At 42.5% G+C, this 226605-nt stretch overlaps 6 protein-coding genes across 12 annotated transcripts; 4 read left to right on the top strand and 2 right to left on the bottom strand.

Moving 5' to 3' along the window:
* Window positions 1–19230: 19230 nt before the first annotated feature.
* On the bottom strand, window positions 19231–27870 carry dpp7 (dipeptidyl-peptidase 7). The gene is made up of 13 exons (XM_085293272.1): window positions 27685–27870; window positions 25636–25756; window positions 25417–25556; window positions 25011–25174; window positions 24262–24397; window positions 22610–22691; window positions 22239–22405; window positions 21695–21755; window positions 20867–20985; window positions 20188–20344; window positions 19706–19770; window positions 19558–19628; window positions 19231–19473 (listed from the first exon to the last, which is right to left on the bottom strand). Exons 1-13 carry the CDS (start codon window positions 27853–27855, stop codon window positions 19362–19364), a joined length of 1566 nt encoding a protein of 521 aa, XP_085149398.1. The 5' UTR covers window positions 27856–27870; the 3' UTR covers window positions 19231–19361.
* A 937-nt stretch (window positions 27871–28807) lies between these two features.
* Window positions 28808–47873, top strand: LOC146561858 (neutrophil cytosol factor 2-like). 3 transcript variants are annotated; one of them, XM_085293271.1, is made up of 17 exons: window positions 28808–28835; window positions 29377–29502; window positions 30520–30694; window positions 31152–31234; window positions 32579–32687; window positions 33187–33321; window positions 33887–33994; window positions 34656–34715; window positions 34792–34829; window positions 34940–35078; window positions 36186–36254; window positions 36544–36631; window positions 42547–42635; window positions 43651–43811; window positions 43997–44105; window positions 46842–46965; window positions 47106–47873. In XM_085293271.1, exons 2-17 carry the CDS (start codon window positions 29405–29407, stop codon window positions 47213–47215), a joined length of 1695 nt encoding a protein of 564 aa, XP_085149397.1. In that variant the 5' UTR covers window positions 28808–28835; window positions 29377–29404; the 3' UTR covers window positions 47216–47873. The 3 variants fall into 3 exon arrangements, with proteins under 3 accessions (XP_085149397.1, XP_085149395.1, XP_085149396.1); XM_085293269.1 differs by lacking the exon at window positions 28808–28835 and adding an exon at window positions 28856–28986; XM_085293270.1 differs by lacking the exon at window positions 28808–28835 and adding an exon at window positions 28885–28980.
* A 5422-nt stretch (window positions 47874–53295) lies between these two features.
* Window positions 53296–115284, top strand: LOC146561857 (whirlin-like). 3 transcript variants are annotated; one of them, XM_085293267.1, is made up of 11 exons: window positions 53296–54375; window positions 78239–78415; window positions 83220–83345; window positions 91251–91525; window positions 93341–93377; window positions 102114–102299; window positions 102403–102594; window positions 105563–106271; window positions 108311–108486; window positions 109055–109183; window positions 111138–115284. In XM_085293267.1, exons 1-11 carry the CDS (start codon window positions 53674–53676, stop codon window positions 111312–111314), a joined length of 2886 nt encoding a protein of 961 aa, XP_085149393.1. In that variant the 5' UTR covers window positions 53296–53673; the 3' UTR covers window positions 111315–115284. The 3 variants fall into 3 exon arrangements, with proteins under 3 accessions (XP_085149393.1, XP_085149392.1, XP_085149394.1); XM_085293266.1 differs by having other exon boundaries at window positions 109052–109183; XM_085293268.1 differs by lacking the exon at window positions 53296–54375 and adding an exon at window positions 66718–67123 and having other exon boundaries at window positions 109052–109183.
* Window positions 115285–122029: 6745 nt separating this feature from the next.
* On the bottom strand, window positions 122030–168586 carry stxbp1b (syntaxin binding protein 1b). Of its 3 annotated transcripts, XM_085293263.1 has the most exons (20): window positions 168466–168586; window positions 157374–157423; window positions 157171–157252; window positions 154211–154287; window positions 153720–153798; window positions 151648–151751; window positions 150817–150965; window positions 148781–148865; window positions 148129–148259; window positions 147871–147978; window positions 147678–147738; window positions 136130–136195; window positions 135539–135619; window positions 129613–129751; window positions 129226–129335; window positions 126305–126406; window positions 126102–126187; window positions 125808–125962; window positions 125103–125226; window positions 122030–122677 (listed from the first exon to the last, which is right to left on the bottom strand). In XM_085293263.1, the coding sequence occupies exons 1-19, from the start codon at window positions 168500–168502 to the stop codon at window positions 125117–125119; spliced, it is 1812 nt and encodes a 603-aa protein (XP_085149389.1). In that variant the 5' UTR covers window positions 168503–168586; the 3' UTR covers window positions 122030–122677; window positions 125103–125116. The 3 variants fall into 3 exon arrangements, with proteins under 3 accessions (XP_085149389.1, XP_085149388.1, XP_085149391.1); XM_085293262.1 differs by having other exon boundaries at window positions 122030–125226; XM_085293265.1 differs by lacking the exon at window positions 168466–168586 and adding an exon at window positions 158783–158867 and having other exon boundaries at window positions 122030–125226.
* A 2992-nt stretch (window positions 168587–171578) lies between these two features.
* niban2b (niban apoptosis regulator 2b) lies at window positions 171579–201146 on the top strand. The gene is made up of 14 exons (XM_085293261.1): window positions 171579–171887; window positions 186219–186349; window positions 186585–186713; window positions 186802–186907; window positions 187620–187787; window positions 190421–190536; window positions 191186–191290; window positions 192970–193132; window positions 195299–195486; window positions 195611–195766; window positions 196939–197052; window positions 198232–198339; window positions 198481–198592; window positions 199209–201146. Exons 1-14 carry the CDS (start codon window positions 171833–171835, stop codon window positions 199844–199846), a joined length of 2289 nt encoding a protein of 762 aa, XP_085149387.1. The 5' UTR covers window positions 171579–171832; the 3' UTR covers window positions 199847–201146.
* A 3790-nt stretch (window positions 201147–204936) lies between these two features.
* On the top strand, window positions 204937–224807 carry npdc1b (neural proliferation, differentiation and control, 1b). The gene is made up of 9 exons (XM_085293260.1): window positions 204937–205279; window positions 211853–212017; window positions 214608–214697; window positions 214788–214982; window positions 216603–216669; window positions 217663–217744; window positions 220073–220152; window positions 220256–220355; window positions 221771–224807. The coding sequence occupies exons 1-9, from the start codon at window positions 205210–205212 to the stop codon at window positions 221840–221842; spliced, it is 921 nt and encodes a 306-aa protein (XP_085149386.1). The 5' UTR covers window positions 204937–205209; the 3' UTR covers window positions 221843–224807.
* Window positions 224808–226605: the final 1798 nt, after the last annotated feature.

The following is a 226605-nucleotide window of genomic DNA, read 5'->3' as shown; positions in this document are numbered from 1 at the left end:
TGGAGGGTGCTTTATGGAGCATGTTTTTGATGTTTTAGAAAGCGACTGCTGTTTGAACGGTCATGCCGCATTAAATCCGTCTTTTACGTCACTGACACAAGACAGACGCCAATTATCAGCGCCGGAGAAGACAAACGAGAAAGCATGGCGGAAACTGTAGACGGAGCGAGTTAATGGACAGAAACTGAGGTTTTGGACTTGATTAGCACAGTGGTTCCCAATTTTTTTTTTGCTAGGCCCCCCCTTGTTTTGCAAGAAAAATGTTCCCCCCTCCGGCGCGTGCACGTGCGCACAAACACATCCTCCAACCACACGCACACATATTTTGCTCCATTGCGGTTTATTTCACACCTCAAACATTTAGTAAACAATTAAGCAAATACAAGTAATCTGCAGGTAGTAATAAAATAATCTCCAAACTCTCTCTTAGTATTTTTGAAAACACAGCTGTTTCGTCCACGTAAACGGTGTTTCAAATCACCGAAAACTGAGATTTTTTTAAAACTCCTTTTTTGCGTTTACGTATGGACGAGGAATACAGAGTTCGTCACACAACGTCAAAGGTATGTGCCTTTATTCACGTCACGCTGTGGCCACGTTATTGTTTACATGAGATGAACTGCAGAATGGAGATAGAGACGAAATGCTGTTAATCTGACTGTCTGCAGGTTTTACACGCAGTTACTGTCCCTCCATTTACAAAGGCAGAGGCGTCACGGTGTGATTATTTTACGTGTTGTTTTTTTCCTGTGTAATAATGTTCAACAATGCTATCAATACATTTTTCAAAAAATGCCTCTCTGTGCAAAATGGGTTGAAAAACAAACAGCTGTGGGATCCTGTTTGTCCGGGATTTGAAGAGCCCAGCGAAAACCAATCCTGCAGGGAGACCTACCTCAGCACTTGTGCAGGTGAAACCAAAGAGAAGATTTGCTTCAGCATATTTTCTAGTCTTTGGCTTAGAATGAAGTTGGTTTGGAAACATATTCAGCGATGCTTCATCTCCTGCTTTGCGTTTCTGTGGCCCCCGTGCTAGCAGTGTCCAAGCGTTTGGTTTTTTTCCCCCCCTTTTCATACCGCGCCCTGCAATGGATCTGCGCCCCCCCCCCCCCCCCCCCCCTAGGGGGCGGGCCCCACACTTTGGGAAGGTCTGGATTAGCATATGGGGAGACAATTCTATTCAAGCTAAACTTGAAGCGTGGTATTGTAACCGGGCTGTGTTTGAGTGCATTGCCAAAGAAATGGTTGGACACAGGTGAACGTGGCTACAGTGTCAGAGGAAAGTGAAGAGCCTCAGAGCCAAGTTTAAAGAAGCTAAAGATATAAACAAACAAAGCGGACGTGGTCGAGTCACCTGCCGTTTCATGATGAGCTTGACTGTGTTTTGGGCGACAAACCCATTTGTCAGCCAATAGAGCTGATCGATAGCTCCATTGAAACAGCCGAAGAACAGCCTGAAAGTCCAGGGGCTATCGCTAGTCCAGCTTTCAGCCTCAACAGTGAAAAAGGTATGCTAACTTGTACTTTGTTGTAGTCATGTGTGGAGAATAAAATTGTGGGTGCAAGTAACGTTACATTAAACGTTCTGTATAACCCATGTCTAAACACGTAACATAACTGAATAAATTACTGAACAAAAATTGAGAACATTCTATATGTAAGCAATAGCGAAATTATAAATGAAGGCTGAACTACATCAGCTGTAACCATGTACATAGCATTTTAATAGGTTGTATGATTGTATATTTGTATTTTCAAAAGGTGCCTGTACACTGGGTGATGGTACTCCTGTGTTGCTGACATTTGATTCTGCCTCAAAGGAAAGTTCATCTGCAGTCAGTGCAGATAAAGAATGCATAAAAAAGAATGCATACATATATTAAATAGAAAATTGTTGTTGCAAACTTTTCATTATCCTATTAGAAAAAACATTTTTCAAGTAAAGTGTCATGTCGAGACCTCACAAGGCAAAATAATGTATCCCTAAGAGTTCAATTTTACTCTGGATTCCTAAGCATGGATAAAGCACACACGTATCTTCTAATTAATACAACTCATTTTGTCAATGAGAGAGAAGGGAGAGATTGTAATGTAAGACATACTGTAGATTGTGCAATGTTTTTCAAATAAAAACCGTGAGCTGACCCAAATGATCAAATACACTACACTCTTAATTTCTGACCTATACTATTTTGGTGATGTTCTTATTTCTCCAAGGTGTGTACAAGAACTGCATATGAAAATTCCCTCTATCCTTGAACATAAAAATTATCCTTTTGTTGAAATAACACAAACAACTATTCTCTTTACACATACATCTGCCAAGAGCAGGAAGAGAAAGTCAAAGATGGAGTCAACTTTGGAAATATTTGCGGACACGATTACAAACGCCTTGAAGAATGATGAGTCGGAGCTTCTGTTGAAGATGCAAGCAACTCAGCATGAGCACGATCTTAAAGTTCCCTCCATGTTGACCCAGCTTATCACATGCCAACAACCACCTTTCTACCAGCAGGCAGTACAAGCTCCACATCTTTACTGCCCAACACAATCTTCACTCATTCATTCCCCTCCATACCCCATGGCTTTATCTCAGTCTCCACCATTTGATATGTCCAATCAGTCTCTGTCTTTCCAACAAGATTTAGTTCAACCTCTTCCTTTTGGTAATGCCCTTCCACCATCTCACAATCCGAGTCAGCCCTTTAGACCAGAACAACCAAACCCTCGAGATCAGGCTCAGCGTGCATCCTTTAACCAGGCCTATAAAGTCACCCTACCCTCCCCCAGATGAACAGGCTTAAACTACTTTAACCTCCTAGGACCTGGCGTCCACATATGTGGACATCACATTTTGGGTTGTCTAGACCAAAATACTTAATTTTGCTCTACAGGAGCCTGATATCCACTTAAGAGGACGTTATACTGCCACTGTTCTATCAAAATTTTAAACGAATATCCTCATATGTGGATCTCAAAAAGTCAGGTAAAAAAAAAAAAATCTGGTAATTCTTTGTTTCTACATTCATCGGGTCCCAATATACCCAAAGATCAAGGAGAAATTTAAAATGCATGCCACGGAAGAGTTCGGGTCTTAATAAATAAAAAGTTTGTGTGTTTCATAACAAAATAACTTTTTATGAAAAAAGTTATTTTTTCATACAAAAATAACTTTGAATACTTTATTTGACATTTTGTGAACGCACCACTTAACGTTCAAGATCAGCTTTATTGACCATGAGGTGAAACCACGGCTTTTGTGCCTTGACGTTGACTATGAAAAAACTGGGTCAGCACCTCTCTGATTCCCATTGGCTGAACATCTGGTAAGATGCCTCCTTCGGTACCTCTAGATAGAATCATGCAGAACAGCTATATCAGTTTCATTGTAGGCTTCATCGTGTTTTTCACACAAACTGTGGAGTGTGCAGCATGCACTTATTATTGTGGGAACAGTGTGGCTGTCCACATCAAGATGTTTCCCAAGGCACCTCCACCGACCCTCAAGTCGGCCAAATGCACACTCCACTGTCATCCTGGCTCTGCTGTGTCGCTCGTTGAAGTATTGTTGTTCTTCAGTTAGGGTTCCTGTATCTGCGTATCCCTTCAGCAGCCAGCTTCGCAGGGGATCTGCAGGGTCACCGAGCAGCATGACTGGAACTTCAACACCCATGATTTCTTCTGTAACCTAAGATAATGTGACTACAAGGTGACACACATGAACAAGGAAGAATGGTAAAATAATTTTAATTACAATTCACTGTGTTCAAAGATACTGACTGGTGGAAATAGCTCCCCTCTCTCTGCCATTGTGTATATCTCACAATTCTTGAGAACCCTGGCATCGCGAACGCTTCCTGGCCAAACAGTGTAGATGTCAGTGAAACTGTTGGGAAGACAACGTTGGAGAAACGTCAACATTTTATTTGTACTGTGTAATCTGCAGATTCTGACAGAAATCTATAACTATCCTTTGAAGCACCACTCCTCTCTAAAACAGCAATAAGGATCATTGGGGCGATCGTGGCTCAATAGTTGGGAGTTCGCCTTGCAATCGGAAGGTTGCTGGTTCGAGCCCCGGCTCCGACAGTCTCAATCATTGTGTCCTTGGGCGAGACACTTGACCTGTTGCCTACTGGTGGTGGTCAGAGGGCCCGGTGGCGCCAGTGTCCGGCAGCCTTGCCTCTGTCAGGGTGGCTGTGGCCGCCATCACCAGTGTGTGAATGGGTGGATGATTGGATGTGTAAAGTGCTTCGGGGTCCTTAGGGACTAGTAAAGCGCTATATAAATACAGGCCATTTACCATCATTATTAGGCCAAATGTAAATAACACAATAACTTTACTTTATAACTTAAAGCAAAATTGGGCCATCAGTCAAACGATACTGTTTGGTCTGGGTATGGGTGCAAGAAAATGCAATATGTTCTAATAAAATATATGAAAGCTGATGGTGAGGTGGGTACATTTCATTATGGAAACTTTTTCAAAAAGTTTTTAAGAGTTTTACTGCAACATATTTTTGTTACTATTATAGTATTAGTGAAAAAGTAACTGTTCACCACTACATTAAGCAACACTTGATTACTTATGAAATATTTATAAAGGGTCACTCATTGATTTAATGGTAATCATTTAAAAAATATGTTCCATAAAAAAACAATACAAGTAAAGTGAGTTTAAATGCACAGGGAAACAGATTCCTGAAAGCAGAGAAACTGAAGGAAAACAACACAAAAAGATCATCACAGTACTGTTCAAACAGTTACTTGCAACTACTACTTTTTGCTTCTATGTAGAAATGGTATTGTGGCGCTACAATACTAGAGTTTTGGCTACTCTACACAGCTCTGTATAAACGTTTGAGGCATTAAAATGTATGTTTTTTTCCTTTCAGTTTTTCATAATGAGTAGATCATAGTATGCTTACCAGAACTGATGGTCGATGATGCCCTGAAGGATGACAGAGTGCCGACCTTTGCAGTTGAATTAATCACAGTGATTGTCCCCAGGAGCAGTGATGGGAAAGTGACTCAACCCCCATCGCTGTCTGAAGCCTTCAATAACTTGCATCAGGTCATCTCCTCGAGGCTAAAAAAGAAAGCTTATAAATATCTACAAAATGAGTTGTTGTAACATGAAAGCTATTGAAATGTAAATAAAAATGTTTATCTTTAGATTTTAGAACAAAATGAATCACCTAACCTTTACATCTGGAAAAAGTATTTGTTAAAATGAAGCCAGCTAAGTGAGTCATTTCCATAAAAATTTAAAATTAGGAAAGATGGGAAACCAACCTGAAATTTACAGCAAATAGTTTTGAAGCTAAGAAACATTAAATCACTCTTAAAAGCCTTGTACTTTCTGTGAATGCATATATTTCATAAAAAACAAAAACTGCTAACAGAACCCTTTCTTGTTGTCTTTATAATAAAACATAACTTACTTGCTCTTATAAGAGCCACAGTGGAGGTGCCAGAGAGCCACATTTGGCTTTACAGCAGGTTAAAGATCCCTGGCCTAGGTGCTGTGGGATATTCAATTTTCTACATGTAAGTGGGAACCCTATGGAATGCCAGGACTGCCATAATGAATTAATTAAATACACCATTAAATAATTAATTAAATGTGGCAATAATTAATTAAAATTGGAATTAATTAATTAAATAAATAGTTATGACACATGTAATTAATTAATTATTGACACATTTAATTAATTATTTAATGATATATTTATTTATTTCATTTTGGCAGTCCCGGCGCCTGGCTCTCATCTTGAAATAATTTTATCTGTCAGCCTCACCCATCAAACTCAGGGGGCGGGGTTAACGCTGATTGAGTCAAAACCATTGCTTTGGCCTGGTGGCCATTGTTTCTAGCACACAACAACCGGCATGTGGAAGCTAACAGAACTGAGCTTTGAAAAACCCTGTTTGTGTGTCACCAAATACCGTTTTAATATTTTTTAGCCGAGAATGTAGTGGTTTAATCTTCATGTGTCTGGTCGGTTTGTCAAGATACAGCCTCTTTGCAAAAGTGCTTCGATGATTTCGGAGATGTCTGCCCAGTCTCACGGCAAAGCGTGGGATAGACCCGCTCGCCTCGCAAGCAATCCCACCGACAAAGCGCAGGCCCCGGTACACAGCTGTAGTAACCCCCGCTGACTTCTTTTACTGAGGTTATATTTATCTGTGTTTTATTTCCTGATGTTCTTATGTGTCCTACGTGTTTCAGTCGCCAATTCTGAATTATAACTAACATTAAAAACATGTTTAAGGAGGAGAGAGAGCAAATAAATCTGTTTAACATCTGATCTTTGGGTTTTTGTTCAGTAATCAGCGTGACCTGTGTATAAACACATAAAAGAGATAACGTTGGTGTTTCTGTCATGTAGTAACTGCTGGCTTTAACTGTACAAAGGTTGTTCGACACTATGAAACACATACAGACTTCATGATGTTCGGCTAATATTTTTATTGTGAATATTAATCATGAGGGTAAACGGCCCTGTACACCACGCAGCGAGGTCAGCATATCCACGATATCCTCAGCTCCATGAGTTAACACAGTTTCCCAGCTGACTATCTAACTGCCAACTATTCCAGAGACGTGAAAATATACAGCATAAAGAAAAGTGTAAGAGACTCAGCAGCAGATTAGAATAACAGTTATACATTTAATAAATCACCAAATGAATCCAAGAAATGAGCAAACCTGTTCGGACAGTTTGAGTTTGTATTCCCTCAGCTGCAGACTCGCTGCTGTTTAAATGTTTGAGAGGAAGATTAGATATAAACAAACGTCAAACTCAGTCTGCCTTCACATTTGATATGAGGCCAGCACGTATAGTGGCTGTGTCCTGTTTTAAGATCATACATGTAAAATTGTTGTCTGACCTCCGTCGATCCAGCCGCTCAGAGTCCGTGGTTACCATGGTTACTGCATAAGCAGCTATAATGTTAACAGCTGGCACTGAGGAAACCTACCGGCAGCATGGGTGTTTGTTTTTCATTGCAAAAGAACCGTCTGAATGGTTAACTGAAGTTAACTTGGATAAATTATAGTTAAGGAGTTTCACAGATAACGCCTACGTGAGCTGTGAGACTGTTCACCACACTGAAATCAGCAGGCTATTACTGAAATACACGTGCTATATCATAAACTATGATATAAATAGGGAGGTCCTATTAACATGTTTAGTTTTAAAGGACACCTTCCTGCCTTTAGTCTCCTTCATGAGCAGTATTAGTTTTCTTCTAACATCCAGAAGTCTGCACGATGTGTTTCATAGTTTGTAACAAGCCTTTGACAGGTAAACATAATATGACCGAAACACCAAAAAAAAAAAAAAAGAGAGAGAAAAAAATCACATTCTAACAGACAGCTGGTACTTAGAATACAGTTGAATAACTATTAAAAAACGAATGCAACATGTGGAACACGGAGAGTGGAATATGTAAACAAACCGGTTAACGTAACCCCCTGGGTGCGCTCTGCATGCTAATTGTTAGCAGAGCTAGTGAAATCTCTGAAAACATCTGAGCACTTTTGCAAACATGTTCTATGTTGACAACCTGACCAGACATACGGCGCGACATTCGCGGCTAAAACACTGTTAAAAGTGTAGCTGGTGACAGAAAAACGGGGTATTTTAAAACTACACCACCACCATTGCTGCCTGTGATTTGATCTGCATTCTGGGATACCTGGCTGCCCCAAGTCTACACAAGCAATCGATTATCTAGGATCGACCTGTTTTGACTTACTTTGCACGGCAACCAATCAAATGTTAGAGAAGCTGCATGGGCAGCGTTAACCCCGCCCCCTGAGTTTGATGGGTGAGGCTGACAGATAAAATTAATTCAAGATGAGAGCCAGGCGCCAGGACTGCCAAAATGAAATAAATAAATATATCATTAAATAATTAATTAAATGTGTCAATAATTAATTAAAATGTGTCAATAATTAATTAATTACATGTGTCATAACTATTTATTTAATTAATTAATTCCAATTTTTATTAATTATTGCCACATTTAATTAATTATTTAATGGTGTATTTAATTAATTCATTATGGCAGTCCTGGCGTTCCATAGGTGCATACTCAAATAACACTTGAAATTAATGTGAAAGCAAACATATTTTTTTTCTGAGACAGCTACATTAATAATAATAATGAACATATATAATTAAAAACAAAATCATAGAGACAAACTGGATATGTAAAAAAATTTTTTACGTCAATCACTTCAACTCAGTTTTACACAGAAAAAAATGAAAACTACTGTGTGTACGTTTCTGCACTGGTAACAGAAATATCAGCCTTTCCGCTGACTAAATTGGTTTACTAAAATGTACAGAAACATACAAAACATTCATAAAACTAAATACGCAGCAAGCCTGAAAAAAGTGGACAATCTTCTATAAAAGTGCCACACCGCCACAGACATTGCTGTTATACAGTGTAGGCCGTAAAAATTTAAACTGTTATATCTCAGAAATTGTAGCAGCACAAACAATAATTTTACCTGCACAAATCTGCACAAACAAAGCAGTAAAAAAGTAGGCCATTTTGGAGCAGTCTGGGGGGATGGTGACCTTTGAATGATCTATAAAATAAAGTTTACTATTTCAAAAATCAAAGCAGCAGAAACGATCATTTTACCTGCACAAATCTGCACAAACGAAGCACTAACCGCTCCGCCTATTTGCCTTTACTTTTACTTCAAGTTACTTCAAGCTCTGCTTGTTCCTGTACATGCACCAGCACAGACACGTTCATGCGCACTGCCCTCCAGAACCGACTGCTTCGCTCATTCCCGTGCCCTCGCGCCTGTCTTCTCCCAGGATGTGTTTGTGGATGAGCAGAAAAAATGCAGACCTTATTTTAACAGCCCTCACCCATTCATTAGATGTTTCGTGGAGTGATAGGAGAGATTATTATTGAGAAGCAAGTAATCAGAGCTTCACATGTCTATGATTTGGTCAAAAGTGCAACAGCAACACTGAGGTGCAGAGGAGTATTGGTCAGTATAAAGACAGTCATGGCCCGAGTGCTGAAACAGGTTTTAACGTACACGGTAGGGCAGGGCAGTATGGCCAAAAATATTTATCACGATATACATTTGAAAATTTGTGATAACGATATAACTGACGATATAATTGAAATGAGAAAAAATACTTTACAACTCCACAACTTTATTAGTGCAAAAAAAAAAAAAAAATCCCATCAATGTATTTTCACTTAAACAAGCAGCTGTTTTTTATCTGCATTAAAGTTATATAAATATTTAACAGTGCAAAATGCAAATTCCTCGCTGACAGTTTAACCAAAAGGCATTTCCAGTGGAAACTGGCCGACACATCCTCAGCATAACCAAGTATAATATCCACAAAACTTAAAAAGAGCTTATACACACACAATACGGTAATATTATGTTGAAGCACAGTACGTATCACTCCGCCTACGATAGCCGTAATGCTCCGACAATCCATCAAGCGGTGCGGCTTCGTAGCTTTGCAAAGTCGTACTGAAACATTTGACAGATTTTCGAGCGCCGTGCACATAAAATCGTTTCAAGGTCAGTAAACACAACCAGGATTCATACAGAAGGCACACGGGATAATAAGGGGCTCTGTCGATTTTTCAGAAAATCAAAGGATTTTAAGTGTGCCTCATTTTCCAAAAAACACGGTAATAACGATGGCCTGCTAGCATGCGCTACCAAAAATAGTGCTTTGTTGTGTATCTGACGGACGAAAGCTAAACCAGTTCCACACCACTGAAGCTGCAGCATTTTTACAAACCAGTTCTGATTCATCGTTTCATTCAACGATCCGCTTTCGCCGCCATGCTTTTTCCGACGTGTGCGTATGAAAACAAAGGCACTGCGCATGCACGTTTTACTCATATTCTATCGCCATATTTCATTTTCTTATTGCTGCCTAATATTATAGCGGTATTACCGTGAACGATATATGGCCCAGCCCTAATACACGGGTGTTACAGGCATGGCCCTTTACCCTCTACTGCATGACTTTTTAATTTTTGTGGAAAAAATATTTCACCCTATTTTGGGGCAGATTTAGGGTCCCTAATAATATAACAATCACAAAATTGCCCCCCCCCCCCCCCAAACAGATATTGGTTTGTTGCTTCAAGGCAACACTGTGCGACAAGGGTAGTGAAACACCAAGTTATTCTATAATACATAATTATAATAGTACAACAAGGATGAACGAATAAACAAACAACAAATAAACATTGTAAACATTTCACAGAACAATAAAAATACATCCAACGTTGGATCAGGGATCTCTGAGGGATGTCTTGTTCATTCAGCGTGGACCCTCAGGAAGAAGTTGCGGTCGTGGGTGAAGCAGAGGTGCACATTGCATTTGCGGCACATTGCTTTTGGTGGACCATTGCACCCTAACACCCTGCATCGTCCCTTGTACCCAGTCATGATCAGCCAGTGGGCTGTTTGATCCAGGCGGACATCTTGGACTGGAATGGGAGCTGTGCGTCTTTTCTTCCTCTTCTCCTCATATGTGCTAGCAATGGACTGGCTGGGACGACCTCTCTTCTTCTCCAGGCTCTTCCCACACATGCAGAGGCCATCTGCAACGTATGATTTGAAGGTATAGAGCCTCATTTGGTCTTTCTGCTCCATGCCAGTGCCTTCACAGTCTCTTCTGTTGAGCAGCCAGGTGGTAACCATGATCATGTCCAGGAAGTGGACCAGCCGGGGGTACCATTTCTTGGTTCTTACAATGTGAGTGTGTAAACAGATTTGTGTCCCCACAACAATAAGTAATACACGTACACACACACACGTTGCCTTGAGGCAACAAATGAAAATGAACAGGTCTACAATGGCCTACAGCGTCCCGATCGGCTGTAGGCCATTGTCGACCTCCTCCGTGCCCTCCCTACTGTACAGTACAGAATCGCAACATCGATCACTAGCTGTGTGTTTGTAAGCTTTCTCCCCAACAAACACAACAATATTGACAAAACATTTTGCGCCGTCAAAGGCTCTTGCGGTAGCACCCAAAAGGCAGAGGAAGATGCTAACCATCACACAAAAAGTTGGGCTTCTGATTCATTGATTCATTAATGATTCATTAAAGTACTGATATTTCAGAGTTGCCCCAGTAAAAATTCTAGTGTTAGGTTTAGAAGGCAAATCTTCCAGTTAGGTGCCGCTTGTATTTTAAACTCCTTGGTTAGTTTTAGGGATTAAAATCTTAATTTTGAATCAAAATATACACATAAATTCTATCCTGTTCAATTTTTTCCAATATATAAAATAATATCTTATTTAAAGTTTAAAGACACATCATCAGTCATGGACCGTGGATTCATTGGGTGTTTCGGCGCCCTCATCCAAGGAAGCCATTTGTTTGAACCCCCAGTGTTTGTAATCAGAAGACTAAAAAAATTATGAAAAAAAAGGTTTTATTTTGTAGATATCACATGCCCACTGCAGAGGACGTTGGAAGGCCAAACATGTAAAACTGAACTTCAATGGCAAACAGTTGCTTCCCCCCAAAAAAGAGGTAAACCTAAGAACAAGTTTAACATCCACAGACCAGAATCACTTTTGATTAGTTCTTTTGTTTGGAGTGATACTTCAAAAAGCAATCCCCCTTCTTGGAAACCAGAGGAATACCTTGCACTTTGTGCACATCATGTTTTGCTTCTGGAGTTGGATCTGCAACATCTTGATAGATGTGTTTCATCCACCTTCTCTGGAAGGTGGATGGCACCATAGTATATCAGAGCTTCGTTTAGCTGTTGTTTCCACTTTTGATGTGGGGGAGTATACTCATCTTCACTGTCACTTGCACTTCCTGCTTGAGCCTGAGTAATCAACTCTTCACCAGGGAGCAGCTTGAAGTCAAGGAACTTCAATGGTTTCTTCCCCCAAAACTGCAAGTCACTGCTATACTGAAGCCACGTGTTGGTGATTGCCAGACCATAAAAGTGGAGAACTGCACATACTGTCCATTTCCGAGTGCGAGGGCCATCCTGTAGAAACTCAACATTAGGTCAACAAGGTCCACATCACCCATGTTGGTATTGTACTCAGCAGTTGCCAGTGGCCTTGGCACCTGGACAAACATGTGTCCTGAGGTTCAATGCCATAGCACAGGACGCCATGACAACTGGCTTGGTGTCCAACCACTTAATGACAACAAGTTCAGGAGGTATTGTTTTAAACTCATGGTGTACTTTGAATTCCTGCTCCACAGTGGACGCCAACTGGACTGTTCAGCTTGATCTGACTCCTCAGTATCTGCATGCCCTGCCTGAATTTCATCCTCAGAGCTCCCTGAATCATCTTCCTCTGCTTCCGGCTAAAACATGCACGCTGATCTTCTTCATCAGACAACTCAAGATCTGAGTTTCCCTCAACAATATGCAATAAAATTATTTTTGCTTCTGAAGAAAACTCCCTTTCTGGTCATTTGAAAAAACAGAACAAAATGGAGGAAAGGACTACAAATGTCCACTACAGAGGACATTTTCTAAACACTTCATTACTATACTAAAATAAAGTTCAAATTAGGCATAATATGTTTTAATGTGTTATTATAAGACTTATCTAAATCATTTTTGGATTGGTGCTGCGGCCGCAGTTGCTGCCAAAAAGCCACCAAAGGCAGATTACAGTGTAAACGCTGTCTCCAGGTGGAAAACAGGAGCAGTGACACACCTGCTGCTCTCAGTCCTGCAGGTATCAGGCCTGTGATGTTCTCCTTTATCTTACAGTGGACATAAATTATTTTTTGGAGTGTTACAAATAATTTGTGTGACTCTTATCTGATGCAGAACAGCTGATTGTTCTGTAAATAGTTTGAAATGGTTATAAAAAAAACGCACCTTGGCTGCATTTTTAGATAAATAACTACATATAACTTTGTTGTTTGCAAAACTTGTCCTCAGTTTCTAACTCAGTAACTTTTTTGAAGAAGTAACTAATAACTATAATTACTTTTACTAATTATAAATTATACTCGTTACTAAGTAACTTGCCCAGCATTGGTCATTATATACTGTATTCTGCAGACAGAGAGTTGCAGGACTCTCCCAGACCACAGCAGGACCTTCACACAGACTCATAATAAAGTCTGAGCTTTATTTTTAAAAAAAGTTTGTTTTCAAAATTGGAGTTCGAGTTATTTTTACTTCCAATAGTGTTAACAGACTATACAGGACTATACAGCTGGGGTAGTCACCCGCTGCGACCCTGAACTGGATACATTGTATTTCAGTTGGGGGATCATTTACAAACTGAAATGATCGAATCAAAATGTAAGTAATGACCAGTTAGAAAAATGAAAAAACAGACATAAGGAGTAATGAACTGTGTTAACCCAACATACAGTGATGTATGTACAACAACATGTAGTCTGAAAAACAGCAGTCCTGTCAAGTTTGCAGATATATCAGTAGAAGACAATCTTACATAGAAGAAACTGTTAAAGTCTCATTTTCAGTTAGTTGATGTATGATCATTTATTCACACATTTTCTTAACTGCTTGTCCAGTTCAGGGTCACAGTGGGGCTGGAGCTAAATAAATAAATAAACCTTTCCTAAAGTTAACAACAAATCTGCATCCATGTGCATTATTGTCCCCAGGATGAGAAGATCCAATGATCAAACTGTGGAAGTAGCTGAGTACATCTTATGTAAGTGATTAACAGTATCTTCATTTGTTCTGCTAGTTAAAATACATTATTAAATGTTCCTCACGTGTCCAGTTGAATGTTATTCTAGTGACTCTCATGGCCATTTGCAGTAATGAACATATTTTTCATGGTCATCCAGCTATTTAGTATATTCACCATCTGCTATTTATATTTTGATGATGTAAGACCAGATGCCTGTTATCATATTACATAAGCATTCATCACATAACAATCATATGCTGTACAGTACAGTCCTTCTCCTGACACAGGAGAGGGGTAACTATGGGTGTTCGGCCTCATTACACAACACGTTCAAGCAGCAGGTTGGAAATAAAATTACTAAATCATCTTTTTTTGTTGCTCATTGTCTTCCAACCAACCAACCAAACAGTCCAACCAACAGACAAAACTGATGGAATTCAGAAGAAGTCGGGGAAGAAATATTTAGGCCGTGTACTGAAGTATTTTTTCTTGTTCTTATAAGACATTTGTCGTAACAACTCAGTTTTTGGTTTTGCCTAATTAGAGGTTACAGTCTAAGAGGTCTGCTGTTGATATGCATCACAAACAGAAAAGTTCACTTGTTAGATTTTTTTTACAATTACAAATTGTAAAAATGATGACCCTAAACAGCTTTTATAGGTTTGATATTATTTCTAAGTACTTCCAAGTACACCCCTGCTGATCCAGCTGCACTGGCTCCACTTTCAGATTATGACCTTTGACATTTAGAGCTCTGCAAGCACCAACATACATCAGAGATCTTTTATCATCCCCAACAGGTCCCTGAGGTCACGTGATCAGGGCTTGCTGGTTGTGTATCATACAAGGCTGTGGTCGCTTTAAAAAAAACAAACAGCTAAAAACTCATCTTTTTAAACTGACTTTTTGTGTTAATGTTTTAGCTTCTGTGAAGCACTTTGTGATGTTTATCTTGAAAGGTGCTATACAAATAACGTTTTACTTAATTTGATTAGATATATAATGTAAAGTTCACAATTCTCTTAACAAATAAAACTGTAATAGCAAACATGAATAGCTGTGCTTCTGAGACATGAACGTTTGTAAGAATATTCAAATGTCTTAATATTTAGACAGTGAAACATTTTTAGGCTGAAACTGTAATATTCACCCTGAGGTGATGGGCAACAGAAAGTAAACCTATATTTTAGTACAATATTCAACTAATGTCTTTAACCTGTGCAACGTGTGGAGGATGTGTGCACAATCACCTCATTCACTGCAGTAAACATTCGCTGCTAGCTAACGTGACTCTGTCTCCATGGTTACGTCTACATTATTAACTATGTAAACAGCTTCCAAAAGATACCGCCATAGCTCTCTGCAGATGTAAGTTTTACTATTTGCAAATCATTTAATATTTTTGTTAGTTATGAAGACCGAATATGTTTTTAAGGTTATGATAGGTGGTTTTTGGGTGGACTTAACACGTCAGAAGTGTAGACAATTGGCACATCACTGACCCCCCTCAGAGACATTTATACTGGCAGACTTCAGCAGAAATCCTGTATCATCATCGAGGTTCCCTCAAACCCTGGACACTCACTTTTCCCCCCTTCCCGCTGGTAAACGCTACAGATCAATCAATTCAATTTTATTTATATAGCGCCAAATCACAACAACAGTCCCCTCAGGGCGCTTTATATTGTACAGTAGATCGTACAATAATAGATACAGAGAGAAACCCAACAATCATATGACCCCCTATGAGCAAGCACTTTGGCGACAGTGGGAAGGAAAAACTCCCTTTTAACAGGAAGAAACCTCCAGCAGAACCAGGCTCAGGGAGGGGCGGGGCCATCTGCTGTGATTGGTTGGGGTGAGAGAAGGAAGACAGGATAAAGACATGCTGTGGAAGAGAGACAGAGGTTAATAACAGATATGATTCAATGCAGAGAGGTCTGTTAATACATAGTGAGTGAGGAAGGTGACTGGAAAGGAAAAACTCATCATGGGAATCAGGTCAAGACAAACAGACTCAATAGAAGCTTCGACCCACAGCCTGTCAAACATGCCCCACCTCCACCCTGACTGAAGATTAACTGTGCTGTTAACACTCATGGACACTTGCACTGTATTTATTTATAAACAGTATTTGTTACAGTTTAATACAACCAACATTCCTACCTTTATTTATATGACTGTACAGTAGCAACCAGTGTTTGTTTGTGTACGTGTATATAACTTATAACAAATCTTTTTTGTGTAGATATGTTGCTATGTATGAATCTGAATGTAAATCTACATGCTGCCAACGGAGAGATGACAAACTGTTTCACTGTTCTTGTAACAGTGACAATAAAGGATCTATTCTATTCTATTTAGTTCAACTATGAGTGCTCAGACTAGAAAACTCAGTGAATTTCTTATGAATTTCTATTTCTCTTGCAGTCTGCTGGTCTTTGTCATATCAATTGTTTATTTCAATGAGTGTCTCAGATACAGTCACACTCAGCACTCTTGTTATTTTAGCCTGAATGTTTTTCAAACATTTATTTTTAACTGAACTTTACTCCCATGTAAACACTTTGAAAAGCTTCAAGTCTTCCAGCTTCCTCTTTGGACCTCAGACAAAATTATCTTTAACTTTCACAGTCAGCCTTCTTGTTTCTTGCCTTAGAGGTGCAGCTTCTGTCTTACCGTATCGTCACCAGTTCACTGCTTTTGCTTCTTCACCTGGAGGTAAATGTGTTCGCCGTTCAGAGAAATGGGGGCGGGGCAGTATGCAGATGTATGCAGATGTTGAGTGGTGCGACAGAAACAACCTGCTGCTTAACACCGAGAAGACCAAGGAGCTCATCGTGGACTACAGGAGGAATGCTGACCCACATCCACCCATCCACATTAAGGGGACGGCTGTGGAGCGTGTGAGCAGCTTCAAGTTCCTGGGAGTCCACATCTCCGAGGATCTCACCTGGACGACCAACTGCTCCAAGCTGGTCAAGAAGGCTCACCAGCGCCTCTTCTTCTTGAGGACTCTGAGGAAGAACCACCTGTCCTCAGACATCCTGGTGAACTTCTATCGTTGCACCATCGAGAGCATCCTGACCAACTGTATAACAGTCTGGTACGGGAACTGCTCTGCCTCGGACCGGAAGGCGTTGCAGAGGGTCGTGAAAACTGCCCAGCGCATCGCCGGAGCACCACTTCCTGCCATAAAAGACATCTACAGGAAGCGGTGTCTGAAAAGGGCTGGGAAAATCATCAAAGACCCCAGTCACCCATCACATGGACTCTTCACCCTCCTGCCCTCTGGGAGGCGCTACAGGAGCCTCCGGACTAAGACCACCAGGTACCGGAACAGCTTCTTCCCCACAGCTGTCAGACTCCTGAACTCTGCCTCCTGACATCTGACCCACGTTAACTCATGGACTGAACATACACACACACACAATGGACAACTGTACCCTCAAACACACAATAATAACATGGACTGAACCACCACTCACAACCACTAGCACTTTATATAGCCTCTGTATCAGAATCAGAATCAGAATGGGTTTATTGCCAGATGTTGAGGTTTACAACATTAGGAAATTGCTGCGGTGCTTCAGTGCAAACAATAAGAATTAAAGTGCTATGTAGAAAGAAAGATATGTGCATGAGATATACATGAGATATATACATGAGAATAAGAATTATGAGTGCTACGTAGAAAGATATATACATGAGTGCAGGTGGTGATCAGTGCCAGACATGGAATGATGCAGTGAACACAGCGTAGGGTCATGTGTTAGTGGCGGGGACAGTCATGTGGTTATTGTTCATGTGTCCAACAGCAGAGGGGAAGAAACTGTTCTTGTGGCGAGAGGTTCTGGTGCGAATGGACCGGAGCCTCCTGCCTGAGGGGAGCAGGTCAAACAGACTGTGTCCAGGGTGAGAAGGGTCAGCTGAGATCCGAGCTGCACGCCGCAGTGTCCTGGAGGTGTACAGGTCCTGCAAAGATGGGAGTCTGCAGCCAATCACCTTCTCAGCAGAGCGCACAACACGCTGCAGTCTCTGTTTGTCCCTGATAGTGGCTCCAGCGTACCACACGGTGATGGAGGAGGTGAGGATGGACTGGATGATTGCAGTGTAGAACTGCATCATCGTCCGTGTTGGCAGGTTGAATTTCTTCAGCTGCCTCAGGAAGTACATCCTCTGCTGGGCTTTCTTGATGACGGAGGTGATGGTGGGCTCCCACTTCAGGTCCTGGGTGATGGTGGTACCCAGGAAGCGGAATGAGTCCACAGAGGTGATGGGGGTGTCAGTCAGGATGATGGGGGGGAGTGGGGCTGTGTGCTTCCTGAAGTCCACAATAATCTCCACTGTCTTCTGGGCATTCAGCACCAGGTTGTTGTGGCTGCACCAAGACACCAGACGTTCAACCTCCCTCCTGTAGGCAGACTCGTCCCCGTCAGAGATGAGCCCAATGACGGTGGTGTCATCTGCGAACTTGATTAGCTTGACAGACTGGTGGGTGGAGGTGCAGCAGTTGGTGTACAGGGAGAAGAGCAGAGGAGAAAGAACACAGCCCTGAGGGGAGCCGGTGCTGATGGTCCGGGAGTCCGAGACATTCTTTCCCAGCCTCACGTGCTGCTTCCTGTCCGTCAGGAAGTCAGTGATCCACCGGCAGATGGGATCAGGCACATTCATCTGGGAAAGCTTGCCTCGGAGATGGTCTGGAAGGATGGTGTTGAAGGCAGAGCTGAAGTCCACAAACAGGATCCTGGCGTAGGTTCCTGGGGAGTCCAGATGCTGCAGGATGAAGTGTAGGGCCATGTTGATGGCGTCGTCTACAGACCTGTTGGCTCTGTATGCAAACTGCAGGGGGTCCAGGAGGGGGGCCGTGAGGGTCTTGAGATGGGAGAGAACTAGGCGCTCAAATGACTTCATGACCACAGATGTCAGAGCCACGGGTCTGTAGTCATTTAGTCCAAACTATCTACACCCTCACTTATCTTAACTGCACTACTGTATAGCTCTGTGTAAATAATCATTCTGTACATTCGATAATCTTTAATCCTACAACTGTTTACAACTTGCATAGTTCCCATTTCTGTATAGCTGTATATCTCAGATTCTGTAAAGTTATTTATTTCATATTCTGTATAGTTTTTCATATTTATATCCTGTTCATAGCCTGTACATAGCTTGTACTCACTACAGCCTGTACATACTTATAGTTATAGAATATTCACAACATACTTCATACCGTGTACATTATAACATACCATAATAGACCCATTTCTGTAATATACTCACATATCTATATTATTGCTAATATATGTTGTAATATATCTATATCACTAAAGCACTTCTGGATGGATGCAAACTGCATTTCGTTGCCCTGTACCTGTGCATGTGCAATGACAATAAAGTTGAATTCTATTCTATTCTATTCTATGTGTGCAGATGTGTGCAGATTCCAAAACACTGCTGGTTTGGAATGATCCTGATTTACTAACATATGCATTGAAAAAAGTACAAATTTAAAATGAAATTACAATGAATACATTTACAAACTGGTGTTTCATTTTTACATTTCACTTTATTTATTTCAATATTTTTAAAAATAAATTTATTTAACATTGAACAGTCTCAAAAAGCTGCAGTCTGATTCTTCTGTAACTGCAGTTCGAATATTCTTGTGTGAACGTGCTCAAACAAACTTTTGTAATCTGGTCCTCTCCATCTTCACCCAATGTGCAATCAGGTCTGCTTCTGTCTTCCTGGCACTAATCACTGACACTGGATCAGCCTCATTAGAACCCCTGCAGAAAACCATATGAAGCAATTGCACATTTTTGGGAGGTTTGAGGAGTTTCTATAAAAAGTGAAAAATGCTCTTGCTGTACCTCAGGTCCAGATGATGGGCTCCTCCAGATATGTTGAGTGCTATCAGTGAGTCACTCAGGGATGTGCGCACCTAAAGCACAAAGAGCTAAGTAACACACATGAAACAGAAGCTTTACTGAATTATAGCTAATTGGTTGACACACTTACCCCTCCGTTGGCCCATGGGTCCAGGTCTCCATTGGAGAAAATAATGTTGCTGGCTGTGGAGAGAGCTGCACACACGAGACTTCATTAGAAACACTAACCGAGAGACAAATGTATTCAAACTTTATGGCAACAAAAAGTTTTTCGTCGTACTTCTTGTTTCACTTTATACAACATGGCTCATTCACACGAGCACTTCTATCTAATGTTAACGTACATTCATACTTTGGCATGCAGCCTGGGATCAAACCACCAGTTCTCTAATTAGGGGACGACCTGCTTGACCTCCTGAACTACAAGCCAGCCCAGCAGAACTGGTGAAATGTCTGTGCTGCAGGCAGGCATGTAGAAAAGCGCGATATAAGACACAGTCCATTTACTATGTAGTTTGTGGCTCTAATCAACAAACCATTTCCTTTATTGAGCCACGTGCAATATAACTTCTAAATGTCAGTCTCATCAGTCTGTTGGTCTTCAGCTCTCACCGTCACCCCAAAACTGGATGTTGAGCCAACCCGGTCGTGGAACCACACCCCAGCGTTTGGAGCAGTACAGCCTGCGGTCTTCCTCAGTGAAAGGCATCGGAGGAAACATGTCCGTCACATTGTTGCTCTCGTAACATAGCTCGATCTCCGTGCATGCCTGCAACGACACAGACGCAGGTTCATCAACATCAGAAAGGATAATATCCAGTTACTCACAGTTAAAATGATCTAAATCTAACTTTCCAAAGCACTGTAGTACTGCCTCGGGGCTTCTTCTGCTCTGTTATCGGTATCAACAATTCCACAAATTGTGTCTTTTAAGATCCATGTTTACATGATTCAAACCCATGTCTACTAATCTACTGTTCCACCCCTGGATTCACATCTGGAGCCAGATCCAAACATCTCTGTGCAGAGTCACTAAAACTGGACTCACCAAAGCACAAAGATAAATCTGAATCATTTTATGAATGGGGAAAGGCAAAAAATGCACATGTTTAATCAGAGGAGACTGGTGACTGGGATAACTTTCACTTTAGTGCTCTGGAAGCAACAGGAGGAGACGAGGTCGGCGAAACATACTACGACTGTGGCATCCCTGAAAATACCCATTCTGCCACAGTGGATCAGTAATGTCACACATGTGGTATTACTAATTCACCAGTGGGTGTTGGAGTACCTGGTAGTCCCAGGCCAGGCTGTCGAAGCCCAGCCCACACCCAGTGGGATCAGCACACTCCAAATACAGGCTGTACAGGTCAAAACAGGGCAGAATCCCGGTGGCGTTGTATACGATCGCTGAAAGATGAAAGAGACATACAGACGTGTTATTAACCTTCGGAGCGAGAGAGAGAAAACGCAAAAGCCCAACATTGTTAAAAGTACCAAAGGTCCACACCGAAGGCCTCATTAAGTGACATAAAGGTTTATATACAACAGTGATCAAATAAAATATTAACACAAGGAATTTGAAGAACTAATCATACAGTGGTGCAAACGTCATTAGTGAAAACCAGCAGCAAGGTTTGGTACAGTTTATAGAGAACGGTCTGAATTATTTACTGAAAACAAAAAGTGTCACATGGAGTGGGTGTAACGGGTGGTCCATGATGGACAGCAGTTCACTCGTGAACTTCTCAGACACCTCCAGATCCTGGACCACGATGCTTCTAGCCTGCCCCCTAGACTCAGGCCTCTCCACCACATCATCAGCAAACCTGAAGCTTAGGTACAGTTAAGCGAGCCAGTCTAAAGCAGGCTGCAGTGAGAAGAGGTGTTTGAACAATGGTTACATAATAGTGCAAGTTATTTAAGGGTTGGTTGTGCGTGACGCGGTCATTACAATCACCAGCCAATCAGGATGGGCAGAAATACGCAGGGAGGGGAATCCCATAGAGACACATGGAAATGAATGTCGGGAGTGAGAAGTGCTACTTCCTTGTTGTCCCTATGCTCTGTCCTAGCTGTGCTGTTTAAACAAAGTTTTGATCATCACTGAAAGTCTCACCTGCAGTGTCTCTGAGGTTACCCAGCAGGTCCGATCCTCCCAGCATGGTTTCACAGGCTACCTGGAAGACAAAGCTGTGTCACCTTTGTCTGGGGGGCTTCATGCTGGTGTTAAGTTGTTCACAATGATCACCTTTACTCTATAATAAAACATTTCTAGGAGTGAGCTCTTCCATTATCATGCTCCCTGATATCAATGAAACGTGTTGGAGGGTATCCAAGGCTCGACCAGCCTCAAGCACGGCTTATCATTTAAATAACACAAAATCTAATGACATGAAGCAGACGGCCTCATTGCATCTTATTATAACACTATGGCTTCTGTTGGTGTGGCATCCTTTGTAGATGTGTTTATACTTTAATGAAATCTGTCATCGGCCCTCAGAGAGGTCTTCTCCAACCGGTAGCCCTGACCAGTAACCGTATCCTTGCTAGTGAAAGACTTATTATGGTCTCGGATTTCTCTGTAACACAGTGTTATTTATAGCATTCTGTCAAATTATAGTCTGGAAAAGACGCCACACGTCCTTCTTCAGCCTGTGTACCTTGACAGGATTGGCAGGCATGTTCCCCATGAAGTGAGTACTGTAAGGGTAGTCCAGCATGGCCATCAGGGTGAAGGCATTCCTTAGAAAACCATTCAGCTGGTGGATGTCCTGGGCAGATGATAGAGGCTTGCACAGGGCAAACGCTGATTGAATGTGACGATACTCTGGCGACAACAACAGAGAGTTTTTCATTATCAGTTACTTTACTTTTTATTACAGGACTTTCCAACTACAAGTAGCACCACATATTCTTTATCAGAAGTCCTCGACAAAGAGAAAATAAACCTTTTGTGCGATGTGCTGCTATAGCAACACTGCGTCACTGAATATTTAAATAGCAGTTCAAATTAAAGCCATCTTTTCATTACCCTGCGATTCAGCCAGTTCTTTCAGCTGATGAAAAGCTCCTCTCACAGCATCTGTGCAGTCAGAGGAAACACTCTCAAAGTCCTGGAGCCAAAGAAAGATCAGTTTGACGGTTACTGCAACGCTATGGTAGGAAAACACTTTCATTTCAGTAGCATGGCAACGCTGAGGAGCCAAAGAAAACTGACACAGGGTTGAAAGTTCCTGCAGGACATGGTTTCCATTATTAACATACATCCCCTAGCTGATGGTCATGAGAGCACATAATCATTATGTACAGTCCTGATCAAAGGGCCGCACCTCCACAAACCACGTAAACCCCAAACACAGAAATCAAACATGAACCCAGTAATGAGTGCACCGTTATTATTGATCACTTCAATGCTTGATGCGAGCGTTTCCATGAGGTGAGTGGGAAAATTTCTCCAAGTGGTGAAGACGGTTGCATGAAGGGCATCTACTGCCTGGAACTGTTTTTGTAAACTTTGCCATCCATCCACAAAGGATCTCAGTTGGATTTAGATCAGGGGAACACGCAGGATGGTCCAACAGAGGGATGTTATCCTCCTGGGAGAAGTCCTTTGTCCTACGGGCATTGTGTGCTGTAGCATCATCCTGTTGAAAAACCAAGTCGTTACCACACAGATGAGGGCCCTCGGTCATGAGGGATGCTCTCTGCAACATCTGGACTCAGCCAGCGTTTGACGCCCCTGCACCTCCTTGTTCCACTGAAGGAAAAGCACCCCAGACCATTATGGCGCCCCCTCCACTGTGGCGCATAGAAAACACCTCAGGTGGGATCTGCTTGTCATGCTGATAACATTGGAAACCATCAAGGTTACATTTGTCCTCCTCAGAGACTAAAACTTTCTTGTCAGTCTACAATCAAGACGTTTCCTTGTGAATAACTACCGAAGGTTAGGAGGTCCAAGAGTTTTAGCAGAACTACTGTGTGTATTGCAGTCTGCACACTTCAGACATGACAGATCCACAGTGATCTGCAAATGTACGTGGAGGCTTGCCTGTAAATCAGGGGTTCTTTAGCCCCGAGGTCACTCAGCAAGTACCACCAGGTGGCATATTACTCAGTCTTCACAATACAACACAAACTGTGCTTCTCCTTTCTTTGTCAGCTTTATTACTGAAACACAATGAACTCGATGCCAGCTCCAACATCCGAGGAAAATGCAATGGTTACTATAGAGCCTGGGATGAGTTTCAGTCAGTGCATTGTTCATATAAGTAAATAATGGAAGCAACACAGGTTCCTTTTGATTAAACCCAATAATCAAGTATCAGAGCAGAAGTGCAGTGATTCTGACTCTGCAATCTCTTCTTCTTTAATCCTGGCTCATTCTGTCCAACCCAGTAAGACCATAACGCATTAAAACAGCAACAACAACACGAAAACACTGCATGTCAGCAAACGTCCTCAGCTGAGGAAGTGCAGTGGGCAGGATAATCCTCGTGTGAAGCTTATACATGAAGTAAATACATGGGCTCACTTCCTTTTTCAACAACAACACTGGGCCTGTTTAAAAGCTCTGTTTGGTTGGTTTGTCCATACGTGGGTGGATACAGAAAAGTCTTTCCATGTTTGCCTCTCAATCATACAGCGTCACGAGCTGGGAGAGAAGGAAAGGAAGCAACTTACACTCGCAACATCTCGGAAAAACTGCCTGGAGTCTCCCAGGCCAGCAGTGGACAGGATGGGGGCGCTGGCGGCCAGAGCTCCAGCCACTATGTTTGGATATTTGAGTCTCATATAAACTGACAACATCCCACCATAACTGCAGGAGCAGATACAATAAACAACAGATCAGCATATATCATAAAGAAGACTCACACATGCCAGAATTGTAAATACCTGTGTGTTTAAACTTGTCAACTTATTATTCGTTTATCATTTTACACTTCAGGAACACACAGAGGTTACTGAAGCTTGCACTCTGCGGCTCCTGTTAGATCTGGTGTCTGATTCCCAAACACTATTTATCCTGGAAATGTCTTTTAGTAACCTTACACTGTCAGAACAGAGAAGCTTGTTTCATTGCAGGCTGCTGCTTTAGTTCAATGCGTGAGCAGCTGGGTTCAAGCCTGACCCTTGACCTTTGCTGCATGTCTTAACCACATTTCCTGTCCATCTCTACTTAATATCCAATTTAAAAAATTATTTCAAGAATGAGGAAAAATCTAATTAAAGCAAGTTATTAGAAATTGGAATCAAAAGTTGTTATGTCTAGGGGCAGGATATACACATTCATTTAAACCGGCTTTAACAGGCTTTGTTGATATGCCCAAATATTAAAGTAAAGAAATAAATACCTACAGTGTAAAGCACAGCTAAAGGCAAGTCACACAAGCAGAGAACAATGATGTCGGTGTGAGTTAGGGGCATCGTACCTGCCACCGAACACGATGGCTGGACAGTCTGTGGCTCCCAGCTGCTGTTTCAGCTCAGTGATCATGATGGCGTAGTCAGCCAGGGCTTGCTCCACCGTCAGCAGGCTGATCTGAGGTATGTTGAAGGAGTCTTTCTCAAATGGTAGCGATTTGCCGTAGTACCTCTGTTAGACAGAAACAAGCAAACAAGAAGTTCAAGCTTTAAGCAACAATCAGAAGACGGGCAGCCACGGTCCAGCTGCTGCAGCTCACAGGTCCAGCATGAGGACGTCCTCCTACATCCTCATGCTTTACTCTAGCTTCAGCTTTACTCTACTTGCCTTTTTGTTACACGAGGTGCAAATAGTCTTGAGCCACTAATAGACTGGTCACAAACACTGTCTGAGTTGTAAAAGAATCTTCTTACATGCTCAGCAAATATGACCAGCGCCCTCTGCTGTGCAGCCAGCTCTGTGATGAATCCAGAATTCAGGGCAAATTCCCAGATGTCTCCTTCATTGCCAGTGTAGAAGAAGATGGGTCCAAAGCCTTTTTCCCAGTACTGATCTAAGAGGACAGGAGAGACCGATATTACGGATCACTTGCTGCTGAATGTCTTATATTATTAACAGGGAACTACATTCACCTGTGATCAGGTAGCGCTGATTAAATGTCCCATTTCCCATACTGTTGAAGTTGAAGTGATCCAGAGTCTGAGTGAAAAACTTCTCTGTGAACCGTGGATCTGCGTCATGATGCTGTCGTGACTAGAAAAAGGAATGAAATGCATAAAGATCAAGACTTTAAACAGGAGTGTCATTTTACATTGTGAATTATTGTTACTGGTTTGTGCACAAACTGGTAACTTTTTTCCTCAATCAGGCATTTAATGGTCATTTCAAATCCATGTCTGATATCTGTAGTATGGAAACCATCTAGATAGAAAATGGGTATTCTCACCAGTGACAACTATAACAATAATAATAATAATAATAATAATAATAATAATAATAATAATAATAATAATGGATTGCATTAATATAGCACTTTTCGAGACCCTCAAAGCGCTTTACAACACCACTATTCATTCACTCTCACATTCACACACTGGTGGAGGCACAGCTGCCCTGGCGCACTGACAGAAGTGAGGCTGCCATATCGCACCATCGGCCCCTCTGGCCATCACCAGCAGGCGGGAGGTGAAGCGTCTTACCCAAGGACACAACGACCAAGACTGTCCGAGCCGGGGCTCGAACCGGCAACCTTCCAATCACAAGACGAACTGCCAACTCTTGAGCCACGATTGAATATCTGAATAATTTTCAGATATTTTAATTATTAAATGAAAACTTACAACAGTTATAATTGGGAACTGAGAAGCATATAAACCTGTAGGCTCCAGTCCACACACCACAAACAAATCCCTGTTGAAGCTCAAGCTCTGCTGGGCCGAAGTCAACAAAACACTCAGCTTTATCACTCTGGGCTCTTGGCGTTCCCAACGTTCCCATGTTGTCTGTAGAGTATAACCCAGCTGTCCTGGGATGGAGCCTCCACTTTACCATTGCGCCTCATCCTTTAAAAGTAATGTGCATGTGCACGATGTATACTGCGCTGCTATTCTCCTCCTCTGACACACAAACAGAAATCAACTGATTTCACAAAAACCAATAAGTGGGATCAATAAGAAATCCAAGGAACTGGTTCTTGGTTCCCATCCCTAGTTTTAATGGAGTTAAACTATTTAATGATAAAATATCAGTAGTTGTAATTGAATTACAGATATCTACAACAGACACTTACATTGGTGAGAATAACAAAAATTAAGAACCAACTACTGAGAAATTAAGAGTTTTTATTTAATCATGAATATCTTTCCTTGGAAATTTGCTGTGGGCACAAATCCAATTATTGGCATTAGTAAATCCATGTTTGCCCACTATTTCCTGTGGAAAAATAAACCAGGTCTGCTAAAAACCATCGTAGTGTGACTTTCGCCCTTCTTCAAATCTGTGAACACTCAGAGAATTTCATGTTTAACTGCAGAACCAAAACATAGCAGGGGAAGTAATTATTGCTGACTCTGCAACATTGCTCAGTTACAAAAAATAAAGTCTCTAATTTTTTATGGTAGTTTCATTATAAGAGAGACAGACAGAAAAACACATCACATAAGCAACACCAGCTGATTGTGTTCATCTGGACGTTTCGTCATCATCAGCTGACGTCTTCAGTCTCAGCTGACTGCAGGTTTCCAACCTTATAAACAGGACGTTTGCACAGTGACTGAAACGAGCAGCAGTGAATGAACACTGGGCTGGGAGGTCAGCTTATGATCATTCATAATTTGGGTGTTGGTCTTTCCGAGTTTTTATATGACGTTGTCAATCACAGAGTCAATCTAAAGCAAAAATATTGCCATGAATTATTGTAACGGTGCAGGTCGCTCAGCACGAAATAAACGATGGAGCATGAAATGACGTTTTAATATTTGACCGCACAGCTTTAGCAATTCATCTCCAACCATGAAAATCAGCGCCTGAGCAAACTTACAACATCAGGTGTTCACCTGATTTTCCGGCTGTAGTTTAAAAACGCGCTTTACATGAACACAGACCGAGCAGCCAGTTAGGCTAACTGGATCACGAGACTCTGGCCGGAAGTAAGGCATGATGAAAACATTGTGTCACGTTACCTGCAAATACGTGTGCGGCAGACTGTGCAGCACGTCAACACACAAGACGAGCGCCACGGAGGACAAAATGAATCTCATGTCCACGGATGTCACCAAAATCACGTCACAGTACAACTGGCCAGAAAGTCCTTTAGTTTTTAAATTCCCGACTACGCCTGCGTCGCACGTCATATGATCCAACGTCGCAGTGATGTGTTTAAGTGCCTTCTTGAATAAGTCGGAATTTCCAGGTTCACAGTCCCGTACCCGAGTACGCGGAAACAAATCTCCGAGAATACGTTTGTTCTTTGTAGAAGTAACATGACAAGATTTAACACATATAAAAACACTCTCTCAAAATACTCTAAATACCCTTCTACTCTAGTCAGTATCTGCATTAAAATTACCTGACAGCAAAATGAAAATAAACAAAAATGAAATGTCACCGTATACATGGTACCGTGAAAGAGTCTTGAGCCACTTCTCAGTTTTCTGGTTAAATATTTCTGCTTGAGAAATGGGAAAAATATTGAATTACTGACAGCTCTAAAGAGATCGAAAGTCAATATTTGGCGTGACCAACAGGGCCTGAATTCTCTTTAGTAAGTTTCTTTATAATTTCTTGAATTTATCCAACATTTCTCGAAGCTTTTTCGAGTAGATTCTTTGGGAATTTGGGTTTTTCTTCTGTTATCTGTTAGGATGATCTCATGCTGATTGAATAATGCTGAAATCCAGGTTGTGGGAGGTTAATCTATGACTCACAGCTACATTGTGTATTTTCTGTGCAGGTTTTTTTCTGCATTGGGAGGTTTCTAGATCATTTTCTTGCTGAAAAATTACACACCTGAAAAACCAAAAAACTGCAGATTGCTGTAGATCAGGGGTCTCAATCTTCACGTCTTACTGACGGGAAGAAATATGTGGTTTCTCCCTTAAAGTGACTTTTTTTGTTTCCTGTTTCCTGTTCCTGACTTTTACATACTGATGATGATTGTCTCAGATAATTTAGGATGTCCAATGCAGAGATATCCTAAACTTCCCTCACTTTTAGCAGCAGCAGCAACTGCAACAAAGTGCTTACATATTTCTTTAATGGGCAGGGCCATGATAAGACTCGTGGTGCACATAAACAGTAAAACACAACCAGTGCAGCCGGTTGACCCAGTAAGGTATGAATAAAAAAGTCATCCTTTTCCTTGTTTTGCAGCTTTATGGCAGTTTTTAATGCCTCTGTTAGCTTTCTATTGTGCAGAGCTGTGATTTCTGGAAAACAGATGACTTTGTCTCCTCGTTTCCTTCTGTGAAATATTTCAGGTAAAGGTAGGTCAAAGGTCAGTGTGAATAGATTCAGCTCAGAACTGCTTGGAGATATAATGTAAGCTACACCATAGTTATAGGCAATATGATATGACTGTAAACACTGGACAATGTGAGGTATTTCATTGTTAGTTTAATGATCAGACATTGAGCCTCAGTGGGACCAGCTGTATAAATTAAAACAAACATAAATCCACTGACTCAGACTTATAAATGATATATGACTAGAATCAGGACATAATGTCAAACAGGTATGCGTAAATCATGGGCAATTCAAGTATTTTGTAACGGCCGTTCTTACGGTACGTGCAGCGTTAACAGGTGAATTCCACAGTCATTGTGCCACTGTGGGTTTTATCTCAGGAATGTGAATAGAGAACCTCTTTGTTGCAGCTGGGTGGAGACTTCTGAGGAGACCAGTATGTCTTACTCACACTTCCCTGTGAGCACAGACAGGTCCAGAGGACGAGAGACCAACACTGACAGAACTCAAAGCAGCCGCTCATTCAGGAACAAAAGGTAAGCAGCAGTCTGAGTGTGGAGTGATATTTCAGAGAGAAGCATTTAAACTTGTGTGAAGTGAAGTAAGCAGCACGGGCAAACAGGCACTGCATATGGTACAAGGAAGTATTCCAGGAAAATTGTGCTGAATGTTACAGATCAGTGAACTTTCTCTCCAGCTGCATCTTTTCCTTCTTTTTGCTGCGTTCGATATATTCTGTATTTCTCTAATACCTGTCTAATTGTCTTCCTCTTTTACATCACCGTACTCTTCTCCATCAGACTACTTCTTTCTTTCCTGCCTTAAACATCCTTTCATTGATCCTTTTACATTTCACCCCAGCTGTCATAGGGCGAGAGGCAGGGCACCGGTCACCGGTCTGTTACTGAACTAACACAGAGACAACCATCTGTGCTCACATTCACACCAGTTTCTCTTCAGCCTGACAGAAGTTCCTATTCTTCTTAACACAAATAGTTATTATTGTCATCGATATTCCGAAAATGTGGGAATAATGACAAAATCTTCAGACTTGCTCTCACTGAAGTGTAACACATTTTAGAGCGACCAACATTTACTGTCAGTAAGATAAACCCTCACAAATATATATGAGAGCCTCAAACAACACCATGATAGGATGAAGGCACACACACACACACACACACACACACACACACACACACACACACACACACACACACACACACACTATATATATCTCATATGTCTACACCTATTTTTAATGTAATGCACCAATGTGAGACATAAATATTGTGTTTGCACAACGAGAGTCTAAAAGTGACATTTGTTATCAGATTTTAAGGGTTTCCTGTTTTGTTCGTATTGGGTCAAAAAAGAAAAATTAGAATATGTATAAATTATTTTTCTATGCATGAATAACTTTATAACCGCATTAAGTAACTGTGATAAAATCATCTGCTTTGAGAGTAAACACGGAAATGCAAAAAAATCAAATCAAATGTCACCTTGATATCAGAGTGTCTCTGTCTTGTATTTCCACTCCTGGCTTACAGGATGCTTTACACTGAGTTACTGCAACTGTGGCAAAATTCGGTCGAGGCTGTGGATGCGAAGGACTGGCCAACAGCTCTGGCCAAACTCAATGAGATCAGTGAGCCCACTTCTCGCACGCTGTTTAATACTGCCTCATGTTACCTGGCCCTGGGGCAGCTGGATTTGGCCTTGAAGGTGAGTCACTCCAAATGATTGAAATGGAAACGTCTATAATCTTTAACCAGTGGCTGTCAGGGATTACTGGTTATTTCACAAACGCTGTCAAATCAGGAAACGTCCTGGACTTTCCAGGCTGTAAATGAGCAAACTGAGCATCGTATGTGGATCATTGGTGTGTGTGTGTGTGTGTGTGTGTGTGTGTGTGTGTGTGTGTGTGTGTGTGTGTGTGTGTGTGTGCGTGCGTGCGTGCGTGCGTGTGTGTGTGTGTGTGTGTGTGCGTGTGCGTGTGTGTGTGTGTGTGTGTGACTGTTTGAGGGAGAGAGAGATAAAGAGGAGGAGTGAAGATGAAGAAAAACATACAAAGAAGGTCAATAAAAAGCTGTACATGCATTATTATTTACTGTATCACTCGTGAGTATACACACACGTACAGTAAAGCTTTGATGTCGTCTTTCCCCTCTCTGCTATCCAGGCTTTAGACTTAACCATTGCTAAGGATGAACGCCTTGCTGTCGCCTTCTTCCAGCGAGGAGCAGTGATGATGGAGATGGGCAGGTAAGAAGGACCATTTCAAACTAACTCGTAGTCTGTGTACATATTACTATTTCTCAAAAAGACGCTGTGTAAAGTGTCAACATAAACAAGATGTGATGATTTATATACGAGAGAGTCAGACTGACAGAAGGCTACGCTTCCAGGAGCACTCACCCAGTAATAAATCCTGATTATTCAGCTAAAGTCCGAACCGGTCAGTCCATCTGAGTGCTAACACAAAGAGACAAACAATATTTACTTTTTAATATGATGGATTATTAATACGATTTAAATGAGAGCTAAACATAAAATCTGGTAATAGTTGCTAACGCTCGACTTCATGACAACTTAAGATTTTGCCCGATAAATGTGAACAAAGAGGCAGAGAACAGGATGTGCCGAAATACACAATTTAAATACACAAAAATAACCAAAAATCATATAATTCATCCATCATATGCAGTACGCCATATGTTAATTCACTAAATACATTAAAGGGTGTATTATGAGGAGTATGGGAGACGGCCTGTGGACCATTGTGGTGGAAAGCTGGAACAGACAATAAAACTATTGTGAAATTTTCCTTTGTACTGATACACCAGAGACCCACAGGTGTGGGAGGTGGGCTGGGATTAGTTCCTGGCAACTCATTTCTCAGTGGACCAACTGAGGAAAAAACATCTAAAACTAAGAAACAGAGATTACGTTAAATTTGAAAACAGCTTATTGGAAAATCTGAAAAACTAAAAGAACATTTACTTCATTCTTCACTAATGAATACTAAATAATAAATAATAATATATAAAAATAAAATAATAATAATAAATAATAATAAATATAAATATAATATAAATATAAATATAAAAATATAAAAATATATATAATAATAATATATATTAATAATAATAATAATATATATATATATAAAAATATAAAAATAATAAAAATAATAATAAAATAATAATAATAATAATAAAAAAACCACTTAGATGTGTAGCACCTCGCATCACCACCAACGTTACATCATATGCTCCACACAGACAATGAAGAAGAAAAACTGTAAAAACAAACCAAATAAACAGACTGTAACAAACGGCGGCAGACCTGCTCTTCAGCCTCACACACTGACAACAACAACACCACAGCAGGACCCAGTTCACACAGCGGCACCGCAGACCACGCCCCCGCCACACTGATGTAATATGAAAACACGAAACTACGAAAGATGTTCATGTATTACTAAAACATGACAAATTATGACAGAAAAGTTTGGCGCTGGTGTGGTATCTATGTGATTATATTATTTATACATTGTGTGCTATTCAGGTTTTTAAATATACTGCCCGCATTTCTTTCTCTCTCCAGGTTGGAAGAGGCTCTGTCTGACTACATCTGGGCACAGAAACATATGCGAGAGAACGTAGTGATCGACTACAAACAGCTGGGACTGAGATTTAAACTGTACAGCTGGCAGGTCTGACATTCAGCCTCACCTACACACACCTCGACACAAGGACACACCATCATCAAGGATTCGGTTCAGTGCACATTAAAACGCCATAAAAAGGAAATTCAGCCCCGTGCGGTCTCATCACCACCTTTGTGTAGTTCAAATATCAGCCACACACCTGTGAGCTGTCAAAGCCTCGTTAATGGAAGAAGACACACGTGATGGTTTTGTTACTGGTTCCAAACAACAGTGCAACTGTGTGTGCCACTGTGAGTTTTAAACATTTCATCATCAGATACAGTCAGCATAACGTAAACTACATAACAGCTGTGGTGGTTGTCCAGACAATCGTCCACAAGAATCATACATATCCAGTTTACCAGCTCAGCTGCTGCTCAGCGAACATCTGAAATAAAGCAGTTTCATTTCATTTTAAATGCCAAATCTATTCTGGAGAAACAACCTGTCATTCACCAGAAATTGTTTGAATGCACTAAAACGGGTAACTGTGATATGTTCCAAGGTGTTATACAATGCAGCAGCTGTGTATTGTCAGATGGGCCAGTGGGAGCAGGCCAGGGACGTCCTGCTGTCAGCCTCCCAGGAGAAAGGACCAGGACGAGGGGGGAGCATGGAGGCAGCTTTGGAGAGCATCAGGGTGAGTTCATTTGTTTTTAGGTTTAAGGTTAAAGACTACTTGGTACGATCCTGGTTTAGCTGAAAAAAAGACCCTGTTGGAAAACCGAACATGTCACAAAGCCTTCCTCAGGTTTTATGGTTACCATGGTATTTATTATTGTCCAATCAAATGGACCAGCAGTGAGAATTTTACATGACAAATGACTGCAGAAAGTGCCGATGGAGTCACCTGTTGTTGGTTTAAATAAAACAAATATTTCACCAAACAAGACTTACAATGACGTCTAAAGCCTAGACTTAAAAAATGAAATATAGGCGCTTAAGTACAAGTGGTGATTTTATTATTCTAAAGTAATATTACAGTAAGACTCTGCTGTCGCTAAGTAAATCCCAAGAGTTGATTGTGTCCATCTGGACGTAGAGTTTTCAGGGGGAGAAACGTTTCGTCATCATCAGCTGACTGCAGGTTTCCAGCCTTATAAACGGGATATTTGCACAGTGACTGACACCAGCACCACTGCATGAACACGGTGCTGGGAGTCAGTTTATGATCATGAGACTCTTTACTATAACTTTAAAAACAGAATAAGCAGGCCCTGGATCCTCTCCTGGTACCTGAGGGTGTGGTGTTTCGTCCCAGGAAACAGGATGTGGAGCAGCTGCAGCAAAGAGACTTCTTGGGAAAAGCAACGGTACGTAGAGAGTGCCTGTGGTACACGTGTTTATCCATCCATTCGTTTTCTTCTGACCGTCTTATCCCTGCCGTCACACAGTGAGAAGGCAGGGCACACCCTGGCCACGGTGCCAGCCTGTTGCAGGGCTGACACGTTTAGAATCAGCAATTAACAGTTCAGTTCAATTTTAACGAGATAACGAGAGGATGGGCAACAGGTGGAGACGCAGCTCGAATCAATCAGACAGAGGACAGAGGAAGCATCAAAACCTAAGAAGCAGAAATTCACCAGAAACATAACAAGAACTAAACTGAAACAAAAGATGATATTAATCGAAACATCAACACTGAGTCACCAACTCCAGGACAGCATCGAGCGACATACAACACAACGACATAAATGACTGTAAGACAACAAGGTTCAAAAGTCCACAAACTCAAAATGCTGAACTATGACAATTTGATTATTGAAATGATTAAGATGTGCTCTTAAAATAAGCTTAAATGAATCCTGGCACATGTATCAGGTTATTTTAACCCAAACAAACCGATAAGTGTAGCTCATTAAAATAAATATAAACGTCGGCCCTGACTAAATGTATGACAGTTGAAATATGACTAAAACACATCATTTAAACTGCACTTTATATTCATTCATGTGTAATGCTCTCCCTTTGCAGGTGATTTCCTCCATGATACCCAATGATGATTTTGGAGGCTTTGAGCCTTTGAGGCAGCAGGTGAGCCTGACCACAGCGTATGTGTGACGTTACTGTGAGCTGCTGCAGATGCTAACTGTCATTGTCCTCTGCACAGAAACCTGGCTTCTACGAGCCGAATGTGGATGGAGCTCAGTGAGTTAGTTACGTGATGACACAGAACATGTGTGTGGCCGATGCTACTACAGGGCTACAGCAAAGCCGTGCTTGTAGATTTACAGCTTATTTTGTCCGTTACCTGTTAGGGATTCTCGATACATGCAAGTGCGTGTCCCTTACATGGCACGAGGACCAGGACAGCTGACGGTGCCTGGAGGCGCGACGGTGTTTTTATTTGGAGAGGAGAACAGAGATGGGATGGCCACTGTCATATATGATGGACAGGTGAGGAGTGACCTGCAATCTGAAACAATGAAAGAGGGTTTTGAATCTGACAATATGAATATTATAGTAAGTGGATTTAATCACTTTTATTTAAGCAGCAAAGATTCAAGAACATGGAAGAGACAATAAAAGTGAAACTTTAATTCAAAATAATTTGTATTCAGTTTCTCTCTGGATGAGTTTGAAGTCAAAACCTTTGTTAATATGTGCAAAAATTAATTATGTGCTGATTGCAATGGTACTGATAAAAGTAGTTGATGGTATTTCAGAGCTCTTAACATATTTTTGCAACTTATCTCTTTGAACTGGTTCATTTCCAAATGAAATGAAAAGTGTGAAGTTATACCACAGTTTAAGACTACAGGCCAGCATCACTCCTCTCCCAATGTTCTAACATTATTTTGATCATAAATATGATTATCACTTTAAACAGACTGACTCTGGCCTTCCAAAGCAGGGGTCCCCAATCCCAGTCCACGAGGGCCGGTGTCCTGCAGGTTTTAGATGTCTCCTTGATCCATCACAGCTGATTTAAATGGATAAATGACCTCCTCAACATGTCCTGAAGTTCTCCAGAGGCCTGGTAATGAACTAATCATGTGATTCAGGTGTGTTGACCCCAGGTGAGATCTAAAACCTGCAGGGAGACCGGCCCTCGTGGACTGGGATTGGGGACCCCTGTTCTAAAGGTTCCTAGAGCCAGAAAAAAGACAACTGGAGAGCTTTTTCTTTTTGTGCCCCGTCTCTGTGGAACAGCCTCCCTCAAGACCTTAGGCAGGCGTGCTCTGTGCAGGTCTTTAAAAGTCTTACATGTCTTAATTCTATGGCTTTGAGTTTTTACATTTTTACTGTGTTTAACTTGTATTGCTATGTATTGCTTTTATTTTATTTATCGCTTTAGTTTCAGATAGTTGTACAGCACTTTGTTTGAAAGCGCTTTATAAATAAAGTTATTATTATTATTTATATTTTATATAAATCTTAATATGTATTCATTCCTGCTCAGGTTCTTGAGCATGTATTCTTTTGCTGTCACAATACTGAGAATTTCTGTATACAAGCTTTATTTTCATTGCTACAAATCTAATTTTTAGTCGTTTTTTGCAGAGAGGACTTCTGCCAGCATCCCTTCTTCAACCAGCAGATGTCAAGACGTCCAAAGGCAAAAAGGACACTGTAATATACTTCTCTTTGACTAACACAACACACAGTATTCATGTTCATGCCGCCCATTTAAGAGCTTTAATGGAGGCACTTTACAGATTGATCAAAATGACATTCTTGCTAAGTTCTTCTCTGCTTCACCCACCGAGATGAGACAACACAACTGTTGTGTCTGGTGACATTAAATGGATTAAAGGCAATTTCAACAAAAAACACAAGCTTCTGCTCTGTGACAAATCTGTTTTCATTGTGGAAAGAAAACTCTTCATTATTTATTCTCCTGTTCTGCTTCCTTCCACAGAGAATTTCCAGTGGGATTCCCCTCCCACCAGGACTCAAGCCACCCACTCGCCCACAGTCTCAGCATAGTCCTGCAGCTCCTCCTCAGGGTAAAAATCACTCACACTCTGGTTTATCTTAAACCTTTTCACCTTTTTTCATTTCATTTGCTCCTTCAAAGCAACTCTCCGCTGTGAGAGATCATCCCAACGTTACAGTAATGTTTTCTCTGTTTGGTCTCGTGGCTTCATGTTTGCCAGATGGCCCTGTAATTTTAATCTTCTTAAGATTTTCTTAACATAAAATATAAAAATACAAAATCTTTATGATGAAACTTGTAACTATGGTTGTAATCACAGTACTCTTAAGATTTGCAGTTGTATTACATTGTTAACAAGACGGACATGAAACCAGGAAAAGGATTACGGTGTGATTTTTTTATTTAAAAGTAAATCTTCTGCCAAATTGTTGTATATGAACGATAACAGCCGCCAGTTTGTTTCATGCTCTGATGAACAAGGATAAAATATTAAAATGTCTGTTGACATGGCAACATAAATTGGTATAGCTGTTTTGTGCTAGTACTAACTTTTGGATACCTGGAGTTGCACCACAGATGAAGTATGAAGGTGCATCCTCCTCACAGACTGAATTAGTACTGAAAAGTAAAGCTTTGTAAAACACAGCAGCCATATTTGTGTCAGTTTTGCTGGTGAAAGAGGACCTAGAACGCAGGATCAGAGCAGGCAGGGATAAAACGAGAACGGCCCTTTATTGGAGGCATAATAGCAACTAAACAGGAAGCAGTAAAAATGCCAAACTCCATGAGAAACTTTGGAAATGCCAGGGAAACACTTGGAGGATCTGGGGAACAGAACTAGAGGAACTGTGGAACAGTAAGAAAGAGGAATGCTAACAGTATCATAAGTACACTACAGATTAAAGAACACAGTGTGATGAAAACGTAAACGGGACTGAGGGTGACAAAGGATGTAAACACATATAAAATAATTAGGGAGGGGGAGACACCATGGAGCACAGCTGGAACTAATCAGGGAAACAAAGCAGGGCGAACTATGCTAAATAGAAACTATGCTAAATAGAAACTATGCTAAATAGAAACTATGCTAAATAGAAACTATGCTAAATAGAAACTATGCTGAATAGAAACTATGCTAAATAGAAACTATGCTAAATAGAAACTATGCTGAATAGAAACACTGCTGAATAGAAACACTGCTGAATAGAAACACTGCTGAATAGAAACTATGCTGAATAGAAACTATGCTGAATAGAAACTATGCTAGTTGGCTTTTGCCATTGCCAGCTTGTTCTGAAAATAGATGTGATGGCGAGGGGTCATTTGACTGTTAAACTTCATGCTCACTAACCAGTGACTTGACAAACACAAGTCATTAGCCAGTGGTCATATCCTGAAAGAGAAAATCCTTTCTGACACTTTAAATGAACAAAATTTATAGAAAGAACTTCTTTTATTTCATGAAATCAGTCATGATCTGATGTGTAACCAGGTGATATGACAAACTGGGTCTGCTGTGAAGGCCTTATGAAGTTTCTTGTTGACCTGATTTCAGGCTCATTGGAAAACTCAATTGCCCGCCTCTGCCATAAACTAATCAGGAATGTCTTTTCCAAAACAAACTATTAGTATCACCCTGTGGTGATCATTAAAGCCAATGCTTGTTAAGGTACGTCTGTACTTATTCATATTCAGTAAGCCTGTGCATGTTGTGTTGATAAAACGTGATTGAAACATGTTTAAATGAAGTAAGTTGAGCTCTTGAAATATTTTAATCCTTCACAATTTTGTCATTTTACTCCAACACTATTCATTAACTTTTACCCCAGTACTACTTGGGCACTTAGATAATTACATTTGTCTTCATACATAACGTTCAACAAAGTGTAGAGTCTGGTTAACATAAAAGCTGAATGGATTTACAGCCACTACCATCCTCCTAGCTTTGTCCGGGTTGCAGGGGTATAACCCAGAAGTGACAGGTTAAGAGGCAGAGTGCGACCTGGATAGCTCACCAGTCTATCACATAGAGACAAACAACCACTTACATTCACACTTTAGGGTAATTTGGAATCACCAATTAACCTAGCTCTAATAACTGCATGACTTTTAACTGTGGGAGGAAGCCAGAGTCCTCAGACAGAACCCACTGCAAACTAGCCAGATTGTGGATTTGAACCCATGTTCTTGCTATGAGGCAACAGCGCTAACCACCACGCCACCAAGCTGTCAATCTAGGCTCAACAAATGTAGGAAAGGCTATGATTTCAAGGCTTGATGCAGAATTTTTCCATATGTTTTTGTCCTTGACAGGTCAAACCACAATAAATAGTGTCGAGCATACATGGTGTGTGTGTAGTTGCCTTTTAAAACTCCAGGGATTTTCCTGCAGTTTGAAATCTCGTGCGATCTTGTGAATTTCTTGAGTCCAGCACCTAACCACTCTCACTAGATTGCATCACGTCATCTCAACAAGAACAAATTAAGTTGTTGAATTTCATAAAGATCCTACATGATTTAATTACCTTCACCATAGAAACATGAAATTATTTTCAAATTACAAGTTAGACTTTTGATGCATCTCAATCATCCAGGAAAGTAAATCTCCAAAAGTTGATTCTGTTCACCTGGACGTAGTGTTTTGTGGGAGAACCGTTTCGTCATCATCAGGTGACGTCTTCAGTCTCAGCTGACTGCAGGTTTCAACCTTATAAACAGGACGTTTGCATAATGACTGAAACCAGCCCTGAAGGAACAATGGGCTGGGAGGGCAGTTCCTTAATCTTAATTATGCAAAGTCTCATGACCACTGATCAAAGACCACTGATCAATGGCCATGAGTCCCATGAGAAACATTTCATCATCATCCAAGTGACTTCTTCAGTCTCAGCTGACTGCAGGTTTACACAACCTTATAAACAGTACATTTGCACAATGTACCTCTGATCAATGGCCATGAGTCCCATTCACAGAGAGTTGGGGAATGGCTGCAATCACAGCATTGTAAGATGGTGACAGATGTACCTTTAGGCCCCTCCTCCATTCAGAGATGGTCTTTCCCTTTTCACGTAAATGGCCTCCTTGACTCGGCCCTCAAACCAGCGTTCCTCCCTGTCCAGGATGTTACATCCTCATCCTTGAAAGAGTGTCCACTGGCCTGTAGGTGTGCATAGACTGCAGAGTCCTGGCCTGACGAGGTGGCTCTTCTGTGTTGTGCCGTCCTCTTAGCCAGAGGTTGTTTGGTTTCCCCGATGTATAAATCCTGCCAATCCTCCTGCACTTAACAGCGTACACTATGTTACTCTGTTTGTGTTGGGGACCCGATCCTTGGGGTGGACCAGTTTTTGGCGCAGTATGTTTTGGGGTTTAAAGGTCACAGAGACCCGGTGTTTAGAAAAAATGCGTCTCAGCTGCTCTGATACTCCTGACACGTACGGGATCACTACAGGTTTTCGCTTAGGCAGCGGTTGTCCTTCTCTCCTGGATCGGCTGGAGCTTTCTTTAGGTGCCTTTCCAGCTTTGACAAAAGTCCAGCTGGGATAACCACATTTACTCAGGGCCTTCTTGATGTTCTTCTGCCTCCCTGGCTGCTGTGTCAGTGGGGATGGTGTTCGCTCTGTGTTGTAGCGTCCTGATGACGCCCAGTTTGTGCTCCAGTGGATGATGAGAGTCAAACCTTAGATACTGATCCGTATGTGTAGGTTTACGGTACACGTCAGCTTTAGATGTCCCCCATTACTGATGGAAATCTCACAGTCTAAGAAGGCTAACCTGCCCCTTTTCATATCCTCCCTGGTGAATTTGATGTGTCGGTCCACAGAGTTAATGTGGTAATGTGGTACGTCCTGAGATTTGATTTTCAGCCAGGTGTCATCCACATATCTGAACCAATGACTTGGTGGTGTTCCAGGGTAGGATAGCAAAGGCCTCTTTTCCATTTCCTCCATGTACAAATTGGCCATGATGGTTGAAACTGGGGAGCCCATGGCACACCCGTGTTTCTGCCTGTAGAACTGAGCCTTGTATGTGAAGTAGGTGGAATGAAGACACAGTTCAAACACACTTGGTGGATGCTGAGAGCGGTCCTGTTGCTGAGGTTGGGGTCATCCTGTAATCTCTTACGGACCGCCTCCAACGCTTCCGTGACTGGGATGCAAGTGGTCATGAGAATTTGCATAATTACAGTTGTTTACAGACGCTAGGACACATTTCTCAATACTTAGGTCACGTTTGCAAAACTCCTCACACAGTGAGCACAACAGAAGTCTATGTGGGCTAAACTGAGGACCAGTTATCATTGTTTTGGCACAAAATGCATTCAATGACTACATCTCTCAAATTTCATGAATTATCTTCTCACTCAGACACAACAACTGCCAAAAACCTTTGTACGTACAGGACATTTTGCATGTGCTTACATACTGTTTTCAAAACTGTTAAACTTATGGCCAAAACAATAACACAATGCAAAACTTGAAAAGACAGCAAAATCCAACAGCAATATTTTATTGAAACATATTTTAAATCTAAAAATGCAGTTTAACCAGCCACAGCTGATTCTCATTGTAGATGAACATCTGCACAGGTGTTACTCCTTCAATTGTTCAACTCCTTCAATTCTGGCAGCCAGAAGATTCTTTCCTAGGTGTATTGCCCTAGATGACATAAGATGTGATGTGGATGAGAACCTGTGGCCAAATGGAGAAGACCGAGTAGAATAGCATTACTATTGTATGTGTATCAGTGGATGGTGTGTATACAAATTCTTGTATTTTGGGATTACTTAGTGCAAAAACATAAAAATACATAAACAAATATTAACGAATTCTGCATGATGTCTGATTCATTCCAGTAACATATATTGAAATTATAAACAGAGATGTGTCCTTGTTTTACACAAGAAAACACTGTGTAATGCTACATGTTGTTAGTGTTTTTAGGTCATTGTTTTGTGGGTGACAAAGTGTGTTTGTCGGCTGTCAACCTTTGCTAGTGTTCTGGAAGAATGAGTTTATTTGAGACCTGAATGAAGTGTTTTGGTAGTTGTAGTGCATTTTGAATGTGAAATGAACTGCTTTGCCAAGCTGACGGTCAGTTAGGAGGATTGTGTGAAGAGTTTTGCAAAAGTGACCTAAGTATTGGGAAATGTGTCCTAGCGGCTGTAAAAAACTGTAAGACTGACCTCTCAGTCCATTGTTCCTTCAGTGGGTTGGTTTCAGTCATTATGCAAATGTGCTGTTTATAAGATACCTGCAGTCAGCTGAGACTGAAGACGTCACCTGATGAGTGACTGAAAACGTCCAGATGAACAGAATCAACTTTCGGAGAAAGTTAAACTTTTGTAAATGTAACATCCATCATTTTTTACAGTGTAGGCCCAGCTGCCTGTTAGAACAGAGAGCGCACAATTACACAATCAGTCCCCTCTGATAGCCTCCTGGCACCGCCCCCCGAACCCACTGCAACACAACTGAGCCACAATCCATCGACTGTTGGCTGAAGCCTTGTCATAAACAGTCAGATTTGAGTTCAAATTGTTTCAATGTTCAGTAAAGGTCAGGAGAGAGGTGCAACATGTGCATGTGCAGACATCTGTAAAACAAGGTGGAGGCTGTCTCGTGATTTGGGGCTGCATCTCAGCCAGTGGTGTTGAGGGTCTCGTCAAAATGGATAAAATTGTGAATGCAGAAAAATGCATGAATATTTTGATGCACTACACAGTATCATGGAAGACTGTCTGTGCCTTTGTGTAATGGATGATGCTACTGCACACACTGTGCAGCTCTTAGGATGGTTTTCCATGAAATCTACTTTACTGGTTATATGTGTTTGGTGAGTTGTTCTTTTTAGTTGTATTGTTGGAAGATAAAGCCTGCACTGAAGACTGGAGATAAAACAACGATTAAAAAAAATCATTGCTGGTTCTAGTGGCTTTCATCCTTTTTGTGTTTGCTGATATGCACCTTTACTGTGGTTTCCCTGCAGGACATCTTACCTCAGACACACCTCCTCCATCTTACATTACTGCCACCCACTCTGAGACTCCCAAATGCACAGCCAAAGCACGAGAGCAGGTAAATCCTCCTTCGAAAGATGAAAGCCGATGCACTGAAAGAAGGACTCACAGCTGATTGCCTCGGACACACAAATGCACACACTTTTTCCCTGATCTAAATATAATAAGTTTTGTGCATTTGAAGAAACCGTTTTGTAAAGTTGAACTTAACAGCGCAATGTTGATTTGTTCCAGTTAAGTCACTGTGACACTGGAGGACAGCAGACGTGTTTGATTTTGGAGTAAATATTCTTGTTCTGACACGTGAATATTGGTGCTGCTGGTTAAACAGCGTTGTGAAGGTTTCACTTTGGGCTCTGATATGAATTTTTTGCTAAATTATTCAGGTGAGTAGAGAGAAGTCTTTGAATCAAACAACAACAAGCACAAAACATTAAAACCTAGTAAGATTCCTGAAAATCAAAAGATCTTCAGTCGTTAGACGGTTTGTTGAGATTTCGCGACACAGCGCATGCATGCAGTGCTGCAGATGTTTGTGACACTGGTATGTTGTCACATCTGTTCTGAGCTAAAACAAAACTCAAATCTAAACTAATCACTTATTTGTTTGAGTTTCTTTTCAAACTTATTTAACATACCAGCCAGCAGCGAAGCAGTTTGCAGAAACATGAAATAAGTCACTTAGCTAACAATTTAATTGCCCGTACAGCATTTAGAAATGTCCAGTACGTCATCAGTTGGCTGACAGCGAACAGCAAATTACACAACCAGTTACAGCAGTGTATAGCTCCAGCCTTTCCATGGAGCTCATCGTGTGTCTGCAGTAGCCGAGGAAGGACAAACCCAACACTGGGTACATACTGGGCCTCATGTCTCTTATGTTTGAAATGACGACTGCAGGTGAATGATATAATGATATAATGAATGAATGAGGGCTATTCAGTTGGTTGGCTGCAACCACACCGCTACACAGGCAGCTTTAGTTCACAAACCTTAACAAAAAATAGACAAAAAATTATATCTAAAAAACCTGTTTTCCAATGATTTATCTTTAGACGCTCTTGTATTCGCAGCATGCCAGCTCAGCTCAGAGAGCAGAGGCAGACTCTGTGGTGGTGAAGGTTCACTACATTTACACTGTGGCTCTGTCTGTCCCTCTGGACACGACATACAGTGAACTTAAGGAACGAGTCGCAGAGAAATTGGACCAGCCGGCATCTCATCTGCGCCTCAGGTAACAGCAGAAGCTGACAAACAAATGCCCTCCATCAGAGTAAGAATGTTACAGTGTGCACAGACATCTGACATGAACAGGCAGAAGATTTTCATTTTCTGTATTTTCCTGCTCATCTGCCAGTTTTTCATCTATTTTCCTGCTGATCCACCACTTCCTCTCACTCCCTCGTCCTCTCTCATTAGACGTAAGCACCACGGCTCCTGCGTGCTGACACCTCTGGACGGGGAAATCGAGTCGGCTCACACTGTGCAACAGTTGGCTGAGGCCGGCAGAGCTACCCTGTGGTGCCAGGTTTGTATCTAAACTAAATATGGTGGTGGAGGTGTCACAGCAACACTGCCACCAGCTTCCCCACACGTTATAAATGTTGTGTTAGTTTATGTTCATAACAAGGCAGGAAGCCTGAAATGGTTTGGACGGGAAGAGGAGGGAGGATTATAGTTATTATAGTGGGCAAAGGATTGAAATATGGAGCTGCAAGGCAGGAACAAAAGAGGAAGATTTATGGATGTAGTGAAAGAGGACATGCACAAGGTTGGTGCGACAGAAGAGGATGCTCGGAAAGGGTGACGCTGACCCAGAAGATCTGCTGTGGAATAACTAAAAGCAACAGAACAGAATCAGACACGAAGGGCATAGTAGTTAGCTACAGTGTCCCTGTCTATAGAGCCAGTGCTTGCATATACTGCACACTTTCCAAATGGACAGCTGAAAGACCACAACTACTAGTACCTTCATTCATTTACACTACCAGTCAAAAGTTTTACAACTTTTAAATTCAGAATTATTCCAGTTATTTATTACAAGTCATTCAGTCCAATGAACAGCTTGAAATGGTACAAAGGTGAGGGTGAACTGCCAGAGGATAAACAAAGGTGCAGTTACTCAAAACTGAAAAATAATGTACATTTCAGAATCATACAAAAAGCCTTTTTCAGGGACAACAAGGGTTAACAGGTTAAATCTGTTCTGCAGCAATGCAGGTTGATCAAGCCTTGAAAGCTGCTGCTACTAATTCCTGCAGCTGTTCCAACTTTCTGGATTACTCCCCCCTCTGCCTGCATAGAAGCAGTGCTGAACACACCGTGGTGCCATACGCTCGTCAGCATCAGTTAAACAGTATTGTACTGCAGAAAGTAGAGTGTTGCTACACAAATGGGGGGAAAGGCAATTGACAATGGAAGAGAGACAGACCATCATAACACTTATAAAAGTAGGTCTGTCCTACAGAGAAACTGCAGCTGTCAGTGAGTCCAGTTTCCTTCACCATCCAAAGGCTCAGGAACAAAGTGTGACAGGAAGACGTCTGCAGACCCAAAGACACGACTCAGAGGACAAGTTTCTGAGAGTTAACAGCTGTGTGATGGCGGCTCACAGGACAACAGCTTCAAGCAGCTTAATAGTGGTCGTAGTGAGCAAGTCTCAGTTTCAGCTGTGAAGACTTTGAGGTGCAGGTTTGACAGGACGAGCTGCAGCAAGAAAGCCAGACGTCAGAATAAGACAAGAGGTTTGCCTGAGCCATAAAACAGCAGGACTACTGAAGACTGGAAGAAGGTTTTATGGACCGAAACTAAATCTGAAATATTCGGTTCATCACGCAGGATCTTTGTGCGCTGTCGAGTAGGTGAAAGGACGGATCCACAGTGTGAGGCATCAACTGTCAAACATGGAGCAGGAAGTGTGATGGGCTGTTTGCTGGATCCAGGGTCGGTGACTCGTACAGAGTGAGAGGCTCCCTGAACCAAAACAGCTACCACAGCACTCCATGCAGGACCCTCTGGTGTGCAGTTGGTCAGGGGTTCATCCTACAGCAGGATAACGACCCAAACGTAAGTCCAAGCTGTGCCAGAACTACCTCAGGAACAAAGAACAAGATGGTGAGCTTGGAAACATGGAGTGTGCAGCACAGTCTGCAGACTTAAAGCCCATCCAGCTGGTTTGAACTGGACAGAAGAGTGAAAGCAAAGCAGCGACAAGGTCCACATTCATGGGGAATATTTGATTTCTATTGTAGAATGACTGGCACAGGTTTGTTCAGCTGCTCTATCTGCCAAAGGTGCTACTTTGGTGAGTCAAAGGTTAGAATACATTTTAGTCTATAAACTGATTCAATCTGCCTGCCTGTCTGCCTGTCTGCCTGTCTGTCTGTCTGTCTGTCTGTCTGTCTGCCTGCCTGTCTGCCTGCCTGTCTGCCTGCCTGTCTGTCTGTCTGTCTGTCTGTCTGCCTGCCTGTCTGCCTGCCTGTCTGCCTGTCTGCCTGCCTGCCTGCCTGTCTGCCTGCCTGCCTGTCTGCCTGTCTGCCTGCCTGCCTGCCTGTCTGCCTGCCTGTCTGCCTGCCTGTCTGTCTGTCTGTCTGTCTTCCCCACAGTCTGTATCCTTCAAGCTCGGGTCCTCTACCAGAGGCCTGGAAGCTCGAGGGTCCTGCGTAGCTCTTCCCCTCCATGCATATATTTATATATGCATGTGTGTGTACTAACTCATTCAATAATTTTTCTTATTTTTATTTCTACAAAACTTTCATACGTTTTGTTCCATGTCTACATTTCAATGTGCACAAAAATGTGGAGGTAGTGTTTGTACAGAAATATGTGAAAAACTATCAAAGCTAAAGGCTTCAGATATTCACAGGTTCTTCTCACCAACAAAATAAATCAGGACGTAATTTAGAACAGATACATCTGAAATGTTGCAGTAACGACTTACTGAAATTTAAAAAAAATCAAGCAGTCCCGTTAGGTCCCATATTTGAGCACATACTAGTACAAAATACTTTACACTGCAAAAGACAGCAAGTAACTTTGTCTTAATTATTTCAGCTTTAAATATTATATTTATCAATGATGCAAAAATAAAACACGAACATGAAATTTTGCCACACTTTTAAAGAAAATGTTATTTACATTTAACTGTTTGTCTTTTTGTGTCGAATTGTAACACACACCAAAAAATGTGAAGATGCTTCTCTAATGATATCTCAGCTAGTTTACAGGTTCACTCTCTTACTCACACTGTGCTACTGAACTGCAGAAAGAAGATCCCCTGGCCAGCCGTACTATCCTCTACCAGATGGTGGCCCTTTATGATTATGATGCTCAGGGGCCCGAAGACCTGGAGTTCAGTGAAGGTGACACTATTGACATCCTCGGTGAAGGTGAGGCTCCACGGCTCAAAGTGAAACTTCTAATCATTGTTTTTGTCTGCAATTTGAATTGATGCTACATTCCTGGGTCATCTGTTTAGATGCAAAAAGTATTAATTTCCTCTTTGTTTCTCTGTTACGCTCGTTTGTAGTTAACCAGGAGTGGCTGGAGGGACACTGTGCAGGAAGTATTGGGATTTTCCCCGGCTGCTTCGCCTACAGGGAGAATAACAATATCACTACGAGCTCAGAGATTTTGTAATCAAAAGTTCATTGTTGCATAAATTTTTTAAAGCACCTATTATTCTATGAATTGTAACAGTTTACAGGCTTGGAACAAGCAAACAGGCACGAGGCTGTTAAGTGCACCAAGTGCTATCTTCACTATGCTTTGAAGATCTTTTTAACAGAAACTTTTGTTTAAGAACATTACATGAAAACAATCATATTGGTGTATCCGTCATTACCATATAATCTTTATTGCATGTTTGATAAATAATCCTTTGTATAATATTATTAACGTATATACTCTCAAGTGTGATATCAGACACTTCCTGGTTCATGAGCTTCTGTTCCCGAGTCAGTCACGTCTCAGTGTGAAGCCTGTGTCTCCGAGTCTGTCTTGCATATGTGTTGTGTTTCCTGTCCTATGTCCGTGTATCCTGCTTTGCTTCCTTTGTCTCGTTATGTTGGACTAGCCCCAGCTGTGCCTCCTTCCTGTTTCCCATTACCTTCGCCCTTCGTGTTTGTCTCTGTTAGTTGTCGTGTCGTACCCTCGCAATGCTGCGGTTCGTCCTCTGTGCTCCAAGTAACTCTAATTCTCAGGTCCTGGTTTATTTTCTAGTGTTGTAGTGAGTTTTCTGTTTCTAGTTTTGTTTTATACTGATAATAGTGACTTCAGCAATAAAGCTGCTGCTTTCAGTTAATTTTCCTGCGTTGGGGTCCTGCATCCTGCCCGCCATACAGCAAAGCATCACATGATTCTTCACATGTATACAGTATGCATGCATACACATGTTCACAGACATATATGTAGATTTATATAAACAAGCCTTAGTTGAAAACATGAGAGAGACAAGTACAAGTACAGTGATGACATCATATTACCCCCCCCCCCCCCCATTTTTTTTCTACCAAACTTGGCAAAACCCAAAAGCTCTGTTATCTGTCTCTATAACAAACCGTTTATTAAAAAGAACTTCCACTCCTGCATCTATCGCTGATTTTAGAGGAAGATACACATTTACGATATTTGCAAACATGATACAAAAGCTGTGGATCACCCGGAGGACCCCAAACTTAAGATTTTTAACCCAACTCTACATGGCACCGAGCATCAGTCCCTTTCAGATGGTGAATCTCAATGTTGACCTTTTCCAGCGGTATAGACCAGCCCACAACATGCTGACTGTCGGCTTACAGCAGAGGCAGGAACACAAGGTGTAGTCAGTGTCTGCAACAGCTGGGGTGGAGCTGAAACCAACACACACCTCAAAATGTTGCTGTGACAAACGTAACACAGGGTTTATTGTGGTTCGTGTGGTGTTCTTTGGATTTCTGTGAAAAATAGCACACGGCCTTGTCAAAGACACCTGCAAAACTACTGTGCTTGTACCCTGAGCTTTGCTATCGGTCTCAAGCAAAATCAGGGGCGATCAGAGCCTCGGCTGATCTGAGTCCTGACACTCAGAAATGCGCTCGAAAGATTAACATGATCTGACAAATCAGTCAGGGGAGTAATCACATTTCAAAAGTTCTTGTAGAACTCGACGTAATAACCATATATACCAAAAGCAGGCCTTGATCCAAATGTACACATACTGTATTTTGCCCTTATGCAGCTTTAGAAGATGCAGCATATATTTTCATTGCTATGTATATCAGTGAAGCCAGAGGAGATAAACCAGTTAAAGTGCAGGAAAGTCTTAAAAATGCAAAAGCCTGAATAATCTCTAATTTCCTGTTTCTAAATTCAGATAAAACTGTGGTTATTGTATTCACCCCTATAAATATTAGAAACACGCTGTCTAACCATGTCTTTGTGTTAAAAGAGTGTTTTTCCTTCCCACTGTCACCATGTGGTTGCTCATAGGAGGTCATCTGATTGTTCGGGTAGTCTCTATATTACTGTAGGATCTTACAGTATAAATCACCTCCAGGCCACTGATGCTGTGATTTGGTGCAAATAAAATGTCAATTTCATTGAACTGAAAATCTTCAGCTCTGCCAACTGCAGGTCGGTGTCTTTTTGTCAGTGCCATGTCTCAATCATGCATCATAGCACGTCTCTCTCTCACACACACACACACACACGCACACGCACGCATTTGGGAAAATATTCTGACGAGACTGATGAGGCAAAAGTTGAAGGTGTGTGCCCTATGACAGCGGTCCCCAACCCCCGGGCCTCAGACCCGTGAGTCGTTTGGTACCGGGCCGTTAATTGAGGCTCGGGTGTGAAATGTCTGGTTTTCAGGGTTTTTATCGGTTTTCAGCGTTATTTTGTTATCGTTTTTATTGTTAACTCGGTTTTCCTGGGTCTTTTCACGTGTGTTATGAATAAATCTTCTTTTTTTCGGTACCGGTACTAGTTTTATTTTGTTGTATTTATCCGCGACACCTTAAAGGCCGGTCCGTGAAAATATTGTCGGGCATAAACCGGTCCGTGGCACAAAAAAGGTTGGAGACCGCTGCTCTATGACATCTGGCGTAAAAGTACCACAACATTTCAGAAGAGCATCATTTGCTGCCTCAGGACCTGAAGTGTTGCCGTAGTAAAAGGAACCATGAATTATTCCGTCTACCAAAGCTTTGTGAAGGAGAATCTCAGGCTTAAGCTCACTTGGGTTCTGCAGCAGGACAATGATCCAAGCAGCAGGTCCACCTCTGAATGGCTTAAGAAGCACAAAATGAAGACTTGGTTTTAATAAACCAAATTGGTTTATTCCCTCAGAATTCCCAATCCATAATTTTCCTCCCTTTTCTAGCATTATGATAATTGGGATGATACCTATGCCCTGTTCACTGTTCTTCCTTTGTGTCTCTCCTTCTCACCCTCTGTCGTCTCTCGGGTTCTCCCCTGGGAGGAGGCGGGTCTGGCTGGAGGCTCAGCGGGGTGGATATTTTTGGGGTCAGATGAGGTCGCCGCCACTTTGTACTCAGCCATACTATGGCTCACAGACCTTGCTATCATCATGCTGTTGTCACTTCCCACCACCTTTTTCTACATGAGCTCCTTTCACCCTTTGGATTTGAGTCCATTCCCCGACCTCCCCCAGGGGGCGCCCCTGCAGTCATCCAGAGCTCTGACTACAGGAGGACGACTCTGGTTGGTGCTCTTGGACCCGTCACTGCAGGTTGATATTTTGGTGGTTTCCTAAAAAAGCCGACACATTAGAGTGAATGCCTTTAATTTGATTTAATGAATGGCTTTTGGTCCCGGTTCATTGCCTCTTTTGTGTATTATTGGACAAAATCCATATGGGAGGTTAGAGGCACAGCTTTCACCCTCCCAGGTCTCTTCCCCTCCCCCTGTCTTTGGTCCGGCGCAGGAAGGGAGGTTGAAGGGGGAAGGAGAGAAGTGAGAGGATGGGATGACGGTAAAGAAGGACTTATGTGTAGCAGTGGGATGGTCTCCCAGAGGAGTGGATTGTGAGTTCCGGCTGGGGGGAAGAAGAGAGGTGGAAGGAGCTCCGCCTACCCCCAAACCCAGTTCCCTCCCTTCACTCAGGTCCAAGCTCTGGCTTCAGTTTTCCTGGTAATTTGTATTTCAATGTTTCAATGTTGCACAGTTTGTTCTATTTGGTTTTATTAAAGATGGAAATTCCTCCCCCCCTTTCTAGATTTCTCCCCTGCCGTCCCTTCCCCAAGAGACTCTGCAGAAGACAGCGGCGAGGGATCAGAAATACGTGAGGATTCGACATTTTCTGTAATCTGGCTGCCTCCAGCGTAGATTGAGCTGATCTGGCTTTATAGCGCTTTGTCATCCAACTTTCTGCCACTCAAAAAGCTGCGTCATCCAACATCAGCTTTCAGTTACTGCCTCTGTAAGTTCCTCCATGGGGGATAATATGATGTAATGTATACTTTATTAATCCCCATAGGGAAACTAGTCCTCTGCATTTAACCCATTCACTCAGTGAAGCAGTGGGCAGCCACCAATCCAGCACCCGGGGAGCTGTGTGTTGGGACGGTGCCTTGCTCTGGGGTACCTCAGGGTAGCCATTCAGTGGATTCAAACACCCGACCTTCCGATCATGGGGCAACCACTCTACCTACTGAGCTATCCGAGTCCTCTGTGGGGGAAGAGGGTTTAATGAACGCCGTGAGTTTTATTATTTGTTTCACCATCCCCTGGCAGGATTCAGAGTCAAAACAGCTTTGTCTATAATGAAACAGACACCAAGGAATTTAAGTTTCAAGAGAGACATGGGACACTATGTCACTGAGAGAACACCTCACCTATTCACCTTGTTGACATAAAATGAAAAGAGTGTAATGCCCTAACATTTACTTAAAAAATATTTCTACTGACTTTGTCATTCTTCTCTCATACAAAAGTAAATGTAGTATGTAAATATGTTTTAACCAAGCACTGAGCCATTAACCTACGACCTCAGGAACAACTCAGTGTGTTTGCATGCATGTAGACAAGGTCAAAACAGCCTATTGATATTCAAACCAAGGGTAAGAATGGGAAAGAAAAGTCACTTCAAGGACTCCGAGTATTGCATGATTGTTCAGATATGCTGGCATTTCCCCCATAACCACCCTGAGGATGTGTGAAAATATTCTCTGTGGGAAAATATCTTGTCGGTGTGGATGCTTCTAGCAGGAGATGGTGATCACAAATCTTAAATGATCTCAAACTGGTTCTTTGAACATTTAGTATTCAGATGGCATCTCATGTCTTGTCTGGGGAATGTTTCCAGCTCCTTGTTGAATCTGACCTTCAAAGAATTAAGACAGCTCTGAAGAAAAAAGGGGTCCAGGCCTGTTTTCTTACTGGTCACAGAAGGATCCTGTGCCAAACTCTAATTTCATGTTGTTGTCAGTTGTCCTTTGAAAGGAGAAAGCTTCAGTGTGCTATCCTCGCTCACAAAGTTCAGTTGTTCAGTTTGATGTTTTTGTTTTTAATTAAAAAGGTTAATGAAACTCACCTTGTCTGTATTATTATATGCTCAGGTGAGTCCTGCAAAGTTGATTGTATGTATCAATGTATAAAATCAAATAAGAGGGCAGAAAAGTTCTCATCACAGTGTTATTTTGTATTTCATATAAAAAGACAGTTGATTAGTAGAATATTCATTATTCACCTGGATAACAAGATGAAGTTACTCCATAATATGGCCTGTGTCCTGAAAAGTGCAGCTTACACTGTAAGATTTGGAAATATTGTTTGGTTTTCCTTAAATTACCATGAAATTACTACTTAACATTATTTACACCATAGAATGACTTACACTGCAATTTGTGTCTCCTTCTCTGTAAAATGCCTGAATACAAGGCTAACTGAGCTCCCTCCTTTCCTATTAGTGGACGACCTTCTACTCCCTGAGCTACAGCCATCCTGCTGTTGTCCTTCTAGTCTCTCTGTTGTTCATTTCATTAACACAGAAGCAGCTGAAACCGATTTAACGACCCTTGCTGCTACTTAATGGACCAGATCAATATCCCAGAAGTTAAATTGACTTTTTCTTCTTTTTATCTGTCAGCCAATGGAAGTTTCTATTTATGTCTTAAACGTTTATTGCTGTCTATTTTAATAAACAACTGTTCAACAAATAAATAAATTTACCGTGATCAGCCACTATGTGGAAAACAGTAGGCGGTACACATTTATTCTGTAGGATCACACAGGGAACCCGGGGCTGATTTCATGCCAAAGGGGCTTTTATGATCTTTTGTTTACCTGGACGGAGTCATGCTGTGCTGTCAGTGTCCCCTCAGCAGCACAATAGTGCAACACAAATGTTTTGTGAGACAGTCTTGCTCTCATGAGGAGGCTCCTATAAACTGCTGCTTAGAAAAAGCTTTAGTTATGCCTCTGAGAGATATTTGCTTTATCAGCTTAAAGACTGATAAGTCGACACCTACTATTATATGCATGTGGATGATCCAGCCTACACTTTGTTTTTAAGTTGTCTGGATAAATCTCGATTGGACAGAACAGGGATCTGTTTTTGTTCATCAGGTCGGCTCATCTACACTGTGGCCTAAAATATTAGGTAATGAATTGCCCAACATAATAATTTAAATAAGGGTGAATAGTGTTGTCAGTTTCTTAGCAACACACACGCGCGCACCTGCGTCATTTCCTATATAAAGGGTCAGCGCGTTCAGTTCAGCGCTCCACTCTGCGCGCTGAGTTTGCTGGGGGAACTGATCGAGCTGCAGGGAAAATGAATCAAATGTTGGAATGAGGTGCAGTTAGATTGTGTATATTGATAAGGAGAGCTTTCCGTGGACGGCGGTGGAGCTGGCGCTGTGCATGGAATAAAACACGCGGGGACATATTGCTTTGTTCAGAGCCAGATGAATACGGGCATCGGCTGTGGAAATGTTTTGTTTCGAGGTGACACATCGTGTGCGTGGCACTTGCTGAAACTGTCTGATGCGCGTTTCAAGTTTTACTTTTAAGGGGGAGTGCCGACTTGAGGTGAATTTGATCATATTCACGGTCAAACCTCGTATCTGTATGACGCTCTGTTATGTTGTAGGATGAGCGCTGACCTCGAGAGCGTTTCGCTCAACACGTCGTTGAACTCGATCGTCTTGGGCGGCCGTGCGCTCTCGACTAACGTCCGAAGGCTGCACAAAGCTCTCAATATTCTGCTCAATGACCGGGAGAGAGAGCAGTTCATCCACTGTCTCAATGTTTACCACGCCAAGCGCAACGTCTTCGACTTGGTTCAAACTCTTAAAGTGATTCTCAACACGCCAGACAAACGGCACCTCTTGCCCATGTTGCGCCTGGTCATCCCGAGGTCCGACCAGCTGCTGTTCGATCAGTACACGTCCGAGGGGCTCTATCTGAAGTCGGACCTCATCCCCAGCAACGGCATCGCAGAGGACTTTGCGGGTGAGGTAGATTCAGCTGCCAGTTCCATCCCTGAGCAGGTCCTGTCGTCGTCGGGCTGCCCGGACGGTTTAAGCGCAGCTGCTGAACTCGCTGCGTGCGTGGTCCCACCGTTCTGCGTGGGCCCCTTTGGAGATACGCGCAAAGTGACCCTCACGCGCTCCAGGAGCCACGAGGGTCTGGGCTTCAGCGTTCGAGGTGGTTCAGAGCACGGCGTAGGCATCTATGTGTCCCTAGTGGAGCCAGGCTCATCGGCTGAGAGAGAAGGACTGAGAGTCGGGGACCAGATAGTGGCCGCTAATGACATCCTGTTTGACAATGTCACTCACATAGAGGCGGTGAAGGTAGGACTTGACGCAAATGCTGGCGTTTATGAGTGCGACTGTTGTGGTGTGTGCACTGCAGATTTTGTGCAGATTCAAATCGTGTATGCTGTAGGCAGAGAAAGCACACATTACTAAGGAGGCACTGGGCCATGCACGGCTGTCCTAAAAACACACTCGTTGTTTCACTGCTGCTTTCTGTGCCAGCCCTCGGGTCCAACGCTAAACTACCTCTAGTTTAACTTTTTATTATTATTTCTTTATTTTTTAATCTTCTACACCACTTGACATCTGGCTGCAGGCTGGGAACCAACATGAACTAAAATGTAAAGTAGACCGGCTGAAGTTCTTATTTCATGATCCATACAGCAGGAATCCTTGATGATGATAATTCTGAGGGAACACTACACTGCATGTGGAGATAATGTGCTTCACCACACAATTATCTAAAATTAGATACAGTACTAACAACACTTTGTGTGATCATTCACTGAAGCCTGATCAGGCAGGCTGACAGATTTAACCCCATTACCAAAGAATACAGCAAAAGATATTAGCTATAGATTTTGATTTCAATTTGCATAGATTTTTTTATTAAACTAGTATGCAGTTTAGTAAAGCTTTTTAGTTTAGATCTTTTTTAAATTCAAAACATCTAAAAATATTTCTCACATCTAGTTTAGTTCAGTTTTAGATAATTTTAGCTTCAGATGGATATACCTCAGGCTTAGACCTACAAAACTGTTCGGGGTAAAAACCTTTTGGGTATGGTTGCTATAGTAAAAAAAAATGTTATGAGCTTTTTTTTAATCAATTTTAAAAACACTTTAGCAGCCATTGGATTTTTTTGCAATCAGCTGGTTTATAATAAACAAATCTCCATGGCAGTTTTGCATAAGCAAAGTTTCTATAATAAATGCAGACAAACAAGCACCTTATTAGTTTTTTCTGTGCATGGCATTAGAACAAGTCAGGATGAAATAAGAGCAAAATGTAGCATAGAATGCGCTGGCTCATCTCTGACATCTCGAGTTGTTTCCGTCTGTTTGACATTGGACTCTTGATTACACCATCTCGGTTGCAGTCACTTATTCTGTAATGGGTTAACTGCTGGTCCAACTGACCCCAGTTTGACCAGCTCCTGCTCCTATGGATGTGGATGAAAATAATTTGTATGCTATTGAAAACTAACTTAGTGGAAAGATGGACACAAATTACACCCAGACCCAAGTGCAAACTTTACAGCAAAAACATATTAAATAAATCTTTGCAGCACTTAAAATCCATTGTACCTTTTAAAACTGTAGCTTGTAGTTGCCAGATTCTAAGATTTTGGTTCTTGCTTCACGCAGCAGAAACACATTGTGGAAGATGAAAAGATGTAGGAGGAAAGTTACTTAAGCTGAATGAACAAATATGGACTGTTAATGGACTGTTTAATTATTCTACATACATGTTTTATGCGCTGATGATGAATGATTTTATGACCTTGCAAGTTTGAATTGCACTCTACTTTCAGATATCTTCTAAAAGAAACGACTCTTTTGTGTGGAGGTAAAATGGCTCAGGCCTTGGGTAACGTGTTGTTTAACAGAAAAAAGGACACTTTTACCTGCCTGTGCAAGGGTTAGTGAATCATTTCAGCAAGGGCTGAACAGCTCAGAAGCAACGTGACCGTATACCTGGCTCACACTGGCAGAGTGTAAAAATGATTCTAAAAGGTTAATTTTGCATTATTGCAAAATACAAATATACATACCAATCAGAAATTGTCAGTAGGTGTCGTTTGAAATGTGATTTTCTTTTTTCTGTATTAGTGTGTCCTCAAATATCAGGCTTCATAGGACGGCTTGAATTTTCATAAATTACAGATACTTATTCAGTTGTATTAATTTCATGTTGGAGTTTTTAGTTTTTGAGATACTTATGTTCAAACATAGCTTCAGAGTTTAAAACGTGAGAATAACATGCTGGAATTTGGTCCATTTAAAAACACGCCTCTTGCAAACTATTTGAAATATGAAGCTAAAATTTCACAAATCGGTATGTATGGCCAAATTAAGGACATAATAATTTTATCTTGGAGTTTTCTGAATTGTTAACTAAGGCTACGTTCACACTGCAGGCGAAAGCGCACCAAATCCGACTTTACTGACCCTCTGCGACCATCTATCCGATCATGGTGTGACAGTGTGAACGGCACAAATCCGATATTTTCAAATCAGACCTGGGTCACTTTGGTATGTGGTGCTGAATACGATACAAATCTGCGACTGCTGTTTGATGGTCACGTCGCATTAAATCCGTCTTTTACGTCACTGACACAAGACAGACGCCAACTATCAGCGCCGGAGAAGACATCGCGAACGCTTCCTGACCATCCGGTGAAACTGTTGGGAACAACGTTGGAGAAACGTGAACATTTTATTTGTACTGTATAATCTGCAGATTCTGACAGAAATCTGCAGCTATCCTTTGAAGCTCCTCTAAAACAGCAATAAGGATCATTATTAGGCCAAATGTAGATAACTTTATAACTTAAAGCAAAAATTGGGAAACGTAAAGTCCGAAACAAGTCTTAAGGTCCATCAGTCAAACAACACTGTTGCTCTGGGTCTAAACAGAGCGCGTTGTGTGTGACGTCTTCTTTTGCGCATGCGGCCACTTTGAGCGTTCACACTAGAGCGCGTTTGCTGTCACATTTTATTTGTAGTGTGAAGAAGCAGACAAAAAATCGGATTTGATCCAAAAATCTGAATTGAGCATCAAGACCTGCAGAGTGAACGTAGCCTAAAGTAGTCTAAATGTGACAGTATTTAATTCTTGATTATGTTAATATCACGGTTGCTGGATCCAATCACGAGCTGGGTCTTATGCTTGATCTAATCTTGTTGCTGTAGTGTTGAGGATGTGACTTTTTCTGACCAATGCCTGTCGTTTTTGAAGTTGATGCCACAGCCACACCCGTGATCCATGCTCCAATCACATGTACAATTGCAGATCTGTTAGCTAGAGCCAAGACTCTACACTGAACTGTCAAGATCCATTGTTTAATGGTACTTACACTGCAGTCCTGGACTCTGTTGTTCCATCGAGCTCATATTCCACTAAATTAAAACCACAAAGACTGGTTCAACTCTAGCGAAGGTTAAACCAGCCCAGAAGCACAGGAACAATTTTAAAACATTGTGGGTCACATATAAGTGCATTTGCTCCACTTTATTTTACCAACAGGTATTGTTGTCCTGGCAAAGACTCATGCAAGAAGCATGATTCATCACTGCAGACAACACATATCCCCTGCTGTAGAGTCCAGTGGCTGCATGTTTTGCTTTGTGCTTGGTGATGTACAGTAAGGCTTTGATGCAGCCACTAGGCCATGGAAGCCCATTCCACGAAGCTATTTATGCGCTGTTCTTGAGCCAAGTTTGATATTTATATGAAGTTCGGAAGTCTGTAGCAATTGATTCTGCAGAAATGATAGTGTCTATTCCCTCGGCTCTATCGGTCAGCTGTCCTCTAGATGCACTCGGTAACTAACTGGATTAAATTTAGTAGCTTGGTAGATAAGGCCCATCCTCTGACCGCCTGATGTACGATATCAAGACATGCAAAACAGACTCTTGGAGCCACATGTTAAACCCAACAGGAAGTCAGACGTTTTGAATTTAATGATAAATGGCGAAGGTTTTAAGGTTTTGTGAAACGGCATGTTCATGGCGGCACGTCAAGTTTTCATCATTCGCCAAGAAACTGCTGTAACTCAAAGACACAAAGGCCTGTAATAAAATATTATGGTCAACAGTATTGAACGCTGCACTGAGGACAAGCACAGAGCGGAGTCCACTGTCAGAGGTCATAATAATATTATTGGAGTTCTGAAGCCTGATGGAGAGTCAGTCATCAGTTAGCTGTTTACAACGACTCTTTCAAAGGTTTTTCAGTTTGTCCAACAAGTAGCTAAGACAGCTGGGCCAGCTGATGGTTGTTTACTGCCAGCTTGAAGGTCTGTGCTTTGTAGGCCATTAATAGAAACAGACTGACCATATTTAAGACTGAAACATTAATTTATGGTCGGTGTAGGGTTTTTTTTTTTTTTTTTTAATGAGACAGAGAAGACAAACACACTCCAATTATCAGTTTTCTCAATTTATTATCAAAACAGAATTTGAAATGAATTTTACATAGCACCATGGACCTGCTCTCTGTGGCTCAGAGACAAAAGACTGCTGCACCCAGGCAAACACATAATGTTAACATGATTGGTCGACATAGTTTTTTCAGACAGCTGGACAGCAACGGGGCTCCAGGTAGATGATTGATCGCGCACAAAACAAAGGCCTCTGGGGCTTAGAGTGTCTTTCTGACTAGCTTCTCAAGCGAGGACAGATGCTGGGTTTTTCTCTGTATGTATTATTGTAGGTCTACGTTACAATATAAAGCACCGTGAGGTGACTGTTGTTGTGATTTGGCGCTATATAAATAAAATTGAATAGAATTGAAAGTTGAATTGTTTATGGCTACACAAACACCAGTGTTTCTGAACAGCATGCCTACTGCTGTTGTGGTAACTTACAATTACTTTGCAGCCATGAAATTAATTTTGTTGCCGAAAGTTTGGCAATTTATACATTTATGTTAATATTTGTCCAGGACATGCAGACAACGTAAGACATGTGGAGCATGTTCTGTGCTGCCTGTGTGTCCAAAGCAATTCAGGCAGAAAACCTAACACGCATGTAAACACAGTGTGCTTTTACAGGTGCACGAGAAGATTCTGGCTCACCCTCTCTGACTTACACCACTACACATGCTTTCCTCCTCCCTGCCTCCCTTCCTTCTTTTACATAACTGTATCCTAGCCTGGAATTTCATCCTCATTAAATGAGGTATGGAGGTCAGACTCTCCAGGATGCTGTCTTGAGACATAAATGGCCTGTATTTGTATACCTAAGGACCCCAAAGCGCTTTACACTATACACAGTCATCCACCCATTCACACACACATTCACACACTGGTGATGGCAGCTACATTGTAGCCACAGCCACCCTGGGGCGCACTGACAGAGGCGAGGCTGCCGGACACTGGTGCCACCAGTTTTCAGTAGATGAGTACACAGACTCAGTCTGCGGATTTATCAGGAAATGCGTGGAAGATGACGTCCCATCCAGAACAGTTAAATCCTTCCCAAATCAAAAACCCTGGATTAACGGAGATGTTCGCGCGGCACGGAGCACCGCCTTTGCCTCCGCGAACACATCGGACTACAAACACGCACATTACCAACTCCGGAAGACGATCAAAGCAGCCAAACGTGAGTACAGGGACAGGGTGGAGCAACAGTTTGACAACCCTCGGAGTATGTGGCAGGGACTAAACACGATCACAGATGTTACGTTTCGGTGTTGTCAGTGTGTTGTTTTTGGCGTGACTGTTATGTGTTTCCTGTGTTACTTCGAAAGTCTGTGTTATCTTAGTCTTTTCAGTTTACGTTTCCCTGTCTCGTCAGTTCTGAGTTGCCCCAGCTGTGTTTCCCTCTTGTTGTCCATTTTCCTGATTGCTCCCTCTAGGTATTTAAACCCTGTGTTTCAGTGTGTCATGGTCGCGATCTCCCCCGTGTTGTAAATAGTTTGGTGTTTTGTTGTAAATAAATAGTTTGTTGTAAATAGATTTGTCGATACTTTCGTTTCGGGATTTTGGTGGTGAGCTTTAGTGGGGTTTTTTTGTGTGTGTTTTTTTTTTCCTTTATTTTTACTTTTTTCGTGTTGCACTCCGGTTGCCTAGGCCGGGGTGTAACATATGGGGGCTCGTCCGGGATTGCCTTCGCTGGGGGGTCCGGGGACCGCCCCAGCCTTTGTCGTCGCTGGAGGGTCCGTGGGACCGCTCCAGCCTTCATCCGCCTTCGCTGGAGGGTCCGTGGGACCGCTCCAGCCTTCGTCGTCTGCTGGAGGGTCAGTGGGACCGCTCCAGCCTTCATCAGCTTCGTCTGCCTTCGCTGAGGGGAGGGTCCGTGGGACCGCCCCAGCCTTTGTCGTCGCTGGAGGGTCCGTGGGACCGCTCCAGCCTTCATCCGCCTTCGCTGGAGGGTCCGTGGGACCGCTCCAGCCTTCGTCGTCTGCTGGAGGGTCAGTGGGACCGCTCCAGCCTTCATCGGCTTCGTCTGTCTGGATCAAACTTTTCACTTGGTGTTAAATGTTTGATTTTTGGGTGGGGGGAACTGTTACGTTTCGGTGTTGTCAGTGTGTTGTTTTTGGCGTGACTGTTATGTGTTTCCTGTGTTACTTTGAAAGTCTGTGTTATCTTAGTCTTTTCAGTTTACGTTTCCCTGTCTCGTCAGTTCTGAGTTACCCCAGCTGTGTTTCCCTCTTGTTGTCCATTTTCCTGATTGCTCCCTCTAGGTATTTAAACCCTGTGTTTCAGTGTGTCATGGTCGCGATCTCCCCCGTGTTGTAAATAGTTTGGTGTTTTGTTGTAAATAAATAGTTTGTTGTAAATAGATTTGTCGATACTGTCGTTTCGGGATTTTGGTGGTGAGCTTTAGTGGGGTTTTTTTGTGTGTGTTTTTTTTTTTCCTTTATTTTTACTTTTTTCGTGTTGCACTCCGGTTGCCTAGGCCGGGGTGTAACACAGACTTTAGAGGGAAAACCAGCACACCGCAGACCACGGCCTCTCTGTGTGAGGATCTAAACGTATTCTACGCTAGATTCGACACAGCGAACACCATGAGACCGGACAGTGTGCGCACCGCGGATGACGTCAGTGCGCACACTGTGTCTGAGGAGGATGTGCGGAGGTGCTTCAGGAAGGTGAACGCACGCAAAGCTACTGGTCCGGACGGGATTCCCGGCCGCGTCCTCAAGTCATGCGCGGCTCAGCTGGCTGGAGTGTTCACGCACATCTTCAACCTTTCCCTCTCTCTGTCTGTAGTCCCAGCCTGCTTCAAAATGGCCACCATCGTCCCTGTACCCAAATCCTCCACCATCTCCTCATTGAACGACTGGCGACCTGTAGCCCTGACCCCCATCGTAAGGAAATGCTTCGAGAAGCTGGGACTTCATCTGCTCTGCACTACCCGACTCACTGGACCCTCTACAGTTTGCATACCGCCACAACAGGTCCACTGATGATGCCATAGCCCTGACACTACACACTGCCCTGTCACACCTGGAGAAGAGAGACACGTATGTGAGAATGCTGTTTGTAGATTACAGCTCAGCATTCAATACCATCGTTCCCTCGAAGCTGGACAGGAAACTGCAGGATCTAGGACTGAGCAGCTCCCTCTGCAGCTGGATCCTTAGCTTCCTGTCTGACAGACGCCAAGTGGTCAGACTGGGCAGCATCACCTCATCCCCCATCACACTGAACACTGGTGCTCCACAGGGGTGTGTACTGAGCCCTCTCCTGTACTCACTCTACACCTACGACTGCACAGCCACTAACAGCTCCAACATCATTGTGAAGTTTGCAGACGACACTACAGTGGTGGGTCTTATCACCAACGGTGATGAGACGGCTCACAGGGAGGAGGTCAGCGCCCTGACCCACTGGTGTCAAGACAACCATCTCACCCTCAACGTCGCAAAGACAAAGGAGTTGATAGTGGACTTCCGGAGGTGCAGAGAAGTACACACCCCCATCACCATCAACGGCGCTGCTGTGGAGAGAGTGAGCAGCTTCCGGTTCCTTGGCGTACACCTGGCTGAGGATCTTACGTGGTCAGTACACACAAACAAAACAGTGAAGAAGGCGCAGCAGCGCCTCTTCTTTCTCAGGAGACTGAAAAGATTCGGCATGAGCCCCCGCATCCTCAGGACCTTCTATCACTGTGCCATTGAGAGCATCCTCACTGGATGCATCACCACCTGGTATGGCAACAGCACCGCCTACAACTGCAAAGCTCTCCAGCGAGTAGTGCGGTGCTCTGATTGGATAATTGGAGGTGAGCTTCCCTCCCTCCAAGACATCTACAGGAAGCGCTGCCTGAGGAAAGCGGGGAGGATCATCAAGGACTCCAGTCACCCCAGCCATAAACTGTTCAGACTACTTCCATCAGGAAGGAGGTTCTGCAGCATCCGGTCCCGTACCAGCAGACTGAGAGACAGCTTCTTCCATCAGGCCATCAGACTGCTGAACACGTCATAGACACCTCAGCTTCACTACTGGAACTTTAACATTATGCACTCCATACTGTACAGTAATGCCACTGTTTTGCACATATTCAAGTCTGTATATTTTATATATTTTATTTATTGTTTACTCTATTTAATTTGTAAAATATGTGTACACACACATACACACACACACGTAGAAAAATATTTAGTATACACATCCAGAAATGCATATACTATTATATATTGTACATATATTTATTAGTTTCAGATGTAGCCATTCTTGTATTTTGCTTGTTTACTTTATTGTATTTTGCACATCTCTGTTGCTTGTGAAGCTCGCACACAAGAATTTCACTCACATGTGCTGTACCAATGTACCTGCACATGTGATGTGACAATAAAAAAGTGATTTGATTTTTCCATTTGTGCAACATCTCTAAAATTAGAAATATCCTGTCTCAGAGTGACGCTGGAAAAACTCTCTGAGCCTGGTTCTGCTGGAGGTTTCTTCCTGTTCAAAGCGAGTTTTTCTTTCCCACTGTCACCAAAGCGCTTGCTCATAGATGATTGTTAGTTTTTTTTTCTGTTTTCTTTGCATTATTTACCTTACAATATAATGCAACTTGAGGCAACTGTTGTTGTCTCAAGTTGCATTTGGCGTTGTATAGATAAAATTGAAATTCCCCAAATTGAATTATTAGAAAGTGTGATTTATGGTTCCACAGAAGTAGCATGTTTCCTGTCCGCTCCACTCCAGGGACTGCCTGTCTGCATGCAGCAGCTCTGTGCTCAGCTCAACAGCACTGAGACGGCACATTTAAGGGTTTTTAATGATATTCTTTGTCACGATCCTGGGTCTTTTGACCCAGCGTTTTAGTTTATTTTGATGTTTATGGTTTGTTTAAGTTCATTAGCTTATCTAAGTTCATTTGCTTGTTAGTCCCCCTTGTGTTTTCAACCCCTGTTAAGTCTCCCTCGCCCTTCATGTGTTTCATGTTTGTGTCTCATTATGTTTCCTGTTTTATTTTGAAGAGGTCCTGTGTTGCTATGTTCATTGTGTTCAGTTTTACTCTCCCCTTGTGATGTCATTATGTTCATGTGCGTCAGCTGTTTCGCCATGTGTTCCCACTTCCCTCATTTTCCTCCTGTGTGTATTTAGCCCGTGTGTTTCCACTCATTCCTTATCAGGTCGTCTGCTCATCCACTTCAGGTTTCCATGTCAGTTCACCATGTTTAAGGTTTTTTCATGTTTTAGTTCCCCCAGTTTAGGTTATTGTTTAGTTTCACCCATGAACTAAAACTGCTCGTTTTCTGTTAATCCATGTCATGTTTCACATTCTGTTTTTGGTCTGCATTTGAGTGCAACACATACAGTCTGCGTCTGCCAGACTGTGACATTCTTTTAACTCTAGATTGTGGCAGCCCTGCTGCCCTCTTGTTGTTGGACCTGACAGCAGCCTTTGATGGTCGATCATGATATCCTGCTTTCATGGCTGGAATCATATGCTGGCCTAAAAGGGTCTGCTCTTCAGTGTTTTCAGTCCTACTTATCTGGAAAAACCTTTTATGTCAACATGTGCCCCCACAGCTCCAAAATAGCCCCTCTTAATTATGGTGTACCTCAAGGCTCTCTTTTAGGTCCTGCCTTATTTGCACTGTATATGTTGCCACTGGGGTCTATTTTCTCACGGTAAAAAATTTTCATTTCACTGTTTTGCAGATGACTTGGAGATCTATCCATCTTTAAACGCAGGGACATGTGGATGTCTGTAAATTTTTATTTAAATTAAAACAAAACAGAAGTTGTCATATTTGGCACCTTAGTTAATAATCACATTGACAGCGCTCTTGGCCCTTTATCGTCCTATTGTAAGTCAAATGTTAAAACCTTGACTGTTCCTTTAAACTGTGTAAGCAGGTGAGCACAGTAGTTCAATCAAGCTTTTTTCATTTAAAACAGCGAGCCAAGGTAAAATCATAGCTTCCAGCTAATGTGTTTGAACATGTTATTCATGGTAAATGAATTGATTCTTATATAGTGCTTTTCTTCTCTCCCAGAGCACTCTAAGTGCTCTACAACATGCCACATTCACACAAGCACTGCCTTCTATACTTTCTTTAAGTGCTAACTATCATTCACACTCTGATGGATGCTTCAGAGTGTGAATGATAGTTAGTAAGTAACAACTTGGGGTTAATATCTTGCCCAAGGATATTTGGCATGCAGACTGGGGGGAGCCAGGGATCAAACCACCAACCATCTTAACATTAGATGACCTGCTCCATCTCCTGAGCTACTCCCACCTACAGTATTCATCTGTTCATTAACTGCAGACTGGACTGCTGCAATTCTCTGTGCTTGGGTTTGGACCAGGCCTCTATTTATCGTCTTTAGCATCTGCTAACTGGCACAACAGAAGGAGCATATTACCCAGTTTTGGCTTCTCTACATTGGCTTCCTGTTCTGCACAGGGTCCAATTTAAAATGTTACTTTTTTAATCACTTAACGGCCGAGCCCTTTCGTACCTGTCTCAGCTCCTATTTATTTATGCTCCAGGAAGAACGGTGAAGTCCAGGTCAAAACTAACCTTAACTTTTCCACGGTCTAAACTGAAATCTCGTGGTGACAGAGCCTTCTCTGTGGCAGGCCCTGGACTGTGGAGTAGTCTTCCCCTCATTATTAGATCTGCACAACCACTTGACCGTTTTAAATTGTTACGGAAGACACATTTTGGGGCGATCGTGGCTCAAGAGTTGGGAGTTCGCCTTGTAATCGGAAGGTTGCCGGTTCGAGCCCCGGCTTGGACAGTCTCGGTCGTTGTGTCCTTGGGCAAGACTCTTCACCCGTTGCCTACTGGTGGTGGTCAGAGGGCCCGGTGGCGCCAGTGTCCGGCAGCCTCGCCTCTGTCAGTGCTGTGGGTGTGGCTACAATGTAGCTGCCATCACCAGTGTGTGAATGTGTGCGTGAATGGGTGGATGTGGTGTAAAGTGCTTTGGGGTCCTTAGGGACTAGTAAAGCGCTATATAAATACAGGCTATTTACATTTTATGTTCTGGCTTTTAACACACGTCCTAAATATTTTGGTAATAAAACATCTTGGTTTTAAAAGCCTTATTTGTTGTTGTTGTTTCAGTTGTTTATATTTACTTATTTTATTTATTTATCTATATTTTACTGCATCATTGTTGTGCATTTCATTTATTTTAGTGGCATGTTACATTGTTAAGCACTTTATGCAGCATAGACTGCTGGTAATGTGCTATATAAATAAACTCGACCTTGACCTATTAAGTGAGATTAATTTCAGAAAAGTATGTGACTCAGGCTTTGTTTTGTTTTTTATTATATAATTCAGCATTTTCTTAAAGGGTTTGCACACAATAAAACCACTATTTTATTTGACATTTATTTGACATTTATTACTGTTCTTCGCTGGTTTAAACATGCTGTGGTGGTTTTGTATATCTCATAGTAAACATCAGAGGGAATCCATTTTTGTGGACTCAAAACTATTATACGTTAACAGCAGATCAGATGTTGTGAAATCTGTGAAAAGCACTTTGAGTCTTTATTGCAGTATTTTCTGTGTGTTCAGCTTGTAGTGATCTTTGAGAGCAGCAGCATGTCTAACTTTGGCAAGTGTTTGAATTTATTTTTAAACAATGACTCTTTCATTCTACTTATATGTGGAGAAATAACATTACATAATCACAATCAGATGACTTCACAGGCACCGGCCTTCGATGAGCTCCCAAAATAGCAGCTTTTCAAATGGAGGAGGAGGAGGAGTAAGTTATCCTTTGCTGTCAGCTTGATAAGCCCAAAGTTATGTTACTGTCAAGGGCCCTTGAATGCAGCTCTCTATGCAAAGCACATATTCTAAGTAACAGACATCAGTGTGTGGGAGAAACCGAATTGATTCAGTTCCCTGAAGAGAGAGGCAGCAGTCTGACATCATGTTCTGTTGCTACAAGAGATCGGAGAGCAGGACCGTGGTCACAGTATTGCACGATTGTGTGATCAGCACAGGCGGAGTGATCTCCAGGATCCAGTTGTTTTCTACAGAACATTTTTTGTAGGACTTATTTCAAATATTAGACATGAAAAACTAAATATGTTTTTGTAGGTTTGAATTTTTATACTTAAAAAAGCAATCTATTGCAGATTTCTCTGTCACAGACCCACCATCTGACAACTTTATTGTAATATATATATAGAAAAAATACTCCTCTCACTCCTGTAGTCTTTATCCCTCATGCTCAGATCCTCTACCAGAGGCCTGGGAGCTTGAGGGTCCTGCAGTATCTTAGCTGTTCCAAGGACTGCGCTCTTCTGGACAGAGATCTCCGATGTTGTTCCTGGGATCTGCTGGAGCCGCTCGCCTACAGGGTGCTGAACTTGGGATGAAACCCTCCATTCATAGTCAGGAGTTTTCTGGTCTTGATGTCAGTAGCTTTGATCTCGTCCTCTGGCCTCCTTATTATCCCAGCAGGGTGCCTGATCACGGGCAGGGTGTAGGTGTTGATGGCCCGGATGTTGTTCTTACCGTTCAGCTGACTCCTCAGGACTTGCCTGACCCTCTGCAGGTACTTGGTGGTTGCAGCTTTCCTAGCGGCCTCTTCATGGTTCCCATTTGCCTGTGGGATCTCCAGGTACTTGTAGCTGTCCTCTATGTCTGCAACGTTGCCTTCTGGTATTTCGATCCCCTCAGTTCTGACTACCTTCCCTCTCTTCGTTACCATCCGACTACACTTCTCCTAGTGCTGTTCGATATAAGGATATATATCGGGTGACGATATAAAAACGTCTATCGTTTCATTTTACGCTATCGTTTGTTTCGTGGTGTCGCAAAATAAACTGTTTACAGCAATATTGTGTCATGGTTCTGATGGTCACTGTAGTGGCTGTAGTCATTTATTAAAGTTCTCTATAACCACACTACGGACGGACAAGCGCCTGTTTTCATGCGTTGTCGTTAGCAACAACGACGGTAACACCACCGCGTGTCCGCTTGTTTATTTTCCACATAAACCTTTCACAATTAAGCTCAAGATCCTGTTGAGACTTTTCAAAATAAACTGAATCACGTGAAAGAGCAGATTATTTACGGATGAGAAGCAAAAGAGCCGCCAGGTGCTAAAAAATAAAGCTTAGACTCAAACGTTAGAGCAGGCTTTTCCCCGCAGCACGCCGTGTAATAAATACTCACAAAGAAACGGCGCCGTTACAACTTATGTCTAAAAATGTATCATTTCATGCATCGTTAAAACACTCGACTCCAGCTACACGACGCCCAGCTGGAAACACTTCATGCAAGTCGAGCTGCCCGAGATTCACCGAATTTACAGAAAATGTTAAATTTTTGTGATTTATATCGTTATCGGACGATAGATGTCTTATATCGGGAAATGAGATTTTGGTCATATCGCACAGTCCTAGTCATGGTATCCTCATTTGCTCTGTAAGCAAACTGATGAGGGTCGTGGGAGGGGTTTAGACAGCCTCTGATATGCTGAGACACTATCTGCTCAAAACAATTCCTGACTACAGACGTGAGGGCTACAGGTCTGTAGTTGAGGATGTCTATACCAGTCTGTATCAGCCTCAAACTGAGCAAAGAAGGTGTTGCACTCCTCTGTGAGTAAACCTGGATGGTTTTAGTCACTGTCACATTCTCTACACAGCACTTAATGTAGAAGAGCACAGACTGAGTGAAAGTCTCCACGTCAAGATGTTCAAAGATAGACCTGTCAGCTCAAACCAGTCCTGTAGCTGGAGCACTCACTAAAGTTTCTCACCAGTTCCCTGTATTTCAACTCCTGCCCACCTGCAGTATCATCACAGAAATTCTCCAGGTAGGATGTTCTGCTGTTGCACTGGAAATCGTATGAAATCTTAGGAATGTAGAATGATGCCCCCCCCCCCCCCCCCCCCCCCCAGCTGTACAAACTGAGGGCTCTCTTACAGTCAGCAATCCAGGAGACAGTAGAAGTGGTGACACCCATCCTGAGCACCTTGTGGTTGGATGGTATTAATGTCACTTTAATACTATATTTGGTATCAGTGCGTCTTTACACTGGCTGCCTGTCCATTTTAGAATCATTTTAAAATTGTAACATTTCATTGTTTGCTTTTAAAGTTTTAAATGGCTCCTTCTTACCTGTCAGACCTACACCGATACACTCCACAAAGGTCTCTCACATCAACTGACCAGTCACTCCTTGCTGTCCCCATGTTGAGACTGAAACACCGGGGGGACCGAGCTTTTGCTGTTTTGGCCCCCAAATTATGGAATAAACTGCCCTCCATATTAGGCTGGCCCCAAAACTTGAAATCACTTTTAAAAACACACCACCAGCAGTTTTCATCAGCTGTTGGTCCCCCCACCCCCATGAAAAAAGCCTGTGAGCACCATAAAAGCACAGAAAAATTGACTAAGGTCCATAGTTTTTAAAAACTAACATTTTAAAAACATTATCTACAACTATAAGAAACTATGTAGAAAAACACAAGAAACTGCAGGAGCTGCAGCAGCAAGCCGGCACTCTCACAGCAGACTAGGTGTGAATGCATATTTATTAGTTTATATATTATTTGTTATAGAAAACGTACCAAAGAAATATTTGTTTGGGAATGTCATGCTCAAAGAAGTCCTGCCATTAATTAATTCTTCGATCTTAAATATGATCAACCTATCTCTAATAATCAGCTATGTACCACAGGCCTTCAAGCTGGCTGTAGTTAAACCTTTACTCAAAAAGCATCTCTAGACCCAGCAGTCTTAGCTAATTATAGGCCAATCTCCAACCTTCCTTTATATCAAACATCCTTGAAAGAGTAGTTGTCAAACAGCTAACAGATCATCTGCAGAGGTTTATTTGAAGAGTTTCAGTCAGGTTGCAGAGCTCATCACAGCACAGAAACAGCTTTAGTGAAGGTTACAAATGATCTTCTTATGGCCTCTGACAGTGGACTCATCTCTGTGCTTGTCCTGCTAGACCTCAGTGCAGCGTTCGATACTGTCGACCATAATATCCTATTAGAGCGATTAGAACATGCTGTAGGTATTACAGGTACTGCGCTGCAGTGGTTTGTATCATATCTATCTAATAGACTCCAGTTTGTACATGTAAATGGAGAGTCCTCTTCACACACTGAGGTTAATTATGGAGTTCCACAGGGTTCAGTGCTAGGACCAATTCTGTTTACATTATACATGCTTCCCTTAGGCAGCATCATTAGAAGACATAGCATACATTTACACTGCTATGCAGATGACACCCAGCTCTATCTGTCCATGAAGCCAGATAACACACACCAATGAGTTAAACTGCAGGAATGTCTTAAAGACATAAAGACCTGGATGGCCGCTAACTTTCTGCTTCTTAATTCAGATCAAACTGAGGTTATTGTACTCGGCCCTGAAAATCTTAGAAATATGGTCTCTAACCAGATTCTTACTCTGGATGGCATTACCTTGGCCTCCAGTAACACTGTGAGGAACCTTGGAGTCATGTTTGACCAGGACATGTCCTTCAATGCACATATTAAACAAATATGTAAGACTGCTTTCTTCCATTTGTGCAACATCTCTAAAGTTAGAAATATCCTGTCTCAGAGTGACGCTGAAAAACTAGTTCATGCATTTATTACTTCCAGGCTGGACGACTGTAATTCATTATTATCAGGAAGTCCTAAAAACTCCCTGAAAAGCCTTCAGCTGATCCAAAATGCTGCAGCAAGAGTCCTGACAGGGACTAGAAAGAGAGAGCAGATTTCTCCTGTTTTGGCTTCCTGTTAAATCCAGAATTGAATTCAAAATCCTGCTCCTCACATACTGTACAAGGTCTTAAATAATCAGGCCCCATCTTATCTTAATGACCTTGTAGTACCATATCACCCTATTAGAGCACTTCGCTCTCGCTCTGCAGGCCTACTTGTTGTTCCTAGAGTATTTAAAAGTAGAATGGGAGGCAGAGCCTTCAGTTTTCAGGCCCCTCTTCTGTGGAACCAGCTTCCAGTTTGGATTCAGGAGACAGACACTATCTCTATTTTCAAGATTAGGCTTCAAACTTTCCTTTTTGCTAAAGCATATAGTTAGGGCTGGACCAGGTGACCCTGAATCCTCCCTTAGTTATGCTGCAATAGACGTAGGCTGCCGGGGATTCCCATGATGCATTGAGTTTTTCCTTTCCAGTCACCTTTCTCACTCACTATGTATTAACAGACCTCTCTGCATTGAATCATATCTGTTATTAATCTCTGTCTCTCTTCCACAGCATGTCTTTATCCTGTCTTCCTTCTCTCACCCCAACCAATCACAGCAGATGGCCCCGCCCCTCCCTGAGCCTGGTTCTGCTGGAGGTTTCTTCCTGTTAAAAGGGAGTTTTTCCTTCCCACTGTTGCCAAAGTGCTGCTCATAGGGGGTCATATGATTGTTGGGTTTTTCTCTGTATCTATGAAGCGCCTTGAGGCGAATTTTGTTGTGATTTGGCGCTATATAAATAAAATTGAATTGAATTGAATTGAATCTGCAGTTCAGGTACACATACATGTCTGTGGGCTTCAGAGAGACTGAGGCAGCAAGAGAAAGAGAATTCAGATGCAGCAACTATGATAGATGAAGTGCAGGAAAACAGCTGGCATGGCAGATTAGAGATGACAGTCGACACATCTACACACACACAGACACACAAACAGATAGTGCCACGTAGCAGAAGAGAAAACCAAATCAAAGCAGCCGACTACAAATTTAGACTATTGAGAAAGATTTACACATGTGTGTGTATTGCTGTTGGTACACACAAACACACTACACATGTTTTACTAATGTTCATTAGATTAAGCTTTAAATTTAACATGCAAGTAACAACTTGAGCTGAGCCAGCGAATCGATATAATTATGAATGAAATAATACTGGTATAGATTTATTTAAAAATAATTAAATCCTGCATGAATCAAGTTGTTTATTTGTTGTGTTTTGTTTTCTCCAGGCTAGCATGAAAAAACCATCAACCATGAAACCTGATGAAAAAAGGATTTAAATGATTTGGACTTTTCTTGGAGCGTTTCAGATTTCTTATTCTGCAGAAAGAGTAGAAAACAAACCGACACTTAAGCATGAGCAATGCTTAGAGGCAGAAGTAGTGATTCAGTCACAATTAAGGGCCCTCACTGTGGCCCTTATAATCTGAGTGACCAGTGCTGACCTCGGCACTGTCATTTTGTCCTGTGAATCACCTCGCCTCCAGCATAAAAATAAATCCATTTTATCATAGAAACATTTCCCTTCTTTTTCTCTCTTTAACCACCTACCCATCCAGCCCCATGCAAGGGCTGCTAAGAGCTCCTCTTCCACCCACTCCCTCACAGTTGAAGCATTGTGGGGAAGCATATATAGCTCAAATTGCACTTGAGTGCCACTTGTCTCTGCTTGTTACAGCACCCATCTTTGATTCGTTCCTGCTCTGGATGGCTCTGAGCTTGCAGAAACACTGAGCTCAGAATAGAACAGCTACTTCTGCCTCAGCACTGCTATGATGCAAGGCTGAACAAAGAAAAGTGACTCGCCCGCGGTGACATACTTTGTTATCCAGCATTTTCTGTCTGCCATTTGTTAGTGAAGCTCTAGTTGCAGACCACTATCAATCTCTGTAGCTTAACTGGGTCAGTTATTTTATTGTCTGTGGAGAAGTCTAATTGTCAGGGCTGGCTGTGTTGCTGGGAGAGTTGGACCCAGAAAGCAGGACTCGAGGAGTAACAAGAGGAGTAAAGTAAAAAGAGGTTTTATTATCGATGGGACATTGAGGCTCCGAAGCCTGTTTCGCGCTTTTTTAGCGGCTTGTATCAAATTGTGATCATGTGACTGATAACGTTTGAGGCCTAATATGTCACAATGAAAAACTGGAAGTGAGGTGACTGATTCCAATCTTTACCACTGCTTCACTCATTACAAGGAGATGTGAGATGCTTCAAGCAGACTAATATAAACAGTAACAGGATAACACATTTAACACTAGCACTGCCAGAAGGTTTCATTTTGACCCGGACCTGTAACATGTGCAGCAATGGCAAAGACACCATTTTTTGAAGAGGTTAAGTTTGTAATGATAAAACTAGTTTCACAGCTGGCTACAAAAACAGAAGAAACACATTTTAAAGCCCTTTACTTCCTCCGCACTGCTTTTCAGGCCTTCACTTTTTATTTAATGTTTAGATGCGTTTTGAACCATCTGCCCAGTTCAGCTGCACAGCACAGCCAGCGATAACACACTCACCTTTGCCAAAAAGTTAATGTGTGCCAAAAATAATTTCAGATATTTCTTTGGGTTTTTTTTATTATCTCTAATGTCTTTGCTTATGTTTCCTGTGCCTGTACTCAAACAGACGAAGGGCTTAGCTTATATAAAGGTTATGAAGAAAATGAAGTTATGAAGGGGTTCGCTTATAAAAAAATTACCTGTTTTGCAAATATTTTTATAACCCGTTATTGCACCTGCTTTTCTGTTCTGCATTATAGTCAATCCAGTAATTTTCGTCCATTTCAGATATTTGCATAGAACGGTTATCTTCTTCCCTCTTGCCCAGATCACTCATGAAAAAGACATTTTTCATTTTTAAAAAGAACTCAACAAGGAAAACATACTGGGAGGGAGGACACAACCACACAGGAGAATGTGACAAAAAGCAAGGGAAGGCTGAGGCAATAGAGACACAAGATACAGGGAAGAACAGATACCAAAATAAAACGGGAAACTACTGACACTGAGATACAGACTAAGTTACGACAGCAGAGAGTAATCACAGGAACAAGCTTTAAGCACAAGATTAATAGAGGCTACTACACCAGGCAAGACTCCAAGTTCAGGTTGTGCAGGTATGCCCCTGAGACAATCCAGCACATAAAAACAAGGTGCAAGATGCTAGCAGGGAGTTACATGGAACTAAGTGACTAGCATAGTACAGGAACATCTCTGCCAAATATGGCCCACGGACTAACCTCTCGGGTGTTTGAGAATGACCGAGCCAAAATCCTGAGGGACTTCCAGCTACAGACAGAAAACCTGCTAATGGTTAAACAACAGGATGTAGTGTTGGTGGACAAGCAGAGGACGAAGGCCGTAGCGACAGTTAGGTGATAGCAACATAAGGAAAAATGAACATTAGAAGAAACTGCAGGGGCTTAGAGAATACCTAGAGAAGATGTGGAATTTGAAGGCAACGGTGGTCCCTGTGGTACAAATCCAACCTGAAGGGCATATTTACTGTCAACATTTAATATTATCCCTTCAATTTCCAGCTTCAAACTCATGAGCCTTTTGGACACTCTCGTCACAATCCTGTTTATATCCTCTTTCTTCTACCAACACCATGGTAGAACAGCTTGAATCTGCCTCCAGTGCTCCTGGCCTTACCTCCCGTTTATCTGGTTTTACACAGTATATTTAGTTTTCTTCTCTCCATCATGTAAGCCAACCCTTTCCCTTTATCATAGTCATAGTTCCTATCATCAGGGACTTTAAATGTCCTTTCCCACTTAACAAACCTTCCTCTTCCTTTGTCTTCAGCCAGTGGTGGCACAGTTTCCACTGGCTGTTTTCCACTGGATCCTAATGGGAATATTAGCATGCTTGAAATAGTGTCCTTTCTCCTTTGGGCATTGATGTACTGCCCTGTTGACCTGGTCTCCTGCATGTCTATGAAAGTTTATAGAGAGGGTAAAAGGTCTTAGCGTTTGATCTTTTTAAGGGTCCACTGTGTTGCACAGCATACACTATATGGTTTAGGTTGTGCTTTGTCCTGGAGAGGAACGGGTTTCATCTGAGGGCTTTGCTGGTTCTGAACTTCACTGTGACACTTGGAGAAAATTCTCGAGTTTATCTTATAAAGTTATCACATAAGGGAAAACAAAGTTGTTCCTTTTGCCTCCCTGGTTAATTACTTTTTGTGTCAGAAACTAAAGTTTCTGAAAACATATTCTTTTTTTGCTTTAAGAATACTTAATTACTCATCTAGTCAAGTTGAAAAACTGTCGAAGAAGTAGGCGTATACTGTCAGTCTACAAGCAAGAGAACAGCTCCATGAACAGTTGATTGAAGGTAGTAGCATTTTTAGGACTAGCAGAACATTGCAAGCCATGAAACACCATATAACAGACAGACTGAAGCACCCATGGCTTACCTGTTATCGCACCTGAAAGAGACTAAAAGATCTTAACATCCAACCTTGTTGTTAAAAGTGGTACAGAGTGCTAAAACAGAGTGCAGCATGTGCAAACACCAAGAAGCCACTAATCTAAAAGAATGTCTGACTTTAAAGTTATGATTTAATAAAATAAATTGCATTGATTATATTCTGATCAGCAGACACGGAGTTCTGAAGAGAAAGGGTCGAAGAAAGCATTTCTGTGCAACTGGATTAAAACCAAATTATGTGGACATGGATGTTCATGTAAGAATGAAGTGAGGACAAATCTGAAGATAAACTGCATGAGCTGAATGAAACATTAAGTGTATTCATATGTGATAGATTCTGTTCATCTGGACGTCTGGAGTTTCATCACTTATCGAAGTGACTTCTTCTTCTTCTTGGTGTTCGCTCTGTGTTGTAGCGTCCTGATGACGCCCAGTTTGTGCTCCAGTGGATGATGAGAGTCAAACCTTAAATCCTGACCTGTATGCGTAGGTTTACGGTACACGTCAGCTTTGTGTCATGGGGGGCAGGGCTATGGTTCCCCCCACTGTTATTACCTTTTTTTGCTATGGTCTGCCCCGTTAGTATAACAGTTTAACCTGTGTTGTGTTATTCAGTCATTTCTGTTAGTGTGAACATACTAATGCACAAGGAAAAAAAGAAAAATAATTCTCTGTAACTTATTTCAAAAAGGAAAGCTTTTATATAGCCCAGTCAGAGCAAATCAACAGTATAAATACCACATATCTCTCGCCTAGTTCAGTAAACACATCTGCAATCACGGGGAAGTCTGCTAACTTGATAGCTGTGCAGGTGACAAACATCAGCACCCTCCATCACCCACAGATGGTCGCTGCTGAATAGGCTGGCTGTTCACAGAGTCCTGTATCAAAACACATTAGTGGAAACTTGAATGAAGAGAAAAGGTGTGGTAAGAAAAGTTTCTGAGACAAAAAATTTACATGTTGGTTTGTTAAGAAGCTGATTCAGGAGCAGGTGACAGGTGAAGATGGTCCAGTTTGGTGGTACTATGGTGTTGGAAGCTGAGCTGTAGTCCACGAAGAGCATCCTCATGTAGATCTTCCTGTTCTCCAGATAGGTCAGCTCTCACTGAAGGATGATGGTCGTGGCATCCCCGTTTGCTCTGTAAGCAAACTGATGAGGGTCGTGGGAGGGGTTTAGACAGCCTCTGATATGCTGAGACACTATCTGCTCAAAACAATTCCTGGCTACAGACGTGAGGGCTACAGGTCTGTAGTTGAGGATGTCTATACCAGTCTGTATCAGCCTCAAACTGAGCAAAGAAGGTGTTGCACTCCTCTGTGAGTTTTAGGCTGCTGTCGGGGGTTGGGGGGCTTGGATGCCTCTCCACACCTGGTGGGGGTTGTTGTCTCTGAGGAAGCCCTCCTCAGGTTGGCTGTAGAGAGAACTGTCCCTCAGCCTGAAGGCTGAGTTATGTGTTCTGATCAGAACCAGGACTTTACTCGTCATCCAAGGTTTTCGTTTAAGAAAAACCTGGATGGTTTTAGTCACTGTCACATTCTCTACACAGCACTTAACGTAGAAGAGCACAGACTGAGTGAAAGTCTCCAGGTCAAGATGTTCAAAGATGGACCCGTCAGCTCAAACCAGTCCTGTAGCTGGAGCATCATCTGGTCATGTTTTAATTTGCTTGTAGGGGTTTGTTTCTTGAGGGGGTGGAGGCAGGGATGAGGAGTGGAGAGAGGTTGTAAGATTGTCCACAGTGGCAGAGGGATGTTGCACTGATGCTACTGTACACACAGTCCAGTGTCCTGTCCCCACTGGTAGGACACTTAAACATGCTGGTGGAATTTGGGGAGTACAGATTTCAAACATGGCTTATTAAAGTTCCCAGCAACAACATGGACGCCCAACAGGTCCCTCTCTGCTGTTCACTTATAATAAGTTGGAAGTGGTTGGGTGCTAACGTTAGCATTCGGACGAATGTAAACAATGGTAACTATGGTTAGTGTTAGCTCATGAGGTAGATAAAATCGCCTGCGCTGAATGGACATGGCCTGGTTTGGTTTCGCCACTGGATTGGATAGACAGCTCTTCATCCTTGCTCTTGTTTCCTCTCCCTGCACTGTTTGCATCACTTGCTGAAATAACAAATGGAGCGCCCGGTCGGTCCAATCTGAAGTAAAGTCTAGGTTCAGGCAAAGGACGATGCCTGTTAGTTCCTGATGACTGAAAGTGATCAGTGCGTTGCAGGAGGATGCAACGAAAAGGCAGAAGAAACATAAAAAGTGCACAGTAGTTTGGAGCTGCAGGGGACTTTGAATTCAGCTCAGTTTTATATAAAGTTATATTGTTTATGATGGTTTGTTTTGTAATGTTTATGTTTCCAAATCACAACAACAGTTGCTTCCCAGTGTTTCTCCTTCACTCACCCCTTCATGTTTATATATCACTTTGAATGGAATCATTAGCTATTGTAAATCTCTATTATGAATCTCCGCTGTCTACGTCTCCTCACCTCCATCAGTCAGAGCAGATGGCTGCCTGGTTCTTCCTGTTAAGAGAGTTCATTGGTAACATTAAGTTCATGTAGACATGTAGTCCCATGTATACAGTTTTTAGTTGTGTAGGGTCCACAGTAGCAAAAAGTAGCAAAAATATATTGAATAAAATAGTAATAATGCAAACTTTTGTCTGTATTTGTGTTGTTGGTGCTCAGCCACTGAAAATACATGACTCAGAAAATACAAAAGATTTCATTGTAGTGAAGATAAACAGAGTGTTAAAACAAGGAAAACTGGCCATAAAAGCCATTATTTGTCCTTCATGTACATGCATGTTTTGTTCTTTAATGTTTTTGCTTCCATATTTGGTCTTGTCCCGTTTCCTGTTCAAACATATACATAGTTTAACCTCCATCAGACCAAGCGCTGTTGAACTATTCAAACAGCATCATGTTATTGTGTCTTTCACCTGCACACTGTGTATGAGAAGCTTGCCCTGTTTGCAAATGTGTTGTTCAGTTATACAAACTGTGTTCTTGCCCATGGAGTTTGAACTTCTTGTAGGTCTTATAAAAATGAACATTTAAATCCATCTTTTGGATCCATTTTTCTCCGTCTCTGGTCTCAGCTCCTGTCAGTTGTCGGTGTGTTTTAATGTCACCAAACAAAAGCTCATCTTGAACAGTCTGAACTTCTTCAACTGATGCTTCAAGGTCTCATTTGTCCTCTATCTGCCACTTTTTGCGTAATCTACAGTAAAACAAACAAACAACAAAAAGCTAACAGTATGGCATTGTTTACATACAAATCAAATAGCTGATTAGTCAATTATCAATTTTCTTTCGTCTTACTTGACTCCAAATGTTTTCAGAGATGTCAAATTCCTTAAAATGTATTTTTCCGGTGACTAGTGGAATTGGACGGGTGAAATAAGGGCATACGGAGCCCTGATTAATCAGAGGCCAAACTTCTCTGCAATAAAATATTACATTCAGGGTCGCTGAACATGAAATAACACACATGTGAGGGTATAAAGTCTGCTGTTGCACGTTAATGGAATCTGCAACGTCACTGTCCTTGGAATACAGGTGCTGAAAGGATGCAAGACGCTGAACATGTCTGTGTGCTCCATGGGACCGACTCCTGGCGGCTACATCACCAATAATCTGTACAGCTGGGTGGACCCGCAGGGCCGGAGTGTCTCCCCGCCACCTGATAGCCAGGAAGACAGTCAAAGGCACGGGCACAGGATGGAAGAGCGAACGGTAAGAACAAAGTGGAATTGTGTATTGGTGGTGAAATATGGAGGACCAGCAGATTGAAGTATACAAACACTTGAGACTGTTGTCACTGGAAACAAAGATGTTGCGAGAGTTCTTTTAAAGCAGCTGTCAGATCCAGAACTATTTATCATCAAGGATTTATTACCAGGTTTTTGCAGTGGTCCTCCTCCTGCGTCTGACAGCAGTCAGCTTGGGGCTGCAGTATATTCCTCTAAGGTCCTCATGACCTTTGCTGCCGACATTTTGAAAGACAGACTCATCCTAAAATAAAATCACCCAGCACAGGTCTTTCATCCAGTGACTGCTGGCAAAGAAAAGGTTTGCTCAAAATGACTCACCAAAAAATCAATCCTGTTACTTTGCATTGTAACTCTACATTGTCATTTGCTGTTCCCATAGTAGACCAAATTTGAGAGGATGTCACTTTTATATGAGTGTAATTATGTGCAAAGTCTGGAAAGAAAACCAGTGAAATTACTGAAAGATGTTAAATGTTTGTCAAAGCTCTCACTTATAGAGAACACCATTGTTGAAGATGCTTTCTCGGGGAAAACAGACATTCATGTTTGAAAGTCTTTAAACTGAATCTTTCAGAACTCTGGTCTCTGCCGTCATGCAGTGTCTTCAGGTCTACACACATGCAGGCAACATGTGGGTGATGGCAGCATTGAAAATCAACTACGTATAGACAAATTATCCAAAAGTTCCTCAATCAGTATAAATATAAGAAAACGTAATAAATGAAAGGAGAAATAAATTACTTTATGTTGTTCACTTCATACTATGAGTAAAGATGTACATACTTGGACTAACCTTGGATTACATGATATTCAAAGTCTTACATTGGAGCCACAGAGTCACAAAGTTCAAATGTTGCTATTTTAAAGCATCCAGCCTGCAGCAGAGAGTGAAAGACGATCTCGTGTCTGAATTCAAAACAAATCTAAAGATGTATTGAGAGCACAAAGTAAACTCATCAGGTGAGTGTTTTCACAGTCAAGTTACTCATCCTGGTAATATGTGTAAGAACAACCTGTACTGTCACCAACTGTATTTATCCTGCAATATTACATTTATTACAGTAGATATCCAAGGCTGGATTTTTCTCAGCTATAAGGTCTAGCTCTAAGTCAGCTGGGATAGGCTCCAGTGCCCCCAGTGCCACCCTGAAAAGGATAACTGGAGGTGGATGGATGGATAAGGTGGAGGTCCATATCGCCTGGCAAGAAAATTTGTCAAGAAAGTTGCTTTGACAGCAGGCTGTCTACAGTCCTACTGATCATCAGAGACCAGCTCAAAATGGACAGGTTTCAGATTATGGTCTGTTTCCTTTTGATGAAGACCCTAGAAAAGGCCTTCGGTTGGAGTCTGGAAGGATCCTGGACTATTACATTCTCCACAATGGGAATTATTCGTGAATACAAGAAATGCAGAGACCACAGAAAAATAAAATGCTGGATGGAGCTTTTAACACCATCATGGTGAAAGACAGTAGAAGAGCTGTTTGTGATCATTTTGCTCCGTCCTCATGAGTGAGTGCACGCAGTGTCCTCACGAAGTGCAAGAGTGCACCTGCCACAGAAGCGAATCACCGCCCAAACACCAACTCATACCAGTGTGATGAAAAAGCTGCACTGCATTGGACAAACACTGGAAATGGACTCTCGGTGATGTAAGAGGCATCAGTAGAATTCAAACCTTTCAGAGAGTATCTGTCATTCAGTTTTCTTTGGTTTAAATCAGTGAGGATGAATAGAAATCACCTTCACATAGGGCTGTTCGATATAACGATATATATCGTGTGACGATATAAAAACATCTATCGTTTCATTTTACGCTATCGTTTGTTTCGTGGTGTCGCAAAATAAACTGTTTACGGCAATATTTGTTCATGGTTCTGATGGTCACTGTAGTGGTTATATTCATTTCTTAAAGTTCTCTCTTTCTCTTATATTTAATATAACCACACTACGGACAGACAAGCGCCTGTTTTTATGCGTTGTCGTTAGCAACAACGACGGTAACACCATCGCGTGTCCGCTTGTTTATGTTCCACATAAACCTTTCACAATAAAGCTCAAGATCCTGTTGAGACTTTTCAAAATAGTCACTTGGATGAGTGACGAAACGTTTCTCCCACAAAACGCTACGTCCAGAAGAACAGAATCAACTTTTGGAGATTTACTTTCCTGGATGATTGCACGTGCATCAAGACTTTTCAAAATAAACTGAATCACGTGAAAGATTATTTACGGATGAGAAGTAAATAAGAGTAAAAAAGAGCCGCCAGGTGCTAAAAAATAAACCTTAGACTCAAACGTTAGAACAGGCTTTTCCCCGCAGCACGCCGTGTAATAAATACGGCTTATGTCTAAAAATGTATAGTTTCATGCATCTGTTAAAACGCTCGACTCCGGGTGAAGGATGCAGAGCTGGAAACACTTCAGGCAAGTCGAGCTGCCCGAGATTCACAGAATTTACAGGAAATGTTACATTGTTGTGATTTATATCGGGATATGAGATTTTGGTCATATCGCACAGCCCTACCTTCACAATTACTATGTAAGTAATTCAAATCAACACGTTGATATTCTTAAATAAAGTTGCTGGGGCAAAATATCAGTCACAAATCTCAAAAGTTTCTCTTCCCATCTTCATTTTTCCTCCATGGATAGATGACTCAAATAGTTTTGGATCAACACGGGTGCAAAAAAGAAAAAAGCAACTCTTTTTGTCCTGTAGTACTACAGACTGTCCAGTATTGGCGTCTTTAAGGAGTAATCTTTTGCCCTCCAGCAGCAGTATTAGTAGTAGCAGGAAGCACAGCAGTGCAGTGTGGCTGTGAGCTTTTTGTCACAAGTTTTGATGTTCAATTTGACCTGTTCAGCCTTTATACTAGAGATGGCACCATACCACTTTTTTATGTTTGATACCGATACTGTATATCAGATTGGTCCATCTCTACTATAACCCCACTTTTTATCTTGTGTCAGCTTGCATGGTCTCCCTTCCTTAGTGGCAGACTGTTGAATTGGGTGGTCTTTATGGTCTCTAAAATTATATTGGTTTGCAGAATAAACTGATCACTTACTATATGCCCAACCATTGTAATCTGAACACCGAATGAAAACAAAATCTAATACATAGACAAGACAGTTCACTCAGTGAATAGTTTGCTATTAGAGTAGACACAGATGAGTATGCAGACCAGGGGCTGTTTGTCCACCTCAGGTCACTGAGTTTCAGAGCTTCTGCTTCTCTGATGGAAGGATATTCAGATCAGTGTCTTTCCAGAAATAATGTTTAAATCCACTTTGGTTAACTGACTGAAATGAGATCAACTAGTTAAAAAACAACAACAACATCAGCATTTTCTAATGGATGGGTTGTAATGTATTACAAGTTAATTTGGTTATTGTGTCGTTAACGTTAATGTGTTCACAGTTGCTACTTAGTTAAATCAGAGATTCTCTCACAGTGCAGCATTTCAATTCCTGAATGAATCATTAATGGACTGCAAGGCTCCAAATGTTGTCACAACTATCTCACTTACCTACCTGTGATTGGCTGAGGGCATACAGCGGGTAGGCTAGTGTGTGTGTGTGTGTGTGTGTGTGTGTGTGTGTGTGTGTGTGTGTGTATGTGTGGCCTGTGGAATTCAAATAGAGACCCATTGCTGCATCATGTTGCACATATATGAAATCTATAAATGATGTTTTGATTGAATGATTACTGGTTTAAACATTGTAACAAGTGTGAAAGATGAATGGACTGGCATTTAAATAAAGCTTTTCTACCTAAGCACTCAAACTATCCACTGCCAGTGAATCAGGTATCTCACCAGCAGGGGGCAAAATGGAGGAAAGATAATGTCATCTGAATTATTTAATATAGTTTTAGCTTGTATTGAAATGATGGGTGGGAAAGTTGTTGTTTCTAATATTGCAGAGTCTGTACAACATTACGTGCTTGGAGGTGACTGCTGTGAATTGGTGCTATATATATTTTTGCTAAAACAAAAGAACACTTTTTAATCAAAGTAAAGCATGAAGTGAATTAAACTTCCAGGATAGTGACCCAGTCAGATCAGTAGCAGAGGGAACTGTTCACCAGTTTCAGCTGCTTTGGAGTTAATGAAATTAACAACAGGTGCACTACAGAGGCAACAGTGATACAACCTCAAAACCTGAAATAGTTTAGCAGGTTGCAGCCACTGACACTTTACCCACCTTTCTCTTTTCTGACTCTTTTTTTCGTGCTTGGTTAGGGTCAGTGTCCCTACTCCTAGTATGAGGTGATACCTGAACCCTACTGAACCTAAACCGTCCTTGTGCAAGGAACAACAGCATGAGGATCGCCCTGCAGGATGACCTCTCGCAGGCCACTGGTGTGAATAACTCTTACCAATCAGAAACAGAATCCATGGTAAATGATAATTGGACTGATTCTTTTATAGCGCTTTTCTACTCTCCCGGAGTACTCAAAGCACTCTATACAACATGCCTGGTTCCCATCAGTCCAGTGAACAAATCCTTACTTTTAGCCAAATAAAGATCTTAACTCTGCGATTACTGTTTGGGTTTTGTCTGCCTTTGAGTCCTCCATTCAGCTTTGATGGCCACGGCTCATAAAGGCTGACCACAGCTGTTCATGTGTTGATTCCAAGGAAAGAACGTTTCTTTAAACTCTGTTTATTATTCTGACTATTCTGCCTCCAAACTTTTCTTCTGTAAGTCTTTGTTTACTAACAACACAGATTGATCTGAATACCCTGTCTTTCCTAAAGGTGAACCTGAACATGGAAGGAGGTCGATCTCTGGGTCTAATGATCAGGGGTGGTGCTGAGTATGGACTGGGCATATACATTACTGGAGTGGACCCTGGATCTGCTGCAGACATTGGTGGACTAAAGGTAGCCTGTCTCATCTGTCCTTCAGAGCATTGCTGTATTACACCACAACACAATACAAACCCACACTGCACTCCCACTACTGCAGGTATATAAAAATCAAGCGCCGAGCCTTTCAGTCTGCTTTACAAACATCTGTGAAAGAGTTTAGTGAATGTGATGCAGTAAGATGGTGTCTGTAAACTCCCTCTGTAAGCAGTGGGATCAGTATCATCTCTGAATGTTATGTTAGTGGTAACTGTTCATTCACTGCTGGGCCCGCGTCCTCATTTGAGGAGCTTGTAGAACTGGGGGAACATGTATAGATGAGAACCGAAAGGAGCATGTTTGGAGGCGTGGTCCCGCTCCTGAGATTCAGGTCCTTTATCTTCAAATATGTGAGCTACAGAAATGTGCCGTAATTTGTTGGTAGTTAAAGCAGCAAGCCGTCTGCCCCTTTCCTTACCTACTCTTTCTACTCCACCTTCTACTCCTTAGAAATTATACACTAAATATCATACACACACACACACACACACACACACACACACACACACACACACACACACACACACACACACACATATATATATACACGCCCCAGGCGTTCGATTCCTGCCTGGGGCGTCTGTATCCAGTAAGGGTCCTAAGGCTAGACCCCCTATGCTAAGCAAGCGAGACAGATAAGTATGAAGGCATGCCGGCTCGGACGTCGCCCGGATCAACAAGGTCCACGTCAGGTGTTGAGGAACCAGGGCACCGTGACAAGAAGTGGGCTACTGGAACAAGAAGGCATCGGTGGGCAAGAGACGAAAACAGGGCATTGTTGGAATGCTACTACGCAAGTAACCCCGGCGGAAGGGGCTACATGAATAGGATGAGGGACCTATGGATTCTTCGATACCCAACATCCACAATGACGGCGAAACAACTAGTAGCTCAGTGTTCCAACATTCGAAAGAAGGGACTGCTCTCACAGCTAGAGATTGACGAGGTACAACATAAATGCTACGGCAAGGGGGAGCCAAGAATACCAGAGGCGCAAAACACCAGCTACTGGCAGACCAAGCAGTCAGCCGAGACTGCAGGACCAGACTGGCAAAATGGGAGACGCCCCCAAGGGTGGTGGAGAATGACCGAGCTAAGATCCTGTGGGACTTCCAGATACAGACGGACAAAATGGTGGTGGCTAACCAACCGGACATAGTGGTGGTAGACAAACAGAAGAAGACGGCCGTAGTGATCGATGTAGCGGTTCCGAATGACAGCAATATCAGGAAGAAGGAACACGAGAAGCTGGAGAAATACCAAGGGCTCAGAGAAGAGCTCGAGAGGATGTGGAGGGTGAAGGTAACGGTGGTCCCCGTGGTAATCGGAGCACTAGGTGCGGTGACTCCCAAGCTAGGCGAGTGGCTCCAGCAGATCCCGGGAATAACATCGGAGATCTCTGTCCAGAAGAGCGCAGTCCTGGGAACAGCTAAGATACTGCGCAGGACCCTCAAGCTCCCAGGCCTCTGGTAGAGGACCCGAGCTTGAAGGATAAACCGCCCGCAGGGGCGAGATGGGAATTTTATTTTTATATATATGTTCCAGGTCGCTGTGTGCTTTCAGGTCAGTCTTCTGACTCAGGCCTTTTCAACCTGCCTGAGGGGAGGAGAACAGAAACTGCTTCCTGCCTGTGAACAACATGGCTTTCTTGATGTTGTCACACCACGTCTGACTTGGAGATAAAAATAAAGCAGCATTCTAGATTACGTGTTGAAATAATTGGGACAGCTAAAAACAAGAGAAAAAGCCAAATTTAAAACTTTTCAAAGAAGCATGGTGGGAGATATTGCTGCACTACTTTAACAGAGAGATAAAGAGCTATTTTTGGGACTGGCATACTTTACACACTATGAAAAAAAGTGTTAAAGCCACAACAACAGAGAAGATGTTGATAAAGGTATGAAGAAGCTCCGTCCTCACTGTCGAGATAAGGCTCATTCATTGATACTCTGCAGTGATTCATTGATTGTGTAATAAGCTGCTAGTGTGTGTGGATCTGTGTGTGTCTGCTGTGCTGGTCACGCAGCAGCCGACTGTCAGAAATTGTTTTTGCAGTTAATAAGATGGAGGCTTGGCTAGTGAACTGGATCACATGGCATATACAGCTAGTGGCCACCAGAGGCAGCGTAGCCTCAGATACTGTTTAAACTTGTGGTTTTCAGACTAGCAGAGTCGTCATCACAGCTCCATATGAAAGGACCTGGCTCATTTATATGTGTGTATATGTGTATTTACATGTGTGACCGATTGTGTCGCCTGTTCGTTATTTTACATATGCATTAGAAAGTGATAGAAATCTACTTAACCCTTGTATGGTGGTCTGTGAGACCCATGCCAAGTGGAGGCCGCTGCCCCTTTAGGCAGTATATACCATCAAAACCTGCAAAATATGGTATAAAGATATTTACACTTGATTATAACTGATTTTATTTTATTTTTCTAACATTTTATTAAAAAAATGAGAAGCACATTAATTCATAAATGTGATCGAACAAAGGTGAAGGGAAAAATTAACCATGTTTTCTGTTCTCATGGCTCGTAATTGGGATGAAGTAAACATCTGTTGAGTAATTTAACATAAAATTGTTTGATAGTGTTAATTGGAAAGCCAAAACTCTAGCGGGTCCACCAGACCCATGAACACCGGCTGAGTAACAAAAACACCACACAAGGGTTAAATTCATTCAGTTAGAGTCACTTTTCTAACCCTGGAAAAGAAATATTAAAAGACAATTCAAAATGTAAGTATTTGTATTGTTAAATAAATGAACAGTTTTTATAATTTCAAATTTGCATCAGAATAATGAAACATAAAGTTTTCTAGTCTCTTTGCTCAAACTCAGCATCTAATGCCGTGACTTCATCTTCACCCTTTGTCCTGCAGGAGGTCTGATTGTGTTTGTGGATACACAGAATAACTGGCAGTATATGGACAGAAGTACATGTTGCAAAGCTGTTGTTGGTATTTGTTTTGTTTCGCTTCCAGTACAGACACAGTGTATATGTCACTGTGGGTGCCTAACATCACTCAGTGAATATTAGGTGTAAATTCAAACCATTAGCAACTGTTGGACAGTCACACAGTGCTTCTCTGTAACGTTTTGCCAGCTCATTCAACAGTGATGGAAACTATTAGTGATTTGAATTCTGGCTCTTTTAATAAGAGAGCTGCTTCTTATGGCTCAGTGAGTCAGCTCTGTTGGCTCCCAAGCAGCTCTTCAGATCAATTTATTACAAAGGATTTAAGCCATTCGATCCCTATACAACCGTTGCAAGAGCTTGGTTCGCATTGCCGGCAATAAGTCGGACTCGTTCCCGGTGGGTGATGGGCTCCGCCAGGGCTGCCCTTTGTCTCCGGTTCTGTTCATAATTTTTATGGACAGAATTTCTAGGCGCAGCCAAGTAGCGGAGGGCTTTCGCTTTGGTGGCCTCAGAATCTCATCTCTGATTTTTGCAGATGATGTGGTTCTGTTGGCTTCATCGGGTGAGGGCCTCCAGCTCGCACTGGAACGGTTTGCGGCCGAGTGTGAAGCAGCGGGAATGAGGATCAGCACCTCCAAATCTGAGGCCATGGTTCTCAGCCGGAAAAGGGTGGAGTGCCCACTCCGGGTCGGGGATGAGTTCCTGCCCCAAGTGGAGGAGTTCAAGTATCTCGGGGTCTTGTTCGCGAGTGATGGGAGAAGGGAGCCGGAGATCGACAGACGGATTGGGGCTGCAGCTGCATTAATGCGGACGCTGCACCGGTCCGTCGTGGTGAAGAGGGAGCTGAGTGTAAAAGCGAAGCTCTCAATTTACCGGTCGATCTACGTCCCTACCCTCACCTATGGCCACGAGCTGTGGGTAGTGACCGAAAGAACGAGATCGCGGATACAAGCGGCAGAAATGAGCTTCCTCCGAAGGGTGGCTGGCCTCTCCCTTAGAGATAGGGTGAGAAGTTCGGCCATCCGGGAGGGGCTCAGAGTAGAGCAGCTGCTGCTCCACATCGAAAGGAGCCAGCTGAGGTGGTTCGGGCATCTGACAAGGATGCCCCCTGGGCGCCTCCTGGGTGAGGTGTTCCAGGCATGTCCCACCGGGAGGAGGCCCCGGGGCAGACCCAGGACACGCTGGAGAGATTATATCTCTCGGCTGGCCTGGGAACGCCTTGGTATTCCCCCGGATAAGCTGGAGGAGGCGGCTGGGGAGAGGGAGGTCTGGGCCTCTTTGCTTAGGCTGCTGCCCCCGCGACCCGGCCCCGGACAAAGCGGATGAAGATGGATGGATGGATTTAAGTAAATGTTTGTATAAAATAAACGACTAATGTACAAACCACATATTATAACGAATGTTATTATTTCTATGAGTTATGACACTAAACATGGAACAGAGTGCTGGGAAAAAGAAATAGTACAAAACAAAGACCCATCTCAAAGTGACAAAAGATTCAGTCTCTGATTGTATCTTTAATATTTATACGCTTTTAACTATTTACAGTAAAACAGAATCACATTACAAAATATGCATTTAAATCTGTAAAACAAATAAAACAGCAGGTAACAGATTTAGCTTTTAGTGACGATTGGCATTAAGAAAAGCCGTGCGCCTCAGCTTTGAGGGGTTAATCGTGGTTCTTCTCTGTTTTAAAGGAGATAAAACAGAGGGGACTGATACCACGCACAGTCTTCATGTCAGTGTAAGACGTGGATGGATTGTAGCCTTGGGCTCAGCGGGTCAGTGGAATAGAAGCTCCTCACGCGTTGCATCAGCTGAGGGATTCCTTCTCTCAGTGTCTCCAGTTGAACCTCCAAACATTAGAAGCTTGTGACTCCTCTTGCTCCTCTGTTGCCTCCTCTCCTCCTGGCAGTGGAGTTGGCTGGCTGTATTTTACTGTTGCTGCAGTTATTCTCAGAAAACTTTCATCAGCTGCTCTGTTTTCATTAAAGGTCGCGTTTTTTCCCCTTTCTTGGGTCAAGCATGGTGGTTGTTGTTATATTCTCTTAAAACTTATTTCCACTCATGTCTGCTCTGCCTTTCATAGCAATGATGCAATAATAACAATAATAAAACATTTGTACACCTGTCTGCACTGCTGTGTTCAAATGGCTCCAAACAGTGCATGGCTGCAGTGTCTCCCAAAGATCATCAGTGCATTCATAACAGCCAGCGCAGAGATGAGTGGATCCATGTTTGAGAATATGAAACGTTGAGTTCCTGCTTGTAATACACTCCTGTTTGAGTGACTGAGGCATGCCCATGTGTCGTTCCCCTGTGACTGCTGTGCTCCCACAGTGGGCTTCATCACCGTCAGAACGTCTCTTACAAAAAGATGAAGGATGTACAAGTAACGCAGGATGTTTGTTGCTTAAGGTATCGTGTTAGCTGCATTGTCAGTACCACTGCACTGTTTTCCTCAGCCCACTCTGCCATTTTGAGCAGCAGCTCTACTAAGTTCCCAGAAATGTGTCTCTCACTGGACTCAAAACAGTCCACAGGACACGACACCAAGTGGGATGTAACTGACATGAGTGTTGGTTCAGGATGTCCGACACTCAGCTGCAGGGAAGCTGATGTGGCTTTTCTAACTCTGTCATGCAGTGAAGTATGTTCCCAGTTATACAGGCTCGGGATCATTTTACTGTTCCATCCTGTGAGGCTGTGGGAGTGTGTGGGTGCTGCTCTCTCTCAGTCTGCACCTGCTCAGCCCTCATATGTTATGTAGGTTAGGGGAGAACTGTGTGGTGTGGGTTGTCTGTCTCTTTGTCCTTGCACTGCTGTCCAGGGAGGGGAGGTCCTGTGGTGTGACGCTCCGTGCTGCAGTTTGGGGTTGTTGTTGCCTTAGTGTGGGCTTGTGGGCCTCATCAGCAGTGAGGGTGGCAGTAGTAGGCCGCAGGCCTGTATTTGTTCTTGTTGTTTGTTCTTTCTTCTGCCTCACTGCAAAAACTCAAAATCTTACCAAGTATATTTCTCTAATTTCTAGTCAAACATATCTCACCACACTTAAAATAAGACAGAGTCAGCTACATAGTAACATTTCACTGACATATATGAGCTTGTTTTTAGACGGTGCATCTTGGATCTGGAGAATTTTCACTTGTTCCATTGGCAGATTTTTTCACTTAATACAAGATATTTTTGCTTGACATGAGTAAAAAAAATCTGCCATTACTTCTATAATAGACTGTAATTCATTATTATCAGGATCTTGCTGACCTTATAGCACCATATCACCCCATTAGAGCACTTCACTCTCACACTCCAGGCTGACTTGTTGTTCCTAAGATCAGGCTTCAAACTTCCCTTTTTGCTAAAGCATATAGTTAGGGCTGGACCAGGTGACCCTGAATCCTCCCTTAGTTATGCTGCAATAGGTGTAGGCTGCTGGGGGATTCCCATGATGCACTGGGTGTTTCTTCTTCACTCACTATGTGTTAATAATAATAATAATGGATTGGATTTATATAGCGCTCTTCAAGGCACCCAAAGCGCTTTACAATGCCACTATTCATTCACTCTCACATTCACACACTGGTGGAGGCAGCTACAGTTGTAGCCACAGCTGCCCTGGGGCAGACTGACAGAAGCGAGGCTGCCATATCGCGCCATCGGCCCCTCTGACCAACACCAGTAGGCGGTAGGGTAAAGTGTCTTGCCCAAGGAATCAGGACAGAGAGCCCGGGGATCGAAATTCGCCCATAGATAGAGTCCTCTCTGCGCTGAATCATTTCTTATTATTAATCAGAGACACACTGTGGCTCTCTTCCACAGCATGTCTTTGATCCTGTCTTCTTCCCCTCAGAGGGGGTCATATGATTGTTGGGTTTTCTCTGTATGTATTATTGTAGGGTCGACCTTACAATATAAAGCGCCTTGAGGCGACTGTTGTTGTGATTTGGTGCTGTGTAAATAAAACTGAATTGAATTGAAAAAATAGTCAGAATCACACAGCGATGTCCACATGGTGGTACATACATGTGTTGTGTTTTGTTTTTGCTGCTGTTACACACAAATTTCCCCTTGTTTATTCTATTCTATAAAATATATTCATTGTGTTAGTTTGTACTAGCAAAGTACCCACTAGGCCTATACTATCGTGGGTCCTAAATGATGGAATAATTTGCGCGTGCACGTTAGAGAGCCCTCTCCACTTTTAAATCGCGTCTTAAAACCCATTTTTATTTGTTGGCTTTTAACCTCAGTGAGACTTAGTTTCTCTTGTAATGAAATTAGTTATTTAATTAATTATTTTACTTTTTCTTTTCTTTTGCTTTTATTTATATCTTCCATCCATCTATTCGCTTCCGCTTATCCTTTTCAGGGTCTGGAGCCTATCCCAGCTGTCATAGGGCGAGGGGCGGGGTACATCCTGGACAGGTCGCCAGTCTGTCGCAGGGCCAACATTATTTATATCTTATGTACTTTTATTATATAGTTCCTATGTACAGCACTTTGTGTCAGCTGTGGTTGTTTTAAAGTGCTTTATAAATGAAGGTGATGATGATGAAGAACAGAGAACTTTGTTTCAGATGCCTTTTGCCAAACCTTTTACTGACAGGTGGGCAGATGGCCACCTCTATGAAGACTCCTGAGGGTCCCAGCTTTGTTCCATTTATGGACGTCTGTGAATGCTTCTCTACATGCATTTTGTTTTTTGAAGAAATTTGCAAGAATTTCAGGCAAATTTCTTCACTTTGTAATTATGGCAAAAATGTTACACACATTATGTTGTGTGTAGAAAATTTGAGGTGAAAAATGAATTACATTTATTTTGGGTTGTAAAATGACAAAATGTGGAACAGGTGAAGCGCTGTGAATACTTCCCAGATGCAGGCGTGTAGGAACTATGTACAGAAGGTGTTATGAGACATAGATAAGCATGTAGTGCATAACCAGAGTTCTCTGTTGCAGGTGGGTGATCAGATATTGGAAGTCAACGGTCAGAGCTTTGTGACCATCTCCCACGATGAGGCGGTTCATATCCTAAAAACAGGGTACAACTTGCTGATGAACGTGAGGGATGTTGCCCGTCTACCTCACGCATGCACAGTGGTGGATGAGCCCAAATGTATCAGCGGTCGGGGAATAATCGAGTCCAGTGCGCCTGCTAACCCCAGTTCTGTCCCCAACACCACTATCAGCAGTGGCATCCATGGTAGTGGCAGTTCCAGTAACTGTTGTACAAGGTAAGTATATGAGAGCGATTGAGAATGATTATTAGAAATGTGAATACTTGTCCCTGTGTGGAATTAGAGTGTTTTTAATTGATAACCAGTTTGTTCTTATTTCATCATCTGAATAGTTCCTTTTAATTGTACTGAGCGCTGGTTTGTGTTAGCGTGTTTGTTTATCCACCTCGAGGAAGCAGCAGCCAAAACACTTCTTCTGTTGATACATTTATTTACAAGGCCTTGACTGATTATAAAGCATCATGTACGTGGATCCCGTTTGTTCAGAAAACCACATGCTGTAAAACAGCTGCAGTCAAGCGAGTACCCTGCTTAGCAGAATACAAAGTTTTATATGAGAATGTGCGTCTGTCTGATTTGTTCAAACTGATGAGGAGAAAGCGTAGTTTACACTTAATTCTCCCTTCACTGGTCCCAACCCAGCCTAATGTTGTTGTAGTGACCATGAAGGCAACCCTGGCTGAGATACTGCATATTATTTTGTCTCACGTGGTCCTCATTACCCACCTTATCATAGGACTTAATGCCCCTCCACCTTGAAGCTTCTACACCAGCGGTCCCCAACCCCCGGGCCTCGGACCGGTACTGGTCGGTGAGTCGTTTGGTGCCGGGCCGCGAGAGTTGAGGCTCAGGTGTGAAATGTCTGGTTTTCAGGGGTTTTATCGGTTGTCAGCGTTATTTTGTTATCCTTTTTATCGTTTACTCTGTTTTCCTGGGTCTTTTCACGTGTGTTATGAATAAATCTTCTTTTTTTCGGTACCGGTACTAGTTTTATTTTGTTGTATTTATCCGCGACACCTTAAAGGCCGGTCCTTGAAAATATTGTCGGGCATAAACCGGTCTGTGGCGCAAAAAAGGTTGGAGACCGCTGCTCTACACTATCGCCATTTCTAATTAAACTGACAACTAACTTCTTAAGCTGTTATTCACTGTAATGCCTAATATTAGTAACATCACAACCTGCTCCCAGCAGGTAACTACTGTAAAATCTATACAATGTTAAAAATCATGAATGAGCCTTGAGAAATGGAAAGGTTGATTTACCCTTGAAAGTATATATTCCAGCTATGGCGGTGCCACAAACCATACTCCTAATGCCAGGCCCAGGTTTACACGACTGTGGCAAAGTCATTTGTATGTATCCAGTATAAAATCTTTGCCAAATCAGACATGAGGTGAGATTTCCTAACAGATCAGTCAGATGGAAACTGTGCTGCTGATGGCTGAAGACACAGGAACAGGGTGCACGCAGCTAGAAAGAAGAAAAGGCAGAAGTGTGGAGGTGATTGTGGGGACTTTTTACCCAATTAACTTGATTAATTGGGCTTTTTTGTACCAATGGCTAATACTTTTCATGCAATAGTAATATGTCACAGTTTGAACATTATGTGTAAAAACATTTAAAAACGTGTGTTACATGTTCTGATGGGGTTAGATTTGCAAATCATTGCATATTTACATTTTCCACAGTGTTCCAATTTTTATGAATTTGGGGTGGTAATAGATGTGACGAGACATTTTTAGTTCATATGTGGTTAACATATGGAAGTGCATGTAACCCAAACCACAAACCAACCTGAGCTCTCACTATAGTTCTTCATGGGAAAACATGAGGAAGTGCATCGTCACGACAGAGAAGAAGATTACGGAGACTCTCAGCTCGTCACTTCATGATGATGTTGTTGACGTTGTGGTTTTTAACAAGTTGACTGTGTTGGTCTCAGTCCAATTATAAGCATAACTAATCATTTGTGTGTTTACTTTTTAAATATGCTAAGCATTGTTTGTTGTTTGTTGTGTTCTTTCTATCAGACCGTCTTCAGCCAGAGCTACACCTGTATTAGGAAAGGTAAGAATGGCAGCTTTGCATTACTGCCTATTGTAAACACGGTCTACCTGAAATTGTACACTGCTTCACTGAAGCATTGCGTACGCATACATCCTATTTCTCCATCCAAACAAGGAAAACGGCACACTGGAAATGCTACCGAAATTTCAAGATGTCCCAGCCAGAAGTAGAAAGATCACAACAATGTTTTTCATATTCTCTCATTTATGAATCTGTAAAAGTATTTTACTGCAAAAGTGGTTAAATGAACATGAACTGTAGAAAACCTGTCTTAAATTAAAAACAAACAAACTGCAGAATAAAGCCAAGCCAAATAGAACAAATACAACTGAGCTTGTATAATTTCATAATTGAAGCTCTGATTCATCCCGAGTTGAGTGTGACAGTCGAAGATTTTGCTGGAACTTCCTGGACACACCAACCAGGGTTTGTTGGAACAGTCTTGCTGTTCTGTTCACTGGCCTCATCAGGAAGTTTGATCTCAGGCTCATCTTTCCAGAACATGTTATTGATTATATTATCATCTCACAGTTTAGTGGTGTGAAGCAGTGTGCTTCACTCACTGAAACTGAGTCCCTACTGTATTAACTGGAGCTGCTTTGCCATTGCCAATATGGCTGCGTCTAACCGTCACTCGATTTCAAACAAGTCATTTCATCCATTCTTCAGGAACTCTTTAGAAATTCCTTCACTTCCTGACACCTGGCAGAGCCCCCATTGCACAATGAAGAGGTCCAAGTCAGCTAACCCACAGAGCCACCAAGTGCCCAAGTCCCATGGGAGGGGGGACAACAACTAGTCGGGAGCAGCATAGAGGGAGTCCCCCCATACTCAATAACAGTGTCCTAGAGGGACCAAGGCTCAATGAGCTCCAGATGCAGAATCAGAATCGAATTTATTGGCTGGTTCTTGAGAGGTGCAGGTCCTGGATGGAGGGCAGGGGGGCGCCTATATTCTTTTCTGCTGCCCATACAGTCCACTGCAGTCTGCTCCTGTCCTGTTCACTGGCTGCTCCATACCAGACTGTGATGGAGGAGCACAGGACAGACTCAATGACTGCAGTGTAGAGCTGGATCAGCAGCTCCTGTGGAAGACTGTACCTCCCCAGTTGTCTCAGGAAGTACATCCTCTGCTGGGTCTTTCTGAGGTCCTGGGAGATGGTGGTACCCAGGAACCTGAAGATCTCCACAGTCGACACAGGGCTGTCTGATATATTTTGAGAGGGGGCAGTGTTGAGGGATGTCTCCTGAAGTCCACTGTCATCTCTACAGTCTTAAGCATGTTCAGCTCCAGGTTGTGCTGACTGCACCAGAGTACCAGCCGCTCAACTTCCTGTCGATATGCAGACTCCTCACCATCCTCATAGAGTTGTTTTAGTTATGAATGTGAGCCTAATGCTGATGTGGACCATTCCTTCATTAGTTTGTTTTATGTCCTAAGGAAGTGAAATAAAATGCTCCTAAGTTTCATACCATGAAATAGTTATGCAGTGGGCCCATGTATTCAAAACCATTTACTGTTAGATTATCAGTATTACCAAAATGTTTGGAGGTTTCTCTGTTTCATGTTGCTAGTGCTGGTCCATTTGAACCTGAAGCTCCGGCGCATGTGTCAAAAAAACATCACACCACTTCAGAAGCACTGTGGTCTGGTTCATCTAGCCAGATACACATGATCAGGGACAAAGCTTCATTCAGTATGTCACTGATTCAGTACCTGATTCAATGTTTATAAGGAAGTGAATCATTGGCAGGATTTGTGGTGTAGTGTGAGAAAGAGAGGAAGGCCTTGCATGGCTTGTTCTTGGGGAGGGGTTTAAGCTTTAAAAGCAGAGTTAATGCTGAGTTCAAGGTGGTGCTGTAAGACTAAAGGCTGGGTAGCATCCCACTAGGCATGAGCCTAGCGTTTGGACCTGCTTTAAGTTTGGTTGTACAAGTTTCGTTTTTGTTGTTCGTACCCCCAGCTTGGCTTTTTTTGTAAATAAATGGCACATTGGGTGAAGAGAATCCCTGCCTCCAAGTGTGCTTCCTCCACAGCATCTGCGGCCCCCCTAGGGTCCCTCGTTATTTTCAGTGTACATTATCCAGTTAAGTCACATTATGAGTAGTTTTAAAACCATTTCTTTCTTTCTTTCGATCAGTCCTTGACTTCAAGTTCCAGCCAGCTTTTGATTTTTTCATTTAAGAAATATTGCTAAACTCAAGAGCATGATCTCAAATAGTGAACTTAGTGCATTACTTTAATCCAACTAGGAGGAAATCAGGGCATTATTTTCATATTGTCTGTCTGTAGGAGCTGCAAATCCCTCAATCTGTTCAAAATGCTGTTACAACATTTTAATCCATTCATACATTTTCTCATCTCATGTCATTGTTAAAGCATCTGCACTGCCTCCCAGTGAGGTTTAAGTTACAATTTATAAGTTAAAAAAACCACTTAAAATTAGTGTATGTAAGACATGTTTGGAGTTTCTTTGTTTAAAATGGTTTATGTGGGTTCAATTTGATCTTGTATTAGCACATCACGAAGTGTACGGCACGGTCCAACTAAAATAAACAGCCATAGAAGGCCCTGACATTTAACTTTTACCCAAGAAAAATATTCTTTACTCTTAGGTTTGTATAGGTTGTCACACCCTTGAAATAATATTGGCACAACATATTTTACCAAGCGAGATATGATCAGTACTTCTTTTAGTTGCATCCTTTAGAGGTTGCCACAGTGGATCATCTTCCTCCATCTCACCCTTTTCTGTCTTCCTTCACTGAAACCATGAACTTCCACTCTAACCTGCCACTTCACCTTTCTTGTGTATTGTCCATTGCTTTGAATACTCCTTCCATCCTCACCTTTCTGTCTCCCTCTATCCACACACATGTAATCTGTCCACAGACTTTCATTCCTCTTATCTTCATTTTATACCTCCAGTACTCCTCCCTACTCTCGTCACAGATCACAATGTCGTCTGGAAACATCACAGTGCATGGAGACTCCAACCTGACCTTAACTGTCGGTCTGCCCATCACCGTTGCAAACAAGACAGGGCTCAGAGCTGATGGTGTAATCCTACCCACACCTCAAACCCATCTGTCCCTCTTTCTGCACACTTCACCACTGTCTTCATATTCTCATGTTCCTAGATCCATACTTAACATAAGCGTCTTGCACCATCCTCACGCGAACTGTATGTAGTGCTAAGTCGTGACTTATGGTAGATATCGGTCACTTGTATGACTTCATCTAATAGGAAATGACACTGATCATCACGCTAATTATCTTTGTTTTCATCACCTATTCGATTTTTACCCCTCAGCCGTAAAAGGCTGTTGGGGTGGACACCTACATTGTGAACGCAGTAACTCAAGGAGATTCAAATTGGTACCATAATTATATCTACTAAAAATCTTGGATAAGTTTGACTCTCATTTACCTCAATCTCAAAGTCAGAGGCCGAGTTTTCTGAAATTCTTGTGAATGCAGAGAGGAAGTCAATCAGGGTGCAGATACTGAAAAGTTCAAATCTCAGTGACTTCGACCTGAAGTCTGTCTGCATATAGATTAGATTTGTTAAAATTACAATTTCCCCAAAATCAATTTTTGAATTATAAGCAAATTACTGATATAATCTATATTTAGCCAAATCACAATTGTCACAATTAGAACATTACAATTACTGAGACAAAGAAACATCTGATAGGGAACTTCCATATCATTTTTGAACATTTGTTCTATCGCTGATGTATTTTTTATTATAGATCATGAAGTTATATTTTTGAAAATTGATAGTGGCCTAATTCAACTGAAACCATTTGAAAATCAATTACACAGCCTCTGGAGTCGGCAGAAATCCCTTCCCTTGCCTTCTTGGGTGAGTCGGATTAAACTTGGGGTTTCCTAACTCAACTCCACCAGACCTACTATTAAAACTGAGCTCACCTGCCGCTCAATGAGCATAACAGAAGAATCGTGGTAAGTGAGTGTTTGTATTGTGGAGAGATGCAACACTTTATGGACACTTGTTATGGCAACCAGGCTTGCAAGTTGAAGTAGGAACCCTGATAGAATTTACTAGTGAATCCTGACTTCCAGATTTGATGTCTTCCAAGAATTGTGGTGATTATAAATCAGTTTCTCTTGTAGCTGTAGTGGACTCTGGATCTAAAATAACTCAGTCCAAACACAAAAACAGCAGTTGAGGAGGCCGACCACGTGGAAGGTGACTGCGCCGAAACAGTTATGAGGGCCGACCACATGGGAAGCAGTGGCAGCACAGGAAAAACAGGGCTGGAGGGCAACAGTGGCGAAGAAGGGCTGTTGTTGGTGTGGTTTGGTGGATGTATGAGGGCATGCAGGCCGTGGACAGTCAGGACGTGGACGGGCAGGCCGTGCGGTTGTGATGACCTCTGGCATAGAGGACCAAATGGTGGTGTGGTAGCCGCAGGCGCTTGATCAGGTGTCTGAGCAGGTGGCAGCATGGCAGTTGAGCTTGGAAATCCCAAAAAGAGAGTGAAGCACTGCAGCAGAGTAAGCCCGCAGAATTCAGCCACACAATCCTTATTCTCCTGCCACGCACCCCTCCTGCGGGGCCAGAGAGCTGGAGACCTCGGGACTTGTTGCCAGTGAAAGAGAAAACAAAGGAACAGCTGCAGCACTCCCAGTTTGGACGTGTGAAGGCCCTCACAGAGACAAACGTCTGAAACCGCATGCTGCAGATTCCATGCAGAGTCTGCTGGCTCCATTCTGGTCAGTTTGTACTGTCATGATCTGCCATGGTAGACTGCGTGGAGGTTGTGTTGTGCGTACCCAAATGCAGACGAACGAGGTGGAGCTAAACTTTAAAGAAAAGTGAGCCTTTATTCCTTTATATGTTGCTGGTTGTTCAGGCTGTGCAGGCCTCTGCTTCTCCCTCGGCAACGCGCTGATCAAGCGTCACACCTCAGCCCTGTGAGGTATGCTTAGACACTTAAGATCCTTAAACCGAGGATCCAGAGCCGTCGCAACCCTGAGCCGTACGATGTTACTTTTTTCCTTGCTCTTCTTCATTTTTGCTTTGAAGGTCTCCTCGAGTTTAACCATGTAAGCTGGGCTCACACTGCGATTTTTGGCCCATTTTGAGCTTCTCACATTGCTCACGCGTAAACACATAAACGTCGGTGAAAAAGACGGAGCAGCACAGCAGTGCAGCGTGTGATCTGGACACAAGCGATGGAGGCACTTGTAGAACTTTGGAAAGCTCATCCGAGCCTTTTCGATGTGGCCTCACAAAATTATCACGACCACAACAACCGTGAAAATAGTTGGATTTACATTGCTGCTCAACCACAGCTGCCTGATCATGTTTTTCATTAGCAATTTAGCAAAGTTGATGGTGGTGGTGTGTCTGTGTGAGTGAAAGACTGAGAGGGAGAGTGAGCGACAGATTACCTTCATTTTTATGGACGCACAGTGTGAGCACTCGGGTTGCATCAGAGCATCGTGACCTACAAACTTCTAACCCCTGCGAGTCAATCGTACAGTTTGAGCAGAAGCTGAATAACGCGGCTGAAAAAATTGCACAGTGTAGCCCAGCTTAAGCTGGGTCATCCTCAGAGACCTCCATCACTCGCGACAGGTGACACAAAGTTGGCAGCACCACTGAGCAGGAGACAAACTTCTCCCAAAAGTTCAGTTATATACCTGCAGTTATAGAGAAATACACTTCATTAAGAATTTGCTACATTCACTCACATAAGGGTAAAATGCTTTATACACACGCACGCACACACACACACACACACACACTTTCCTATGTCAGAAGTGGTAAGAGTAAGTATTAATAAGTTACCTGTTCCAGCACAGTGTCCAGCTTCCTCGGTTTCTCCAGCTCAGCTGCTGTTGGCATTGTAACATTGGCTGGATGTAGTGCCAGTGCATCTCTCAGTGGTTTTTGATTTTTTAAAACATGCCTGATCATCTCCAGGGTACTGTTTAGAGCCTTTGTGTGACTCTTGAGTGACTCTTTCTTATGAAAATGTGCAATTTGCTGTTTTTCAAGTTCCAGTACGTTTGGTGGGCTATGCTTGAAATGGCCTTTGACCTTTCTGCATTTTGTCAGTGTGCTGTTAAATGGACTGTTCTGTAGAGAAACTGTGACGGCTCGATGGAGGCTGTGTGTGATGCAAGGCATGTGCTCAAACGGCAGCTGCCTGCCGCTGCGACCATGTTGCGTGCACTGTCAGTGGTCAGCGTGCTGACCTTATGTTCAATTCCCCACTGTCTAGCTAGCTGCATAAAGTGCTCAGCGCACGTGTCAGTGAAGTGCCTCTCCTCCATCTTCATAACAGTCAAAGCATGCAACTGAAGTTCCCTCTGTGGTGAAAAATAATGCGCTGTTACCCCAAGGTAACTGTGAATATCTAGAGAAGTCCAATGGCCTCCGGTGAGTGCAACCGTGTTGGTCTGCCCCAAAGCCTCCTCGACTTTCTCATCTTCATACAAGTTGTGTATCTTGGTTACAGTGGTAGCTATTGAAGGCAATTCATGCGTGGATTTGTTGGATGCTATGCGAATTATTTCAAGTAGCCCCTCCTCCTCCACAATGTTAATCGGCCTGCAAGCTGTAGCCACCCATTTTGCTGTGGCTGTTGAAAGTTTGTTAGTTGTAGAATTGTCCAGACGTCTCCTTTGAAAGCTGTCCAGCGTGGTCTGCCTTTGGCGAGAGGGAGGAGGGCTCTCTGCGTTAGCTGTGTGCTTGGCTAGCAAGCGGTATTTGAGACTGGACGTACTGCGGTGATAACACAGTTCACATCAACGGTAAATACAAATTACTTTGGTCTTGTCAAGACAACCATATGGCATTACTTCAAAATTGAACTTGCTGTTCAAAAGACCTTTTTCTTTATCCATTTCTGCTCACATCTACAACTGCTGCATCCGTCGCTTCCTGATTTCCAAAAAAAAAAACTGGGCGTGCCAAAGGTCACAGGTAAAAGGTAACTGTGCCAAAGGTCACAGACCGCAGGTGTGTGAGTGCGTTAATTCCACGTCAAAAAAAAAAGAAGGCGTTAACATTTTTTTGCACTAACACATTGTTATCGCGTTAACTTTGACAGCCCATATTATATTATATTATATTATATTATATTATATTATATTATATTATATTATATTATATTATATTATGCAAGGCTCAGTTAGCTTTACACAAAAATAAGTGGTATAAATGGCCTTCAAAGAGTTACGTTTTAGGTGGCTAATCTCAAGATCAAGAGTTCCAGTATTGACTATATTAGAAATGAGCATATCGGAGGGACAGCTCAGTTTCAGTGGTTTGGAGACAGTTAGAGAAGCATACTGACATGATTTGGACATGGAGGAGGAGGAAAGTGGATATGCTGGACAAAGGAATTTGGAAATAGAGTCGCCAGTCAATATTAAAAGAAAAAAGACGTCAGAGGAGGTTCATGGATCTAGTAAAGGAGGATATGTAGAGGGTTGGTGTAACAGAGAAGATGCTCTGGATAGGGTGAGATGGAAGCAGATCATCTGCTTCCTTTCATATTCTTCTGTCAGCAACCCTAGCTGACAGAAGAATAAGAAGAAAGTGGATAAAAAAAGAGCAAAATACCTTCTCCTATATTTTATTCCCTCTATAAAGGAATGCACTTTTACTCTTTTCACTAATATAGTGTTGTTGTGTATTCTGCCATATTTGCCTTTTGAGAAACCACTTCCATGTCAGCAGCCCTTGGAGGACAATAATTGCAGGCAGAATCCAGCAATGATTGGGTGCTTCTTTAACCTCCTAGGACCTGGCGTCCACATATGTGGACATCACAATTTGGGTTGTCTAGACCAAAATACAAAATTTTGCTCTACAAGGGCCTGATATTATACTGCTACTGTATTATCGAAATCCCATTTTTAAAAATAAGATAATCTGGTAATTTCTTTTATTTATATTCTTCAGGTCCAGATCAGCCCAAATAGCAAAGAGAAATTAAAAATGCCATGAAAGAGTTTGGGTCTTAGGAGGTTAAGAAATCATTGTAATTATGACCTAATAATGACCTAATATCATCTAAAAGATATTAGGTCATGACAAGTACTGATGACTGGTCACAACAAATCCTTCAATCTATAGAGCCTTGGAAAATAACCCCTGTGAGGCGTATGTTGGTATACTGTTGTGCTGTATAAATCAAATCAACTTGAATTGAGGTGAACTGAACTTATCAATCAATCAGTTTATTTATAAGCACATTTGGTCAACCTGTGTTGTTCTGTTAAAACCTCCCAATTCTTTCATCTTTGGGCTGAAGGAAGGACAACACTCGGTGTATAAATCCACAATCATTTTATTCCATACAATTCTCATTATTCCATACAACACTTTTGCGCAACAACCATCCGGGAGCGCGGGAGGGTGTCCGCCTGATCTCGAAGTGTCTGAGCGTTCCTCACATTCTTATAGCTTCAGCCCCCCCCGTCCTAAAACCTAAACATCCACATTCTTTCTCTCTCTCAGTGAGCCTGAGTTATGACCTTGGCTTCCTGCGCAGTCTGTTCTGTTCTTTTCTAATAAGACAAATAAGGTGATGACACTCTGAAAACAGTATTTCTTATAACTCAGCAGTATATGAAGAATTTCCATTGCATGTCACAGTCCTTGTAGTATTAGACACAATGACAACATGTTTCATCTCTCCTATATTTGATTCCATCATTTTTCACTTGTCAAACTATTGCTCCATCCAGCCAGCAGGATACAGAGGTGTGGGCCCACCCAGTGCTCAGGTGTCACTGGAACAGCAGGCCTACATGTTGCTGACAGATCCAGAGAGGCAAACCATGGCCTACTACCTGCAGGAGTACCAAGAAGGACATATAGGAGTAGAGTCTCTGACCATGGCTCTGTTTGAGCTTTTCAATACACATGCAAAGGTACATCGCTACACATCACCTGACTCCATGTCTGTATAATCCTTTCTTCACTGTACTATAATCATATCTTATTTTTTTTGTTTTGTCTTCTTCTTTCTGCCAGTTGTCCATGTTGTCTGAGATGAGGAGACTGGTGGCGCCACAGGATCTGGACGTGTATGATAGACTGGTGTTGCAACATGGAAGGGAGTCTCACCAGTCCTGGCGTGGAGGCCTAGAAGTGTGGCAGTCTCAGGGCCACTGTAGCCATATAGCCCCTGTGATCCATGATGCAGAGCAAACCATCCCTGCTATGGTTGGTCCTTTATTTATTTATTTTAAGTACATTGTGTGGTGTAATGCCTTTAATCTTTTGATTTGTCTTGAAGTGAAGTGAAGTAATCGCTACCTTATCATGGTGAAGGGGTTTGTGTGTCCCAGGAATCCCCCGGGCTATGTCGATAGGGGGCTTTTGCCCCTCGGTAGGGTCTCTCCCATGGCAAATTGGTCTTGGATGAGGAACCACACAAAGGGTGATTCACTAGACCCTTATGTGCACACAATCAAGGGAACAGTTCACTCTGCCCGAGATAGAATTACCTGGGTACCCCCCTGGAGCCAGGCCTGGGGAGGGTGCCCAAGGAAGAGCACCTGCTGGCAGGGCCTTAGCCAATGGGTCCTGGCCTGGTGTGGCCCAAATAAGGGACATGGGCCACCTTTCCAATAGGCCCACCACCCGCAGGATGCGCCGTAGGGGTTGGGTGCAGTGTGGGCCGGGTGGTGGCCAAGGGCAGAGGCCCTGGTGGACAGATCCCTGGCTACCAAGGCTGGCAATTAGGACATGGAACATCACCTCTCTGGTGGGGAAGGAGCCTGAGCAGGTGCGTGAGGTTGAGAGGTGCCCCAGACCCTTCGGATCAGAGAACAGGTCCTGACTGTCATCTGCGCATACACAACAAACAACAGCTCAGAGTACCTGGCCTTCTTAGAGTCCCTGGGTGGGGTACTCGAGGGTGCTCGCCCTGGAAATGCTGTTGTCCTGCTGTGCCTACAGTGAGACCTGAAACGGTGTGATTGGGAGGAAAGGCCTGCCTGATCTGAACCTAAGCTGTTCTGTTACTAAACTCTTGTGCAAGGATATTTGGCATGTAGGCTGGAGCAGCCAGGGATTAAACCACCCTGAAGCAGTCAAATAATTTCTTGGTAGCAGGACCCCTGGGGTGGGTAGGTTCCCAATGAAAGGTGAAGAGTCTGGATATTGTAGGGCTGTCTTATTTGATATGCCTCTACAAAGTTGTGTGGACATCAGGGCCAGTACCTCTGACTTGGCAGACAGGGGTGGTGGTTCCCAAGAAGGACTGGAGGCAGGCTCCTACTATAGTTTGTCAGCCTCCCCGGGAAAGTCTATGTCAGGGTGCTGAAAAGTAGAGTCAGTCTGTTAGTTGAACCTTGGATGCAGGAGGAACAACAGTTTTTGTCCTGGTCCCAGAAGACTGGACCAGCTTTTTATCCTCTCAAGGATATATGAGGTTGCATTGGAGTTCGTGCAGTCAGTTAGATGTGATCTATGGACCCAGAGAAGGCATTTGACTGTGTCGCTTGGAGTATACTGTGGGAAGTGCTTCAGGAGATCAACAAACGGATTGGTGCTGCAGTTGCAGTAATGCAGACGCTCTATCGCTCTATTGTGGTGAAAAGAGAGCTGAGCGTAAAACCAAAGCTCTCAATTTACTGGTCACTCTACATCCCTTCCCTCACTGATGGTCACTAGCTCTGGGTAGTGACTGAAAGAGCAAGACTGCATATATAGGCAATGGAAATTAGCTTTCTCCAAAGTGTGGCTGGCCTCTCCCTTAGGGTGAGGAACTCATCCGTCTGGCAGGTTCAGAGTTAGAACCACTACTCCTAGACATCGAAAGAATCCAGCTGAGATGGTTTGGCCAATTGATTAGGATTGTCTCCTGGGCACATCCTGGTGAGGTGTACCAGGCATGTCCCACCAGGAAGAGCCCCTGAGGACCCAGGACATGCTGGAGAGCTTCTATATCTTGGGTGGCCTAGAAACATCTTTGTTCCCCCAGTTACGATGGAGGTGGCTGGGGAGAGGGAGGTTTGGGCTTCTCTGCTTATGCTGCTGCCCCCGCGACCTGACCCTGGATAATTGGAAGACGATTGATGGATGGATGGATGGATGGATGGATGGATGGATGGATGGATGGATGGATGGATGGATGGATGGATGAATGAATGGTTAACTCATGCTGGTGGACAGTTTTGTGTATGCCTGCATTTCAAATGCATCCTTTAATGTGAAGATTTCATACTTTAACGTTACATATATAAAGTGTAGTGTGATGGTCTGTGTCTGTTTTGATGCCCCAGGAAGACTTGCTGTGGTAAATGGAACCATGAATTCTGCTGCCTACCAAAATATCCTAAAGGAAAATCTCCAGCCATCTGTTTATGACCTTAAGCTGCAGCGCACTTGGGCTCTGCAGCAGGACTATAACCCAAAACACACCAGCAAGTCCACCTATGAATGGCTTAAGAAAAACAAAATAAATACTTTGGAGTGGCCAGTCAAAGACCTGACCTGCATTTTTAAGGTCATGACACAACATCTCAATCAGATTCAGGTGTGGCTGTATTACAAAAATTCTGCAAAGATGAGTGTACCAAGATTCCTCCATAGGACTGTAAAAGATCCAATATCAGTTATTGCGAACGCTTGATTGCAGTCGTTGCCGCTAAGGTTGTTGCAGTTATTAGGTTTAGGTGGAAATCAGTTGTTCCTTTTTTTAGTTTAGATTTCACTACATAGGTTTGGATATTTTCCCCTTTATAATAAACACCTTCATTTAGAAACTGCAATTTGTGTTTACTTGTGTTATGTTTGTCTACTGTTTAAATTTGTTTGATGATCTGGAGCATTTAAGTGTGACAAACATACAAAAAAAAACAGGAAATCAAGAACTTTTTCACATCACTGCATTTGCTTGTACAAATATCTAACAGTTTATCCGCCTTTACATAATTAACAGTTCTTAAATACATGTTTTTCTGTCTTTACGTTAATCTAACCTTGTTCTGACTCTCTGTACTCAACATGCACCATGTGATGGCTACAGATGTTCTCATTTTATTTTTCTGAAAAAGTCATTAGTCCGTGACAAGCTGTGTTTCTAAATATACAAGATCTAAAATCTTAAAGATAATGATTAAAGAGGCAACATTCACTATTCATGTTGGATTTTTGTATGTCACTGCCTTTTTCTGAATGACAGGATGAAACGCAGGCTTCAAGTGAACCTCTTCCACCCTTCAGAGCTGCTTCTGTCCAGGCCCAAAGAAGACCATTCCCGGAGAAAGAGTTCAATTGCAAGCCTTCAGCCAAAGTGGTGCAGCCCATTTCTTGCCTGCTCGTCACTGGTCCCACCCATTTACTCCAGGACTGTCCCCACAAGCCTATCAAATCCCTTCCCACCAGCCAACACCAGCCAAAACCAGCCTCCCCCCACCATGCATGCCCTGGTCCCACCCACTACACTTCCCTTAATTCCCTTCAACACACCTGCCAGAATTCCTTCCAGCTCTCTGATTCTGAACACCACAATAATCCCCATTTTGATTACCATGTCCACCATCATAGCCAGCCCATTTCAGGTCACCACACCTGCCCAGGTTTCCTGCATTACCGGGACTTGCCCAGCTCTGCTAAACCAGAGGCATCTATCAAGTTTTCTTCTAGATCCCGCTCCTATGAAAAGTCTTCCGTCTTGTCAATGTCTGCATCCTCTTCAAAAGCAGCAACTCCCCTGCCATCCCCTCAACCATCTCATCATCCCTCACCATGTCCGTCCCCGTGCCCCTCTCTCATCACGCCTGCTGCTCCATCCTTTAGCGCTGACCAACGCTGCTCACCTGCTCTCACACAGAAAGTCATTGTAACAGAAATGAACCGGCTATCAGCAGATGCCAGACCACAGCAAAGAGGTAAATGGTGTGTATGTAATACTTTTCTGCTGTATTTGAGCACACAAATGTTCTTAAAGCTTGTCTCATTCACCCATTCAGACACACTTTTGTTTAAAAGCTTTTGTCTATGCCCAAGCACTTTTAACCAACATTCTCTGATGGATCCATTGGGGGTAACTTGGAGTTAAGTAGGTACACAGTCTGTGTCTCTGTGTGTTTGTGTTGTTTCTCAGTACAGAGAAGCACTCAACTTGTAAAATGTATTAGTAATAACCAGAACAACACATGTTTTGTGACTAGAAACATGTAGGCGGTTGCCCTGCTTATATCTTGATGCGTGCTCAATCATCCAGGGGAGGAAATCCCCAAAAGTTGGTTCTGTTCATCTGGACATGTTCAGTGGGAGAAACATTTCATCATCATCCAAGTGACTTCTTCAGTCTCAGCTGACTGCAGGTTTACACAACCTTATAAACAGTACATTTGCACAATGTACCTCTGATCAATGGCCATGAGTCCCATTCACAGAGAGTTGGGGAATGGCTGCAATCACAGCATGTAAGATGGTGACAGATGTACCTTTAGGCCCCTCCTCCATTCAGAGATGGTCTTTCCCTTTTCACGTAAATGGCCTCCTTGACTCCGCCCTCAAACCAGCGCTCCCCCCTGTCCAGGATGTTACATCCTCATCATTGAAAGAGTGTCCACTGGCCTGTAGGTGTGCATAGACTGCAGAGTCCTGGCCTGATGAGGTATATCTTCTGTGTTGTGCCGTCCTCTTAGCCAGAGGTTGTTTGGTTTCCCCGATGTATAAATCCTGCCAATCCTCCTGCACTTACCAGCGCACACTATGTTACTCTGTTTGTGTCGGGGGACCCGATCCTTGGGGTGGACCAGTTTTTGGCGCAGCGTGTTTTGGGGTTTAAAAGCCACAGAGACCCGGTGTTTAGAAAAAATGCGTCTCAACTGCTCTGATACTCCTGACACGTACGGGATCACTACAGGTTTTCACTTAGGCAGCGGTTGTCCTTCTCTCCTGGATCGGCTGGAGCTTTCTGTAGGAGCCTTCCCAGCTTTGACAAAAGTCCAGCTGGGATAACCACATTTACTCAGGGCCTTCTTGATGTTCTTCTGCCTCCCCGGCTGCAAGGTCTTAAACAATCAGGCCCCATCTTATCTTAATGACCTTGTAGTACCATATCACCCTATTAGAGCACTTCGCTCTCACGCTGCAGGCCTACTTGTTGTTCCTAGAGTATTTAAAAGTAGAATGGGAGGCAGAGCAATGGTGAGGGAAATTCCACACACACTCCTCTTCTGCCCCGCCACACTTGTAATTCACACACACTCACGCGCAGGTAGTCCAGGGATGGGAAACACAAACAAACCAGGGAATCTAGTCATGGAGACAGATGAGAGAATCAACACTAGGAAAGCCACGAAGGAAACACTGGAGATAATTTTACAGCCGGGCAACACTAGGATAGTTGCTTAACGTTCCAGTGACGAGAAACACCGAGCCACCGTCTTGAATGCTGGCCAGGAGAGGCGGGAATCATGAGCCACAAGTGAGCAATCGCTAGAGAGAGCGAGGGGGAAAAACAACAACAAATACCTGTAGCCTGTTTGAGCCAGCCGGGGACACAGGGACCATGACAATTAGGCTTAAGACATTCCTGTTTGATAAAGCACAGAGTTTAGGTTGGATCCGATGATCCTCAATGCTCCATTAGTTCTGCTGGAACTGGTGTAGGTTACTGGGAGATTCCCATGATGCAGTGAGTGTTTCTTCTTCAGTCACCCTTTTCACTCACTGTGTGTTTAGAAACCTCTCTGCATATAAACATTAGTTACTATTAATGTCTGGCTCTCTTCCACGGTGTGTCTTTGTCCTCACCCCAACAATTGTGGCAGATGGCCACCCCTCCCCGAGCTTGGTGCTGGTGGAGGTTTCTTCCTGTGGAGTTTTTCTTTCCCACTGTCGCCAAAGCGCTTTTTTTCCTATATAATTAAATTTGAATTAAATTCAGTGTATGCTAGCTAACTCCTCCCCCCAGGGGCCACCCTGTCACAGTTGTCAGACAGCGGCCAGACTCTGAGTGAGGACAGCGGGGTGGATATAGCAGAGGCAGGAGGCTTCAGTAAAGATGGCAGCCCACGACCTAGCAAAACTCACCGGACCCATCTGGAACAGCCAGGATTTCATGCACTTTCTCCAGGGATTGGCAGACAAGTGAGGGTTTTCATTACTAAGCAATCTTTCAGTAGCATATCTTTTAATGTGTTCAAAACAAGCAAATTAGTGCTGGTGTAAACCCAGTTTTAGTTTGTGATTTCAGAATTCACTGGATCACCTCTTTTGTTGCTTTAATTTCTATTTTAATCGGTCAAGTTTGCAAAGTAAAACCACAAGTTCTTACCAACAAAAGCAGAGGGAGATTAAAGTAATCTCCTTGGTGATTGTTTATACAGCTGTCTATGATTGTGATCTTAAGACCTGAAGTTACTTTGTGGGCACCTAAACAAAACTCTTAAAAGCTTTATTGAATTCAAAGGAAATCTTGTTATTAGCATTAGGCTAGAACACGCGAGGGAAAACAAAGGGAACACAGTAACATTAGACTCAGACGCATTGATGTGTAAATAAGGCTCCATCACCTGAAGAAAATGAAATGTTGTTTACTATATTGAGATTTTCAGATGTTCACCTACAAGCTAGTGGCTAAATTGCATGCAGTAAGATGCTACTTCTTGCTCACAAATATATTTTTCTTAGCTCTCCTTGCTTTGTTTCCCAGCAGTCTCCTTCACCTGTACCAGTGCCTACTGCTGTGCTGGTGCGAGTGTTGAAAAATTCAAACACCTTGGGCATCGCAATAGAGGGTGGAGGAAGTACACGCCAACCTTTGCCTCGCATAGTCTCCATTCAGGTAAGAAAGCGTTAGAAGGTTTCAAGTAAGTCACTGTTTAAAGTCTTCCAAGCAACAAAATGTACTGAAACTGCAAAAAACAGTAAAACATAAAAAGAAAATCCTCTCTCGCCCTTGTGGGTGATCCATCCTTCAAGTGTGAATTTCAGATGTTGTTCCTGGGATCTGCTGGAGCCCCTCATCTAGCTTGGGAGTCACTGCACTGAGTGCTCCGATTACCACTGGGACCACTGTTACCTCCACCCTCTTATCTTCTCTGAGCCCTTGATGCTTTTCAAGCTTCTTGTGTTCCTTCTTCCTGATGTTGCTGTCATTCGGTATTGCTATGTACCCTCAGAAGATCTAGTAGATGATGTGAATGCAGCACTATGGAAGATATCTACCACCACCATTACTGAGACTAACAAGCTGATCTACAGCATGGCAGCAGCAATCAGTGAGAAGCTTAGCTACAAGTTGAACAAGGAGCAGTACCCTGCATGCAGAAGGAGACTAGAGGCCAGGATCAAGGTAGAACGGGGGGTAGCCAACTATCGGAGCTGCTGAAAGGTGCAACAAAGGAGGTGCCCAAGAAGTGCAGCAAGCTGTCCATAACTGAGGCCTTGGAAACTGCAAAGCAAAGTCTCACAGCCTTGGCCAGCCGCTTGAAGACATACACCAGAAAAATAGAAGGCTGCAGAATAAACCAGCCGTTCTTCACAGAAGCAGCCAAGGTGTACTCTCAGTGGCAGGTAACAATATGAGAACAGCACCACCAAGGCTGGAGACCAGGGGTTGGCAACCCTGGGCATGTGTGCCACAGCTGACATGTGAAGGGTTAACTGATGGTACAACCAAAGCTGGACTGGCAATCGGCCCACCGGGCATTTGCGATGTGATTTTTTGTTTTTATGGGCCGATGATTTTTTTTGTTTTGGGGGGTTTGGGTTTTTTCTTTGTAGTGGTATAAACAATAAAAGGTGGTGGATTGGTCAGGATCTGGCCGGTGTGTAAAAATAAGTCAGTTGTTTGGTGGTGGCTGTAGCGGAGCTTCCACAGAGGCCAGTGGGTGGATGAGGGAAGGGGAGGCAGAAGGAGGAGAGACGCGAGGCGGCCGCCGGTCCGAGTGTCAGGTGAACTGAACTTCAGGTAAGAAGTTATGACCTGCAGTCTATCTGGGTCAGATATGAACCAAGTTTAGGTGAAGTTTATTTTCGTTGTGCTGGGAGAAGGACGCAACCCATAACAGCAATGCTGAGTGACTAGTGGATCTAAGAACAGACCACAGCAACCTCGCTGAACAGGGCCCAGTAATCATCACAGTGGCAGACATCCCAGATGAAGAGTGAAGAGCTGGACAGCACCAAGCCCCGACATGGTTCACCATAGTCACGTTTCATCACTCACCCAGGTGACTTCTTCAGTCTCAGCTGACTGCAGGTTTCCCCAATCTTATAAACAAACTTTTCACTGGCAAGTAATGTCCCGTCACAGCAGAATGGAATTCCAGCAGTGATAGGAATGAGCGCAGGAAACCCTGGCGTCTAGATGCAGGTGGTGGAGATCAAGATGGAGGCTTGAATGGAGCCTGAGTTATATGGGAGAGACATCTTCAAGGTAGACGAACAGATGAACAGTGAGATTTAAAGTGCGCAGAGTGGAGGCTGAAGAAGGCTGAAAGATGATTTGACTGGACCAGTGATGTCAGCAACGAGTTTGAAAGCATGGGAAAGCGTGACGCATGAATTAGTCACCAGACACGAGGGAAGCAGGCAGATGTGTGATTACACATCTGCCTTATTGAACTAATCATAAACTTTTATTTATATCTTAAATTCAGTCCAAGTGTGTTTCAAGCTATAGTTGCCTTGGACTGTACTGTAACTTCAAGAACAACAAACTGTTCTGTCCATGAGCGCCTTAATCCTGCTAACATTATTGTCTTTCTATTCTTCTCTCATGTTCCCGCTGACAGAAAGGAGGCTCGGCTCATAACTGCAGCCAGCTGAAAACTGGCCAGGTCATTCTGGAGGTTGATGGCATCCCCTTGCAAGGCCGGGAACACAAAGATGCTGCCAGGATCATCGCTGAAGCCTTCAAGACAAAAGAAAAGGGACACATTGACTTCCTGGTAGTTGAGCCAGGGCTCTAGTATTGGAACTTTGCACTTTATGCAGCTTGGTTTAAGAAAACACTGTTTTACGTGAATGATGCTAAACTCCATATGGTGTTGTCCTATAATCAAGGCTCATATTTTATTTTCAGGGAAAGGATTATTGGACTGATGTATCAGGTACTTGTTGATTGCACTCTAGAGAAATTTGCACAATTTAAAGTAGGTAGTATGATAACAATTGTTATAAATACCTGTGCTATTTGCAGTTGTTTAGTTTTTTTCATTTTATTTGTTTCACTAGAAGAGCTATTAGCACTAATTGATGCTACAGCAAGTAATACTGACAACAGCCAATCATGCCAAAGTGAGTGAACCTGGTCTTTGTATGCTTTTCATTGTTTAGAGAATCCAGAGAAACAGAACTGTTTACAGTCTCTTATGGCAAAGAGCAACAGTATTATTGCACTTACCAACTTAGCATGTAGAACTTCAATACAAGCATACAGTTAGGTCAGATTAATTGCTTAATTAGAAGATCCATTATATGGACTAAAATGTTGGGCCACCTACACACTTTATCTTCAGTAGCTTTTAATACATCTCATTCCACAGTTATAGGCATTGATATGGAGTCGGTCTGTCCTTTGAGCTTCCACAGCTTCCACCTTTCTGGGAAACCTCTCTGCAAGGTTTTTCACGTGTCTGTGTGAAGTTTTGCCCATTCGTCTAGAATAGCAATTCTGAGATCAGCCACTGATGGTGGAAGAGAGGACCTGTGTCACAATCTCCATTCTAGTTCACCCCAACAGTGTTTGATGGGGTTGAGGTTGGGGTTCTGTGCACTGTATGTCAACCAATCATGCATTTCTGTACTTTGCATTATGGTAAATGGTGAATGAACTGATTCCTATATAGCGAGCTGTTGTTTAGTGAGTGAAAGCTTACTGAGCTGTCAGTCAGACTAGAAAAATGCTTCAGTCCATTTTGGTCCATTTTAATTGCTTCTAAGATTTCCAGTAATAAACATAATGAGTACCACGTGATCACAACTGGCAGGATTTAGTGATAAAAGCCAATTTACAATTAAAGATGACCAAGCAACTCAAGCAGACTAATAAGTAATAAGTGTTTTTTCTTTTTTTAGTGACACTAGTTTTACAGTATTTAATAGCTCCACACAAATACAAATGGAATACTATCTTGTACATATTACATGAAAAACTAAAACAGTTTAATTCTAATAAATATTATAATAACACTTTATTATATTATTATAATCCTACTCCACCTTTAACTCTTTTTTTTCACCCAGCTGTATATGTTTGTGCCATCCTCACCATGAAACCATGTCCAAACACATATACTGTAGATATCAGTGCGAGTCTGACATGAATCACCATATATGATTATGATATTCATGTTTATACAGAAAGCAGTTTGACCAACTACTTACTGAATGGAGGAACTCACAGTTTGCCCATACAGCTGTTGCTGAAAATCATCTAAAAATGATATAAAATCACTGGACGTCATCATCAACAGTGAACTGCATCACTCCTAATTAGAGTTTACATGGATTTATTGCAAAACTGTTGAAATAAAGTGCTTTGGCTTTACTGGGGATACTAACAAAGTTGATTAATATTTATAAAAGATAAAATCATCCCTGTTCTTATCATTGATAAATACTATGAAATATTGAATGATTGTATAATGAAATAGCTACAGAAAAGAGTGATGCTTCTGAAAAAGTAAAAATCATTTCAATGTCTTAGTCTTAAAATGGTTGTGAAAGGTTTTCAATCATTCATCAGTTGAAGGGACTGACTGACTCATGTTTTGACATATATGGTGAAGCTTTCGATTGTTGCTGTCTTTTGTTGAGTCTGTGAGTTGCAGAGAAAACTGCAATATGAGTGATTTTTCTGCTATGAGAATTGTACCAAAACGATTGAGTCCATAAATGTCTGGGAACGTAGGAAACTAGTTGTTGGACTTTTGGGAGAGAAAACCTGTTCAGGCAGCCGATACACAGACGTCTTTTATTATAAAGCCTTGCTGTTTTAATAGACACAGTGTGCCACTTAGCATTGTGTTGCTGAAACATGTACGCCCTTCCATAACAAAAGGTCAGTGGCAGCTTGTCTTGCACACTCATCTCCCATCAGTCTACCATCAAAGACCGGAGGTTTATCCACAATGTGCATGCACAAACAACCAGAAAAAGCCTTCTCAGCTTGACAGGTTCCAGTGTTTGTTAAGGAGACACTTACACACCTGTGAAATCAAGAAACACTTTATTTTAAAAATGGGATCCAAGGCAAGAGCAGCTTTCAGCAACAACAGCCAGTCTCAGCTAGAAAATGGTAGTAATGTGAACAATGGAAGCAAACAGACAAGAAGCAGTTGTGAAACATGAAAGGTTTCGCTTTCACTTTGGTACATGCTTAATGGATGCCTTCAGATCTGGTCTGGTCCTGATGTTTTAAAGATTGAAAAATATGGGTTTTTGAGATTTGCACATCTTTGCAAAATCATGACCTAATTTTAAAACTTACCAGACACAAAATGACTTTGTTATGTCCTGAGCTAATAAAAAATTAAATCGGAAAGAGTTAAGAAAAGGTAACTCGTAGATTCTTCAAACAAGCACCACATATCCCAGTTGTTCTCTTGGCTTGGTTTGGTTTTGCTGCCGTCACAGATGTCATGAAGTGTGTGTGTGTGTGTGTGTGTGTGTGTGTGTGTGTGTGTGTGTGTGTGTGTGTGTGTGTGTGTGTGTGTTTGTGTGTGTGTGTGTGTGTGTGTGTGTGTGTGTGTGTGTGTGTGTGTGTGTGTGTTTGTGTTGAAACCAAAATGAACTGAGAGCAAACTGTGTCTCAGTTCAAGTATATTGACTTTATACTGTTTTTAAAGACATTTTACACAGTGTTCAACCTTTGTAGAAAAAGGTGATTGTGGCTGATTTTCCTGTAAAAGATCTGCTGTTTCCTATTGTTACTTGACCTTAGGGGAGGAGGAGTGCTTGACATGAAAATGTCCATATCATTATTATTATTATTATTATTATTATTATTATTATTATTATTATTGCCAAAGGTGAGAAAAGAGGATAAATGGCCTATACAGTAGTGGCATTCAGACAGCACTCAAATAGGAAAGCTTTCATATTGGTTACATTCTTACCTTTTATAGTCTCTCAGTTACAAAAATGATTCAACCAATTGATTGATGATTCAACAGGAACTTCCAGTTTTTATAAATTTAGCTGACACTAACAATACACCGTAGTTGGTATAGTTTTGGAGCAGTGGTTGTAAACCTCTGTTGTAGAAAAAAGTAGAGGACTCAGTCAGATCTGGGACTTTGCTATGTTCTATTTAAAGTGTTTATTAATTCCATAAGACATGGTGGTCTTGGCCAGTGCTATTTATTATGGCTTTATTGTATTTTTGTAATCTTATAATCCCATCACAGTAGTATAGTGATAAGATCTGCTGCGAGTGTAGGGTTTGAATGTCTGGATTTATCAATGAAGTGTTGATTAGAATACTGTGCAATTTGAATAACGTATAAAAATCGTGTTTTTGTTTGCTTGTTTTTAATCATGAGCGCAAACTATTCAGACAACATATACATATATATATGTATATGTTGTCTGAAAAGACTTCACATATATTTATAAAGGTGTATATGGAGTAAGTGATGAAAGGATAAAGGACTTATATACACAATTATGTAATTACTTTGTGGCTGATGTAACTGCTAACATCCCTTCTAAGTTTTCTTGCCCTTGTCCAATCACAGCTGTTACACCATCAATAACTATTTAAAACAATTCACTTGTTTTTGTCTATAAGGGATCTCGCAGTATTCTTTGTGAAAATGATTGAAATACTCTTAAATTATCTTGAAGACTTAATAAATAAGCACTGTAATAAAACATACACCCTATTTACTTAATAAAATTAAGGTAACAGATTAAAAGCTGTCATGGTCCTGGTTTATGTTCTACTTGGTGTCTCTTGACCTCAGTCTTCCATAGTCACATCTCTGCATCTTCCAGCCTTCCCAGTCATGTACCCATGTCTGTCTGTGTTCTCCCCAGCTCCTGTGTCAAGCCCATGTATCTTGGTCTTGGTCTCTGTGTTTGTACTTCCTGTTTTATTCTGATAGTCTATTTCATGTGTGTTATGTTCAGTTTTCTGATTAGTGTCAGCTACGTTTCCCTCTGCTCTGTCACGCTCTCCCTGATTGTAGGTGGTGTCTCTGTTTGTCTGTTTTCCTTCACATCAGTGAGTCACTTTACTTACTTACTTTAAAACGTTCTCTAAAACAGTGGACAGACCCACAGACCCATGACGCCCTTACCCAGTTAGCTAGCAGCTAATGACGCACTTCTTTTTTTTTTTTCTTTTTTCTTTTTTTTTTTTTGCCTGTCCCGTTTGGCTCTTTTGCATCAGAATTGTTGTCTAAAGGCAAAGAAAGATGCCCAACGGATTTACTTTACCAAACTGACCATCCCAGCCTTGCCATAATGGTCCATTTGATTCACCTTTAATTGTTTATTTTATTTTCACTTACTGAATACGGGACAGACTTGACTGGGGGAAAGAAGGGGAGAAAGAAAGAGGGAAAGAGAAACAGCTGAGAAGAGGGACGGGGGAGAAGGGCAAAAGACAAAAACCAACAGAACGGGCAGAGAAAAAAAAATGCATATATCAATCACCTGGATCACCTGCTGAGAAAGAAAAAAGAAAACAAGCAGAAGAGAACAAGAGTAATAGAATAAACAACATCACAATGATATATGGGAATATGACAGTAAATACTAAATGTTAAACATTATTGTGCAGCACATAAGATCAACAGAACACAGTGTGCTTTGAGGTAGGAGCCAAAAAGGGTGTAGTTTGTGGGTGTGATCACCTGTGTGTACACCTGTGAGCATGGACGCGCTTGTTTTTTTAAAAGGTTCCTTCATGTAATAATCTGCTAGAGGGTGTGGGGGGGCCACAGCCCCGTCCTCCAGGGCGTGAAGCAGGTATGGAGGAGATCAAGACTCCAGACATCCAGAGGCACCCAGAACACAAGAGACCAAGGAAGACCAACAGAGGGGCAGCCGCGCCACTGTCCCGGAAAGAGCTGAGGAGAGTCCCAGATGAGGGCTCACTCAGCAGCCGCGGAGCAGAAGCCAGGGGGGGTTGCAGTGACGCGCCCGTGAGCTCCGCCGGCAGCCAGCCGTGCCTGAGTGACCGAGCCCCAGGCAGAGAGGCCGGGGGCACCCCGCCTCCGAAGTGGCCCGAGCGAGCCCCAGGCTCCAGGCCCCGATAAGCGGCCGCCAAGGAGTGAGCCGGTGTGTACCTGGACGCCCATCCCCGGACACAAAGAACCACCAACGCACCGACACCTGAGGGAGTTCGCCACTGGCAGGGGAAGTGGTGGTGGGTGGAGATAGGCCTCCAAACCTTGGAGGGCCTGAGATGTCCCCAGAGAGGTGGCGCCTGACACCCAACCTGACGTATAGACACAGAAATACAGGCACACACAGATACAAACATCCATTCCCACCCTCATGCTCTCATATGCACTTACTCCACACTCAACCAACGTGGAGACAGACATAAAGAGACGCTGTACACACGATCACACTCCCCAAGCGTACTCTACAAACCGGGTCTAGGTACCCTTGCCCCTGGAGGGGGGAACTGCACCCAGACCCAGGTGGTGTTACCCTTTTCCCTGCGGTGGGGGGAGGCAGACCGCCCCGACTCCGCAGCAGCAGGGAGGCCCCACACTCCAGACCGCAGTCGGACGGCCAACTCCTCCTCCTAGCCCCCCTGCTCCAGCAGGTCGCAGAGAATGGGGGTGAGAGAAGACTCCAAACCTCCCTCCACCCGCTCATTGTAGTGTTGATGCATGTGTGTTCTAAGGTGCATTTAAAGAGGTGGGCAATGACGCCAGGGGTGAGGTGTACACCCTGATGGTAATTTGGACTCCGTGATTGTGCCCACCCCCAAGATCCTATATGTATGTGTAATGAGAGTGTGAGTAATGTGAATGTCTAAGTTGTGGGATAAAATTGAGGCAGAGGCAGCCAGAAGGGGACAGAGGGGGGGGGGGGGGGGGGGGGGGGGGATGCCTCCCCTGCACCCTGGTGACATACCCTTCCTCCAAGGTCCTGCATGTGTGGGTGGTTGTGGTGGAGCGGGAAGAGAGAGGCAGCTGGAGATGGGGAGGGAAGGAAGGGAGGGGCAGCACACTTCAATGCTTAGTGCCTAGTGGGTCTAAGAGCAGCCATCACATCACAATCATCACAACAGCAGACATTTGGGACAATTAGCCAGGAAATGGCCGGAGGACCCACAATAAAATCACTCAAATGTGTGAAAATGTTCACGTGTCTCGCGAGTGAGCCAGGAGCGGCCAATCAGCATGGGTTCTGGTGTGACTGAGAACCAACTGAGTGGATAAATAAGCTTTGGCCCACGTCAATGCCCTCCCCCTTGCTGGGAAATGAGCGTGGAGAAAAAAACAAAAAAGAAAAGCCCATAGCGACTCTGTGGAATTGGATAACTGAGGGGGATCAAGACGGGAGGGACAATGGTGCGGAAGGAATGGCATTAGGGACAGAAACGGGTTGAAGGCTTTGTTATGAAGTGAGAATTTTCTCTCGACCATCGCATCATTAGAAACTGAATAGACTGTTCATGGGCGCCCAGAACAGAATCCTGTTTTGAGATGGCTGCTCGGGCTGGATCTAGATCTGGGTGCATTCATTCAAGTTCGCACTGTCAATGGTAGGCCTGCAAGCCTGTTCTTAAATTCAACAAGACTTTATTACAGAACACAATAAGAGTCACGGGGGATAAGGTTGATGGGATACTCAAGTGTGGAGCTACACACTTAGGTGTGGTGCGTGAGGTTCAAGCGTGGTTTTCTGAAACAGAGGGAGAGGACTGTTAGTGGTGGCACTGGAAATAGAGTCTTAATAATCTGATCTGGTACGGCTTAGTGTTGCTTCTGTTTTGAAATCTAGATCCTTGGTCACTGAAGCTGTCCTCCAGAGAAAACTCTTCTGTAACTGACTGTCTATTCAACACAAAGCTGTGTAGACAGATGTTTGAATCAGCAAGTGAGTTCTTTGTTCACTGCAAGTGGTCAGCTGCATCATCTTTAGATGGTACAGACACTAAACCATCATCCACGTATACATGCCTTCCACAAAGTTAACTGTATCAACACCATGCCTCTGTGCTGCTTCTCTGATGGCTCATCGTAGGCTGGAGGCTGCACGGCAGGAGACAGCCAAAAATGCCTCTGACGTCACTATCCTTGTGCCAGAAGAAGTGGAGAAAGTTGACAGTGGGACCTGTGCGTGGCAACCATTTGTTTCTTGGTATCTCAGCAGCAAATTCTTCTGTGTTTTGGTGGGAGAAACCAAACAGCTTAATCTGAGTAGACACAAGCTGCTCCTGATTGGTGAATTCAAATTCAGCAGATTCAGACCAATGACTGTATAAAACAGAGGTTCCCAAAGTGTGGGGCCCGCCCGCTAGGGGGAGCGCAGAGCCATTGCAGGGGGGGGGGCGCGGTATGAAAAGAAAAAAAAAGAACGCTTAGACACCGCTAGCATAACGGACATGTTTTTGACGGGGCTCCCACACAAACGCAAAGCAGGAGATGAAGCATCGCCAACTATGTTTCCAAACCAACTTCCTTCCACACCAAAGACTAGAAAATATGGTGAAGCAAATCTTCCCTTTGGCTTCATCTGCACAAGTGCCGAGGTAGGTCTCCCTGCAGGATTGGTTTTCCCTGTGAGCAGCGCTGGGCTGTTTAACTCACGGACAAACAGGATCCCACATTCGTGATTTTTAGTTCAAACACTTGTTGTAATGTTGTAAAACAAAGGGGGCCTAGCAAAAAAAGTTTGGGGACCACTGGTATAAAAGATAGTCACTGGTTGAGACTGAGTGTGACTTTAGTGTGTTCCTCTGAGTTATTGATTCTGTCCCTAGTTAGCTAACATAAACTAATGTAACTATATTAGCTGCAACCAACCAATCACAGAAGGGCTGACTTTTGGGCCAATGGCACCCTGAAGGGCTGCAAACGCTGACAACAGCCCTTTCGTTCATTTTAATTTGCTGACATTAATAATAATAATAATAACAATTATTATAATTAATGATTATTAATAATAATAATGCATGAACCACAGCACAAACCAAACCACAGGAAACGGTTAAAGAGCAGGTAAACGACAGATTCTACAAAAACATGTCAGCACAAAGCGCAGATCTCCCGTTGGCACGTACACGGACATGCTGTCAGATTCAGAAAACCGACATTTCAAAGTTTTGTCACAAGCAGCAACAGAAGACCAAAAGTACACAAAAGCTACAGGAGAAAAATGAAAACAAGATGCAACAATGATGTTTATAAAATAAAATAGAAGCCAGTACTTCATATCATAGGAATGTAAGGATGAAACACAGACACCACACTGTTAAATGTTATGCTACCAATGGTGGATTCAGACAGAGACCAAGATGAAATGTCTAATCGTGGGTTTGAGTCCTTTTTGCCGCCCTCCAATGAGACTGAAGAGATGTTTTAGTGAAAATATCGACTCTGCTGCTCTGGCAGAAAGAAACAATCCAATTTGCTTCTTCTAAACAGCTGGAAGCCTGTGCAGTTTACCACTGGCCAAAACACACTGGATGAAAAGAGCCTGATTACCCAGTGGGGTTTTAAATCAAGACTTTTCTGTATTTGTAGCTGTTGTGTGAAAGACACACATTTTCTATTCTTTGCACAGTTTGTGGCTGAAATACACTTGGCAACTTCAAGCATGACTGTTCATTTAAAGAAACCAAAGCCCAGGAAAAACCTGACGCATGTTAAACATGAGGCTGCGAAACTGGTATGAAGTCAAGATGCAGTGAGATCATGCAGCCATGATCAGCTGGTTGTCAACTCCCATGTTTGTTTGCACATTTCCAGCTGCTGAAATGCTGAAAACAGAAGCATCTAAGATGCTGAGCAAAGTCCTGAGACAGGCACAGGAAGCGGACATATCAACCCCCACAGTGCTGTAAACTGCTGAACTGCAGCATTTAACATTCTCTTCTCAAGCTGCCTGGAAGCTTCAAAGCTCCCATTCAGGGACTTGGCAATGAGCGAGAAGTCAGATCAGAACTTCTAAGTGCTGAAATAATCGTCACTGATAAAGTGTCCATGGTGTCAACACACCTCTTCGCCTTTGTAGATGCAAAACTCAAACAGTGCAAAGGGACTGACCTTCAGTTCTTAACGATTGACTGTCTCTTTATTTTGCTGATTGCTTCTTGCCATAATATGAGTTGTTAAATACGCTGTCAGCTGTGCACCAACATGACAGTTTTTTCTTTGCTATATAATTCCACATATCTTCAGTGTGTATATACAAACTAGAAAGTGGTAAAAATAAAGAAAAAGCACTGAAGCACCTCAGGCGTGTCCACACTTTGTCTGGTAGTGTAAATAATATCATGTTTCTGTGTGGAAATAAAAAAATAAGGAATAAATAAGAGTTTGCTATTGCAAAAAATAAATATTTTCAAGGTAGATTTTCAAATATTAGTATCAAAGGGTCACATTGCCAAAGCATTTGGTCCTTATGGTCAACACCAAACTTGAAGACCATAATGTATGTGACAGGTTCAGTCCTTCTTCACACCTCTCGATTTGTCAAGTGACCAACATTTGCATGTATTCTGCTATGTAACAGAATAACTACAGTGCTTAACATATTTATTAGACCACCTCTTATAAAAACAAGGAAAAACAAGCATTTGAGGACTCAACAAAAAACAATGTTTCATACAATTTATATCAGAAATTAACAGTTTAGCAGCATTTGGTATTTTGATGAAAAAACTATAATGTGCTTTACTATTGTTTTCTGAATTTTACAAAAGTACAATATAACAATCATAATTTCATTATCACATTAGAATTGTCTGTGCACTTTGCTGGATCAACCATTACAGAAGCTTAAAACTTTGGTGATTACCAGTACTGTGGCAGCTGTGGCATACACCTCACACTGGGTGGGGGTCTAATAAATGTATTAAGCACTGTGTATTTACACTACTGTGCAAAACTTTTATGCATGTGTGAAAAATTACTGTGAACAGAGAATGCTTTCAAAATAAAATTGTTGATCATTTATTTTCATCCATCAACAAAATGAACAAACAGAAATCTAAATCATATCAACATGTGGTGTGACCACCCTTTGTCTTCTTCTAGGTGCACGTGCACAGTTTTTGAAGGAGCTCGGCTGGTTGTTCCAAACATCTCGGAGAACTAAGCACAGATCTTCCTCACATCCTTCTGGGTCTTCATGTAATCCCAGACACACTCCATGATGTTGAGATCAGGGCTCTGTGGGGGCCGGACCATCACTTCCAGTACTTCTTATTCTTATTTTCACTGAAGAGAGTTCTTAATGATTTTTGCTGTGTGTTTGGGGTCGTTGTCCTGCTGCACAATACATTTAGGACCAATAAACAATCATTTATATTTCTGAAAGCGTTCTTTGTTTACAGGATGTTTCACAACTGCCTAAAACGTTTGCACAGTACTGTATATGTACATATATGAACAGTATATGTTCATATATGTACATATACATATATGAACATATACTGTTCATGTTCTGTCTTTTAACCTCTGAAACTCACAGAGAGAGGAGAGATTAATGGAAGTCGCTTTATTAGTTGAACACACCACCTGTAGCAAGTACTGTTTATTGATGAGGACAAAAAAGTACAAATGTGTGATAACACTGCGATCTCTTTTCAAACAACAGCTGATAACTAGTCATACAGAACCACTATAAAATAAAAACCAAGCATTATGGTCAAATAAAAGGAAAAATGATACTCAGTGTACAACAAACAATCACTATCACATCTACTTATCTAGTAAATGATGGAGCTACAGCTACATTTATGTTGGCGGCTTCCAGGTCAGACGTTATTATAAAGCTAATGATTTTTACAGTATGCCATGGCAACCACTACATGAAAAGCACTACTTTAGATGAGAAGTGCCAGATTTTGCTCCAATAATGCCGAATCTCATAGAGCTGTTATTGTTTAGATGAATAAATATAATCCCACAATACAGAGTTAACAACAACAAAGACTCCAGCGTGATTAGCAGTTTCCATGTTTGGAGTTTTAACAACTGATTTGTACACAACACAAAGTTTGGCTCTGACATGTGAGTGGGTGGGGAATCTAGAGTAAGAGTTTATGGAGTACTACAGGCAGTGCTCTGTTCTTCTTTCTCCAAGTCTTTGAGGGTTTTTACAAGGTGAGAAGGGGTAAAGGTTTCAGTTGACCCTGAAAGACACAAGATGCTGTATGACCAGTCTGTTTGCTCAAGTCTTCAATGAAAAGAAAGAACTTTTTCTTTTTCTTCAGTGGCTCATTGTTAAATTCAGAATTTCATCTAAAATCTCCTCACAAACATGAAATTTCCCACTCGTGGGACTAATAAAGGTATCTTATCTTATCAAACAAAACTCTGATTGATCTATCAACCTCTAAAGCAGAGACATCCTCTCTGCTTTTAATGGTTAAAGGATGTCTTCTGGGTAGGCCAAGGCTAAAATATGATGAATTGGAAATATTGATTTAGCATATCCGCCTGTTCAAAAGTAATAGCTGTGAATATAAATATGTTACAGAGCACATAAAATAAAAGTTATTTTTGAAATTCTGCAGTTTGTAAAGTGTTCTTGTAAACCTGCTGCACTTCACCATGGCAACAAGTGTGTGAATTACTTTGTCAGTTTTTGCTTCAGCTGCTTTTTTGTTTCAGTTTATTACATGTTGCAGGATAAATGGTGACACCAAGCTGATTAAATATTTAAACACTGATTGCACTGATTGCATTTGTTCTGTTAACCACCAGACGTCATCTCCCACCACCTCACGTCATCATCTTCTCATTAGAGTTGTTGTCTATGTAATTACTTCCTCAGAGGACGTTAACTTCCTGTTTTGTTTTGTATAGGTGGTGCAGTGTGCAGACAATTCTACGTGATGGCTTTTTATTTTCATATTTACAAGAGTCTAACATTAAAGGTTTTTTATCTAACAAAGCATCTAACTGACAAGGTGCACCTAATAACATGTCCAGTGAGTGTAACTACTTACACAGCCTGCTATGATTGAGGTACTTTTTGTACTTTTAGACTTTGTTATGTGGCTGCTGTAGCTTTCATAGGACTACCGAGCTGATATAATCCTGGTGGATTCAGAGAACACGTGATACACAGTATAATCACCTGCCTTGGAAGGATATGCAGTGTGTATTTATATAAATTTAAAAGTGTAAAATGTGTAGTGATAAAAGTACTCATGGGGGAAATGTAAATGTATTAACTTCATTTCTCACCTTAAAATAATGCCTCACCCCATATTAACAAAGTAAAAGAGGTTTGCTTGAAACAATTACAACCTAAAGTCTATGAGCTTGATGCTACAAACTTTTTTGCAGAACCTTTTCACTTTCATCGGATTGGAGGAGGATCGTCAGATTCAAGTTTGTGCTCTGGGACACTGAAGACCATTCAAACACAAATGTCACACAAACACAAAGGCCCTTCTACACCGACTGGCTGGGTGTCCAGCTCTACGAAGAGTCCAGGTGTTTCAAACTTCTTCTATTTATGGATTATTGAGGCTGCTGTGCTCACTGGGATCTCCAAAGCTGCAGAAACGTTTCCGTACGCTTCCCCAGATCTGCGCCTCGATACAATCCAGTCTTGGAGGTCTACATGAACTCCTTGAACTTCATGGTGTGGTTTGTGCTCTGCACTCTCAACTGTGGGATCTTATACAGACCAGTGTTGGTGGTGTCCAGTCAACTGAGTTTACCACAGGTAGACTCCAAACAAGCTGTAGAAACATCTGACAGGAGTCTGGAGGAAACCAGATGCACCTGAGCCCAGTTCTGTGTGTCATGATAAAGGCTGTAAATACTTAATTAGATGTTATATTTTTGTTTATTTTTTAATACATTTGCAAACATTTCAAGCAAACCACTGTCCTTCGTCGTTATAGGATTGTGTGTAAAATTTTGAGGTGAAAATGAATTGAATCCATTTTAGAATAAGGTCATAACATTACGAAATGTGGAACAAGTGAAGGACTCTGAATAGTTTCTGGATGCACCGTAAAGTTTTCATTACTCGATCAAGAACGAAAGGATAATTCAGCATCATGTAATACTGTAATCTATGGTTTTTATAGAGGTGAGGATGCAAAATGATCAGAATAAAATAAAAAGAAGTCAAATGAAGAGAGCAGCCCTACATATTTGTCTAATATGCACACTACAGGATTCCTCACAGTGTTACTGGAGGTGTTGGGTCCTTGTATGTGTTATCTAGAAGATCACTTTGTTGTAACTGACAGGTGCTATGAATTTAAAATGTTTTTCAACAATGTTACGTTATCGCTAGAACAAAATGCAGGTTTCAAAGATTACATGGTATGTTGCAGGTAACCCGTGCCATTTTACAACCAGAACACAGTCCTGCCTCAGACAGCTGTCAAACACAAGGGATGGTAGAAATCCAGCAGGAACAGGGAGGATCTCTGTGACAGTCGAGTTCACCTGCAGGACGATTTATTAAAACACTGACAAACACAGATTCTGACTGTTTGTGAAAACCACGGGCATCAAATGATGTGGGGGACAGGGCCACAGCAGCAAACACAGAGGTACACAAAGAACAAAATGACATTCAGTATTTACTTCCAGATGTTCTTTTATTGTACAGGAGGCTCCTCGGCGCCCTCTGGTGAGGCATTGGGGTCCAAGAAGTCTGGGTGCTGTAGTTCCTTTAAATATTTTGGCGGGGTGAGGATGTGGGTGGCGCCTACAGGAAACAAAATTCTCAAAGCTCAGCAAGTGCTGGATGAAAGCTTGTTAATAACATGAGACACAAACAAATACTCTGCAAAGGTTTTACTGAAAAGTCACAAATGCTCGAGTGTCCACAGAGGTCAGTGTTTCTACACCAAACAACCAGGTGATGTTTCAGATTCAGAGGACACAGCAGAGCCTGGATCGGATCAGAGCGCTTTTGATAAAAATGAGTCGCAAGAGTTTTAAAAATACTTTAAAGTGTATTTTGTCCAGTGCTAGCTGTCAGCCTCATAGTATGGTACGGATTTCAAAATCCTAAATTACTTCTTAACATTCACAAGATTCTGAGAAAACTTGACCTCTGACCTTGAGGTGGAGATTAGTGCGATTCAAACTAATCTAAGATTTCTAGAAGATGCAGCTGTGGCATGAATTTCAAAATCACCTCGTTCTAAGTTCAGTTATAGGGATGCTAAAGATGAGTAGTACTCTCTGTGTTGAGCAAACCAATTCGCCTGTATAAAACATGTGCATTGCCCCTTAACAGATGACCCAATTCTCCTATAAGTATTCTCAGTCAAATCAACTCACCAATCAAAGCCTCCCACTTGCCATTGGCCTGGGTGACCTCATACACGCAGCGCATCTCACTGTATGTCATGCCTCCAATGATGAAGACGATTATCCGGGGCCCTGTCTTCACCTCTGTGGGGCCCCTGTTCTTGTGCCAGTTACCATAGCGAGCACTGTATGATGAGTAACAGACAAACATTTATGCCAAAGTCCTGAGAGTTTTACACATGTATACGTAGACCCTTTGAAACAACGATAGTGGCAATCAGCTTCTTATTTTGTATCACCTGAAATGTGTATTTAGCTACACACCTTGATGGAGCACTGGCTTTGGCAGATGCTTGTCGCTGGGAAATATACGGGTATTGCTTGGGATCAAGTTTGTCTTCAATTGCATCCTGTGGGAAGACATGCAAGTAGCAACAATTTGTAACTGTACCAATTGTAACCCAAAATACTGTTTAACACATTTGTTTCCTAAATACTGACACAAAGCAACAGCAGATGGAAAGTACCTCCATGAGATCCTTGACAAAAGGGGTCCACCTGGAGAGCTGGTAGGTTTGCTCACTGATCCGTTCCTTGCGATCAGGCTTCTTGGTTTTCTTGGTGGTGCCCTGTGAACAAATGCTCTTTTCAACTAAAGTGTTTTTACTGTTGACACATGAGCACCAAAAAATGACTTTTGTTCAGCCCAAAAACATTACTATTCTTTAAAATGTTCATACTTTTTAAGGTACTCTTAATAAACGGCTATCATAGTTGACCTATTTCTCCTTAATTTAAAAAAAGTCATTCTGCAGACCGTCCTGTAGGCCCACCACCTGCAGGAGGTGTCATAGGGGTCGGGTGCAATGTGCGCCCTGGTGATCCAAACCTCAGCTACCTGAGTCGGCTATCGGGACATGGACCGCCACGCCTCTGGTGGGGAAGGAACCTGAGTGACTTTGTACAATAAATGTGGCCACAGACCTGATGTGATATGATTACACTCAGATAACGAGAGCAGCTGAGGTGTCAATTGACCAGATGAATCAGGTGGCGGGGAAGGATGCTGAACAGACCCGACACACCCAAACATGATCTCTGGAACATCTGACCCTGTTCCAGAGATCTTCAACTTCCACCTCCAGCAGAACTTTGGCAGCTTTCCAAGGGAGGCTGGGAACCATGTTCTCCACCTTCATTGCCGAGGCAGCTGCAAGGAGCTTCATGCTTGTCCCCGAACCACATGGTGGATACTGGAGGTGAAGGAAGCATCAAGCTGAAGATCATAAGCTGATTGCGTCGCTCAGTGCACTAGGCCAGATGAGGAAAAATCTGTTTCTAACTCCAGCTTGTTGCTGCGGTGAATCACCTGTAAACTGAGTCAAACAGGCTCTCGTCCACACCGTCCTCATTCATAAAGTCCTTTACAAAACCGAACATTAGAGCAAACAGCTGGATTTTCCCATTTGAGTGCAGCCGAACAAACAATGAAGGGCCAAAAAAGTGGACAGCATATCCTTGGTTTTAACATAAAGCTCATTGTTGCAGCCAGGGGCAGCACAAAAGTGATCCTTTTAAACAGATTTTCAGTCCCCTTGATTTCCACTGAGTTATCAGTTCTGTCACTAGTTAGCCAACATAAACTAATGCAAATCCAATCCGGTGACGTAACGTTATGTACTGACATCATTCTGATGTAAATAAACCTTTATATGTGTTTCATGTCCTCTTTAAACATCTCCTTGGTAGCCAGGCCTAAGGGGTGGACGAGGTTTCCTAGAAAGCTCTGGATGTTGTAGGGCATTGTTGGCTCCCACACCTCTGACATGTCATGTGGAGATCTGAAGCAGTGCCACTGGATTGACTGAGATGGTGGTTTTCATTTTTAACAAGGGGGGACCAGTCGGTGAGCTTCAACTACCAGAGGATCACGATACTCAGACACTATGCCAGGGTGCCGGAGAGTTCATCCTGCGGGGGATGGTTGGGAATGTAGGGTGTCTGGCTCATTGCTATGGGCCATTCGGTCCCTGCATAACCATTCCTGGAGCTCGGTCCACATTGCCAGCAGTAAGTTGGACTCATTCCTGGTGCGTGTTGGACTTTGCCAGCAGTTTTATTCATACTTTTTATGGATCGAATTACTTTGCCAGGTGGTGGACGGTTGCACTTTGGTGGCCTCAGAAGCTCATCTCTGTTTTTTGCAGATGATGTGGCTTTGTTGACTTCACTGGATAGTTCGCAGTCGAGTGTGAAGTGGTGGGAAGGAGAATCAGCACCTCCAAGTCTGAGGCCATGGTCCTTAGCTGCAAAACGTGGAGTGCCTTTTGCAAGTCGGGGTCCAAATGGGAACACAGCTGCAGTGATCTGGGCACTGCATTGGTCCATCGTGGTAAAGAGAGAGCTGAGCACAAAAGCAAAGCTCTTGATTTACCAGTCGAGTTACGTCCCTACCATCATGAGTTCTGGGTAGTGACCAAAAGCATGAGACTGTAGTTACAAATGTCAGAAACTGTTGGCCTCTTTGTTAGCGATAGGGTGAGGAATTCAGCCATCCGAGATTGGCAGTCAAAGTAGTTCAGGGATCTGGCAAGGATGCCTCCTTGGAGAGGTGTTTTAGGTATGTCCCACCAGAAGGGGGCAAGAGCAGACCCAGGCCAGCTCTGTTCTAGGATGCCCTCTGGACCCAGTGGAGGTGGTGAGTGACAGGAGAACGGCGGCTAAGCTGTCATCCCTGATGGACAACATCTCCCACCCCATGCAGCAGACTGTGACAGCACTGAGCAGCTCCTTCAGTGGGAGACTGCGGCACCCACGGTGTGGGACGGAGAGATTTCGCAGGTCTTTCCTCCCCACTGCTGTCAGACTCCATAATAAAGACTTTAACTGATCAAGCACACACATCCATACATATGCAATAATACTAAGTGCAATAATCCTTTCTGTCATCGTTGTATTTTTACTCAGTTGTATATAGTATTTGTATTTGTATTCTATTTTTATCTTATTGTATATTTATTTTATTTTATTCTACTGTATATAGTATTTTATTCTATTCTGTACAGTTGTGTACTGTATTTATTCTTATTGTATTCTAATTTTTGCCTCATAACTTTTGCACTGTCCACTTCCTGCTGTGACAAAACAAATTTCCCACGTGTGGGACTAATAAAGGTTATCTTATCTTATCTTATCTTATCTTATCTTATCTTATCTTAAATCTCTGTGTTCCACTGGATAGGCTGGATGAATTGGAGATTCAGATTCTTTTGACTAAATAAATTAATATTCAGTGGTCTTATCTTTGCAGCATTGAGACATTTTGATGCAGGAAGCTGCAGTAGTAACATTTCCAAATGCTTTTAGCTTTTATTTGTTTGTTATTTATTTTGGGGGGGGGGGGGGTCATGTTAAATGAGCTGATGAGGTTGTTGGCAGATTTGCTCACCTCAGAGATAATGGGAACACCCATGTGGGCCATGTTGGAAATGATGTCACTGTCCTCCGGTGGGATGTTAGCATGCTGCAGGAGCTTACACAGGTTCTCCTCAGTCACACCTGACACACACAGTGAGACACACAAATGCATGCAGTACAAATACCCGGTCCAAACATGCAATTCACACGCATGGGAACATGCATGTTTAGAAAAAAAGAATGAATTGACAAAAGAAAAGAAATCAAAACCTGAGAATACACGTATGAAAAATTAAACTGTAGCAATAGGACACTGTCTAAGGATAAAACTGAAAGACTGGTAGTGGGCTGCCCGTCTTTCATTTGCAGGTGATCCGATAGATAAAAACTAAAAACAGGATGACGGTGGATATCTGACCATTCTTAAGGAAGATGTAGAGCAGGATGATGCGGATCTTGTCGGACACATTGACATTGGCATCCAGCAGAATGGGGACAATGAGCCTCATGGGATCCTTGATCTTCTCACCTTCTGCATCTGTTCCCATCGCGAGATCCTTCAAAATAATGGAGAACATTATTAGAGTGGTTTCTTGCTGCAATTAATGCCAGTCACTGGTTAACACAGTAACAGGAGACTAAGGTCACAATTCTAAGCTGTATTTCATTTGTAGTCTACTAAAAGTGATGTCACAGGAAATGTTAGAGAATTAAAATTTTTAAAAGTGATTCAATGATAAACAGGAGAGGAGTCTAATGAGTTTAAACGGGCCTTATCTTTAATTACGCTAACATACCTGAAAATACAGTGTTAAAAAAGTTACACTGAGTGGACAGGGCAGAAATGAATGAATAAATGGATGCAGCATAAACCAAGAACAATAATACTATGGAAAAAAAAATGTCACTATACAGGGTAGAAGAGACAGATAGACCCAGCATCTAGTAGCCATCCAGTGCAGACATCCAAAAAAGAATCTCAAGCATAAAGAGTCGAACACCACCGGGCCCTGACATGATTCATGTCTGGCTAAAGAAGCTAACTGCACTGCATAAGCATCTGGTAGCACATCTGGCTTACCAAGGAGCTACAGTGCAGAAGCCACAGGGATCCTCGGTAACAAGGCAGCAGACTGTGCTGGCAGCTGGCTGCGCCAGAGCAGACTGAGCCCCGGGCCCAGAGACCCGAGATCCAAGGGGCCTCCACACCCTGGAAGGGGTCTGACTGAGCCAAGGTCCCGCCAAGCAGCTGCCAAGAGTGAACCAGTACACACCCGAGCACCCAGCCTCGGACACCAAGAACCACCAACGCACCAGTGGGTGGGGGCATCAGACACTGGCAGGGAGTGTGGTGGGGGAAAATAGGCCCCCCACCTGTCGGGGCCTGAGATGTTCTCAGAGGTGGAGTCTAACCCTTGACCTGACACATAAACTTAGACAAACAGACACACACAGACACAAACATGCACACATATAGGAATACTCAGCACTCAGCCAACATGGAGACACAGACATGAACACTGTACACACACTCACACTCCTCCAAACATACTCTGTACTCCCAGATCCAGGCACCATCTCCCCCAGAGGGGCGATCTGTGCCAGACCCAGGAGATGCTTCCCTGTCCTCTGGGGTGGAGATGAGCAGACCGCCCCCGGTACTGCAGCAGCAGGGAAGCCCAACAGCCCAGACCCCGACCAGGATATCTTAATAGATTATTTATCAGAGTTAGTCTCAGAGAATAACAAAATAGCAACCAGGTTTTTTTAGTCTGGCGGCCCAACAGAAGTGTGTAACATCCGGTGTCTTCTGGAAAACATATAAGTCTTTTATACTCTGACAACATAGTTAGTAATTTGTAAATACCTAAAAAAATGTGTTGATGGATCAGAAAACACAACACAAAGCCAGAGTGTTAATGAAACTGGACCAGCTGCTGCAGAGGCCACACCTATGGTTCTGCTTCTGCATCCCTGATTAATGAACTCACCTCATCAAAGAGACAAGACAGAAAGAAACTACACTGAAGCAAGTCCAGGAGCATTTAGCAGTTAAACAGAGAGAAACTGACCAACTGGAACAACAGTTGGAAGACGAGGCGATCCAAAGAGTGAAAATGTGTCAAAGACTGGATCAATATTGCAAGAAAAGGAATAATTGACATAAGAAATGCTGGAACATCAGATAGCAGAGAAGAACAGAGAAACCACCAAGACCAAGGTGAGGTCTGGACAAATATTGGTAAGATCTATGGATCTGGAGGCTGAGATACAGCAATCAGTAGCAGAATCAACACCAGCCAAACCCACCTGCTCCAGCAACGTGGGGGAACGCCTCCAAACCAGCACAATGTGCATCGACGCCAAATATCATGGCGAGATATAGATTAGATTAGATTAGATTAGATTAGATAGAACTTTATTAATCCCTCGGGTGGGTTCCTCTGGGAAATTCGATTTCCAAAAAAGCACAGCACCGACAGAAGTTACAGAGTTACAGAATATTATTATATATATATATATATATATATATATATATATATATATATATATATATATATATATATATACACACACACACACATATATATAAATACAAAGACAATATAAATAAAATATATGAAGGGGATAAATAGAATAAATAGGAATAAAAATAAAAATACAAGTGAATTGCAAATTTCGAGTATGGAGTCTATTGCACCGTTGACTTTTAACAAAGGTATTGCACAGTGAGGTGAAGAGGCACTACAGCTTAGTTGTTCCCCCCTCCTTTGTCCTCCTGTTTCCCCTCCCTCTCCCCTCCAGAGAGGAGTTAAACAGTCTGATGGCGTGTGGGACAAAGGAGTTTTTAAGTCTGTTAGTTCTTGTCTTGGGGAGAAGCAACCTGTCACTGAACAGACTCTTCTGGTTGTTTATGGCCGTGTGCAGAGGATGCCCAGCATTGTTCATAATGTCCATCAGTTTCTTTAATGTCCTTTTCTCTGCCACTGTCACCAGAGTGTCCAGCTTCATGCCGACCACAGAGCTAGCCTTCCTGATCAGTTTCTCCAGCCTGGATGAGTCCTTCTTTGCTGTGCTGCTCCCCCAGCACACCACAGCATAGAAAAGTACTCCAGCAACCACCGACTGGTAAAACATCCTCAGGAGCTTCCTGCAGATGTTAAAAGACCTCAGCCTCCTGAGGAAGTACAGTCGGCTTTGGGCTTTTTTATACAGGTGCTCTGTGTTGCATGACCAGTCCAGTTTATTGTCCACCCACAGCCCGAGGTACTTGTACTTGTTAACCACCTCCACCTCCTCCCCCTCTATCTGAACCGGCAGTGGACCTGCTCTAGACCTCCCGAAGTCCACAACCAGTTCCTTAGTCTTTGAGGTGTTGAGTTGCAGGTGGTTTGTGTGACTCCATGCGACAAAGTTCCTCACCAGACTTCTGTACTCCTCTTCCTGATCATCCCAGATACACCCCATGATGGCTGTGTCGTCTGCAAACTTCTGAATGTGGCATAATTCAGAGTTGTAGCAGAAGTCAGAGGTGTACAGGGTGAAGAGAAGAGGGCACAGCACAGTTCCCTGTGGTGCTCCTGTGCTGCTGACCACTGTGTCAGACGTGATGTCCTTCAGCCTGACGTACTGTGGTCTGTCGGTGAGGTAGTCGGAGATCCAAGCCACCAGGCAGGGGTCCACCTCCATCCTGTTCAGTTTTTCCTGAAGCATACAGGGCCGGATGGTATTAAAGGCACTGGAAAAGTCAAGAAACAGTATCCTGACCGTGCCTTTTCCCCCATCCAGGTGTGAGTGGGCTCTGTGTAGGAGGTACAGGATGGCATCCTCCACTCCGACACCCGCCTTGTATGCAAACTGTAGTGGGTCCTGGGCATGTTGTACCTGTGGTCGGAGGAGGTTGAGGAAGAGCCGCTCTAGAGTCTTCATAAGATGTGACGTCAGTGCCACCGGTCGGAAGTCATTCAGCTCATTGGGCCGGTTCTTTTTGGGGACCGGGACGATACAGGATGTCTTCCATAGGGCGGGCACTCTCCCCAGTCGCAGACTGAGGTTGAAGACTCGTTGTAGCGGCTCCCCAAGTTCAGCAGCACACGCCTTTAGCATCCTAGGACACACCTTGTCTGGGCCTGCTGCCTTTCTGGGGCGAAGCTTCCTCAGTTGTCTCCTGACCTGATCCACTGTGACACTGGGAGATGTTTGGGAGGAGGGGAGGGGGGGAGATGTCTTGCTGCTGAGAGAGGGATTGGAGGAGGGGGGTGTCATGGTGTCAGGAAGGGGGGGAAGCGAGGGAGGCAGGAGAGTGGGGAGAGGACTCTGTAGTGAAGGTGAGGGTGGGGGGGTTGTGGGCTGGTCAAACCTGTTGAAGAAGTTGTTGAGTTCGTTTGCCTTCTCCACAGTCCCCCCCACTGTGCTTTTCTTGGTGTTGTGGCCTGTGATGGTTTTCACACCATTCCAGACCTCCCTCATATTGTTCCTCTCCAACTTCTGCTCCACCTTCCTCCTGTAGGTGTCCTTTGCTTCCCTCAGGCAGCGTTTCACCTCCCGCTGTGCTGCTTTCATCTCCTCCTTCACTTTGCTCCTGAAAGCCTTCTTCTTCATGTTGAGGACAGCTTTGACTTCCTGTGTTACCCACGGTTTGTTATTTGTTATATACGGACCCAAAAGAGATCAAGGGGCACACCTGTTCTACAGAGCATGTATACGAACAGTAATACATGCGGAGAAAGAGGACATTAGCAGAGAGAGTGTCCAACAACATGACGAGGTGCCCAGTACTAGTGATGGTAAATTCGATTCTTTTTACTGAATCGAGTTTGAATGAGTCACTCACCAAAGTGAATCGGGTTTTTTGAGTCACTGAGTCAGTTGACCAGAGAGTGCAACAAATGTACATTTTCACTCAAACTTAATTTGTTTCTCTTTTCATGTAAATCCTACAGCTAAGATGAGTGATTGAAGAAGAAAAACAACTATTTTTATAGAGCAAAAAAGAGCAAATAAAATTAAGATTTCTAAAGAGAACATTTATTTTATTTTATTATTTAAGTATTTTCCTTTTTTCTCATCTAAATGTCCACTGAGTTGTGTGCCAGGGGGCGGTAATGCTCCTTAACATTGGTTGCCAACCAAGAAGAAGAAGAAGCTGTGAGCCAGGAGGGAGGGGGTGAGTAGCTCAAATGTGCTGCTAGCATGTTAGCAGAGCGATGCTACTGTGAACCGAGGAGCAATTGTCTTGATGTGAGCTTCTGCTCAGGGTTTTTTCTTCCAGTTCAGAGCAGAAATGTTTCTGTTAAGAAACTGGCTGTTTCCCCCCCCCCCCCCCACAATTTTAATTATAAGCTAGATATATTTGTACTAATGGAATTAGTTTGCTAACAGCCACAGGGATGAGTCAGTGAGTCAGTTGGGTTTGTGAATCGTGATTCACGAGTCAGTAAAGTGATTCTCGAGCATTGAACGATTCGTTCATGATTCGCACATCACTACCCAGTGCTGGATGGGACAACGTACAACATGGCAGCTGGAACAACCTTCAGAGAACATGTTTGTGCTGTTTTGTTGTATTTGCATTGAACAGCATGCAAATGTTGGAGAGTGACAGTGATGACCTTCACACTGAACATTAATTCTGCTTAACATTGTGCAGCTTTAGGAAATGCAGAAATCCTCTTTTTTAATTTGTTCCATTTCATTTGTTTTTCTCTTTTCCTCTTTTAAACTAAGTGATTGTGATTTTGTGTAAAAAGAAGTGGATTTCAATTCGTGGAGAATAAATGAACGAGAGTCATTTGTGTTAAATATCAGCCTATTTATTAGTTCTGATCTTGTCATAATGTTTTTACCTCAATCATTCAACTGATACTGATTTCCCAGGATTAATGAAGATGCGTTGCATACTTCTCCCATATTACTCCAGCCTTGCTGTTCTGTTCTCATGTTGTTCCCCTGCCACCTTGGATGGTTAAGTGGAGAATATCTGGTTTAAACTCCTGGCTTACTTGGCAATGCCCAGAGAGACGATGGGCGAAAGATCGCCTCAAAGTTTCAGAAGAAAGAATACTCGAGTGTCACAGAGCTGTTAAAGCTGAAAACCCTTTTTTTCAACCCTCATGTCCAATAATAGCGACAAACCACACTTTCTTTTTAGCTAACATTTTGGCTAACATTAGAATTTGTTTGATGATGTCATACATTTAAGTGTGAGAAATATGCAAAGAAATGAGGAAGGGGACAAATATTTTGTCACGGCACTCTAAATGCTCCCAGCGGTCACACTGAAACAAGACCCTGAGGCCTGTTCCCTCAGTGTTGACAGATCCAACAGAGTTTTGATGATTTACCTGTTCCACACGGCAAAGTTTGTCCACGGTGCCCTGGTAGCGGTTCATACAGTCCTCAGCCAGGTGGAGGTGGGTTGAATACTGAGCAGGAGAGAGAGAGAGAGAGACGCTGCCAGTCAGGCTGACAAAGTGACCACCATCAGATCTAAACTTTATTAAATTTTAATAATAATCTTAATATTTTCTACATAACGCTTCTAAATGAGCTTGTTTCCTCGTGCTGTTTGTCATGAAGTGTCAGAACCAAATGTGTTGTGGATTATCCACACATCTCTACATCAATATAGTTCACAGCTATAAACAAATTCAACACATTAAACAAAATATTCTCATATGGACTGAGAATAAAAAGACAAAAACTTTATAATAATTTATGCTTATGCTGAGGGGAAAGCAGCACGTTGTATGTATGTATGTACTTCATAGCAGAAGAAGCTGCTGCTAATGTTTTCTTTTGGTTTCTGTCATGTCTGCAGTATAATTCTACAACATCATGATTAAATGTGACCACAATTTTGAATAATGAGGTAAACATATACGCAGATTCAGTATTCCATGAACGCTGTTGTCTGTTGTGACTTTAGCTCCTACCTTGCTGAGCTCTTTCTGATACTGAGGCATCTTCTTCAGCATCTGCGAGAGTTCCTTCATGGTGGTCTGAAAGACAATGAGACACCTGCAGTGAATAAAATGTCTTCATTCATTGGCTCACTGGGTATGAAAGATTCTTTCAACAACAACATCAGCTACAAATGATGCTACACAACTAAAACAATAAACCAAATGCTTTTACTGTTTTATTCTCCACTGACTGAACAATGTTTTGAATACATTTATCTGCTTTTTACCCTCATAAGGACCAGGATCATGTTTTTATTCACTTATATGACTTATTATCTGCACCTTCATTTAAATGTCTTCCATAAAGGAGTACAAAGCCTTTCATATCCCAAATATCAATATTTAATTGATTGTAATATTAATATATAATTTTATCATATTTACTGTAATGTTATATTAATAGAATAATTTTGAAGAACTTCAGTTTGATGAGTTTTTGAGGTTTTGTTTGTCCTGTAGGCTGAGCAGATGTTTAAAGGAGTCGTCGGTAGAATTCTGTATATTTAAAAAGAGAAAAAACATTTTTTTAAGGCAGCCAGTGATTGAAACACCAAAGATTTGTACAGTAGTATCAGCCAAAACAGGCAATATCCCACTACAGGCAAGACAGGCTATTCAATTGTATTTTTATAGGACCAAATCAAGCACCTCAAGGTGATTTATACTGTAAGATAAAGAGCCCACAACAATGCAAAGCAAACAGAGAAAACCGCAACAATCACATGACCCCCTCTGAGCAAGCATTTGGGCAACAGTGAGGAAAAACCTCCACCAGAACCAGGCCACGGGAGGGGAGGCCACCAGTGCATCACGTGAAGGTGACGCAGTGCTATAAGGTCACCAAGATAAGGTGGGGCGTGGTAGCTTTCATGTGATGAGAAGGATCTGAAGTTTGATTCTGGATTTGACAGGGAGCCGATGAAGAGGAGCTAATATGGGAGAAACATACAGTCTCTTTCTAGTCCCTGCCATTATTCTTACTGGAATCAATGCAGACACTGGAAATCCCTCAGTCCTTGCTACATAAGCACAACTGAGAGTGAACGATCATCTTGGCTGTTGGTAACAACAGGGCTGGACTGGTAATCTGGAGCTTGTGGGTCAATATCATTTTTGTTTTCTTTTTTGATAAAGCCTACATGCCGGCTGGAAGAGCGCACTGGCACCATGGGTGCATGAAGCAAGAACGTACTGAGGAAGACTAGTTTTGCGTCATTTAAAGTGGAATGTCCTGATGCCCCTGAGTCCTGTGGTTGAGAGCGAGGGCTCAGCTGACTGTCCTCTTTTGCTGCTAACAACGAGCCAAACTGCACGAGAACACACTGATGTGACACTAATGTCACAGCACCATACTGATCAGTGTTATTTATGCTGGAGAGCTAGTTAGCTAACATTATTACTGACAGCCAAAATGCTTGTTCACCCTCATTTTTGCTGCTGGACCTAATGAGGAATGACGGGTTTCAGGTATCTGCGCAAGAAGTGTTGCAAAAGCCAAAGCACGCAAATTCATGAATTTGTCAGTAGAGAGGTTGCAATCAAGCAGGTGTAAATCCACAATGGATCAGGAAACATTGTTCATTTTGACAGTAATGTTGAAACAGTTTGAGGATAAAGTTGAACTTGTCATTTTAAGTCAACTCCCAGTGCAGCTACACACTCTGCACATGCCTCGTGTTGTTGGGTCAGTGAGACAGCTCGATCACCTGTCTCATTGTGTCTTTTGATGTAACATGCATCTTAGCCATCGCCATGACTACACCCACTGCCTTCTGATTGAATGCATGTTTCTGCAACATCCTTATACCACACAACCCTACTTTACACCACACTCGTGTTTAGTAGTAGTAGAAGCACAATTTCACCAACTAACTTACACAAGGCAGCCATTGGAGCTGAATTGCAATAACAACTCCTTTTATCTCCACATTGACTTAATATAAATATTATTTCAAGTTTGATCTACAAAATTTGGAGTTTATTTGCAAAATAAACCATAACTTTTTTTTCTGAATGTGTGTAGTACTTCTTAGTAGAGTAATATGTAACCCATATCAACTACTGCCTGTCACATGACCCACGTCAGCTGATTTGAGGTCCCTCTTCTGATTGGCTCCTTTCACGTCGCGGCAACTCTGAAAACCGGCTGTGGAGGGATACTTCCGGGTTCGACTCCTGCTGTGGCTGTGAGCTTATGGCATTTAGAGCGGTATTGGAAAACAAAGCGTTTTCTCTCCTCAATTCATCTTTAAACTTTAAACTCAGCAGTAAGTGTCCTTAATATCTTTCAACCTTTGGTTGTCAGTAACCAGCCGATCGTTTTCACGATTAAAAAATGACTTTGTGCGGCAGCGTTCCCACCGCGAGCAGAACTCCGGTTCATAAACTGCTGTTTTTGAACACTTTTGTTTACTTAAGCATTTTTATGGGCTTACTTTGAAACAAAGTGCGATTGAATGATTATTGTTATGTGTTGCCTTGAATTCGGCTATGCTGTCTGTTAGACAGTTGTTTTCCTTTATTGTTGTTTTTGTATTGTTTGTAGCGAACGCTACTGGACTGTATAGCTTAAGCTACGTAGCCAAGATGATTAATGATTTAACTGTTGTACATTGATTGATGATGATTTATGATTTGCATTGTTACCTAGACTTGCAGAAGAATATATTTGTTTACCGGTAAACTGAATTGAACTTGATGTGCTAATGGACATTTTTCTGACCTACAGGCCAGGTTTTTTTCCCCCCCTTTGAATTGATCTTCTTCATATTGAAGTGGCGAGCCGGTAGGACCATCCTTTGTTTTCCCCTCTTTTCCCCCACTTAGCCGTCTTTGGATTACGGACATATTTCCCCATTGTATGAAGCTGGACCCTAAGGAGGAATACCTTAAAAGTGAACTTTAAAAAGAAAAGGACCAAAAAAAAAAGGACTCTTAGCAAAAGGACTCTTGCACAGAAAAATCACAGCATTGATTTATTATTTAATTGTGGACATTTACGTTGTGTGTTGTGTTAATTATTTTTGTTCCATTTCCCCTTTCTCCTATTTACTCAATATATTTTTGGTACAAGACATTGCAGTTTTTGGTCTCATCATTCACACCATCTAGGCTCCATAAAGAACTATTTCTTCTGCGCGTCAGTCAGTAAATTCATCCATTGCCATAAACTAGTCCTTAAATAACTTAGCGTTACATGTGGCGAGCCAGCCAGGTGCCTGATGGGTGAATGAGGTTTTTTTTTTTTTTTGTGTTATTTGATGTAATTTGATATTCGGTAATTTCTGTGGTTTTGATAAGGTCCGCGACAAGAAAAAATGAAGTTTATTCAGGAAAGTGGGGTCAATGTTGCACATTCTGTCATTGTTTCTGGTGCCGCAAACACTGAGAAAGATGAGGAAATTCTTGATTATTTGAAACAGTACGGTCGTATAAAAACTGTTATATTCGTGGATGACGCAGATAGTGTTTTTTACAAAAACCTGATCGTTGAATATTGTGATAGTTCTGCGATAACTGCTCTTAATACGTTTTTCCCATATACTCATCAGTCAAAGAATCACTCGGCTTTGACTTTTTGTGTAAGATCGCTTGCCGCAGAATGCACAGCCACAGGAGGAGTCAGGACCCCTGCAGATTACCTCGGCGAGCTCAAGCAACTTGCACGCCGCAGCGGCAGGGATTTTCCAGATATTCTGCGGGAAATGATGGGACAAATCAGTGAGCATCTGGAAGGAATCGAACAAGACAGTGACTTAGAGGGAGCCTCAGTCCAAATTGTGGAGCCTGCATCATCTCTGCCTGGCCAGCAGGGGTCGTTGTCTGGACACTCCGCAATCTCTGAGACAGCTACCAGCAATCCCTCACCTGACCAACAGGGGTCACTGCCACATCCACAAAGATTTTCACTGTCACAGACTGAAATGAACCCCCCGGAAATACAAAAGTTAGTGGTGGAGCATGTTGTAAAAACAGACACCGTATCTGCATTCAGACTTCGTCCTTTCTCTGGGAAGATCCCCAAACCAGCCAACGAAACAGATTATGAGACCTGGAGATCTCACATTGAACTGCTGTTAGCAGATCCAAATTTGGCACCTCTACAGATCACTCGTCGCATCCTTGAAAGTTTGCTACCTCCGGCAGCAGATGTTGTGAAAGGGCTGGGCTCAAACACAATTCCATCAATCTATTTAAAAGTGTTGGAGTCTGCTTTTGCTTTGGTACAAGATGGTGAAGAGTTGTTTGCTCAATTCCTGAATACGTTACAGGATCCGGGTGAGAAACCCTCTGCTTTTTTGCAACGTTTACAACTCACATTAAACACTGTGATGAAAAGAGGTGGTATCTTGTCTTCAGACTTCAACAAACATTTACTCAAGCAGTTTTGTCGAGGATGCTGGGATAGCGATATCCTAAACAAACTACAGTTGGAGAACTTGAGGAGCGATCCCCCATATTTTGCAGAGCTCCTCCTACTGCTTCGAACTGAGGAGGGTAGACAGCTGGCCAAGGAGAATCCCATGAAGAAGCACCTAACTGCATCCAAGCCTCGTGCCGCTGTTCATTCCCAGAGCACATGTGCTTGTAGCCATTCAGACACCAAGGCTATTAATGAGCTGAAGCAACAGATGCAGAAACTGCAGAGTCAAATGGCTGCTCTTCTCTCACAGAAATCTCAATTCTCCAAGCCAGCACCACCTCAACTCAGATCAGCACAACCAAGACCCAGCAGCAGTGCAACCAGTTCCCGGCCTAGAGCAGGCTACTGCTTTAAATGTGGAGAGGATGGGCACATGTCAGCAGGATGCGCCAACCCTCCAAACCCGACACTGGTTCTGAAAAAGAAGAAACAACTTGAAAAAAGACAGCAGGTTTGGGACAGCAATAACAAATCGTCAAACTAGAGGCAGTCTCTGTGGAGGGACAGACGGAGGCTGCAATCGACCCATGTCCCAGTTACAAGCAGGATGGACGTTCCATCACATTGCCTAAAGGACTCATTGGAACCAGAAGCACAGCACAGGTCACGATTGGAGGAACTGTATTCAACTGCCTGTTAGACACTGGGTCTCAGGTAACCACCATCTCTCACTCCTTCCACCATGATTATCTTTCTGACCATGAGATACAACCTCTGAAAAATCTACTGGAGATAGGAGCAAATGGCCAAGCTGTTCCATACCTTGGTTATGTGGAGCTGAACGTCACTTTCCCTCCCGACTTCTTGGGTTCCACCACAGCTGTTGACACACTTGCCCTGGTAGTTCCTGATGTCCAATCAGCTCAACAGCCGTCAATACTGATTGGTACAAACACTCTGGACTTGGCATATGAGAGAGCATTCTCAGACCAACAACCCTCCATTCCAGCCCCACATGGATACAGAACGGTGCTGAAAATCCTTGAGCAACGATACAGACTGGCCAACAGTAACCATCATGGAATCATCAAGCTGCACACTGACGGACCACAGACCATCCCAGCTGGAAAAACTGTTGCCTTGGAGGGCTTAATTTGCGGACGCTGCCTCCAGGCCGAGAAGGCTGTGTTGGTGGAACATCCAACTTCGTCGCCTCTGCCAGGTGGCTTAATGGTCCCGTCTTGTGTCATGGATTTCCCTTCTCACCAGCCATACCACTTACCTGTGGTAATCTGCAACCAGTCTGATCATGACGTAACCCTCCCAGCCAAAGCCATCATTGCGGAGATCAGTGCCATTCAGTCTATTCAGTGTCAGAAAGGAGTCATGACAGTATGCCTCCCAACCCTGTGACTTCTGGGTTCAACTTCAACTTTGGTAACTCCCCCTTAACACCGGAATGGAAGAGTCGTATTACTGAGAAGTTAAACGCCCTCCATGATGTCTTTGCAAAACACGACCTTGACCTCGGGAAAACCGACAAAGTGAAACATCAGATCAAGCTCTCTGACCCTACTCCCTTCAAACAGCACCCAAGACCAATCCATCCTCAAGATTTGGATGCTGTGCGCCAACACCTGAAGGAGCTGGTTGACTCTGGGGTCATCAGAGAGTCAGAGTCACCTTTTGCATCACCCATTGTCGTGGTGCGAAAGAAGAATGGGAGTGTGCGGCTCTGCATTGATTACCGGAAACTAAATCTGCAGACCATCAAAGATGCATATGCATTGCCAAAGTTGGAGGATACTTTTACAGCTCTCTCTGGATCAGAATGGTTTTCAGTCCTTGACCTTAAATCTGGTTATTATCAGATTGAAATGGAGGAGGAAGACAAGAGCAAAACAGCATTTGTATGTCCACTTGGATTCTATGAGTTCAACAGAATGCCCCAGGGAGTCACGAACGCACCCAGTACCTTCCAGCGACTAATGGAAAAGTGCATGGGAGAAATGAACTTGAAAGAAGTCTTGGTCTTCATTGACGACTTGATTATTTTTGCACCAACACTTGAAGAGCATGAGAGGAGACTACTGAAAGTCCTTCACCGTTTGAAGGAATTTGGACTCAAGCTCTCAGTTGAAAAGTGCATGTTTTTCCAGAAATCCGTTAAATACTTGGGGCATGTTGTGTCAAAGGATGGTGTACAGACAGATCCAGATAAAATCGAGACACTTAAGTCCTGGCCGGTTCCAAAGAATCTTAAAGAACTTCGCTCTTTCCTGGGTTTCGCAGGATATTACCGTAGGTTCATCCAAGGCTACTCCAACATCGTTAAACCTTTGCATGACCTTACTGCTGGATATCCTCCATCACAGCGGAAACTCAGAGCCACCTTCAAGCGAGAGCAATATTTGGATCCTAAGGAACCACTTGCCAGTCGCTGGACTCCTGCATGTCAACAAGCCTTTGACACCATTATCAAAAAACTCACGACAGCACCAGTACTTGTTTTCACCGATCCCCAGAAGCCTTACCTTCTCCATACAGATGCTAGTTCTACCGGGCTAGGAGCTATTCTGTACCAGGAGCAACAAGGACAAAACCGGGTGATTGCCTATGCAAGTCGTGGTCTGTCGAGGAGTGAGTCAAAATATCCAGCTCACAAACTGGAATTTCTGGCTCTCAAGTGGGCTGTTACGGAGAAGTTTCATGACTATCTCTACGGCACCAACTTCACTGTCATTACTGACAGCAACCCACTCACCTATCTACTTACCTCTGCTAAATTAGATGCCACCAGTTACCGTTGGCTCTCTGCTCTTTCCACATTTTCATTCAAAATCATGTATAGATCTGGTAGGCAAAATCCAGATGCTGATGCTCTCTCTCGCAGGCCACATGGAGAACTCTCCAATGACCAGATGTCCCACAAGGAGAGGGAGAGAATTCTCCGATTTGCCCAACATCATCTGGGTCATTCTTCCTCAATTTCCATCGATCAACACACAGTCAAGGCCCTTTGTGACCGGCAGCTCGTTTATAGTATGGCTGAAAAGATGTCCACCACCGCACTCATCCAGTCACTAACTGCCCATGCCGACAGTTTGCCTGACAGCTTCGTCAACGACACTCAGTTTGCACCTCCTGTTGTTCCTCAGCTGACGAATGCTGAAATCGCTGAGAGACAGAGGGAAGACCAGACCCTGAGGCATGTCATATTGCTGCTAGAGACTGGGGAAAGCCCACCTCCCGTCTTGCGGGATGAACTCCCAGAACTGCCCCTTCTACTCCGAGACCAACATCGCCTGGAGCTCCAAAACGCCATTCTCGTGAGGAGGAGGCAAGTTGGGGACCAGCTCTATCACCAGTTAGTGTTACCTCAGAAATTTCGGGCTAAAGTACTGTCAGAACTGCATGACAAGATGGGTCATTTGGGCATCGAACATACTCTTGACCTCGTACGTCGAAGATTCTACTGGCCGAAAATGGCCAATGATGTGTGGAATAAAGTGAAGACATGTGAGAGATGCACCAAACGGAAAACCTTACCTGAAAGAGCGGCACCCCTGGTGAACATTCAAAGTTATCGACCTCTGGAACTGGTTTGCATGGACTTTTTATCACTGGAACCTGACAGGAGCAGAACCAAAGACATCCTGGTAATAACAGATCACTTTACCAAGTACGCTGTCGCTGTCCCCACTCCAAACCAAAAAGCAAAGACTGTCGCCAAATGTCTCTGGGACAATTTTCTGGTTCATTATGGTATCCCAGAAAAGCTCCATAGTGATCAAGGACCAGACTTTGAGTCACGCACAATAAAAGAACTCTGCAAAATGGCTGGAATTCACAAAATAAGAACTACACCATACCATCCACGAGGAAATCCAGTCGAGCGCTTTAACAGAACACTCCTGAATATGCTCGGAACACTCACCACAGAAGAGAAAACTCACTGGAAAGATTTTGTTAAGCCCTTGGTCCACGCATACAACTGCACCCGGAGTGATGTTACTGGCTACTCACCCTATGAGCTCATGTTTGGTCGACAACCTCGCCTCCCGATTGACCTGGTCTTTGGACTTCCTGTGGACGGCAATCAACCCACTCATTCGCAATATGTCCAGAACCTGAAGTCAAATCTAGAAAAGAGCTACAAAATTGCCATTGGCAATGCGGAGAAGCTCATGGAAAGAAACAAGAGCCGTTTCGACCAACATATCACCCCCTCTGAACTGGACGTTGGTGACAGGGTGCTGGTACGTAATGTGAAACTCCGAGGCAAACACAAAATCGCAGACAAATGGGAACCAGACATCTATGTGGTGGTAAAAAGAGCAAAAAATCTTCCAGTGGACACTGTCCGACCAGAGAACAAATCCAAACCGATTCGTACTCTACACAGAGATCTCCTATTACCATGTGGATTTTTGCCGCATTCCACTAGAACCAACCAAACTACTGTAAAACCAACCAGGAAGCAGTCATTCAACCTTTCTGATGAGGACTGTGCACAACCTCAGTCAGACGATGAGGATGAAATGATACCGCATCAATGGTATGATCCTGTCTCAGAGCCTCTGCAATTCACCACTGTCCATAATCTGCCAGAACCGTCATCCGCCGTTCCAGCCACTGAACCTTTACCATCTGATACACCAGTCTGTGAACCTGCTACGCTCCCTTTGCCTCCTCTTGAGCCAGCAGAGAGCGAAACCCCTGACTCGGAAACCCCTGTCAAGGAGGAAGCTCCTGATACTGTGGAATCAGAGGACAGTCTGTCCTCTGCTGAACCTACCAATGTTGAATTGCCGACTGAGTCCAGTATGTCCTCTGCTGCTGATCTACCATCTAACTCTGACACCTCCAGCTCTGAACTAGAACCTCTGAGAACATCAACTCGGACCAGGAAACCTCCGGACCGGTTACAATACTCTACGCTTGGTCAGCTCATCTTGAAGAGTATTCAGGCACTCGTCCATGGCTTAACCACTGCCTTTACTCATGCACTGGAGGATGAAGAGGACCATCTGCTTACTGCCACTGAACAACCTGTCATCCGGACCCAACCACCATGTACAGGGACGTACATGAGATCGAGGGGGGAACCTGTAACCCATATTAACTACTGCCTGTCACATGACCCACGTCAGCTGATTTGAGGTCCCTCTTCTGATTGGCTCCTTTCACGTCGCGGCAACTCTGAAAACCGGCTGTGGAGGGATACTTCCGGGTTCGACTCCTGCTGTGGCTGTGAGCTTATGGCATTTAGAGCGGTATTGGAAAACAAAGCGTCTTCTCTCCTCAATTCATCTTTAAACTTTAAACTCAGCAGTAAGTGTCCTTAATATCTTTCAACCTTTGGTTGTCAGTAACCAGCCGATCGTTTTCACGATTAAAAAATGACTTTGTGCGGCAGCGTTCCCACCGCGAGCAGAACTCCGGTTCATAAACTGCTGTTTTTGAACACTTTTGTTTACTTAAGCATTTTTATGGGCTTACTTTGAAACAAAGTGCGATTGAATGATTATTGTTATGTGTTGCCTTGAATTCGGCTATGCTGTCTGTTAGACAGTTGTTTTCCTTTATTGTTGTTTTTGTATTGTTTGTAGCGAACGCTACTGGACTGTATAGATTAAGCTACGTAGCCAAGATGATTAATGATTTAACTGTTGTACATTGATTGATGATGATTTATGATTTGCATTGTTACCTAGACTTGCAGAAGAATATATTTGTTTACCGGTAAACTGAATTGAACTTGATGTGCTAATGGACATTTTTCTGACCTACAGGCCAGGTTTTTTTCCCCCCCTTTGAATTGATCTTCTTCATATTGAAGTGGCGAGCCGGTAGGACCATCCTTTGTTTTCCCCTCTTTTCCCCCACTTAGCCGTCTTTGGATTACGGACATATTTCCCCATTGTATGAAGCTGGACCCTAAGGAGGAATACCTTTAAAAGTGAACTTTAAAAAGAAAAGGACCAAAAAAAAAAGGACTCTTAGCAAAAGGACTCTTGCACAGAAAAATCACAGCATTGATTTATTATTTAATTGTGGACATTTACGTTGTGTGTTGTGTTAATTATTTTTGTTCCCCTTTCCCCTATTTATTCAATATATTTTTGGTACAAGACATTGCAGTTTTTGGTCTCATCATTCACACCATCTAGGCTCCATAAAGAACTATTTCTTCTGCGCGTCAGTCAGTAAATTCATCCATTGCCATAAACTAGTCCTTAAATAACTTAGCGTTACAAATAGTTGCGAGTAAAGTACAAGTTTACAGCTCAGTTTATTGCGTACACATCGATATATGTTTGTGAATATTTTTCCAGTAACTGAAAATCCTATTTGAAGCGGCAGGCATTAGCTGCAGGACTGAGAGGAGGCAGAATAAACCAAAAGTGGCTTTAATGCTGATTTCAAAGAACAAAAGTTTCCAATTATGGATAAAAAATGAAGATTTTGTGCACATTAACAGAGGCTTCTTAGTGTGCTGTGCTTCTTACAGAGACACACAGAACAAATACCTTTCATCTACAAAGACAACAGACTCACTAGTGTGAATGAAAGGTTATTAGTCATTAATAATGCTGACTTTTGATGACTTGCTCGATAACTCGACATACGGGGCGACCGTGGCTCAGGGGGTTGGGAAGCGTATCTGTAACCGGAAGGTCGCCGGTTCGATCCCTGGGCTCTCTGTCCTGGTCGTTGTGTCGTTGGGCAAGACACTTTACCCTACTTGCCTACTGGTGTCGGCCAGAGGGGCCGATGGCGCGATATGGCAGCCTCGCTTCTGTCAGTCTGCCCCAGGGCAGCTGTGGCTACAACCGTAGCTGCCTCCACCAGTGTGTGAATGTGAGAGTGAATGAATAGTGGCATTGTAAAGCGCTTTGGGTGCCTTGAAAAGCGCTATATAAATCCAATCCATTATTATTATTATTATTATTATTATTATTATTATTATTATTATTATTATTATTATTATTATATGAACTGTCTGAGAATCTTTGAGAATTTAGTGATTGGTGGTAGGAAGTGACTGAGATGAGTGAACAAATGTATGGTCATGTTGTTTTCACTGTAACTATGTGAAGGACGAACAGAGGATCCAGAAAGCCGAACACAGAGACACGCCGTGGCCTTTACCTTTTCTCCAGTGTTCATCTTTTTGCTGGCAGAGAATTCCTTTAGTGAGCGAGTCACAGCTCTGTGCATAGTGAGACACAAAGAGGACACGTAAAAGAAAAAGTTCTCAGTATCCTGAGCAAGCACGTTAGTGACAGCAGGGACCGGTCCTTTGTTTGACTGCATTTGTGAGCAGGAGGTGAAAGCCACTTACGTCGACACCTCAGCGATGTGCTTATGTCTCAGACTCAGCCACAGATCGTCATCCTCGTCCAGCACTACCTCCTTCATCCTGGTTTCTCCCATCCCGCTGGTCTCAAACCTCACAGACACGTGTTAACAGACACGTGTTAACAGACTGCTTGATTTTCACATTGTCGCTATTATTTCTATTTGTGTGACCCAAACCTTCAGTCATAACATTAAAAAATGCATGTGGCAGGTGTCAGACCTCCTTTAGTAGCATCTCTACCTGTAAACATCATCCTCGACTCCCAGTAAGTCGTAGGCCATGGCTTGCAGTGTGAGCTCATGCAGGAGAGGTGACACGGGGTCAAAGCCTCGGTCCAGAATGAGCAGCTGAGTGCGAGACTTGTCGGGACCCTGGAGGCACCAGAGCATATAGAAAACGCTGCTTTAACATGTAACACACGTCTTTCTTCCAACAGCAATCAGTTTAACCTTTGGAAGAACCGAAGCAGCTTAGTTATCGCCCCAAGAACAATGGAGCCCACAGACAGACCATAACGTCTGTTTCATCCTCTGTGGATGGTTACCCACTCAACAGTGACGTAGTCGATGCTTAATCATGGGAGCAGTCCAGCTGATCTCCCCCAACACTGAAAACTAAAACTACAGCTGAGTGAAAATCTATTTACTATGTGAGTTTATTCTTTTCTTACTTAACTCTAATTAACACGTGTAACAGCTGTACAGTTTTTAATGCAGCTTGTAAAAGAACTAATGATCGATAAAAGCAACCTGGATGTTATGGCAGATTAGAGCTGGGTACGATTTATTACATTGTGTGTAATTTCCTCTGTTTTTCTCTTGTTTCAGAAATGTCCACATGTTTACCATAATCTGGTTCTTCCATTCATTATCTAGTCATTTCACTTCATTACCTCTCCCAAGGTGGGGTCATCAGCTTTGTAGCCATCCAACTTCTCCTGAAGCATCTGAGCCAGAACTGCACAGTCTTTGTAGTCCCTAATCCAAACACACACAGGTATTCATTTATCCAGGTATTAGTTCATGCACATTTTAAAAATCAAACAGCATGGAAGCGACAGCCAGGAAGAAAACATTTGGCTTATTTAGAAATAAGAGAAATCATCCAGAAATCAGATTCTAATAAAACAGTGTTGGCAAGAAGAAGACGGTCATCCAAATTCAAGCTGTTAAAAGCAAGATAGAGGAGGGGGCCGGGCATCTCAGACAGGAACCACAAGAAATACACAAAAACCCACAGTGTGATTCCTCCAGGAGGTAGGACAGCTCAGTGGGATGGAATAAGGATATCCTTGACAGGAATATCAACACATATCCCAGTCAGCAGATACTCAACTGAAATAATAGGCTGACAACAGGAGGATATTGATGTCACTTTCTCCACAATGCATGGAGGGTTCCACCCAAAATTACAGCATCACGTGGCTTTACAAGCAACGGAAAGACGCCAGCCTAAAGGACAACACAGAAGCTCTGATCAAGGCAGCACAAGAACAGATCCAGATAGAGACAGGAGTCTATCACAGGCGGCCTGCAGACAGCCTGGTACATGATAGCAGGACGGGACGATGCAAGCTGAGTCAGCACTTGGATCAAGCAAGTGGACTACGAGAACATTTGTGCCGCATACATCCAAACTGCAAGAGTAGCTCCAGCATTTTCCAGGAACAAAATTAGACCTATGTCCAGAAGAGAACAGTGTCTTCTGCTAAACTGCTAAACCTCAGAACAACACAAAGCCCTCAGGCCTCTTTGTCTTCTGGTAGAGTTTGCTTTGAGAAAGATGTGCACACCACCCTGTCCAGAAAGCAGAGACTGAAGTCTGATGGTTCACCTCCGATCATGTCTGAGGGGAAAAGGCCTTAACATCCAGCCTGTTATGTTAAAAGTCTAAATGTGCTTTTGCTAATAATGAAACATCTTCATTCTTGATCAGAGATGCAATCAAAGTACAAGTGTGATTAATGTGTTAGAATAGAAATGAGTGTGTGCGTAGACATGATCTAGACTTAAACGTGTGTGTGTGTGTGTGTGTGTGTGTGTGTGTGTGTGTGTGTGTGTGTGATGGGAGCAGTATGGAGCATATTATGACACACACACATACACAGAAAAATCTTGTAAAGTGCATCATACAAAGACAGAAAATGAAATGAAGTGATATTATGTTTGTTGAAAAGTCAGAGAGAGGATGCTGAGGAGCTGCTGGATATCAGGACATCAGGTCATTATGTGTCAACAACGGTGAACGGGTGTCACAGAGGGACTAAGGTCATCTCGAATGATGTAATGTTCAGAAGGTCAAAAGTGCTGTGCAGAGGAGATAAGTCGTTCTTCCCATTCTTTTCTACAATATAAGTCAGGTCAGGAGATTGGAAATAAGAAGCTGGAATGTGAAGCACAGACCACACCAGAGGGATCAACCACAAACTGTGACGCTGCAAATTGGTTTTGATGGTTTTACTCTATTTTTCTCTGCTCATTTGTGCCATGTTGGATTTCCACTGTATTCCTGGGGGATTGAATTTCCAAGGAATGCTGCTAGATAAGTGAATCTTTAGATCTGGTTGTGCTTGTCCTCTCCAAGCATTTTCCTCACAAAGATCAGAATAAAGTCAGCATAGGCTTGTAGCAGGCTGATAAGTATAAGTGCTTTGCTGCTGCTAAAGCTACAGTCTGCTACATTCAAAGTCTGCACTGTTGACATTCTCCAGTTGTATTCCACCAGCACTGAGCCTGCTCAGGGCTCCTGATTTTTAATCAGAGGAGACATGGTAGACACCCAGAGGAGAGAGGCAGTTAGTACTGGGCGAATCCCCGTTGGCTCCATCCAAACCCTGCAGACCTACTGGGGCAGACCCACAGGATCAGAGATCACCACTTTTTAAATAGAAAGCCAATTCAGTCTTTAAAAAAATCAAAAGGAGCTCACCCTCTGTATCGAACTCCTGGATACTCTTTCAGCGTGGCACAGAGGGTGGCAATCTGTTCAGCACAACGCTCCAACATGTTATTCTTCACGTCAGCCTTGAAGGGACTGTAGAAGTCCTGGAAAGCATCCACTTTATCCAGGGAGAAGACCTGACGACAGAAAACAGTACAAAGACGACACACAGTTGTATAGTTTCCCATCTGCACCACAACACTGGATTTTAGACGCAGCAATACTCGATTGAAGTGCAGGGATTCAGCTTTAATCGAACTGAATTTCAGCATTAAGTAATTAAAGCCATTTCTTTACATAGTGCTCAGTTTTCACAGGCTCAGAAATAACTGGACAATAACTGGGCTGACTATTTGATTGAATATTTAATATTGTAAAGTGGTATACAGAGGCAACACTACAGGATACATCCTCAACACCTCCCATGTGCACAGTGTTTCAGTGTTACAGCAGTTCCCAGTTTAATGCAGGCCTGAGTCTGGGTGGTTACTGGTGGTCTTATATAATCCTGAAATCAAACTGGTACCTTGTGAACCTTGTGCAAAGCTGATTCGTCTCCTTCTACTCATTAATAATGCAACGTTCTTAAATCTGGTCATAAATGTGTTACATGGTTTCAGCACAATCAGTTTTCTTCTCACTTTCTTGCAACATGAAAAGTCAACTTGTAGCTCAGTTCAATAAATCGTGGAAAGACAGCTGAGATTTTACTGACTATTCATTCATCTGTATTCAAATTATACAAACACAAAGATCTCAAAACACTCAATAAGAATATTGTTACCCATCAGTCATGACTGATGGTGGCCAGGATCTTACCTGAGACTCATAGGGCAGGAAGGCTATGTGGATCTCAGTCAAGGCCTTCATCGCTTTAGAAGCGCGGGATTTGGTCAAGAGTCCAAACAAAGAGTCTGGGATTGCTGCAAGCAAAGACAAACATATTGGTTTACTTAGAGAAACTGTAGGTTTTACAGAGTAAGAATTAAATGTTTCATTTATTTTATCTGCTTGGCTCAACATGGTGTTTATGGTTCTGGATTCTGTTTCCTTTTCTGTCCAAAATACACATTTGAACAAAGGAGTGATTTTGGGGGTTTTTTTGAGTGAAAATTGTAAATAACTTCAGCCGCATTAAATCAGTCTTAGATAAAAGTATAATTAAGCACGTGTAGTTTTTCTGTCCATATTTACAGTAGTAATGGGCAGCTTATCAAAGTCAAACAGAGGAATACAAATATAGAAATTATTAAAACAAAATACAGCCAAAGATAAAACACGTCATATTAATATGGATTAGGAAAGAGATGTCTCTCACGTTCAGACGACTGAATACTTTGACTTCTGTCAAACATGTGACATTTGGAGCTCGCGTGTCTTTGAGTTACAGTAAACAAAGTTCACCCTGCTGTCAGGGTCACGTCCTTAATAAAGTGGCAATAAAAAGAAACACTTAACCTTTTAAGGCTTTCATGACCACATTGTAGATGGCTCTGTTCAGTCAGAACTGGGACCCGCCTGCTCCCCGTTCTCACTAACTGGTGCTATGACTAATATGAAACATTACCAGTGGATGTGTTGAGTCTCAAAGACTTATAACAGCCACGTTTGGTCCATGGCAAATTATTAAAATTTGCTTGACACCACAGACAGATTTAATGGAAATGGTCAGTAGTTCAGACTGACCAGCTCTTAAGTTCCAAACAATGATTCCAATAAAATCCAGAGGAGGAGTTTGGAACGGTCTAATGCCTGGAAATGGTCAAATCAGCCCCATAAAGTTGTCAATTTAAGTTTATGCGTCATTCACCATAAACGATGCTAAAGACCTACTTCATTAATTAGGTGTTGTTATGGAGCCATGTTGCAATGACCATGTCTGAGTTTAATAAAACATTTCCACCAGACCTGTGTCTGTGTGTGCAAACTGTCATGAAATTTGCAGAATGTGTCTGCCTTTAAAAACATAACTCACTTTGTAACATAGCACTGAAGCAGATAAAGGGAAGAAAAGCCTGCACTGCTGTGGAGGTCTTTTATTCATTCAGCTTTCACAGGCGAGAAAAAACAACATGCTGCTGTGGAAGCTGGGCAGACATTACACATGCACAAAACCTAAAACACTCCAAAGGAATGGAAAAAAAGCCAAAAGCACAACCAAAGTCATTTAACACAGTGAAATACTGTGATAGAGACATGCATGATTGGAAATATGTGGAGCATCTGTAGCTGTTTGGGGACCAGGATGTGTTCAGGGGCCCTGTTGTTGTCGTCTCACTCTGACTGTAACCCCTCTGACCAAGTTTGGATAAAGACTCTTTTCCTGTTTTTTTCAAATTAAATTCCTTTTTTGAAAAGCAAATGTAGGCGTACTAAATTCACGTGGATTTGCACGAGTTAAATGACTGTAACTTTGCCCACTTGTCTACAAAGACTTTATTAAAATGTGTTTTCAGTATTGTATGATCTACTATTTTGGACTAGCAGTGGTATTTATTAGTCATAGTGACTCCTCAAAGAGCCTATTTTGCACTATTAAAAGCTGCTAATTATTTTACATTTTGTAAAACTTAAAATTTTTGGATATTTTACTTTCAGTTACATTTATTCAGTTGTATTTATCTCCCAATGGAAAAAAGAAAGACAAAACAGCATCATCCAGCCAGTAACAGCTGTGAAACTATACTGACAGATGAAAAAATACAGAAACCAAAGACACCTGTGAAGATTTTTAAATACAGTAAACGTGCTTCGAGTTAAAGAGAGTAGTGATCCTGATATGGTCTTAACCTCGTTATATAAAGTGTCCTGAGACCACATGTGTTATGACTTGGAATTATATAAATAAAACTAAATCGTGTATGTTGTGGGTGTGATTTTGGTCTACTCACTGTCAGTGAAGAAGACGTGGGCGGCTTTGTACCTCGGAGTCCGAGGGTCTCTGAAGTCCTCAATCACACCCTCGACAGACTGAAAGAGCAAAGACGAACAGACTAATAATTCATTGCTACATTGTTGAGTGAGTTACATATCACTGAAAGCAAACATCAAACTAAATGTATTGTAGTAAAGGATTCAAATCAAAGGAAAGTGTCGTTTCTAATTTGATGGACAAACATTTGCAATGAAGAAAATCACATAATGAGGCTGTAGAGCAGAGGTGTCCAGCTCCAGTCCTCGAGAGCTGCCGTCCTGCAGCTTTTAGATGCATCGCTGCTCCAACCAGCTGAATCAATGGTTATCAAGTTTGACAAAGGCCTGGTAACAAGCCACCCATTTGATTCAGGTGTGTCGGAGCAAGGATGCGTCTAAAAGCTGCAGGACAGCAGCTCTCAAGGACTGCAGCTGGACGCCCCTGCTGTAGAGGAACTGCTTTATTTACCTCGTCTGAGGGTGTGATCAGGTAGATGGCCTCCATGCTGGGCAGAGGTTCACGCCGCTTTGTTATATCTTCGACAACTGAAGTGGATAAAGAGCAAGGTCAGTGCGTTCATCAGGCTGGTTAAAGTCTCATATCCCAATATAAGACACTTATCATCCCAACAACGATATATAATCACAAATCAAAAAATGACATGGCAACATGACATTTGGTTGTTTAGGAAGAGGGGGAAGATTTAGGAGTGACGTGTTGTCTTGTGTAGTTAGTGTGTAGTGTTGTGGATAGTTTTGTGTTGTGTGTCAGAACAATGAGGTGACTGCTGTCTCCAGATAGAAACAGGAGTGATGCACCTGCTGCTGTCAGACCTGCAGGTATCAGGCTGTGATGTTGTACATATAATTTTAAAATTGTCAATTTATTTTTGCATTTAAAGTTATGAAACATGATTCATTAAACATGTTTGTGGTTGTTACAGTAAAAATATAACTTTTTCTACTCGGATTTTATGTGTTTTGTCTGATTTTAGATCAATTGTGTTAATACAATATGTCAAAATGAAAACATAACTGTAAATTCAGACACGTGAGGTTGTGCTGAAAAGGATGATACCAAACAAGGCAAATAAATACTTTTTAAAGTTGAAATGTGGAGGAAACATCAAAAGGGTTAAACGTTTTTTTTTTTTTTTAAGTAACGAAATAGTTACTTTTCAAGTAATTAATTACTTTTAGAATCTTGTAACTCGGTTACTAACTCAGTTACTTTTTTTGAAGAAGTAACTAGTAACTATAATTAATTACTTTTTCAAAGTAACTTGCCCAACACTGCTGACTCGTGTGATTAAAGGATCCCCTCTTGGGGACACTCCCCCAGGACTTAAATCTGGGACTCTCCACCACTCGACATTAGAACTGACGAAGCTTCTACATGTGGCGGAAATTAGCTTTCTCCAAAACACCTCTGATATTAGTTTTGACGTTTTCCATTAAATGGATGGTTCTTAAATTTAACTTAATATCTGAGTTGTTTTTTTTGGGTGGCACGGTGGTTAGCACTGTTGCCGCACAGCAAGAAGGTCCTGAGTTCAATTCCTCCATCAGGCCGGGGTCTTTCTGTGTGGAGTTTGCATGTTCTCCCCGTGTTTGCGTGGGTTCCCTCCGGGTACTCCGGCTTCCTCCCACCGTCCAAAGACATGCAGCTTGTGGGGATAGGTTAATTGATTAATCCAAATTGTCACTAGGTGTGAGTGTGAATGGTTGTCTGTCCCTGTGTGTTAGCCCTGCGACAGACTGGCGACCTGTCCAGGGTGTACCCCGCCTTTCGCCCTATGACAGCTGGGATAGGCTCCAGCGCCCCCCGCGACCCTGAAAAGGATAAGCGGAAGCGAATGGATGGATGGATCTGAGTTTTTCTTAATTTTAGACTAGTTGTTAGTGAAATTTTTTCCACAGTTAGTCAACTAAGAAATTTATGGCCAGTAACATCCCTAATCATTACGTTTGGTATGTAGCCCACATGCATCATCGCAGCAGTACTCCCAAATGAGCTGTTGGACGGAGCTTCGTGTGATCTGCCTTTTGGCAAAGCAATTGGCTGGAAAAAGTCGACACATTCAAGGGATTTCATCACACCGTCACTACCTGGTGCCATGTTTCTCACAGTTAAAGTACTATTTAGTCAGCAATGTTCTGGTGGGAACGGATACCAAAGCCTGTCTTTAATCTGACATTTTTATTCAAAATGGTGAACTCATAAAAGACAGCTTTTTTTATTGGAACTTGCAAAAGTAAAAAACAATACTGGAACACACCTGTTGGTAGAATGCAACAAGGAACTGAAGAAAACAGAAGGCTTAAATACACACATGAGGACAATGAACAGGTGAACAGAATCTAACGAAACACAAAGGGGGAAGTAAAACTGGCACATGACTGATGGATTGGAAAGTAAGACACGTACACCGGGCATGGGATACGTAGGGAAGACTAAACAGCCGGTATTCAACAGACTGCTATAAGAAAAATAATCATGAAGTCAAACTCTGGGACTAGATCACAACTACGAACATTGAACTCCAGCATGTAATTCACAACATAATTACAAGAACACTGGAAATCAATAAGAAACTTTAAACTGAGAACAGAGGAAAATAAACTAAACACTGGATCAACGACCGAGGAACCGCACAGCTGATCTTATCCTTTTCTAATATTTCAATTACCTTGCAAAAAAATAAATAAATATAGAAATATTTTCACACTGTAAACACTGTTGGATACATTTAACTTAATTAGAAATTAGAGTTAAATTTGATTTATTTAAAACAGATTAAACTAACTACACAGCTACAGGTCAAGTGTATGGAAGCCCGTTTCCGTCACTAAATAAAAACAAAACAGCTAGTATCCATAACTCAAAATTTCGAGTTACTTTTCTCAAAATTTCGAGTTAGCTCTGCCAATCAAAAATATACGTGAATGAGGTCGCTTTCTTGTTACCCGGAAGCATATGGCGCAGAGGAGCGCGCACTCAAAAACGGATCCCAACAAATTGGCGCTTTCGCGAGTACGTTTGCTGATAGTAACACCATGTGATTCAGCTAATAACACGGGGATTTCATCATTTGTGAAGCCAGGCTGAAAACACTCAGCAATCTGTGCATTCACGACTGGATGTAATACCGGTAGCTTAGCTGTAGCATTTGTAGCTGAGGCTTCAGCTTCCGGGTAACGAGGAAATGACGTCATTCACGTAGATTACTGATTGGCAGCGCTAACTCGAAATTTCGAGTTACTTTTCTCAAAATCTTGAGTTAATAAATTGGAATTTTGAGAAAATAACTCAGAATTTCGAGAAAATAACTCGAAATTTTGAGTTATGGATCCTTTTTTTTTTTTTTTTGTGGCGGAAACGGGCTTCCATACAAGTGAGCTGGGTGTGGCTGGGTTGGTAGTACTTACTAGTGATTCCCTCAGACATGATGTCTGTCATCTTACAGCAGGAGGACACCATCCTCATGCTCAGCTTGTCCACCACCAAAACCTATAATAAAATCACACATAGCAAAGGAAACTACTATATCTGATACTTAATGAATGTCTTTGTTTATCTTTGAATCACAGATATCCAACTTCGTATGAATAATGATGTTAATGACAATTACCTTCCATTTTCCTTTTTCTCTTGCCTTCTTGATGACGTTGTTCATTATCTCTGTAAACAAAACATTTTGTGTATATTGTACAGTTCAATCAAGAGTTAGAGCATTTTCACACATCAGGTCATAAATCTGCCAGTTGCCCATTTTTGATATTCCAGTCTTAATAACTAACAGACTAGTTTGTGCAAACCTAGAAAATCTGCTGCCTCGTCCAGTTTATTAAGTGTTCGGCTGTTGTTGCTAAATAAAAAAAAAACCAGCTGAACTGAAATTGAAAATTTCCAACCTACAATTCCATTGTGACTGGGCCATATCATACCGTTCACGGTAATACCGGTACAATGTTAGGCAACGATAAGAAAATGAAATATCGCGTTAGAATATGGGTAAAACCCGCATGTGCAGTGCCTTTGTTTTCATACGCACATGGCCGAAAAAGCATGGCGGCAACGGAGAATGAGAATGGAGAAAGCGGATCGTTGAGTGAAACGGATGAACCAGAATAGGTTTGTAAAAATGGAGCCACTTCAGTGATGTGGAAGTGGTTTGGTGTTTGTCCGTCAGTCCCAAAGTCAAACGAACACTGCAGCGTCACTGAGAGTTAAAAACTGTCTAAATTCTTTCATCTTTAATAAAACGATCAGCGTTGCTGCTTTACCAGGTGTAACTATGAAGTTTAGCATCCAGGCATCCATGAAAACAGAATTTATTACATTTAACGGAGTTAGAAGTTAGCAGGTGGTTAACGGAAGTTAGCTCGCTAGTTTCGCTAGTTACCTAAGCATGATATAGCATGTTCTGACTGAGAGATTTCTGAAAAAATTCAAATGTACAGCTCTGCTGTCACTTCCAACATAAATGAAGACAGGAAACTAAACAGCAGAGATGTTTGTAAAGTTACTGAAGTTGGGCTAGCTGCTATATAATGATGTGCTACGTGATCGCTAGCGACACAGCTATGTTAGCATAACATAAACAGTGAAGCTGCAGGATTTAAGCTAACACTTTTCCACTCGATAAAAGTTAATGTGAAGGTTCCTGAGGGTTAGAGACAAATACAGTCGCATGGCAGGATGCTGTAAATGCTAGCAAAGTTGTGGAGTTGCATTTTGTCTCACATCAATTATATCGTCAGTTATATCGTTATCGCAAATTTTCAAATCTATATCGTGATAAATATTTTTGGCCATATCGCCCTGCTCTAATTGTGACTTCTGTCCACCTTGGCTAAGTTTGGTCTTATAACAGAAATGTAAAATAAAATCTGGAGAGTGCAGTGTAGTTACAGTTTTGAGCGTCTTCAGAGAAGCGGCGACCACTGAACATCACATAGACATAAATGAGTATGCTGAGACAGTGACATATGCATTGGAGATGCCACCATCATCAAAACTGTCACAACATGCACTAACCAGAAGCCATGCTTTACTGCAGGCGTTCAAGAACTACTGAAAGCACGGGTTGGTGCCTTCAAGGCCAACGACGAGGCAGCGCTCAGACTGACAAGACCCGATCTGTGCTGGGGCATCAAGCTAACAAAGCCTGAGTGCTCAAAGAAAGTCAGTGATTACTTCGCCTGCTCAAGAGATTCTCAGCGAATGTGGCAAGACATCCAAGCCATCATTACAAGGCCCCGCCTCTCTGCCAGAAGCACTTAATTCATTCTACGCCAGGTTTGAGACTCAAAACAAGGAGCCAGCACAGAAAACCACCCCTCGCCAGACAAACGAGTGCTGTCCCTGTCCACGATGTGAGAAGGAGTCTTGCTAAAGTCACCCCACAAGCTGCTGCACCAGACAATATACTGTCCTCACAGCCTGTGCTGATCAAGGTTCAAGGTTCAAGGTTCTTTATTTGTCACATGCATAGTTATACAAGTATAACACACAGTGAAATGTAGCCTGACACGCTCCTCGACATGTGCAAAAATTGGGGGGGGGGGGTGTAGAGGAAGAACATTATATATATATATATATATACATACATATAGTATATACACTGGGTGAATGTGCAGCAGTAGCAGCAAGCAGGTGAATTCTGTACATTAATATGAATAGATATCTGACTATTTTACAGGATAGACAATATAAACATATTTAAAATTAAAGGAATTGAAATGTACATTGTGCCTTGGTTTAGTGTCTGGAAGAGTCCTGTCTCAGTCAATTATAGATGATGTGAGAGGGCGGGTGTGTGTGTTTAGGGCACGGATGGCTTGGGGATAGAAGCTCCTCTTGAGTCTCTCTGTCCTTGCCCAGAAGATGCGGAACCTTCTACCAGATTGCAGAAGTTGGAACAGTTTGTTGCCAGGATGGGACGGGTCCTTCAGTATCTGCGCTGCTCTAGTCCGGCATCTCCTGGTGTAGGTGTCCTGAAGCGGGGGGAGAGCAATCCTGCAGCAGCGTTCTGCTGTACGGATCACTCTCTGGAGAGCTTTTTGGTCCTTCACACAGCTGTTCCCAAACCACGATGTCATGTTCTGTGTGAGGATGCTCTCCACAGCGCCTGTATAGAAAATCCTGAGGATCTTTGGAGAGACCCTGAACTTCCTCAGTTGTCGTAGGTGATACAGGCGCTGCCTAGCCTTTTTGGTCTGGACCTGAATGTGGGCAGCCCATGTCAGGTCTGAGGAGATGTGGACACCAAGATACTTGAAGGACTGCACCCTCTCCACTGGAGCTCCATTGATGATGATGGGCTTGTAGTCTCTGTGCTGACCCCTTCTGAAGTCCACCACCAGCTCCTTGGTCTTGCTGACGTTCAGCTGGAGGTGGTTGTCCTGGCACCACGATGCCAGATTCTTCACTTCATCCATGTAGGCCGCCTCATCGTCAGCTGACTGACGTCCGAGCAGACGTCTTCAACATCTCCCTGAACCAGTGGTTCTCAGTCTTTTTACATCATTCCTCACATGGCAGAAATATTATCCCCCCGAAGGATTCACTGAATCCGTCAGTAATTTTTGTTTTAAACAAACAACTTTCATTTCAAGCAACTAACTTTTGTCACTCGACTGCTTCATTCGTCTGCAGCACTTCTTCAAAAAAGCAACAAGTTAAACAGAATGTGAACATCGCCAAACATGGAAAAATAAAGTTCAGTCTTAGTCTTATAAAAACAAAAGATGCAGAAACTGGTGAGCAGAGATGAAAAATATATAATTTAGTGAGAGTTTAATACTACTCACTGTTAGTGGCTGCAGGGAGCCTGTTTTTGACAGCAGAGCTGCGGCAGGGCGTGATGGTGACAAAAAAAAAAATTCAAATTCTCTCGAACAAATGGGTCTGCCTTAAAAACCAAAATACAGCCCGATAACTTTCACTTACAGAGGTCGTGCGAAACAAATCAATCAAGTCCAACTTCACGTCCATATCGTCCAGCTTTTTGAGCAGTTGTCTCCTTTCAATATCAAACCTCTGACAATTCAAGGAAACACGTTCTATTGTTTCCTGTTCCCTGCTGCAGCCACACTCCCCTGTACAGTGTTTACCTGTTAAAAACAATGTGCTATTTAAACCAGTGTGTCCGAATCTCAGTCGAGATATAATCGTCTCCTCTCTCCTGTTTCGGCCTGTACTTCTCATTTCCCCCACTTTCCTTTGGATTTTATAAAACCATCGCCCTTTCCTCTCCTCCTCCCATTGCTTCTGCCACCTTTCCTTCATTTTGTATCGTATTCTACTCTTGAGCTCCGTCCTACTCACACTAATATCTACCATCGGTCTCCTCGTTGCGACTTTTGCTGTCCAGTCTGTTTCATTTCCTTTAACTCCATGATGCGCTGGTATCTATAAGAATGTGACCATAAGCCCCATCATAACAAGTCTGAACAATGTTTGCTGGATCTCCATTAGAATGTCAGTCTGCAGTCTGAGTGACTGTCTTGCAGACCGGCCAGTGATGAGCTCGAGTCTGAACATATCACAGATCTTAGTGGTTTTGTTTCTTCAATCCACTGGACTGCTAACAATAATGAAACCATTTCTCCTGTGCACACTGATAAATCGTCACTGATCCTTTTCCCCACCTTGATATTAAACTCAGGAAGTATAAATGCTATCCCGCTTTGGTTGGCTGTATTCTTTGATGCATCTGTGTAGATTTTGACTATAATACTGATTAATATATTCCTGCACTGTATGTGAATTTAAGAGACCCAAAGCTCTTCAATTGTGTTTTCTCTTTTTCCCAGCACGGTTGGAAAACAGTTTTTGTCGGATGATCTTGACCACGTCCTTGTAAACTTGCCCAGTAAGTCAGTGTCAGTTGCTCTCTTCTTGTTTGTAATGGCATTTCCCCCATTTCTACCTGTACAGCTGCTGCAGATGTTGTTTTGAATGCACCTGTGCAGAGTCTTAGCGCCTGATATTGGATACTATCCAACTTACGAAGACTTGTTCTGGCAGCAGAATTATATACTACACACCCATAATCCAATACTGACCTAATCAACCCAGTATATAAAGCTTTTAAAGATTTCCTATCAGCCCCACAGTCAGTTCCCACTAAGCACCTCATTATATTTAACACTTTCTTGCATCCGTCTATTATTTTCTGAATATGTACAGTCCATGTCACCCTTTCATCAAACCACAACCCCAAAAACTTAAATTGTTTTACCCTTTCTAATGCTTGTCCATATAATCTGACCCTGATGTCAACACCAACTCTTTTTCTCGTAAAAACATTATTTAGTCTTATCAGCTGAGAGTTTAAACCCCCATTTATATGAGCTGTGATTGCCGCCTGTACTTTCTTTACCAAAAAGTCTAACCGTCGTCCTCTTGCCCACATCGCCCCATCGTCTGAAGAAAGTGAAAACCCCGTTCCACCCTCTATGTTCTTAAACACATCATTTATCAGCAGTGAAAACAATAACGGGCTAACTATGCTTCCTTGTGGCGTTCCATTTTTTCCATTTTAACTCCTCCCAATCCTCACGATAACTTGCCTGTCAGAACTCTTTAAGAACCGCTGCCCTGAGCCAAGCTGCTGTGTCACAGACAGCTGCAGCCTCGGAGCTCAAAGGCTGCCGCCCACTAATACTTACTCCAATCATCATGAAGTCAAAGCAAATCAACAGACGATGCGATCTCACTGGCACTCCACCTGGCCCTGTCACACCTGGATCAACGTAACGCCCACGTAAGAATGCTGTTCACTGATTTTAGCTCAGCATTCAACACCATCATTCACCAACAGCTGATCAGCAAGCCTGCCCTGCTCCACTGCAACTGGATCCTGGACCTCACTGATAGACCCCAGAGAGCACAGGTTGGAATCCAACACCATCACACTGAGCACGGCCCCCTCCCACCCTGCAGGCACGTGTGCTGAGACCGCTACTCTTCACGCTGCTGACCCACAAATGCACCTCCAGCTCCAACAAAAACTACATTATCAAGTTTGCAGATGACACCAGAGCGCTGGGACGATGATGATGCTGCTGCTTACAGAGAGGAGGTGCAACAGCTGGCACTTTGGTGCAAGGACAATAATCTATCTCTGCATGTTGGCAAAACAAAAGCATTGCTGGTGTCACAGCAGAGAGACCGCTCTTACTGACACCATCTGTTTGTTGTTTTCTTACCTTCTTTGTTTCTTTTAAGTAATCCAAGCACTTTATAAAGTGCTTTATTTATGAAGAGCTTTAAAATAGCCAGCACAGCATGAAAGTGTGGTACAGTAAATAAGACAATAGAATAAAATAAAAAATAAATAAATAAATAAAACACATAATGAATTAAAATTAAAACAGACCAACATAGAATCAACTAAACTAAACTAAACACCAACATCTCACGTGGTGTCAAAGGTCAGGGTGAAGAGCTGGGTTTTCAGGAGTGATTTAAAAACAGGCAGAGAAGAAGCCGTCTGATCTCTAAAGGCAGCTCGTTCCACAGTTTGGCAGCTGCTACAGCAAAAGCAGGATCTCCTCTAAGTTTACGCCCAGTCCTGGGTACATGCAGGAGCAGCTGATCAGCTGACCTGACAGAGCGGGTGTATGAGGCTGTAGCAGCTCAGAGAGATAACATGGGGCGAGGCCATGGAGAGCTTTAAAAGCAAATAAATGAATTTTAAAATGAATCCTAAAAGGAATGGGCAGCCAGTGACGTGGAGCTGAAATAGGAGAAATGTGCTCAAACTTTCGAGTTCCAGTTACAAGACGAGCTGCAGCATTTTGCCTCCTCTGTAGACGAGTAACCTATGAAGCACTGACCCCTTTATAAAGTCCAGCAGTCCAGCTGAGTGCTAACAAAGGCCTGGATCACTGTCTCAAAGTGCTGCTGTGACAGAATTGGTTTTATTTTAGCAGCTGCCAACGTGATTGAGCAGCTGGGGATTTTAATCTTAATGTTGACACCTCGGTATAATAAATTAACATGATTTTATAAAGCATGTTACTGGGCTTACACATAACTGTGGACATTCTTCAGTGTTAATGAGTTCATATTAAATATATTTATTTGTATCAGAACAATTAGGTATTTTCTTTGATATCATGTTTCCAAGTAAACAAGCAGGAGCGTTCTCAATGAGAAACATTTTCAGAAATGTTCCTTCTATCTCAGACAGGAAAGACTAGAGAATCATTTTAACCTTCTTTGCATGTCCACTCTAGGTTCCTGCAGCTTTTAAGGTAAAGAAGAAATGTGGTGCTTGTTGGTGGCCTGGATCAATAAAGACATTCACATTCTTAAAAGACAATCCTGCAGACTGGAACTGGATGGATGAAGATGAATCATCATCATATACATCACCAAGAGATGAAAGCTTTGATGATCACGTTAAGATTAAAGTTTCTAAACTTTTTTAAAGAATAAAATGAATCAAATCAAATAAAAAATTCTAACTCTTGCTTGTTTTATTGATAATATTTTCCCATAACTTCTCAGTGATGTTTTCATCCTTGACTGCTACGATTACAGTCCACATGCTATAAAAGTGACCTCAGTTGTATTTTTACTCAGTTGTATATAGAATTTGTATTCTATTTTTATCCTATTGTATATTTTATTCTATTTTATTCTACTGTATATTGTATTGTATTTTATTCTATTCTCTTCTGTACAGTTGTGTACAGTCTATTATTCTTATTGTATTCTAATTTTTGCTATATAACTTTTGCACTGTCCACTTCCTGCTGTGACAAAACAAATTTCCCACGTGTGGGACTAAGAAAGCTTATCTTATCTTATCTTATCTTATCTATTATAACTGTCTTCAGCCTTCTGAAACATGCAGTCAGAACAACATCTCAGTCAGGGTTTGGACAGTCCTGAGACTGTGCTTGTTAGGGTGATATCATAGCTCACTGTGTTGCAGCAATACTGATGAATGTTCTGTTCTTGTACTATGTGACCCAAGTGTAGCATTTAATATAGTGGATCATTACAGTTTCATAGTGAGGCTGTAGCACTGGGTTGGTATATCTACGACAGCTCTGCAGTCGTTTAAATCATATTTTGTATGTTTTTCCATATTATGCAGCGGAGTCCCCCAAAGGTCTACACTGTATATGCTACCACTAGGTCACATTATACTGGCATATGACATTTAATAAGACTGCTGTGCTGATGGCAGCTCTGCATTCCAGTGAGAGCCACTGATTGAGCAAACCTTTCCCACTCTATACACTGTCTAACAGATGTGTGCAAAGGTCCTGAAGTTAAACTAAGATGAAACAAAAACTGTTATTATTGGTTCAGAAAAGCTACATCGGGCATCAAGTCCTCTACAGGTCTTTTATGTACACATGTAAAATCAGTTGGGGGGTAATTTTCCACTCTAATCTCATCTTTGAGAAACACACAAACATGGTCACAGACGTGCTGCTGCCACCTCAGGAATAATGCGAGGAGCCATTCAATGCTGAATTTTAGTTCTATTCAGGCATCACAGATGCTTTTATTTTGCTCTCGGTCAGAAGATTTTTAATACTCTTGTAGCAGGTATAAATCAGAAACTATTCATTTGACACCAGACTTTGCCAAATTGCAGCAAAGCTTATTATTTCACCTTGGTGCATTCACTGCGAGGATGCTGCTGACATGTGTGCAGCCACCTGTCCCCTCACCTGATTGGTTAATGTACTTTGGATACTTTTATTGGACTTTTCAACTCTGAGCAGTCTAAGCCACATTCAAACAGCATTTTGATTATCATGCAAACACTTACGCCGATAGATGCATAACAGCGAATCTTCTGTTTGAATCAGGTTTGATACTTGAACTTTCACAATGGTCACAGCTCAGGAGATCTCCCACAGAAATGTAAGCACTGAACTGACGTCAGTGATTTTACATGTTTGGCTGTGTGGATGTCAAATTTGTAACATAAATCCTTTTTCAGAGCTTGTGTCTAATTTTAATTACAAATTATAACAATTTAACCATAAAATAGGAAATAATAGCAGTGCAACATGTATGAACAATACACTGATTAGACTTCAAAGTTATTTCCATATTTGCAGACCAATGACACGGGCTGAAGAACGACTGGTTACATTTGGTGAATCATAAGCGTCCAAGCTTCTGGCGCAGCTGTCGTGGTTTGAGTTCAATAGTCTTTCTAGTTTTGTATGTTTGTTAATCTTTGGATTCAGGTTCTGTTAAAGTTTCGTTTTCTTCTTTGCCCAGTTTGTTTTTGTCTGGTATTAAAATCGAATGTTTGACAATTTAAAACATTTCGTTATGAAGAATTTGCAAAACACTAGAGAACTAGGAAGGGAAAAAATACTGTTTTCACAGAGACAGAGTAACACAAAGAGACATTTCTAAAAGATATTAGTTCATTCTTTTTTCTTTTATTGTTTTTTAAGCAGAGCAAATCTAGTATTTCCCAATATTCTGTTAAAATGTGTCAAGGTTTCCCTTATTGGGGATTTAAGCACATGTCCAGGATGTGAGAATGAGCACGGAGAGACTGAGAGACAGGCCCACTGCAATTGTTGCCTCTAATCTGCTCCCAATCCTCTTACCCCATCCACTACTCCCTACTGCCCACAGCTATTTCTGTGTCAGCGGACGTGACATCACAGGAAAGCAGCATACATGGCTGCATCAGTGTGCGCACACACACACACACACACACACACACACTGATAAACACAAACACTTGCTCTCCAAAATAAGTCTACATATCATGTTCCTCCAAAAGGTATCGTTAAGCTTGAAGAGCTGCTGTTCAGCTGACATAAGCACATTGCAGTGACATGACAGTCACACAGTGAGGCCAGCCATCTCATGCAGGAATTTACAATAACTGTAAATGATCGATTTAGGCACATTATTTGTGACACAACACCTCAATGAGCCGATACACCTTTATCAGGTAGACCAAGCTACATGACGAGAAAAGCTATTGTCAGAGACACACTACAGTGAAGTCGGTGAATAGTCCTGTTTATCCAATTAGTCCGCTGGATTAGGTGTAAGTGCCTGTGGAAGAACGGAGCACCGCCTGACGGGCAGCAGGCACAGTCGGCTGTTGCTTCAGTTCTAGCTCTCCTATTCACTATTCTCTTTCCTGACAAACACTGTCATCATGTTGTACAGTGTGTTCATGAGAGACAACGTTTTGATGTTTGGGCAACATAAACTAAATCCCTCATCTATGGTCATGACTTTGGTCTGCAGACAGATAACCTGTTGGGCACTCCCTCTGACATCACAGCCTCACTATCATTCATTCTGATGTGACCCTTCACTGCTCAGATTCACCTGGAAGTTTCTGGACTCGCAGACAGTCTCTGTGATCACGACGCATTCTCAGATGAGAGCATGAATGCAGTGTAATGTGAATACTTTGTTTTCTTCTGTTGAAGCATGTGTGCAGCTGAATGTTACCATTATTTTCTCTGAGGATCCTCAACCAAGGCAGCTGTGAGTGTTACATGCTTACAGCTGTCTAATTCTCTGCATAGATTTCAAGGTTTAAAACATGAAATTTCCACCCAATGAAACTCGACATAGACGATTTTCAGGGGATGCTCATGAGAGCAGGGGACGAGTCTTTGTGTCGTAAATATCGTGACGCCTACACCTGTGCTTTCATCCAACGACTTTTCTTAGGATTTAAGTACTTTACAGTATTGCATTAGTATTTTTCTGAGCGATTGTTACCTTGTGATTTTGTTTTTAAATAACACTTGATTTTCGGTTGTTTTCCAGCATAGCTGTCTCATTTCCATCACAATCTAAACAATACGACTGTTTGACAGCAACTGTCTGATTTTTGATTTTCTTTGATGAATTTCTTCAACATCCTTTAAATAGCCTAAATCTCTGTCTTTAAATGGAAATATGATCTGCATAGAGCTGTTATACTGGTCTAGAGTAAATGTCAGACCTTTCCTGTCCGTGTACGGCCATGTCACTGCTAACATGCATTTAAATTGTGACAGTATTTCAATAACTTGCACAGTCACTATCCAAAGGCTTGATAGGTTGTAACCAGTTTTATTAATATGGTTACTCAATGAGTTAGTGAAGGCGCATCACTGCCAAGTTCACTGAACCTCCCTTTAGCCGTTTGGGTGCGTGCTGTTTTTGGAAGTCTAAAGATGCGCTGGTGCGATTTATTAAGCGCAACTAACACAAATCGAAAATCAGTGAGCACAGTTTGGAATTACCAAACTGTGCTCACAACTACCGTGGAATCAATGCACGAGGGGAAGAAACAGGTCTGGGATAGTAAAGGCAGTATAAACTAAGGCTTCTTCGGTTATTGAGGCAGCCAGAGTCGGATCTGTCCTCCTCCACCTCTGGTCTTCCCCAGAGAATTATGTCAAAGCATTTAATCCGCACAAAGATTAGCGCGACCGGATTTACATCGGACCTGGGCTCCATGCTTTTACACTGACAACACAATAACGGGCAATAACGGCAGAATTTAGCAGAACACCAGCGAATAGTGCAATTAATTCACTGCCTGCGACACTTCAGATGTTATGAGCAGATGCTTTGCTCCAGTGATTCCGTGCGTCTTAGCGCACCAACATTTCATTAATAAAAAGTAAGGAGCAGCTCGGCCCCACGTTACAACAACAATCAGAATAAAAATAAGAATTAAATAAGAATAAAAATTTTTTTACTTTCTCCAACAATGGCTTTTAGTCCCAGCGGTGCCATGATGATCCCGTCAGTGCGCGTCCTGCTCTCCAAAGAAAACCGAGTGGAGCTATTACTACTGTAAAGCTCATCATAGTAAGTAACACCCAGTCGTTCCAGTTAAATTCAAAATAAAAGCCTCCAGTTAGGCGAGCATAGCAAAACAGGCTAAACGGGAGAGAGAGAACCTCTCCTGAGGTTTCAAGTCAAATCATGCAGGCGAGCTGGTTTCCTGGTTTCCCTTTAACAAAATACTGAATAGCAAGTGTTCTAAAGTAAGTCAACTAATACATATCAACAACTCCTCCTTCATCCTAGATTTTGGAATAGGTAGAATAAAGTAAACTGAAAATGTGATATCCTGTAAGCTCTAGTTTGCTCCACCAAATAGCTTACAGGAGTGAAACTAACATGAAAATGGTCAAAAAGATGTGATGAGCAGAAAACGCTGAAGTTCGCTGCACTGAACTGCAACATAAGTGTAATCTGTTTGGACACTTTTGACTTAAAGGGGCTATATTGCAAACCAGGCAATATATTATTATTATTATCATTATTATTGTTATTATGAAAAATGTAAAGTAGGTGTTTTACTTGTGGATGTAAAAAATCTAGATTATCAGGTCAAGTTTTGTCCCTAAATTGTCAATTTCCCACAGACTGAAATTTAAGTACTTTTATTTTGAAACTCTGGAAAGCCTCGTCCGCGCCTCGATTATGAGCCCTTACATGAAAATGAAATAATGGATCGGGGATAATAAATCAGTATTAGGTATATATAATGTGAGTTTATATCTAATGTACATCAAGAGTTACTGAGATGATTATGGTATGATGGCGCACTTAGACGCTGTTTGGTGTCCACGCGAGGGCAGCAGAAGACAAGTCAACGCTCTCACGCGTACTCAGTGCAGAGTTACGCGGAATAGTAGAGATGCTGCAGAATATACATTTAACTTGTGAGTTCAAATATCCACAAATGTGAGCCAGAAGGACAGAGGAGAGTAAAATGTTTTATTTTGAAAAACAAATCATTTTACGACACTCTTTATTGTTTATTTGTTTTGTTTTTATTTGTAAATTTTCTACTGTGCTAACCAACCTGAACCAAATGTTTCACTCACCTTCAGTAATGTAGCTTTTCCAGTATCGCTGTTATGTTGTCTCAGATTTTTCGAAACGTGTTTGTAGAAGATATTTATCAATTGTTGGTGTAGTGAAAAATATAGTCTAAAATCAGGGGTCAAATGAGCTGTGGGCCGCTGCTGGCACTGTCGTCTCATTGGAGGGCCACTTTAGTGTTCAAGTAACACAAACAAACAAACAAACAAACATCCACAAATGTTTCTGAAAATGTTTTGTTTGTTTTTTAAAATTCAAGTATTGAACGTGAACACAGATTCTTTTTCTTCCCTCTTAACTGAAGCCTCTCTGTCTGTGCAGACACTTGGCAGCGCTTCTGCCATCATTTTGTTCGCATTTAACAAAATATGAATGCAGACACAAGTGTACACATTAGTTTGCTTAGGAGAAGTTTATGTGGTTTCTTTGAGCGTGAGTCCATGAGATTGGTGAGTTACAAGATATTTCTTGTGTAAGAAGGAAAGAAGGAAAGCCTGTCTGTTTTATCGCTGGACATCTTCCTTTTACACGTTTTATCAATTTGGTTTTTTTGCCTGTCCCGTTTGGATCTTTAGCCATCAGAATTATTGTCTGACGGCCAAGAAAGATGCCCAACTGATTTACTTTACCAAGTGGATCATCACAGCCTTGCCATATTGGTCCATTTGGTTGACCTTTGTTATTATTATTATTTCTTTTATTTTATTTCAAGTTGTTACAGACGGGACAGACATGACTGGGGGATAAGAAAGGGAGAGAGAAAGAAAAACAGAGGGGAAGAAGGACCGTAAGAGAAGACACAAAAAACAAGGAAACAAAAACAAGCAAAAGAGAGCAACACAATAAACACACTAAACATGACACCACAGCAATAACCTAGATAACTGTAACTAACAGTAAATACTAAATATTGAATGTTATTGTGTAGTACGCAGCACCGACAAGTAAGAAATACGTATTTATGTCCATGTGCGTAATGTGCCACGGGTCACCCCAAGCAGCACCCTGAGGCTGTACGCTAAGTGGAAGGAAGGAGGCCGGGTGAGTGTCAGCACCACAGTCCAGGACGAGACAACAAACATCCACGAATACATCAGGAAGATGAGCCCAATATATAATAATAATAATAATATGGGAGTCCTGAGGTCAAAATAGGAGACGCCCTCCAGCGTGGTGAAGTGGCCGAGCTAAGATCCTGTGGGCCGAAATGATATTTAACGACAGTAATTTTAATATAGTTTTAGAGGCAGGAACATGAATTCTTCAAACTCATTTTGTAATAAAACTGTAATTTATCATTTTGCTGTTTTCCTTCTTCTTCCATCTTCCATCAAACATTAATGATGGAAACGTTTGTTAATCAACAAAAACAGTGTAAAATTACAGAAACAATTATCCTTCGAAGCTTTTCTTGATCTTATGATGTTTTCATCGAGGTGAAGGAAAAGGAAAATAATAATGGTGATTGTGTTGGCCTCAGGATTTCTTTGTATCATGGCTACAGCCCTGTGGTCGCTATTTGCTGCGGTTGGCGAACAAGGTGCATTACCGCCACCTTCTGGACTGGAGTGTGGCTCAGTCAGTTTATACATCTATATTCTCATATAAACACCACTTGCTCTTAAAAACCCAAATATCGCCCTGCGTTCCTTTGTAATATTTCGTGCACCCTTAACTGAACTCTGCTTTTCTGTAATGTGAGTATTTGCCTGTATTCAGCGCATTCTAACATCACACGTTCAAATGTCTCCTCCTGTCCACAAAATGCATAATCCCCTGTCTCGTGCTTATTCATCTTCTTTAGTGTGTTATTTAAACCTGTGTGACCAGCTCTCTCTCTCTCTCTTGCCATTGTATCTTCTTTTTTACTGCTTTGACTTCGTCTCCATTGTCCAGCTGCTCTATAATAACCTTCCCTGTCCCACAGCGCTGGGTCTGCTGTTTCCCAACGAGACTTTAACGTAACGTGGCTGCACGGCAGAAGTTCTCCTCCTACTTAGGAGGGTGTGTCTGTCCGAGAGAAAAACGCACAGTTCTTACACAGTTTGAACTTCCTTTCGACAGCTTCGACTTGAGTGTTTGGTACCACCCGTTATTACTGACGCTGCAGTCATTTCATGAGCGGACAGGGCTGCTGTGGCAGGAGACACGTCTCTATAGACTTTATTGTTTGTCTTAAAAAGTAGTTGTCGGTCTGACGCAGCGTTCGCGTGGGACGCTTCACTGATCATGGGGGATGTGATTTCTAGTCACCTGGATGAAGGCAAGCGGGAGATTATCACAGGTAAGGAGCGCCGCGGGTGATTAGTTTGATGAGTGCTGGTTTGGCGTGTTTTCCATTTTGCCACAGTGTCAGCGTGAGTCCAGCACCTCTTTGTTTACTAACTAAACGGCCTTTTTATCTGCTTCGTTGATAAACCACAAATATCCACGTAGCGCGTTGGGCACCGCACCGCTCTCTTTCCTTAGCTGGACCAAACAGCTCTGTCTTTAGGGTTCGGGTTTGTTCTTTGTCGTACTGAAGCGCTTCCACGACACCAAAAGAGAAGGAAAAACTGGAAACGTAATAGGAAATGATGTGACCCGTTAAAGTTTGTTACAAATGGGGAGTGCAGCAGATAAAGTTCTGCTGATCGTCAGTGGCCCTGCCTCGGACATGTCACAGCCTATCAGGTTTTCTCTAATATGGAGTCTTTGCTGTCGAGTCTGAAGCGAATAAGCTTAGCTGCTGACATTTTTCAGCAGCACACTCGTGTACAGTATCTATTGGACTTAAGTGTCACAGTACTCGTGCCTGATGTGTCTCATATAAAAGGCATCACTGATGACCTCCTGATGTTCCACTCATCTTCTGCCCGAGACTGGACGGAAGGTTCCGTTGGACTCTGACTTTGCAGTTTGTGTGTTAGGAGTGGAAAGTTCAGGTTTAGCAATTCCTTATTTTTGGCTTGTTTCACCTCAGTTCTCTTTATTTGTGAGGATTACAGCTGACAGAAGAATCCACAAGTATGTTGTAACTTTTGGTGGTGGTGGGTGGGGTGTTGTTACAATTTCTCCTGAACTGGGCCAAATTTCAGGAACTTCAGTGACTTTTATTACACTCACAAAAAGTGTTCATGTTACTGTTTCATTGCTTAGTTGTTGGGATGTTTAACTTTCAAAACAACTGACACACATATTTTTGTAGGGTTAGTCCTGACCAGTCCTGACCTGATAGACCAGTGACCTGTACGGGGTTTGGGTTTCTAGGCTCTTTATCTTTTTTTCCATTTAGAAAATGAAGCAACGTACATAAAATAAAGAAGACCGCACATGAAGGTAGATATTTGGGCTCAGTTTTCTATTACTGGATTAAAATGGACATGAAACACATCATGTATAATGACTAATTGACGTCATGGAGCCCTACATAGTTGTAACTCTGTCTGTGAAGCTCGATTTAAAGTTTTAGAAACGTGTTTAGCGCCATCTCCTGTCAGTACAGAACATTACATCTAAGTAACGTTTGGTTGGCTGGTTGGTTGCTGCTGATAGACTTTAATTAGTTGATATAAACTAATAACTGAACCAATATAATGAGACTTAAACTAAAAATCCATTAAAGGGTTTCACTTTGTACTGACTTTGGCTGCAACAGTGACATTGATGTTCAAATGAAGGATGCACTGTTCACGTTCAGTCTCAGGTGAGCGTCTGTTCCTGTCACCACAATTAAAACCTTTACTGGGAAAAAGCTGGTGGGAGTCTTTCATCAAAGCACCAACAAACTGTGACATGAAGAAAAACAAACTTTGTCGCTGCTCCAACCAGTAATCCTCCAGAAGTATTTAAATATGCAGATGAACTGTTAACCTAGTCTGATACATGTTTCAATTATATCGTTTGCTGAAGATATTTTACATCGAAGCATACCTGCAGCAAACAGGGCTGCAACTAAAGGGGGGCGTGGGGTGTACTAGACCATATTTATTTCAAGGTTGTCGTAACATTTTTCAGATTGAAGGAGAAATAATATAAAGTCTTAATTAAATTGCTTTGATATTTAAAAATATAGAAGACAGAGTCAAGGCACATTTCTTATACATCTTATTTAGCTGAGTTTGACTTGAGATGTTTACTTTAAAAACATTGAGTTTCAGTTTGACATATAAATCCAATGAAAGGAATGAGTTGTTTTTGATTTTCTGACAGATTAAAGTTAAACTTTTAAACACTGACGTGAAAAAAGTGTGGCGCCTCTTCCTTGGACTGTCTTGGGGTTTTTGTTTCCTCCCCGTTGCGCACACACGACCTATTTTCCCTGCAGACGTACTGATGGGATTCCTGATCGGTAAACTGTTTACAGCATCACAGACCAGGAAAACGTGGAGTTTCTGACTCCAGCATGTGGGTGAACCACTTGTCAGCTAACTCAAACAGGCCCTTCTCCACACTTTTCTCATTTCTAAAGTGCTTTACAAACCTGAATGTTACAGCCAACAGGGGGATTTTCCCGTATCAGTGCAACTAGCTACACAACAACAACACTTACTGGTTAAGAGAGAGTGAACGTGGACAGTATGTCCTTGGTCTTAATATGAAAATGTTGCAGCAAAGTAAGCCCCTTAAATGAATCTTTAATTTTCCTTCCGCTGAGCTATTGGGTCGGTTACATTAGTTTATGTTACCTAACTGGTAATGACCGAAACCAACCAACCCAGTGATGTAACACTGTGTACTGGAAGAAGATGGCGCTGAACAGATTTAATACATTTTAACTTTAAGCACTGTAAAGTAACGTAACAGCTTCACAGTTTTTGTGTGTATGAAGCTGACAATGCTCGCTTCCACAGGTTTGTTTTTGTTTTTAAAGTCTTCTCTTTTCTTTTTACTAAAAAATGATTTGAGGTTTGATGACTCGTCTGAAGAATTAATTGCAAGTTTTGGCCACAGATTCCCAGAAAGGCCAAAGAAAATTTGAGTAATACTAGACTTGGATTTGGCTATAATACAAATAGAATCTACAGAGAATGGAGGAAGTTGAAATGTGGGATGAACCTCATTGGTATAGACCTACAGACATTCAGTGACCTTTCTATTTTACACTGACCTCCACGCTTGATTTCTGCTTAAAGTTTAGAGGGATTACCTAAAGCTCAGGAAACTTAGTGAATGCCATGATTGAGGCTAAAGATAATTTTTTCCTTCACTGTCATTACAACTCAGAGTAGCACGTACACGTATCAGATGTGGAATTTGAGGAATGCATGAAAAATACGTTTCTGTGTGGCTGGATGGAAACTTTAGCACGCTGAGAAGCTGAGTCCTGTTATTGAAAACTGAGAGTGGCCTCTGATACCACACGGTTTAAAAGCAAGACTGGATTAGTAACAGATTATTTACATTTATATGTTTTGAAGGGAGGAAGGTTCAGGGCTGAAGCAATCAGCTTCATGGGCTCATCCGGTTAGAATAAGAAAAGCAGCCATCTAATGCAGAATTATTTTCAGGGTACTCCTTTTATTCTCAAATAAATAAGGCAAAAAAGGAAGGAAACAAAGACACACATGGACTGCCAATGCTCAGCTGCCGCCCCGTGTGGAAGTGTGGAAAAAGTGAGCCAAAAGTGAATGCAGTCCTTATATACTGTGTGACATATAATGTGTGACAGGTGAGTGCAATCAAGGACAAGCACCACACCCAATCAAAGGTGAGAGAACTAAACAAGGTGCATCTGGTGCAGTGAGTGGGTGTGCTGGGATGTGCTAAAAGGTGGGTCTCTACAACAGCCGCCCCCATATTTCTAGTGAGAAATATGTTGATATGATCAGGATCAGTCTTCGTCAGGAAGCGAGGGCAGGGGGATCAGACAGGAGACAGGGCGGATATAGGTTTTATCCTGTACTAAGACCTCCACAGTTCTGATGTGGTCATCTGGGCTTTTCAGCAAGCGCGTCACTCTTCCTATAGGCCAAAGGGCTCGTGGAAGGTGTGAATCCATAATCATGATGACAGAGTTCAATGTGAGATCTGGTTTTTCCTTCTGCCATTTGGGTCTTCTTTGGAGGGATGGTAGATAGTCTCTTATGAAGTGTCGCCAGAAGTGATCTGCCAATATTTGTGCATGTCGCCATCGTCGTCGGCCTAGGAGGTCAGAATCAGAATAGGATACCAGGGGGAGTGATGAATCATGTCGGCCCATAAGGAGAAGGTTTGGGGTTATGGGGTCAATATCCGCAATGTCTGAGGATACATAGCCTAGGGGGTTTTGAGTTCAGAATGCCTTCAATCTCAATTAGGACTGTTCTTAAGACCTCTTCAGTGACCATTTGTGCACCAATGGTTCTCTTCAGAGCATTCTTCACAGAACGTATCTCCCTCTCCCAGGCTCCACCGAAATGGGGTGCATGCGGGGGATTGAATTTGAAATGGATTCTTTTAGTCATCAGGACCGGCTGTAGAGTCGGAGCAAGGTTGTTAAAAGCTGCCCCTAGTTCCTTATCTCCTCCTTTGAAGTTAGTTCCTTGATCACATATAATTTCCAGGGGTGTTCCTCGTCGAGAAATGAATCGTTGGAGGGCCATGAGGAAGGAGTCTGTATCCATACTGTTTAGGAGGTCAAGATGTATACACCGAGTGGTGAGACATTTGAATTTTGTATGATCAGTTTGGTCACTGGATGAGCAGGATCAAGTACTATTGGGTGAATGACATTCAATTCCAAGTCTGGGCTTTGCCGTAGTCGGCCTCCTACATGGATAAGTCCAGAATTCCTGCACAACACTGGTGACAAACACAATAGACGGCTGTCGGATGAGAGGGGTTTGTCTGACTGTAAACGGGCTAAATCTTCACCGAAACTGTCCAGTTGTGCCTGACAAAGGATTTCTTGTTCTGCTGTTTGATAATCAGCTGCAGAAGGAATGTTACCCTTTTGGTTGGAGAGTGAACGAGCCGTGAAATCCAATAGCTCTTGATAGGTTCTGAAGCTAGGTGTGTATGTATGGGAGGGTATACTGACAATACCAAAAAAGTAGGATTTCTTTAACTCAGTCTGATCATCATCAGGATGGAGATCTGTAACTGTGGGCCAGTTATTTGGAGGTTCATGCAGAAACGAGGGACCCTCAGTCCACCTGTTTGAGCTAAGGAACTCTTTCAGGGATTTACCTCTCGTAACATCATCAGCAGGATTTGTGGCTGAATTGATGTATCTCCAGTCTTGACTGTTTGTGAGGTTTTGAATTTCTGAGACTCTGGCTCCTACGAATACCTTGAAACGGCAGGAATCTGACTGAAGCCAGTGAAGTACAGTTGTCGAGTCAGACCAAAGGGTGGTAGTCCTGACTGGTAAGGTGAGTTCTGTTTGTATGAGCTCACAGAGGCGTGCGCCTAGTAGGGCTGCGCATAGCTCCAGTCTGGGTATTGTTAAATGCCGTTTAGGAGCAACACGTGAGCGAGCTAACAAGAAACTCAGTTCTACATGGCCTTCAAGATCATCTGATCTCAAATATGCGACAGCACCATATGCTCGCTCTGAAGCGTCACAGAAGATATGAATGTCTCGAACTGTGGTAGAAACATCCATTTCCTTAGAAGGTTTGTAAGGGCCATCCGTAACATCCTGTATTGCATTTCGTCTTCTCTACTAAGGTCTGGAAATGAAGGACCTTCAAGCTTATATACATGTGTTCTCGTGCTAGAGGAGTGACCCGAGCTAGCAGTACCAGATATCAAAGGTTTCTGTTCATATGAGGTATTGGATGTAGCTGGTTGCTGCTCTAGAGGAGGGCAATGCTTGTGGTCAGATATGCGAATGAGAGGTTGAACAGGGTCTTCAGCTAAAGGAACAGCAGGTTGAACACATGAGATCTGGTCGGGATCCTGCCGTGATAAGGCCAGGAAATCAAAGGGAGTCTCATCTTCTGTAGCAAGGACTGGTCTAGGCAAACCAGTTGAAGGGATTGCAGCATCTAGTATTGTTGAATTAGGTAAAGGAGGGCTGGCAGCTGTAACTAAGCCAGACTGACGGCTAATCTGCGGGGGCTGGAAGGGTGATTGACAGGTTACTGTATCAATCACTGGGAGCTGCTCATGTTGTTGATGTGTTTGAGGACTGGCTCGTAAACTGCATACAGAAGCTTTGATTCCATCTGATGAGACTGTGCGAATGGAAGATCTGGAGCTACGAGAATGGGAAGGAGATGATTGAACCATAAATTGCTTAATCTCCCTCATGGTCGTTAGGAGTTCCCTCATGACCTCATCTTGGGTGGTGGGTAAAGGAACAAGGGATGTCTCTGGTGGTCTTTCTGACTCTCCGACAGGATCCTGCAGCCCATGTGTGTCTTTATCACTGTGCTGGCATTCAGTTTGGCTCTGTCTCACATGTAGCTCTTCTAGCTCCAGGGTACTGAACTTCATACTGTTGCAGGTAGGCAGGAGGTCTACTATCACGACTGGATTTTCTAGATGGCTGCTGTGTATCCATGATGCTAATACCTCTCCGGCTCGGAGGACCATGTTTTGAAGGGAGGAAGGTTCAGGGCTGAAGCAATCAGCTTCATGGGCTCATCCGGTTAGAATAAGAAAAGCAGCCATCTAATGCAGAATTATTTTCAGGGTACTCCTTTTATTCTCAAATAAATAAGGCAAAAAAGGAAGGAAACAAAGACACACATGGACTGCCAATGCTCAGCTGCCGCCCCGTGTGGAAGTGCGGAAAAAGTGAGCCAAAAGTGAATGCAGTCCTTATATACTGTGTGACATATAATGTGTGACAGGTGAGTGCAATCTTTTGGACAAGCACCACACCCAATCAAAGGTGAGAGAACTAAACAAGGTGCATCTGGTGAAGTGAGTGGGTGTGCTGGGATGTGCTAAAAGGTGGGTCTCTACAACATATATTTTGGAGTGAGCATGCATGTAAAAACAAAGTCTGTGTGAATATGGCCAGTTACTTGTGTGTTTTGGGGGTTTTTGTGAGCAAAACACTGAAACGGACTGTAACAATTAGAGAAATTAAACTCATCAGTTAGTGTCCTGGTTGCCTCTTTGTTTTAACATTTAGTCAGGATGCATGAAGATACTGACTGTTATTATTGGGCATTGAGTTGTCAGCACTTAATTGGTACTATGATATGTGAAAATGAGAATGTCATAGCTGCTAACAGACTGTAGTTAGAGAAAACTGAACTATTGTTGACTGAGTGGGTTGTCTGGGGTGGGTTATGGACACATGAAGAACCAGGCAGCAGGAGAATCATAGTTTCACTGAGCAGAGTCTCCAGATTATGGATTATCCCGCACCTCAGTTCATTGACTAAACCCAATCCTGGGTTTCTCTGTTATTGCCTTCCAACCTACTTCTGCATGGGCGAACCTTAATCTGGAAGTCCCGAGGTGAAAATGGGAGACGCCCCCTAGGCTGGTGGAGAATGGCCGACCTAAGGTCCTGTGGGGCTTCCAGATACAGATGGCTAACCAACCGGACATTGTAGTGTTGGACAAGCAGAAGAAAACGGCCGTAGTGATTGATGTAGCGATAGTGAATGACAACAACATCAGGAAGAAGGAACACGAGAAGCTGGAGTATTACCAAGGGCTCAGAGAAGATGTGAAGGTAACGGTGGTCCCCGTGGTAATCGGAGCACTAGGTGCGGTGACTCCCAAGCTAGGCGAGCGGCTCCAGCAGATCCCGGGAACAACATTGGAGATCTCTGTCCAGAAGAGCGCAGTCCTGGGAACAGCTAGGATACTGCGCAGGCCTCTGGTAGAAGACCCGAGCTTGATAAACCGCCCGCAGGGGCGAGAAGGGGACATTTTTTTAATATTTACACATATATGTATGTCAAAGTGAGTTTGAGAGAGAGCGCAAACGTTCATTTTCACTTCACTTGTGAAAACTCTCTAACTGTACCGGTCAGTATCTACACTGAAGATAAAATGAGCGTCTCGTTTAAAACCAAGAAGACTGAAGAATGGACACTATTGGTTGGGTTTATTTGCTCCAGTTGTCACAGTCAGTGTTTCAGTGTTTTGCTTAATGAAGACTTTGTTTTTACACGGATGAATGTAGAGCTTTGCTTTGTCTATGAGTGAGTGAAACAGGAAATCCCCCCCTCCCTCCCCTTGTCCCTGGCTCTGTGAAATCTCTAACCTCTGACCTGTATCTTCCTGTTGCCTGGTGACATGTGGTCCTCTCACCTTCAGCAAATACCCAACTGATCGCACAGGTGATTGTTTTAAACAGGTCTGATAAAATGAGAAATACTTATTCTCAATGTCATTTACCCTTATATTGTATATTGTATAGCTTTCTTGTTATATGTAAAATTGTATTTATATTATTTAATTTTTTTTACTTTAAAATATTTTACTTGCATTTTTAATCACTCTTATATTTAAATGTTCATTTTCTATTTTATCTAGGGATTGAGAGTAACGAAGTTTCTATTCTCTGTATGTCCTGTACATGTGGCAGAATTGACAATAAAGTTGACTTTGACTTTGACTTTGACTTATTTCAAAGTTAACTTCTCCTCAATAGAAATATATGACATGGCCAGTAAGAAGTCGACAGAACTCCTTCTATCCATGTTTTGACAGACGCCAACAAAATTATGACATTTAAAGCAGCAATGAAAGGCCCTCGCACCCTGGGAACAGCCAGCGTGCTGCAGGGTGAGTCACACAGTCACATGGCTGATTCAGTGTCACATCACTTCCTCACTGACTGCTCTTTGAGTGCTTGGAGCAGAAAAGCGCTAACATAAGAGACGGTCTGTTTACAACTGACCATTTACCTTCTGTGCCCACTAGGTGGCAATATAGAATACCCACTAACTATATGACATACTGCTACATATCGAGTGGAACCATCAATTAAAATGTTGCATAGATTGGATCATGATTAGAAGCTTTTTGACAGTAGGTGGAACTATAAACACGACCTAATATGGGCACATAGATATCTCCAGTCTCTGTCTTCCATCGGGAATTTGGGAGTCTGGGAGAGATTCCCAAAAGTTGAATCTGGACGTAACATTTTCTCAGTTGACATATACAAGTGACTTCTTGGATGAGTGATGAAAAGTTTCTCCCCATGAAAATGCTACATCCAGATGAACGGACTTGACTTTTTTGAGGTTTTCTTAACTGGATGATTCAGCGTGCCACTGGGGCAGATTGAACAATGTTCAGTTGAGATGTGCGATATCTTCTCCTGTGGTGAATTATTTCACGAAAATTCAAAAGCTTCACAATTTAACATCACCAAGGTCTTTAGACTGTACTCATCAAAGGTCATGTTGAGCTGATGAAGTCCCGGGGAGTCTGTCAAAATTATACTTTAAATTCAAAATAGCTGCCTTTCTTCTGGGTTTGGCGTTTAGCTCCAAGAGATGTTTTGTACATCTTGAGACATCACATAAGCTGCAAGATTTCACAGTTGAAACGTAGAGCCATTTTGTAATATTCAATGACCAGAGCCATACAACCTGAGAGCCTTTAACACGCTGCACGTTTCTGCCAAATTTCATGACTTTTCCAGCTTCCCAAACCCCTCAAACTGCTTCCTGTTTCATGGCGAATCCCCAGCCACCAGAGCACGCCAGCATCATCAAGTTCTGATGTGTATTCAGACTGCTTCTGAGGTGGACGTGCTCAACCTGGAAGGAGCAGTAGGTGACAGCTTCCTGTCGTCACCATGTGGTGCTTCATCTGTTCATGGACGGATTCCCATCACACCGGAGAATGTTGGGAGGATCGGACAATGTGTCTTTGAGTTACAGCTGTTTCCTGCTTACTGGCAAAGTTTCTCCAGTAAGCACGCCAATAAATCGCCATTCTGCCCGGGTCGCGCCCTTTGGCGAAAAGTTTTGAACATAAAGTGAGACATTCTCTTGGAGGCTTTTTTGACCACATTTTAGGCTGTTCATCCCAACCACCAAAACTGTTCCTTAACATGTAAAAAGACTTTGCTGTTGCCATCAGGTGCTACTGTGATGTCAAATACTGCAGTTAGATGTGTTCAGGGATGGACTCTGTCACACTTTTGGTTCAAATTGGACAATAAATGTGTTAGGGATGCAACCATTCAACTAATTTAATTGACACAAATTCTTTGCTTGGACGCTTTGTGTACTGCAGCGGTCTATAGTGCGCCATTGTCACCATGGAAATGCGAGCGATTCACCCACGTTTGTGACTAAACTAGACCTGCAGTACAAACGTATTCAGCAGTCACGTGTAAAAGTCTGACAGGCTGAGCTCAGGTGGAGCTTTTTCCAAAAGCTTTCATAACATTTTTCAGATTGAAAGTGAAATAATATAAAATATTGTGTTAATTAAAGTGCGTTAATATTTAAAAATATAAAAATAAAAGCTTTTCATGAGTTGATAACAACAAACACGGGCTGGTAAAACTCTGAGCCAGTGACCTGAGGCTTGTTAGGTAACACATTATTATTAACCATCATAATTACTCGTTTTCAGCAGTACAAAGATGTTTCATCAGCGCTCAGGCCAAACTTTAAAATGCTGATATTGTCGCTTTTCTTCATCGCAGGCTTACAGACACAAACTCCTCACTCGTTCACTCTCACACACAAACACTCATGAACACACACCAAACCAAAACACTGCATGAACGCTTTCAGTCTCCTGTTAATGTCAGAAAGCCTTCCAAGAACACAGAGTAAAGGTACAGTTTCTGTAGTTTAGATCGCACACGGCTTCTTTTATTTGACTTTGACCTTTCACTGTATAGGAGAGTATTTCGATATTTTTGTAATTAAGAAAATGTTTTCCAGGTTTCCAGCTCAGCCAGGATATTTTCTTCATTCAACCAGCTGTTCTAAAAACTGCCTGAAAAGCCTCCAGCATGCTGCAGCAAGAAGCCCATCTGATTTCAAAGACTGTTCCAGTACCGTACTTGGTTCTCAGACTACGTGCTTAATTGTGGCTCCTGGGCTGTTTAAAAGTGGAGTGGAAGGCAGAGCCTTCAGCTTTGTTCTGTGGAACCAGCAAACAGACTCTGTGTCTGGGACGGCTGTCGCTCAGGGAGTAGAGCACGTCATTTTGTTATGGCCACTCCCCTTTTTGTATACTCAGTAGGGTTACCCCCTGCAGAGGTTCAGTGATGGTAGTTAATTTGATTGGCTTACACCAGGGTAGAGGCTTCGGGATGGTTTAAATAGGCCTGCGCTCTCCCTCCAGGAGGGCATCTCCAGGGTTATGTTTGTTTTCCAGTTGCACTACTGGTAACGTATAGTTTTGGCTGGATCAGATGAACCTGAACCTTTAGTGATGATGAAGGGGCCTTTCTCGGATCATGTGACTCATGTGACTGCAGAAAAGGATCTCTATGATACCAGAACAGAAACTTTGTAAAATGTGATTTAAAATAAAAATCTATAAAGAACATAGAAAACAATGAAATGCAAAACTGTTTGTTTTTGGTTTTTTAAGGGGGGAGCGAGATGATCATTCATTGTTAATCGTCTCCAAGTACTTGCTGCTTGTGTTTTCTGGGGCTTTCTGTGTAACATTAAAGGGTCTTTACACTCTAAATCTGCTGCGTGGAGGTCGCCAACTTTGGCCTATGAGCTTCATCCAAATTGTAAAGCAGCTTCCACTGGACTCTGGAGCAGTGGCAACATTTCTCTGGAGTGAGGAGTCTAACTTCTCCGTCTGGCAACTTGATGGACGAGTCTAGGTTTAGCGGTTGCCGGGGGAACAGTACTTGTCTAACTGCACTGTGCCAAGTGTAACGTTTGGAGGGGGGCTGTTTGTGAGGAGTTGCTACTTAGTTTCACTGAAAGGAACTTGTATCGCTTCAGCATAGCAAAACATTTTAAACAATTTCATGCTCCCAGTGGAACTAGTTTGATGATGGGCCCTTTCTGTTCCAACATGGCTGTGCGCTGCTGCACAAACTCCATGACGACATGAGTGAGTGACTTTGGTGTGGATTCTTAACCCAGTAGAAAACCTTTGGAATAAGTTGGGTCAGAGATTGCCAACCAGGCGTTCTCATCAAACAAGAGTGTCCAAGTTTACAAATGTGCCTCGTGAAAGTTTATTCAAAATTCCCGTATTCGCACTTCTAAACCTTGAGGAAAGTTATACGGTTCAAATTCCTTGAGCCCCTGCTGATTCTGCAAGTTTGCCCAATAACAAAGAAATGTTCAGTTCATAGTTTCAATGGTGGGTTTATTTGAACCGTGAGAGACGGAACCATAACAAAAAACGCACTTCAATTTACACATTAATTTGCATTTTAATGAAGGAAATAAGTATTTGACCCCTTTGAATACGTGCTTTAGTACTAGGTGCCAACATAGGTTTTGCCAATACCAGAGGTCAGACTTGTCTTGTAGTTGGCCAAAAGTTTTGCACACATCTCAGGGTGGATTTTGTCCCACTCCTCTCTGCAGATCTCCAAGTCATTAATGATTTCACTGAGTCAGAACATTAACGCTATCTGAATGTGCCCAGCACTGCAAGTATGCCGTCATAGATCAGGTTTTATATATTAAATATTTCTTCCCAGAAACTCGCGAGAGCAGGACCAGAAAAGGTGGCCGACGGTTCCTCCCTTTCTTTGTATTTATCACACAATGAAGACGTAGACAGAAAAATACTGTCCAGCTTTGTTAGAGAAATCCAAACAACGAGTGACTTTGTAAATGCGTTTAAGATAAGGATGTGGCATTAGTCGTTTTAGGTTTGGTCATCGCTGGCGTCCTGCGTGTGTCTTTCTGGTGTTGATGGGAGCTCATCACTGTCAGTGTACAGTGATGAGCTTATTTATGCACACCAGTGTAAAGCAGTGCTCTCATTATTTACAGGCAGTAAATCATTTTCCTTGTCAGAGGTACTCTCTTCAATCGTGATAGGATTGTCGTGTCTTGCATGACATGACGTTGGTGCTGGTGGTCCATTCATCTGGGACTAATTCAGCCATGTCATCTGTAACTCCTGCAGTATCTGTGTCCAGCCGCCGCCGCAGTCATTGATATTCATAGTTTATGTGAAAAACAGTGACACAGATGTTTACAGGAACCGTTGCAGTTTTGACTGCAGCTACAACTTCAATATGTTACTTAAATTCAATGTTATTCATATAATGCCAACAGTCAAAGCCTCTTGGCTGCTCTGCATTGTGACATTAGCTATGACTCCTAACCACTCCAGGGTATAAATGGTTTGTGTTAACCCTTCTAGGGCTGCAATACATTGAGAATTTTGAATAATTCAATAATAAAAAAGTCTTGACGCAGTGTTTACTTCTATGCTTCCTTTAATGCACAGCTTTGCAGCGTGCCGATATGTTAGACCAGAGTGTTGCATCCACTGAAAACAGACCTGCAATACAAGCAGCATCTGAATAAAAGGTGACGGCGTTAAGCCCACACAGCCCCCAGTTTCAAACAGAAAGGCAGCAGCGGTGAAGACGCTGCACAGTTTTAACGTGAGACTGGAATCTGGGCCGCATGTGTGTGTAAAATGAGTTGGACACCCCAAAATTCAGATGTTTAGCCATTCACACTGGTCCAGCCCAGTTTATCTGCCCCCACCCAGGTGGGGACGGTGATTCAGGCTTGTGGGTGGGAGTTGGGGTGGTGGCTGGGACGGATGGATGGCAGAATGAGAGGTGAATGAATACATATAGTATGTGAATAATTATTTATTATCTGAAAGAGTTTGTATACATGTAAAAGTTTCTTCTTTGGTTTGGTGCTGCTTTCTTCAGACGTTTTGTTTTTGGCCGTTCCAGATGCTCACCTGAGGCAGGTCGAGTATAAAAGGAGGCCAGTCGCCTTCAGCGGGCTGAATTCCTGTTCCAGTAATAAAGGCCAGAGGATGAGTTTAATTCAGCCTCAGGCCGCTTTGTTTGAACCTGACAGTGAGACCATCTGTGTGACTGATCATACAACAGAAGCGTGGGCTTCATTTACCTGTGTGTGTGGAGATGTTCTCATCATGTGCAAAAAAAAAAATCAATTTCACCGTTAGACTCATGACACGTGCATGTCGGCCAGTTTGTTCTTACCACTGTGCACATGTTAGTCAGTTTGCCTCCAAATCCACAGGCTTGTGCTTACATCTTGTAGTCTATCTGCATACTGCCACGCCCCAATTTCTCTATATAAGGAAACAAGGTTAGCTGGAGAGAAAGCTGTGACTGTTTTTAAAGAAGGCAGCACCAGTAAGGCAAGAACGCAGGAACAACTCGGCCTGAAGAAACTAACAAGGTCCAGAAGGAAGACAGGAATGGTTCCACTGTCTGTGGGCCGGGGCCAAGACATTAGACTGAGCAGTAAGATCCAGGCTGTGTGCGATAAGACAGGCCTCTTTGTCATTTCATTTTCTTTAGATGTTGGTCATTTTTAAAGAAAATGTCATTTTAATCCTGAGCTTCTGGTTAGATTATGATAATTTGGTAAACTGCTTTGCTGTAAATAAGAACCAAAGAGAAATAAGTGTCGTTGTTAACAGTAGAGCTTGTAAAGAAAGACAGGCCCTTTTAATTTGTTTTGTAACCCAAATTCAGGTTTTTTCTTTTCTTTCATCATGAAACATTTGCGCAGATTTAATTGTATCGTGTGTGTGTGTGTGTTTGTGTTTGCAGCTCGGACCGGAAAGGTGATTGCTGAGTTTGGGCGTTTGTATGAGCAGCAGTACGCGGTAGCTCTGTTCAACAAAGTTCGCTTTGACGTAGAGGGAGGAGGAACCCTGCAACCTCAGCTGCTTCACCGCAAGGTACAAAATCCTCTCTGAAAGCTCTGCTTTTATTCCAAACACCAGCGAGTGATCGTTGCAGTAAGGATGTCCCACGTGGCTCATTGTTTTGAGTGTCACACCGATGCTGCTCACAGATTAGCGAGCTATGTCTGTTAATCATTTGGATTATGACCATAGTGAGTCCTCTTGGCTCTGAATGGACAGAGAGAGACTTTAATGACTCAAAGGTTTCTCTTCGGTTTCGGTGTCACAGATTCCTCTGGAGAACAAGGCCATTTTTTCAGGCTCCCTCTTCCAGTACTTGGAGGAAAACAAGAAATGGAGGAACCACTTCCTTTCCATCCCAGACTCCCATGACGTCAAGTACTATGACAGCAAGGCGGTGAGACGGGTGCAGTGTTCTCTGTACATGAGCAAGTTTTACTCACTGTCTAATACATCGACTCTGTTCTTCCTTGGCTTCACCACAGTGCCATGACAGACTCCTCCATCCCAAAGGAACCATCAGCTGTGCCGGGTATAAAGTCCTGACATCTATGGAGCAATACCTGAATCTGATCAGCAACAGCTTGCCAGGTGAGGAGCGGGTAGGTAAGGAGAGTGTACTTATTACAGTAGGAAGGGGAAAACTCGAATCAACAGGAAACTCAGTTCATCAAATGCAATGATTTATTGTGGCAACTTAAGACATGCAGTCAGTGGGGTCAGCTTAACTGGTCACTGTGAACGTGTGACTGTGAGAGCCCTGTCCAGGGTGTACCCTGCCTCTATGGTAGATATAAGCTGCCCGATCCTGACCCCTGTTGTTCAGTAAAGACCACAGCGGGGTGAAGCTGGGGTGGATAGTGTGCATCCAACAACAGGTTCCAGGACTTCAGCCTTACTGGTTGAATGTTGTTGCTGAAGGCACTGAGCTCTCTCTGTGGTGAAGCAGACCAACATTTCTCTTAGCTGTTAGTTGAGAGCTGCCATTGTCTTAGCTGTAAAAGGCTGATGGGGTAAAGCACACGCAAATTTGTTAATGAGGAAACTGGAGAGCGAGGATGCAGGAGTTTAACACTGAAACTGCAGATGTGTCTTCTTGGAGGCTGGGGGGTTGCACTGGCAGCCACGGTGTTTCTGAATGTTGCTGTACTCAAGAAAAGGAAATGTTGACTGCAAAATCAGAAATGTTTGCACACCATCAGTGAGCACGGACAACATGAAGTCTTTTTGTTACCCTTTAACTCTACAGAGAAACTTCAGTGAGGTTTTCAGTGTATTATTAATGCAACGGTTTTATTTTTAGGTGTTAAAGCCAAGGTGGGAAGTTCCCCCTTTCTAAAGTGTGCCACTCCGTACCCTCTGATAATGTGGCACCCTTATGCCCGCCACTACTATTTCTGTGTGACGACAGAGAAAGAGCAGCAGAAGTGGTATATGGTACTCCAAGACTGTGTCAGACACTCCAACAATGGTGAGTCATGCTAATGTAATGATAGAATAACCCTTTATTGTCATTGTGCGTGTACAACGAAATGGTGGGTGCTCCACACCAGCTGTGCGTGGTGTAAAACTATAATAGTAGGACAGAGAGAATGAATAACAAACTAGAGGAATCTATGCAAAGCAGGAGGAAGGCACACGTTAGACAGGCTGCAAACGAAGAGCTGCTACTTTCAGTTTCATTCTTCTCTGTGCTGTAAACAAAAACTAGATCTGCACGTTGCTTTTCTGTCTTCTGTGCTCCTGCTCTCTTTTCCTTCTCTGCTTTACTGACTCTTAAGTCTGTTGCTGTGATTGAGACTTGCCAATAAAGATGTCAGCTCCTGACCGGAGCTATAGCAGTAACTACATACGGGCCATAAAGTCCCAGATAGTCTGACTACAGTGAACGAAATGAAGTTGTTTTCATTAAATACCCTGTGACACAGTTTAGTCCTCGTACTGTCTCACACACACACACACACACACACACACACACACACACACACACACACACACTCGTTTTTATGCACATCTAATTGACGTCGTGCTTACAACCATCAGAAGTGAAACTAAAACAAATATCCTGAGATAATTTAACACTAAATGTGATTCAGAACATTTTTGCTTTTGTCTGTAATTTTTTGACATTTTATTTATAAATAAATAACAGTGCCAAATCACTACAACAGTTGCCTGAAGGCAGTTTATATTGTAAGGTCAAGACTACAATACAACAGCACGATTGGATCTGCACTCTGGGAAGGACAAACGTTTAACAGCAATCACAGCAGGGGGTGTCTGTCTCCTGAGTCTGAGGAAGCTGAAGGCTCTGCCTCTCTTTGCACTTTTAAGCACCATAGGTGCCACAAGTAAACCAGCAGCCTGACAGTACAGGGCTCTGCTGGGATAATACACTTCTATGATAAGGTTTTTGTTTTGTTTTGTCTTTTCAGAATAATCTGCTCTCTCTTTCTAGTCCCTGTCAGGACTCTGGCTGCAGCATTTTGGATCAACTGAAGGCTTTTCAGGGAGTTTTTTGGACTTCCTGATAATAATGAATCACAGTCGTGCAGCCTGGAAGTAATGAATGCATGAACTAGTTTTTCAGCGTCACTCTGAGACAGGATATTTCTAACTTTAGAGACAGATATGCAGACTGAAGGGCAAACATGACTCCACGAACCCTCAGTCTCACTGGAGGCCAAAGTAAGACCATGCAGAGTGAGAATCTGGATAGATGCTGCATTTCTACAATTTTGAAGGCCAAGTACAAGAACCTGTGTTTCATCTGAGTTTAGAGCAGGGGTGGCTCAGAGGCCACATTGACTTTTAAAATGTGACGGGCCAGCACCAGATGCATGCATATCAAACATAAACATTAAGATGACACTTTTTTGTCAGTGAATCAGAATCTCCGGTTAGTTTTTTTTGTGGCAAGAACAGATCTGAGGTGTTCATCACTCAGCTGGGATCTGTGGGTGCTGCTTTGTCTGTTCACACACATACGTGGAGCCAAACAACACCAGCATCCTCTGTGACATCATCTGGATGCTTGGTCCCCTCACTCTAAAGTGCATTTTACAACTGGCTTCACTGCGTGATCGAGGTGCAGCACAGACTTGCACAGGGCTTCCTGGTGGATTATGCAGTGTAAAAAACCAACCTCTGCTCAGGGTTGTCCTCTTTCAACCTGCCCTGGATTCTTCTGAGCAGCCCGACTTTTGTTCCAGTCAGATTTGGCGATCCATCTGTGGTGGCCTGACGAGTGTACTCCGAGGTAGCTTGTACCTCTTGATGACCTCTGCCGCGTGTCATACAAGCCCTCTCCCCACGTTTTCCTCTTTATGGATTGCATGGCCAAAAACTCCTGTTATCTTAAAATTAAAAATGAATCCCTCTGATACAAATTAAAAGCTGAGCAGTGTCCTTACACAACTAACCTATAATTACATGGCAAAACAATTACCTTACCAAGGTACATACATTAGTTTTAATTATGTAGTAAAACTAACTTGCAGATATATCCTAGATGTTGTTCAGACACAGTTATGAAATCTGATCATTTTTACTCACATTTCTCGTGTAAAACACTGAATATGAAGCCAACAAAATTCATTCATTGTAAAAAGTCATCTGGGCTCCTGCACCCGACCGACCCCCAGTTTAATAAGTCATCTGTTCATTCACCAGCTCGCAGTGTTTTCTTCAGCAGGATAAAATGATGACACTGTTTGTGTGTTATGTGTTTAAACTGCAGCTTGATTGGTTGGTGGAGGCGAACAACTAAAAACAGTTAACTGTAATTTATCCATCCATTAGTTTATATTTACATTCAAATGAAGCGTGGATCATTGTAGGAGTTGTGTGATTGATGATCAAAGTATAAAAAGTCTAATTAATTGTGGTGAAACAGATTTGTTCCACTTTTGTTCTTGTTTGAAATCGCCTGGTACCATCTGAAGGAGAGAAAACTCCATTATTTAAAAGAGTCTCCTTAATCTCACGATGCTGCATTCTGTCATCAGCCCTGCTTTCCCTCCTGCTTTACCTTCATCATTTCTCTGATAGAAGACCTGCAGTTATCAGTTAAAAGTTCACTGACGGCTGCTTCTTCAATTCCAGGTTTGTCAGATGAGAAAAAAGTTCAGACACCAGCCTTCACTAATGCAGTGCGACTCTACCGTCAAGCTCAAGGCCAGTATGGCACCTGGGAAATGATGTGTGGTGCACCGTCACAGGTAGCGTTGGCAGAAATGTTCTTCTGTGGCCTCAATCGGACTTTGGGGGGGGGGTTGGAAGCTGGGATGAATCAGATGCTGTGTCATGAAATGTAAACTTGATGTCCTCCCTCAACCTGATTTTTCATTGAATTGCAACACGAGGTTATTCAAAGTTTTCACCAAACACCTCTGATGGTCAGAAGATTAAATGCTTTATGCACATGTTGCATCGTAGTCAGGCCCTGCTGTGCATGCTTCAGTGCTGAACAGGTTTTTCTAGATGCTTCTTCAAACCCAAATCACATTTATGTCATTTAAATTAAGTTATTGTCTAATGCTGTGTTTTTAAATCATTCTGTTTGTCTGATTATGCTTTAAAAAGGCGCCCACAAATAAAATGTAATATTATTAATTATGTGATAACAGACTTGGTTTGATGGAAGCATAACCACCTTACGTTGTCTTCTGTGGAAGAAAACTTAATTGCACGCGCTGTAGTTCATCTCACATGGCCTGTGTGAGTCCCTCTGTTATGTTCTGCTTCCTTACATGTGGCAACATGGAAAACGTACAGAGAGAGGTTACCATGACGATCACACGAGCGACTGTAAAAATGCAGAGCGCTCGTGGTCCTCTTATTTGTATGTGGGAATCGTTTTCCTTGTAGATCTTGTCTAACCTGGTGATGGAGGGCCTCCTCTCGGAGCTGAGAGACCTCATCTCCCCCCGCCTCAAAGGCAAACTCCATGAGAGACAAAGGAACTGGATACTGGTGAGGAACTACTCTGGGATTATTAGACTCAGTCTTTAGCAAAATAAGTGTTAACCTGTAAGTTTGGTGGATACTGCACCAGTGATTGGGGGACTTGTAAATGTTGACATCACCTGTTTGAAATGCTCCTTGTTCTTCTGGAACTTTTCAGGGTCTTTTTAGCACTTTTGTTTCAAACATGGTGCTATTTTGCCAGAATAACAGGAACTTTAATGACAAAGGTGTTGTGATTCATTCAGATGTACACTACCAGTCAAAAGTTTTAGAACACCCCAATTTGTCCAGTTTGTCATTGAAAGTTATGCAGTTGATTGTCTGATTGCACTCTGAAATAAACAATAGCGTAGTACAAATAAGCACGTGGAGTTAAAAAAAGAAATCATTGAATCAGTTTATAGACTAAAATGTATTCTAACCTTTGACTCACCAAAGTAGCACCTTTGGCAGATAGAGCAGCTGAACAAACCTGTGCCAGTCATTCTACAATAGAAATCAAATATTCCCCATGAATGTGGACCTTGTCGCTGCTTTGCTTTCCCTCTTCTGTCCAGTTCAAACCAGCTGGATGGGCTTTAAGTCTGCAGACTGTGCTGCACACTCCATGTTTCCAAGCTCACCATCTTGTTCTTTGTTCCTGAGGTAGTTCTGGCACAGCTTGGACTTACGTTTGGGTCGTTATCCTGCTGTAGGATGAACCCCTGACCAACTGCACACCAGAGGGTCCTGCATGGAGTGCTGTGGTAGCTGTTTTGGTTCAGGGAGCCTCTCACTCTGTACGAGTCACCGACCCTGGATCCAGCAAACAGCCCATCACACTTCCTGCTCCATGTTTGACAGTTGATGCCTCACACTGTGGATCCGTCCTTTCACCTACTCGACAGCGCACAAAGATCCTGCGTGATGAGCCCAAGATTTCAAGCTTTGATTCATTAGTCCATCTTACCTTCGTCCAGTCTTCAGTAGTCCAGTGTTGATGTTTCATGGCCCAGACAGACCTGTTTGTCTTATTCTGACATCTTATCAAAGGCTTTCTTGCCGCAGCTGACGAGCGTATGGCACCACGGTGTGTTCAGCACTGCTTCTATGCAGGCAGAGGGGGGAGTAATCCAGAAAGTTGGAACAGCTGCAGGAATTAGTAGCAGCAGCTTCCAAGGCTTGATCAACCTGCATTGCTGCAGAACAGATTTAACCTGTTAACCCTTGTTGTCCCTGAAAAAGGCTTTTTGTATGATTCTGAAATGTACATTATTTTTCAGTTTTGAGTAACTGCACCTTTGTTTATCCTCTGGCAGTTCACCCTCACCTTTGTACCATTTCAAGCTGTTCATTGGACTGAATGACTTGAATTGCAGTAAATAACTGGAAAGATTAGGGTGTTCTAACTTGTGACTGGTAGTGTATGTATAAGCTTGGAGCTTATTTTAGTAATGTGAGTGCAACAGAAAAAAAGCTGATCTACATTTCTTCAAAGGTCTGTAGTTCCACAGGACCTCTCCAGCAGGTACAGCCCAACTGCTTGCAAATTCACCTGTAAACTCAATAGTCTGTTACGCAGATATACAAATATATTCACTGCATGCATTTTCCAAACCATTTAGGCTACTATGTGACACTTAAACAGACGATGTACTGCACAGGTGTGAGTTTGGCAACATCAGCTGTGTGTTTTGTGTTTGTAGATCAGTGATGCTGTGTACAGCCTGGTGCAGGCGCAGTGCCAGACGCAGTATGAAGCAGTGTTGCAGAAGTGTGAGGCTAACCGCTCTTCTTTAGAGGCCTCCATACGAACAGACGTGGACCAGATCATCACATCCAAGGAACACGTGACCAACAAGATCAGAGGTTGGATAAGAGCAACACTTCTCCTCATTCAGATACTAGCAGCACATTTCTCAGAGCATTTTTCATCTTTGGTTAGTTACAAGCCCGTCATCGATAGAATACTCATGGAAGTAGAAGTCGTAATAATAACTGTAAATGTTAAAGCAGTGTTGTTCTAAATATCTACAGGGCTTAAAATTCTTACTGTGGGTTCAGTTTTAGCTGTAAAAGTGGATTCATATCTTAATAGGAACGTTTATTGCTTGTTTCTAAAACTGCACCATGGCAAGAGTATCAGTGAGAATGCTTGTGTATAAACCTATGAAACCTATAGTTTACCTGCTTTGGAACAAAGGAACAAAGGAATGATGATGCCAATCATCCATGCAGTTAGATGATTGGTTCTAAATGTAGCTGTGAGAGAGAGAGTAGCCAGAGAGACGTCCAGCAAGCACAAGGAAACCAGACAAACTAACAAAAAGGCCAAATCAGCAACTAACTTACTGTTACATATTTGTAAAAATACATAACGTGTGTGTGGAGATGGATGGAGATATGTAGATGTTACATTGTCTTGGTTTAAAAAAAAAGAAAAGATAATAAAAATATAGCAATATCTCACAGTTTGATATTTTAACATCACTGTCGACCTGTGGAAAGCAGGGAGACAGTTTCAGAAAGTTTCAGCTGCAGATAGGAGACATTAAACCAAACAAAGTTACTGAAGGGTAACTTTTTAAATTGTATGATATCTCAAGTCAAGTTGGCTTTATTGTCACTTCAACCATATACAGTTTAACAGTACACAGTGAGGCGAAACAACGTTCCTCCAGGAACCAAGGTGCTACATGCAACATAAATTAACTAATCTAATCTACGTGTGCTTCTACTTGTTTCCAGCCAATTAACTCAGTTTAATTCAGCTTTATTTTTAATATCTCCAAATCACAACATTCACCTCAACAATCAGACAAAACCTATGGACAAGCACTTTTGCGACAGTGGGAAGGAAAAACTCCCTTTTAACAGGAAGAAACCTCCAGCAGAACCAGGCTCAGGAAGGGGCGGGGCCATCTGCTGTGATTGGTTGGGGTGAGAGAAGGAAGACAGGATAAAGACATGCTGTGGAAGAGAGACAGAGATTAATAACAGATATGATTCAATGCAGAGAGGTCTGTTAACACATAGTGAGTGAGAAAGGTGACTGGAAAGGAAAAACTCAATGCATCATGGGAATCCCCGGCAGCCTACGTCTATTGCAGCATAACTAAGGGAGGATTCAGGGTCACCTGGTCCAGCCCTAACTATATGCTTTAGCAAAAAGGAAAGTTTGAAGCCTGATCTTAAAAGTAGAGATAGTGTCTGTCTCCCGAAACCAAACTGGAAGCTGGTTCCACAGAAGAGGGGCCTGAAAACTGAAGGCTCTGCCTCCCATTCTACTTTTAAATACTCTAGGAACAACAAGTAGGCCTGCAGAGCGAGAGCGAAGTGCTCTAATAGGGTGATATGGTACTACAAGGTCATTAAGATAAGATGGGGCCTGATTATTTAAGACCTTGTATGTGAGGAGCAGGATTTTGAATCCTGGATTTAACAGGAAGCCAAAACAGGAGAAATCTGCTCTCTCTTTCTAGTCCCTGTCAGGACTCTTGCTGCAGCATTTTGGATTAACTCTTTTAAATTTATTTATTTTATTTCACCTTTATTTATGTAGGTAAACCTCATTGAGACAGTCTCATTTTGAGCAGCAACCTGTTTTAAATATCCTCACAAAACTACAGCTTGATAAACATACTGTAGTCATTATAATTCATATAACAACTAATTAACTGGAAAAAAAATAAAATAAAAGACAGTAACAATAAAACATGAACAGGAGCAGCCCTGATGCTTCCTCCGTTGTCCTTAGGATTTGTTTAAAACCCTTCAGTTCAGCATTGTAAGAAAATGCCTTCTCCCCACGTTCTGTACGTACTGAAGTGACTGATAGAAGCTTGTGAGTGGAGGTGTTAGTTACTCTGTTTAGGTGACACACAGGAAGGTAGATGCACTGCTAGCAGACAAATTACTGATGTATAACTGAACAACTGGAGGCTTTATTTACAGGTTGTCACATTTCTAATTTGACATAACGATCCCAGACGTCTGCCTGAAACTGCAAGCCTGCTTTTCTCTCTTGTTTTGCAGCCGTGGTTCTTCCTAAAGCAGAGAAGCTGCTGAAGGTGAGCATTCAGCCCTACATCAGCTCCATCCTAGAGGCCCTGCTGGAGCCCACCAGCCGAGGGTTCTTCGAGGTCCGCGAGGTTTTCTTCCGAGAGCTGGTGGACATGAGCAAAAACGTCCTGAATGAGGGCACTAAGGAGATGGTGGCACAGGTGAGCACGTAGAGGAGGTCCTCCTAGAGAGGGGAATTCAGTAAAGGAGATACTCCCTCTGCCTCCATTGAACTCAGAAACATTTAGTGACATTCAGTGCTTGTAATCTATTCCTCTTCCTCAGCACATGGAGAAGATCTCAATGCTTGCCTTCCATCCAGTGAAGATGTGCAGCTGCTATGAAAAGGTGATGCAGCTGAGTCTGGAAGGTCTGGATCAGAGATTTGACATCTCGAGCCCCTCGGTGTTCATCCAGAGGGTCCAGATCCTCATGAGAGAGGTGATGATCGCTTACTGGCAGCTGGCTTTTCAAAGCAGTGCAGCTTTAACATATTGCTGGAGGTCTAAGTGATGTATTGATTACAATCGTAATTTACTGTACGAATGGTTTTCTGATCAAATGTATTTTTAAAGATCTGCATTTTATTTGTTGAAAATTTCATTTTATTACATTTTCTAATGAAACAACACGTTACAAACGATATAAACGGAGGAGAGGGAGGAGGTTACAATCAGCACTTACTGGTAAATAAACATCACACACTTTGAAAAACAAACTCCCCGCTGTATTAGGAACTTGACCGTTCTCAGATCCCTGAATGTGTAACAAATACAGGCAACGTAAATCAAAATGAATATAGTGAAACAAATGATTCACCTTCACTAACCCAGAACAGAATGCAGTTGGAAGGAAAACAATGACTCGAGAAACAAGTAACACACTAACTCATATCAGCTGACTTCCATGAAAAGGCGAATGCATTAGAATCACTGATGTGTGCTCTGAAGAAGCTTAGAACACTAGCAGACACTAAAACATAAAACACCACAAAGAAATGCTCCCGTCTGGATTTAAACATCTCTTATGCAAATATCCTCCATTCCTGTGTATTAAATCACATACAAAGTACATTATGTTGTCGCCTTCATCTCTTAGAATTGAGATGTTCACTGATTGCTGTAAATTTGTCAGGATGAGATCAGAAAGTTTTATTTCTAAAGAGAATAGTTGAGTTATTATTGAATATGAAATACTTTGTGGTTTGTTAGTCTCACTGTCCGTGTTTGAACTCGAAACATTTCCTGCCTCCTTTTCTGAGGTCACCGTTACACTGCTTATGTCTGCTTTAATTTTGTGTGAGCATCTCTCTACTCTCAGTGTTGTAAGAATAAATTAAACTTGAATAGTTGCTGCTCAGTTTGCAGAGGAATTGAGTACCATGAACACAACAGGACTGCAGGAAGGCAGCACTTCTGAATGAAAGTGTATTTGCTTAGAAGGGGAAGTATGACTAGGTGGAGGCACATCATGGAGCATCAAGTTTTGGATCAGTTAATAGATCTTCTTTCATATCATATTTATGTGATAATTGTCAAAGTCAAGCTATTATAAAATATACTGATACATTTGAATGCACTCGTGATAGTGTCCCCATCTGTGTCTGTTTACAGCAAATGGACAATGCTGTTTATACATTTGAGCAGATCCTTCACCAGAGTCTGGAGTCTCAGGGCGGTGAGGATCTCTGTAAGACTATCCAGCGCTGCCAGGACAGAGTTATCAAGGTAAAACACGTGATCAGTAAAAACCTGTTAGATCACCATTTTCTCCTAAACCAGAAACACATGGAAGAGGAGGACTGGGGTGGTAGATTTGAAGGTTGGTGGTTGGATTTGCTCCACTTTACAACATCCATATAGAGTGTGAGCATATTAATCCATCCATCTTCCTCTGCTTATCCTGGGCCGGGCCCAGAACACCTCACCCAGGATCCATCCTTGTCAGATGACTGAACCACCTCAGCTGGCTCCCTTCGATGTGGAGGAGCAGCGGCTCTACTCTGAGCCCCTCCTGGATGGCTGAACTCCCCTATCTCTAAGGGGGAGGCCAGCCACCCTTCGGAGGAAGCTCATTTCGGCCGTTTCTTTCCGCGATCTCGTTCTTTCGGTCACTACCCACAGCTGGTGACCATAGGTGAGGGTAGGGACGTAGATCGACCGGTAAATTGAGAGCTTGGCTTTTACACTCAGCTCTCTCTTCACAGACCGGTACAGTATCCACATCAGTGCAGCCGCAGCACCAATCCATCTGTCGATCTCCCGCTCCCTTCACCCATTACTCGTGTACAAGACTCCAAGATACTTGAACTCCTCCACTTTGGGGCAGGAACTCGTGGCCTGTTGAGCTATCAGGGTAGAAGTGCCTTAGTCAGGGAGGTCACCACGAACCTGATGGTCTCTCTGAGCTCCGTCGCTGCCCCGTGGAGAGAGAAGAACCATCCAGAAGGTCAACAATTTCTGCTGCAAAAATGCTTCAGCAAGGGGGAGGAAGACTGGAGATGGAGCAATACTGGAAGAGCATATGGGAGAAGGACGCAACACATAACGGCAGTGCTCGGTGCCTATTGGGTCTAAGAGCAGACCACAGCAACCTCCCTGAACTGGGACCAGTAACCATCACAGTGGCAGACATCCAAGAAAGGGCCAACAACCTTCCTCTGTACCACATGGAAGCTCCTGTCAAAGCATTCACATCATAGCGTTGTGAATGCTTTCCACATATACTGCATTTGTTCAAAATGAAGTTACAGCTTATAGTTGCCATCTGACACACACACACACACACACACACACACACACACACACACACACACACACACACACACACACACACACACACACACACACACACACACACACACACACACAGTAAAGCTGTCCTTTTCCTTCTTTCCTGTGGTTCAGAAGTTTGACTATGACAGCAGCACAGTGAGGAAGTGTTTCTTCCGCGAGGCTCTCTTGCAGATCTTCATCCCCTACATTCTAAAGCAGCTCAACCCTTGCTTTGTATCTGTGAGTACATCACCTTCTCTCTTCCCCAGAACCTGGAAAATTAATAATGCACATTTAGCTTTTTGTTTCTGTAACAAAGAAAAGCATTGTGACTGGTTCATTGTTGTTTGTTCTTGGTTTCATTCTTCTTTGAAACACCAGGAGTTGCCACGCTTTGAGGAGCTCATCTTCGAGGACTTTTCCCACTTCATCCTGGTAGAAAACATCTTTGAAGAGGTTGTGCTGCAGTCAGTCATGAAGGACATTATAATGGGTCAGTCTTCTGTATCGATGAAGAAAGACAGAGTGAAAGCAGTCAGAACTGAGGGCCTTATTATACTACCAGGAGGCAACATTGCAGGCAGTGCAATGGGTACCGTTAAGAGGAAAGCCTGCATGGACTCACAAAGTAACAAATCAGACAGGACATGATGAATGTTGATCAAGACAAAAAGGTTTCAAAGCAAAATATCCTGTCACCCAGAGAAAGCCAAAGCACACTCTGCAAGTATTCAAACGACACAGTTCCCCAGAAAGGTCCTCGAGTCCAGACGGGTCATCCACTAATTCCTCTGATTCCTACATTTGGTACATTATGAAAAATCGGCCTTGAATTGTGCAACAGATCAAAGTGATGCAACACAGATGCTGGTATCAAATTCTAAAGAAGCATTTAGTGTTTAACAAACGTCTCCGTGTAGTGGTCACAGCTGCTTTCACTGTGATAAGATATTCAGATTAAATATGATATAAAAGTGGCATCTTGGATCCATTTAACCCGGGAGATCAGCATCATTCATATTGGTCCCCGCTGTACTCTGTGCACACAACATAAGTCATTGAACTTATTGTGAGAATCCACATTTGAACCCTTTTCTCTCTGTCTGCAGCTGTAAAGGAGGCGGCAGTCCAAAGGAGACACAATCTGTACAGGGACAGTATTGTTCTGAGCAACAGTGACCCCAACCTGCATCTGCTTGGAGATAATCCCTCCATCGACTGGGCGGGACAGTACGGAGGCGACCAGGAGGAGGTGGATGGGGCAGAGAATGATGCCGAGTACAATGGTGAGGTGGAAAGTGTGACGTCCCGGAAGAAGAAAAGAGTGAAGCAGGTGGTGTCCTTGATCCAGACGGACGGCACCGCTGTCCTGCCTAGCGAGTCGTGCCTGGAGGTGCCTGGTGTTGAAGACATACCAGAGGAAGATGGAGAGGGGCGGAAAGAGAATGGAGCTGGGGAGGAGAACTCTGAAAACAAACCTTTGTGTGACCAGAATGGATTTGCAAGTCTCAAAGCCTCCACAGGGAAGCCAGAAGACGACAACGAACCCGAGGAGCAGCAGAAAGAGGAATTCCAGGCGACCGAGTCTGCTGGAGAGGGAGAGGAAAGTCAGGCTGTGGCAGAAGAGCAGCCATCATCCAAGCAGGAGGAGTCGGAGGTTTTACTCCTGCCTCCTGCTGCAGCAGCACAAAAGGAGTCTGAGATTCAGGAGACGAGCGTCGCTGCAGGAGCCCAGCGACTAAAGTGAATCCTGCCCGCTTCTTTTTGCTTTTCCCGTTTATACCAAGTTTAAGACACTAAATACCTTTTTTAACCACAACAACCCAAACTTTGTCTTCACCTGGTAGAAACATGAGCACCGTCTGTGTGCTGTGTATAAATGTGACAAGCTGCAAGAGCGCCAGGATCGAGGTGCCTTCAAGAAGCTGGATGTTTTCTGTGGTTTGACCTTCAATCGGACTTTTCTAACTGCGTGATTCAAACTGTAAGCATTAAACTGTCACTGAGTGATGAGCAGCTTAAAGAACGTGTGACAAAAGAATGAATCCTGAGTGCAGACGATCGTGTCCATGTCAGCACGAGTTTGTTTTGTGGTGGTGGGAACGGCACCGTTTTACATCAGTAACAAGAAAGATTTTATTAACTGTCATTTTACATCATTTTCTATCATTTCCACACTTTTTCATTTTTAGATTGAAGTTTCTGAAGCAAATGATTTATTGGTAATAAATTATCGATCAAAAGTATATTTGTCATCGTTTCTGTTGCCACGTGCACACCAAGGTTAGTATAGGGAACTAAACAAAACTTAAAACTTTAATGAGAATTTTATTTCAGTTAGTAAAATGTAAACAGTGAGCGGCGTACAGACTGCTCCTGGACAATAAGAAACACAAGCGTCACCACACATAAGCTGTTCCAGGTGATCAGGACGTTTCTCACGTCCTTTCCACCTAAGAACTACATCACGGCAGGATGGAGGTGTCTCTGTGTACATGCATAGACTAAGGTGACAGGTAATGGGTGTGAATGTGTAACCCATATTTCTAATGACCTGAATCCTGAAGAACGTCCCTGTAGAGACGAGCAGAATGTCAACTGTTCGTTTCACAACAGAAAACTTTCTGTTGTGAGCAAAATCTGAGGCTATGATTTTCTTTAAGGTTTGACATTTAGGTGTTTTTACGGAGCAGTTCTGCGTCGTCCTCCATCCTTTGCTCTGGTTTGAATCTCTGTTACTCATCTATTGATCACACAAATGTTCCACGTCTTCTTTTTGTGTGTTACACTTATTATAAACACATCCCCGCGTCACTGTTGGTAGAAAACTAAAGAATTGAAACTGTATTTGCCTTTGCAGTTTGCACTTTCTGAACAATATTCCCTGGATTCAAATCAACTGTGGAGAATCTTTTACTGCATAAAGTGTTTTTAAACTGTAGATTTTATGAGGTTGACTTGAACAACCCTCTGTGCACTTTTCCACTGTGTGCTGTATTTCACTTTTTAAACTCTGAGCACAAATAAACTGAGGACATTTTTCTCCAGTATTTTTCCTTATGTGCCATTCTTATACTTAGTTGCAGTGAAGTTGCATGAGTATTTATAAAAATGTTTTAATCTAGTATTAGCATATTTGCAGAAGAATCTGAACAGTTCCTCTGACACTGCTGTAAATCCAGAGTTGCTCCTTGACCTTTGTAGTCAGACGTTACTTGTTCCCTTCTGTGAGCTGCAGAGCAAGATCACTGACCTGGTGCTGGGCGGGTTCATGGGCTCGCGTAGAAACAATCCACTATATCAAACCTAAACATTATTAAGACCATCTGAAGGAGACGGAGCCTTTTGAGCGCTCTGTCTGCCTGCGTCACACAGTGCAGCAGTTTTGTAATTAAAGAGCAACATCTTTACAGGAGCAGTGAAGCTGTTATTGCTGGATACTGGTCCAGGCTGATTTGTGATTGGATGCTCGTGTCTTCACGCCTCTGTTGCTTTGAGGTGCCAAGATTCTCATCTTTACAAATCAAAGTCATTTGGCCTGAGCTTTGAATATGTGAGTCGTATGTCTGTTTATTACGAGTACACACACGTATAAAAGAAAATCATGATTTTTGCTGTGGACTGTGACGACTCGTGCAGGATATCCATCCACCGAAATACCAGAATCCAAAGTGTGAATACGGCTGGACGACAGTATCAGCCAACACGTCGGATTTAAACACGATTGGGAAAAGGATGCTGGGTGAGCGCCACTAACTTCGACCAACAGAGCGAGCAGCACACTGCACTGCAAATTCATTAAAGCACCTCCACAGAAACCAGCTGTGCTTCCAAAGAGAAAAACAGGAAGTAATTCAGCTGTAACTCAAGTCTATTCTTTTTCTCTACATTTAACAGAAAGTCTATTCAGGCATCAGGTGAATTCATCCTCAGTCTAACCAAAGAGGCATTTCTGCTCGGCAACATAGATTTTCCATATTTGAACTATTGTGAATCACTTAATGTAAAATCATTTCCAGACGTGTCTCTAATGAAAACTTGAAGATGAGTCAGAAAGAACAGGCAAGGTCAAAGGTCGAAGCTGCTACCACTGTTTCACTTTCATTAAAAAAAAATGTAATTGACATTAAAAATGTATTTTTCAAAAAAGATTTCACTAAAGGGGCGAAGGAAACATCACAGTACTATCAAGAGATTTACAGCTGCTTAACAGCACAGGAACAAAGTCATGAAGTCACAAAGATAATTAGTAATAAGTCATTTCTTTTTTTTATATATATATAAACCCTTCAAATTCCCTCTGTGAGCAAAGGTACACAGAAAAACTGCGAATCACTTTTTAGCACATCAGCAGAACCGTGTGAAGTTCATGAGAGATCACATCCACTAATGTATTAGCAATTACTGAGACAAATGAGATTTATTTCCCCATTTCCATGTCTGGTGGAAATATCTCATAAACATAGGCGTGCAGGCTCAGTGGAAACAAAACCTGAGAGTCAAACAGCTCACATCACAAGATCCCAGCAGCGTACGTTACAAACAAGCTTCATGGTCCACTGAACGTCTGAACCTCGACTATTTCAGATCTAAGTGTGAAAGGGTGAAATGTTGCAGTTAGTCACAGTTAGTGAGATAATCTAATGAAAGTCTTTTAGGTGGAAACACATTTAATCTTGTTTATTTGTAAATGTCACGGCAGCTTCTAGCTTGTGCAGAACAAACACTGATTCTGTGACAGCTCAAGTCTGGGGAGATAACTCGCATTTAATATTCTGCTCTTGCTCTTTCAAGCACAGCAAAGCAGACGAATAACTCTTCAACAAGTGACAGGTGTTCTGTCTCCCCGTTAAGAATGCCGACAGGTGTTGAGCTTGTCGGCGTTTGTATAACTGAGTCACTGTTGTAACTAACAGGAAAAGTGTCTGTTTCCTTTAAAGCCTGGAGTGACCTGTAGGACTTGTTCATCCTAATGAATAATAACACTCAGGTTTTTGTCTTTACTGTTTCACAAAGTGAAATAATCAAATCACTTGAATTATATTTATCTAATGAAACTCTGAGCTAATGCTGATTTGACTCTACTCTTTGGAAGAAGCGAGATTAAAGAGGAGAACGAGCACATCGAGGCCTGAAGACGCACTTATTTCTTCTCTGTAGATACAATCCAACAGGAAAGGAGGCAGCAGGAAACAATAAAATCCAAATTCATACTGTAACACACGAAAAATGAGCAGAGAGAGGGTCCACAGTGTGCAGGTGGTGCTGGCTCCTTTGTTGTTACTTGCTGCAGTTTCTAACTGTGGAGGCCTACGACTCAATCTTCAGATGATGTCTCCTGCTCATCATCTTCATCATCATCTTCCTTTCTGAGGAACATAGGTCGTTCTCCTCCTCTTGGTCGTGACAGCTGCTCAAATGCAGGAGAAAGACCATGGGAGGAGTCCCTGGAAATATGGGCAGCCAGGTCGGGAACATTGATGCAGATATCAGGGAGCAGGAAGTAATCCAGTCATTTTTGGTTTTAAGAACCATGACTTTTAACAAAGTAATGCATTACTTTTTTCTGAGTAATGACTCCAACACTGATCACAACAAAGAGGGCAAACACCTCCAACATGCACCAACATGTGACCACACAGCATGAAGTTCATTTGCATGAATGTAATGATGGTGATCAGCATCATCGGGGTGTTAGACCGCACATAACCTGATTATCAACTGAATCATAAGTGATAATGATAAAAGTGATAAAAATAATAATAATAATTTAAAAAATTAATAATAATAATAATAATAATAATAATAATAATAATTTAAAAAATTAATAATAATAATAATAATAATAATAATAAAAATAATAATAATAATTTAAAAAATTAATAATAATAATAATAATAATAATAAAATAATAATAATAATAATAATAATAATAATAAAAATAATAATAATAATTTAAAAAATTAATAATAAAAATAATAATAATAATAATAATAATAAAATAATAATAATAATAATAATAATAATAAAAAAAATAATAATAATTTAAAAAATTAATAATAATAATAATAAAAATAATAATAATAATAATAATAATAATATATAAACCAAGTGCAGAGGACACCTTATGGCACTAACTTCATGAACTCTTCGTGGAGATGATCCTCTGCGGTGTCCTGGCAGCCCCCCTGAGAGCAGCGAGAGTGGAGACTTGGTGTTGTGGGTGGAGTAAGATGACTCGAGCAGAGCGTGTGTTCAGTCCACGTCCCTCCTTTTGTACCCAGTGATGTGTTTCCACCCTTCCACATGTTTCTGGGATCAGTGTAGTAAAAATCAAAATAACCGTGTAGCACATGTTTCCGGTTTGTGCATTTCCTTGTTGCTTTCATTCCCACCGGATCTCCGGGTGTAAAGATTAAGTCGACTGTGTTTCCTCTATTTCTTTGTATTTGACGGAGATGTTTTAAGAAATTTGTTGAGTGGACATAATGCCCCACATGTCCAATCGCACATTGCTCGCCTGGTTACACCAGGTTAGCTACAGACCATACAAAGGAGTAGTAGGGCCACATTAAGAAAAAACAATATCATTTTGAGATAAAACTCGAAATTATTTAAAAGAAAAAAGATATAGTTACCATTTCAAGACAAACAGCTGGACCCTCTGAGTGACATCATGCTCCAGGCTCGGTCTAACAAGGATTTAAAGGATTTCTCTTTTTGCACACAAACATTGTGACGATGAGTATAAAAACATGTGATTCTGCATAAAGTGATATCGGACTTTAGACGCGTTTGATGTCAGCGGCAGGTGAAGGCCGTGCAGCGTGCTTGCGTCATAGCCTGGCGTCGTTCTGCCACAGCTGAGCCTCAGCAGCAGCAGGGACTGCTGTCCGGTAGGAGCAGGGCCGGAGGAAAATGCAGACATCCTGCGGAAAACACGCAGAGCAGCGTCCCGACGACACTCGCTGATCCTCGTGTCTTCGCCGTTTTTCGTTATTGCTTTGTCTTCTTGCGTCCCTCTCCTCTCTAAACACCGGAGGATGGGGGAATGATCAGTGCCGCCACCATCTCCCCGTCCTCCGCCTTCGTCTGGTGTCTGTGCCCAGGATGAGGGCTCGTCTGCTCGGACACACGGTGGTGTTCGTTGCCCTTTTGGCGCTGAGAAGCTGCCTGGCAGGTAAGGAGACGCATTTGGAGGCTTTATGAAACCGCGCGGGGCCTCCGGCACTGCGCACCATCACCCTGGGAACAGTTCTCATTGTGGAGGTGCTCTCTACAGAAATCCGTCTATGAGGATGACATCTAATGGGCATATGTTAGCCCAGTGAATATATGAAGCCAGTTACTGTTTGCTCCATTCAGTGTGTATATTGCTGTGTATATTATGGGATTTCAGTCTAAAGTGATTTGATGTTGTCAGCCTGCAGGGACAAAGTGTTTATCCTAACGGGGATTGTCTGTTTTTACCTGCATATACTGATTTATTTGAAGATGACTCAGATGACACTGAGTCGGTAACAGCTGCCGTATGAAAAAGAAGTTAAAGGTGACGCTACAGCATAGCTTGTAATGGTTGCATCATGCTGGTCGTCACTGAGTCTTTCGTTTCCAGGGTTAAGATGTGCACATATGTTTGCTGGGCTGTAGTGCATGCATGCCAGCGCAGTGCAGACAGTGGGGGTGGTACTACAGTAGTTCTGGGGTATTCTCACCCTGTGATGTGTGGTGTTGTGTCAGGCTGGAAGAGCACAACTGCACAGATCCTATTAGGCAGCGAAGAGGAAGAATATGTTTTCCAGGTGTTGTTCCACATGCATTTGTTAGCAAATCTGTTATCTAAACAGAGTTTGTTTGCTGTGGCCTGGAGGTTCTCAGGAGCACATTCCTGATGTCACAGCTGAAGAGCTCCCTGTCACAGACGTCAGCGGCCACGTAGAGTCATGCTGATGACACAGGTCTGAAGTTCCAGTTCCTTTTATACCTCATATCTATAGATCTGTGATGCTTTTAAAAACAATATACATCATTTAAAAAAACAGCTGTTTCTGTTTCCAGTGGTGGATTAACCCACATTTGGTGCTTTAGTTATTGTGTGTGGCAGAATGGGGGTACATACAGAACTGATCCATAACATATCACAGTCTGTGTGGTCAGTGAAAGAACATGCCGCTCAGTTCACCGTGGTAGCCCACTGTCTAATACTTCATGGACAACAATGGCTTTATGGGCATTAATGGCCATTTGTAAATTAGCGCTTGCTGGATGCACAAACAACCTGAACGCCTAAAACGTGCCAGGGATCAGCTGGTGTTCTTATCATGTAGTATCTTTATTCAAACAAAGGTTCAAACGAGTGTTTGTCAGATGAACGAACTGTTAAGAATCTCGGTTCGTTCAGTTTAGACACGTCAGGCCCGTAGCGATGACTGTTGATGAGCTAAATCTAGACTCCTGTTCGGGGTGTTCGACCACAACCTGATTATGGACCATGCTGTGTGATGGAGACCACAGCTGCTGTCTTATTTCTGTGCAATGTGCTTGGGTAACATATGGGCACTCTGCCTAATGAGTGGGCATTTAAAAAGTGATTTTTGAATAATTAAAGGTTTTCAAGTAAATGTTTAAGTCTCCGTAGCAGTTAATATTCCTAAAGAGGGATGTTTTTGCTGTACTGGAAATAAAAATGATAGAAATGTATTCATTTGCTTCTCATTGCCTGATTTATTTTAGCTTCGTTTTTGTTTGTTTGTTTTTTAGGTATAACGTGTAAATCCACTAGACTGTGTTATGTTTAGCAAACTGTAACAGTCAGAAAACAAAATGCGAACTACCTTTGCACAACTTTATAGAAAGTATGGCGATCCAATCTCATTCTACACATGGAGCTGTTAATGCTTAATTAGGTCAATGCCAGTTTGATGCAAGCTGTTATAGTTAAAGACTTACAGTAACGAGGAAATACACCAAGTATGCTGATCCCTCTAAAAAACCCTAAAATATTTTGGTGTGCTGTTTCTTTACTACCCATTTGAGATTTGTAAGATTTTTATCAGAAGAATTCTTATTATATTTCTGTTTTATTTGTAACACATCACATTTTATTATATGTGTTTATTTCTATGTGTGTGTGATTATTAAATGGCCGCATACTCACATATTTATGTAAATGAGGGAAGGTAGTCAGGAGTAATCTGATTACACTACCAGAAGGAGAGATTGTAGACAGGAGTACAGCTACAAGGAATACAAAGAATTCCACAGGGAAATGGGAACCAACAGGCCAGGAAAGCCACAACACCTGCACACGGTCACACAAGTCCTTAGGAACTGATACAGTGGGAAGAACCAGGATCAGACAGAGGCTCAGGCAAGTCCCGAGGAGTCAGCTGAATGCTAAAAACAATCTGCCTGTCGTCAGATACCCTTCATAACCAAGCGGCACCATCATGGAAGGGCTGGTCCCTGCACAGCATGTCCCACGGGCAGACAGAAGAAGTTATACTGAGAAATCCTACCAGTGGCTGGACTGAAAGACAGCACAGAGGCACTAATCATGGCAGCACAAGCTCTGAGCACAAGATCCATAGAGGCTGGGGTCTATCACACCAGGCAAGACCCCAGGTGCAGGCTGTGTAAAGACGAGACAATCCAGCAGGGTGCATGGCATACATGGAGAGCCATAACATTACTGACTGGCATAGTAATACAGGAACATTTGTGCCGAGTATAGTCCCGGGATCAATTAGCCAGTGACTGACGAAGCCCCATGCCACCCTAAAATCATGGTTGTAAGTGTTAAGCTGACCATCTGTCTGTCCATCTGGCCTAGATACAGCAGGCTGCCCTGACTGGCCCACCAAGTTTATTATGGTAGGAAACAGTTGGTGCTGTTCTCTGATCCCTGTGGGTCTGCAGGTGCACATTAAAAAAATGGTAAATGGCCTGTATTTATATAGCGCTTTTCTAGTCCCTAAGGACCCCAAAGCGCTTTACATATCCAGTCATCCACCCATTCACACACACATTCACACACTGGTGATGGCAGCTACAATGTAGCCACAGCCACCCTGGGGCGCACTGACAGAGGCGAGGCTGCCGGACACTGGCGCCACCGGGCCCTCTGACCACCACCAGTAGGCAACGGGTGAAGTGTCTTGCCCAAGGACACAACGACCGAGACTGTCCAAGCCGGGGCTCGAACCGGCAACCTTCCGATTACAAGGCGAACTCCCAACTCTTGAATCAAGATCGTTTAAGTGTCTAAACGATCTTTGGGGACTCGGAATTCAGGAATAGAAACCAATATTATTGGCAAACAGATCTGAAGTTCCTTTGTCTTTTAAGGAAACACACTTAGTTATTTTCATCTACGGTGTGTGAAGGTTTGTGGATTCATCACTGACGTCTGAACCTCAGACAAATAGTCAACACAGTCAGAACTATGTGGGACATCCACTCTTCCATTAAGGCCCTTTCTGAAACAGTAAATGTATCAACAGAAGTCCCAGATGTGTCTCTCAGGTGCTATGTAATGTCTTTGCCAGATTGTTTTCCTACTTCTCTAGGATGTTACATTCAGATATAGTTCATCAGCTGCAGATAGCTGTTTAGGCTTGCCACTTTTTTTCCATCTATTTATCCAATGTCCTCAGAATACTTAAGCGACTCCATGCCAAGATCTGGCAAATGTTAAGCTAGTGGATATGGAATACCTGACTTTAAAGTGCAATTCTTTTTATTTATCCAGAGGACAGCAATGTAACATTTCGAGTGTTGTGTACATTCCCACCTCTGCAAAGGATGCACCACATGATCAGTAAGCACAAAAACACACATTTGGACAGTGTTCGCATCATTCTAGGAGAATGTAATCACTGGAACGTTTGAAAAAGCACGCCAAAACTGTTACAGTAACATCAGGAAGGCATGCACTGAACCAAGCCTTTGGTAAATCTGACCATGTCACATGTCTGCTAAGATCTGCCTACATCAGACAGCTAAAGGCTAGCCTAGTCACAGTGAGAGCTATTAATACCAGGACAGAAAGTGCACTGGTGCCACTGGTACTCATGTGCTGGCCTGCTGTACCTGGATAGCAATCGAACCTATGCTTTTCCTGGATTACAGTTCTGTCTTCAACACAATCAGACCAGGAAAGTTGGACTTTCTAACCTCCAGAGCAGAGGTGTTCAGGATGGGAGGCAGGGTCTCCTCTGAGCTCACCGTCAGTCTCAGCCCTAAACTCTTCACCCTGTGCGTCCATGACTGTGTTGCCACCTAGCTTGACACTGGCAGGATCGAGTATGCTGATGACACGAGCATCCTGGGCCTCATAAAGCTGCCGGAGGAGTCCAGTTACAGGCACGTCATCTAAAACATCACGGCCCAAACAGAGGAGAATGACCTCTTCAACATAGACAAAACATCTGAAATAAGCGTAAGATTTCAGGAAAAACGCAACTAACTAAAATAAAGAATAAACTGAACTCTGATCGTGCAAAATAACTGAAGTAAAACAAGTGCTTATGTGAAGAGGTGGTACAGGAGTGGACTGACACACGGCTGTGGGGGTCCCTGTGGTACCAACTCTATCATCAGAGATGGTTATCATCCAGGTCACAGCCTCCTCTGAACATCCAGCCTGAGCCGAGCAGAGTCTGATGATATGCACACAGCACGCTTCCATAACAGCTCCTTTCCTGCCACAGTATTCCTGATGGGAGAAACAAAATAAGGACAGACACACGCACAATCTAATTTAGTTGGTGCAATACACATTTCAACATGCAATACATCTCTAAATGACAAAGGTTTTCTCATACCACGGCGCTCTCTGAAACTACTTGACATGTTTTTTTTCTACCTATGTTTATCTGACCCTGACTCTCAGCTCTGCACAGTATTTTCTATGTACCCACATCTAGTGTATGTGTACAAATGACAAATAAAACACTTTATGTGTATCTTTAAAGGCTATTTGGGAATCATCTTGTTAATACAAAAATTAGTTTTACACATGTTAAACTGTGTGTGTAGACACAACAGCCCTTCATAGTTGGCTTTTTGATGCTTGAATAATTTATACGTCACCATTAACTCTGTTAACTGACTTAACACACACAAAAACTGTTTGTTCAGGTGCAAAGATTAGACTGAAACGGTTGAAAAAGCAGCCAGTGTCCATAAAAACGACATTCCAAAGCCTGGAGAGCTGTTGCTTGGGCAGATGTTCCAAAGACAGGAAGTGCAGTGGTACAGACCAGAACATCTGGTTTAACAAGCTGTACCACCACATCTGTTGTATCTGTCTGCTTGTTCATTACACACCACTGTACAGTTGTGTACAATGTTGCTGTTTTTCCCCTAAACCTCTGATGAGAAAGCCTAATTTCTGCTATTGGACACCAAAGAAATGTCAACTTTCACAAATTATGCAAACATGCAAAGCACTTAGCTGTGTCTCAAATCAAAGACATTTCTTCTGGCTTTTTTAAACTACAAAACAAACAACTGGACAGTCTGGGCAATGAGCTATTTTATACATTTAGCTCTTACAGTTTAAGTCCAAAGAGTTGTGCTGGCAGACTTCCTTATTTGTCACAGCAGCTTTTTCTTCATCTCATAGAAAAACAGTTAAACATGTGACTTCTTTCACTGAAGATCAAAGTGGGCTGTATGTGGCCCACAGTGTAAAACGACTCTGACACCACTGGCTTAAAGCTCCCTTAAAACTTATCAGGCTAATTGTTAGTTGGAAGGAATACACAAAGAGATGAAAGGGCTTCATTAAGACTTTGCTCAGTACTTTATATTTTTATAAATATTTAGAAAATTAGCACCAAACTGAAGAGAATATCTTGTTTGATATATTTGTCCCTTAAAGACTTTTTCAAAAATATTATTAAAATGCTACAAACAGTGCTTAGCCTCGCACATAGAATATCTCAGAGTACTTTAGCCCGGCTCGTTCAGCTCCTGTGTGGGTTTGTGATGCATAAAGAAAAAAAGTTAGCAGCTTTTTTCCTGATCTGACAGAAACTTGTTCATTTGCAAACAGACGTGTAGTTTCTGTAGAAGTCTGTCAGGAAAAGACACGTTTTTGGGCTCATTTGCTAATTTCATTTTCTGTTGAACACGATGAGATGAGCGTTTTGTAAGGTCCTCATTAGCATTCAGAAGTGTATAAAACATGCTTCAGGACGGTCCTGCTTAATCACCTGTTTGACAAGTTGGTACCATTGAGGGTCCAGTGTCACTTTGTTGGTTTCACTTACGGATCTCTGCTTGTCTGAGGAGACTTTCTGTCTTTTTTTGTTTTTACACTCAGTGTAATGTAGCACGGCTCAGTTACCGTCACAAGTCTGTCAGAGTAGCTGTTCTCTGTTTCCACTAAGTGAATATTTGTTAGAAATTCAAGCTGCTGGAGAAGAATATCATGTGTTTTTATGCCTCCATACTGGTGCTAACCAACAGAGGAGGCGTCACTCTGTTGGCATGTTAACACATGTCTAAGATCTAAAACATACATAATGAATTGTGTGCTGTTGTAATGATTCTGTCACTAATGGCCTGAGAGAGGATTTCACTGTAAATCCAGGGAGCAAAATGTAACCACTGAGATGCTGAAATAAAAACGTAATTAAAGTAAAATAAAAATTCTAAGTGTAAAATGAAAATAGAAACGTGAGACGTCTTCACTTCAGAGTATTTTGAAAAATAGTGCTGTGCTGTGTCGTATGTTCATGTACAGGTTCTCCTCTGTGCCCTCGGAGTTTAGAATGTGCCCTGGCAGGAAGACACTTCTGCCGGCCTGGCAGCTCCCACTGTGGGCCTTGTCTGCGCCCCCTGGTGGAAAACTCCCGTGGACGCTGCGTGGTCAAGAGGAGACATGCTCCTCACACTCATTCTGTTAAAGGTAGGTGCTCCTACCTCATATTACTCACTCTTTTCACAGGATGACCAGAATGTTCTGTATTCACGCAATTAGATTCTGTATTCCAACTTTTAGTGCATATTAGTTCCTGCAGAACATGCATTAACTTTTTGTACAAGATCTTCCAACAGGTAACCTGAGATATAGTAAATATGTGAGAAGTCATGGGAGTCATGTTTGACCAGGACATGTCCTTCAATGCACATATTAAACAAATATGTAAGACTGCGTTCTTCCATTTGTGCAACATCTCTAAAGTTAGAAATATCCTGTCTCAGAGTGACGCTGAAAAACTAGTTCATGCATTTATTACTTCCAGGCTGGACGACTGTAATTCATTATTATCAGGATGTCCTAAAAACTCCCTGAAAAGCCTTCAGCTGATCCAAAATGCTGCAGCAAGAGTCCTGACAGGGACTAGAAAGAGAGAGCAGATTTCTCCTGTTTTGGCTTCCTGTTAAATCCAGAATTCAAAATCCTGCTCCTCACATACAAGGTCTTAAATAATCAGGCCCCATCTTATCTTAATGACCTTGTAGTACCATATCACCCTATTAGAGCACTTCGCTCTCGCTCTGCAGGCCTACTTGTTGTTCCTAGAGTATTTAAAAGTAGAATGGGAGGCAGAGCCTTCAGTTTTCAGGCCCCTCTTCTGTGGAACCAGCTTCCAGTTTGGATTCAGGAGACAGACACTATCTCTACTTTCAAGATTAGGCTTCAAACTTCCCTTTTTGGTAAAGCATATAGTTAGGGCTGGACCAGGTGACCCTGAATCCTCCCTTAGTTATGCTGCAATAGATGCACTGGGTGTTTCTTCTTCACTCACTGTGTGTTAGTAGACCTCATACAATTCTGAAGAATTTCTCAGGTTTTGAACATTGAAACCAGTTTTTCCAGTAACAAAGTATTAAATCTTCAGTTCCTAATTGGTGGTGTGACTGGTGCACTGATGGTGATAGAGGGAATCTGAGTGTCTGTAACATCCATCATAATGGAGCTGCTAACTAAACGAGAGTTTGAGTGGTGTGCTGAGGAAGAGGAGATGAAATCCCTGAGAGTGGGATGATGACCAAACACTGCACAGAGCAAAGTCACTCAGACTGTGTGTAGACGTGCAGGTTCTTTCACTCACTGCTGGACTGAGCCTGGCAGTTTCTGGGTTGAAAGTTGAAGTCCGTATTATAAGTGTGGTGTCAGTGACCAGAGAGTGAGATGAAAAACAATGTAACAAAGATGGGTCATTAACATTTGTTCCATAAATACTAGTACTACATACATGCATATATTGATTAAAGAAGTATTATTAATCTAACTTCTGGATCTGTTATATTGTTGCAAGTTGTGACGTTTGTCTCTCTGTTCATTAATATGGCCACACCTCTTTGGTAGAGTTGGAGAAGTGAGTGCGTACAGACGGTTTGGACAAATGAAGCTCCGCACTGGAAACACAACGACTGCCTGCAAACAACTCATTTAACTGATTAACAATTTCCTTAGAAGCAGTTCCACATGTTCCATGTTGTCATGTTTCAACTAACTCGTTGTTGCTGGATGTTCACTGTGTGTGTGTGTGTGTGTGATGAAACATACTTCATAATGAGGGTGATGCCTCCCAGGAAAATGGCCCAGAAGACCCAGAGCATCTGCAGCCCTCCAACAGTACTGAAGACTCAAAGCCATACATCTCCATGACAACTGCGTGACCACTCCAGCAGAAGGAGGGAGGCCTCAGACTCAGTGAGCCCTCATGGTCAAAGGGCAAGAGCCCTAGAGAACCAGAGGTCAGCTCTCCTGGAGCACTGGCATGTCTCTCACACGGCACACATACAAACATACCGAAGATGCAGGAGCCCATTGCTCCTCCCACTCGTCACTGTTGGGAGTGATATGTTGGGTGCATGTGTTGGTGTATATGAGTGTAGGAGGTGCAAAGGCAGCTTATAACTGCAAACAACAGTGCTATTAAAACTGTGAAGCTGTTCACCCTGTGTACATCAGCACAACTCTGGTCATACCACCTACTCCATACTGTGCTTGGATGTATAAGTAGGAGACAACACGGAGCAGTAGCTGATGATTTTGTGGTATGGGGTAAATATCCATACCACAAAACTCACACACATACACACCCCAAGTCCAGCACCCTGATCCATGAGAGGCCGATCCATGTGCAGTCTGTGTAAAGATGCACTCCCAGGGTGGTCGAGAATGGCCGACCTATCATCCTATTCCAGATACAGACAGACAAAATGACAGTGGTGGTAGACAAACAGAAGAAGACGGCCGTACTGATCGATGCAGCGATACTGAATGACAGCAACATCAGGAAGAAGGAACAGGAGAAGCTGGAGATGTACCAAGGGCTCAGAGAAGAGCTGGAGAAGATGTGGGTGAAGGTAACTGGTCCCAGTGGTAATTGGAGTACTTGGTACAGTGACCCCCAATCAGAGATCTCTGTCCAGAAGAGCGCAGTCCTAGGAACAGCTAAGATACTGCTCGGTGGTGGACCTGAGCTTTAGTAAACAAATGTTTAGATGAAGATGGTAAGAATCCTGGTGTTGTGTTCCTCCAGATAAAGTGAGCCCATACCCTGAGCTCGATGAGGAGATTGACTTTCTCTCTGCAATCATCAGGGAACAGAGACCCGAGTCCTACAGCTCAGGTATTACACTCTTCTTCTTATCCATATTTGCTATGTGACAAAATTCCCTAATGAAGTAATAAATCCACACTCTTTACTTTCTGGTATTAGCCCCATCCTCCCAGGAGATCACATCCAAGCAGTTTGAAGAGCATGGCTACACTCACAGAGCATCTTCTGTGGAACAGCCTCCTACTCAGAGTGTCCTGCTAACTAGCATCGCTTCACCCACCCCTAGAAACCACACTGCCGCTCTGAGCAGTCCCATCATCCTCCGCTACCCTCCTGACGACCATGTCTTCATCAGTAAGTCTTTCTGTCCTTGAGTTAGGACCCAGCTTAATTTCAAGAGAGCTATAGAGTCGTTTTGAATAATAGAACAGAAGACGTCACCTTACAGAGGCCGCTGTGAGGATTCAACTTAAACTACTTTTCACCACATGTGTGAAAAAAGTAATTGTGCAGTAAAATGGATAAAGCCGACGCCTCCTCCTGATCTCGCTGTATTTCAGTCTACCAACATTGTCCTGAGTGCTGTGGTGTGTACTTAACACACACACACACACACACACTACAGGAGGTACCGTTTAATTAAACGAAATCGAGTTTGGGTTTATGTGCTGCTGCAAGAGGCCATGGTGTAAATCAGCGTCCCCAACCCCCGTTCCATGGACTGGTACCGGTCCGTGAGTCGTTTGGTACCGGGCTGGCAGAGCTGAGGCTCAGCAGGACGTTACTCTCAATGTTGTTGGCGCATTTCAGGAGGACGCTGCTGATACAGTTACACAATCACACGTTTATTATTATATTTACAAAACACCACAGTTTTTGTCTTGGTTGTTGTCATTTTGTTGTGTTTCTCTGCGACACCTTAAAGGTGTCCATGAAAATATTGTCTGACATTAAACCGTCCGTGGAGCAAAAACGGTTGTGACTGCTGGTGTAAAAGTCTTAATCCAGTTGGACCATCATCATCCAGTAGAGCTCCAGAGAAATAGTTCTTGTCCCCTCCTCAAACTGACTTCCCTCTAGAATCGTGTGTAGCAGAAATGTACACCCGCATTAAAACCACAATCTTCACACATAACTTTTTAAATAAATCACTTTATCAACATGAGACCTCATCAAAATGATCAAATATGCAATCGTTTTCAGGATTTTAATCATTTAAGTGCCAATTTAGATTTGAATTATAAGTTATTCATTAAAAAACACATGAAAAAAACCTAATTATTTCCCATGTACTGAGCATTAAAGGGATGGGCCACATATTTGGATATGTCAAATATTAGCAACACAGCTCTTTGATTGCATTAGTATCGGTGTCAGATTTTAATTTTTGCACCCTCTGGACACCAAAAATGGACACGCACAGTATTTGCAATAAAATCTTCAAACAAGTGCACGCGTCATTGGTACCAACAGACATAATCATGTGACAAAAATACGTAAAACCAGAGGGGATGATGAGAATTCCCCAAAAGAGATGCTGACTTGGATTTGCTATGGTCGGTGTGGGAGGCACATGCACTCAAGCACACATGATCAACAATTCAGCCTCCAGCCAAGTTCATGGGTTGTCAAATACACAGTTGTTATCATGGCATGTGTATCGAGTCAAACGAGATCTAAGCCCCGCCTACTTTAAAATCTTGGGACTGAACCTGAGTTTAATGCAGGACACGACAGAACTCAGACGTTGCTGTGATTAGTTCTGCCACACTGCATTACTGTTATCAATGTTGTTGTCTGTGCTGCTGCACGAAACAGGCCTGACTCACTCACATCTATTTATTTTCAGCTGCTGTCCTTTCAGCTCTTCCCTCATTTCTCCAAGCTTTCACTAAAGGATCATGTCTTACTCTGATGTCTGCAGACCAGCAAACACTTCTATCATTCATGCTGTCTGTTGGTTTCTCCTCTCAGTCATGAGCAGCGTCGTCATTGTGGCAGGTTCCCTGGCACTGCTGGTAGCGTTGGCTTGCTGGGTCAGGTAAGCTTATTATTTTCTCTCTAAGGTGCTGCATAAACCAAAAGGTCCCCACTATCCCTCTCAGGAGTGGACAGGATGGCCTGCAGTTGCACTGTAGACGTATCCATCATCATTATAGTCATTCTGTTAGAGATGCTAAATTGATTGGAACCATTTGATTTACAGTATTTCCATGTAATTTATTGTTTTTCTTATAAATCTTAAAAAGAGATGACAAAGAAACAGAGCTGTTCAATGTGCTCAGAGAGAGAACAGGAAACTGTACGGACAAAAGTATTTGCCAAACGTCTTAATCTTTAAACTCAAGTGTTTTCCTTCCCTTTAGATTCAGACACCGACTGAGCCCTCCAGGCTTACACACACACTTCCTTAACCCAGTGTTTTTGGGTTTTTAGCTGTAAACTTTGCCCCACTCTGAGATCCTAAGCACTCTAGAAGAGGCAGTCACATAGAAGCACACATTTTTATATTTTTCTGAATTGACTTTCCCTCACTAGTCTACCCATCCCTGCCAGTTCCAGGTTTCCCGGGCGTACGTTGTTGGAAACTGTGGACAGTCTTCCTTTCATTACACCACTACAGGATGGAGGTTTTTATGGTCTGAGAGTCATTTGGGTGACACACTACACATACTTATCACTGAGACGTGTTCTGTGAAGATTGATGGAGAAAAAAAATCTATTTTTAAATGAACCTGAAAGATAACAAAATATTGAAACAGACAGTTTTCAGACCTGCGATGTACTCTGTGGTTTCTTAAGTCTTCTTCGTGGCTTGTTTGCATGTAAGTCACAGAGAGCTGAGCTGTTCCAACCATACTGGGAACAACAGAGTCAAGAGCTGCCTCTTGTTGTGAAATTCATGAGATAATGTGTTTTGAACGTTAACTGTCATTGTTAATGTGTTATAATACAACTTATCAGCTCTTTTCAGTCAGCTCCAAATGTTTCACTATGTGTGTTTTGTTGTGTTTATTTTGTTTTATTGTTACAGGTTTCAGAAATATGTTCATATCAATCAGAAAGTGGACTACCCTTCATCTGGACTGATGAGTGCTCAGGCATTCGAGAATTTGGTGAGGAAACGATGTGACTAAATGTTTAGGAGAAAACACACTGAAAATACTTTTCAGTGTCTTTATTTGTCTCAGATCACCACTGCCTTCAATGCTGAGCGATGCAAGGATCTAAACTCTACCACCAATGCTCCACATGCAGTTCATAATCTGAGTGCTGTTTAGTGAGCATAAATGTACACAATGTAAACCCGAAACGCCTTAAACAAAAATCTTAACCTGATGAACTGTATAGAAACAGGAAACACAGGATCTGAGATATTTGGCCCTTCAGTTTCCACCTGCTGCTCACAGGAGCCTCGTCAGAAACGGCCCCGGTGAAAGAATTGTTCGCCAGAAGCAGCTCTTAACCCTTCAAAGTCCGACATCGAAGTAATCGCTGGAAAATTCAATTTTTGGAAAATGCTGTAATTATTTGAAGTTTATATTTTTATCATATTTGCTACATCAGACTTTTTTTTGCAATGTATCAAATTTATTCTAAAAGAAATCCAGCAAACTGATGATGTAGAAGCCTCGAAAACTCAAATATATTGCACTTGGCTTTAATGATTTAAATAAGGGAGAAAACAGTAAGGTAACAGTAACTACATAAAAACTAGGCTGAAAATCAGTGAATTCTAAAATGACGACTCTCAATGTAACACTTGTGGTTTAAGTCATCACCAGTGTGTGAGAGATACTGAGATCAGGAGAGGCACCTTCTGTGGGCATCTGTAAAAAGTCATGATGGAGGCTCTGGGAGGGATTGGGGAAAACTGATGGAATTATGAATTCAGAAAAGTACCATCAGATTTGTTCACTGTTAAAGAGACTCCCTGGTGGATGTCTGCCTTTGGTTCTTATTCCTGGAAGCTGCTGTGCTCTGCTGTAGGTCCACTTGCCCTTCTTCTTCTTCTTCTTCCTCCTTTCCTTCTAAGATTGTTCAGTCTCGAGTCTGCCATCGTATTGTTGCTCCCTGGTAGTTGACAGTACACACACCGAGTGGATCTTGGAGTACAGACGATCCCAGTGCATTCTTCTTTGGCAAATCTCTCAAGCTCCTCTAGATTCGGTACTCTCCTGCTATGGATCGTGATCTTCATTTAATCCCACAGATGTTCAGTGTGATTAAAGTAAAATCTTTGTGCAGGCCAGTCAGGAATGTCCACTTGTTTCTTCTTCCGTTTTGGATTGTGTAGGAAGACAAAGTCATGATCCAGACCCATTTTTTGCTGATGAATGATAAAGGTGTTCTTTAAAAATCTTTATAAATATATGCTTCTTTCTTCACGATTCCTTCTACCTTGACAATATTCCAGTTCCAGCAGAGTATCTGACAGCTAGGATGGTGTAGGTGTTGATTTCCAGGTTATGTTCTTCCCATTCAGCTGACTCTTCAGGAGTCTGACCCTCTGCAGGTATTTGGTGGTTAGAGGGTTTCCTAGCGGCCTCTTCATGGTTTCCATTTGCCTGAGTAGCCGTCCTCAATGTCTATATGTTGCTTTCTGGTAGTTCGATCCCCTCAGTTCTGTCTACCTTTCCTCTCTTTGTTACCATCCGACTATAATACTCTAGTTCGAATGACATTCCCACGTCATTGTTGTACATTCTAGTGGTGTGATCAGTGAGTCGATGTCTGGTTCACTCCTGCCATACAGCTTGATGTCATCCATGTACAGGAGGTGGTTAACAACTGCTCCATTCTGTAGTCAGTACCCATAGGCAGTCTTGTTAATGATCTGGCTGAGGCCCATACAGAACAGTAGTGGGAGATTTACCAAGCCCCCTGAGCTTGGTAAATCTTGTGCTATTGGCTAAAGCTTGGCCTCTAGTGTTGTACGCCACATTCCTAACGAATTCCTGATGAAGATTCTTAAGGTTCTGTTCTTTCTGCAGTTGTAGGCATTCCAGGATCCATGTTTGGGGCACTGAGGGGATTACTTGTAGTCAACCCATAGTTAAGGTTTGGTCCCTCTGGTGTTTCTGCCAGTTCCTTCCTGGCACCCACTCATGTATTGAGCCATGTGCCTGTTAATCTTAGCCGCTATGATGGAGCTTCCATGTGGTGCTGAGCCAAGTTATGGCCAGTAGTTGGACGGGACTGGTTCCTTCTGAGGGTCCTTGGAATCAGGACTGTCCTGCCTTCAGTTATTGTAGGTGTGTCTCATCCATGGACACTCTGGAGTGCAGTTAGCTTCTATAGCCGGTAGGCGTGAATCATGTCAGCGTCTGGTTGCTGTCCAACTCTTCGGGCTTGAGACTCTTTCTTGCATGTCCACTACTGTGATGGTTACTTGTTCAGGAAGGAACCTTCTCATCTCCCCTCTACCCCTTGTTTACTTCCAGCTTGGGGACAAGAAGCTGGCCCACAGTGCCCAAATGTACCACTACCAGCACCAGAAGCAACAGATGCTCTCCCTGAGAAAGTGAGTCACCCTCCCTGCACAGACATGTTCATCCTACCTTGGCATGTGTATCTCTATCCTGTCTCGCTGTTATCCTTGCTGAATATTTGTGTGTTCTCCGCAGACACAGGGTTGAGCCTAAAGTTCCTGACTCTGCAGCCTCAACAGATGAGGAGAATGAGGATGGAGATTTCACCGTGTATGAGTGTCCTGGACTTGCACCAGTGAGTAAACGCTGCATTCTTATCTCCACATTCAGTAAAAGTTCAACTGTGTCCACTGTGTCATTGTGATGGTGTAATGCTGAGTCAGTGGAATCCATCAACAAGAAATAAGGATAACATTAAGGCATAATGTGGGTACAGATACAGCCACTGAACCGACAGGACAGTTGTGAGTGTGTGACAGATTCCTGACTGATTACAGCTGATGTTTGGCGGTAACGATATTCCCCGCCTGTGATGTGAACGATGCAACCATGAGTAGTAACGCCGCTAAACAGCATTTAGGAAAACTGTTGGTGTGTATCCAAAAGCAGTGTGATGGTGCATCCATTTACACGCTGGCTGCACTGTATATTTATATCTTTTAAATTGGTTCAGGGATTCAGTAAACTCTGACACAACCGGCAGTTCTCACCATTTACACTTTCCCAGTAAGTTATCAGTCACAGTGGAAACGATCACAGTCATATCTGCTTATTTAAGTCGTCTGCCGCTAATCTTAGTGCATCGCTTTTGTGATGTTAAGACTCTGGTTCAAAAATGTTGTGCTGTGAAAGGGACGCTCCGAATCCAGGTGCATGTCCTGCAAATAAGTGTCCAACCTGCAGTATTTAACTAGTTAGCTAGTTAGGCAGCTGTGGGTGTAAAAACTCCATGTGCTGACAGGTAAGAGAGAATTAGAAGTTATTAGCGTTCAACCTGGTCCTAATGAGCGACTGTGCAAACAGCACCCACAGCCAACACTTTGAGATATGAACATGGGAGATTATTTACAGCTGATACTGATTTTATACATTTTCTGTATCATTTCCTGGGATTGTGCAATCAAACCACCATCATCATCATCATCATTGTCATACCCGTCAACCTGAATTTAAGGAATAAATCACACAAAAGTTATGGGAAACTACAGGAACTGTCTGAATAATGACAATGAATAAATAAACCCTTTAATAAGTATTTTAAAAATTATTATGTAGATTATGTCATTTTTATGTAGCTGTCTTAACAGTAGTTTTACTAATAATGTATGGATTGCATAATACACAGCGTGTAATCCAGAAGAAGGTTCATTCAGCACTCACTGTGGCCGGGTTTGTATTGTCTCCAACGCTGTTTCTGTGTGAAGAGCAGGAAGGTTTCTCAGAGATTCTCTATGCAACACTCGACCCTTTCAGCTGCTCTTTCAATCTTTCTGAACTCTGCAGAGTCAGAACAAAGACTTAGAGTCATGAGACGGAAAAGATGGAACACAAAACAAAAAATAAGAGCAAAGTAAGCGCAAAGATATATGAGAAGCATAAGCAAACTAAGGAATAAACTGATGACATTAAACAATAACTGAACTTCCCAGGGCCAAGACAGGAAGTGTGTTAATCTAAGATCTTCCCCTCTGTCTCTTTCTTCTCCTTCAGACGGGGGAAATGGAGGTGAAGAACCCATTGTTTGACGACTCCACCCTCTACCTGCAGAGATTCCACAAATGAACCTGGACACAGAGACGTTTCATGCTCTAAAAGCAGCACCTGTATGTACAAATATTTACACGTCAGTTTAATTGTTCCAGTGCGCAGATCGGACACATACCCTAAACAGCCAAACTACATTTGGTTTTTCCCGTTTTGTTTACATATTTCTTTACTGTTTATTACACACATATGCAACCATACGTGCTCAGCATTTATGAGCTCACTGATAGAACAGGCTTTGCTTTTATTTCAGCATTTTTAAATGGATGTAATGTTGATATGAACACAACTCAGCTCAGCGACTTCTCTTGTGTGTTATGTACACATTGTTTTTCAGTTGATTTCCGTCTTGCTGACACCATGTCTACATGCATCTGCATTCTTACAGTTCATCCAAGAAATTTAAATATTAGACAAAGATAACACAAGTAAATTAAATGTATAACTGAAGGTGTTTGTGATTAAGAGGGGAAAAATCCAAACCTGCACAGCCCTGTGTGATGAAGCGAGTGGGAATGTGGACTGACGAGACAAAGGTTGAACTTTTTGGAAGGTGTGTGTCCCATTGCATCTGGTGTAAAAGTAACACAGCATTTCAGAAATGGGACATCATACCAGCAGTGATATATGGTGCTGCTGGTGTGACAGTCTGGGCTGTTTTGCTGTCTCAGGACCAGAAGACTTGCTGTGGTAAATGCAAACATGAATTCTGCCAACGACCAAAACATCCTGAAGGAGAATGTCCGACTATCTGTTTGTGACCTCGAGCTGAAGCACATTTGGGTTCTGCAGCAGGACAATGATCCAAAGCACACCAGCAGGTCCTCCTCTGAATGGGTTAAGAAACACAAAATGAAGACTTTGGAGTGGCCGAGTCAAAGTCAAGACCTGAATCTGGTTGAGATACTGTGGCATGACCTAAAAAGGTGGTTCATCCTCGGAAGCTGTTCTGTGTGACTGAATTACAAGAATTGTGCAAAGAGGAGTGAGACACAACTCCCCGACAGAACTGCAGAAGACTGCCAGTTATCACAAACTTCGGATTGCAGCGGCTTAACCAGTTGCGCGCGCACACACACACACACACACACACACACACACACACACACACACACACACACACACACACACACACACACACGTATAATTTGAAAATTCTGTATGAACTCAGATGGTCTTGTGTATTTGGTCTACAGCTGACATTGTGTTTTCATGGTTTTGTGAGCTGTAACTAGTGGCTGATATGTACAGGAGCTATCTTACCTCTCAGTCAGTCAGTGTGGCAGGACGTCCTGAGTACTGTGTCAAATGCACATCTGTTATTCGATTTCTTAATGTGAATTTGTATTTGTTGGGAAAAGACAATGTCATGTATAACACGTTAAACTTGATGCATTCGACTTTTGTACCCATTGTGACGAAAGCAGCGAGGAGCCACACCTTCACGTTCTACATCCCCGCCCAGTTTTACTTTGAAGAGGTCTCGACCTGCTGAGGCGTCAACAAAAATATGAGAAAAAAGGAAAATTACATGTAGCTGTGGACACGTCGCCATAAAAGAAACTTAAAATCAAAGAATCCGAACAAAAGAAACGACTGAGAATATTTTAAAAACGGCGCCGGCCACAGTCCCCAGAAATATACAACTTAAAGCGTCGCAGAAACAGCGTTCCCTTTATGCATCAACAGCTGCAGTGTGCGATTGCAGCCTTTTCCAACATTGAACTGATTCCAAAGCTTTTAAATTTACTCCCTGGGAGATGGGGACATTTTGAAATGTATTCTAGAGAAAGCAGAACATGTGTTGGCACACACTGGATCAGGTTTTCTTTCCTTTGTCAAATCTATGTTTGTGCATTTTACTTTGTCCTGCATAATAATCACTCAAAGAACATGAAGTTTGATTTATGATTTTATTTAAATATTATGGATTGAATATTACACTCACTGTTACGATATTTCCATCGATGCATAAATGCAAACGTGCAACAAATCCTCCCTTTATGGTCGTTCAAACTGTTTACCTGCACTGTACAGAGTGTTTCTGTCATTCATCATCATGTAAAGGCCATCCATATAATTCAGCTGCCCGTGTTCCAGGGCTTTTACATTACACTGCATTAGTTTTATCCAATAACCTGCCTACTGAAGGTACAGTATGCAGTCCATGTAGTGGGCTCTGCCTAATAAAGCGCACCGTTATAATCAATGCAGAAATCTCCTTTTCTTTGCAGACTTCATAACGGTCTCTGTCACTAACAGCAGAAACTCTGGATTTTTATGTTGACTGGGCGTTCTCTGCTTTTCCTGTACTAGAGCTGTTCGTCTGACCTGGTTAGGACTTAATATGCACAGCTGCCTTTCTATATATGCTCATATCGCCCCACATAGCTCATAGATATTCTTCATACATGTAGAATGAGTGTCCAGCTGCAAACAGTGAAACAGTCCAGGAAACCTGGATGTAACCGCGTCTCTCAGGAAAGCCGCTGTCTGCGGCTCTTTCTTCATCCTGCTGCCGTCCTCCTCAGCCTGTCAGCACTTCCATACTGGAGGAACACATTAATCTGCACTGGAGCTGCTCATGTTCGAGTGTCCACGTCCAAACTCACATATGTACCAGGGAATATTAACACGGAAGCCCTTTACTATGTTAAACAGACTGTTGAATCCAAACCTCTTAAGCTTGTGCAGCAAAATGAGTCGTTGGATGAGGAATTACAAGAAGAGATGTAATTCTCATGTTGTTTGTCTTTGTAAAGACGTTCCGCAGCTCTGCTTCACCAGTGCTGAGCAAAAGCCCAGCTGGTTGTCTTTATTTGCTCCTTCTTTCTGTGTACAACAAGTCATTCTCTACATGTGAGACTGTTTGAAGGCTAAGTGTTATGATTCTGTACATTTAGGACAACTTCATTACTTCATGTTTAGCATGCTTGTGGATATACCAGAGCTGAAAGAAATAAATATTTATATAATCGCTGTCTGAGTAGTTGTAAAGTGTTTGTTTTTCTTTCTTTGTTGGTTTTTTTGCATCATCTTAATCCAATATTTCATAGGTTAGCAAATATTTCTGTCCAATCTTAATTCAAGGAGGAATGTTTCTCTGGTATGAAACTGAACCCTGCTGTTTCACAAACCTGTACATATGCAGTAAACATGCACTGCATCGACATCAGCACTGTGACAACTATATATTATCTTTTTGTTTTTGTTAATAAAACATTGTATAAAAGTTTAAATATGATGGTTATGATTAAGACCTGAGCACTCTGTGAAAGCCTTACTGTATCTGCTCTGATTACTGATATTCAGGCAAATGCATGGTCTTCCTAAGGGCCTAAACATACTGTAAAACTCGTGAAAGTCTACACATGCATCAGGTCTTTTGAGGATTTGGAGAATATAAAAAGGCTCCACAGCGCCACGTCTGAAAGTATTCCCAGCGTGCAGCTGACCATATGGTCCACAGCTGTAACAACCCAACACATAAAAAAACGCTGTGTGGGTCCGTGGTGCATCACACATGTCTTACTCTTTCAGGTACAGCTTCAAGGTGGTTGATCAGAGCCATCTCAAATTTTGTCAGAAAAATGTAAAGGTGTTACTTTATGTTCACCCAGAACCAATTTGCCTTAAGAGACCCTACCAGAGGGTAAAGCCTGACAACATAGGTCCTGGACTCATAGGGTCACACAAACCCCTCCACCATGGTAAGGTGGTGGCATTATTATTATTACTATTCTCATTATTATTATTCTTAAAAACATTTTTCTAATACATTAAGCTGCCAAAACAGCTCTGGCTCGTTAGGCCATGCACACTCATAGGTCGTTGCTTCAAGCCTACAATCACACTCTGAAATCCTAAATATTGGGACGTGGGTGTGTTCTGGGTATTGCCATATGTGATGGAGTTCATTATGCTTCCTACTGTCCAAGAATACTGTTGACATGCTGACGTTGCATCAACACCAGGTCTCAGGGTTTCAGAATATTGCATTTCAGATTGTTGCAATCATCTCTGTGCTGCAGCATAAGTGCACCAGGCTCCAGTTTTTTACCAATTATGTGGTCATGATTGACATTGTGCCTGCAGACAGCTTCAAGTACAAGTGGAAAAAGGCTTCAGAAACCACTGAGCTCCAGGCTCCATGGTACACATACATGCACCCTGTCAGTCCCACAGCTACAGTGTATTTATCTTACAGACATTCTCTGACAATCTGAATGGGAGCAGTTTGTGTCATGGTCCTGCGACCATGACTCAGTGACTTTGTGTTTGTGTTCTTTATTGTTATTATTCTTGGGCTGTTTTGGGATGGTTTGTGTTTTGGGATTTTAGACACTGGGTTCTGGGTTTGTGCTCCCTCTATTGGTCCCTGGTGTTAGTGTTCCCCTGTCTCGTCAGGTTAATCAGGTCCAGCTGTTTCCCCCACCTGTGTGTGATTTCCCAGTGTCTCTTTGTGTACTTATAGTGTGTGATTTCCTCTGCTCCTCGTCGCGTCATCTGTGTTCATACCTGGTGTAATCCCCTGCGTGCTTTCCCTGCTGTTCTCCCTTCATGCTCAGGTTTGCTATTTCTTTGTGTAGTTTCTCCCAGTTAGTTCATCCTTAGTTCTGGTTTACCATCCCCACTTTATATTGGATATTATCAATAAATCACCCTCACACCTGAATAAGTGCTGCGTTTTGAGTCCTCCTTCCGCTCTCCACACGGCCGCTGCCCCGGACCGTGACAGTTTGTGTGTTTGTAGAGCTGTTTGAAGTTATTACTGAGCACAG

The sequence above is a fragment of the Mchenga conophoros genome, linkage group LG12 (genome assembly GCF_057382185.1).
Source record: "Mchenga conophoros isolate Kocher_MC1m ecotype Shallow Benthic linkage group LG12, M_conophoros_male_GT1.1, whole genome shotgun sequence".
NCBI classification, from domain to species: domain Eukaryota; kingdom Metazoa; phylum Chordata; class Actinopteri; order Cichliformes; family Cichlidae; genus Mchenga; species Mchenga conophoros.
This window is presented reverse-complemented; position numbering and strand designations above follow the sequence as displayed.

Coding starts and splice junctions, on each gene's coding strand:
- dpp7 (XM_085293272.1), bottom strand. CDS start 27,855: ATGACGTGCGACGCAGGCGTAGTCGGGAATTTAAAAACTAAAGGACTT. Junction 25,557..25,635: donor TCAGCGCTACCTGATCACAG/GTGAATGTAGTT, acceptor CTGTCCTCTTAG/ATCAGTACTGGGAAAAAGGC. Junction 20,345..20,866: donor GCCTGGCCTGGGACTACCAG/GTACTCCAACAC, acceptor GTGTCGTTGCAG/GCATGCACGGAGATCGAGCT.
- LOC146561857 (XM_085293266.1), top strand. CDS start 53,674: ATGAGCGCTGACCTCGAGAGCGTTTCGCTCAACACGTCGTTGAACTCG. Junction 91,526..93,340: donor TCCAGTAACTGTTGTACAAG/GTAAGTATATGA, acceptor TCTTTCTATCAG/ACCGTCTTCAGCCAGAGCTA. Junction 109,184..111,137: donor CTCGCATAGTCTCCATTCAG/GTAAGAAAGCGT, acceptor TCCCGCTGACAG/AAAGGAGGCTCGGCTCATAA.
- LOC146561858 (XM_085293271.1), top strand. CDS start 29,405: ATGTCTTACTCACACTTCCCTGTGAGCACAGACAGGTCCAGAGGACGA. Junction 31,235..32,578: donor GTGATGATGGAGATGGGCAG/GTAAGAAGGACC, acceptor TTCTCTCTCCAG/GTTGGAAGAGGCTCTGTCTG. Junction 44,106..46,841: donor GAGCTACCCTGTGGTGCCAG/GTTTGTATCTAA, acceptor ACTGAACTGCAG/AAAGAAGATCCCCTGGCCAG.
- stxbp1b (XM_085293262.1), bottom strand. CDS start 168,502: ATGGCACCGCTGGGACTAAAAGCCATTGTTGGAGAAA. Junction 126,188..126,304: donor TTGTCAAGGATCTCATGGAG/GTACTTTCCATC, acceptor GTCTTCCCACAG/GATGCAATTGAAGACAAACT. Junction 125,227..125,807: donor CAAGTGGGAGGCTTTGATTG/GTGAGTTGATTT, acceptor TGTTTCCTGTAG/GCGCCACCCACATCCTCACC.
- npdc1b (XM_085293260.1), top strand. CDS start 205,210: ATGAGGGCTCGTCTGCTCGGACACACGGTGGTGTTCGTTGCCCTTTTG. Junction 205,280..211,852: donor GCTGAGAAGCTGCCTGGCAG/GTAAGGAGACGC, acceptor GTTCATGTACAG/GTTCTCCTCTGTGCCCTCGG. Junction 216,670..217,662: donor GCGTTGGCTTGCTGGGTCAG/GTAAGCTTATTA, acceptor TTATTGTTACAG/GTTTCAGAAATATGTTCATA.
- niban2b (XM_085293261.1), top strand. CDS start 171,833: ATGGGGGATGTGATTTCTAGTCACCTGGATGAAGGCAAGCGGGAGATT. Junction 186,908..187,619: donor GATCAGCAACAGCTTGCCAG/GTGAGGAGCGGG, acceptor TTTTATTTTTAG/GTGTTAAAGCCAAGGTGGGA. Junction 193,133..195,298: donor CGTGACCAACAAGATCAGAG/GTTGGATAAGAG, acceptor CTTGTTTTGCAG/CCGTGGTTCTTCCTAAAGCA.